General features: G+C 47.9%; 8 protein-coding genes and 2 non-coding genes across 34 annotated transcripts; 3 read left to right on the forward strand and 7 right to left on the reverse strand.

The window, feature by feature from the left end:
• The first annotated feature begins 16549 nt into the window (after window positions 1-16549).
• Window positions 16550-16653, forward strand: LOC129137503 (small nucleolar RNA U13). Its single transcript, XR_008540102.1, has one exon. It is a non-coding gene; the product is annotated as a small nucleolar RNA U13 (small nucleolar RNA).
• A 14005-nt stretch (window positions 16654-30658) lies between these two features.
• LOC129135420 (nuclear pore complex-interacting protein family member B15-like) lies at window positions 30659-44746 on the reverse strand. Its single transcript, XM_054669114.2, has 7 exons — window positions 44650-44746; window positions 41019-41201; window positions 37260-37359; window positions 36952-37096; window positions 32810-32870; window positions 32665-32700; window positions 30659-31314 (listed from the first exon to the last, which is right to left on the reverse strand). The coding sequence occupies exons 1-7, from the start codon at window positions 44719-44721 to the stop codon at window positions 30724-30726; spliced, it is 1188 nt and encodes a 395-aa protein (XP_054525089.1). The 5' UTR covers window positions 44722-44746; the 3' UTR covers window positions 30659-30723.
• A 5824-nt stretch (window positions 44747-50570) lies between these two features.
• On the reverse strand, window positions 50571-71112 carry LOC129137416 (nuclear pore complex-interacting protein family member B8-like). The gene is made up of 8 exons (XM_054669110.2): window positions 71024-71112; window positions 70714-70800; window positions 60933-61115; window positions 57172-57271; window positions 56864-57008; window positions 52722-52782; window positions 52577-52612; window positions 50571-51226 (listed from the first exon to the last, which is right to left on the reverse strand). The coding sequence occupies exons 1-8, from the start codon at window positions 71078-71080 to the stop codon at window positions 50636-50638; spliced, it is 1260 nt and encodes a 419-aa protein (XP_054525085.1). The 5' UTR covers window positions 71081-71112; the 3' UTR covers window positions 50571-50635.
• Window positions 68637-111978, reverse strand: LOC129135256 (eukaryotic translation initiation factor 3 subunit C-like). Of its 3 annotated transcripts, XM_054669117.2 has the most exons (21): window positions 111874-111978; window positions 111605-111735; window positions 109627-109691; window positions 109294-109484; window positions 108946-109071; window positions 108702-108756; window positions 108464-108573; window positions 107958-108085; window positions 100072-100231; window positions 99844-99947; window positions 98945-99086; window positions 98625-98750; window positions 98396-98489; window positions 96603-96793; window positions 96153-96377; window positions 91205-91568; window positions 88722-88881; window positions 88558-88623; window positions 88382-88469; window positions 88117-88279; window positions 87855-88020 (listed from the first exon to the last, which is right to left on the reverse strand). In XM_054669117.2, exons 2-21 carry the CDS (start codon window positions 111703-111705, stop codon window positions 87938-87940), a joined length of 2742 nt encoding a protein of 913 aa, XP_054525092.1. In that variant the 5' UTR covers window positions 111706-111735; window positions 111874-111978; the 3' UTR covers window positions 87855-87937. The 3 variants fall into 3 exon arrangements, 2 of the variants coding, with proteins under 2 accessions (XP_054525092.1, XP_063652967.1); XR_010152320.1 differs by lacking the exons at window positions 109627-109691; window positions 111605-111735; window positions 111874-111978 and adding exons at window positions 68637-70871; window positions 71113-71210 and having other exon boundaries at window positions 87869-88020; window positions 109294-109598; XM_063796897.1 differs by lacking the exons at window positions 109627-109691; window positions 111605-111735; window positions 111874-111978 and adding an exon at window positions 102365-102482 and having other exon boundaries at window positions 109294-109434.
• LOC101057162 (uncharacterized) lies at window positions 71047-74253 on the reverse strand. Its single transcript, XM_063796325.1, has 3 exons — window positions 74193-74253; window positions 72384-73245; window positions 71047-71112 (listed from the first exon to the last, which is right to left on the reverse strand). Exons 1-3 carry the CDS (start codon window positions 74251-74253, stop codon window positions 71091-71093), a joined length of 945 nt encoding a protein of 314 aa, XP_063652395.1. The 3' UTR covers window positions 71047-71090.
• Window positions 111969-130504, reverse strand: LOC737549 (battenin). Of its 18 annotated transcripts, none has more exons than XM_054669100.2 (15): window positions 130315-130504; window positions 128830-129005; window positions 128288-128644; window positions 126088-126184; window positions 125389-125460; window positions 124438-124517; window positions 124232-124317; window positions 123354-123426; window positions 123123-123266; window positions 120788-120900; window positions 119420-119466; window positions 119271-119339; window positions 119121-119176; window positions 118900-118993; window positions 112356-112466 (listed from the first exon to the last, which is right to left on the reverse strand). In XM_054669100.2, exons 3-15 carry the CDS (start codon window positions 128566-128568, stop codon window positions 112356-112358), a joined length of 1323 nt encoding a protein of 440 aa, XP_054525075.1. In that variant the 5' UTR covers window positions 128569-128644; window positions 128830-129005; window positions 130315-130504. The 18 variants fall into 18 exon arrangements, 16 of the variants coding, with proteins under 16 accessions (XP_063652991.1, XP_054525075.1, XP_054525074.1 ...); XM_054669099.2 differs by having other exon boundaries at window positions 128830-129025; XR_008539997.2 differs by lacking the exons at window positions 112356-112466; window positions 128830-129005; window positions 130315-130504 and adding exons at window positions 112008-112073; window positions 116456-116577 and having other exon boundaries at window positions 128288-128822.
• An 875-nt stretch (window positions 130505-131379) lies between these two features.
• LOC129137412 (apolipoprotein B receptor-like) lies at window positions 131380-135787 on the forward strand. Its single transcript, XM_054669058.2, is given in 5 exon segments — window positions 131380-131555; window positions 131912-132537; window positions 132539-134819; window positions 134904-135172; window positions 135259-135787. Coding segments are annotated over 5 exon segments (3348 nt in total). The 5' UTR covers window positions 131380-131453; the 3' UTR covers window positions 135329-135787.
• A 21653-nt stretch (window positions 135788-157440) lies between these two features.
• On the forward strand, window positions 157441-157544 carry LOC129137502 (small nucleolar RNA U13). Its single transcript, XR_008540101.1, has one exon. It is a non-coding gene; the product is annotated as a small nucleolar RNA U13 (small nucleolar RNA).
• A 13659-nt stretch (window positions 157545-171203) lies between these two features.
• LOC129137415 (nuclear pore complex-interacting protein family member B8-like) lies at window positions 171204-212232 on the reverse strand. Of its 6 annotated transcripts, XM_063796920.1 has the most exons (13): window positions 212087-212232; window positions 211553-211712; window positions 210705-210824; window positions 196262-196324; window positions 190137-190234; window positions 189728-189885; window positions 185921-186197; window positions 181611-181793; window positions 177907-178006; window positions 177599-177743; window positions 173445-173505; window positions 173300-173335; window positions 171204-171949 (listed from the first exon to the last, which is right to left on the reverse strand). In XM_063796920.1, exons 10-13 carry the CDS (start codon window positions 177697-177699, stop codon window positions 171269-171271), a joined length of 879 nt encoding a protein of 292 aa, XP_063652990.1. In that variant the 5' UTR covers window positions 177700-177743; window positions 177907-178006; window positions 181611-181793; window positions 185921-186197; window positions 189728-189885; window positions 190137-190234; window positions 196262-196324; window positions 210705-210824; window positions 211553-211712; window positions 212087-212232; the 3' UTR covers window positions 171204-171268. The 6 variants fall into 6 exon arrangements, with proteins under 6 accessions (XP_063652990.1, XP_063652989.1, XP_063652988.1 ...); XM_063796919.1 differs by lacking the exon at window positions 196262-196324; XM_063796918.1 differs by lacking the exon at window positions 196262-196324 and having other exon boundaries at window positions 190058-190234.
• Window positions 212233-219249: 7017 nt separating this feature from the next.
• On the reverse strand, window positions 219250-260706 carry LOC129135255 (serine/threonine-protein kinase SMG1-like). Its single transcript, XM_054669080.2, has 10 exons — window positions 260102-260706; window positions 235151-235287; window positions 233800-233858; window positions 232308-232521; window positions 228503-228628; window positions 228052-228124; window positions 227032-227129; window positions 225135-225307; window positions 222470-222694; window positions 219250-219383 (listed from the first exon to the last, which is right to left on the reverse strand). The coding sequence occupies exons 1-8, from the start codon at window positions 260637-260639 to the stop codon at window positions 225140-225142; spliced, it is 1413 nt and encodes a 470-aa protein (XP_054525055.1). The 5' UTR covers window positions 260640-260706; the 3' UTR covers window positions 219250-219383; window positions 222470-222694; window positions 225135-225139.
• Window positions 260707-284338: the final 23632 nt, after the last annotated feature.

The following is a 284338-nucleotide window of genomic DNA, read 5'->3' on the forward strand; positions in this document are numbered from 1 at the left end:
AACCTGAGAGGAATCCTCATTCCCTATTCATGCCCAGCGGTTCCCAATGACATCAGTGACCACAAGGTCATGATTTCCCCGGACATTCCCTGCTTGATCTTCCATGATGTCACCTGCTAACGCGTCTCACCTGATCTTTCGGTTCGAGAAAATGGAAGTCAAGGAGCAAGAGGATGCTCACAGAGCTAGATCACCCCAAGGACTGCGCCGAGGCGTGGGGTTCAGGAAGTTTCTCTCTGCTGTGAAAGTTGCTTTTGGGTCGGGTCAGCAACAGGCAGAGGGTGACATAGCTCAGATTCCCTGCTGCTTGCCATTCCTCTCTCTCTCTCTTTCTTGGGAGTCCCGCTCTGTCGCCCAGGCTGGAGTGCAGTGGGGTGATCACGGCTCACTGCAACCTCTGTCTCCCCAGTTCAAGCAATTCTGCTACCTCAGCCTCCTGAGTAGCTGGGACTACAGACGCGCACCACCACGCCCGACTAATTTTTGTATTTTTAGTAGAGATGGGGTTTTACCATGTTGGCCAGGCTGGTCTCGAACTCCTGACCTCAGGTGATCCACCCACATCAGCCTCCCACAGTGCTGGGATTACAGGCGTGAGCCACTGCGCTCAGCTAATTTTTGTATTTTTTAGTAGAGATGGGGTTTCGTCATGTTGGCCAGGCTGGGTCTTGAACTCTTGACCTCAGGTGATCCGCCCTCCTCAGCCTCCCAAAGTGCTGGGATTACAGGCATGAGCCACCACGCCTGACAGTTTATTTATTTTTCTGAGACAGGGTTTCCCTCGGTTCTCCATCCTGGAGTCCAGGATCATAACTCACTGCAGCCTCCAACTCCTGAGCTCAAGCAGTCCTCCCATGTCGGCCTCCTGAGTAGCTGGGACCAAAGGTGTACACCACCATGCCTGGCTAACTCTTAAATTTTTTTTTGTAGAGACAAAGTTTCACTATGTTGCCCAGACTGGTCTTGAACTCCTGGCCTCAAGCAGTCCTTCCACCTGGGCCTCCCAAAGTGCTGGGTTTATAGGTGTAAGTCACCATGCCTGTCTTTCATCTCTATGTCCAATGACATATTCAGCCTTATCCAGGTTCTATCGCCAATGCATCTCCTGCTCAATCTCCAGCCTCATCTTGCACCCTGGCCCCAGCCTATCACAAGCTTCCCGCCCCACTCCACCAGCCCTCACTCACAGAGAGGCGGCGCCAGGCCTGGAAGGTCAGGGAAACATCAGGGAGCTGCTCTCCCAGGGGCAGGAGGTACAGGTTCACTCCTGGCAGGTGAGATTCCACCTGGGGGGCAAGGTCTGTTAGTGGGGGCCAGAAGGGATTGGGCGTCTGCCCATCTCCAGCACCAGCTGCATTAGGGGGACTTACAAAGCGGTGCGCCTGGCCCCGAACCTCGGAGAGCAGCTTCCTGGCGAGATGCAGGCTGACTGTGAACTCCCTCCGCAGCTCCTGCAGGCTCAGCTGGGGCCTCCCTGGGGGCCTTGGGAATCCCCAGACACCAGCTTGAACCAGGAGCAAGGGAAGCAGCAACAGGCTGAGCCCTGGAGAGATGGGAAGAGGGTGGCAAGACAGGGAGAGAGCTTGAGAACTCGGGAGAAGGAAGGGAACATGCCTTTTCTGAGCCTGTGCTAGCTGTGAGCACGGTGCAGGCACTTTGACCAGCATCATTCCTCTGCCTCCTCAAAACCACAATGGAGGCTGGGTGCGGTGACTCACACCTGTAATCCCAACAATTTAGGAGACCGAGGCGGGCAGATCACCTGAGGCCAGGAGTTCAAGACCAGCCTGGCCAACATGGCGAAACCCTGTCTCTACTAAAAATACAAAAATTAGTCGGGCGTGGTGGTGCATGCCTGTAATCCCAGCTACTCAGGAGGTTGAGGCAGGAGAATCGCTTGAACTTGGGAGGCAGAGGCTGCAGTGAGCTAACACCACTGTGCTCCAGCCTGGGCGACAGAGCCAGACTCTGTCTCAAAAAAACAAAACAAAACAAAACCCCACGATGCAGCCAGCACGGCCCCCATATGGCATCTCCGCATGGTGTGCCCACTTTTGCAAAAAGACCAGAAGCCTGATCCTTTTTTTTTTTTGAAACAGAGTTCTGTTCTATCACCCAGGCTGGAGTGTAGTGGTGTGATCACAGCTCACTGTAGCCTTGAACTCCCAGGCTCAAGTGATCCTCTCGCCTCAGCCTCCCAAGTAGCTGGGATCACAGGGACACACCACTGTGCCTAACTGTTTCTATTTTTTTGTAGAGACAGGGTCTCACTATGTTGCCCAGGCTGGTCTTGAACTCCTGGCCTCAAGAGATCTTCCCGCCTCAGCCTCCCAAATTGCTGGGATCACAGGCATGAGCCACTGTGCCGGGACAGAGACTGGATTTTGACCCCCATAAACTCCCTTGGCCAAATGCCTTTTTCAGTGAGCAACCTGCACAACCACGTGTGGCAGCCTCAGTGCTATTGTTCTCCCCAATTTGCAGATGAGGCTCAGTGAGGTTGACTTGCCCAAGGTCAAATAGCCAGAAGGTGGGAAGCCAGGACTGGATTCCAGGTTTTTCCAAATGCAGAGCCCATGGGTTTTCCCCAGAGAATGCAGAGGGAGGCAGCCATCTGCCCCAGGAGTGGGCACACCATGTTCTGCCAAGGATTCTTTGGGCTCAGCCAAGTGACTCTGATGGCTTGAACTGGCCATGAGGTCCCCAGGGATTGGCTGGCAATGCCAGAGGCTCTATTCCAGGGAGTCAAAAGGACAGGTTTGTCCAGTTTCCACCACGGCAGGTGGATCCTAGCAGGGTAACCTGCCTGGGGCGAATCCACAGTATGGGAGCTTTTGTTTTTTTAAGACAGATTCTCACTCTGTCACCCAGGCTGCAGTGCAGTGGCGCGATCTCGGCTCACTGCAACCTTCACCGCGATCTCGGCTCACTGCAACCTTCACCTCGCAGGTTAAAGCAATTATCCTGCCTCAGCCTCCTGAGTAGCTGGGATTACAGCCATGTGCCACCACGCCTGGCTAATTTTTATTATTTTTAGTAGAGAGGGGTTTTGCTGTGTTGGCCAGGCTGCTCTCCAACTCCTGACCTCAGGTGATCCGCCTGCCTTGGCCTCCCAAAGTGCTGGGATTACAGGCGTGAGCCACTGCGCCTGGCCAAAATTCTACTTTTCAAGTGAAAATTAGAATTAAAAAAAATGAAAAAAAAATCTGTTTTCATTAGCCTGGCGGCTGCCTACTACTTACAGATTTTATCCTCTCCTTTATTATTATTATTATTATTATTGAGATGGAGTCTCGCTCTGTCCCCCAGGCTGGAGTGCAGTGGCATGATCTCGGCTCACTGCAAGCTCTACCTCCCAGGTTCACGCCATTCTCCTGCCTCAGTCTCCTGAGTACCTTGGACTACAGGCACCTGCCACCATGCCTGGCTAATTTTTTGTATTTTTAGTAGGGATGGGGTTTCACCGTGTTAGCCAGGATGGTCTCGATCTCTTGACCTTGTGATCCACCCACCTCGGCCTCCCAAAGTCCTGGGATTACAGGTGTGAGCCACCACACCCGGCCTCCTTTTTTTTTTTTTTTTTTTTTTTTTTTGAGACAGAGTCTTGCTCTGTTGCCCAGGCTGGAGTGCAGTGGCTCTATCTCAGCTCACCACAACCTCCGCCTCCTGGCTTCAAGTGGTTCTCCTGCTTCAGCCTCCCGAGTAGCTGGGATTACAGGTGCCCACCATCACGCCTGGCTAATTTTTGTATTTTTAGTAGAGACAGGGTTTCACCATGTTGGCCAGGCTGGTCTTGAACTCCTGGCCTCAGGTGATCCACTCACTTCGGCCTCCCAAAGTGCTGGGATTACAGGAGTGAGCCACTGCGCCCAGCCAGTTTAATGTGTTTTATTTTATTTTATTTATTTATTTTGTTTTTTGAGATGGAGTTTCGCTCTTGTTGCCCAGGCTGGAGTGCAATGGCGTGATCTTGGCTCACCACAAACTCCACCTCCCGGGTTCAAGTGATTCTCCTGCCTCAGCCTCCCGAGTAGCTGGGATTACAACAAGCATGTGCCACAATGCCCGGCTAATTTTGTATTTTTAGTAGTGATGGGGTTTCTCCATGTTAGGCTAGTCTCAAACTCTCGACCTCAGGTGATTCACCCGCCTCAGCCTCCCAAAGTGCTGGGATTACAGGCGTGAGCTACTGCTCCCAGCCAGATGGACTATTAATTATTAATAGACCCTTCCTGGCCAGGCACCGTGGCTCATGCCTGTAATCCCAGCACTCTGGGAGGCTGAGACGGGCAGACCATGAGGTCAAGAGATGGAGACCATCCTGGCCAACATGGTGAAAACCAGTCTCTACTAAAAATTAGCTGGGCGTGGTGGCATGTGCCTGTAGTCCCAGCTACTTGGAAGGCTGAGGCAGGAGAATCGCTTGAACCTGGGAGGTGGAGGTTGCAGTGAGCCGAGATCGCGCCACTGCACTCCAGGCTGGCGACAAAGTGAGACTCCATCTCAAAAAAATAAAAATAAAAATAAAATAAAATAAAATAAAATAAACACTTCCATCTATTTGTCTGAGACCTTCTATCTCATATGTAGGCAATTCTAGGAGAGGTTGGGGTTACAAGGAAGTTGAGGGCAATGGTGAGAATAACCTAAAAGCTTGGGAGTGGTTATTCCCAAGAACTCTCATCTTGTGGACAAAGGAGGGTTGGAGAAATAGAGCCTTTGATTCTATTTTAAAAGGCTCAGGGAGGCCAAGCAAAGTAGCTCATGCCTGTAATCCCAGCACTTTGGGAGGCAGAGGTGGGAGAATCACCTGAGGTCAGGAGTTCGAGACCAGCCTGGCCAATATGGCGAAACATCATCTCTACTAAAAATACAAAAATTAGAGCCAGGAGCGGTGGCTCACGCCTGTAATCCCAGCACTTTGGGAGGCCAAGGCGGGCGGATCACCTGAGGTTGGGAGTTAGGGACCAGCCTGACCAACATGGAGAAACCCCATCTCTACTAAAAATACAAAATTAGCCGGGCATGGTGGCGCATGCCTGTAATCCCAGCCACTCGGGGGGCTGAGGCAGGAGAATCGCTTGAACCTGGGAGGCGGAGGTTGTGGTGAGCCGAGATTGCGCCAATGGGGCAACAAGAGCAAAACTCCATCTCAAAGAAAAAAAAAATTAGCTGGTTGTGGTGATGCATGCCTGTAATCCAAGCTACTAGGGAGGCTGAGGCAGGAGAACCATTTGAACCTGGGAGACGGAGGCTGCAGTGAGCCAAGATCACGCCACTGCACTCCAGCCTGGGTGACAGAGCCAGACTCAGTCTCAAAAAAAAAAAAAAAAAAAAAAAAAAAGGCGGCGGGGGAGCTTGGGAAAAGTGATGAGAGAAACCTGAGGTCTGACAGGTGCATGAGGAAATCTCACCTCTGACCCAGAAGAGGGTCGTACTGTGCTGCTCTGCGTTTCGCAGGGCATGCCACATTTTTTTTTAAATAATTTCAACCTTTATCTTATTATTTTCTTGAGATGGAGTCTTGCTCTGTCGCTCAAGCTGGAGTGCAGTGGTGCAGTCTTGGCTCACTGCAACCTCTGCCTCCCAGGTTCAAGTGATTTTCCTGCCTCAGCCTCCCAAGTAGCTAAGATTACAGGTGCCTTCTGCCATGCCTGGCTAATTTTTGTATTTTTAGTAGAGACGGGGTTTCACCGTGTTGGCCAGGCTGGTCTTGAACTCCTGACCTCAGGTGATTCGCCTGCCTCGGCCTCCCAAAGTGCTGAGATTACAGGCGTGAGGCACCCACCGTGCCCGGCCATATTATTATTATTTTTTGAGATGGGGTGTTGCTTTGTTGCCCAGGCTGGAGTGCAGTAGCTCGATCACAGGTCACTGCAGTCTCAGCCCCGCAGGCTCAAGCAATCCTCCCACCTCAGCCTCCTGAGTAGCTGGTGCTATAGCACGTTCCACCACACCCTGCTAATTTTTTGTAAAGGTGGGGTCTCTCTATGTTGCCAAGGCTGGTCTCGAACTCCTTGGCTCAAGCCATCCTCCCACCTCGGCCTCCCAAAGTGCTGGGATTACAGACGTGAGCCACCGAGCCTGGTCTCCCAGCTTTTATTTTAGGTTCAGGGAGGCGTGTGTGGGTTCGTCACCTGGGTATACTGCATGATGCTGAGGCTTGGGCTATGAATGATCCTGTCATCCAGGAAGTAAGCATAATACCCAACAGTTTTTCAATTCTTACTCTCCACTGTCCCTCCCCACTCTAGGAGGTCCCAGTATCTATTGTTCCCATCTTTACATCCATGTGTGTACTCAATGTTTTTTTTGTTTTGTTTTGAGATGGAGTTGCGCTCTGTCGCATAGGCTGAAGTGCAATCATGCAATCTTGGCTCACTGCAACCTCCACCTCCCGGGTTCAAACGATTCTCCTGCTTCAGCCCCTCGAGTAGCTGGGATTAAAGGCGCCTGCCATCATGCCTGGCTAATTTTTGTATTTTTGTAGAGACAGGGTTTCGCCATATTGGCCAGGCTGATCTTGAACTCCTGACCTCAGATGATCCACCTGCCTCAGCCTCCCAAAGTGCTGGGATTACAGGTGTGAGCCACCGCACCCAGGCAATGTGTACTCAATGTTTAGATCTCATTTATAAGTGAGAACACGCAGTCCTTGGTTTTCTGTTCCTGGGTTAATTTGCTTAGGATAATGACCTCCAGCTACATCCATGTCAGAGCGAAGAATATGATTTCATTAGTGTTTATGGCTGGGCGTGCTGCATTCTTTCACTGCTTGCTGAGCATCAGCAGGGAAGCATTGCCTTGGGAACAGAACTTGATGGGAGGCCTCCTTGGGACCTCTCTCCTTCTCCGCCTCCTCCTCACTCTCCTCCCTCCTCCTCCATAAATTGGACCAAAACATATCCTGCTGGGGACCAAAACATATCCGCACTGGCTCACGCATGTAACCCCAGCACTTTGGGAGGCTGAGGCGGGTGGATCACTTGAGGTCAGGAGTTTGACACCAGCCTGGGCAACACGGTGAAACTCCATCTCTACTGAAAATACAAAATTGCTTGAATCTGGGAGGTGGAGGTTGCAGTGAGCCAAGATTGGGCCACTGCACTCCAGCCTGGGTTAACAAGTGAGACTCTGTTTCAAAAAAAAAAAAAAATATATATATATATATATATGGCCGGGCATGGTGGCTCTCGCCTGTAATCCCAGCACTTTGGGAGGCTGAGGCGGGCAGATCACAAGGTCAAGAGATCGAGACCATTCTGGCCAACATGGTGAAACCCCATCTCTACTAAAAGTACAAAAATTAGCTGGGTGTTGTGGTGCGTGCCTGTAGTCTCAGCTACTCAGGAGGCTGAGGCAGGAGAATTGCCTGAACCCAAAAGGTGGAGGTTGCAGTGAGTTGAGATTGTGCCACTGCACACCAGCCTGGTAACAGAGTGAGACTCCATCTCAAAAAAAAAAAATAAATAAATAAATAAATATATATATATATATATATATATATATATATATAAAATAGAGGACCAATTTCAGCAGCATATTAAAAGGATTTTATGGGGCCGGGCGTGGTGGCTCATGCCTGTAATCCCAGCACTTTGGGATGCCAAGGTGGGCGGATCATGAGGTCAAGAGTTTGAGACCAGCCTGGCCAACATGGTGAAACCCCATCTCTATTAAGAATACAAAAAGTAGCCGGGCGTGGTGGCGCATGCCTGTAAATCCCAGCTACTCAGGAGACTGAGGCAGGAGAATTGCTTGAACCCGGGAGGCAGAGGTTGCGGTGAGCCGAGGTCACACCATTGCACTCCAGCCTGGGCAATAAGAGCAAAACTATGTCTCAAAAAACAAAAACAAAAAATTAGCTGGGCGTGGAGGCGGGTGCCTGTAATCTCAGCTACTTGGGAGGCTGAGGCAGGAGAATCACTTGAACCCAGAAGGCAGAGGTTGCAGTGAGCCGAGATCACACCACTGCAGTCCAGCCTGGGCAAAAAGAGCGAAATTCCATCTCAAGAAAAAAAAAAGCCATGAAAAGGAATCAAATAGGAAGAAATGTAACCAATGAGGCAAAATATTTGTAACTGAAAACTACAAAAAATTAAAGAAACATAAATAAAAAGATATCCTACGTTTATAGAATGTAAAATTTATTGTTTGTTTGTTTTTTGAGAGAGAGTCTTGCTCTGTCACCCAGGCTGGAGTGCTGTGATGCAATCTTGGCTCACTGCAACCTCTGCCTCCTGGGTTCAAGTGATTCTTCTGCCTCAGCCTCCTGAGTGGCGGGAACTACAGGCACGTGCCACCACGCCCAGCTGATTTTTTTTTTTTTTTTGCATTTTTAGTAGAGACAGGATTTTACCATGTCGACAGGGCTGGTCTCAAACTCCTGACCTCAAGTGATCTGCCCGCCTCAGCCTCCCAAAGTGCTGAGATTACAGGCATGAGCCACTGCGCCCGGCCTGAATGTAAGATTTAATATTGTTAGGATGATGGTACTACCCAGAGCAATCTACAGATTCAATGCAATTTGTATCAAAATCCAAATGGTATTTTTAATATTTTACAGATATACAAAAACTCATCCTAAAATTTATGTGGAATCACAAGGCATCCTAAATAACACAAAAAAAGACGGAAAAAAAGGTCTGCAGAAAAAGAAGAAACCAGGTCTCTCATTTCCTGATTTCAAAACTTAAATACTAACCTACCACAATGAAAAGAGTGCGGTACTGGCATAAAGACAAACATATAAGGCCGCCTGTAATCTCAACAATTTGGGAGACTGAGGTGAGTGGATTGCTTGAGCCCAGGAGTTCAAAATCAACCTGGGCAACATGGCAAAACCCAGTCTTTACAAAAAATACAACAATTAGCTAGGCGTGGTAGCCTGCGCCTATAGTCCCAGCTACTGAGGAGGAGGCTGAGGTGGGAGGATCACTCAAGCCTAGGAGGCAGAGGTTGCAGTGAACCGAGATCATGCCAGTGCACTCCAGCCTGGGCAACAGAGTGAGACTCCGTCTCAAAAATAAAGAAAGAGAGAAACAAATAGACACATATATTAGACCAGTGTGAGAGGTGACAGCGTGCTGGCAGTCCTCACAGCCCTCGTTCGCTCTTGGCGCCTCCTCTGCCTGGGCTCCCACTTTGGCGGCATTTGAGGAGCCCTTCAGCCCACCACTGCTCTGTGGGAGCCCCTTTCTGGGCTGGCCAAGGCCGGAGCCAGCTGCCTTAGCTTGCGGGGAGGTGTGGATGGAGAGGCACGAGTGGGAAGCGGGGCTGCGCGCCGCGCTTGCGGGCCAGCTGGAGGTCCGAGTGGGCGTGGGCTTGGCGGGCCCTGCACTAGGAGCCACCAGCCGGCCCTGCCGGCCCCGGGCAATGAGGGGCTTAGTACCCGGGCCAGCGGCTGCGGACGGTGTACTGGGTCCCCCAGCAGTGCCAGCCCACCGGCGCTGCTCTCGATTTTTCACGGGGTCTTAGCTGCCTTCCCGCCGGGCAGGGCTCCGGACCTGCAGCCCGCCATGCCTGAGCCTCCCACCCCCTCCATGGGCTCCTGTGAGGCCGGAGCCTCCCCAGGAGCACCGTCCCCCGCTCCTCGGCGCCCAGTCCCATCGACCACCCAAGGGCTGAGGAGTGCAGGCAGACAGCGCGGGACTGGCAGGCAGCTCCACCTGCAGCCCCAGTGCGGGATCCACTGGGTGAAGCCAGCTGGGCTCCTGAGTCTGCTGGGGACGTGGAGAACCTTTATGTCTAGCTCAGGGATTGTAAATACACCAATGGGCACTCTGTATCTAGCTCAAGGTTTGTAAACACACCAATCAGCACCCTGTGTCTAGCTCAGGGTTTGTGAATGCACCAGTCGACACTCTGTATCTAGCTATCTGGTGGGGCCTTGGAGAACCTTTGTGCTGACACTCTGTATCTAGCTAATCTGGTGGGGAGGTGGAGAACATTTGTGTCTAGCTCAGGGATTGTAAACGCACCAATCAGCACCCTGTCAAAACAGACCACTCAGCCCTACCAATCAGCAGGATGTGGGTGGGGCCAGATAAGAGAATAAAAGCAGGCTGCCCGCGCCCACAGTGGCAACTCGCTCGGGTCCTGTTACACGCTGTGGAAGCTTTGTTCTTTCGCTCTTTGCGATAAATGTTGCTACTGCTCACTCTTTGGCTCCACGCTGCTTTTATGAGCTGTAACACCACGAAGGTATGCAACTTCACTTCTGAAGCCAGCGAGACCATGAGCCCACCGGGAGGAATAAACAATTCCAGACGCGCCACCTTAAGAGCTGTAACACTCACCGCGAAGGTCTGCAGCTTCACTCCTGAACCAGCGAGACCACGAACCCACCAGAAAGAAGAAACTCCAAACACATCCGAACGTCAGAAGGAACAAATTCCAGACGCGCCACCTTAAGAGCTGTAACACTCACCGCGAGGGTCCGCGGCTTCATTCTTGAAGTCAGTGAGACCAAGAACCCACCAATTCCGGACACAAGTGGAATAGATTAGAGAGCCCAGAAATAAACCTTCTACATGGAAGATTAATTTTTGACAAGGGTTCCAAGACCACTTAATGGGGGAAAGAACAACCTTTTCGATAATAGCAGTGGGACAACTGGATATCTATATGCAAAAGAATAGTCCAGGTGTGGTGGTTCACACCTGTAATCCCAGCACATTGGGAGGCCAAGGCAGGCAGATCACCTGAGGTCAGGAGTTCAAGACCAGCCTGGCCAACATGGTGAAACCCCATCTCTACTAAAATACAAAAAAATGAGCTGAGCCTGGTGGCATGCAGCTGTAATCCCAGCTAGTTGGGAGGCTGAGGCATGAGAATCGCTTGAACCCGGGAGGGGGAGGTTGCCATGAGCTGAGATTGCGCCACTGCACTCCAGCCTGGGTGACACAGCAAGACTCCATCTCAAAAAAAAAAAAAAAAAAGTCTTTACTTATAATAGATCAATTTAGGTTTTATATTTCTTTTTTTCTTTTTCTTTTTGAGTTGGAATTTCCCTCTTGTTGCCCAGGCTGGAGTGCAATGGCGCCATCTCAGCTCACTGCAGCCTCAGCCTCCTGGGTTCAAGTGACTCTCCTGCCTCAGCCTCCAGAGTAGCTGGGATTATAGGCACATGCCATCATACCCGGCTAATTTTTGTATTTATTTATTTTTGAGACAGAGTCTCGCCCTGTCACCCAGGCTAGAGTGCAATGGCACAATCTCGGCTTACTGCAACCTCCACCTCCCCGGTTGAAGTGATTCTCCTGCCTCAGCTGGGATTACAGGCGTGCGCCACTTGCCTGGCTAATTTTTTGTATCTTTAGTAGACATGAGGTTTCACCATGTTGGTCAGGCTGGTCTCAAACTCCTGATCTCAGATGATCTGCTTGACTCAGCCCCTCAAAGTGCTGGGATTACAGACGTGAGCCACCATGCCTGGCCTAGATTTTATATTTCTTCTTAAGGTTGGTGTTTAAATTCCCCTAGGAATTTGTTCCTTTCATCTAATTTGTTGGCATACAACTATTCATAGTATTCCCTGATAATTCTTTTACTTATCTAATGTTGGTAGTGATGTCTCCTCTTTTGCTCCTGTTTTGCAGTTTGAGTCTCCTCTGCTTTTTTCTTGGTCAGTCCATCTAAAGGTTCATCAATTTTATGGATTTTTCAAAGAACCAAATTATTTTGGTTTTACTTACTTCCTCTATTTTTTAAATCTCTGCTGCATTTATTTCTGCTCATCTTTATTATCTTTTTTTTTTTTTTTTTTTTTTGAGACGAAGTCTCTTGTCACCCAGGCTGGAGTGCAGTGGTGAGATCTCAGCTCACTGAAAACTCCGCCTCCTGGGTTCGAGCGATTCTTGTGCCTCAGCCTCCTGAGTAGCTGGGACCACAGGTATGTGCCACCATGCCTGGCTAATTTTTTTATTTAGCAGAGACAGGCTTTCACCATGTTGGCCAGGATGGTGTCAAGCTCCTGGCCTCAAGCTGTCTGCCCGCTTCAGCCTCCCTAAACTGGGATTACAGGTGTGAGTAATCCTCTGCCTCTGGGAGGCAGAAGTTGCAGTGAGCCAAGATCACACCACTGTACTACAGCCTGTGCAACAGAGCGAGACTCCACCTCAAAAAAAAAAAAAAAAATTAGCCAGACATGGTGGCACATATCTGTAGTTCCAGCTGCTTGGGGGACTGAGGCAGGGGGCTTGCTTGAGCCTAGGAGATCAAGGCTGCTATAACCCATGTTTATGCCACTGCACTGCAGCCTGGGCAACAAAGTGAGAACCTGTCTCAAAATAAAAATAAAAATAAGTAAATAGGCCGGGCACGGTGGCTCATGCCTGTAATCCCAGCACTTTGAGAGGCTGAGGTGTGAGGATCATGAAGTCAGGAGTTTGAGACCAGCCTGGTCAACATAGTGAAACCTTGTCTCTACCAAAAATACAAAAATTAGCCAGGTGTGGTGGTGGGCACCTGTAGTCCCAGCTACTCGGGAGGGCAAAGCAGGAGAATCGCTTGAACCCGGGAGGCAGAGGTTGCAGTGAGCTGAGATCGTGCCATTGCACTCCAGGCTGGGTGACAGAGTGAGACTCCATCTCAAAAAAAAAAAAAAAAAAAGGAAATAAATATAGCTTCCTAGGGGATTCTGTTTGCAGAGTGTGTCGAGAATATGAAGCCCAGAATTCAAGACTGCATTATGGACTGTGAAGGCTGAGGAGGGCTGTGAGGAAAGAGTGGGTAGGTTAAAGGAGCAGAGGCAACTGTCATGCCCTGTGGCTCTTCTATAGGAAAAGAGGAAAGAGTGAGCCTTGGGCTGTGTTTTGTGAGGGAATAGTGCCCTCCCTTTGTGGGTAAGCAAAGTTGGCTCGGAAGATGAAGACAGATGAGTCAAGAAGGTCAGGGTGTCAGGGGGAGCACAAAAAGAAGGCGAAATATGCCCTTCTACACTCAAACTTGAAGGTATTCGGGGCCTGGTGGCTGGATCTGAGGCCATGCTGAGTCCTGAAGAGGGGACCAAAGTCTTGCTTTGTGAAAACTGTCTAGACCGTCCTAGCAATTCCATTTGTTTTTGACTGTCCTAGCAATTCCATTTTTTTTTTTTTTGACAGAATCTCACTCTTGTCGCCCAGGCTGGAGTGCAGTGGCACAATCTCAGCTCATTGCAACCTCCACCTCCTGGGTTCAAATGATTCTCCTGCCTCAGCCTCCCAAGTAGCTGGGATTACAGGCGCCTGCCCCTGCGCCCAGCTAATTTTTGTATTTTTGGTAGAGACAGGGTTTCACCATCTTGGCCAGGCTGCTCTTGAACTACTGACCTTGTGATCCACCCACCTTGGCCTTCCAAAGTGCTGGGATTACAGGCGTGAGCCACTGTGACTGGCTTTTTTTTTTTTTTTTTTTTTTTTCTGAGACGGAGTCTCGCTCTGTCACCCAGGCTGGAGTGCAGTGGCGCAGTCTCAGCTCACTACAAGCTCCACCTCCCGGGTTCGCGCCATTCTCCTGCCTCAGCCTCCTGAGTAGCTGGGACTACAGGCGCCCGCCACTGCGCCCAGCTAATTTTTTGTATTTTTAGTAGAGATGGGGTTTCACTGTGTTAGCCAGGAGGTTCTCGATCTCCTGACCTCATGATCTGCCCGCCTCGGCCTCCCAAAGTGCTGGGATTACAGGCGTGAGCCACTGCGCCCGGCTGCCTTTTTAAATTTAAAAAACTTTTTTTTTTTTTTGAGACAGTCTCTCTCTGTCCCCCAGGCTGGAGTGCAGTGGCGGGATCTCAGCTCACTGCAACCTCTACCTCCCAGGTTCAAGCAATTCTGCCTCAGCCTCCCAAGTAGCTGGGATTACAGGCACACGGCACCACACCTGGCTAATTTTTGTATTTTTAGTAGAGATAGGTTTTCACCATGTTGGCCAGGCTGCTCTCGAACTCCTAACCTCAGGTGATCCTCCTGCCTCGGCCTCCCAAAGTGTGAGTACAGGCGTTAGTCACCACTGCTCCTGGCCTCCATTCTCATCTTTTCTGATTGGAGAACTCGGTTCTCTAGAGCACAGAAGTAGCACTTCTTTCCCCTGGTCCCTGGAGAGTAAGGTCTTGTTCACATCTGTGCATGGGGCTCAGATCAGGGCCTGGTACAGAGAAAGTGCACAATAAATGGGTGTTTAAGTCTGGGCATGGTGCCTCATATCTGTAATCCTAGCACTTTGGGAGGCCAATGTGGGAGGATCACTTGAGCCCAGGAATTCAAGACCAGCCTGGACAACAAAGCAAGACCCCAATCTCTACCAAAAAATAGAAAAATTAGCCAGGTGTGGTGGCACGTTCCAGCTACCCGGGAGGCTGAGGTGAGAGGATTGCTTGAGCTGGGAGGCTTCAGTGAGCTGTGCTCGTACCACTGCACACCAGCCTGGGAGACACAGTGAGACCCTGTCTCAAAAAATATAATAAAAGTCTAAAAAATAAATGGGGGCTGGGCGTGGTGGCTCATGCCTGTAATCCCAGCAGTCTGGGAGGCCAAGGTGGGCAGATCACCTGAAGTCAGGAGTTCAAGACCAGCCTGGCCAACATAGTGAAACTCTGTCTCTACTAAAAATACAAAAATTAGCCGGGCATGGTGGCGGGTGCCTGTAATCCCAGCTACTCAGGAGGCTGAGGCAGGAGAATTGCTTGAACCCAGGAGACGGAGGTTGCAGTGAGCCAAGATCACGCCACTGCACTCCAGCGTGGGCAACAGAGCAAGCCTCTGTCTCAAAAATAAATAAACATAGGCCAGGTGCAGTGGCTCATGCCTATAATCCCAGTACTTTCAGAGGCTGAGGCAGAAAAATCACTTGAGGTCAGAAGTTCGAGACCAGCCTGGCCAACATGGTGAACCCTCATCTCTACTAAAAATACAAAAATTAGCCAGGCGTGGTGGTGCATGCCTGTAATCCAGCTACTTGGGAGGCCGAGGCAGAAGAATTGCTTGAACCCAGGAGGCAGAGGTTGCAGTGAGCCAAGATTGTGCCACTGCACTCCAGCTTGGGTGACAAAGTGAGACTTTGTCTCAATTAAAAAAAAAAAAATAGCCAGGCGTGGTGGCTCACGCCTGTAATCCCAGCACTTTGGGAGGTCAAGGCGGGCGGATCAACTGAGGTCAGGAGTTCAAGACCAGCCTGGCCAGCATGGCGAAATGCCATCTCTACTAAAAGTACCAAAATTAGCCAGGTGTTGGGGTGGGCACCTATAATCCCAGCTACTCAGGAGGAGGAGGCGGCAGAATCACTTGAACCCAGGAGACGGAGGTTGCAGTGAGCTGAGATCGCGCCACTACACTCCAGCCTGGGTGACAAGAGCAGACTCCGTCTCAAAAAAATAAAATAAAATAAATAAATAAAATAAAATAACAAATGGGTGTTTAAATGAATGATGTTCATGGAATCCCTCCCCAGTGCTTTGCTTTCCACAAAGTTCTGCATGGAAGTCTCAATAAATTGTGGTTGAATGCTTGACACTTAGTAACTGTGATGAAAGCAGAATTCATATTTCATCACCTGGCCAGCAAATGTTTTGTTGTATTATTATTATTATTATTATTATTTTTTGAGATGGAGTCTTGCTCTGTTGCCCAGGCTGGAGTGCAGTGGCGTGATCTCGGCTCACTGCAAGCTCCACCTCCCGGGTTCACACCATTCTCCTGCCTCAGCCTCCCAAGTAGCTGGGACTACAGGTGCCCGCCACCATGCCCGGCTAATTTTTTTTTTTGTATTTTTAGTAGAGATGGGGTTTCACCGTGTTAGCCAGGATGGTCTCGATCTCCTGACCTTGTGATCCGCCTGCCTTGGCCTCCCAAAGTGCTGGGATTACAGGCTTGAGCCACCGTGCCTGGCCTGCTTGTCTTATATAGTATTGACCAGTAAAATGTTTTTTTTTTTTTTTTGAGCCAGAGTCTCACTCTGTCGCCAGGCTGGAGTGCAGTGGCGTGATCTCGGCTCACTGCAATCTCCGCCTCCTGGGTTCAAGTGATTCTTCTGCCTCAGCCTCCTGAGTAACTGGGACCACAGGCTCCCACCACCATGCCCAGGTAATTTTTGTATTTTTAGTAGAGACAGGGTTTCTTTTTCTTTCTTTCTTTCTTTCTTTTTTTTTTTGGAGACAGAGTCTCGCTCTTTCACCCAGGCTGGAGCTCAGTGGCATGATCTCGGCTCACTGCAACCTCCACCTCCCAGGTTCACGCCATTCTCCTGCCTCAGCCTCCTGAGTAGCTGGGACTACAGGTGCTTGCCACCACACCCGGCTAATTTTTTGTATTTTTAGTAGAGATGGGGTTTCACCATGTTAGCCAGGATGGTCTCGATCTCCTGACCTTGTGATCCACCCACCTCGGCCTTCCAAAGTGCTGGGATTACAGGCTTGAGCCACCGCACCCGGCCCGTAGAGACAGGGTTTCACCATGTTGACCAGTATGGTCTCGATCTCCTGACCTCAGGTGATCCACCTGCCTCGGCCTCCCAAAGCGCTGGTATTACAGGAGTGAGCCACCGGGCCTGGCCAAGATGTCTTTCAAATAATTAAAGCCACATCTTTTTGTAGTTCATAAACATGATGACTGTGTTTTCATGCTCATGCGTGAGTTGCACCTCCCTCAAACCTTGTTTTGACATTGACACATTATCTGCCTGATGTAAAAATAATGAAATCCAATATACTAAGATCAGGAGATTTCACAATAAAATCCCAATTTCTGTTTCTTTTAAAAAATCAGGCCAGCCATGATGGCTTATGCCTGGAATTCCAGCACTTTGGGAGGCCCAGGCAGAAGGATCACTTGATCCTGGAAGTTCAAGATCAGCATGGTTAACACAGGGAGACCTGGTCTCAATTTAAAAATTAGCTGGGCATGGCACTTTGGGAGACTGAGGCAGGTGGATCACCCGAGATCAGGAGTTTGAGACCAGCTTGCCCAATATGGTGAAACCTCATCTCTGTATTAAAAAAAAAAAAAAATTAGCCAGTTGTGGTAATGAGCGCCTGTAGTCCCAGCTACTCGAGAGGCTGAGGCAGGGGAATCACTGGAACCCGGGAAGTGGAGGTTGCAGTGAGCCAAGATCTCGCCATTGCACTTGAGCCTGGGTAACAGAGTGAGACTCTGTCTCAAAACAAACAAACAAACAAACAAAAACATTAGCCATAGCCCCAGTTATCTGGAGGCTGAGATGGAGGCTGAGAACCCACGAGTTCGTTCAAGGCTGCAGTGAGCTATCATTGCACTCCAGCCAGGATGACAGAGCAAGACCCTGTCTCAAAATAAAATAAATACTTTGGGAGGCCAAAGTGGGCAAATCACCTGAGGTCAGGAGTTCAAGACCAGCCAGGTCAACATGGCGAAACCTCATCTCTACTAATAAAATACAAAAATTAGCCAGGCGTGGTGGTGTGTGCCTATAATCCCAGCTACCCAGGAGGCTGAGGCAGGAGAATCACTTGATCCCAGGAGGCAGAGGTTGCAGTAAGCCGAGATTGTGCCACTGCACTCCAGCCTGGGCAACAAGAGCAAAACCCCATCTCAAATAAATAAATAAATAGAAATAAATAAAATGGGCCGGGCGTGGTGGCTCACGCCTGTAATCCCAGCACTTTGGGAGGCCGAGGCGGGCGGATCACGAGGTCAGGAGATCGAGACCATCCTGGCTAACACGGTGAAACCCCGTCTCTACTAAAAATACAAAAAAAAATTAGCCGGGCGTGGTAGCGGGCGCCTGTAGTCCCAGCTACTCGGGAGGCTGAGACAGGAGAATGGCGTGAACCCGGGAGGCGGAGCTTGCAGTGAGCCGAGATCGCGCCACTGCACTCCAGCCTGGGCGACTGAGCGAGACTCCGTCTCAAAAAAAAAAAAAAAAAAAAAAGAAATAAATAAAATGGTTACTTTATGTTATTTCACCTCAATAATTTTAAGTAAAATAAAATTAGATAACTGATAGCCAGGCATGGTGGTGGATGCCTGTAATCCCAGCTACTTAGGAGGCTGAGGCAGGAGAATCGCTTGAATCCGAGGCAGAGGCTGCAGTGAGCCAAGATCACGCCACTGCACTCCAGCCTGGGTGACAGAGCAAGACTCCGTCTCAAAAAAAAAAAAAAAAAATTTAGATAACTGATTAGAAGGTACTGAAGTTTGCCATCCTTTGGAAATGATCCTCTTCATTAGAAAGATGAGGATCCTGAGGCCCTACAAGGGAAGTGTCAGGTCAGTGGAAGAGACTGAAAGGGAAGTCTGGTTCCCACCCCGGCAGCACAGTCGCTGCCTCCTCTCCCCTTTACTTAGGCTATGAACTCTGGTGTGATACAGACCACAACCCGTTCACCATAGGTTACACCCCACATCTTCTGGCTCGGACCCTGGCACTTGAACTGTCAGCCTCCAAGTAGCTGGGACAATAGGCCAGCTCAACAAATGCCCCCTGCTCATTAAAATTTTTTTTGTAGAGTTGGGGTCTTGTTATGTTGCCCAGGGTGGTCTCAAATTCCTGATCTCTAGCAACTCTCGCCTTGGCCTCCCAAAGTGCTGAGATTACAGGCATGAGCCACTGTACACAGTCTTGATGTATTACCTTTTATTTTTAAAAAAAATTTTATAAAGACGGGTGTAACCATGTTGTCCATGCTGGTCTCAAACTCCTGGGCTCAGGCAATCCTCCCGACTTGGCTTCCCAAAGTGCTTGGATTACTGGTGTGAGCCGTGCCTGGCTTGCTTTTTTTGTTTGTTTGTTTTTGAGATGGAGTCTCACTGTTGCTCAGGCTGGAGTGCAGTGGCGCAATCTCGGCTCACTACAACCTCTGCCTCCTGAGTTCAAGGGATTCTCCCATCTCAGCCTCCCGAGTAGCTGGGATTACAGGTGTGTGCCACCACACCTGGCTTATTTTTGTATTTTTAGTAGAGATGGGGTTTCACCATGTTGGCCAGGATGGTCTTGATCTCCTGACCTCATGATCCACCTGCCTACATCTGGTTTTTTTAATTAAAAAAATTTTTTTAAGTACTTTTTTTCTTTTGAGATGGAGTCTCACTCTGTCACCCAGGCTGGAGTGCAATGGCACAATTGTGGCTCACTGCAACCTCCACCTCTTGGGTTCAAGCAATTCTCCTGTCTTAGCCTCCCAAGTAGCTTGGACTACAGGCATGCACCACTATGCCTGGCTAATTCTTGTATTTTTAGTAGAGATGGGGTTCCACCATGTTGGCCAGGCTGGTCTCGAACTCCTGACTTTGTGATCCACCTGCCTCAGCCTCCCAAAGTGCTGGGATTACAGGCATGAGCCACCATGCCCAGCCTAAAGTACTTTTCATTAGAGACAGTACTTTATTCAAACTGCTTCTCTTCTCGTGCTTTTGTGTCTTGAGACAGTCTGTCTGTCACCCAGGTTGGAATGCAGTGGTGTGATGACAGCTCACTGAAGCCTCGACCTTCCAGGCTCAGGTGATCCTCCCACCTCAGTCTTCTGAGTTGCTGGGACTATAGGTGTGTGCCACCATGCCTGGTGGATGTATGACTGTTTATGTAGGAACGTCTGTTAATTGTAAATTTCCTCCAAAACCACCCTGTTGTTGCAGAAATGACAGGCTGTGAGCACTGTAGCCACCTATACATTCCTTCCAGAGCACTATGCTTTTGCTCCAAGACATAAGCGGTAGGTCTTGGGGCTGTGGTGTGGAGATCTGTCATGGCGCAGCCCAAGACCATGCTTTTGTGTGTAAGTTCCTTAATAAATCACCCAAAACTGACAAACTGGATTTGTCTGCTTCCTTTTTTTTTTTGGCTCCTTTGGCATGAGGGTCACTTGGCATATACGGCCCTTTCACGGAATGCACAGCAACTCCAACAAAGAGAGATGATTCTTTCACAGATGAAGCTGCTGAGGCTTAGAGAAGCGAGATTGTCCCAAGGGTGGCAGCTTCTAAGGGAAGGGCTGGAATGTGAACCCAGGCATCTTGACTTGAGCCTTGTCCTTTTGGCCCCTATGCCCTCCCACCTCCCAACCCAGGGGATTAGCTAAAATTTAGGAAAGCAGCTCATGTTATTTAAAGGGAGGGGAGGCCGGGCATGGTGGCTCATGCCTGTAATCCCAGCACTTTGGGACGCTGAGGCGGGCAGATCACTTGAGGCCAGGAGTTCAAGACCAGTCTGGCCAACATGGTGAAAACCCATCTGTACTAAAAATATGAAAATTAGCCGGGTGTGGTGGCGAGTGTCTGTAGTCCCAGCTACTCGGGAGGCTGAGATTGCAGTGAGTTGAGATTGCACCACTGAACTCCAACCTGGGTGACAGGGCAAGACTCTGTCTATAAAATAAATAAATTATAAAATAAATAAATTAAAAAATAAATAAAATTTCAGAAAGCAGCTCACTTTATGTAAAGGGACAGGAAACAGCAACAGATGACATATATATAGGATGATTCCAGTCTAGTAATAAATATACACACACCAGAAAGAGAGGCATTAAAATGTTAACGGTAGTTAACAGCCTGGGCGACAGAGCGGAGACCCTGTCTCAAAAAAAAAAAAAAAAAGTTAAGAAAAGGAGTGACAATCCACGTGTGGCCCACAAAGCTTAAAATATATACTATCTAGCCCTGGGCAGAAAAGGGTTTGACAATGCTGTTCAAAGGTCACCATTGGTAGATTGGAAACTGAAAAAGGTATATACCCTGGCATTGGACAACACAATGGCTGTGCCTCCTGCCTAAGAATGCTGAACTGGCCAAGTGAGGTACTTGGCAGCCCAGCCCTGAAATGCATAAGCTCTCCAGCCTTTTCATCACTGCTCCTCCCTGGTTCTTAACCTCTGGCCACTCGATCCTCTGGCTTCCCTTCCACCAAGCACTCGCACATTGAGTCCAGTCCCTAGCCCTCTCCTCTAGGCTGCCCCCTCTGGAAATGTAAGCAGCACCAGGTATAAGAGCCAGGCACAGGCTGCCTTGACGTGCACCTAGCCCCCTTACTTCCCCGTTGTGTGGAAGGTAAATCACTTCTCTTTGGGTCTGTTTTCCCATCTACAAGTTGGGAATGACAATAGGGTTATTCTGAGATTAAGTGAGATAAGGCAGCTAAAGCACGCAGTATGGAAGTGGTCAACATGCTGGCTCTGATGTCAGCCACGACCAGACTTCGGGTAACTATTTATAAGTCATTCCCTTCAAAACCTTTCTCTCTGTTCTTTCTCTCCTGTGACAGACTAATACTTGTGCCCCTTCCCTTCATTTAGAAACAAAATGACCCAAGTTTAAATGAACATGTAACTATCCAGCTAGAGGCATTTTAGTCTCACATATAGGGTGGTAAGAAGGTGAGACTAAGTTCTGGCCAATGGGATCAGTGTAATTTCCAGGCCCTGTATTTCCGCTTCCTTTTGCATGGGCTTGAACGAGGACTTGGGGCTGGTGAGCCGCTTTAACCACACAGATGACAACCTCGGGGATGCAAGAACAACATGACAGCGCAGCCCTGGGTCCCTAGATGATTTTGCATAACGGTTGTTGTCTAACCCTAACCCTGGACCAATCACCTCTGAACTGTCACATGAGAAATAAGCTATTTTGCTGAGTCACTGTTTGGGGCTCCTTGTGACAGAAGCTGAGTCTAGAATCTAGTTAGTGCACGTCAGAAGGCTTCTCTTCAACTTCAGTATCAGTCCGCCCTCCATATGTGCTGTTCTTGTACTTCCGAACACAAAGAATATTCCAGCTATTTCTTGAAAACAGTCACATTTGTTTATCCTCCAGTCAGGAGAATGTGTCATTCTTGACTCCTTCAACTCTCGAATCCACTGGTCACAATAGCTTCAGTTTTTTACATCTGCACCTCTTCAATCCTCCCCCACCTCCGACCCCAGGCACCCTGACTTCAGATGGTTTTTTTTTTTTTTTGGCTTCATGCTCTTTGCTTCCAGTTTCATACTCTTACACAATGATGCTTCATTCTCTTAAAATGGAATCCATTCATGTTATTTTGTTACCTTTTTTTAGAGACAGGGTCTTGCTCTATTCCCCAGGCTGGAGTGCAGTGGTATAATCATAGCTCACTGTACCCTTTACTTAAATAGACCTTAAGTTCCTGGGCTCAAGTGATCCTGCTGCCTCAGTCTCCCCAGCAGCTTGGACTACTGGCCCACACAACCATGTCTGGCTAAATTTTAATTTTTTGTCCTCTCCCTCCCCCTCCCCCTCCCTCTCCCACTTTCCACAGTCTCCCTCTGATGCCGAGCCGAGGCTGGACTGTACTGCCACCATCTCGGCTCACTGCAACCTCCCTGCCTCATTCTCCTGCCTCAGCCTGCCAAGTGCCTGGGATTGCAGGTGTGCTCCGTCTGTGTTTTTTGGTGGAGACGGGGTTTCGCCGTGTTGGCCGGGCTGGTCTCCAGCTCCTGACCGCTAGTGATCCGCCAGCCTCGGCCTCCCGAGGTGCTGGGATTGCAGACGGAGTCTCGTTCACTCAGTGCTCAATGGTGCCCAGGCTGGAGTGCAGTGGTGTGATCTCGGCTCGCTACAACCTCCACCTCCCAACCACCTGCCTTGGCCTCCCAAAGTGCCGAGATTGCAGCCTCTGCCCGGCCGCCACCCCGTCTGGGAAGTGAGGAGCGTCTCTGCCTGGCCGCCCATCATCTGGAATGTGAGGAGCCCCTCTGCCTGGCTGCCTGGCCTGGAAAGTGAGGAGCGTCTCTGCCTGGCCGCCATCCCATCTAGGAAGTAAGGAGCGCCTCTTCCCGGCCGCCATCCCATCTGGGAGGCGAGGAGCGTCTCTGCCAGGCTGCCCATCGTCTGAGATGTGGGGAGTGCCTCTGCCCGGCCGCGACCCCGTCTGGGAGGTGAGGAGCGTCTGAGAAGTGAGGAGACCCTCTGCCTGGCGACCGCCCTGTCTGAGAAGTGAGGAGCCCCTCCGCCCGGCAGCCACCCCATCTGGGAAGTGAAGAGCGCCTCCGCCCGGCAGCCACCCCGTCCGGGAGGGAGGTGGGGGTCAGCCCCCGCCAGGCCAGCCGCCCCGTCCGGGAGGGGGGTGGGGGGGTCAGCCCCCCACCCAGCCAGCAGCCCCGTCCGGGAGGGAGGTGGGGGGGTCAGCCCCCCGCCCGGCCAGCTGCCCCGTCCGGGAGGTGAGGGGTGCCTCTGCCCGGCCACCCCTACTGGGAAGTGAGGAGCCCCTCTGCCCGGCCAGCCGCCCCGTTCGGGAGGGAGGTGGGGGGGTCAGCCCCCCCGCCCAGCCAGCCGCCCCATCCGGGAGGGAGGTGGGGGGGTCAGCCCCCCCACCCGGCCAGCCGCCCCATCCGGGAGGGAGGTGGGGGGGTCAGCCCCCTTCCCAGCCAGCCGCCCCGTCCGGGAGGTGAGGGGCGCCTCTGCCCGGCCCTCCCTACTGGGAAGTGAGGAACCCCTCTGCCCGGCCGCCACCCCGGCTGGGAGGTGTGCCCAACAGCTCATTGAGAACGGGCCATGATGACAGTGGCGGTTTTGTGGAATAGAAAGGGGGGAAAGGTGGGGAAAAGATTGAGAAATCAGATGGTTGCCGTGTCTGTGTAGAAGGAAGTAGACATGGGAGACTTTTCATTTTGTTCTGTAGTAAGAAAAATTCTTCTGCCTTGGGATCCTGTTGATCTGTGACCTTACCCCAACCCTGTGCTCTCTGAAACATGTGCTGTGTCCACTCAGGGTTAAATGGATTAAGGGTGGTGCAAGATGTGCTTTGTTAAACAGATGCTTGAAGGCAGCATGCTCGTTGAGAGTCATCACCACTCCCTAATCTCAAGTACCCAGGGACACAAACACTGCGGACTGCCACAGGGTCCTCTGCCTAGGAAAACCAGAGACCTTTGTTCACTTGTTTATCTGCTGACCTTCCCTCCACTATTGTCCTATGACCCTGCCAAATCCACCTCTGCGAGAAACACCCAAGAATGATCAATTAAAAAAAAAAAAAAAAAAAAGAAACATGGTTTCTCCATGTTGGTCAGGCTGGTCTGGAACTCCTGACTTCAGGTGATCTGCCCACCTTGGCCTCCCAAAGTGCTGGGATTACAGGCATAAGCCACTGTGCCTGGCCCCAAATGTGTTTTACATTTTCTTCCTATTTGATTCATCTTTGTCCTGCAACATAAATACGCTACTTTTCCACTGATAAAAAGACAAAATGGAATTTAAATCTGGCCTGGACTTCTCAAAAAAGTCAGTGTGATGAAAACATGTTCTAGATAAAACAGAAATGAGACTGGGCATGGTGGCTCATGCCTGGAATCCCAGCGCCTTCGGAGGCCAAGGCAGGAGAATGACTTGAGGCCAGGAGTTTGTGAACAGCCTGGGCAACATAGTGAGACCCCAGATCTACTAAAAATTTAAAAATTAGCTGGGCATGGTGGTGCATGCCCATATGTCTGGAGACTGAGGCAGGAGGATCACTTGAGCCCAGGATTTGGAGGCTGCAGTGAGCTATGATTGTGCCACTGCACTCCAGTGTGGGTGACAGAGTGAGACCCTGTCTCTAAAAAAAAAAAGAGAGACAAGATGATCAGGATGAGCGCAGTGGCTCATGCCTATAATCCCAGCACTTTGGGAGGCCAAACCAGGTGGATCATATGAGGTCAGGAGTTCAAGACCAGCCTGGCCTAGATGGTGAAACCCCGTTTCTACTAAAAATACAAAACTCAGCTGGGTGTGGTGGCGCACGCCTGTGATCCCAGCTACTCGGGAGGCTGAGGCGGGACAATTGCTTGAACCTGGGAGGCAGAAGTTGCTGTGAGCAAGATTACACCACTGTGCTCCAGCCTGGGCAACAGGAATGAGACTCTGTCTCAAAAAAAAAAGGGGGGGATGATCAAACACAATGCATCAACCTCCCGGAGCCGTATAAACCCTAACCCTAGCCCAGGAAGCAGGCAAGCCTGTGTGTGAGTTTCCACTCTATTGCTGGTACCACTCAGCTCTGGCAACCCGGAAGGCCACCTTCCCCTGTTGTTACTGTGTAAGGAGGAAGGAGCGCTGGTTTGCAAGTCAGAAGCCTGGGTTGAAGCCTCTGCTCGGGTTGCTGCTGGCTGTGGGAATGCGGGGTTACCTTTCCCGGCTGGCCTCGTTTCCTTCATGTCCAATGCAGGGGTTCCAGTCACATGCATTGGGCACCATTACATGTCCAAGCTGTGCCAGGATCTAGAAAAATGGCTGGGCTCAGGCCAAGGGGCCTTCCTGTCTGGCAGTGAAAATAAGAGGAGATACCAAGGGCCCTGAGTCTGGAGGGTAAGTCATGAGCACAGGGCAGTGCCAGGGCCCGGGAGCTGCCACAGAGGAGCCCACCTTGGTGACAGACACCTGTAGGTGCATCCGTGATGCCCAGTGCCCAACACAGGGAACTGGACAAACGTTTCATGCACGACTCTTTTTTCCCTTCTTGGCTACCTTGAGGACCTTGATTATAATAGTTATCCTTTTTTTCTTTTTCTTTTTTTGAGACTCTTGCTCTGTCGTCCAGGTTGGAATGCAGTGGCAAAATCTTGGCTCACTGCAATCTTCACCTCTCAGGTTCAAGTGACTCTCCTTCCTCAGCCTCCCTAGTAGCTGGGATTACCGGTGTGCACCACTAGGCTCGGCTAATTTTTGTATTTTTACTACAGATGGGGTTTCACCATGTTGGCCAGGCTGATCTTGAACTGCTGACCTCAGGTGATCTGCCCACCTGGGCCTCCCAAAGTCTTGGGATTACAGGTGTGAGCCACTGAGCCCAGCCGGATTATAGTAGCCTTTTCATGCACCAGGGGCTTTATACTCATTATCTCATTTCATTCATATGAGTTGAAGTCAGCTTATCCCCCATTTCACAGATGAGGAAACCAAGGCCCAGAGAGGTTAGGAATTTGTCCAAGGTCACACAGCTAGGAAGCAGGATTCAAACTCAGACAGCCAGGCTGTAACACCTAGGCTCTTCTCAGGCTCATGCCCTTCCCAGGGGTCTGGGAAGCCCTGACCTGCAGCCTGTCACCTTTGTTTACCCCCCAGCCTCCAGGATATTATGTGTGCACCGGCGTGGGATCCTGGAACTGGCAGGAATTGTGGGTTGTGTTGGTCCCTAGACTCCCATCGCCTATATGAAATATGGTTCCTTTTGTGGCTTGGGAGGCCATGGCCAGCCCCGAGATGCCATTGACTGGTGAGTGCATGCCTGGGACCAGGCTACAAAATCCCTCACACTCTGGGGTAGTCAAGGCTTATGAGGAAGTACCCAAAACTGAAGCTGGGGTTTGGTGCAGGGAGATCCCAGTGTGCAGTACTACTTTGCAGGCAGGCAGAGGCCTCTTGGATAACATGGCCAGTGAAGCCAGATCTTGGTACCAGCTGCCCCTTACCCTGGCCATGGGCTGAAAACGTTGCCTTAAAAAATTGGCCAGGAGCGGTGGCTCACTCCTGTAATCCCAGCACTTTGGGAGGCCGAGGTGGGCAGATCACTTGAGGTCAGGAGTTCAAGACCAGCCTGGCCAATATGGTGAAACCCCATCTCTACTAAAAATGCAAAAATTAGCTGTGTGTGGTGGCAGGCGTCTGTAATCTCAGCTACTGGGGAGACTGAGGCAGGAGAATTGCTTGAACCCGGGAGGTGGAGTTTGCAGTGAGTTGAGATTGCACCACTGTATTCCAACCTGGACAACAGTGCCAAACCCTGTCTCAAAAGAAAAAAAAAATAATAATATAAAGTGACCAGGTGTGTTGACTCATGCCTGTAATCCCACCACTTTGGGTCGAGGCAGGAGGATCACTGGAGCCCAGGAGTTTGAAACGAGCCTAGGCAACAGAGTGAGACCCTGTCTCTTTATTAAACACAAACACACACACACACACACACACACAGACACACACACACACACACACACACACAGGCAGCCAGACTATGCACTAGGAACTGCCCTGGGAATCCCTTTGTGTTCTCACAATAATCCCATTTCACAGATGAAGAAACCTAGGCACAGAAATATTCAGTAACGTGTCCAGGTGCGGTGGCTCACGCCTGTAATCCCAGTACTTTGGGAGGCTGAGCCAGGCAGATCATGAGGTCAGGAGTTCGAGACCATCCTGGCCAACATGGTGAAACCCCGTCTCTACTAAAAATACAAAAGTTAGCTGTGTGTGGTGGCAGGTGCCTGTAATTCCAGCTACTCAGGAAGCGGAGGCAGGAGAATTGCTTGAACCCGGGAGGCAGAGGTTGCAATGAGCCGAGATCACACCACTGCACTCCAACCTGGGTGACAGAGCAAAACTCCGTCTGGAAAAAAAAAAAAAGAAATATTAAGTAACTTGTCTGAGGCCACATAGTTACCAAGACGTGGGAGCTGGGACTTGAACCCAGGCAGTCTGGCTGGATTCATGCCTGCAGCCTCTGCACTCCTGCTACTTACTGTGTGAGAAGCGCCTGTTCTGTGGAAGGTTGTGGGCTGAGATCTTTCCATGAGATCCACTCATTTACCCCCAAGGCTGTTCTTAAAGACGGGCATGACGGTTATGCCCATTTTACAGATGGGGCCCTGAGGCTCAAAAGGGCACGCCACTCACCCATTTCCACAAAGCTATAGTTCGTTAGCAGAGGGCAGAATTCGGCCGCCTCTCCCCTAGCTTGAACGCTGTGATTGACACAGAGGTTTTTTTGTTGTCGTTGCTGTTGTTTGTTCCTTTTTCTTATTTTTGAGACAGGGTCTTGCTCTGTCATCCCAGCTGGCGTGCAGTGGTGCGATGTCAGCTCACTGCAAACTCTGCCTCCAAGATGCAAATGATTCTCGTGCCTCAGCCTCCCAAGTAGCTGGAATTACAGGTGTGCACTACCACGCCCAGCTGTTTTTTGTAGAGATGGGGTTAGTAGAGATTTGTTTTATAGAGACGGGGTTTCACCATGGTCTCTACTAAACCCTGTCTCTACTAAAAATACAAAAATTACCCAGGCGTGGTGGCACATGCCTGTAGTCCCAGCTACTCAAGAGGCTGAGGCAGGAGAATCACTTGAACCTGGGAGGTGGAGGTTGCAGTGACCCAAAATCATGCACTCTAGCCTGGGGTCTCGCTTTTGCCCAGGTTAGAGTGCAGTGGCACAATCATAGTGGCTCACTGCAGCCTCAAACTCCTGGGCTGAAGGGAATCCTCCCACCTCAGCCTCCCAAGTAGCTAGGACTATAGGCATGTGCCATCCTGGCGAGTTAATTTTTTGTGTGTTTTTATTGTCTCGAGACAGAGTCTTGCTCTGTTGCTCAGGCTGGACTGCAATGGCATGATCTTGGCTCACCGCAACCTCCACCTCCTGGGTTCAAGCAATTCTCCTACCTCAGCCTCCCGAGTAGCTGGGATTACAGGTGCGTGCCACCATGCCTGGCTAATTTTGTATTTTTAGTAGAGACAGGGTTTCGCCGTGTTGATCAGGCTGCTCTCGAACTCCTGACCTCGTGATCCACCTGCCTCGGCCTCTCAAAGTGTTGGGATTACAGGCATGAGCCACTGAGCCTGGCCTGGTGAGCTAATTTTTAAATTTGTTATAGAGACAAGAGTCTCTCTTATGTTGCCCAGGCTGGTCTCGACCCCCTGGCCTCAAGTGATCCTCCCACCTCAGCCTCCCAAAGTGCTGGGATTACAGATGGGTGTCACCGCACCTGGCCTCTGAGGAGGATTTCATTATAAACCTGCCCTGAAGGGAGGGAATCCAATTTTACGAGAGGGTGTAGCCTGGTGAGGCCTGGATGACCTCCGGAGGCAGGGGCTTGTGCCTGGGCTGAGGCCTAAGGGACAATGGGCAGACATGAAGTTGCCCCAGGCAGAGGGTACAGTGTGGGCAAAGTCAGGAAGTGGCAGGGCTTGGATCACTCCAGGAAGAGAGAGGAGTCATGTGTCACAGAAGCTCGAGACCCAGAGAGTGAGGCAGGCAGGCAGGCAGGCAGGGACCAAGCTTGGGCACAGCCAGGAAGGCAGGACAGGGCATGGTGGGGCCAATGGAATCATTACCCAAGTCGGGGATTTTCAGGGAAACAGCTTAGATAAGGCCAGGCATACAGTAGCTCCCACCTGTAATCCCAGCATTTGGGGAGGCTGAGGTAGGAGGACTGCTTGAGCCTGGGAGTTCGAGACCAGCCTAGGCAACATAGTGAGACCCCCATATCCACAAAAAATTTAAAAAAGGAGTTTGTGTTCCTGTAGTAGCATACTTGGGAGGTTGAGGTGGCAGTATCACTTGAGCCCGGGAGTTCAAGGCTAAAGTGAGCTGATTGAGCCATTGCACTCCAGCCTGAGCGACAGAGAGATACGCTGTCTCAAAGGAAATACAAATTAAAAAACCAGCCGGGCATGCTGGCGTGTGCCTGTCGTCTCAGCTACTTGGGACACTGAAGTAGGAGGATCGCTTGAGCCCAGGAGTTCAAGGCTGCCGTGAACTATGATTGTGCCTCTGCAGTCCAGCCTGGGCGACAGAGAAAGACCCTGTCTCTTAAAAAAAAACAAAAAAAACTTAGATAAGAGGATGCTGTGCCTCCCTGGGGGTCTTCAGTCACCCATGGTCCTGGCAAGAGAGGAGGGCCAGGAGAGAGCTTCACCCACCTGCTGTCCTGCCCATGTGACATCCGCAGGTGCTGCCATGGCCACGACTGTTGTTACACTCGAGCTGAGGAGGCCGGCTGCAGCCCCAAGACAGAGCGCTACTCCTGGCAGTGCGTCAATCAGAGCGTCCTGTGCGGTGAGTCCCCAGCACCACTATGCCATCCGCCCCGAGTATCCCCTGGGCATCCTGGCATAGCCAGATGACTTCCGTGCCCCTGTTGCAATAACCACTGCTTCCAACTCTCTATAGAACACCCCTTGGGTATATCTAATGTAAGTGATATTTATTTTATTTATTTTTTGAGTCAGAGTCTCGCTCTGTCACCCAGGCTAGAGTGTGCTGATGTGATCTTGGCTCACTACAACCTCTGCCTCCTGGGTTCAAGCGATTCTCATGCCTCAGCCTCCCAAGTGGCTGGGACTACAGGCATGCACCATCACGCCCAGCTAATTTTTGTATGTTTTTCAGTAGAGGTGGGGTTTCACCAAGTTGGCCGGGCTGGTCTCAAACTCCCCACCTCAAGTGCTCTGCCCGCCTTGGCCTCCCAAAGTGCTGGGATTACAGGCATGAGTCGTGGTGTCTGGCCCTAATGTGAGTGATCTTTAACAATGAGGACTTGAAAAAGAAAACCCTGAAGAAACCTACTTCTTTGATGTCTGGACGACAAGGAAGAAGATAGAAATGGCATCAGATAATAAACAGTGTAAATGTTTATCAGAAAGGGGCTGGTGGTCGGGACCAGTAGGAGGATCGCTTGAGTCCAGGAGTGCATCTCCACAAAAATGTTGAAGGATTTTTTAACATTGGCCAGGCGTGGTGGCACACATCTGTGATCCCAGCTACTTGGGAGGCTGAGGCAGGAGGATTGCTTGAAGCCCAGGAGGTTGAGGCTGCAGTGAGCTGTGATCGAGCCACTGCACTCCTGCCTGGGTGACAGAGCAAAACCCAGTCTCAAAATAATAATAATAATAATAATATTTTACATAACCAAACACTTCTAAAGATTAAAAAAAAAACCCTACAATTAATTAAAAACCTCAGGTCCCTCAGGCAATCATACCAGATATTGAAACAAAGCAATAACATAAGGACTGCAGTATTTATTTTATTTTTATATTATTTATTTATTCTTTGTTAGTTTGTTTTTGGAGTGTGGGTTTTGTTTTATTTTTTGATTTTTTTCTTTTTTTCGACCCACGGATTTATTCTTATTGCCCAGGCTTGAGTGCAATGGCGTGTTCTCAGCTTACTCAACCTCCGCCTCTTGGGGTTCAGTGATTGTTCCACCTCATCCACCCTCCACCTCTTGGGTTTGGGTGGTTTTTCCGCCTCGGCCTCCTGAGTAGCTAAGGGAGGAGTCTTGAGATTATCATCCACTGAGGCTGGAAGAGGAGAGGGTGGAAGAGGGATAAGGAGACACTCGTTCAGATTATCATCCACTGAGGGTGGAAGAGGAGAGGGTGGAAGAGGGATAAGGAGACACTCGTTCAGATTATCATCCACTGAGGGTGGAAGAGGAGAGGGTGGAAGTGGAGCAAGAGGACACTCCTTGATATTATCATCCACTGAGGGTGGAAGGGGACGATGGAGACATTCGGGAGGTGTCTTGAGGCTCAGGGAGTTATCCGTTATAGAACGTTGTTGAGTTGGAGGAGGTGGCTGGCGGCCCATCCTGTTTTTTAAAGTTTCAGCTGTGAGGTAGGGCCAGTGGGGCAATCCTGAAGAATGACGATGCTCCGCTGCCGCCATTCTGACCTGTAGGGCCGAAGAAGGGAATGTTTTCACACATATTCATTTGATGGACAAAATTACCGCCACCAACAGGGTCTGCACCTTCTGTTGCTGGTGATAGATTTTTGCACCTTTCCATCCTCCAGGTTTCAAAATAGCAGTATCAGTGTCATAATATCACCCTTCCACTGAGTACTGCCAACAGCTGGGGAGTAAAGAAAAGTCATTGGGACACACTGTTGTCTCCACATGCCACTGTGTCTGTCTGCAAACGTAGGCAGGCTGGGGTCCTGCCCCAGGGAAGACAGAGTCATAACAGAGTAATAAAGAAGCATGTTTGAGACACAGGAGTGTCTATGTCCATCCTCATTCCTCCCTCACAGCCATCACCAGAGCATGTTTCTTGCACCAGGTCAACAGACAGTAAGAGAGGCATGAAAAGCCCATTGTCCACACATGTTGCAGCTTCCTTTTGGAGAATGTTTTCCAGGCCTTTTATGTTCTGTCTCTGATTCTCAGAACTCTGCAAGGTCAGTGTGACCACCCTGCTCCAAATCTAAGAAAACAGAGGTTTCCAGAGGAACGAGAAATTGTGCCCAGGGTCACACAGCTTGCAAGAGGCAGAGTGGAAGTTGATTCCAGCTCTGCCTGCAGGACCCTCTCACTTCCCCTCTGTTTCCCTTCTTGACAAAGGATCTTCTTCACTCTGGAGGTGCCACCCATGAGAACAAAGAGCTCTGGAGAGATGTGGATTCCTGAAGAGCTGCAGGGGAACTGGGAGAGGGTTTTCTGACAGAACAATCTTACCTCAAGAAGTCAGTTAGGCATGGCTGTAATATTTCTTTTCACTCCCAGGTAATACCAAATTGTAAGTGCACTAGGACATAAAGAATACTTTTGTCCATGGAAAAATGAGGTGGGAATTCTAAACAAAGCAAGTTTTAAAACTGTGTTTCACTTCAAGTGTACAAGTCCCGTCACGTGTAATCATAGGACTCGGCAGCTTTTGAAGGTACAGAGGCCGCACAAGAACCAGCTTAGCTGAGCATCATTTAAGGCCTTCATTTGGAATTGTCCCTGTGGGTAATAAGTTACATTCACTCTTCACTAATTAACAGTCAGGGCCCATTTGCTATTACAAATATGGAACCTCTGACACTTTGAATATTAGATCAGGGGCCCCACTGGGTGGGGATGAAGGTGTTTTTGCACAACATGGTTACCAACAGGGATGGGACTGTGATGCTTGTAGGCAGCCTTTCTCTCTGCCATCTCCCTCTGCAGGGCTTGAGCACAGAGCTGTAGGGAGAAAAATGTATCCATGTCCTGACCTGGCAGACTATGTTCAAAAGCAAGGAAAACAAACAAACTTACCCAGTTGCAAAGAGGCTTTCTTGCAGAAGGGGGGATCTGAAAAAGCCAACACATGAGAAATTGAATGTTGAGAGAGTCTAAGAGCCGTGGCATCATCTGCATCAGCACTGAACTATCCTGCAACTGCGGGGAGGAAGCTCCTTACTTTGCATTTGTGGTAGTCCTCTGCCCGCCGCCACAACTCTTGCGCACGTTGAAACATTTTCCTATGGATTACAATCACTTTCATCAGATAAAGCACCACTTTCAGGATGATTTTAAATAATCTGCCATATTTCTGTTATCCTCACAACTGTACCCTTACACAATCTATCTCTACCTAGAAAATGTATTTCAGATGGCTATAAGAGTACAGTCTGAGCCGGTCGCGGTGGCTGACGCCTGTAGTCCCAGCACTCTGGGAGGGCGAGGCGGATGGATCACGAGGTCAGGAGATTGAGACCATCCTGGCTAATACGGTGAAACCCCATCTCTACTAAAAATACCAAAGATTAGCCGGGCGTGGTGGCAGGCACCTGTAATCCCAGCTACTCGGGAGGCTGAGGCAGGGGAATCACTTGAACCTGGGAGGCGGAGGTTGCAGTGAGCCAAGATCACGTCATTGCACTCCAGCCTGGGTGACACAGCCAGACTCCATCTCAGAAAAACAAAAACAAAAAAACTGTACGGTCTGATCCAAACTGTTGCTATATTGATTCCTCCTCTTGCTTACTGCCTGCTGACTTCTGAGATGATAGTTTCCTTCCCCATTCTCAGTATATCCCTAATTCATCCTTCATTGAGCATCTTTTATCATAAAGCTGTATTCTCTTTGTATTAATATCCTTACCGTGTTTCACAGGGCAGAAACAGCTGGGCTTATAAACAGGCATAGTCCTTTTGAAGGATGTGGTTGATCCTACAACAACACACTTTCCTAAGGATGACAACAACTCACCCCACCCCTAGAATGGCTGGTATGAACCGAGTTTCCACACAGTCTAGCTGGCAATGGGGTCAGGAGACGTTTTGCTACTTCACATCTTTTGGTCACTGGTAAATATTAAGGTACTTTGTTTTCTGTTTTGTGAACTCTCTCTCTCTCTCACGATATGTCTTCTGACCATTTGTTTCTATTTCTGCATTTACTGGGTCTAAACACTGTACAAAGGTTAAAAACAACACTCCAATGGGCGTTTCCCAAGAGGGTGGGGTTCAGTTTCTGAACTCACTTGTAGGTGTGTATTTCTTTCATATCCAATTTCCCATTTTCCTCTGCCTCTGATACCTGCCTCTCCTTTTCTGCGTGCTCACATTCTTTCATGCTTAGTTTCCTCAGATTAGAAGGGAGAGAAATGCACACACATGATCCACCAGCCCGTGTGGGATCCCCTCTGCCCTTCTGGCATCTGAAGGCTGTGATTCAAAGATCCCCCCTGCAACCTTCCCAGAAATGAACCAACTGATTCTCACAACCAAAGGGAGAATTGACACCTCCCATTGAGGGACAAAAAAAAGTCACACTCTGGCCTGCTGGCAAGTCACCTGTCATTTCCAGCTCATCTTCATAGTTCCATAGTTAGTCCTATTCTTTAGTAAATATAAAGACTATTAAAAGCTTCTATGAGGTGCACTATGTGTGTCTCTGGGGTCAGTCTTGTGCTTGACACAGCGAAAGCTCATTTTAGTTCAGTGTGAAAAACCAGACCTCACCAATTCATCACAACTAACTCCATCGGAAGCAGAGGATTGCTCCTCATCTGACTCCTCCTGTGTGAGACCTGATTCTCAGTCAGAGGCTGATGCCGGAACTGAGACCATCAGCCATAGAGAGATCCTTCCAGAATATGGTGTCATTAACCCCGCAGTTCACTACTGCACTTTGCCATGATTCAGGACTGGAACTCTTGTCATCGACTTTAAAGATCCTGGTTGAGAGAAAAGGCAATCTGAATGCTGGGCGCATCTATTGAATTAGAAATGGTCGGAATGGCTCCTAAGTCAGGGTGTTATGTCCTGAAAATAGGTGACAATGGCAAACCATCCACCCTGGTGTTGACTGACTTTAACAAGGTTCAGTTCACAGAGATTGAGGGCAGAAAAAGGAAATGGCCTAAAAAGGGTAAGTTTGCTGTGTTGCCCTCACACCACTTGATTCATGGTCCTGATCCTAAGGATCTCACCTGATACTTGGTTTTATAGGAAGGATGTGTAAAATTCCCAGAACGCTAGGAAACAGGGACAAAAACACTTCAAAGAGAAAGTTAATGAACTTGTTTCTGACCACAGGGCATCCTTCAGCACATGCTGTCTGGAGTGGCCTCCAACAAGGAGTGTGTGGTGAGGTGCTGAGAATGCAATGGGAGCAGGGTCCTGTCCCCACGCTAAAGAAGCTCACAGTTTAATGCAAATGAGAAGCCAGTGAGGACATCACTACTCCTGCTGTGCACTTGGGAACTAGAAACACAAAACCTGACTCTGGAGGGAAGCTAAGGAAGCATTCTACTCTTGAGTTGACATAAGTGCATCTGAAGCTTCTGATCTCCGATGAGAACAATGGGGGACACCAAACAGAATATAAAACTCGTGATTGAATACATCAAATTGCTAACATGGCAGTAAACAGACATGAGGTGAAGATGGAGAAGAAGGAAACCCAGGACGAAAGTCAGCCTCGCATTTGGAACCCATTTCCCTGAGTTTCATTGCTGAATTCCAGAAGGAACTACTGAGATGCAAAGAAGCACAGCAGCTTTTGCACACATGCATGGGATTAGATGGAAAACAAGTGGATTGAGGGTCTGCCAATGAAAGCGACCCATACTGAAGTCCACTGGCTCTGGTTGAGACCCAGAAGAGTCATGCATCAGAATAAAGGTGGACAGAAAATACCCTGGCCTTTGTAGGGACTGAGCCTGCACCGATGACCTCAATTGCCGCCTGTATGGAGGACCCCTGACCATCCCCCAGAAGTAGACTCCCATCTCTTCTGCAGCAAGATAACATGCTACTAGGCCTCAATTCATTGCTAAATATTTTTTAACAACTATCTCACATTTAACAAAAAAAGATCAGTCATATGGCAGCAAAATACAATGTAATATGACCAAAACATGAAAGACTGTGAAAATGAATCTGGAGGTGACCCAAGCATTGAATTCAACAATCCAGGCTGGGTGCGGTGGCTCACACTGGGAGGCTGAGGTAGGCAGATCACCTGAGGTCAGGAGTTCAAGACTAGCCTGGCCAACATGGTGAACCCCTGTCTCTACTAAAAATACAAAAATCGGGCCGGGCACGGTGGCTCACGCCTGTAATCCCAGCACATTGGGAGGCCGAGGTGTGCGGATCATGATATCAGGAGTTCTAGACCAGCTTGGCCAATATGGTGAAACCCCGCCTCTACTAAAAATACAAAAATTATCCGGGCATGGTGGCATATGCCTGTAGTCCCAGCTACTCAAGAGGCTGAGGGATAAGCATCGCTTGAACCTGGGAGGTGGAGGTTGCAGTGAGCCAAGATCATGCCACTGCACTCTAGCCTGGGTGACAGAGTGAGACTCTGTCTCAAAAAAAAAAAAAAAAAAAAAAAAAAAAAATTGGCCAAATGTGCTGGCACACACCTGTAATCCAAGCTACTCAGGAAGCTGAGGCAGAATTGCTTCAAACTGGGAGCAGAGGTTGCAGTGAGCCAAGATTGCACCATAGCACTCCAGCCTGGGCGACAGAGCGAGACTCTATCTCAAAATTAAAAAAAAAAAAAAAAGGCTGGCTGTGGTGGCTCACGCCTCTAATCCCAGCACTTTGGGAGGCTGAGGCAGGTGGATTACCTGAGGTCAGAAGTTCGAGACCAGCCTGGACAACATGGTGAAACCCCATCTCTAGTAAAAATACAAAAATTAGCTGGGCGTGGTGGTGGGCACCGGTAATCCCAGCTACTTGGGAGGCTGAGGCAGGAGAATTGCTTGAACCCAAAAGGCAGTGAGCCGAGATTTTGCCATTGCACTACAGCCTGGGCAACAACAGCAAAGCTCCATCTCAGGAAAAAAAAAAAAAAAAAAAGACAGAGAAAGGAAAACCAATGCCAGTACTAGCAACTCCTCTTCCCCCGAAAAAATGACAAACAAGAATGTAGGAAGGGAAAGGAATTATACAGCTTAAACTAATGAAGCAGAAAGGACAAACTCAATTTTGAACCCACTGAATGTGCCACAAATATTGTAGAAAATATTCTCAAGGACTTTACAGTTGTCTACTTTGATTGGCACATGGTTCATACAACAGTATTTGTGTCAAGGCACATCTTACTGTTTTCTGGCGGTCTTCCTCTTTCCATTGATTTTGTCATGATGGTTGATTTTCGTTGTCACCTTCCTCTTATGGATTTTAGCTCTAAATTTTCTTTCCACATTTCTCCATGGAGTAATGACGTCTTTCAGGCCAATTTTATTTCCTGGAAAGGAAGAAACTCTTTTCTTTGTGTGCATACAAATGGACCTCAGCCCTTGGTGAGAGTGAGGAGAAGAGAAGGTGAGAAACCTGAGGGCAAGAAGCTGTTCTTTCCCTTTCCAGGGCAAACTCATTTCCACACTATGGGGACTCCAACAGAGCCATACCTTCCTGTCTACGTCGGTTGGACCTCCAGGCTCTCTGCTGTACATCCGTGGATCCATCATGTCCATTTCGAGAACAGAAGATAGTCTTCAGGAAAGACACCTAGGAAATAATAATATAAGAATGACGGCTGGGCACGGTGGCTCATGCGTATAATCCTAGTACTTTGGGAGGCCAAGGCAGGTGGATCACGGGGTCAGGAGTTCAAGACCAGCCTGGCCAAGATGGTGAAACCCCGTCTCTACTAAAAATACAAAAATTAGCTGGGCATGGCAGCGGGCGCCCGTAATCCGAGCTACTCGGGAGGCTGAGGCAGAGAACCGTTTGAAGCTGGGAGGCGGAGGTTGCAGTGAGCCGAGATCACACCACTGCACTCCAGCCTGAGCGACAGAATGAGACTCTGTCACACACACACACACACACACACACACACACACACACACACACAAGAATGACATGAGGCTGGCACGGTGGCTCACTCCTGTAATCCCAGCACTTTGGGAGGCCGAGGCAGGCGGATCACCTGAGGTCGGGAGTTTGAGACCAGCCTCACCAACATGGAGAAATGCTGTCTCTGCTAAAAATACAAAATTAGCCAGGCATGGTGTTGCATGCCTGTAATCCCAGCTATTCGGGAGGCTGAGGCAGGAGAATCACTTGAACCCAGCAGGAAAAGGTTGTGGTGAGCTGAGATTGTGCCATTGCACTCCAACCTGGGCAACAAAATTGAAACTCTGTCTCAAAAAAAAAAAAAAAAAAAAAAATAGGCCAGGTGCGGTAGCTCACGCCTGTAATCCCAGCACTTTGGGAGGCTGAGGCGGGTGAATCACAAGGTCAAGAGATGGAGACCATCCCGGGCAACATGGTGAAACCCCATCTCTACTAAAAATACAAAAATTAGCTGAGCATGGTGATGCACGCCTGTAGTCCCAGCTACTCGGGAGGCTGAGGCAGGAGAACTGCTTGAACCCAGGAGGCAGAGGTTGCAGTGAGCCAAGATCCCACCACTGCACTCCAGCCTGGTGACAGAGTGAGACTCCGTCTCAAAAAAAAAAAAAAAAAAAAAAAAAAAAAAAAAAAAAAAAATGACATGAATATACTTCACACAACTGGACTGTACACTTCAACATGGTTAGATGGTTATTATCATCTTATAAGTATTTTACCACAGGTTAACATGTTTCACAACTTGAAAAGGAAGTAATTACCTTCAGCTCTCTGAGTTCTAGAATTTGTAACATTTCACCCCCTGCTCCTTCCTGATCTGCACTGGAGCATCTTCCTTCTGTCCCTGCTCTACTCAGAGTTCACTTTCTTTCCCTCACATCAGCTTCATTGAGGCTGGTTTGAACTTAACGCAAAACGTTCTCACTAATGACTGAATTCCCACCAAGATTTCCATATTATCACAGTATGCTTTTAATCTTCTAAGATATTAAATATTTGTTCTCATCATAGTGAAAATGCAATGCAAATCCCATCTCAGATGTGGGTCAGATACCTATGAATCTCCTGAGGTAGTCATTGAAATGACTTTTTTCTTGAGATGGAGTGTCACTCTCAACCATGCTGAAGTGCAGTGGCGCTACCTTGGCTCACGGCAACCTCCACCTCCCAGATTCAAGCGATTCTTGTGCCTCGGCCTCCCAAGTAGCTGGGATTACAGGTGCCTGCTACCATGCCTGGCTAATTTTTGTCTTTTCAGTAGAGATGGGGTTTCACCATGTTGGCCCATCTGGTCTTGAACTCCTGACCTCAAGTGATCCACCTGCCTCAGCCTCCCAAAGTGCTGGGATTACAGGCATGAGCCACCACACCTGGCCTGAAATAGTATCTTTCAAATTCTTTGTAGAATTTGTTTTTTCCTGATTTCTGCACATAGGATAAAAAAAAAAAATCATGTACTAGGATTTTGAGAGAAGCAATGGGTAATCTAAAAAGATGAAAAGAGCAACCACGTCAATCCCACAACTACTGCTACATTTCATAGGAAAGGTAGCTGGCCCAGTTTGGAGCTAGGAGAAATGTTAAACACATGAAGAAATGACAAGCAAAGAAATGCCATCACGCATGAATGCTTCATGGCACCCATGATGTCCCTGCTTAGGAGGTAATGGCATAGATGACTAGATGACAAGGACAAAGATGAGAGGTGCGAAGTTGTCCAAGTCCAACAGCTCAACTGAACTTTCCTAAATGGAATTGTTAAAAAGTGGTAAATTTAACAACTTCCCCTGGCTCACGTGGTGGCTCACGCTTGTAATCCCAGCACTTTGGGAGGCTGAGGCGGGTGGATCATTTGAGGTTGGGTTTTGAGACTAGCCTGGCCAACATGGTAAAACCCCGACTCTACTAAAAATACAAAAATTAGCTGGGCATGGTGGTGGGCACCTGTAATCCCAGCTACTTGAGAGGCTGAGGCAGGGGAATCGCTTGAAGCCAGGAGGTGGAGGTTGCAGTGAGCCGAGATCACACCATTATACTCCAGCCTGGGCAACAGAGGGAGACTCATCTCGGGGGTGAGAAAAGAAAAAAAAAAAAAAAAAAAAAAAAGCTTCCTCCAATTTATACCGAAAATTCTCTGTTCAGGACTAAGTGGCATAGAGAATGTTAAATGTGCCTAGATATCTTCATAACTCATATTTTTTCTGTTTTCTACATATCTTGAAAGGCAGTGCCAAATGACGTGTAATTATCTAGGTGGTTAAACTGAAACATACTTCCTCTTCCCTTGAATATAAAAAAGCATTGTGGTATTAGTACTTTTATCTTGGATCATTGTTCAGAAGGAGGTTCAGCCCCCAGACGACCACATTTTTACTGTCATGAATGGCAAGACAAAATGTAGAGCTCAACTTACCCAAAGGAAAAAAGGCTCAAAAGACAAATTATGGCACAACTTAGCAGCCAAATTCTTACCAAGTACAGACTTTTGACATACTGATCTCTCTCCAGTTGCAAGTGGGAACATGCACTTTGAATGATGTCATTCAAAATTACCCTGCCCAGACACACTTTTCATTGATTCTCTTGGAGGGCAGTTCTAAGAGATTCTCTGGGGCTTTCTCTGCATCATGAGACGCAGTGCAGTTCTGCCCTTCACCTTCCGGCAGTTTGTCACCTCGTCCCTATGACCTCAGAGGAACTTTGTCTCAGGCCAATTGTTTGTTCCTTGGCCTCTTTCATTTCCCCTAAAAATCATTTGCTGCCCCTCTAAATGGCCTACATCTCCATCTATCTCCCTCTCCCCTCAGAAGAGGGTGCTCTTTAAGCATCAACCATCTGGCCCTTCTAGCAGTCTCATTTTTCAGCTGGTTCCCATGTTTATGCCTGTTCTATGTTTTTCTTCTCCTGTTAAGCTGTCTGTTGTCAGCTCATTTCTGCAGTGAATCTTCAGAGAGGAGATTGGAAGCTTTCCTTCCACCCATACGATAGAACTATAAAGCAGAAGAGTTTAGAAAGAATTTCCTATTTAAGTGACGAAACCTCATACTCCATTTGTGATAAATAGCACAAAGGTTAAAAAAACTTATTTTTGACCAAAAGCTCTGTTGACATTCTATTAAACAAACACTGACCTATTTAATTTTCATAATGTAAATGGCAGACATTTTCATAATTCTTATGCTAATAAATCATTTCCCTGATTGTTTGGGTAAAACCACATATTCATAATGAAGTCCAGAAATGTGAATTGTTTTATATAATTTATTCTTATTTGTGATTATAAGTATACCTCTACAGAAAGTTAGTATACTCACACAAAGGTAATTTGTGCAGAAGAGAATGGTAAATGTGTAAGGTCTCAGAAACCCAATAATGATAATTATCAAATTATCCAATTTTTGTGGAGATGGGGTTTTGCCATGTTGGCCAGGGTGGTCTCGAACTCCTCCACAAAAGTCAGTCTCACGATGACGATAGACAGCCAGAGTATTGATAACCTGGAATAATAATAGTTGAAATAATGAAAAGGTCAATGACACCGACAATATTTCACTCAGAAAGAATCATCCTTAGAAACCGTCAACCTCCTCCAAAAGGTAACCACATCCCTCAGATATCACCGTGGGATTCCACTGCTACAAAAAAGAACAGAAGTTACAAGTCTCATGTTTTTCAGATGGCTGGTAGTGTTTTTAGGCATTGCAAATGTGGGGTGCTGTCTTTCTTGGTATAAAGCAGGGATATCCAATCTTTTGACTTCCCTGCCTATATTAAAAGAAGCAAAGCTGTCTTGAGCCACACATAACATACACTAACACTAACAATAGCTGATGATCTAAAAAAAAAACTCTTTTTTTTTTTTTTTTTTGGAGACAGAGTTCCGCTCCACTCAGTCGCCCAGGCTGGAGTGCAGTGGTGCAATCTCAGCTCACTGCAAGCGCCAGCTCCTGGGCTCAAGCCATTCTCCTCCCTCAGCCTCCCGAGTAGCTGAGATTACAGGTCTCTGCCACCATGCCCGACTAATTTTTGTATTTTTAGTAGAGGTGAGGTTTCATCATGTTGGCCAGTCTGGCCTTGAACTCCTGACAGGCGATCTGCCTGCCTCGGCCTCCCAAAGTGCTGGGATTACAGGTGTGAGCCACCGTGCCCAGCCATTTGTTTTTGTTTTTGTTTGGTGTTTTGTTTTTGAGATGGGGTCTCACTCTGTCACCCACGCTGGAGTGCAGTGGCATGCTCTCGGCTCACTGCAACCTCTGCCTCTCAGGTTCAAGTGATTCTCCTGCCTCAGCCTCCTGAGTAGCTGGGAGTACAGGTGCCTGACAATGCACTCAGCAAATTTTTGTATTTTTTGTGGAGATGGGGTTTTGCCATGTTGGCCAGGGTGGTCTCGAACTCCTGACCTCAGGTAATCTGCCCGCCTCAGCCTCCCAAAGTGCTGGGATTACAGGCATGAGCCACTGTACCTGGCCAAAATCTCCTAAAGTTTTAAGAAAGTTTACAAATTTGTGTTGAACTGCATTCAAAACTGTCCTGGGCCACATGCAGCCCGTCACTCATGGCTAAGACAAGCTAAGTATAAAGTAATTATCTTTTCTTTTTGTTTGGAGACAAAGTCTTGCTCTGTCACCCAGGCTAGATTGCAGTGGCATGATCTCAGCTCACTGCAACCTCCGCCTCCCGGGTTCAAGCGATTCTCCTGCCTCAGCTACTGAGTAACTGGGATTACAGGCGCCTGCCACCGCACTCGGCTAATTTTTGTATTTTTAGTACAAACAGGGTTTCACCATCTTGGCCAGGCTGGTCTCCAACTCCTGACCTCATGATCCACCTGCCTCGGCCTCCCAAAGTGCTGGGAATACAGGTGTGAGCCACTGCACCTGGCCAGTAGTTATCTTTTCTTTAAAGTTATTTACTTGTTTTTTAAATTGATGTATAACATTGGATGCATTTATTATATATCACATGGTAAAAGAATCCCTCTAAATAATACTTCTCTCTTGGATTATATGAATCTTTGTCATTTAAAGCTCAGCATGAGTTAAAAAAAAAATACAATGAAGAGATTACTTCATTCACAAATAAGGATCAAATTTTAGTGCTTAAAAATTAACAAGGTGGGCCGGGCGTGGTGGCTCACGCCTGCAATCCCAGCACTTTGGGAAGCCGAGGTGGGTGGACCACGAGATCAGGAGATTGAGACCATCCTAGCTAACACGGTGAAACCCATCTCTACTAAAATTACAAAAAATTAGCAGGGCATGGTGGCACGCGCCTATAGTTCCAGCTACTTGGGAGGCTGAGGCAGAAGAATCACTTGAACCCGGGAGGCAGAGGTTGCAGTGAGCCGAGATCGCACCACTGCACTTCAGCCTGGGTGACAGAGCGAGACTCTGTCTCAAAAAAAAATTACCAAGGCGGAGATCATGAAAATGGCATGAATAGTGTGGGATTTCTCTAAGATTGTTGATATTAATTCCATTAGACTCTTAAGTGAGTGAAGATGAAGACTTCCCCTGAGTAAGTTCAGACAGCTTGTGATAACATTTCTACATCGATTCCTCAGGATTTAACTATATATTCTTGAAAACATCTCAATTTTAAATGTTTCTTTCAAGATGGTGAATTAAACAGAGATAGCCCTTCATCAGGTTGAACTCAGCATATGCTGTGTCTGAAATGGAAATGATGGAGTTAGAGAACCATACAACAATGGTAATGATTTCAGAAACATGGTGTTGAGCAGAACAAAGCAGACACAAAAGAGTACCTATGGCATGGCATGCATCTGTATACGCGAAATTCCAGAATAAGCAAGCTAACCTATGATAAGAAAGACACTGGCTGGGAAGAGTGAGAGTTCACTTTCTGGGGTGACATAATAGTGTAGATCTTGGCTGGGCACGGTGGTTCACGCCTGTAATCCCAACGCTTTGGGAGGCCGAGGCGGGCGGATCACCTGAGGTCGGGAGTTCAAAACCAGCCTGACCAACATGGAGAAACCCTATCTCTACTAAAAATACAAAATTAGCTGGGAGTGGTGGCACATGTCTGTAATCCCAGCCACTCGGGAGGCTGAGGCAGGAGAATCGCTCGAACCTGGGAAGCAGAGGTTGCGGTGAGCTGATATTGCCCCATTGCACTCCAGCCTGGGCAACAAGGGAGGAACTGTCTCAAAAAAATAAATGAATAAATAAAATAATGTAGATCTTGAAAGGGGGTTGGTTTATGCTGGTGTATGTACCTTCCAAAGTTAGTAAACTTACACTTAAGGTTATATATTTTGGCCAGGCGCGGTGGCTCACGCCTGTAATCCCAGCACTGGGAGGCCGAGGCAGGCAGATCACGAGGTCAAGAGATGGAGACCATCCTGGCGAACATGGTGAAACCCCATCTCTACTAAAAATACAAAAATTAGCCAGGCATTGTAATCTGAGCTACTCAGGAGGCTGAGGCAGGACAATTGCTTGAACCCAGGAAGCGGAGGTTGCAGTGAGCCGAGATCTTGCCACTGCACTCCAGCCTGGGCGACAGAGTGAGACTCTGTCTAAAAAAAAAAAAAAAGTCATCAAACCAGATGACACAAATCAAATGACATTTCACTTTGTTTTGGTCCATTTTGTTTGTTAGAGACAAGAGTGCAGCGGGGCCATCTCGGCTCACTGCAACGTCCAGCTCCTGGGCCCAAGCGATCCTCCCACCTCAGCCTCTCCAGTAACAGGGATAACAGGTACGCACCACCAGGCCCAACTAATCTTTTTTGGAATTTTTTGTAGAGATGGGGTTTCGCTATGATGCCCTGGCTACTCTTCAACTCCTGGACTCGAGTGATCTGCCCACCTCGGCCCCCTAAAGTGCTGGGATTACAGGCCTGAGCTGTGTAATTTCATGCCGCGTGACACAGCCCAGTAAAAAGGAAGAAACCCCGCGGGTCCAGCGTCTACTCACAGGGGTGGGATGATGGCTGATAAATCCCAGCAGGAGCCAAAAGAGGAGCCACCACCGCAGCCGCAGCCGCATGTCCTGGTCCTTTCAGGGCGCCCTGAGGCAGCCAGGACAGAGGTGGAGGTGGCTTAGGGCAGGGGGGAGGGAAGGGGACGGGGACCGGGGCGGATCTGAGTTGGGGAGGGGGAGGGGAGGGGGAGGGGAAGGGGAGGGGAAGGGGGGAAGTAAGGGAAGGGAAAGGAGGAGAAGGGGGCTGTTGGGCACCTGGAGGAGGTGGAGGAGGAGGACGAGGAGAAGAAGAAAGGGGTCTGGGAAAGGATCCGGTTCAAATTAAGTTCTCAAGCGCTGGTGGAATGATTAGCTACAGGTCACGGAGAAGATCAGGGAAGCAACAGGACACGCGGGGCAAGGGAGCGTGAGGCTTAGGAGCAATTAGAGGGAGACAAAAAGGTTCTGCTATCCACCAAACCTTCTTCGGTCTGGGCCCTCCCTTGGCAACCCTGGGGCTTTATACTCCCTCTCCACCAATCCCTGATGACCCCGGTGGTGCCTCACAATGGACAACGCCAAGTAGCGCCCGCATCATTCCAATGACCCCTCCCCCATCTCAGTCTCCCACACTCCTCGCAAGGACAGGTCCTCTCTGGAACCTTCACAAACCTGATTTCTGGTCCTCCCCAACCAGCTCCCTGACCCTGCTTCTGGGCGCTCCTTCCTTCCTGAGCTCCCAGGGTTCCTCAAGGTCACTTTTGGCGACAAAACATAAAAAACAAATGATGGCAGGATGGCAGGAAGAACCTCATACCCAAGCAGGGTGCCAGGTTTTACAGCCTCCGCTCAGCCATTCATATCCTAAGCAACAAAACATCACCAGGATGCGGAAGGTCCCGATAGTAAACCATCTCCATCACATCCATGTAGCCATCCGTCCATCAACCTGTATCTCAGGAACAAATGTAGATACATTCATTTTAAGCATGCATGGTACATTTACAAAAATTAACCTGACTTATTTTGTTCCAGCAAATCTCAATATATTTGAGAGCAATCAAATCACACAGCATGTTTCTGATCATATAACTGTGCTAGAAGTCAATGATTAAAAGCTAATTCAAAATTATTATTTGCTTGGAAATTCAAAGTGCCCTTAGAAGACATAAACATAAGAAAGAATCCAAAATGAAACAAGATTGCCTTTCAACTCAATGATAAGATCATAACATGGCAATAAAATGTCTCCCTCTGGCCTGGGAATTCCTCTTTGTGCCACAAGGTTGTGTGATCGCAAATCACCCCTAACCCACCTAGACATTTTAACATCCGAAACCGAGTGATGATGTCCTTATCTATATCATCTTACTGCCTGTGTGTGTGGACTTTAAATTCTGAACCCAAATGAGGGGGAGAAAACCAAGTTGACTTTCATGATTGACCTCTCAGGGATGTCCAAGGAATCTGTGCATTTCAAGAAACAAAGTTCATCAGCTTCTCTCCTAAGGTATTTGCCCACAATACCCAGAGGGCTTGGCAGCATCATGTGTGATGGGTGGGGAGCTCCAAGCAGGTGGGCAGGACCCAGGGGCCTGGTGACCAGGACAGACCCCCACTGTCCATCACCTTTCCTGGCCCTGTCCTCTGCTAAACTTCCCACAGGCCTTCTGCCCGATCACACAGAGTGTGCCCAAACTCTCTCAGGCCTCTGGCAGCTGAAAACCACTGCTTTAAATCCCTTTACCATTTACTATGACATAAGGTTATTGTAAACAGGAAATATTCTATTGATGCTACAAATGGAAAGCCAATGCCTTTACCATAAATAGAAAAACAACCCTAACAAGCAAGCAAAACAAAAACAAAAGAGGGGCTGGGTGTGGTGGCTCACGCCTGTAATCCCAGCACTTTGGGAGGCCGAGGTGGGCGGATCACAAGGTCAGGAGTTCCAGACCAGCCTGGCCAATATGGTGAAACCCTGTCTCTAATAAAACACAAAAATTAGCCGGGTGTGGTGGTGGGCACCTGTAGTCCCACCTACTTGGGAGGCTGAGGCAGGAGAATAGTTTGAACCCGGGAGGCAGAGTCTGCAGTGAGCCGAGATTGCACCACTGCACTCCAGCCTAGGCGACAGAGCGAGACTCTGTCTCAAAAACAGCAACAACTACAAACAAACAAAAAACAGGGTTAACAAAAGTATGGAATTCAATTCTTTTTATATGCTGCAACCACGTTCTGGCCCTAGATTTGGCTGGGCATGGTGGCTCACGCCTGTAATCCCAGCACTTTGGGAGGCTGAGGCAGGCGGATCACGAGGTTAGGAGTTCGAGATCATCCTGGCCAACATGGTGAAACCCCGTCTCTACTAAAAATACAAAAATTAGCTGTGTGTGGTGGCAGGTGCCTGTAATTCCAGCTACTCAGGAAGCTGAGGCAGGAGAATTGCTTGAACCCGGGAGGCAGAGGTTGCAATGAGCCGAGATCACACCACTGCACTCCAACCTGGGTGACAGAGCAAAACTCCTTCTGAAAAGAAAAAAAAAAAGAAATATTAAGTAACTTGTCTGAGGCCACATAGTTACCAAGACGTGGGAGCTGGGACTTGAACCCAGGCAGTCTGGCTGGATTCATGCCTGCAGCCTCTGCACTCCTGCTACTTACTGTGTGAGAAGCGCCTGTTCTGTGGAAGGTTGTGGGCTGAGATCTTTCCATGAGTTCCACTCATTTACCCCCAAGGCTGTTTTTAAAGACGGGCATGACAGTTATGCCCATTTTACAGATGGGGCCCTGAGGCTCAAAAGGGCATGCCACTCACCCATTTCCACAAAGCTATAGTTAGTTAGCAGAGGGCAGAATTCGGCCGCCTCTCCCCTAGCTTGAAGGCTGTGATTGACACAGAGGTTTTTTTGTTGTCGTTGCTGTTGTTTGTTCCTTTTTCTTATTTTTGAGACAGGGTCTTGCTCTGTCATCCCAGCTGGCGTGCAGTGGTGCGATGTCAGCTCACTGCAAACTCTGCCTCCAAGATGCAAATGATTCTCGTGCCTCAGCCTCCCAAGTAGCTGGAATTACAGGTGTGCACTACCACGCCCAGCTGTTTTTTGTAGAGATGGGGTTAGTAGAGATTTGTTTTATAGAGACGGGGTTTCACCATGGTCTCTACTAAACCCTGTCTCTACTAAAAATACAAAAATTACCCAGGCGTGGTGGCACATGCCTGTAGTCCCAGCTACTCAAGAGGCTGAGGCAGGAGAATCACTTGAACCTGGGAGGTGGAGGTTGCAGTGACCCAAAATCATGCACTCTAGCCTGGGGTCTCGCTTTTGCCCAGGTTAGAGTGCAGTGGCACAATCATAGTGGCTCACTGCAGCCTCAAACTCCTGGGCTGAAGGGAATCCTCCCACCTCAGCCTCCCAAGTAGCTAGGACTATAGGCATGTGCCATCCTGGCGAGTTAATTTTTTGTGTGTTTTTATTGTCTCGAGACAGAGTCTTGCTCTGTTGCTCAGGCTGGACTGCAATGGCATGATCTTGGCTCACCGCAACCTCCACCTCCTGGGTTCAAGCAATTCTCCTACCTCAGCCTCCCGAGTAGCTGGGATTACAGGTGCGTGCCACCATGCCTGGCTAATTTTGTATTTTTAGTAGAGACAGGGTTTCGCCGTGTTGATCAGGCTGCTCTCGAACTCCTGACCTCGTGATCCACCTGCCTCGGCCTCTCAAAGTGTTGGGATTACAGGCATGAGCCACTGAGCCTGGCCTGGTGAGCTAATTTTTAAATTTGTTATAGAGACAAGAGTCTCTCTTATGTTGCCCAGGCTGGTCTCGACCCCCTGGCCTCAAGTGATCCTCCCACCTCAGCCTCCCAAAGTGCTGGGATTACAGATGGGTGTCACCGCACCTGGCCTCTGAGGAGGATTTCATTATAAACCTGCCCTGAAGGGAGGGAATCCAATTTTACGAGAGGGTGTAGCCTGGTGAGGCCTGGATGACCTCCGGAGGCAGGGGCTTGTGCCTGGGCTGAGGCCTAAGGGACAATGGGCAGACATGAAGTTGCCCCAGGCAGAGGGTACAGTGTGGGCAAAGTCAGGAAGTGGCAGGGCTTGGATCACTCCAGGAAGAGAGAGGAGTCATGTGTCACAGAAGCTCGAGACCCAGAGAGTGAGGCAGGCAGGCAGGCAGGCAGGGACCAAGCTTGGGCACAGCCAGGAAGGCAGGACAGGGCATGGTGGGGCCAATGGAATCATCACCCAAGTCGGGGATTTTCAGGGAAACAGCTTAGATAAGGCCAGGCATACAGTAGCTCCCACCTGTAATCCCAGCATTTGGGGAGGCTGAGGTAGGAGGACTGCTTGAGCCTGGGAGTTCGAGACCAGCCTAGGCAACATAGTGAGACCCCCATATCCACAAAAAATTTAAAAAAGGAGTTTGTGTTCCTGTAGTAGCATACTTGGGAGGTTGAGGTGGCAGTATCACTTGAGCCCGGGAGTTCAAGGCTAAAGTGAGCTGATTGAGCCATTGCACTCCAGCCTGAGCGACAGAGAGATACGCTGTCTCAAAGGAAATACAAATTAAAAAACCAGCCGGGCATGCTGGCGTGTGCCTGTCGTCTCAGCTACTTGGGACACTGAAGTAGGAGGATCGCTTGAGCCCAGGAGTTCAAGGCTGCCGTGAACTATGATTGTGCCTCTGCAGTCCAGCCTGGGCGACAGAGAAAGACCCTGTCTCTTAAAAAAAAACAAAAAAAACTTAGATAAGAGGATGCTGTGCCTCCCTGGGGGTCTTCAGTCACCCATGGTCCTGGCAAGAGAGGAGGGCCAGGAGAGAGCTTCACCCACCTGCTGTCCTGCCCATGTGACATCCGCAGGTGCTGCCATGGCCACGACTGTTGTTACACTCGAGCTGAGGAGGCCGGCTGCAGCCCCAAGACAGAGCGCTACTCCTGGCAGTGCGTCAATCAGAGCGTCCTGTGCGGTGAGTCCCCAGCACCACTATGCCATCCGCCCCGAGTATCCCCTGGGCATCCTGGCATAGCCAGATGACTTCCGTGCCCCTGTTGCAATAACCACTGCTTCCAACTCTCTATAGAACACCCCTTGGGTATATCTAATGTAAGTGATATTTATTTTATTTATTTTTTGAGTCAGAGTCTCGCTCTGTCACCCAGGCTAGAGTGTGCTGATGTGATCTTGGCTCACTACAACCTCTGCCTCCTGGGTTCAAGCGATTCTCATGCCTCAGCCTCCCAAGTGGCTGGGACTACAGGCATGCACCATCACGCCCAGCTAATTTTTGTATGTTTTTCAGTAGAGGTGGGGTTTCACCAAGTTGGCCGGGCTGGTCTCAAACTCCCCACCTCAAGTGCTCTGCCCGCCTTGGCCTCCCAAAGTGCTGGGATTACAGGCATGAGTCGTGGTGTCTGGCCCTAATGTGAGTGATCTTTAACAATGAGGACTTGAAAAAGAAAACCCTGAAGAAACCTACTTCTTTGATGTCTGGACGACAAGGAAGAAGATAGAAATGGCATCAGATAATAAACAGTGTAAATGTTTATCAGAAAGGGGCTGGTGGTCGGGACCAGTAGGAGGATCGCTTGAGTCCAGGAGTGCATCTCCACAAAAATGTTAAAGGATTTTTTAACATTGGCCAGGCGTGGTGGCACACATCTGTGATCCCAGCTACTTGGGAGGCTGAGGCAGGAGGATTGCTTGAAGCCCAGGAGGTTGAGGCTGCAGTGAGCTGTGATCGAGCCACTGCACTCCTGCCTGGGTGACAGAGCAAAACCCAGTCTCAAAAAAATAATAATAATAATAATATTTTACATAACCAAACACTTCTAAAGATTAAAAAAAAACCCTACAATTAATTAAAAACCTCAGGTCCCTCAGGCAATCATACCAGATATTGAAACAAAGCAATAACATAAGGACTGCAGTATTTATTTTATTTTTATATTATTTATTTATTCTTTGTTAGTTTGTTTTTGGAGTGTGGGTTTTGTTTTATTTTTTGATTTTTTTCTTTTTTTCGACCCACGGATTTATTCTTATTGCCCAGGCTTGAGTGCAATGGCGTGTTCTCAGCTTACTCAACCTCCGCCTCTTGGGGTTCAGTGATTGTTCCACCTCATCCACCCTCCACCTCTTGGGTTTGGGTGGTTTTTCCGCCTCGGCCTCCTGAGTAGCTAAGGGAGGAGTCTTGAGATTATCATCCACTGAGGCTGGAAGAGGAGAGGGTGGAAGAGGGATAAGGAGACACTCGTTCAGATTATCATCCACTGAGGGTGGAAGAGGAGAGGGTGGAAGAGGGATAAGGAGACACTCGTTCAGATTATCATCCACTGAGGGTGGAAGAGGAGAGGGTGGAAGTGGAGCAAGAGGACACTCCTTGATATTATCATCCACTGAGGGTGGAAGGGGACGATGGAGACATTCGGGAGGTGTCTTGAGGCTCAGGGAGTTATCCGTTATAGAACGTTGTTGAGTTGGAGGAGGTGGCTGGCGGCCCATCCTGTTTTTTAAAGTTTCAGCTGTGAGGTAGGGCCAGTGGGGCAATCCTGAAGAATGACGATGCTCCGCTGCCGCCATTCTGACCTGTAGGGCCGAAGAAGGGAATGTTTTCACACATATTCATTTGATGGACAAAATTACCGCCACCAACAGGGTCTGCACCTTCTGTTGCTGGTGATAGATTTTTGCACCTTTCCATCCTCCAGGTTTCAAAATAGCAGTATCAGTGTCATAATATCACCCTTCCACTGAGTACTGCCAACAGCTGGGGAGTAAAGAAAAGTCATTGGGACACACTGTTGTCTCCACATGCCACTGTGTCTGTCTGCAAACGTAGGCAGGCTGGGGTCCTGCCCCAGGGAAGACAGAGTCATAACAGAGTAATAAAGAAGCATGTTTGAGACACAGGAGTGTCTATGTCCATCCTCATTCCTCCCTCACAGCCATCACCAGAGCATGTTTCTTGCACCAGGTCAACAGACAGTAAGAGAGGCATGAAAAGCCCATTGTCCACACATGTTGCAGCTTCCTTTTGGAGAATGTTTTCCAGGCCTTTTATGTTCTGTCTCTGATTCTCAGAACTCTGCAAGGTCAGTGTGACCACCCTGCTCCAAATCTAAGAAAACAGAGGTTTCCAGAGGAACGAGAAATTGTGCCCAGGGTCACACAGCTTGCAAGAGGCAGAGTGGAAGTTGATTCCAGCTCTGCCTGCAGGACCCTCTCACTTCCCCTCTGTTTCCCTTCTTGACAAAGGATCTTCTTCACTCTGGAGGTGCCACCCATGAGAACAAAGAGCTCTGGAGAGATGTGGATTCCTGAAGAGCTGCAGGGGAACTGGGAGAGGGTTTTCTGACAGAACAATCTTACCTCAAGAAGTCAGTTAGGCATGGCTGTAATATTTCTTTTCACTCCCAGGTAATACCAAATTGTAAGTGCACTAGGACATAAAGAATACTTTTGTCCATGGAAAAATGAGGTGGGAATTCTAAACAAAGCAAGTTTTAAAACTGTGTTTCACTTCAAGTGTACAAGTCCCGTCACGTGTAATCATAGGACTCGGCAGCTTTTGAAGGTACAGAGGCCGCACAAGAACCAGCTTAGCTGAGCATCATTTAAGGCCTTCATTTGGAATTGTCCCTGTGGGTAATAAGTTACATTCACTCTTCACTAATTAACAGTCAGGGCCCATTTGCTATTACAAATATGGAACCTCTGACACTTTGAATATTAGATCAGGGGCCCCACTGGGTGGGGATGAAGGTGTTTTTGCACAACATGGTTACCAACAGGGATGGGACTGTGATGCTTGTAGGCAGCCTTTCTCTCTGCCATCTCCCTCTGCAGGGCTTGAGCACAGAGCTGTAGGGAGAAAAATGTATCCATGTCCTGACCTGGCAGACTATGTTCAAAAGCAAGGAAAACAAACAAACTTACCCAGTTGCAAAGAGGCTTTCTTGCAGAAGGGGGGATCTGAAAAAGCCAACACATGAGAAATTGAATGTTGAGAGAGTCTAAGAGCCGTGGCATCATCTGCATCAGCACTGAACTATCCTGCAACTGCGGGGAGGAAGCTCCTTACTTTGCATTTGTGGTAGTCCTCTGCCCGCCGCCACAACTCTTGCGCACGTTGAAACATTTTCCTATGGATTACAATCACTTTCATCAGATAAAGCACCACTTTCAGGATGATTTTAAATAATCTGCCATATTTCTGTTATCCTCACAACTGTACCCTTACACAATCTATCTCTACCTAGAAAATGTATTTCAGATGGCTATAAGAGTACAGTCTGAGCCGGTCGCGGTGGCTGACGCCTGTAGTCCCAGCACTCTGGGAGGGCGAGGCGGATGGATCACGAGGTCAGGAGATTGAGACCATCCTGGCTAATACGGTGAAACCCCATCTCTACTAAAAATACCAAAGATTAGCCGGGCGTGGTGGCAGGCACCTGTAATCCCAGCTACTCGGGAGGCTGAGGCAGGGGAATCACTTGAACCTGGGAGGCGGAGGTTGCAGTGAGCCAAGATCACGTCATTGCACTCCAGCCTGGGTGACACAGCCAGACTCCATCTCAGAAAAACAAAAACAAAAAAACTGTACGGTCTGATCCAAACTGTTGCTATATTGATTCCTCCTCTTGCTTACTGCCTGCTGACTTCTGAGATGATAGTTTCCTTCCCCATTCTCAGTATATCCCTAATTCATCCTTCATTGAGCATCTTTTATCATAAAGCTGTATTCTCTTTGTATTAATATCCTTACCGTGTTTCACAGGGCAGAAACAGCTGGGCTTATAAACAGGCATAGTCCTTTTGAAGGATGTGGTTGATCCTACAACAACACACTTTCCTAAGGATGACAACAACTCACCCCACCCCTAGAATGGCTGGTATGAACCGAGTTTCCACACAGTCTAGCTGGCAATGGGGTCAGGAGACGTTTTGCTACTTCACATCTTTTGGTCACTGGTAAATATTAAGGTACTTTGTTTTCTGTTTTGTGAACTCTCTCTCTCTCTCACGATATGTCTTCTGACCATTTGTTTCTATTTCTGCATTTACTGGGTCTAAACACTGTACAAAGGTTAAAAACAACACTCCAATGGGCGTTTCCCAAGAGGGTGGGGTTCAGTTTCTGAACTCACTTGTAGGTGTGTATTTCTTTCATATCCAATTTCCCATTTTCCTCTGCCTCTGATACCTGCCTCTCCTTTTCTGCGTGCTCACATTCTTTCATGCTTAGTTTCCTCAGATTAGAAGGGAGAGAAATGCACACACATGATCCACCAGCCCGTGTGGGATCCCCTCTGCCCTTCTGGCATCTGAAGGCTGTGATTCAAAGATCCCCCCTGCAACCTTCCCAGAAATGAACCAACTGATTCTCACAACCAAAGGGAGAATTGACACCTCCCATTGAGGGACAAAAAAAAGTCACACTCTGGCCTGCTGGCAAGTCACCTGTCATTTCCAGCTCATCTTCATAGTTCCATAGTTAGTCCTATTCTTTAGTAAATATAAAGACTATTAAAAGCTTCTATGAGGTGCACTATGTGTGTCTCTGGGGTCAGTCTTGTGCTTGACACAGCGAAAGCTCATTTTAGTTCAGTGTGAAAAACCAGACCTCACCAATTCATCACAACTAACTCCATCGGAAGCAGAGGATTGCTCCTCATCTGACTCCTCCTGTGTGAGACCTGATTCTCAGTCAGAGGCTGATGCCGGAACTGAGACCATCAGCCATAGAGAGATCCTTCCAGAATATGGTGTCATTAACCCCGCAGTTCACTACTGCACTTTGCCATGATTCAGGACTGGAACTCTTGTCATCGACTTTAAAGATCCTGGTTGAGAGAAAAGGCAATCTGAATGCTGGGCGCATCTATTGAATTAGAAATGGTCGGAATGGCTCCTAAGTCAGGGTGTTATGTCCTGAAAATAGGTGACAATGGCAAACCATCCACCCTGGTGTTGACTGACTTTAACAAGGTTCAGTTCACAGAGATTGAGGGCAGAAAAAGGAAATGGCCTAAAAAGGGTAAGTTTGCTGTGTTGCCCTCACACCACTTGATTCATGGTCCTGATCCTAAGGATCTCACCTGATACTTGGTTTTATAGGAAGGATGTGTAAAATTCCCAGAACGCTAGGAAACAGGGACAAAAACACTTCAAAGAGAAAGTTAATGAACTTGTTTCTGACCACAGGGCATCCTTCAGCACATGCTGTCTGGAGTGGCCTCCAACAAGGAGTGTGTGGTGAGGTGCTGAGAATGCAATGGGAGCAGGGTCCTGTCCCCACGCTAAAGAAGCTCACAGTTTAATGCAAATGAGAAGCCAGTGAGGACATCACTACTCCTGCTGTGCACTTGGGAACTAGAAACACAAAACCTGACTCTGGAGGGAAGCTAAGGAAGCATTCTACTCTTGAGTTGACATAAGTGCATCTGAAGCTTCTGATCTCCGATGAGAACAATGGGGGACACCAAACAGAATATAAAACTCATGATTGAATACATCAAATTGCTAACATGGCAGTAAACAGACATGAGGTGAAGATGGAGAAGAAGGAAACCCAGGACGAAAGTCAGCCTCGCATTTGGAACCCATTTCCCTGAGTTTCATTGCTGAATTCCAGAAGGAACTACTGAGATGCAAAGAAGCACAGCAGCTTTTGCACACATGCATGGGATTAGATGGAAAACAAGTGGATTGAGGGTCTGCCAATGAAAGCGACCCATACTGAAGTCCACTGGCTCTGGTTGAGACCCAGAAGAGTCATGCATCAGAATAAAGGTGGACAGAAAATACCCTGGCCTTTGTAGGGACTGAGCCTGCACCGATGACCTCAATTGCCGCCTGTATGGAGGACCCCTGACCATCCCCCAGAAGTAGACTCCCATCTCTTCTGCAGCAAGATAACATGCTACTAGGCCTCAATTCATTGCTAAATATTTTTTAACAACTATCTCACATTTAACAAAAAAAGATCAGTCATATGGCAGCAAAATACAATGTAATATGACCAAAACATGAAAGACTGTGAAAATGAATCTGGAGGTGACCCAAGCATTGAATTCAACAATCCAGGCTGGGTGCGGTGGCTCACACTGGGAGGCTGAGGTAGGCAGATCACCTGAGGTCAGGAGTTCAAGACTAGCCTGGCCAACATGGTGAACCCCTGTCTCTACTAAAAATACAAAAATCGGGCCGGGCACGGTGGCTCACGCCTGTAATCCCAGCACATTGGGAGGCCGAGGTGTGCGGATCATGATATCAGGAGTTCTAGACCAGCTTGGCCAATATGGTGAAACCCCGCCTCTACTAAAAATACAAAAATTATCCGGGCATGGTGGCATATGCCTGTAGTCCCAGCTACTCAAGAGGCTGAGGGATAAGCATCGCTTGAACCTGGGAGGTGGAGGTTGCAGTGAGCCAAGATCATGCCACTGCACTCTAGCCTGGGTGACAGAGTGAGACTCTGTCTCAAAAAAAAAAAAAAAAAAAAAAAAAAAAAATTGGCCAAATGTGCTGGCACACACCTGTAATCCAAGCTACTCAGGAAGCTGAGGCAGAATTGCTTCAAACTGGGAGCAGAGGTTGCAGTGAGCCAAGATTGCACCATAGCACTCCAGCCTGGGCGACAGAGCGAGACTCTATCTCAAAATTAAAAAAAAAAAAAAAAGGCTGGCTGTGGTGGCTCACGCCTCTAATCCCAGCACTTTGGGAGGCTGAGGCAGGTGGATTACCTGAGGTCAGAAGTTCGAGACCAGCCTGGACAACATGGTGAAACCCCATCTCTAGTAAAAATACAAAAATTAGCTGGGCGTGGTGGTGGGCACCGGTAATCCCAGCTACTTGGGAGGCTGAGGCAGGAGAATTGCTTGAACCCAAAAGGCAGTGAGCCGAGATTTTGCCATTGCACTACAGCCTGGGCAACAACAGCAAAGCTCCATCTCAGGAAAAAAAAAAAAAAAAAAAGACAGAGAAAGGAAAACCAATGCCAGTACTAGCAACTCCTCTTCCCCCGAAAAAATGACAAACAAGAATGTAGGAAGGGAAAGGAATTATACAGCTTAAACTAATGAAGCAGAAAGGACAAACTCAATTTTGAACCCACTGAATGTGCCACAAATATTGTAGAAAATATTCTCAAGGACTTTACAGTTGTCTACTTTGATTGGCACATGGTTCATACAACAGTATTTGTGTCAAGGCACATCTTACTGTTTTCTGGCGGTCTTCCTCTTTCCATTGATTTTGTCATGATGGTTGATTTTCGTTGTCACCTTCCTCTTATGGATTTTAGCTCTAAATTTTCTTTCCACATTTCTCCATGGAGTAATGACGTCTTTCAGGCCAATTTTATTTCCTGGAAAGGAAGAAACTCTTTTCTTTGTGTGCATACAAATGGACCTCAGCCCTTGGTGAGAGTGAGGAGAAGAGAAGGTGAGAAACCTGAGGGCAAGAAGCTGTTCTTTCCCTTTCCAGGGCAAACTCATTTCCACACTATGGGGACTCCAACAGAGCCATACCTTCCTGTCTACGTCGGTTGGACCTCCAGGCTCTCTGCTGTACATCCGTGGATCCATCATGTCCATTTCGAGAACAGAAGATAGTCTTCAGGAAAGACACCTAGGAAATAATAATATAAGAATGACGGCTGGGCACGGTGGCTCATGCGTATAATCCTAGTACTTTGGGAGGCCAAGGCAGGTGGATCACGGGGTCAGGAGTTCAAGACCAGCCTGGCCAAGATGGTGAAACCCCGTCTCTACTAAAAATACAAAAATTAGCTGGGCATGGCAGCGGGCGCCCGTAATCCGAGCTACTCGGGAGGCTGAGGCAGAGAACCGTTTGAAGCTGGGAGGCGGAGGTTGCAGTGAGCCGAGATCACACCACTGCACTCCAGCCTGAGCGACAGAATGAGACTCTGTCTCACACACACACACACACACACACACACACACACACACACACACACAAGAATGACATGAGGCTGGCACGGTGGCTCACTCCTGTAATCCCAGCACTTTGGGAGGCCGAGGCAGGCGGATCACCTGAGGTCGGGAGTTTGAGACCAGCCTCACCAACATGGAGAAATGCTGTCTCTGCTAAAAATACAAAATTAGCCAGGCATGGTGGTGCATGCCTGTAATCCCAGCTATTCGGGAGGCTGAGGCAGGAGAATCACTTGAACCCAGCAGGAAAAGGTTGTGGTGAGCTGAGATTGTGCCATTGCACTCCAACCTGGGCAACAAAATTGAAACTCTGTCTCAAAAAAAAAAAAAAAATAGGCCAGGTGCGGTAGCTCACGCCTGTAATCCCAGCACTTTGGGAGGCTGAGGCGGGTGAATCACAAGGTCAAGAGATGGAGACCATCCCGGGCAACATGGTGAAACCCCATCTCTACTAAAAATACAAAAATTAGCTGAGCATGGTGATGCACGCCTGTAGTCCCAGCTACTCGGGAGGCTGAGGCAGGAGAACTGCTTGAACCCAGGAGGCAGAGGTTGCAGTGAGCCAAGATCCCACCACTGCACTCCAGCCTGGTGACAGAGTGAGACTCCGTCTCAAAAAAAAAAAAAAAAAAAAAAAAAAAAAAAAAAAAAAAAAAAAATGACATGAATATACTTCACACAACTGGACTGTACACTTCAACATGGTTAGATGGTTATTATCATCTTATAAGTATTTTACCACAGGTTAACATGTTTCACAACTTGAAAAGGAAGTAATTACCTTCAGCTCTCTGAGTTCTAGAATTTGTAACATTTCACCCCCTGCTCCTTCCTGATCTGCACTGGAGCATCTTCCTTCTGTCCCTGCTCTACTCAGAGTTCACTTTCTTTCCCTCACATCAGCTTCATTGAGGCTGGTTTGAACTTAACGCAAAACGTTCTCACTAATGACTGAATTCCCACCAAGATTTCCATATTATCACAGTATGCTTTTAATCTTCTAAGATATTAAATATTTGTTCTCATCATAGTGAAAATGCAATGCAAATCCCATCTCAGATGTGGGTCAGATACCTATGAATCTCCTGAGGTAGTCATTGAAATGACTTTTTTCTTGAGATGGAGTGTCACTCTCAACCATGCTGAAGTGCAGTGGCGCTACCTTGGCTCACGGCAACCTCCACCTCCCAGATTCAAGCGATTCTTGTGCCTCGGCCTCCCAAGTAGCTGGGATTACAGGTGCCTGCTACCATGCCTGGCTAATTTTTGTCTTTTCAGTAGAGATGGGGTTTCACCATGTTGGCCCATCTGGTCTTGAACTCCTGACCTCAAGTGATCCACCTGCCTCAGCCTCCCAAAGTGCTGGGATTACAGGCATGAGCCACCACACCTGGCCTGAAATAGTATCTTTCAAATTCTTTGTAGAATTTGTTTTTTCCTGATTTCTGCACATAGGATAAAAAAAAAAAAATCATGTACTAGGATTTTGAGAGAAGCAATGGGTAATCTAAAAAGATGAAAAGAGCAACCACGTCAATCCCACAACTACTGCTACATTTCATAGGAAAGGTAGCTGGCCCAGTTTGGAGCTAGGAGAAATGTTAAACACATGAAGAAATGACAAGCAAAGAAATGCCATCACGCATGAATGCTTCATGGCACCCATGATGTCCCTGCTTAGGAGGTAATGGCATAGATGACTAGATGACAAGGACAAAGATGAGAGGTGCGAAGTTGTCCAAGTCCAACAGCTCAACTGAACTTTCCTAAATGGAATTGTTAAAAAGTGGTAAATTTAACAACTTCCCCTGGCTCACGTGGTGGCTCACGCTTGTAATCCCAGCACTTTGGGAGGCTGAGGCGGGTGGATCATTTGAGGTTGGGTTTTGAGACTAGCCTGGCCAACATGGTAAAACCCCGACTCTACTAAAAATACAAAAATTAGCTGGGCATGGTGGTGGGCACCTGTAATCCCAGCTACTTGAGAGGCTGAGGCAGGGGAATCGCTTGAAGCCAGGAGGTGGAGGTTGCAGTGAGCCGAGATCACACCATTATACTCCAGCCTGGGCAACAGAGGGAGACTCATCTCGGGGGTGAGAAAAGAAAAAAAAAAAAAAAAAAAAAAAAGCTTCCTCCAATTTATACCGAAAATTCTCTGTTCAGGACTAAGTGGCATAGAGAATGTTAAATGTGCCTAGATATCTTCATAACTCATATTTTTTCTGTTTTCTACATATCTTGAAAGGCAGTGCCAAATGACGTGTAATTATCTAGGTGGTTAAACTGAAACATACTTCCTCTTCCCTTGAATATAAAAAAGCATTGTGGTATTAGTACTTTTATCTTGGATCATTGTTCAGAAGGAGGTTCAGCCCCCAGACGACCACATTTTTACTGTCATGAATGGCAAGACAAAATGTAGAGCTCAACTTACCCAAAGGAAAAAAGGCTCAAAAGACAAATTATGGCACAACTTAGCAGCCAAATTCTTACCAAGTACAGACTTTTGACATACTGATCTCTCTCCAGTTGCAAGTGGGAACATGCACTTTGAATGATGTCATTCAAAATTACCCTGCCCAGACACACTTTTCATTGATTCTCTTGGAGGGCAGTTCTAAGAGATTCTCTGGGGCTTTCTCTGCATCATGAGATGCAGTGCAGTTCTGCCCTTCACCTTCCGGCAGTTTGTCACCTCGTCCCTATGACCTCAGAGGAACTTTGTCTCAGGCCAATTGTTTGTTCCTTGGCCTCTTTCATTTCCCCTAAAAATCATTTGCTGCCCCTCTAAATGGCCTACATCTCCATCTATCTCCCTCTCCCCTCAGAAGAGGGTGCTCTTTAAGCATCAACCATCTGGCCCTTCTAGCAGTCTCATTTTTCAGCTGGTTCCCATGTTTATGCCTGTTCTATGTTTTTCTTCTCCTGTTAAGCTGTCTGTTGTCAGCTCATTTCTGCAGTGAATCTTCAGAGAGGAGATTGGAAGCTTTCCTTCCACCCATACGATAGAACTATAAAGCAGAAGAGTTTAGAAAGAATTTCCTATTTAAGTGACGAAACCTCATACTCCATTTGTGATAAATAGCACAAAGGTTAAAAAAACTTATTTTTGACCAAAAGCTCTGTTGACATTCTATTAAACAAACACTGACCTATTTAATTTTCATAATGTAAATGGCAGACATTTTCATAATTCTTATGCTAATAAATCATTTCCCTGATTGTTTGGGTAAAACCACATATTCATAATGAAGTCCAGAAATGTGAATTGTTTTATATAATTTATTCTTATTTGTGATTATAAGTATACCTCTACAGAAAGTTAGTATACTCACACAAAGGTAATTTGTGCAGAAGAGAATGGTAAATGTGTAAGGTCTCAGAAACCCAATAATGATAATTATCAAATTATCCAATTTTTGTGGAGATGGGGTTTTGCCATGTTGGCCAGGGTGGTCTCGAACTCCTCCACAAAAGTCAGTCTCACGATGACGATAGACAGCCAGAGTATTGATAACCTGGAATAATAATAGTTGAAATAATGAAAAGGTCAATGACACCGACAATATTTCACTCAGAAAGAATCATCCTTAGAAACCGTCAACCTCCTCCAAAAGGTAACCACATCCCTCAGATATCACCGTGGGATTCCACTGCTACAAAAAAGAACAGAAGTTACAAGTCTCATGTTTTTCAGATGGCTGGTAGTGTTTTTAGGCATTGCAAATCTGGGGTGCTGTCTTTCTTGGTATAAAGCAGGGATATCCAATCTTTTGACTTCCCTGCCTATATTAAAAGAAGCAAAGCTGTCTTGAGCCACACATAACATACACTAACACTAACAATAGCTGATGATCTAAAAAAAAAACTCTTTTTTTTTTTTTTTTTTTGGAGACAGAGTTCCGCTCCACTCAGTCGCCCAGGCTGGAGTGCAGTGGTGCAATCTCAGCTCACTGCAACCGCCAGCTCCTGGGCTCAAGCCATTCTCCTCCCTCAGCCTCCCGAGTAGCTGAGATTACAGGTCTCTGCCACCATGCCCGACTAATTTTTGTATTTTTAGTAGAGATGAGGTTTCACCATGTTGGCCAGTCTGGCCTTGAACTCCTGACAGGCGATCTGCCTGCCTCGGCCTCCCAAAGTGCTGGGATTACAGGTGTGAGCCACCGTGCCCAGCCATTTGTTTTTGTTTTTGTTTGGTGTTTTGTTTTTGAGATGGGGTCTCACTCTGTCACCCACGCTGGAGTGCAGTGGCGTGCTCTCGGCTCACTGCAACCTCTGCCTCTCAGGTTCAAGTGATTCTCCTGCCTCAGCCTCCTGAGTAGCTGGGAGTACAGGTGCCTGACAATGCACTCAGCAAATTTTTGTATTTTTTGTGGAGATGGGGTTTTGCCATGTTGGCCAGGGTGGTCTCGAACTCCTGACCTCAGGTAATCTGCCCGCCTCAGCCTCCCAAAGTGCTGGGATTACAGGCATGAGCCACTGTACCTGGCCAAAATCTCCTAATGTTTTAAGAAAGTTTACAAATTTGTGTTGAACTGCATTCAAAACTGTCCTGGGCCACATGCAGCCCGTCACTCATGGCTAAGACAAGCTAAGTATAAAGTAATTATCTTTTCTTTTTGTTTGGAGACAAAGTCTTGCTCTGTCACCCAGGCTAGATTGCAGTGGCATGATCTCAGCTCACTGCAACCTCCGCCTCCCGGGTTCAAGCGATTCTCCTGCCTCAGCTACTGAGTAACTGGGATTACAGGCGCCTGCCACCGCACTCGGCTAATTTTTGTATTTTTAGTACAAACAGGGTTTCACCATCTTGGCCAGGCTGGTCTCCAACTCCTGACCTCATGATCCACCTGCCTCGGCCTCCCAAAGTGCTGGGAATACAGGTGTGAGCCACTGCACCTGGCCAGTAGTTATCTTTTCTTTAAAGTTATTTACTTGTTTTTTAAATTGATGTATAACATTGGATGCATTTATTATATATCACATGGTAAAAGAATCCCTCTAAATAATACTTCTCTCTTGGATTATATGAATCTTTGTCATTTAAAGCTCAGCATGAGTTAAAAAAAAAATACAATGAAGAGATTACTTCATTCACAAATAAGGATCAAATTTTAGTGCTTAAAAATTAACAAGGTGGGCCGGGCGTGGTGGCTCACGCCTGCAATCCCAGCACTTTGGGAAGCCGAGGTGGGTGGACCACGAGATCAGGAGATTGAGACCATCCTAGCTAACACGGTGAAACCCATCTCTACTAAAATTACAAAAAATTAGCAGGGCATGGTGGCACGCGCCTATAGTTCCAGCTACTTGGGAGGCTGAGGCAGAAGAATCACTTGAACCCGGGAGGCAGAGGTTGCAGTGAGCCGAGATCGCACCACTGCACTTCAGCCTGGGTGACAGAGCGAGACTATGTCTCAAAAAAAAATTACCAAGGCGGAGATCATGAAAATGGCATGAATAGTGTGGGATTTCTCTAAGATTGTTGATATTAATTCCATTAGACTCTTATGTGAGTGAAGATGAAGACTTCCCCTAAGTTCAGACAGCTTGTGATAACATTTCTACATCGATTCCTCAGGATTTAACTATATATTCTTGAAAACATCTCAATTTTAAATGTTTCTTTCAAGATGGTGAATTAAACAGAGATAGCCCTTCATCAGGTTGAACTCAGCATATGCTGTGTCTGAAATGGAAATGATGGAGTTAGAGAACCATACAACAATGGTAGTGATTTCAGAAACATGGTGTTAAGCAGAACAAAGCAGACACAAAAGAGTACCTATGGCATGGCATGCATCTGTATACCTGAAATTCCAGAATAAGCAAGCTAACCTATGATAAGAAAGAGACTGGCTGGGAAGAGTGAGAGTTCACTTTCTGGGGTGACATGATAGTGTAGATCTTGGCTGGGCACGGTGGTTCACGCCTGTAATCCCAACGCCTTGGGAGGCTGAGGCGGGCGGATCACCTGAGGTCGGGAGTTCAAAACCAGCCTGACCAACATGGAGAAACCCTATCTCTACTAAAAATACAAAATTAGCTGGGAGTGGTGGCACATGTCTGTAATCCCAGCCTCTCGGGAGGCTGAGGCAGGAGAATCGCTCGAACCTGGGAAGCAGAGGTTGTGGTGAGCTGATATTGCCCCATTGCACTCCAGCCTGGGCAACAAGGGAGAAACTGTCTCAAAAAAATAAATAAATAAATAAAATAATGTAGATCTTGAAAGGGGGTTGGTTTATGCTGGTGTATGTACTTTCCAAAGTTAGTAAACTGACACTTAAGGTTATATATTTTGGCCAGGCGCGGTGGCTCACGCCTGTAATCCCAGCACTGGGAGGCTGAGGCAGGCAGATCACGAGGTCAAGAGATGGAGACCATCCTGGCGAACATGGTGAAACCCCGTCTGTACTAAAAATACAAAAATTAGCCAGGTGTGGTGGCCTACTAAAAATACAAAAATTAGCCAGACGTTGTAATCTGAGCTACTCAGGAGGCTGAGGCAGGACAATTGCTTGAACCCCGGAAGCGGAGGTTGCAGTGAGCCGAGATCTTGCCACTGCACTCCAGCCTGGGCGACAGAGTGAGACTCTAAGAAAAAAAAAAAAGAAGTCATCAAACCAGATGACACAAATCAAATGACATTTCACTTTGTTTTGGTCCATTTTGTTTGTTAGAGACAAGAGTGCAGCGGGGCCATCTCGGCTCACTGCAACATCCAGCTCCTGGGCCCAAGCGATCCTCCCACCTCAGCCTCTCCAGTAACAGGGATAACAGGTACGCACCACCAGGCCCAACTAATCTTTTTTGGAATTTTTTGTAGAGATGGGGTTTCGCTATGATGCCCTGGCTACTCTTCAACTCCTGGACTCGAGTGATCTGCCCACCTCGGCCCCCTAAAGTGCTGGGATTACAGGCCTGAGCTGTGTAATTTCATGCCGCGTGACACAGCCCAGTAAAACGGAAGAAACCCCGCGGGTCCAGCGTCTACTCACAGGGGTGGGATGATGGCTGATAAATCCCAGCAGGAGCCAAAAGAGGAGCCACCACCGCAGCCGCAGCCGCATGTCCTGGTCCTTTCAGGGCGCCCTGAGGCGGCCAGGACAGAGGTGGAGGTGGCTTAGGGCAGGGGGGAGGGAAGGGGACGGGGACCGGGGCCGGATCTGAGTTGGGGAGGGGGAGGGGGAGGGGAAGGGGAGGGGAAGGGGGGAAGGGAAGGGAAAGGAGGAGAAGGGGGCTGTTGGGCACCTGGAGGAGGTGGAGGAGGAGGACGAGGAGAAGAAGAAAGGGGTCTGGGAAAGGATCCGGTTCAAATTAAGTTCTCAAGCGCTGGTGGAAGGTTTAGCTACAGGTCACGGAGAAGATCAGGGAAGCAACAGGACACGCGGGGCAAGGGAGCGTGAGGCTTAGGAGCAATTAGAGGGAGACAAAAAGGTTCTGCTATCCACCAAACCTTCTTCGGTCTGGGCCCTCCCTTGGCAACCCTGGGGCTTTATACTCCCTCTCCACCAATCCCTGATGACCCCGGTGGTGCCTCACAATGGACAACGCCAAGTAGCGCCCGCATCATTCCAATGACCCCTCCCCCATCTCAGTCTCCCACACTCCTCGCAAGGACAGGTCCTCTCTGGAACCTTCACAAACCTGATTTCTGGTCCTCCCCAACCAGCTCCCTGTCCCTGCTTCTGGGCGCTCCTTCCTTCCTGAGCTCCCAGGGTTCCTCAAGGTCACTTTTGGCGACAAAACATAAAAAACAAATGATGGCAGGATGGCAGGAAGAACCTCATACCCAAGCAGGGTGCCAGGTTTTACAGCCTCCGCTCAGCCATTCATATCCTAAGCAACAAAACATCAGCAGGATGCGGAAGGTCCCGATAGTAAACCATCTCCATCACATCCATGTAGCCATCCGTCCATCAACCTGTATCTCAGGAACAAATGTAGATACATTCATTTTAAGCATGCATGGTACATTTACAAAAATTAACCTGACTTATTTTGTTCCAGCAAATCTCAATATATTTGAGAGCAATCAAATCACACAGCATGTTTCTGATCATATAACTGTGCTAGAAGTCAATGATTAAAAGCTAATTCAAAATTATTATTTGCTTGGAAATTCAAAGTGCCCTTAGAAGACATAAACATAAGAAAGAATCCAAAATGAAACAAGATTGCCTTTCAACTCAATGATAAGATCGTAACATGGCAATAAAATGTCTCCCTCTGGCCTGGGAATTCCTCTTTGTGCCACAAGGTTGTGTGATCGCAAATCACCCCTAACCCACCTAGACATTTTAACATCCGAAACCGAGTGATGATGTCCTTATCTATATCATCTTACTGCCTGTGTGTGTGGACTTTAAATTCTGAACCGAAATGAGGGGGAGAAAACCAAGTTGACTTTCATGATTGACCTCTCAGGGATGTCCAAGGAATCTGTGCATTTCAAGAAACAAAGTTCATCAGCTTCTCTCCTAAGGTATTTGCCCACAATACCCAGAGGGCTTGGCAGCATCATGTGTGATGGGTGGGGAGCTCCAAGCAGGTGGGCAGGACCCAGGGGCCTGGTGACCAGGACAGACCCCCACTGTCCATCACCTTTCCTGGCCCTGTCCTCTGCTAAACTTCCCACAGGCCTTCTGCCCGATCACACAGAGTATGCCCAAACTCTCTCAGGCCTCTGGCAGCTGAAAACCACTGCTTTAAATCCCTTTACCATTTACTATGACATAAGGTTATTGTAAACAGGAAACATTCTATTGATGCTACAAATGGAAAGCCAATGCCTTTACCATAAATAGAAAAACAACCCTAAGAAGCAAGGAAAACAAAAACAAAACAGAGGCTGGGTGTGGTGGCTCACGCCTGTAATCCCAGCACTTTGGGAGGCCGAGGTGGGCGGATCACAAGGTCAGGAGTTCCAGACCAGCCTGGCCAATATGGTGAAACCCTGTCTCTAATAAAATACAAAAATTAGCCGGGTGTGGTGGTGGGTGCCTGTAGTCCCACCTACTTGGGAGGCTGAGGCAGGAGAATAGTTTGAACCCGGGAGGCAGAGTCTGCAGTGAGCCGAGATTGCACCACTGCACTCCAGCCTAGGCGACAGAGCGAGACTCTGTCTCAAAAACAGCAACAACTACAAACAAACAAAAAATAGGGTTAACAAAAGTATGGAATTCAATTCTTTTTATATGCTGCAGCCATGTTCCGGCCCTAGATTTGGCTGGGCATGGTGGCTCACGCCTGTAATCCCAGCACTTTGGGAGGCTGAGGCAGGTGGATCACGAGGTTAGGAGTTCGAGACCAGCCTGACCAACATGGTGAAACCCCGTCTCTACTAAAAATACAAAAATTAGCCAGGCATGGTGGCACACGCCTGTAATCCCAGCTACTCAGGAGGCTGAGGCAGGACAATCCCTTGGACCCGGGAGGCGGAGGTTGCAGTGAGCCGAGATCGTACCATTGCACTCCAGCCTGGGTGACAGAATGGAATGAGATTCTGTCTCAAAAAAAAAAAAAAAAAAAAAGAAGCCCTAGATTTCGGTTGTGTTGGTTGTAAAAGGAGAGACCAAGTAAGTGGGGGTTGAAGTCAGATTAGAGCAAAAGTGAATGGCAGAGAGTAGTATAATGTCCATGAAGGGCTGCTAGAGTCGCCGTGATCATAGCCCAAGCAGAGACAGGGAAAGGAAGATGTGAGCAGAGTTTAGGGTCTCGAACAATGGAGGTTATTCGTGCAGCCCAGGAAAGGCTCCCCAAAGCCAGGATCAACCTCCCTTGCAGGCAGTCCCTCATGGAGGCATGGCCAGGCACCTTAGATTTGAGACCAGCTATGTTGCTGCTGACCAGCTGTGTGACCCTGGGCTGGTTTCCTTCCATACAATGGGAGTGCCAATGGCTGCATGCATGCAAAGACCGTCTGAGGATAGAAGGAAGCAATCTGTTGAGCACCCATGTACCTGAGTGTCATCACCTCCGAAGGGCATCCTTCGTTCCAGAGCTGGCACCTTGGAAGGCCCTTGGTCACTGAAGGCAGTGATGATGGTAACAGCAGTAAATCATCATTTACGGCTGATGAGGGAAGGCCAGGGGTAGGGCTCCTAGGTCCTGGATAAGAATGAGGGTCTGGGCACTCCTGGGGACAGCTGAGTGGTAGGACTCCTCGGTCCCCAGGGGGCAGGTCCATCTTCAGTGGCATTGGGCCTAGGCTGGGATGCTGAGTTATCCACTGGAGCATCAGCAGTACAGGCAGGCACAGAGGCAGTGGATCCATCGGAGGTGGCAGGTGTAGGATCATCTGGTGAGCAAGTAGAGTCACCAAGCCTGGCTGACCACTACCCCCACTACCCCCACTATCCCCACAGACGATGCCCTGTCCCTTGCCTCATGCTCCGGCAGGGTACAGGCTCGCACCTGGGGCCTCATGGAGCATCTCTCTAAGACCTCTGTGTCCTGGTCATTGAATGGGCACTTGAGTCACCCAGGGCCATTGGAACAAAGAGGAAGAATCAGGCCCCACCATGTTTTGGGAGAGTGTTTAGCACAGGAAAATGCACAGAATACATGCACGACATGGGGGCACTGTCAGTGTGGGAGCAATAGTTTGCAACCTCCAGCCCTAATCTGAGCACTCTCACCTGTGCAATCTGAAAGGAACAGGAGACTTGCAGGAAAAATAGTGCCTGGATTTAACTTAAAGGAACTAAAATGTTGGAATTTTTACTCTTGATATCCTTCCAAATCAACTCTCTCAATGTTCCCATCCTCAAAACTATCATATGGGGTAACTGAGGCAGTCAGAGATTTACTGACTCAATGTCACTCAGTTGATTCTGAGTTCACTGCTGATTACATCTGACCAAACTGCTTTTTCTGAAGTCTACTCCGTTTCATCATGCTGGTGATGATTTTGTGCAGCTCTGAGACAAACTCCACCTGGCTGAGGATAAAGCAAATCTGCGGTGACTTAGTCCTCCTGTCATTTCCCATCAGTTCCCCACTCTCCTCCTCTGCCCCTCCACAGTCTCCCATGCAGGCTGACACCATATGACGGCCTTAATGGAGTCCACCGAGTATTTCAGGTTCTCTCCTGGGCCACTTGAAAGTGGATGTACCCATGGGATTTGCTTTGACCCAAGAGATGTGAGTGGAAGTGAAGCGTGTCACCTCGAGGCAAAAGAGTTGGGAGCCATTGAGACTGGCCACCCTCTCCTTCATCTCTTAGAGCAGCTGACAGCTCCCATATGGAGGCTGCTCCTTTATTCTCGTGGCAGGATGAGGGCATGTGGGGCACAGGGCACAGGAGAGCCATGGAGGATGTGCAGCATGGGCAGGAAAAGAGCCTTCAGTGGTGTACATTTCCATCGTTTGGGGCTGTTTCTTACCTACAGTGATACCTAGCCCATCCTAGCAGGCATGCACCATCTACCCCACGCTCTGTGATGCAGACTAGCCTGCCGTCAGAACATGAACTGGTGGTCAGACACACGTAGGTTTCAGTTCCAGCTCTGCCTCTTATTGACTGTAACCTCAGGCCTAACTTTCAGTCTCTGAGCCTCAGTTTCAACTCTGTAAAATGAGGTGGCTATACCATCTCAGGTTGCAGAGAGAATTAAATGAAATATAAGTGCATGTAGAGCATTGAACCCAGGGCCTGGCACACACAGTGAGTACTCAATGTTAGCCATGTAGCTTCATGATGCATACTGATTGTCAATATTCAGACAATCCAGTAAAGTATTACCAAAAATAAAAGTAAACTTATTTGCATATGTATTCTTTCAATCTTTATTTTTAAACAGGGTAAAACTATGCATATTCTTTCATAGCCAGTGTTTTTCTCTTCATAGTATATTGTTAAAATAATTTTATCTTGGACCGGGTGCAGTGGCTCACACCTATAGTCCCAGCACTTTGGGAGGCCACGGTGGGCAGATTACGAGGTCAGGAGTTGACACGAGCCTGGCCAATATGGTGAAACCCCATCTCTACTAAGAATACAAAAATTAGCTGGGCATGATGGTGCACACCTGTAGTCCCAGCTACTCAGAGGCTGAGGCAGAGGAATTGCTTGAACCTGGGAGATGGAGGTTGCAGTGAGCCAAGATTGTGCCACTGCACTCCAGCCTGGGCGACAGAGTGAAACTCTGTCTCTCTCTCTATATATATATGTGTGTGTGTGTGTGTGTGTGTGTGTGTATCTATATAAATCTCAAAAATAAAAGATCATTTTTGAGATTATCATTTTAAAAGACAAGATAATGTTCAACTTAATGACTAATTTAATTATTACTATTGGACTTTTTGTAGACTGCACAGAGCATTCAAAACAAATGAAGGAGAATAAAAAATATGTATTACATGTTGTAAAATAAATGTGATGTGGTTAATTCTTTTATTCAAAATTATAGAACATATATATGTACTATAGAATGTATTTCTTATTATGAGTCATGTTAAAAAGTAGTTTAGAAGCTGTTGATTTGAATTTCCTTTTCAAATTTTGCAGGATAATTTTTTTTTTTTTTTGACAGAGTCTCGCTCTGTCGCACAGTCTGGAGTGCAATGGCGTGATCTCGGCCCACTAAAACCTCCACCTCCTGAATCTAAGCAATTCTCCTGTCTCAGCCTCCTGAGTAGCTGGGACTACAGGCTCACACCACCATGCCCGGCTAATTTTTGTATTTTTAGTAGGGACGAGGTTTTGCCATATTGGTCAGGCTGGTCTCGAAGTCCTGGCCTCAGGTGATCCACCAGCCTCAGCCTCCCAAAATGCTGGGATTACAGGCATGAGTCACCACGCCCAGCCTAAACTTGGCAAGATAATAAATAACCTTTTTAAGTGTCGTTGGGCACTTGTCTGGTTGTTTTTCTTTAGGTTACCATGCCAGCAATGATTCCTTTTGAGTTTCTGACAGAAGATAGTGGTTTTCATCCAAATAAGTCAACTACTCTACCCCACCCCTAAGCCACTTGTATGGAAAGAAAAAGAGGAAGAAGCCAGTACTGTGACTGCGTAAGCTTCCCCCAGCATCACCCGCTATGAGATGTGTGGCAGCTGAGACCCGGGAACTGCTCAAGGGCACCAGGCCCCATCTGTCTGCACTCACTCACCTTCCTCAGGTACTCGCATGGGCATGTCACTGACTTTACGTGCTGCTGCAGCTCCTTGGTGAGCTGGCCCTGGTCATGGGACAGGAACTGTGGGGTCAGGACAATAGAGAGCTTCACCATTTGCAGAATGAGAACAGAGGCTCATGATGATTGCCAACCTATTAGATAATTTAAAAAAAAATTGTTGAATGAGTGGAAAAACAAGGTGATGTTTGAGTCTATAGTGGTCAAGGGCTTCAGAAAAGGACAGAACCAAGTTCAAATTCCTGTACTTTGAATTTCTACTTCATGCCATGCAAAATTACTTTACCCCTTTTAACCTCAGTTTTCTTCTGTGTGAAACAGGAACAATAGTTTCATTCGTCATTCAGTTTCTCTCAAGGTTTCACGAGATCATACCTATAAAACATCCAAGTCATTTAAATGTATCATCATTTCTGTCATAATTAGTGGGATCCATTTCACCATTATTGGATATACAGTTCTGTGCCTGAAACCTACAAAAAAAGAAAATGTTAAGTCTAAAAAGCATTAGTGATTTCTCATTTTTATATTATTAATTATAACCCTATTTAATCACACAAGGCCTTGTCCGTGGCAGGTGCTCAATAAACACTTGTCGAATCAATGCATGTGGGCTCTGCAGCCACACTGTTTAGATTCTATTCTGCCTCCACCACTTATCAGCTGTGTGATCTGGGTAAGATAATTCACCTCTTTATGTCTGCACTTCCCTCTCCATAAACTATATATAATGAGAATCCTTAGCTCATTCAGTTGTGGTGAGGGGTGAATGATTTGGCACACAATCCCAGCTACTCGGGAGGCTGAGGCATGAGAATCGCTTGAACCTGGGAGGCAGAGGTTGCAGTGAGCCAAAATTGTGCCACTGCACTCCAGCCTGGGCGAGACTGAGACTGTGTCTCAGAAATAAAAATAAAAATAAACAAAAATCAATGAACTAAAAACCAATTTCTAGTGGTTTCTAATAAGGAAAAAATGGTTCAAAAAACTGCCAAGCAAGATCAAGCAAAACAAAAAAATCTATTAAGATAATGTTTTTATAACTCGTATTTAAAACATTGTTGATTCATTCTTTATTTTTATTTTGAGACGGAGTCTCACTCTGTCACCCAGGCTGGAGTGCAGTGGCAGGATCTCCGCTCAGTTCAAGCGATTCTCCTGCCTCACCCTCCCGAGTAGCTGGGATTACAGGCGCCCGCCACCACGCCCAGCTAGTTTTTGTATTTGTAGCAGAGACCGGGGTTTCACCATGTTGGCCAGGCTGATCTCCAACTCTCGATTTCAGGTGATCACCCCCTGCCTGGGCCTCCCAAAGTGCTGGGATTACAGGCTTGAGCAGCCACGCCTGGCCCTTGTTTTGTTTTCTAGATTGAAGAAAGGTTTTTCTCAGAAGTTATCTAGAATTTACACCGATTTGGTAAAGCACACTTTTGTGAACAAAGGTGGGTGGAAGCGTTTGTTTTTCCTCCCTATTTGATCCTTCTAAAATTTGGAAACTATTCATAAATATTCTTATTTTCATGTACATATGTTCTCTTTATAAGCAGGCTACAATCAGAAAGATTGGTTATATTATCAAGGCTTTGACTGAAACATCCTATTTAAGAACATGCAGAAAATTCCTGGCTTTGAGTTTGCAGCCTTACGTTACAGTCAGGGGGAAACTGTCACTCCCCGCAGGCCTGAGAACCTTAGAGCTTTTCGGGGAGCAACTTGGCAAGGGGGGGTCCCAGCAGCTGCTCGCGGGCAGGAACCATGGGGCACAGCCCCGGGCGACCCTCGGGCCGGCGGGGGCCTTCCGCTTCCTGGCGTCTTTCTTCCCCGCCCCGCCGGCTGCTGGGGAAGCGGCGGGCGCCCAGTGCCTGGAGGTCGCTCCCTCGCCTCCTCTGGCTGCGGGAAAGGAGAGGCGGCGGCGGCCGGAGCAGGGTGGGCGGCCTGAGTCGAGAGCCCGGCCGGCCCCCGCGAGGAATATGGCGACCTGCGGCGACCGGAGCAGCAGCGGCGTCAGTTGCTGCACCGCCGACTTCTCGGAGCAGCGAAAGCGACTCGCGAGAAGATGCCGCCAAGTGGAACCCGGGCCCTGCGGCCCTGGGAGGGGGCAGCAGCGACACAGCCATGAAGCCCCGGGCGGGGCGCTGGGCGCCAACGAGCGCCACGGCAACCTCCAGACGGCGCCACAGCAACCTCTAGGCAGTGCCCACACCAGCCTACAGGTGGCGCGCCTCGCACTGCACCTGCCGCGGCCGCCCCAGGGTGTGAACTGCGCTGTCAGCAGGGCCGCGCTGACCCGGGCGGCCCAGGCCCGCAGCAGCCGAGGAGCCCAGGGGCACTGCCCGGGGTGACGAGAAGGAGAAGACGGTGCCCCAGAAAAAGGCAAGAGCTCAGAGCTCGGGTCCCCGTGCCAGGAATGGCCAGGAGCAGAAGATGGAGAGGTGGAGATGGAGATGGAGAAGCAGCAGGTGGGAAGGAGCGGCGCTCCACCGGTGGGGTCAACATGCGCTGGCTGAGCTTAGAGTATGAAGAGGATGAAGCAAGGCAGAAAGAGCGGAAATGAGAAGGTGCAATGACACAATGGAGCACAATGCAGAATCCAGCCCTAGGACTCCAATAAAGGCTGCGTTTAATTCCAACTCACACCCTCCCACCCCTAATCAGAGAGGATCACGGGAGAGAGAGGACCCGAGGAACACTGGAACCTGAAGGACAGGAATCTGAGGCCAAGTCTGATTGCTGGAAATTGTGGGAATCAGGAAAGGAGAAACTGAGGCAGAATGGGGGGATGGAGGGTGGTGGTGGGGGGCAGTGAGCTGGGTTAGGAAGGATTAGAAATCAGAACCTTAGGAAGGATCCAGAAAGGAACTGTCCTTAAGAAGGTGCATGCTGCGGCTGGGTACTGTGGCTCACGCCTGTAATCCCAGCACCTTGGGAGGCCGAGGCGGGCAGATCACCTGAGGTCAGGAGTTCGAGACCAGCCTGGCCAACATGGCGAAACCCCATCTCTACTAAAAATACAAAAATTAGCCAGGAGTGGTGGTGTGCACCCGTAATCCCAGCTACTTGGGAGGCTGAGGCAGGGAGAATTGCTTGAACCTGGGAGGTGGGAGTTGCAGTGAGCTGAGATCATGCCACTCCATTGCAGCCTGGGCAACAAGAATGAGATTCTGTTTCAAAAAAAAAAAAAAAAAAAAAAAAGAAGAAGGTGCATGCTGGGGATGAAGGAATGGGTTCTAAGACTCAGGGAGTGAGGGAAGGGGAGGGACAGGGGTTGGGGGTGCAGTGGGGTGCTAATGCAGCACCCAAACAGAAGAAGACTGGAGGAAAGCAGGGCCCTTCTCCTCCAACTCCAGCTGCTCCTCTGAGTCCCAGGCCACCTGCTCCTGTGTCTGCCGACCTACTGGCCTGTCTCTGAATCCTGCTGGAATGCCATTCCTCCTGATGTCTGCCCTGCCTCAGACCTTTCACTAACACCACCACCCCTACTGCCCAGGGCCCACCACCCCCACTGCCCCCGACCATAGCCTGCCCCTATCCCAGAAGCCCCTGCTTCCAGCCACATGCCCTAGGTGACCTAAAGGGGACCTGGACATGCAGGGGAAGAGGGTGCTCTTCTGGTTCCTCCTGCTTAGGTATCCCAGTCTCGCAATCATGAGTGTGAGTAAATGTTGGATATGACACAGATTCTATTTCTCAAGCTGTTTCACACTGTGGTTTACCTAACAGTGTTTTGTGGGGTCATCGATGGGGATTTGGTTCTCCCTGCAGACCAAGGACCTCAGCGCAGATTTCTTGAGCAGCCTAGAGAGGCTCTGGCCTCACCTGGCCACATCAAGTTCTGGGTCCTGCCTGCCCTGCTTGGCCCAAACACAGCAAGGGTGACAGGAGGGAAACGGGAAAATGGTGACTTTATAATATTGGAAAGGAAGGATTTCATGGCCCAGTGGAACACAACAGAGAACCCAGAAATAAATCCAGGCATTTACAGCCAGCTCATTCTGCACCGAGGCACCAAAAACATACCATGGGGAAACAGATGGTGTCTTCAATAAGTGGTGCTGGGAAAATGAGATATATCTATGTGTGAAGAATAAAACTAGACCCCTGTGCTTCACCACATATAAAAATCAAATCAAAATTAATTAAAAACTTATATGTAAGAAACTACAGGCTGGGCACTGTGGCTCACACCTGTAATCCCAGCCCAGGCCGAGGCGGGAGGATTGCCCGAGCTCAGGCGTTCAAGACCAGCCTGGCCAACATGGCGAAACCCCGTCTCTACTAAAAATACAAAAATTAGCCAGGCGTGGTAGCGCACACTTGTAATCCCAGCTACTAGGGAGGGAGGCGGAAGAATTGCTTGAACCCAAGGGGTGGAGGTTGCAGTGAGCTGGGATTGCGCCACTGCACTCCAGCCTGGGTGACAGAGTGAGACTCCATCTCAAAAGAAAAAAAGAAAAGAAAAGAAAAGAAAAGAAACTACGAAAATATTAGTAGAAAACATTGGGGAAATGCTTTATAACACTTGTCTAGGCAAAGATTTCTTGAGTAAGACTTCAAAAACACAGACAACCAAAGCAAAAATTGATAAATAGAATTACATCAAGCTAAAAAGCTTCTGCACAGAAAAAAAATTTGTTTAATGAAAATTAAAAATAAACAAAGTAGACCAGGCACGGTAGCTCATGCCTGTAATCCCAGCACTTTGGGAGGCCAAGGCGGGCAGATCACTTGAAGTCAGGAGTTCTAGACCAGCCTGGCCAACATAGTGAAACCCTGTCTCTACTAAAATACAAATAATTAGCTGGGGATGGTGGTGGGTGCCTGTAATCCCCAGCTACTAGGGAGGCTGAGGCAGGAGAACTGCTTGAACCCGGGAAGCGAAGGTTGCAGTGAGCCGAGATTGTGCCACTGCACTCCAACCTGGGCCACAGAGTGAGACTCCGTCTAAAATAAATAAAAAAACAAAGTGAAGAGACAACCCACAGAATGGGAGAAAATTTTTGCAAACTATTCATCCATCAAAGGATTAATACCCAGAACATATAAGAACTCAAAAACAAAAATCCCAAATAATCCCATTAAAAAATGGACAACAGCCACGGCGGGCCGGGCCAGCAGGTCCATGCCTCGCCTGGGGCCCAGGCCCGCTGCCCCGAGCGCGACGCCCAGCCCGGACCGCATGGACTCGGCCTCGCCCGGTGCTGCCCGCGGCCTCGCCTGGTGCTGCCCGCGGCTTGGACCCACAGGACTCTCCGCGCTCGCGCTTCTGGTCCAACTTGTGACCCTCACCAAGGGCCAGGCTGGCCCGGGGCGGGGCGTCATCCAGACCAAAGCCCTGTCATTGCGCTGCCCCGGCCGCCAGCCCCTCAAGAAGCTATAGACGAGACGTAGGTAGCCGTAGTCGGACTGACTACACTGGCCAGGGAGCAGTCCCCTCCGAGCCCCCAGCCGTCCCCCCTCATCGCCCTGCGCCCACCCCCATCGCCCCTGCCCCCGGCGGCGGCCTCGCGTGCGAGGGGGCTCCCTTCACCTCGGTGCCTCAGTTTCCCCAGCTGTAAGATAGGGACAGGGCGACCCAGTGGTGGAGAGGAGCCGGCTGTGGAGCCCTGCCCGCCCCCTGCCCTCTAGGTAGCCGGCCATCTGATGAGGATTGTTATTCTAAGTGCAATACTTGGCCCTCCGGCTTCCCGCTGCTCCCACCGCGCTCACGCAATAACCTGCCCAGCCGCCGTCCACGCGCGTCCCGCGGTGACCTCCCGGAGCAGTGCCCCGGCTCCCTCCAGCACCTGCGCCGAGGGGCGGGCCGTCCTGGCTGCGCAGGGCGCGTGGGCGAGGCTGCAAAGCCTGGAGTCCCGCCGCCGTGATTAATGTACTGACGAACCGAGGCAGCAGCGCCCCCATCACGACCCCCACGCCCCACTAACCCCCACGCCCCCACTCCGCGCAATAAACGACAGCATTGGCACACACACACAAAAAAAGGCAAAAGATCTCAATGGCTATTTTCCAACAGAAGACATACAAGTGGCCAACGGGTATATGCAAACTTAACATCACTAATCATCACAGAAGTGCACATCAAAACCCAGTAAAATTTCATCTAACCTCAACTAAAATGGCGACTATCAAAAAGTCAGAAAACAACAAATGCTGACAAGGACGCAGAGAAACAGCAGCACTCAAACACTCTTGGTGGGAATGTTTTTTGTTTGTTTGTTTGTTTTGAGACAGAGTCTCTCTCTCTGTCGCCCAGGCTGGAGTAGTGCAACGGCGCGGATCTCGGCTCACTGCAACCTCCGCCTCCCGGGTTCCAGCATTCTCCTGCCTCAGCCTCCCGAGTAGCTGGGACTACAGGCGTTTGCCACCACGCCCAGCTGTTTTTTGTGTTTTTAGTAGAGATGGGGTTTCACCATTTTGGCCAGGATGTTTTTGATATCTTGACCTCGTTATTCTCCCGCCTCAGCCTCCCAAAGAGCTGGGATTACCAGCGTGAGCCACCACGCCTGGCCGGTGGGAATGTAAAATAGCTTATCCACTACGGAAAACTGCATGGAGGGTCCTCAATAAGCTAAAAATAGAACTACTGTATAATTCGGCAATCACACTGCTGGGTATAAGTCCACAAGAAAGAAACTCAGTATCTCAAAGACACATCTGCACTCCTATGTTTATTGCAGCACTATTCAAAACAGCCAAAATACAAAATCAACCTAAGTATCCATCAACAGATGAATGGACAAAGAAAATGTGGTACATATACACAAAAAGAAAGGATTTGTGAATATACTAAAAGCCATTGAATTGTATGCCTTAAATGGGGAAGTTGTATGCTACGTGAATTCTATTTCAATAAAGTTGTTTTTAAAAAATGTAAGGGGTCAGACACAATGGCTCATGCCTGTAATCACAGCACTTTGAGAGGCCTAGGCGGGTGGATTACGAGGTCAGGAGTTCAAGACCAGCCTGGCCAAGAGGATGAGACCCCGTCTCTACTAAAAATGCAAAAATTAGCCAGGGTAGTGGCGGACGCCTGTAATTCCAGCTACTCGGGAGGCCGAGACAGAGAATTGCTTGAACCCAGGAGGCGAAGGTTTCAGTGAGCTGAGATCGTGCCACTACAATCCAGCCTGGGTGACAGAGCAAAACTCAAAAAAATAAATAAATAAAATATGGGGCCGGGCACCATGGCTCATGCCTATAATCCCAGCAATTTGGGAAGCTGAAGTAGGTGGATCTTCTGAGGTCAGGAGTTCGAGACCAGCCTGAGCAACAGGGTGAAAGCCTGTCTCTACTAAAAAGACAAAAAATAAGGCAGGCATGGTGGTGCACACCTGTAATCCCAGCTACTCGTGAGGCTGAGGCAGGAGAAGCACTTGAACCTGGGAGGCGGAGGTTGCAGTGAGCTGAGATCGCACCATTGCACTTCAGCCTGGGCAACAAGAACGATCACTTTGGGACTGTGATTTTTGAGATTTTAGATGTGAGGGATTTTGATCTTTCAGGATTTAACCTATTTTACAGTTGAGCAGACTGAGCCACAGAGAGGGGATGTGAACTGCCCAAGGTCTCACAGGTGGTAAGTGTTTGTAGCTGGAACCTGAACTAAGGAAGGAGACCACTACTACTCCGGCTGCCCTCCTCCCACCATCTTGCCTAGTTCACAAGACAGGAGGAAAGAGAGAAAGCAAAAATTTAGAAACAAAAGTAAGATAAGTAGCCAGACACCTTGGCACCACCACCTGCCACAGGAGTTAAAAATAATAATGACATCAACCCCTGACCTAAACTACTTGTGTTATCTGTAAATTCCAGACATTGTATGAAAAAGCATTGCAAAACTTTCTGTTCTGTTAGCTGATGCATGTAGCCCCCACTCACCTTCCCCATGCTTGCTCGATTTATCACGACACTTTCACGTGGACCCTTTAAAGTTGTAAGCCTTTAAAAAGGCCAAGAATTTCTTTTTCGGGGAGCTCGGGTCTTAAGACACAAATCTGCTGACGCTCCTGGCCAAATAAACCTTTTCCTTCTTTAATCCGGTGTCTGAGGAGATTTGTCTGCAGCTCGTCCTGCTACAGAACCAGGGTCTACCTTGGCAAGGGATTCCACACTGAGTCTCCTCCTGAGAAGCCTGCTCTTGGGGGTTTTGAGGAAATTCATGGTCAGTAAACTGTGTCTCAGGAAATTGTTCCTCTCATGCCGTTAGTACCTCTAATGCATCAGTCAGCATAAACAAGATTATGATGCAGTCACAGGCAACCTCCATTCTCTCTCCCTTTGTTTTGCTTTGTTTCGTTTTATGGAGATAAGAATCTCGCTCTGTTGCCTAGGCAGGAGGGCAGTGGCGTGACCTTGGCTCACTACAACCTCCACCTCCTGGTTCAAGCAATTTTCCTGCCTCAGCCTCCTGAGTAGCTGGGATTACAGGCATGCCCCACCACACCTGGCTAATTTTTGTATTTTTAGTAGAGACGGGGTTTCACTGTGTTAGCCAGGCTGGTCTTGAACTCCTGGCCTGAAGTGATCCACCAGCCTTGGGCTCCCAAAGTGCTGGAATTACAGGCATGAGTCACCCTGCCTGGTGCACCCCCCATTCTCCATAGAGAAATCGACAAAGTCGATTTCTCTCCCACAGGACACATCCACAGCAGCCTTGGATTAGTCTGCATTGGAAACATCCAGAGTCCTGTGGCACAAAAAAAAGAGACATGCCTGGCCACTTACTGACTCTGAAAGTTTCTGCTAAAAAATGACAGGGGTTCAGGCCGGGCGTGGTGGCTCACGCCTGTAATCCCAGCACTTTGGGAGGCCGAGGCGGGCGGATCACAAGGTCAGGAGATCAAGATCATCCTGGCTAACACAGTGAAACCCCGTCTCTACTAAAAACACAAAAATTAGCCAGGCGTTGTGGCAGGCGCCTGTAGTCCCAGCTACTCAGGAGGCTGAGGCAGGAGAATGGTGAGAATCCAGGAGGCGGAGCTTGCAGTGAGCCAAGATTGCGCCACTGCACTCCAGCCTGGGCTACAGAGTGAGTCTCAAAAAGAAAAAACAAAAAGTGACACAGGTTCCTCCCAGCCACATTTCACTGATCAAAGTGGGACACCAGCAAACATTGTAAATGCCAATACAAGCCAGACAGCTGGAAGTTTTTGTTTCCTTTTGCTTTCCTTCTTTTTCCTACCAAGATTCACGCTCTACCTTTCTTCCTTCTTTCAACAACCCATGGTTTCACTTTCTTTACTATAAGAAAATGCTGGCCGGGTGCAGTGGCTCACGCCTGTAATCCTAACACTTTGGGAGGCCGAGGTGAGTGGATCACTTGAGGTCAAGAGTTCAAGACCAGCCTGACCAACATGGTGGAACCCCATCTCTAGTTAAAAAAAAAAAAAAAAAATACAAAATTAGCCAGGTGTGGTGGGGCATGCCTGTAATCCTAGCTACTTGGGAGGCTGAGGCAGGAGAATTGCTTGAAGCCAGGAGGCGGAGGTTGCAGTGAGCTGAGATCACGCCATTGCACTCCAGCCTGGGCAACAAGAGCGAAACTGCATCTCAAAAAAAAGGGGGGCCGGGTGTGGTGGCTCATGACTGTAATCCCAACACTTTGGGAGGCCAATGCAGGCAGATCATGAGGTCAAGAGATGGAGACCATCCTGGCCAACATGGTGAAACCGTGTCTCTACTAAAAGTACAAAAATTAAGCCGGGCACAGTGGCTCAAGCCTGTAACTCCAGCAGTTTGGGAGGCCAAGGTGGGTGGATCACGAGGTCAGGAGATCGAGACCATGGTGAAACCCCATCTGTACTAAAAATACAAAAAATTAGCCAGGCGTGGTGGCTCATGCCTGTAATCCCAGCTACTCGGGAGGCTGAGGCAGGAGAGTCACTTGAACCCAGGAGGCAGAGGTTGCGGTGAGCCGAGATAGCACCATTGCACTCCAACCTGGGCAACAAGAATGAAACTCTGTCTAAAAAGAAAAAATAAAAGGCTCTGCATCCCATGACTCATCATGGAAAAGATAAAATGATCCAAATTAAATATGTATTTCTATGCTGACTTATAAATTGCTAAAATAGTTCATAACCAATGTTTCGTTTGTCAAATCCATGTTCCTGGGAAGACAATCAAAGCTTCAGGTGCATTTGGCTACCTCATGGGCAATTTGAACATTTCAATTGTCAATTGTCATTTTCAATGCATGTTTTCTGGTTGCTTTCCCATGCAAGAGGGCTGATATTATAACAGTAGATCTATGGTATGGTGTATTTTCACCAGATACTGAAAGCTTTTTATGGCTGACTGGGGACAATCAATTCCTTCACAATCTAGAACCTGAAGATTGGATCTTCTGAGAACATCAGAGAAAGAATGTCCTTGCCATCCACACTACAGCAAAACTTCAGGACCTTGAACTTTGGGTTCATAATCTCACAAGAGGGAAGTTTTTCGCTGGAAGAAGATGGCATCCTTGATGTGAACAGCTTTTCCCAAGATCACAGATCAAGACTTCTGGTTTTTATTGTTTTTTTGTTTTTGTTTTTTTTTTTGAGACAGAGACTTTTTTTTTTTTTTGATATGGAGTCTCGGTCTTCTCGCTCCAGCTGGAGTGGAATAGCGCAATCTTGGATCACTGCAACCTTCACCTCCCAAATTCAAGCGATTCTTGTACCTCAGCCTCCTGAGCCGCTGAGACTACAGGCACATGCCACCATGCCTGGTTAATTTTGTGTGTGTGTGTGTGTATGTGTCTGTGTCTGTGTGTGTGTGACAGGGTTTTACTCTTGTTGCCCAGGCTGGAGTGCAGTGGTGCGATCTTGGCTCACTGCAATTTCTGCCTCCTAGGTTCAAGTGATTCTCCTGCCTCAGCCTCCTGAGTAGTTGGGTTTATAGGCGCCCAACACCATACCCAGGGAATTTTTTGTATTTTTAGTAGAGACAGGGTTTCATCATGTTGGCCAGGCTGGTCTCAAACTCCTGACCTCAGGTGATCCACCCGCCTCAGTGTCCCAAAGTGCTGGGATTACAGGCGTGAGCCCTGTGCCCATCCTCTGTCCCCCCCCACCCCTCTCTCGACTGAGAGAGAGAGACTGATTGGGGACAATCAACTCTCTCTAGACTGACAGAGAGAGAGAGAGAGGGAGGGAGAGAAAGAGATGGAGTCTGGCTCTCACCCAGGCTGGAGTGCAGTGGAGTGATCTTGGTTCACTGCAACCTCCACCTTCCGTGTTCAAGCGATTCCTGTGCCTCAGCCTCCCAAGTAGCTGGGATTGTAGGTCCGCACCACCACGCCCTGCTAATTTTTGTGTTTTTAGTAGAGACGGCTTCGCCATGTTGGCCAGGCTGGTTTTGAACTCCTGACCTCAGGTGATCCGCCAGCCTCGGCCTTCCAAAGTGCTGGGATTACAGGCATGAGCCACCTCGCGCCCGGCCAAATTAAATAAAATGCTGAAGTAAATTCAGGACTACCCCTCCTCCAAGTCTTCTGTCCCCTTTGGGCGCCCAGGTGAGCGGGGGAGGGGCTGGGGGAATAATAACATCAAAAGAGCGCCTTTTCCTCCCTTATTCCGAGGAGACTTTCCTGGGCCTGACTCCCAGTCCTGTCCCCAGCGCCCCGTGGCCTCTCGAGCCCCTTCAGTGACCAAGATGCAGAGATCAGGATGCCTTTGTGCCGCCCCAGGTGCCCACCCCTAGCTGGTTCCGCCTGGGCCCCGAGGGAAGGTGAGGTCGAGGGCCGGGCCGAGGCGTGGCAGCCAGGGTGTGTGTCCGCTGGGCTTGCTGCCTCCGGCGGCCCGGCAGCACCGTCCCACCTCTGCCACCCTCCGATGGGGCCGCTACCTGTGCGCCTGCCAATCATGCTGCTCCTGCGGCTCCCGTAGCTGCTGCTGCTGCTGCTGCTTGGACCTGGCCTCGGGTCCTGCGAGGGTAAGTGAGAAAGGGGCTTTCCCGGAACTCAGGCGTTAAGGGATTCCTCCAGCCCTTCCTAGGGACCCAGCAGCCCTGCCTCCCATCCCTCTTCAAGTTCCTAGTTGCCCTAGAGCCCCCAGCTCGCTCTTCTAATGCTCACCCACACTCTGGGTCCCAGCCCTCTGCAGGGCCCCCCACTCACTCCTCCCAGGGACCCAGAACTAGCCCAGCCCTTCCCCGGGGCCACAGAGTCCTCTCCTGGCTCCCTCCCCTAACCGGCTGTGACCCTCTCCAGCAGCCCAGAAGCTTCCCGCTTGTCCTGATCTGGGGTCCGTGAACTTATCCTTCATTCCACCTGTCCCTGAGACGTGAGACACCAGAGGGTGGGAGGAGCAGGGGCAGAAAGGGCCCGGCTTGGGAGTGGGAGAAGAATATATTGTGCCCCTGTACAACAAACCCCTGTGACCAAAAAAAAAAATATAAATCATACTGTCCCTATCTCACTATCCATCATTTGGGGTCACTGTAGAGAGGTCTCCTGGGTGACTGCCCATTTCTGGGGTGCACAGATACATGTAGCCACAGAATACTATGCAGACACCGCCAGCACACAGATGCGCAGGCACAGGACCAGCCCCAGACTCACCTGGCCCTCAGGTGTGCAGCTCACGGTGTGCAGCTCCCACAGGCAAAAATACTGAGATACCGCTAGGGGGACACATGCACACACAGCTCAAGGATACCCGAGACAGCACTCAGGACAATTCAGATGCGCCGTGTACACACACACACACACACACACACACACACACACACACACACAGAGCAGCACAGACACACATAGGTGCACATAGACCCTGGGGCTCACAGGATGCACAGACAACCCTGGCCCTCCCCGAGGAGGCTGCAGTGGGCAGACAGGGCAAACAGACCCCAGCGTGACCTGCCCCACCTATGTTGGCACAGAGGGAGTGTTTTGCTTGGTTATAAGCACAGTGCTCATGCCTGCCCCATGCCTAGAACCCTCCCTCTATAGGGCTGTTGCTAGGGCTCTGAGATACCAGAGAGTGGTCAGGGAGTGTGGCAGGGGAAACTTTGGGGACAGCTTCAGGGTACTGTGTTGGGACTGGGACATTGTCAGGGTGCTCAGAGTGGGCGTGTTCCCTGGGTCTTGGTGGATTTAGAGGTCGAGGGACCATTTCTGGAAGCTCACTGTGTGCCAGGGGAGCTTATATCAGAGATTTTTTTTTTTTTTTTTTTTTTAAGACAGAGTCTCACTGTTGCCCAGGCTGGAGTGCAGTGGCACCATTGCAGCTCACTGCAACCTCCACCTCCCAGGTCCAAGAGATTCTCCTGCCTCAGCCTCCTGAGTAGCTGGGACTACAGGCGTGCACCACCACACCTGGCTAATTTTTGTATTTTTAGTAGAGACGGGGTTTCACCATGTTAGCAAGGCTGGTCTCGAACTCCTGACCTCAGGTGATCCACCTGCCTTGGCCTCTGAAAGTGCTGAGATTACAGGTATGAGCCACTGCGCTAGGCCAGAGATCTGCTCTGGAAGACCCCCCAGGCCGGAGGGCACTGCCACAAGCAGACAGTATGGCGAGGGTCCCTATGGCCACCTGGCAGGCAGGGTGGATTCTGGAGGGAGGTGGCCTGGGAGCAGGCTGAGGATGGGGTGAGGGCATTTGAGCAGCAGAGTGTCTGCGTGACCAGGCATAACTGGAGGGACAGTAAACAACTCTTGTGTGAGAGGATGAGGGAGGGGTGAGAGGGGCTGACTACCCCCAGGACTTGGGGTGCGTTGAGACTCCTTAGCTTTATCCAGACTCTTGGGAGCCATGGAGGTTTGAGGCAGAGGCGTGGGCTGCTGGGAGAGTGAGGACTCACCATCCAGAGAGGAAGGCGAAGCTTTCAACTCTAAATGCCGTTTTATTTTCGTGTCTCTTTTTTTTTTTTTTTTGAGATGGAGTTTCACTCTTGTTGCCCAGGCTGGAGTGCAATAGCACGATCTCAGCTTACTGCAACCTCTGCCTCCTGGGTTCAAGCGATTCTCCTGCTTCACCCTCCCAAGTAGCTGGGATTACAGGCATGCGCCACCATGCCTTGCTGATTTTGTATATTTATTAGAAACAGGCTCTCCCTCTCCCTCTCCCTCCCCACAGTCTCCCTCTCCCTCTCTTTCCACGGTCTCCCTCTGATGCCGAGCCGAAGCTGGACTGTACTGCTGCCATCTCGGCTCACTGCAACCTCCCTGCCTCATTCTCCTGCCTCAGCCTGCTGAGTGCCTGCGATTGCAGGCGTGCGCCGCCACGCCTGACTGGTTTTCGTATTTTTTTGGTGGAGACGGGGTTTCGCTGTGTTGGCCGGGCCGGTCTCCACCTCCTAACCGCTAGTGATCCGCCAGCCTCGGCCTCCCGAGGTGCTGGGATTGCAGACGGAGTCTCGTTCACTCAGTGCTCAATGGTGCCCAGGCTGGAGTGCAGTGCCGTGATCTCGGCTCGCTACAACCTCCACCTCCCAACCGCCTGCCTTGGCCTCCCAAAGTGCCGAGATTGCAGCCTCTGCCCGGCTGCCACCCCGTCTGGGAAGTGAGGAGCATCTCTGCCTGGCTGCCCATCGTCTGGGATGTGAGGAGCCCCTCTGCCCGGCTGCCCAGTCTGGAAAGTGAGGAGCGTCTCTGCCCGGCTGCCATCCCATCTGGGAGGTGAGGAGCGTCTCTGCCAGGCCGCCCATCGTCTGAGATGTGGGGAGTGCCTCTGCCCGGCCGCGACCCCATCTGGGAGGTGAGGAGCGTCTCTGCCCGGCCGCCCCGTCTGAGAAGTGAGGAGACCCTCTGCCTGGTGACCGCCCCGTCTAAGAAGTGAGGAGCCCCTCCGCCCGGCAGCCACCCCGTCCAGGAGGGAGGTGGGGGTCAGCCCCCCCACCCGGCCAGCCGCCCCGTCCGGGAGGGAGGTGGGGCCAGCCCCCGCCCGGCCAGCCGCCCGGTCCGGGAGGGAGGTGGGGGGCAGCCCCCGCCCGGCCAGCCGCCCAGTCTGGGAGGGAGGTGGGGGGCAGCCCCCCACCCAGCCGCCACCCTGTCCGGGAGGTGGGCACCTCTGCCCGGCCGCCCCATCTTGGAGGTGAGGAGCCCCTCTGCCTGGCCGCCACCCCATCTGGGAGGTGTACCCAACAGCTCATTGAGAATGGGCCATGATGACGATGGCGGTTTTGTCAAATAGAAAAGGGGGAAATGTGGGGAAAAGAGAGAGATCAGATTGTTACTGTGCGTGTGCAGAAAGAAGTAGACATAGGAGACTCCATTTTGTTCTGTACTAAGAAAAATTCTTCTGCCTTGGGATGCTGTTAATCTATAACCTTACCCCCAACCCCGTGCTCTCTGAAACATATGCTGTGTCCACTCAGGGTTAAATGGATTAAGGGCGGTGCAAGATGTGCTTTGTTAAACAGATGCTTGAAGGCAGCGTGCTCGTTAACAGTCATCACCACTCCCTAATCTCAAGTACCCAGGGATACAAACGCTGTGGAAGGCCGCAGGGCCCTCTGCCTAGGAAAACCAGAGACCCTTGTTCACGTTTATCTGCTGACCTTCCCTCCACTATTGTCCTATGACCCTGCCAAATCCCCCTCTCCGATAAACACCCAAGAATGATCAATAAATACTAAAAAAATAAAAATTTTTGTGCCCTGCTACTGGCCTCAAGTGATCGTCCTGCCTCGGCCTCCCACAGTGCTTGGATTTCAGGTGTGAGCCACTGCGCCCAGCCCCAGCTGTGAATTTGTTTATAAAAACCCAGAGCATTGAAAGTTTTAAGAGACGGCCCGGGTAAGTCTCCAGTGCATCTCCTGCACATGCTCCACACGTGCGTTACACTAATCATGCCACTATCTCACTTCTCCAACCCTTTGAGCTTGCACTTTTTCCCTCTGCCTACATCAGTGCTTCTCAAATGTGGTAAAGGATCATTTTTAAAAAATTTCCAATCTAGACCAGGCATGGTGATGCATACCTGTAGTCCCAGTTACTTAGAAGGCTGAGGTGGGAGGATTGCTTGAGTCCAGGAGTTCAAGACCAGCCTGGGCAACACAGCAAGATCCCATGTCTTAAAAAAAAAAATCCAATCTGCTGTGGACCCATACTTATGTAAAACACAATAAGGCCGGGCGCGGTGGCTCACGCCTGTAATCCCAGCACTTTGGGAGGTGGAGGCGGGTGGATCACGAGGTCAGGAGATGGAGACCATCCTGGCTAACATGGCAAAACCCCATCTCTACTAAAAAAAAAAAAAAAAAAATTTAGCCAGGCGTGGTGTTGGGCGCCTGTAGTCCCAGCTACTTGGGAGGCTGAGGCAGGAGAACGGTGTGAACCCGGGAGGCGGAGCTTGCAGTGAGCTGAGATCGCGCCACTGCACTCCAGCCTGGGCGACAGAGTGAGACTCTGTCTCAAAAACAAACAAACAAAAAACAAGCAAACAAAAAACACAATAAACTTAAATGATCAGAAAACAACCACATGCTTAGATATCAGAGCAAAGGCCCAGTCTCTCAATGCACCCTCTTACTGATGGCACCTGTCTTGTTATGAACAGGTAACAGTGCATCCACGCTGGTCTAGACCAGCTCTCCCTTCTCCCTGCCTGGTGAACCCTCAGGGTCCAACTGTCACTACTGTGTCCACTATGTCTTCCTGACGTTCCACCCCCGGTCACATCCTCAATACATCTGTGACTTTCTTTTTGAGACGGCGTCTCGCTTTGTTGCCCAGACTGGAGAGCAGTGGTGTGATCTTGGCTCACTGCAACCTCCACCTCATGGGTTCAAGCGATTCTCCTGCCTCAGCCTCCCAAGCGGCTGGGACTACAGGCATGTGCCTCCATGCCCGGCTAATTTTTGTATTTTTAGTAGAGAGGGGGTTTCACTATGTTGGCCAGGCTGGTCTGAAACTCCCAACCTTGTGATCTGCCCACCTGGGCCTCCTAAAGTGCTGGGATTACAGGCATGAGCCACTGCGACTGGCCTTTTAAAACACCCATTATAACTTATGTTACTATAATTTTCTGTTAAATGTCAAAAAGCAGCAGGCTCTTTGAGGTCAGGAACGTGTTCAATTCACCTCTTCATCTGAGCCTTGTGTCTGTCATGTGGTAGCAGCTCAGAAATATAATCAGCAAATGAATGGGCTCAACACACCTTTGTGGCAACAAGCAATCAACCAGAACAACTTTAAACAGACCTTTAGTGACCGAGATGTGGTTTAGGACTTCAAGGTTGGATGGCCTAGGCGGGAAACAGAGTGGAGAGCTCAGTAGGCCGTCTGAGACTGCTGCTGGCGGTAGCCACCGCGGCGCATGTAGCCCTCGTTTTTGCGGTAGCCGTCCTTCTGGTCTGTAGGAGAGAGATGGGAAGGAAGGGCAGGGAATGCCAGGTGAGAGGCGGTGAGGGCACCAGGAGCTGGGCAAGGAGAGGAGCCGAAGTACTCACCTCGGAAGTAGCCCCCGTAGGTGCCCTGCTTGTGGTCAAACACCCGTTCGTTGTTCTCCACCAGGCTGCCCAGCTTCTCGGCCAGCTGCAGAGCCAGGTTCTGCTGGGCAGTGGGCTCAGTGCGGTGCATCACCACTGTCTGTGTTGGCTGGTCCAGGGAGGCCTGACAGGCGCCAAGGCAGAAGAGGGGACATGACACAGATCAGGCCCCTCTGCTCCAATCCCTCCATGGCTCCACCTGCCCGCTTCCCACCCCGGCCCCTACCATCAGCTCCTCATTAATGATCATTTTGCTGATGATGGAGTGCACAGTGGGCAGATCCAGCTCAAACATGTCTGACAGCATCTCCATGCTGGGAAGAAAGAAGGCAGAGGGCAGGGGCAGTCAGGACACTTGCCCACAAGGCTGGGGCCCTTCTGTGTCCCCAGGGCCCCGCCTACCTGATGGAGTCATAGACACTGCTGTAGGTGAAGAGGTAGGTCCTCAGTGACTCTTCCTGGATCTTCCTGTGGGAAGAGGGGACAGAAGACACAACAGGGCCTCAGGGAAGGGGACCAACCAGTCTCTTCTTCCCCGACCCATCATGGCCTCTCTGTCTGCTCACCTAACCAGCATGGTGCGGACTTTGTCAGCCTCGGGGAAAGGGTCCCACACTTTCCCATTCATCTTCTCATTGATGATAAAACTGTGACAGGTCTTCCAGTCACCCATCTTCATGGCCTTGGAGGCAGCGACCACATGTTCCCGCATGGACTCAGGGGGACCTGAAAGGGTGGGAATGAGGCAGGGCCTAGGGAACTTGGGACAAGTTCCATTAGCACTCTTTAAGGAGGAACAGAGGCTGGAGGAGCAAACCATACTAGAGACTCTCCCCACCTCTCCACCAAACAGCCACGTAGTCGCCCAAGCCACTCCATCTGCACAAATGTTTGAACTCAATCAGTCCATAGATGCACTTCAGGGGACTGCCGAAACCCTCAAAAATGTTGACAAATTGTGCACATGTCCTCATGTACATTCTTCCTAGGAAAAAGGCCCACAGCTTTCATCAGATTCTCGTCAGCTTCCTTGACCTAAAAACACCTCTTCCAGCCAGGCGTGGTGGCTCACACCTGTAATAATCCCAGCACTTTGGGAGGCCAAGGCAGGCGGATCATCTGAGGTCAGGAGTTGGAGACCAGCCTGGCCAGCATGGCAAAACCTCGTCTCTACTAAAAATACAAAAATTAGCCAGGCATAGTGGCACACGCCTGTAATCCCAACTACTCGGGAGGCTGAGGCAGGAAAATTGCTTGAACCCGGGAGGCAGAATTTGCAGTGAGCTGAGATCTTGCCACTGCACTCCAGCCTGGGCTACAGAGCGAGACTCTGTCTCAAAAAACAAAACAAAACAAAACAAAACAAAACAAAACCACCTCTTCCAGCTCAACTGGAATGGAATTTACCAACCCTTCCTCACTCACATCACCTTCATGAATGGTGCCATTCCCATGCATCAATTACACTGTTGCCAGCTTATTATTCTTCCAAGCAGCTCACTTCTTTTCCTTAAAAAACTTAGCCCCGGTCAAAATTATCTCTAAAATCACAAGTTGATATATTAATTATGAACTCAGGCCCCCAAATACAATCCTAAGACAAGCCAGGAAGGTAAGACATGGTACGCCATAGTAACTGGAATTCAGGGTAGACAAAGTGCAAAAGTTCTACGGCTAGAAATGGGTGGCAGACAGTGAAACACAAACACGCAGACTCCACAGCAAGAACGGCAAGCTCAATGCGAACGGGGATCAGGTCCAAATGGAACCATAGGAGCAGGGCTAAGTGTAAGAGTGTAAGGAGAGGCACACAGCCCTCCTGGATGAACCTCCATTTTAACCATATTAACACTTGCAAAAGGCAAGGTTGGTCTGGGTGCGGTGGCTCACACCTGTAATCCCAGCACTTTGGGAAGCCGAGGTGGGCGGGCCACCTGAGGTCAGGAATTCGAGACCAGCCTGGCCAACATGAAGAAACCCCATCTCTACTAAAAATACAAAAAATTAGCTGGACATGGTGGCGGGGGCCTGTAGTCTCAGCTACTCGAGAGGCTGAGGCAGCAGAATCACTTGAACCCAGGAGGTGGAGGTTGCAGTGAGCTGAGACTGAGCCACTGCACTCCAGTCTGGGCAACAGTGAGGCTCCGTCTCAAAAAAAAAAAGAAAGAAAAAAGCAAGTTTACGGGCTCAAAGAATATTTCTCTATAGGCCGAACAACAGTGCAGGGCTGATGGAAACTGGCTTTTGGAACCACTGTAGGGAGAAATTGAGAGGCAGGGACTGTGGAGAAGCAGACAGCCCTTTCCCATCGCTGCTACTTCAGCTCCAGCCAAGGCTAGCTCTGCAGGAAGGCAGGGCCAGGAGCGACAGATTGCCAATATTCTAAGACATGAAAATTCCGATTTTCATGGGAAATTTCCCCGCAAAGTAAATCTCACTACATAAGCCAAACAAAATGTGCCTAAGGGAACTTGCCCTTTAGCCCAAACATATACATGACCAGGAGAGGACAAATCTGTAGGGGGATGTGGCTGTGGACACTGGGCTCAGCTCACTCGTCAAGCCCTCCTGTGGGCCAATGTCACAGGAAGGGCGCAGCTCAATTCCTTTCCAGTGAGTCACCACTCACTGCAACCCTGCAGGATCTGTCTTTCAAAAGGGGCCAAAGGAATCAACATTAGCCTCTTGAACGATAAGGCTCTATGATAGTTGGTTTGGCTGGAATATAATGTACATGAAGGGAAGAAAAGGGAAAGAAAGATCAGAGGTACACATGAGCTGCATTAAACTCGGGCAAGTCACTTAACTTCTCTGTGCCTCAGTTTCTCCACTGGGAAAAAGGGTATTACTAGTACCTACCGGCATAGGGTTATTAGTAATGCAGATTAAATAATTATTTGTAAAACACTTAGCACAGTGCCAGGCAGAGGAGGTGTCATTAAATCAGATGGAGTCGAGTGGTGGGAGAGTTACTCCCTTCACTTCTCTTAATCCTTATGTGTAATCAGGGAGCGAGGCAGCCTGCTGAACCCTGGAGCTCCACACTCACCCAGCAGGGGCTGTCGCTCGCCCACGCGCAGCTGGTGGTGGAACTGCTTGCTGATCATGCGTCGGCGGGCATCGCTCTCATGGGCGGCCATGTAGGGGATCTCCAGGAGCATGGCAGACACCAGGTAGACACACTCCAGCAGCTCCAGGTTGATGTGCAGGTGGAAGGGGACCTGACGGCGCCGCTCCACCTTCTCCTGCTCCTGGTTGCGCTCCTGCAGGCTGCGCAGCAGCAGGCCCTGGCCCAGAAGCTCCTTGGCTCGGCCACTCGACTGGATGTCCAGCAGGGCGTTGTGTGCGTCCTTGGTCAGGCCTTGGCGGAAGGCACAGATGCCCAGCTGCACCATGGTGCGGTTGTAAAGGATCTGGGGGCAAAGGGTCATAATGCACTCAGAGATGACAGCTGCAAGACAAGTCTTCATTTATTCCATAACTAAGCCGGGTGCAGTGGCTCACACCTGTAATCCCAGCACTTTGGGAGGCTAAGGTGGGAGGATCACTTGAGCCCAGGGGTTCAAGATGGGCCTGAGCAACATGGAGATACCCCATCGCTAAAGATAAAAAACAAAAACAAAACTAAACAAATCTACTTCAAGTGCCTACTATGTGCTGAGCACTAGGCTGGGGAGGGAGAGCAAAATAGACAAGTCCCCAGTCTGCATGGAGCTTATGTCTAGGGGTGGGGTGTGGTGGGCAAGAGAGCTGCACTACGAGGATGGTGACTCATGCTGAGAAGAAAAATAAAGCAGAGGACGGAGCCAGGAAGGCAGTCTGTGCAGTGGTGGAGGCTCAAATGTTCATATAACTACAGAAGGCCTCATTGGGAAAGAATGTTTGAATAAAGACCTAAAGAGAGAGCAAGTCATGCAGGCATCTGGGGAAAGAATATCCTATAAAAAGGAAAAATAAACGCAGTGATCCTGTGGAAGAACCAGGCCAGGCATATTCAAGAAACAAGGGGCGTGACACAGCTAGGGCTGGGAAAAGATGCCACCACAAGCTGGGGGATGGGCGAGCACCAGCCATTTATGAGTTTTTTTTTTTTTTTTTTTGGAGACAGAGTCTCACTCTGTCACCCAGGCTGGAGTGCAGCGGCGTGATCTTGGCTCATTGCAAGCTCCGCCTCCCGGGATCACGCCATTCTCCTGCCTCAGCCTCTCCGAGTAGCTGGGACTACAGGCGCCCGCCACCACGCCCGGCTAATTTTTTGTATTTTTAGTAGAGACAGGGTTTCACCGTGTTAGCCAGGATGGTCTCGATCTCTTGACCTCGTGATCCACCCGCCTCGGCCTCCCGAAGTGCTGGGATTACAAGTGTGAGCCACCGTGCCTGGCCTTGTTATGAGTTTTAAGACAAGAAACCATGGGAAGGTTTTGAGCAAACAGGTAATATGATCTGACATAACTGAACAGGGTTAATCTGTATTATGAACAGAACAAAGGGACTGAAGGGACACAAAGGCAGATGATGGTGGCTTAGAGCAGAGGGTACAAGCAGAAGTGACAGAAGTGTTCTCATAATGGACTGTGAACAGGAATGGCTGGGGAATCAGATACAGTATATGAGGGAAAAGTTCGAATCAAGAATGACTCCAAGGTTTCTGGTCTAAGCAACTGGGAAGAGGGACTTGGCACTAATTAAGACAGAGGAGACGGTAAGTGGTACAAATCTTGGGGGAAAAGGCTAAGTGTAGTCATAACAACAAAAATGTGGAGATCAATACCAGTCATAAGCTTACATGCAAAAAGCCTTAATAATGTTAGCGACAGAATCCAGCAATATATAATATAAAAGAGACAATATACATGACCAAACTGGATATATTTCAGGAATAAAAGGTTGGTATAAAAATGTAATGAACTCGGCTGGGCGTGGTGGCTCATGCCTGTAATCCCAGCACTTTGGGAGGCCGAGGTGGGTGGATCGTGGGGTCAGGAGTTCAAGAGCAGCCTGCCCAACATGGTGAAACCCCGTCTCTACTAAGAATACAAAAGTTAGCCGGGTAGTGGTGATGTGCACCTGTAATCCCAGCTACTCGAGAGGCTGAGGCAGGAGAACTGCTTGAGCCTGGGAGGCAGAGATTGCAGTGAGCCGAGATCGCGCCACTGCACTCCAGCTTGGGTGACAGAGTGACACCCTTTTTCAAAAAACAAAAAACACACAATAATGAACTCATAGTTATTCATTATATGAATAGAATGAAGGAGAAGTAACTGGGTATTTCTTTTCTTTTTGAGACAGTCTTGCTCTGTTGCCCAGGCTAGAGTGCAGTGGCATGATCGTGGCTCCTGCAGCCTCGACCTCCTGAGCTCAAGCAATCCTCCTACCTCAGCCTCCTGAGTAGGTGGGACTACAAGCGTGCACCACTATGCCTGACTAGTTTCTGTATTTTTTGTAGAGACAGGGTTTTGCTATGTTGCACAGCAATGAAGATAGTATGGGACTTGCATAAGGACAGACAAAAAGGTAAATGAATGGGACAGAGGGAATGACCTGAAAAACACCTACTCTTATAGGTAATGTGGTTTTTCATATTGTTTTCCACAAAGACACCAAAGCAATACAATAGGGGAAAGGAAGTCTTTTCTACAAATGATGCTAGAACAACTAGGTATCCATATGGAGGAAAAAGAAACCCTGATCCCAACCTCACCAGATGCAAAAATCAAACCAAGACCAACTATAAGACTAAATGTAAAAGCTAACACCCATAGCAACTTACAAAAAAAAAAAAAAAAGAGAGAAATTTAAAAAGTCTTCATGAATTTCAGTTAGGCAAAGGTTTTTTAGACAGGATCCAGAAAATAATTACTATAAAAGAAAAAACTGGGCCGGGCGCAGTGGCTCATGCCTGTAATCCCTGCACTTTGGGAGGGTGAGGCGGGCGGATCATGAGGTCAAGAGATCGAGACCATCCTGGCCAACACGGATACTAAAAAATAAAAAAAATTAGCTGGGCATGGTGGTGGGCGCCTGTAGTCCCAGCTACTCGGGAGGCTGAGGCAGGAGAATTGCCTGAACCTGGGAAGCAGAGGTTGTAGTGAGTCGTCAAGATCGCGCCACTGCACTCCAGCCTGCCGACAGAGCGAGACTCCGTCTCCAAAAAAAAAAAAAAAAAAAAATTCTGACACAGGACTAGCTATCCAGGATAGATAAGGCACTCCTACAACTCAATAAAGTGAACAATCCAATTGTTTTAAATGGGCAAGAACTGACTAGATATTTATTATTTCATGAAAGATAAATGGCCAATAAATATAAAAAAGTAAAAAAGTAGCCAATATCAATAGTCACCAGGGAAATGCAAACTAACACCACAATGAGATACCATTAGACAACCAACTAAAATTTAAAAGACCTTTGAGTGGCCGGTTGCGGTGGCTCACGCCTGTAATCCCAGCACTTTGGGAGGCTGAGGTGGGTGGGTCACCTGAGGTTCAAGACCAGCCTGGCCAACATAGTGAAATCTTGTCTCTATTAAATATACAAAAATTAGCCTGGTGTGGTGGCACGTGCCTATAATCCCAGCTACATGGGATGGTGAGGGAGGAGAATGGCTTGAACCTGGGAGATGGAGGTTGTAGTGAGCCAAGATTGCACCACTGCACTCCAGCCTGGGCAACAGAGTGAGACTCTGTCTCAAAACACACACACACACACACCCTAAAAGATACACACCCCCTAAAAGATACACACACACACAACCCTAAAAGATACACACACACCCCCTAAAAGAGACACACACACACACACACACACACACACCCCTAAAAGATCTTTGAGACCAGCCTGGGCAACATAGTGAGACCCTGTCTCTACAAAAAATAAAAAACTAGCCAGGCATGGTGGCACATGCCTGTAGTCCCAGCTGTGGTGGCACATGCCTGTAGTCCCAGCTACTATGGAGGCTGAGGTGGGAGGATCACTTGAACCTGGGAATTTGAGGCTACTGCGGGCCATGATCATGCCACTACACTCAGTCTAGGTGACAGTGCAAGACCCTGCCTCAAAAAACAAAAACAAAAAAAAGTTTAAAAGACCAATACCACCGCCGGCATGATGGCTCACTCCTGTAATCTCAGCACTTTGGGAGGCTGAGGCAGGCAGATCACTTGAGGTCAGGAGTTTGAGACCAGCCTGGCCAACATGGTGAAACCCTATCTCTACTAAATTACAAAAATTAGTCAGAAGTGGTGGCGGGCACCTGTAATCCCAGCTACTCGGGAGGCTGAGGTAGAATCGCTTGATCCTGGGAGGTGGCAGTTGCAGTGAGCCAAGATTGCACCACTGCACTCCAGCCTTGGCGACAGAGCGAGACTCCCTCTCAAAAAAAGACCAACACCACCAAAAGTTGACAAGGAACTCCCAAACACTAGCAGGAGTGTAAAATGGTATAACCACTTTTGAGTTTCTTACAAGAATGTTCACAGCAGCTTCATACATTAGAGCCAAAAACTGGAAATAAACTGGGTGTCCGCCAAGAGGAAAACAGACACAGTGATATGTTCATACCATAGAATAAAAACACAAACAGGAGGGCTGTTTAAAAACCAGCATTACCCCCAGACAGGTTCACCAGGTGCTCTACACATAAACATTTCCTAGTTGCCTCAAATATACTTTTACGTGATCTACACTTCCAGACACAGCTTTTTTTTTTTTTTTGAACAGTCTTGCTCCATTACCCAGGCTGGAGTGCAGTGGCACAACCTCGGCTCACTGGAACCTCTGCCTCTTGGGCTCAAGCACTACCAAGCCTGGATAATTTTTTTTTTGACACGAAATTATGTGTTTACATGCAGGAGGACTGCAGGATGCTGGCAACTGGGAAAGACCAAGTGTCTACTTAAATTTGCACCGGCCAGACAGGTGGCTGTTCTGGTTAAGCCAGTTTGCCAAGAGGCCAGGGACCTGGCAACTCCTTCACCTCCAAGGCCTCCCCATCCTACCTGCACTGGCGGGTCTGCATGCTGAATGTTGTCCTGCAAGTGGCTCATGAGCATGAGGTCGCGGGCCTGGTACCAGCGGGAGTGCAGAGCATGGTGGTAGATGTGGCAGAGGATGGCGCATGTGCGGATCCGGTCTGTGCGGTCCTTGGCGTAGATGTACTTGCACAGTCTCTCCATCAACACAGCCGAGTCCTCGCCCTCATTTTCTGCCTGGTCTTGCTCAGACTGGGGAGGAAGGGAGGTTATTTGCAAAGGAGATCCAGCTTTAAAAGGCACAGGCTCTAGCAACTAAAGATGAGACTCTATCCAGTCTCATTCTAATACCTCAGTTTCCCTCCCTGCTCCACCTGCGGAAGTCTAGAGAGTAACAGATTTGCTGTCAAGTCCTGACAGAAGTGGAGGACAGGTGGACACACCCATTCCCCTCTGCCATGACTGCCACGTGCTCACCTTTGAGGAGCCCTCAGGCGGGGTCAGCTGCCGCTGATGGGCCTTGTAATCAAACTTGTAGCAGGTGTGCAGGATGCGCAGCAGGTAGATGCGGCAGACCTCCTCGGTAGTGCCCTTCTCCTCCAGGTAGCGCTGCACACGCTCGATGATGGCACACACCTGGGCCTCATCCTTCAAGTGCTCCACGTACTCTGGCAGGGAGAGCACCCACCCTTGTCTCAGCTGGGCAGCCAGGCTTTCCCATCTGTCCCCACTCATTCCAATCAACCCGTCCCTCTTCTGCACCCGTCAGAAAAGTCTAGTCAGTGTGCCCCAGAAAGGCCATCTCCCACTCCCAGGACCCAGAACCTTCCAGTCCCACAGCTTAGGAAAAAAATCCCAACTGCCAACCTCTGCCAATAAGGGTCTGCCAGGCCTGGCCCTTGCCTGGTCTCCCACGATTCTCCCTCTGGCTTCCTGTGCTGGAGTCCCACTGGCCTTTTTACTCCTGGAACATCAAGCTTGCTCTCTGCTCCTCCTGTCAGGCGCTGTCTTCAGCTGATTCTTCCCCTAACTCCTCCTCATTGGATCTCACCTCAGGTGGTCCCTACTTAAGGGTGCTTTCTCCAGCTGTTAGCTACAGCAGCCACCCCTCCAGCCACTTCTTACCACAGGGCCCTAGTTTAACTCTGAACTTTATATCATCTAGGATTATTATTATTATTTTTTGAGATGGAGTTTCACTCGTTCGCCCAGGCTGGAGTGCAGTGGTGTGATCTCAGCTCATTGCAACCTCTGGCCCGCTGGGCTCAAGGGATTCTCCTGCCTCAGCCTCCCACATAGCTGGGATTTACAGGTACCTGCCACCATGCCTGGCTAATTTTTGTATTTGAGTAGAGCCAGGGTTTTGCCACGTTGGCCAGGCTGGTCTCAAACTCCTGACCTCACGTGATTCACCCACCTCGGCCTCCCAAAGTGCTAGGATTACAGGCGTGAGCCACTGCACCTGGCCCAGAATTATCTTAATATCATACTATTTTTTTTTTTTTCTTTTTGAGATGGAGTCTTGCTCTGTCACCCAGGCTCGAGTGCAGGGGTGTGATCTTGGCTCACTGCAAGTTCCGCCTCCTGGGTTCATGCCATTCTCCTGCCTCAGCCTCCCGAGTAGCTGGGACTATAGGCGCCCAGCACCACGCCTAATTTTGTGTGTGTGTGTGTGTGTGTATTTTTAGTAGAGATGGGGTTTCACCGTGTTAGCCAGGATGGTCTCGATCTCCTGACCTCGGGATCCGCCTGCTTCGGCCTCCCAAAGAGCTGGAATTACAGACGTGAGCCACCACGCCCGGCCATATCTTACTACTATTATATTTCAAACTGCCTTTCTCCATCCAGCACCAAAGGTAAGCTTTTGGCTGCCTTGTTAATCACTACACCCTTGACTTGATGGGCACATTCACACTTTTACTGAGTAAACTATGCTGCACTTTCACACCCCAATGCCTCTCATCCAAGCTAAACAAGAGAAGTGAATAGATGCCTTACCCCAAAGGTTCTCAAAGTATAGCCCTGAGACCAGCAACCTGGGAGCAGGCTAGAGGTGCAGGTTCTCAGGCCCCACTCAGACCTATGGAATCAGAAACGATGGGACTGGGAGCCAGCATCTCATCAGGCCCTTCCGTGTGAACGCTAGGTAGGTAAGTTGAAAGGCTGGTTTTTCAAGCACTCTGACTTAGTATAATCCTCACAAAGCTCTAAACCTAGTAATATTCCCCACAATTTTCCTCTCAGCAAAGCCCACGCTTGCTCAGGCTCACCTTGGGAGTGAGGGTCAGTATTTTGCATTATTTTGGTAAATTCTTCATCCATTCGTTCCACCAGAGTTAGGATGCAGCCACGGACACGCAGTGGCTGAAAAGGAAGGCGAAGGAGGAGTCAACAAATTAGCCCAGATCTCAGTCTCAAACCTCAACCCTCGGGTCCCACTGAGCCTTCCCAAAGCATAAAATACACACCTCCAGTTATCCTGCCAACTCCTCCCTTTACCTGGTCAGCGTTGTGCAGGTTCTCACTCTCTTCCAGAATATTCTCTCCAACAAAAATGTTGGGATTTGCAAACAGGATATCCATCAGCTCATTGATGCAGTCCAGGCACTTCCCCCACATCTCTGGCTGCCAAGATTTCAGGCCACATCAGAGTCAGAGGTGTGAAGGTAGAGTAAGCGGATGCCTCCCCCTTCAGCAGGAATCATGGGGCCTTCCACCACCAAGACTGCCTCCATAGCCCCTGAGTCTTAAGATGCTAGGTACCTTCTTCCCCCAACCCACCAGCGATGCCCTGAGATGAGCCTCTTCACTGCTCTCACCTTCATGTAGGTTGCCAGGTTGGGGTTGTAGTCATAGAGAGAGGCGATGATATTGAACTTGATCTTGACAATGACGCCCTCTCCCAGGTTGTTTTCCGCTGCAATCTGAACCAGCAGTTGCAGCAGCTCAATCTGGGCAGCATTAGAGGGCCAGAGAGCTGGGTGAGGCTTTGGAGACAAATCACAAAGTCTCTCCCAGCATGCCCTCTTCAGATAACACGCCCTCCTCATCACCCATATCCCTGCTTCTCCTTTATAAATTCCAAACAGAAGCAACAATAATCCCAACCATCCTGGAATGCTGTGAAATGCTTCACACCTACCACCATCCTCTGTTACCTAACAACTAAAGAAGGTAAACACTCTTACTTTTTTAATCTTAAAAAAAAAAAAGCCACGTGTGGTAGCTCATGCCTGTAATCCCAGCACTTTGGGAGGCTGAGGCAGGCGGATCACTTGAAGTCAGGAGTTCGAGACATGGTGAAACCCCATCTCTACTAAAAGTACAAAATCAGCCAGGGATGGTGGCGGGTTCCTGTAATCCCAGCTACTCAGGAGGCTGAGGCAGGAGAATCGGTTGAACCCAGAAGGCAAAAAGGTTGCAGTGAGCCGAGATCGTGCCAGTGCACTCCAGCCTGGGCAACAACGAGACTCCATCTCAAACAAAAAAAAAAAAAGAGGAGAACATTATCTCATTGTATAGATGGGAAAACAGACCCAAAACGTTAAGTGATTGGTTTTAAGTCACAAGAAGAGTAAACAGCAGATAATGGACGGGGATGCCCCAAGCATACAATTCCCTCTACTACAGCCACACACAGACCCTCCCAACAATCCCTTCCCCCAACCTCCACCCTCTGCCACCCTGCAATCCCACTGCCCAGGCCCACGAATCTTACCGATCAGTTCCCTTCTTGCCTCGTGCCTGTAGGATCTCATTCAGTTTCTTGATAACAACAGCATGGGTGATCTCAGTTCCCTTGGCAAACATTTTTGGCTTCTCCTGTATCAGTACATATCCTGTCATGTGCATGCCAGCGGGAAACTGTCCTTGCCTTTTCCCCACAAGGGGACCTTTATGTCCTCCCAAACTGTTCCCCAATTCATTTTACCTCTGAAACCCTCACCTTAACCAACGGCACTCCGCCCCGGACCCTTTCCCACTCCCCGCCTTCATTGTCCTCCTCCTCCTCATCCAGGCGCTTGGATTTCCTGTCGTGCTTCTTCTTAGCTTTGTCCTCCCGTTTCTTCTCGGCTGCCTTCTTGTCCTCATCTGTGGTGGGTGCCCTGCCGACAGACATGGGAGAAGATGACAGATCAGCCCCTCCCCACCTCTAAGGCTTCTTCCTCCCATCAACTTCCTCTTTTCCTCCAGCAGCTCCTGGGTCCAAGTTATGCTCTACAACAATGACCTAGAGGGCACAGTGAACCATAACCATAGCCATCTCTAATAAGACAGAGTACTAACCAGGCCACTGTAGACATATTAATAGAAACAACCTGTCAGCTAGGCGTGGTAGATCACTTGACGTCAGGAATCCAAGACCAGCCTGGGCCACATAGTGGAACCCCGTCTCTACTAAAAGTACAAAAATTAGCCAGGCATGGTGGTGCACGCCTGTAGTCCCAGCTACTTAGGAGGCTGAGGCACGAGAATCACTTGAACTTGGGAGGCAGAGAAGGCTGCAGTGAGCCACAATCATGCCACTGCACTTAAGCCGGGGTGACAGAGCAAGACTCAGTCTCCAAAAAAGCAAAACAAAATAAAACAAAAGAAAAAAAAACCAACCTGTCATTTTGCTCCAAAGCTAACATCTACAGTTTTCCAAAGAATCCACAAACAACTTATTTTCTTTGATACCAGCTGCTTTCTCCAGACTGACCAACTAATCAATGAATCAGTTCCCCCAAATATATAAAAACATTTTTTTCTTTTTTACTATTCCTAAACTGTTTTATCCCTTTCTCTCCTCTCTTGACAACCGATTAATCTAAATTCTGAATTTTAAAAAAATGTTCATTACAAAAAAGGTCCCCACAAAACAGAAAAAGATCACCAGCTACCTTGAAATGGTCTTAGGCTACTGGATGTTGCCTGAAACCATCTCCAGACTTGAGTATGTATTTATGTAACAAAATACAAACCAAATGGCAAAGACAAATTACTTCAAACTTTGCACAGATACTGAAGAATAAATCTTTCCAGAAAGACTCAACATTTTTGAAAACTCATATGTAATGACCATAATCTACCATTTGAACATTTATAAATAAATTTCATTTTCACTGCTTAAAAGGTTTGAATATGTTTTTGGAATAGTCTATAAGTTTACCAGTTAAATTAAGTCTTCCCTTGCCAGAAGACCAATGCCATAACTCTCAACAGAAGTGTATGGACTGGCCAAGCACGGTGGCTCAAGCCTGTAATCCCAGCACTTTGGGAGGCCGAGGTGGGTGTATTGCTTGAGCCCAGGAGTTTGAGACCAGCCTGGGTGACAAGGTAAAAAGCCCGTCTCTATTAAAAACAACAACAACAACAACAACAACAACAAAAGCTTATGGATCTTTCCCCCGTACCACTGCAAGACTCTAATGATGACTCACTTTATAGGTAAAATCCTTTGCAAATATGCAAAGCATGTTCATTAAACTAAAACCTCTTGGTCCAAACCATCTGTATAGCTCTGAGATCAGAAGAACTAAAGCTATTTTTAAAAATGAATGCTTCAAAAGAACTTAAACTTCCTTGGCTAAAGTATTACTTCTAGCACTAAAGATAGTATGATACACACCTCAAAAGGGAAATGTACTATTGCATGAAATTCTAACGGAAAGACCTAAGACTTGGCTTGACCTCTCCTATGACAGATTATACTCTGGTATATTCATATCTTGTTAGAAATTATCAGATAACAAATGTTTATATCCTCAGCTATATAATCAACAGATAAAAGCAACATTTCTAAACGAGTATTACCTCTACTTAATACATAGTTAAGAGACTAAAAACTCATTATTGAGAGACACCAACGGAAGTCAGGCCTAACTACACTGCAGAGGACCACACCATTTTCCCGTGCCTTCCCAACCACAACTACTGATGGAAAGCCCTAGATGTATACCCTTGCTTAGGATCCCAACTCGGACATTCAGTCTCACTAGAGATCCTGGGGTTCACTTAAAAAACAAAAACAAAAACAAAAAAACGCCTCCAGAATCAGGTAACTCTTAGAAGTAGACAGCAGCTCTGTAAGAGTTCACAGGTCGCTGGGCGCAGTGGCTCACGCCTGTAATCCCAGCACTTTGGGAAGCCGAGGCAGGCAATCACGAGATAAGGAGATCGAGACCATCCTGGCTAACATGGCGAAACCCCATCTCTACTAAAAATACAAAAAATTAGCCAGGCGTGGTGGCACGTACCTGTAATCCCAGCTACTTGGGAGGCTGAGGAGAACTGCTTGAACCAGGGAGGCGGAGGTTGCAGTGAGCTGAGATTGCACCACTGCACTCCAGCCTGGGCAACAGAGCAAGACTCCATCTAAAAAAAAAAAAAAAGAAAAAAAGAAAAAGAGTTCACAGGTCAATCATGACATCAGGTATAAATGAACTTCCCCCAATACCTTCAGATCACCATAAGACAACAGATGGCCTTATCCCACATCAAAGAGGCTGAAGCTCATGAGAATAAACCCACTCCTTTACAAGCTTGTTTTGACCAAAAGATGAAGGCTGAGAAATGCTGATGACGGAAAGGGTATATTTAGACTGGCTGAATCTGGAGTTGCTGAAAACCCTTACTGGCAGTGGGCCTATCGTGTTTTCTAGAGCATCCACCAACCCTGGGTGGCATACTCAAGGAGAGTTAGTATCCGAGTTTACACAGAAAAACGGGCAAACAGAATCCACTGTTCTGTGGTTTTGCCCTCTCTCCTTGTTCCTCTTTCTCCTATATAAATCCTGCTTTTGCTCGGTTGGAAATTAATCTGAAAATGTCTCCCTTGTTATACAAGTGAAATAGTGTCTGTGAATTATTCTTCTACACTACAAAGCCACAAACTCTCAATGTCAAAAAGATTCTGACACTTGAAATTCTAACTTTATTTTCTCAAGGGTTTTCCTCAGAACATTGATTCAACTAATTTTAGATTTTTCTGATTAGGTATACAAGTTAGTTTACAGGTTAACAAAAAAAATGTGGCTGGGTGCGGTGGTTCACGCCTGTAATTCCAGCACTTTGGGAGGCTGAGGTGGGCAGATCACGAGGTCAGGAGATCGAGACCATCCTGGCTAACACAGTGAAACCCCGTCTCTACTAAAAATACAAAAAAATTTAGCTGGGCATGGTGGCAGGTGCCTGTAGTCCCAGCTACTCAGGAGGCTGAGGCAGGAGAATGGCGTGAACCCGGGAGGCGGAGCTTGCAGTGAGCCAAGATCGCGCCACTGCACTCTAGCCTCGGCAACAGGCTAGTGTCTCAAAAAAAAAAAAAAAAAAATTCAAGGATAACCTCTAAAAGCATAGCATGTCTAACTCCCAAACCAGCAGAGAAAAACAAAATGAATAATAAGAAAATATATATAACTAGAAACGGGGAAAAAAAAAGAGGATGAGAAAATACATGTAGGCTAGGTGTGGGGGCTCGTGCCTGTAATCCCAGTACTCTGGGAGGCTGAGGCGAGCGAATCATCTAAGGTCAGGAGTTCAAGACCAGCCTGGCCAACATGCTGAAACCTCATCTCTACTAAAAATATAAAAATTAGCTGGGCGTGGTGGTGCTCACGTGTAGTCCCAGCTACCCAGGAGGATGAGGCCTGAGAATCACTTGAACCCAGGAGGCAGAGGTTGCAGTGGGCCAGGATTGCACCACTGCATTCCAGCCGGGGCAACACAGTGAGACTCCTTCTCAAAAACAAAAACAAAAAACACACAAATAAAAGAAAAATAAAATACAGGCTGAATATCCCTTATCTGAAATGCTTAGAACCAGAAGTGTTTCAAATTTCAAATAATTGCATATATATAATGAGGTATCTTGGGAAGGGCTCCAAGTCTAACTATGAAATTTGTGTGTTTCATCTACACCTTATACAAACAGCCTGATGGCAATTTTACATAGTATTTTAAATAACTTTGTGCATGAAACAAAGTTTTGACTGCAACCTGTCGCATGAGGTCAGATGTGGAATTGTCCACTTATGGTGCTCCAGAAGTTTCAGACTTTGGAATTAGAGATGCCCAATCTTTAGAAGACAGAATGAATTTCAAAATAATTATGATGAAAGAAACTACCCCCTCCAAATTATATACCGTTGATTCCATTTACATAAAATTCTAGAAAATGCTAACTTACCTAGTGACAGAAAGCAAATTAGTGGTTGCCCAGGGATAGGGTGAGGAAACTGAGGCAGGGAGAAGTATTACAAAGGGGAAGGTGGAAATGTTTAGGTGTGAAATTTTTAGGATATTATGTTTTGATTGTGGTGAGTTCTATGGGTGTAAACATACGTCACAACTTATTAAATGTAACTTTAAGGCCGGGTGCGGTGGCTCATGCCTGTAATCCCAGCACTTAGTGGAAGGCCAAGGCGGGTGGATCACGAGGTCAGGAGATCGAGACCATCCTGGCTAACATGGTGAAACCCTGTCTCTACTAAAAGTACAAAAAATTAGCCAGGCGTGGTGGCGGGTGGCTGTAGTCCCAGCTACTCAGGAGGCTGAGGCAGGAGAATGGTGTGAACCCGGGAGGTGGAGCTTGCAGTGAGCCAAGATTGCGCCACTGCACTCCAGCCTGGGCGACAGTGCAAGACTCTGTCTCAAAAAAAAAAAAAAAAAAAAAAAACTTTAAACAAGAGCAGTTATTGTATGTCATTTACACCTCAATAAAGCTATTACAAACTTTAAAATAAAGAGGATAAACAGAAAGTATAAGATATCATAAAATGGTAAGAATAAATACATTGATAACCACAACAGGCTGGGCGCAGTGGCTCACGCCTGTAATCCCAGCACTTTAGGAGGCCCAGGCAGAAGGGTTACTCGAGCCCAGGAGTTCGAGACCATCCTGGGCAACAGGGCAAGACCCCATCTTGATAAAAACTAATTATGTAGACACATATATAAATAACCATCATATATATGTAAATAACTATAATAAACGTAAATGAACTAAATTGCCAGAGAAGCAGAGATCAAGTTCTGGCGGTCATTGCACAATGTGAACGTACTAAATGCCACTGATTTGTATACCTGAAAATGGTTAAAATGGGAAATGTTATGTATCACAATAAAAGAAAAAAAAAGCAGAGATTTTATGAGATTAAAAAAAAACAAACCAAAAACCTAGCTGTGCTTAAGAGACACTCTTTTTTTTTTTTTTTTTTTTTCCTGAGACGGAGTCTTGCTCTGTTGCCCAGAGCTGAAGTGCAATGGCGCGATCTCGGCACACTGCAACCTCCGCCTCTCGGGTTCAAGCAATTCTCCTGCCTTAGCCTCATGAGTAGCTGGGACTACAGGCGCAGGCCACCACACCGGGCTAATTTTTTTGTATTTTCAGTAGAGATGGGGTTTCACCATGTTGGCCAGGCTGGTCTCGAACTCCTGACCTTGTGATTTGCCTGCCTCCGCCTCCCAAAGTGCTGGGATTACAGGCGTGAGCCACCACGCCCAGCCAAAAAACACTCTTAATCATACAGCATGGCAGAGTTAAAAATAAAAGGACAGGAAACGTCCTTTTCATAAACATCCTTTATCAGGTAGAGGGAAGCTCCCTTCTATTCCTAGCTTCAGACTTTTATCATGAAAGAATATTAGGATTTTTTTCAAATGCTTTTTTTTGCATCTGCTGAGATGACTCTACGGCTTTTGTCTGTTATTCTATTGATATAGTATATTAGTTGATTTTCATATTAAAACATCCTTCTATTATTGGGATAAATCCTACTTGGTTATTAAATTTTTTTTAAAAACTTTTGTGGGAGATGAGCCCACCCATCCTCCATCCCCCTACAGGCAAGGAGAGGGTGCTCCCATATAACCCTTATTGTATGTTGCTGTGTTTGGTTTTCTACTATGTTGTTAAGAACTTTTGAGTCTGTATTTATAAAAGTATAGCTTTATAGTCTTACAGTTTTTTTGGTTTTGTTTCGTTTTCTGAGACAGAGTCTTGCTCTGTCGCCCAGGCTGGAGTGCAGTGGCACGATCTCGGCTCACTGCAACCTCTGCCTCCCAGTTCAAGCGATTCTCCCGCCTCAGCTTTCCGAGTAGCTGGGACTACAGGCGCCGGCCACCATGTCTGGCTAATTTTTTGTATTTTTAGTAGAGACTGGGTTTCACTGTGTTAGCCAGGATGGTCTCGATCTCCTGACTTCGTGATCCGCCCGCCTCGGCCTCCCAAAGTGCTGGGATTACAGGCGTAAGCCACCGTGCCCAGCCTTGATGTCTTAAGTTTAATTTTAGGCCCCATTTGCTCCCTCAGACAGGAGCCTTTGTGTAACACACATGTGCAGTGCACATCACACACCAGAGTCCACACAATGGGAGACTTCAATACACAATTATTCAAAGACAAAAACACAAAGTACAGTAGATATAAAAGACCTGAACCAATAGTAACGCTGATAGTTCTGTAAGATGTCAACAGGTTAAAAAAATGAGTTTCATGATCAAGCAAGTTTTTGAGATGGTTAATAAAACAAAGTTAGGTATATTTATTCTCATGGAACTTTCCAGAGGTGGTTGTAAACCCTCCAAGAAGGGGTGTGATAGACAATGTGGCCCAGACCTTGACCAGTGTTCCCTGAAGCACTGGACAAAAAAGGCCTTCTCAGCAAAATGCCCACCAAGTAAGTTGTTCAGCCTCTCTAGACCTCTAGAGGGCTGGAAACTCACTACCTCCCTAAAGCAGCACGACCACAACTTTTAAACACAGGAAAGCAACCTCGAGAGCAATAATCTTCCCATTAAAGGGGTACTATCTGTCTGGGTGCAGTGGCTCACGCCTATAACCCCAGCACTTTGGGAGGCTGAGGCGGGAGGATCACTTAAGCCCAGGAGTTCAAGATCAGCATGGGTAACATGGTGAAATCTTGTCTGTATTAAAAACACAAGAATTAGCCGGATGTACTGGAGTGTACCTGTAGTCCCAGCTACCCAGGAGCCTGAGGTGGGAAGATCACCTGAGCCCAAGAGGTTGTGGTTGCAGTGAGCCAAGATTGCATCACTACACTCCAGCCTGGGAAGAGCGAGACCCTGTCTCAAAAAAAGCACTTTTTATCTGTAGTTTGCGCAAACTGGCTAAGAAAAAATAAATAAAAGCGCTATTTTTAGTGAGCTTGAGATTTCACTCCCATGGGATACAAAAGAGCAGGTATCACTTTTATTTCAAAGGGAGACACTAAGACTTAAGGTCAAGTAACTTATACAATGTCGTACAGCTCATAAAGGCTGGGAGACAGAATCCACACTGGGATCCTCCCCTATTCTGACTGTCCCAGTAAAGGTCATGAACACTTGCGGCAGTCTGTATGCTGTATGTGTACTAAGAAGTTATCAGGAAGGGTAACACAGTAGCAACGCACACTGAGGGCTCACCACACGTCAGTCCTAGATGAACTACTTTCTTACATCACACCTCCCTGTATTCCTGCAGCTATTCTGGAAGGGAGGTTCCCTGCCTTATTTTACAGATGAGAAAACTGAAGATTAGACAGGCTAAGTAGTTTGTCCAATGTCACACAGGTATCGGGTGCCAAAGTGAGATTTGCACCCAATCCACACGCAGTGAGTAAGGCTGTGGGTAAATATTTGGACTCTGGAGCCTTCAATTCTCATCTTTAGGACACATTAGCTTCGTGACTTTAGCCAACTAATGTACTTGACTCTCTGATCCTACTGTAAAATGCTAATAGTTGGCTGCTCCAACCTAAAAGGACTCCATGGAAGAATCAATAACCTTCCAGACAATTAGGAGCTTTCCACCAGTTCCAGTGTAACCCTAGGTCCCACTACTTTCCTTACTTTTTAAGAAATCTTGAGGCCAGCGCGGTTTGTTTCCCTTCTTCCTCCTCTGAGTCGGAATCGGAAGATGTGGAACCTGTGTCCCAGTCTTCATCATCTTCGGAATCTTCTGAGTCCTCATCTTCATCCTTAGAGGGAAGAAAAGAGGATCGGCAAGAAGATAGGGAGATCGACTGGTGTCTCCTCCTTACTAACGCATGTTCGAGATTTATTTTCATGAGTAGAACAAGAGCAGCTACTCATGGAATCAAGATACCAAGGGCTGGGACTCACCATCAAGTCCCAGAGTGATGCTGCAATTTGGCCGCAGGAACACACACAGCTTCCCCCGGCAGAGCTGGGCCCAGATCCCTGTTTGCCCACTGCTCTGATGTAAGAGGAAGCTTGTTCTCAATTCCACTAAATTCCACCCCTCCCAACCCTAGGGGTTTGAGTCTTGTCTTTCTCCCCCAGGGACTCAGGAACTACCTCTGGCAGGAAATCATCCATCTAACCCTGGCTCTTACATCCATCTTTTTGAGGAACTTGCGACTCTCCCCAGAAGGAGCTTCTGATTTCTTCTTCAAGAAAGTTGCAGCACTGACTCCGTCCTCATCCTCATCCTCATCTGAAGAGCCTAGTGGTAATGGAGGGAGAAAAAGATCCTGAATGTTGAAAAGCCAGACTGGAGGGCAGCCAAGAAACCAGGCCAAGGGCAGCACTAACTCTGGACTTCCTATTTGCAACAAAGGTTCTTTTGCTCACCTTCTGAATCCTCCTCATTTTTCTCAGCATCTTCATCCGCAGACTGCTCAGGGTTCTGGACAGAGAGGGAAGTGAGAGAACAATCATGGATGCTCTCCAGCCATCAGCCCACCCCACCCCTCCACCCCAGACAGTTCTGTCATCTTCCTGCTCCAATCACACCTCCCACTAGCAATTCCATCTTTGGGCCTCAGTCACGGGGTCACTGTTCCCAGTTCAGTAAGTGTGCCTCTAGCCTCCCGACCTGCTTGTAGCTTGTGATATGGGACTCGAAATCACGGTTGTATTTTCGGATCTTCTGACGCAAGGTGCTCAGAGCCTTGGCATTGTTCTTGTTCATCTTCTTCTTCCCTTCCTTATCTTCCCAAAGCTAAAGGGAAGAAGAGGAAAGAAACAGAGAACAGTGATTTGAAACTAAGTAACATTTCCTAAACTCCAGGCTTCTTCTCCACTTTTGAGTCTTGCTATTGGAACACCGCTGGTACTACTTATGAACTACATCTGTTAGCTTATTTTTAAAAGATCCCATACATCCCACCACTAAAAGTACAAAACCATGAATAAGTGGTGGTAATAAATATAGGCATCACACCTCATTAAGATAGTCCTCTAGGTCAGCCAGGATGCGGATATAGAACCGGGGGACACCTTCTTTGTCCACAATGCTTTTGGCCTTCCCATATGCTTTTCCCAGGAGCTCAAACTCTTCCAGGCACTTGGTGACATCACGAATCTTCATGGCATTACGGATGGTCCGGATAAGGTTGGTCAGCTCCTCAAACCCGGGTTGGGAGCCCGATACCACATTGAACGTGCCCACCGAGGGAAAACTCACCACTGCTCCCAGAGACTCCTATCACCCAGCCTCCCCACAGCTTCATTGCTCCCAGAGACTCCCATCACCCAGCCTCGCCATGGCTTTACCTCTTGTCCTTGGCACTGTGGACAACTCTCTTGGTATCTTCTTCATCCTCGCTCAGCAACAATGGCCTGTTTGGAAGGAACAGAGGCCATTAACCTCCTTTCCCAGTCTTTCCAAGAGATCCGTATTTCCCTACTCAGGACAGGTAGAACTAAGTAATCCAGGCCATCCACACCACACCCATCCTCTTTTTGACTCCTCCTCAGGGCCACTTCATATACAACTCAATCTTTTAAGTGTACACTAAGTAAGGCCTTTTGCTCAGTGTTGTAGCAACACAAAGATGACATTCACTATCCTCTCAAAAACAAATGAAAGTGCTAATTTACTGTGCAACTAATGACATAGAGACGCAAGTCACCACAGAAGTAATGAATAAAAAAAGAGGTAGAGAAAAATGATACTTGAGCTATAATGAACAGAAAAGGCTTTAGGGAGGTGGTACCTAAACTAGATCTTAGCAACATTTCCCAAAGTATGAGAGGCCAACAGCAAGGAGAAAGTCTCAATGGTATTAACACCTCCACTGCTAGTATTTTTCTATGATAATAAGACCAGACCACAGGCTCACAGTCAGCAACAGTATCTCTACTCTTTTGGTTTGTTAAGAGATAAGGTCTCACTATGTTGCCCAGGCAGCCTCCAACTCCTGAGTTTCAAGGGATCCTCCCACCTCAGCCTCCAGAGTAGTTGGGACTACAGGCATGCACCATCTTGCCTGCCTCTTTTCCCTTTTTATTATTTTTTGGATTATTTTAGCGGTGTTTTTTGAGGTGGAGTTTTGCTTTTATCGCCCAGGCTGGAGTGCAATGGCGCAATCTCGGCTCACTGCAACCTCCGCCTCCAAGGTTCAAGAGATTCTCCTGCCTCAGCCTCCTAAGTTGCTGGGGTTACAGGCATGTGCCACCACAACCGGCTAATTTTTGTATTTTTAGTAGAGACGGGGTTTCACCTTATTGGCCATGCTGGTCTCAAACTCTTGACCTCAAGTAATCAGCCTCCCAAAGTGCTGGGATTACAGGCTTGAGCCACCTGCCCAGCCTGGATTATTTGGTATTTTATGGCAAATGACACTGGTTTCCACCTGGGGAAGTGATACAAAACCATATGCATATTGGCATATACATGTGCAATACATACTTTTAAAACAGTAGCACAAACGTGGCAGATGTTTAAGAAACACCATTCCAGTGGGGCACAGTGGCTCATTCCTGTAACCCCAACACTTTAGAATGCTGGGCGGGAGGTTCACTTGAGCCCAGGAGTTCAGAACCAGTCTAAGCAACACAGTGAGACACCTTCTCTACAAAAAATTAAAAACAATTAGCCTGCTGCGATGGCGTGCACCTGTAGTCCCATCTACTTGAGAGGCTGAGGTGGGAGGATCGCTTGAGATCTGAAGGTCGAGGCAGCAGTGAGCTATGACCCCTCAAAAAAAGAAAAAAAAAAGGAAAAAGAAAAACCATTCTATTGTTCCAAAGGGTAAAAAAAAAAAAAATTAATGTACAGAAATGGCAGACGGGTATTTACGTAGAGGTGAACAGGCATATAAAATGTTTAAGCACCTGCGTACACAGCAGGTGACCAGACTTCAGAGTCGCATCAGGGGGCTCCCAGATACCAATCAAGCATTTTGCATTTCCTTCTGTGAGCAGTGAGAAGCCACTAAGGACTTCTCGGCGGTAAAATGAGAGGAGACAGGTAGAGGCTGTAGACTTAAGGCCAGTTAAGAAGCTGATGCAACAGATCTGGCTTGGGAAACCTCTGTGATTCTATCCCTTGTGCCTGGTGGGTGGCTACCGGCTATCACAGCCCTCTAAGGCTGTCTCTCTCCAACACCGCTCCGATCCTGCAAACTCCGGTCATTGTCCAAACCCACTCTCCCCGCCCTCACCTCCATCCCTCCCATGTGCACTGCGTTCCACAGCCTGCCTAACCCCGCACTCCCAGAATGGTCACAGCCACAGCCCCCGCAACTCACTGTTTGCCATAGTTGCCTCCGACAGGTTTGGTGACGAGCTCCTCCCCGGACAGGGACGACTCGGACTCGCTGTCCGAACCGGTGGTGAAAAACCGCGACATGGCGACGGCGCGGAGGTGCTACGGCCGGACCTGCGGGGGAGCCAAGGCGTCACCGGCCACGCGAAGAGGCCCGAGCCAACACCTCCCGACGCCCAACCCCTCACCGGCCCCACCCGGACCTCGACCTGGGTCTCCCACCACGAAGCACGAGGCCCAAAAAATACCAACCAGCTGAGCCCGCGAGTCACACCGCAGGGCCCTGACAGCGGAAACGCCGAGAGAGAAGGCGGGTCCTCGCGTCACTTCCGGGAAGCGCCGACTAACTACACTGGGAGACTACAAATCCCAGTGGCCTTCGCGCCATAAGGGGGCGGGGACAAGCCTGAGGGAACCGGGCGCTGAGACCTTGGCTGCAGGCGTCGCGAATCCTACCGCGCGTTGGTGTCGGGATTTAAAACACGAAGATCGGCGGGGCGCAGTGGCTCACGCGTGTAATTACAGCATTAATAGGCATTAATAGTATAGAAGTAGATAATCCTGCCGGGTGCGGTGGCTCACTCACGCCTGTAATCCTAGCACTTTGGGAGACCGAGGCAGGCGGATTACCCGAGGTCGGGAGTTCGAGACCAGCCTGACCAATATGGAGAAACCCCATCTCTACTAAAAATACAAAATTAGCCAGGCGTGGTGGTGCATGCCTGTAAGCCAAGCTACTCGGGAGGCTGAGGCAGGAGAATCACCTGAACCCGGGAGGCGGAGGTTGTGGTGAGCCGAGATCGAGCCATTGGACTCCAGCCTGGACAACAAAAGCGAAACTCCATCTCAAAAAAAAAAAAAAAAAAAAAGTAGACAATGCTAGCCAGGCACAGTGGCTCACTCCTGTAATTCCAACACTCTGGGAGGCTGAGGTGGGTGGATCACCTGAGGTCAGGAGTTCGAGACCAGCCTGGCCAATATGGCAAAACCGCGTGTCTACTAAAAAATACGAAAATTAGCCTGGCACAGTGTCACCTGCCTGTAATCCCAGCTACGTGGGAGGCTGAGGCTGGAGAATCACTTGAACCCAGGAGGAAGAGATTGCAGTGAGCAGAGATCACACCACTGCATTCCAGCCTGGGTGACAGAGCAAGACTCTGTCTCAAAAAAAAAAAAAAAAAAAAGTAGACGATGCTAGATCTTGCAGGTCTTTATAGGCCTGTGGTTTGAAGCCGCCATCGGCAGAGGTTTTAGTGCAAGGGACTGTGTTACATTTTTCAAGGTGGTTTTGATATGGGAGCTGGACAGGGAAGTGCTGGGAACGGAAGAGCATGCTCTTCCAAAGTGCTGGGATTATAGGCATGAGCTACCACACCTGGCCGTTTTATTTTTTATTGTGAAATATTTCAACAGACAAGAATAAAGATTATTCCAATGGACATCTATGTACTCACAACACACCCAGCACCATCAAAACTTAATATGAGGCTGGGCATGGTGGTTCATGCCTGTAATCCCAAAACTTTGGGAGGCAGAGGTGGGCAGATCACTTGAGGTCAGGAATTCGAGACCAGCCTGGCCAACATGGTGAAACCCCATCTCTACTAAAAATACAAAAATTCACCTGGCATGGTGGCAGATGCCTGTAATTCCAGCTACTCAGGAGGCTGAGGCAGGAGAATTGCTTGAACCCTGAAGGTGGAGGTTGCAGTGAGCCAAGATCGTGCCACTGCACTCCAGCCTGAGTGACAGAGCAAGACTCTGTCTCCAAAAAAAAGTTAAAAAAAAAACAAGGTTCATCGTACATCTGTAAATCCATAAATATCTTTTTTTTTTTTTTTTTGAGATGGAGTTTTGCTCTTGTTGCCCAGGCTGGAGTGCAATGGTATGATCTTGGCTCACTTCAACCTCCGCCTCCCAGTTTCAAGCAATTCTCCTGCCTCAGCCTCCCAAGTAGCTGGGATTTACAGACGTGCACCACCACATCCAGCTAATTTTTGTATTTGTAATAGAGAAGGGGTTTCACCATGTTGTCCAAGCTGGTCTCGAACTCCTGACCTCAGGTGATCCACCCGCCTCGGCCTCCCAAAATGCTGGGATTACAGGCGTGAGCCACCACGCCCAGCTCTCTTTATTTTTAAATAATATGTGTACATTTTTACAAAATGAAAATGGTACAACAGAATACACAGGAAGAAAAAATAGACAGGAAAAAATGTTTCCTTCCTGCCCTGACCTCATGTTCATCAGCTTTTCTCTCTAGAAGCAAACACAATTGTCAGTTTATAGCATTATCTTCCAGATGTCCCTTTGTGCCCTCTCTCTCCATATCTCTCTTTGTGTACACACACACACACACACACACACACACACACACACACACACAGAGTTGACTCTTGAACAATGTGTAGGTCTACGTATATGTGGATTTTATTCAATAAATACAGTCAATCCTCCATACAGGTGGATTCCACATCTGGAACGAAATGTCAATCAAAAATAACAGTATTCACTGGATTTGAAACCCATGTATACCAAGGGCCCACATTTTGTAACCACAGGTTCCACAGGGGCAACTGCGGGACTTGAGTATGTACAGGTTTTGGTATCTCCCAGGAATCCTAGAACTAATCCCCTGAGGATACCAAGAAATGACTAGATAGAGACAGAAAGGATATAGATAGATGTATTGTATGTGTGTATGTATACATATATGTGTGTGTATATATATATATTCAATATATATATATGAATTATATAGATCAGGGTATGTGTGTGTGTGTGTGTGCGTCTACCTGGAACATACCTGTCTCTACCATTGTTTCCTGCATCTTATTTCATTATTCATATATCTTGCAGCTCATTCGGTATCAGTGCATATGGCTCTGTCTCATTCTCTTTTTTTGTTTGGTTTTTGAGACAGAGTCTTGCTCTGTAGCCTAGGCTGGACATAATCTTGGCTCACTGCAAACTCCACCTCCTAGGTTCAAGCGATACTTCTGCCTCAGCCTCCTGAGTAGCTGCGATCACAGGTGCCTGCCACCACACCTAATTTTTGTACTTTTAGTAGAGATGAGATCTCACCATGTTGGCCAGGCTGGCCTTGAACTCCTGACCTCAAGTGGTCCGCCTGCCTTTGCTTCCCAAAGTGCTGGGATTAAAGGCACGAGCCACCACACCCAGCCTGATTGCCTTTTAAAAGTATTCATAATAGGCTGGGTGTGGTGGCTCATGCCTGTAATTCCAGCACATTGGGAGGCTGAGGTGGGTGGATCACCTGAGGTCAGGATTTCGAGACCAGCCTGGCCTGGTCTCTACTAAACATGGTAAAACCCCATCTCAACTAAAAATACAAAAATTATCTGGGTGTAGTGGTCCTGTAGTCCCAGCTACTTGGAAGGCTGAGGCAGGAGAATCACTTGAACCTGGGAGGCAGAGGCTGCAGTGAGCCAAGATCACAGCACTGCACTCCAGCCTGGGAAACAGAGAGAGACTCCATCCCAAAAAAAAGAAAAAAAAAAATTCTCAACCTCAGCCTGGTGCAGTGGCTCATGCAGGTAATACCAGCACATTGGGAGACCAAGGTGGGATGATCACTTGAGGCCAGGAGTTCGAGACCAGCCTGGGCAACATAACAAAACTCCGTCTCTACAAAAAATTTAAAAATTAGTTGAGCATGGTGGTACGCACCTGCAGTCCCAGCTACTCGGGAGTCTGAGACAGGAGGATTGCTTGAACCCAGGAGGTGGAGGCTGCAGTAAGCTATGATTGTGCCACTGCACTCCAGCCTGGGTGACAGAGCAAGATCCTGTCTCATAAAAAAAAAAAAAAAAAAAAAAACGGAGGCTTCTTAAAGGAAGTGGGACCATCGAAACCAGGATTTCTCAATTGCAGCACTCTTGGCATTTGGTGCTGGTTGTTCTGCATGGTGAGGGCTGTCCTGTATATGGCAGCGCATTTAGCAGGATCCCTGGCCTCTGCCCGCTAGATGCCCATAGCATCCCTCAGTTGTGACAACCAAAGCATGCCTGCAGACGTTGCCAAACATCCCCTGGGCAGCAAAATTGCCCCTGTTTGAAAAACTGTTGGTTCACGATGGTAAAACAAGGTGGGAGTAGCCGGGCATCCTATTCAGCTGGGCTCGAACTCCTGGTCTCAAGCAGTCGCTGCCCCCCTGCCTCAGCCTCCCAAAGTGCTGGGATTATAGGCAGGAGCCACCGCACCTGGCCAGGAAGCCTCTTTGATCCCCACCCCAGGGTGTAGGTCCCACCTCTGTGCCCCAGTCTCTCAAGGAGGTGCCATCCTCCCAGCCCTGACCACACCACATTGCCTCTTGTGCAGTGTGTAGGCCTCCTCCTGGCGGTTCATACTTTTCGTATATGTAAGAATCGCCTGGGGATCTAGGTACAAATGCCCCAAGCAGGGCTTACCCTAGAGGTCCTAATTCATTAAATCTGAGGTGGACTTAAAGCTGAGCATTAAAAAGGACACACCTCTAGCCAGGTGTGGTGGCTCACACCTGTAATCCCAGCACTTTGGAAGGCCAAGGCGGGTGGATCACCTGAGGTCAGGAGTTCAAGACCAGCCTGGCCAACATGGCGAAACCCCATCTCTACTAAAAAATACAAAAATTAGCCAGGTGTGGTGGCACGTGCCTGTAATCCCAGCTACGCAGGAGGCTGAGGCAGAAGAATCGCCTGAACCTGGGAGGCGGAGGTTGCAGTGAGCCAAGATCACGCCATTGTACTCTAGCCTGAGCTACAAGAGCGAAACTCTGTCTCTAAAAAACAAAACAAAACAAAACAAAAAATTTGCTGGGCGTGGTGGCGCGCACCTGTAATCCCAGCTACTCGGAAGGCTGAGGCTTGAGAATCGCTTGAATCTGGGAGGCAGGGGTTGCAGTGAGCCAAGATTGCACCGCTACATTCCAGCCTGGGCAACAGAGCGAGACTCCATCTCAAAAAACAAAACAAAACAAAAAACATTATAGCTAAAAACATGTAGCTTAAAACCATAAGCTACATGTTTCAGTGGTATCTACAAGCACCCTGAGTTATAAATTTGGGGTTTTCTGGGTACAAACCCTGGGCTTGCAGCACTGCTCAGATAAATAAGGAAGGAGGCTGGAGGATATTTACATGCTTTGCCATAATATGAAAGTGTAATCTTTTTTTTTTGAGATAGGGTCTCACCCAGGCTGGGGTACAGTGGCATGATTATGGCTCACTGCAGCCTGGAACTCCTGGGCTAAAGCGATCCTCCTGCCTCAGCCTCCCGAGTAGCTGGGATTACAGGTGAATGTCACCACACCCTGTTGTTATTTTTTGTAGAGATGAGGTCTCGTGATGTTACCCAGGCTGCTCTCTCAAACTTCTGGGCTCAAGCAATTCTCCCACCTGGCTTATTTTTTTTTTTTTAAATTTTTTGTAGAGGTGGGGGGTCTCACTATGTTGCCCAGTCTGGTCTCAAGCTCCTGGCTTCAAGTGATCCTCCCACCCTAGCCTCCAAAAGCATTGGGATTACAGGTGTGAGCCACAACACCTAGCCTAAAGTATAATCTCTATTTCTGTATTTTGCTATCACAGAATTGAGTTCCTAAGTCTTTTTTTTTTGGAGATGGAGTCTCGCTCTGTGGCCCAGGCTGGAGTACAGTACTGCAATCTCGGCTCACTGCAACCTCCATATCCGGGGTTCAAGCAATTCTCCTGCCTCAGCCTAGCGAGTAGCTGAGATGACAGGCAGGTGCCACCACGCCCAACTAATTTTTGTATTTTTAGTAGAGACGGGGTTTCACTGTGTTGGCCAGACTGGTCTCAAACTCCTGATCCTGACCTCAGGTGATTCACCTGCCTTGGCCTCCCAAAGTGCTGGGATTACAAGTGTGAGCCACCAGGACTGGCCAAGTTCCTAAATTTCAAAGGCAGAGGACTTTCCTGTCACAGTTGACAGTTTATTGTAACAGTTACCTGCAGGGGCTGTGGATTTGTAACCTTGAAACAATGAATGCTGGTTATATGAAACTCCTTTTATTAGACTGTTGTAAGGAAGGGTGTTTGCGCCCTTAAAGCTGTAAACTACTGTTTGCCAAGGGCAGTTGAATTTGCTCACCACCCTCAAGATAAATAACCCACTGACTTCAAAGTCACCAATTCTATTATAATTAACTATCTAGAATAAAAGAACTGTACATTTTCTTGTAGTTAGAAACATTATTTGAAAGCCTGTCTCTTTGCCTGAGGTAAATGACCTATGATCATGCCACTGTACTCCAGCCTAGGCGACAGAGGAAGGTTCCGACTTTTCCTTTCTTTTTTCTTTTTCTGGGAGACAGGGTCTCGCTCTATTGCCTAGGCTGGAGTGCAGTGGCATGACCTTGGTTACTGCAGCCTTGACCTCATGGGTTCAAGTGATCCTCCCACCTCAGCTTCCCAGTAGCTAAGACTACAGGTGTGCGCCACTGCACCTGGCTAATTTTTGTAGAGATGTGATTGTGCCATGTTGCCCAGGCTGGACTTGAACTACCAAGCTCAAATGATCCACCTGCCTCAGCCTCCCATAGTGCTGGGATTACAGGCATGAGCCACCTGGCCCGGCCCAATCCCAATGCTTACAACACACACACACACAAACACACACACTACAAAATCTTGTTCTTCGATTCTTTCTCTCATCTCTATTTCTTACAACTACCCTGAAAAATAGGTATTGGCCACACCCAATTTATACATGAGGAAATTGAGGCTCAGAGAAGTTCTGAGACCTGCCCTAAGTCACACAGTGGCTGACTACTGAAGCTCAGTTTTGCTTGGCTCCTGAGGATATACATTTTACATGGAGCTCTGCTGGACTTTGGTTCCCTGTGCTAAGAAATGATAGTGTACAATTTACACTTCCCTGTAATCCCAGCACTTTGGGAGGCTGAGGCCGGCAGATCACCTGAGGTCAGGAGTTCAAGACCAGCCAATATGGCAAAATCCCATCTCTACTAAAAATACAAAAATTAGCCAGGTATGGTGGCGGGCACCTGTAATCCCAGCTACTCAGGAGACTGAGGCAGGAGAGTCACTTGAACCCGGGAGGCAGAGGTTGCAGTAAGCCAAGATTGCGCTACTGCACTCCAGCCTGGACGACAGAGCGAGACTCTGTCTCAAAAAAAAAAAAAAATTTTACACTTCCCACTGATAGTGAGAAGCAGGGGGTTTGGGGAAGCTGGGAGCCAAGCTGGGAGCCAAGCTGGGAGCCAAGGTGGGAGTGAAGTGAGGGGCAGGGGTTTGGTACCTGCAGCAGGGCCAGGGCCCAGGTGAAACGGATGCGACAGCAGCGGAGAGAAGAGCGGGAGGCAAAGACGCCAGCCTGGTACAGCATCTGGTACCTGAGGTTAGGGTTGAGGGTAGGAGAGGAGGCTCCTCCAGGGCCATCCCGCTCCCCCCAGTGCCTACTGGGCAGCGCAGCTGCATCACCACGGCGCCCTCCCAGCCCACTGCCCTCGCTCCTCTTACCAGCGGTATTGCTGAGCATGACTCAGGGAAGTGTTCCGGAAAAAGAGGAGTTCAAACTGCAACAAATACCAGACAGGGGAGATGGACGGGGCCGTGTGGGTCCCAGCCCCAATCGCCACCTCCACACCCCTCCTAGCACCCCTCACGTACAAGTCCCTGGTTAATGAAATACTCGGCAAAGTAAACTACGACCAAGGGAACAATGTACCACAGCAGACCCTGGAAAAGGCAGAAGATATAAGCGGGGGGCCTGGAGGTGAGCAAGCCCCACAGGGACATACCCCAGCCATCATCCGAACCTTGAACACTGTCCACCTTTCCCGAAGGGAGAGGCTGGAGCTGGAGCCTGCAGGGGAACAGAGAGAGAAGGGCAGATGAAGTTTTCACACTGAAGACTCGGCAAAGAGGCACCGGTATGACAGAATTAACCAGACCACGCAACAGTGGGAACTCACTTACATGCCACTGGATTGGACACTTAAAAATGGTTAAAATGGCTGGGCACAGTGGCTCATGCTTGTAATCCCAGCACCTTGGGAGACTGAGGTGGGCGGATCACCTGAGGTCAGGAGTTCAAGACCACCCTGGCCAACATGGAGAAACCCCATCTCTACTAAAAATACAAAAATTAGCCATGTGTGGTGGCAGGTGCCTGTAGTCCCAGCTACTCGGGTGGCTGAGGCAGGAGAATCACTTGAACCCGGGAGGCAGAGGTTGTAGTGAGCTGAGATTGCGCCATTGCACTCCAGCCTGGGCAACAAGAGCGAAACTCCGCCTCAAAAAAATAAAGTAAGATAAAAAATAATAAAATGGTAAACTTCGAGTAATATACATACTTTATCATGATGAAAATAAAAGCTAACCAGGTGAGACCTCTTCACGTCTCTTTGATTTTTAATTTTTTTTTATTTTTTGAGACAGAGTCTCACTCAGTTGCCCAGGCTGCAGTGCAGTGGTGCAATCTCAGCTCACTGCAGCCTCTGCCTCCTGGGTTCAAGTGATTCTCGTGCCTCAGCTTCCCGAGTGGCTGGGACTACAGGCATGCACCACCACACCTGGCTAATTTTTTTATTTTTAGTAGAGACGGGGTTTTACCATGTTGGCCAGACTGGTCTCAAACTCTTGATCTCAGATGATCCATCTGCCTCAGCCTCCCAAAGTGCTGGGATTACAGGTGTGAACCACCACGCCCGGCCAATGTCTCTTGTACAGCTCCACAGATGGCCATTGGCCCACCCTGCCCAGTCTCACTGGCCATTCTCTGGTTCTAGAACATCCCAGCTTATCCCCACCGCAGGGCCTCAGCACTTGTGATTGGAATGCCTGGCACATGGTAAGTACTCAATTAATATCCCTCCTTCTCTCCCTCCCTTCCTTCCTTGCTTTTCTTTTCTTTTTTTTGCGACAAGGTCTTGCTCTGTTGCCCAGGCTGGACTCAGACTTCTGAGCTCAAGCGGTCCTCCTGCCTCAGCCTCCCAAAGTGCTGAGATATTACAGGCGTGAGCCACTGTGCTCGTCCTCAACAAGTATTTCTCAAATAGACAAAGGCTTTTCCCATAACCAGTACACTCACTCTCTTTCCCCTCTTAGCTTTGCCTATTGCAGAGAGGAAAAGGCCAAACCCAGAGAGAAAGAAAGTGACCTCTCTGAGGGTCTGTGTCTCCTACCTGGCTTCGACTCCGGGGCCTCAGTTCTTATGAGGGGCTGCCGGGCTGCGCTCTCTGCCTCTTCTTCCCCTCCAGGGTCCTGGGCCTCAGGAGATGTGAGCAACAAGAAATAGCTAGGAGTAGGATGAAGGCAGGGTCAGAAAACCCTACTGGCTGGGAAGGTCCCCAGGGACCATCTAGGCCACTTTTCCCAGGGAACACCTCTACCTTTGAACACTTCCAAAGATGGGTAGCTCACTGCCTCTAAGGCTTCTACGCTGTGCGGGAGAGCTCCAATTGTGGACAAAGGCTTCCTTCTTTGGAGCTGAATTTATCTCCTTGTTCCTATTCATGGGCCTTCATTTTGTTTTGATTTTTTTCAGAGACAGGGTCTTTCTCCAGCATCCAGGCTGGAATGCAGTGGTGCAATCATAGCTCACTGCAGCCGCGACCTCCCAGGCTCAAGCAATCCTCCCGCCTCAGCCTCCCAAGTAGCGGGGACTACAGGCATGTGCCACCAAGCCTGCCTCATATTTTCCATTTTTTGTATAAATGGAGTCTCGCTATGTTGCCCAGGCTGGTCTCAAATTTCTAGCCTCTAGTGGTCCTCCAGCCTCAGCCTCCTAAAGCACTGGGATTACAGCTGTGAGCCACTGTGCTCAGCAGGCCCTTGTTCGGACTGCTGGCTCATACCTAGCGAGTCAGTTCTGTTTTCTGGCCATTATTATTCTAATGGTTGCTCTAGCTCCCATTAATTGTACGTTCACTCTGTGCTAGGCCAGAACTTCCTCGATTTTAGTCACTTAGGTTCTGGCTTCATGTTATTTGCCATATCCATATTCCTCCTGTATATATATTTTTTTACTTAATATTTTTCTTTAAATGGACTCACTTTTTCTACTTAGACTTGACCTAAGCACTAATCTTGTGAAGGGCCAGGTGTGTCTGGCTAGTTCAAAGTGTGTGTGTTTTTTTTTTTTTAGACGGAGTCTCGCTCTGTTGCCCAGCCTGGAGTGCAGTGGCACAATCACGGCTCACTGCAACCTCTGCCTCCTGGGTTCAAGCGATTCTTCTCCTCAGCCTCCCAAGTAGCTGGGACTACAGGCAACCGCCACCAAGCCTGGCTAATTTTTGTATTTTTAGTAGAGACGGGGTTTCACCATATTGGCCAGGCTGGTCTCAAACTCCTGACCTCGTGGTGCGCCCGCCTCGGCCTCCCAAAGTGCTGGGATAACAGGTGTGAGCCACCATGCCCGGCCAAAGTGTTTTGTAATATGCATGAAAATACACAGAACTAATCAGGCCGGGCACGGTGGCTCACGCCTGTATTCCTAGCATTATGGGAGGCCAAGGCAGGTGGATCACTTGAGGTCAGGAGTTTGAGACCAGCCTGTCCAACACAGTGAAACCCCGTCTCTACTAAAAATATAAAAAATTAGCCAGGCATGGTGGCATGGGCCTGTAGTCCCAGCTACTCGGGAGGCTGAGGCAGGAGAATCACTAGAGCCCAGGAGGCCGAGGCTGCAGTGAGCTGAGATCACACCAGTCACTGCACTCCAGCCTGAGTGACACAATGAGACTCCGTCTCAAAAAAAAAAAAAAAAAAAAAAGGGAGTCACCATGGTTCAGGCCGGTTGCCCTGGCACGCAGGCAGGCAAGGCTACACATTCGAGGCCAACCTGGTCAACACTGATTAAAAAAAAAAAAAAAAAAAGGAACTAATCAAATAAAGTCCACCCTCATCCTACTTCTAAGCACCTTGGGAACCACACTGTGCTGAATGCATTACCCTCATCACCTCCAAGGAAAGCAAGAACAACTGCCATTTGAGATATGGGGAAACTGAGGGTTCAGAGAGGTGGAGTAACTCGTTCAACACTACAAAGCTAAAAAGTGGCAGCTCCAGGACTCACACCTGGGGCTATCAGAGTCCAGATTCCACCTCCCTTCACAGCAAGGTAGGGACTTGAAGATTGCAATCATAATCAAGTTTTCTTTTCTTTCTTTCTTTTTTTTTTTCTTCCTGAGACAGAGTCTCACTCTGTCGCCCGGGCTGGAGTGCAATGGCACGATCTCGGCTCACTGCCACCACTGCCTCCGGGGTTCAAGCGATTCTCCTGCCTCAGCCTCCTGAGTAGTTGGGACTACAGGCACCCGCCACCACACCTGGCTAATTGTTGTATTTTTAGTAGAGACGGGGTTTCACCATGTTGGCCAGGCTGGTTTCCTGACCTTAGGCGATCCGCCCTCCTTGGCCTCCCAAAGTGCTGGGATTACAGGCGTGAGCCACCACACCCAGCCATGGCCAAGTTTTCTCTCCTTGGACCCCTCTCCCTCCCGGCTCAGGGCAGCTCACCTGGCCAGCAGCAGGGCAGGGATACCCAGCATGGACAGCAGGGTCTGCTGAGGGGAGAGGCCAGCCTGGGTGAGGCCCAGGTAGGACAGGGCCCCCAGCAGCCCAGCTCCCCCAGTCCCTGAGGACCACCAGGAGATCACGGCCCTGGGAAGGAGAACACAGGAACATTCAGGAGGACCTAGGCTGACCATGGGACAGCCTCTCCCCACACTCCCTGCTCCACCTGCTTACCTGGGGTAGAAGGCAGTGAGGGAGAGGAAGGTGACCTCCCCAAGGCCTGATGAGATGCTAGCGAAGACCACACCTGGGGGGAGGACAAGCACTGGGATGGTCACACCTCACCTTGCCACACTGCCCAGGCCTCTAATGTGTCTGGCCATGGCCTCCTCAGTATCAGCTCATAGAGGCTCCAATAGATCCCATGCATAGGCCAGGTTCCAGGTCTGAGGCAGAGCCCCACTCCCTTGCATGTCCCTTCATGGAGAGTGGCACCTCCATCCACCCAGTTATCAGACCAGGGGCAGACATGCACCCTTGATGTCTCTGCCCCTTCATCAGTCTTTTTCTTTTCTTTTCTTTTTGGAGACGGAGTCTCGCCCTGTCACCCAGGCTGGAGTACAGTGGCGTGATCTCGGCTCACTGCAACCTCTGCCTCCCAGGTTCAAGAGATTCTCCTGCCTCAGCCTCCCGAGTAGCTGGGATTACAGGCTCCTGCCACCACACCCAGCTAATTTTTGTATTTTTGGTAGAGACGGGGTTTCTCCATGTTGGCCAGGCTGGTTTCAAACTCCTGACCTCAGGTGATCTGCCTGCCTTGGCTTTCCAAAGTGCTGGGATTATAGGCATGAGTCGCTGTGCCTGGTCCATCACAGAGTCTTGACTTTGTTCACCTCAATCTCCATCTAATTCATCCATTTTCTCCCATCTCCTCCACTGCCTACCCCTCCAAATTGTCCCAGTCTCCCATCTCCTACTGCTGATAGCCCTAGCAGGCTTCTAAGGGTGACAGAATGAATCCCTTTCCTCTGGGAGGCTGGGGAGACTCTTCCCACAAATGCTCTGATGCGGTTCCTCGGGGCTCCCCATCTGACACAGAACCACACACTCACCACACAGGCTGGTCCCCACAGAATGAGAAAAGGCAACCAGGATGAAGCTTCCAGCAGCACAAATCCCACTGATGAGAACCCGGGGGCTGAGGGGGTGAGAAGGGAAGGGAGGGGGAAGGTCGGTCTCTACTCTCAGCATCTCAGCCATCCCGGCCTCCCCTTTCTCAGCTCCTGCCCACCCTGCCTCCCACTACCCTCACCCAGACCTGTAGGGCAGCAGGTGAAGGCCAAGAGGAGCCAACAATTTGATGACGAGTGTGGGGAGGATGTCCGCCAGGAGCACAGCCTGGGACAGGAGAATAGAGTGAGACCGCAGAGCTTCCATGGGACAACCCTCCCAACCACGTGGCCAAGGAGAGGCAGGAGCTGGCCAAACAGGCCTGCTACAAACACAGGCTCTGGAGTCAGGCACGCCTGGGTTCAAGTCTCAGCTCTGCCACTCCTTAGTTGTGTGTCAAGAGTTTATACTCTCTGAGCTTCAGTTTCCTCATCTGGAAAATGGGAATATCATAGCGCCTAGCTCACAGGACTGCTGTGTGGCTTAAACGAGCTAATATATGCTACAGACAGAAAGGACTCAGAAACTATATATATATATATATATTTTTTTTTTTTTTTTTTTTGAGAGTGAGTCTCATTCTGCCACCCAGGCTGGAGTGTAGTGGCTCGATCTTGGCTCACTACAACCTCCACCTCCTGGGTTCAAGTGATTCTCCTGCCTCAGCCTCCCGAGTAGCTGGGATTACAGGCGTGCACCACCATGCCTGGCTAATTTTTGTATTTTTAGTACAGATGGGGTTTCACCATGTTGGCCAGGCTGGTCTTGAACTCCTGGTCTCAAGTGATCCATCCGCCTCAGCCTCAGAAATTATATTAAGGTCTCAATTATTATACATATATATATATATTTTAATTTTTTTCCTTAAGATGGGGGTCTCACTATACTGCCCAGGCTGGTCTCAAACTCCTAGGCTCAAGTGATCCTCCCACCTTGGTCTCCCAAAGTGCTGGGATTACAAGTGTGAGCCAGTGCGCCCAGCCCAGGTCTCAACTGTTTTAATCATGACAGTCCCAGCTGGGTAGTGAAGGGCTGGGAGTGGGGTCTATAGACCCAGGGGCCCTGGGTCAGGCAAGGACCAGGTGAGATGAGTACGCACAGCCGTAGAGACAGAGTTGCAGTCAAATCGTGATGAGCTGTTGTGGGGCATCGGCGTTGGGCCTGGGTCCACCTAATGGGAGAAAAGCATGTCTTTCACCCTGGAGGCAGAGGGATAGACACACAGAGCCTGGCTCCCGTCCCAGCTCTGCCTTCACTTGAAGGATGGCTTTGGGTCAGCAGTGACTGACTTCTCAGGACCTCAGCGTCTCTGCATGCACAATGAAGAGGGGGTTTCCATATGAGTCTCACACTACTAGACCACAGGCCACAGATGGCCCTGTAAATGGACTTTGTTTAGATAATACATTCAAGAGCTTTCTTTTTTTTGAGATGGAGTCTCACTCTGTTGCCCAAGCTAGAGTGCAGTGGTGTGATCTTGGCTCATTGCAACTTCCACCTCCTGGCTTCAAGCAATTCTCCTGCCTCAGCCTCCTGAATAGCTCAGACTACAGGTGTGTGCCACCACACCCAGCTAGTTTTTGTATTTTTAGTAGAGTCGGAGTTTCACCATGTTGGCCAGGCTGGTCTCGAACTCCTGACTTCAAGTGATCCGCCCGCCTCAGCCTCCCAAACTGCTGGGATTACAGGTGTGAGCCACTGCGCCCAGCCAGAGACTGGAAACTTTACCCCACCTTGTCCCACCCCCTCATCTTCCCACAGGGACTAACCATGGTGGTGGTGGTAGAGAGTCACTTACATGGCTCTGGTTTCCCGATGTCCTCTTGTGGCTAAGGATGTCGTGGGCGGCACTCAGCATCACCACATAAGAGAAGTTGTTGCAAAGGCCCAGCAGCCTGGAAGGAGCAGGACAGGTCTCAACTCCCTCCTCATCCTGCAGCCATCTGTAGCCTTTGTGCCAAACCTTCCCTTACCTGTGCCCTTCAATCAGCCCCCTCTTTTTTTTCCCTCCATCACCAGATCCCATCCTCATTCAATGTTGGGGTCAAAAATACAGGCTTTGGTGCTTGGGCAAGATAGCGAGACCCCCATCTCTACAAAAAATTTAAAAATTAGCCAGGTGTGGTGGCTTGCACTATAGTCCCAGCTACTTGGGAGGCTGAGGTGGGAGGATTGCTTGAGTCCAGGAGTCAGAGGCTGCAGTGAACTGTGATCATGCCACTGCACTCTAGCCTGGGTGACAGAGCAAGACCCTGTCACAAAAATAAAAAATAAAAAGGAAGAGGCCGAGTGCAGTGGCTCACACCTGTAATTCCCGCACTTTGAGGGGCCGAGGCGGGCGGATCGCCTGAGGTCAGGAGTTCGAGACCAGCCTGACCAATATGGAGAAACCCCATCTCTACTAAAAAATACAAAATTAGCTGGGCGAAGTTGCACATGCCTGTAATCCTAGCTACTCAGGAGGCTGAGGCAGGAGAACCACTTGAACCCGAAAGGCGGAGGTTGCAGTAAGCCGAGATTGTGCCATTGCACTCCAGCCTGGGCTACAAGAGCAAGACTCTATCTCAAAAAAAAAAAAAAAAAAAAAAAAAGGAGAGTGGTCACAGAGAATTTCTGGGAGAGGCCTTGGAGGCTGGAAGTGAATCCAAGTCTGTGATCCCAAAGCCCCCTATGTCATGGCGGGGCATGGTGGCTCACGCCTGTAATCCCAGCACTTTGGGAAGTGGAGGCAAGCGGATCACCTAAGGTCAGGAGTTCCAGACCAGCCTGACCAACATGGTGAAATCCTGTCTTTACTAAAAATACAAAAAATTAGCTGTGTCTGGTGGCACGCGCCTGTAATCCCAGCTACTCGGGGAGCTGAGACAGGAGAATTGCTTGAACCTTGGAGGTGGAGGTTTCGGTGAGCCGAGATTGTGCCACTGCTCTCCAGCCTGGGTGATAGAGTGAGACTCTGTCTCAAAAATAAAATAAAATTAAAAAAAAAAAAAAGCTGGGCGCGGTGGCTCACACCTGTAATCCCAGCACTTTGGGAGGCCGAGGCGGGCGGATCACGAGGTCAGGAGATCGAGACCATCCTGGATAACGCGGTGAAACCCCCATCTCTACTAAAAATACAAAAAAATAGCCGGGCGTGGTGGCAGGCGCCTGTAGTCTCAGCTACTCCGGAGGCTGAGGCAGAAGAATGGTGTGAACCTGGGAGGCGGAGTTTGCAGTGAGCCGAGATTGCGCCACTGCACTCCAGCCTGGAGGACAGAGAGAGACTCCGGCTCAAAGCAAAAAAAAAAAAAAAAAAAAAGGTTCAGGCCCGGCATGGTGGCTCATGCTTGTAATCTCAGCACTTTGGAAGGTTGAGGTAGGAGGATCACTTGAGGCCACGAGTTTGAGACCAGCCCAGGTCCCATAGTGAGACCCCCATCTCTATAAAAAAATTTAAAAATTAGGCAGATGCGGTGGTGCACACCTGTAGCCACACCTACTTGGAGGCTGAGGTGGGAGAATCACTTGAGCCCAGGAGTTCCAGGCTGCAGGGAGCTGTGATTGCACTACTGCATTCCAACCTGGGCAACAGAGCAAGACCCTGTCTCAAAAAGAAAAAAAAATAAGATAAAATAAAATAAATTAAAAAAATAAAAAGTTTTAGTAGTGATGCATTTATTTAAACGTTCATTAGGAAAACGCTGGTTTTCCAAGTGGAGTCGTGATTTAAAGTTTTCTTTTTAAAAATATGTGCATTAAAAAACGTTAAGGCTGAATTGGCTGGAAGAAAAAAGTAAATAATCCTACAGGTGGTAGGTATGAGGATCTTGCTAAATCCGGAAGGTGATAAGGAGTGAAGTTTGGAAATTTTACATGCTGCCCCCGGGGCAAACCAGTGGATTCAGTAAATATTTCTGGGTTCAGCTCCTTTGCGCAGCTTAACTCTTTCTTCCCCCTTTCCTCCGGTCACTTCCCTCTTCTCATGCCATTGTCACTTGCTGAAGTCTCAGGCCACTCACCAGAAGCCCACCGCGTTCTTCCAATGCGCGCCCTGATGATGGTCCAACAGAGGGAGCCGGGGCTCCGGGACGGTCTCCTCCCCTGGGAGAGCGAGAAGAGGGCATGACCCCCACCTACTCTCAGGTGCACGACCGCTCCATGCGTGTCCTCCTGGGGCCGAGTCAGCTCTCATTCCCCTCAGGTGGGCTGCGAGCCAGAGGTGGTCGTTCCATGAGGGTGGGCGGGAATACTCACCCTCGGAATCCGAAAAGCGCCGCCGCGAGCCTGCACAGCCTCCCATCGCATCAAGTTCAGGTCCCCCGAGGGTCCAGGGTCATAGAGTGTCCAAAGGGGGCTCCCACGGGAGGGATAAGGGTCTGCGACAGGTGACAAGGATCAACGCCCGATTGCCGGTCCCAGCTCCGCCTTGTCTAGGGCACTCGCGCCCCGCGATCCATCAAGAAAGCTGGGGGCTCCATCTCGAGCGCCCTACGACCCACCACGCCCCACCCATCGTACTCTGCCCCCGCCCCGTCTACAGCAGGGACCCTGAGGCCTGTACCTTTAAAAGCAGCAGAATGTTCTGCACTATGCAGAGGCCGTTTGTCGGATCACGTGACAGCACCCGCGTGTTCCCCCATCACGTGCTCAGAGGTTTTCCCTACTTCCGGGTCCTCTCTGTCTTCGCTTTGGGCCTTCTCGGCTTCGGAGCGTGAGAAAGGGAGGGGCTGGAGAACCCTGGAACCGCAGGTTTTAAACTGGAGCAGGTGGGAGCAGCAAGCAGAGCCGTGACCTTAGATCAGTGGCGCCCAAGACCGAGACAGTAGCCTGCCAGCACCAGTTATGGCTGTGGGAGGCTTCAGCTCCTTTCCTTCAGCACTCACTTGCCAGAAACAAATATGGCCACCTGCCTACTCCCTTTTTTTTTTTTTTTTTTTTTTTTTTTTTTTTTTTTGAGGCAGGACTGTTTCTGGTTGCGAACAAAGACGACCAGCTTCAGGTCATTCTTATCCCCATCTGTTGACCTTACAAATTGTTTTAGAGACCTAAGTAAACATAACACTCATCTAAAGGGATTTCCTGAATGATCTATTGGCAGTATCCAAGATGTTAAGAGATCCCTATTTCCAAATTATCCTAGAACCAAAAAATATCACAGCACTTCAACCCCTGGTGTTACAGATGAGAAAACCAAGGTACAAATATATATATATAAAACAAAATTAGCCGGGCATGGTGGCGCATTCCTGTAGTCACAGGTACCTTGGAAGCTGAGGTGGGAGGATCACTTGTGCCCAGGAGGTTGAAGCTACAGTGAGCTATGATCACGCCACTGCACTCCAGCCTGGGTGACAGAGTGAGATCCTGTCTCAAAAAAAGAAAAAGTAAAAAATAAAATAAAATAAATATATATATATGAAAAAAATTGGAAAGTTGCTGACAATCATTCATACAATGTTAGACCTAAAGGTGAACTTAGAGACCTGTATGGTGATAAGAAATAGAGCACCAGAGGCAGGGAGCCATTGGGTTGGCTCCAGGCTGCTGCAGGATTCCTGCCTCCATCAAAGGTGGTGCTTAGACCAGATTTTTTTTTTTTTTTTGACAGGGTTTTGCTCTGTTCCCCAGGCTGGAGTGCAGTGGCAGGATCTTGGTTTGCTGCAACCTTGACCTCCCAGGCTCAGGTGATCCTCCCACCTCAGCCTCCCGAGTAGCTGGGACAGCAGGTGCGCACCACTGTGCCCAGCTAATTTCTGTATTTTTTGTAGAGACTGGATTTTGCCACGTTGCCCAGGGTGGCCTCAAACTCCTGAGCTCAAGCAGTCCACCCGCCTTGGCTTCCCAAAGTGCTAGGACTACAGGCGTGAGCCACTGCACCTGGCCAGACTAAATGATTTTAAGGCCTAAGATTCTGATGCTGTGATTTCATAGAATTGCCCTAATTGGAATAGGAAAGTGGGGCTGGGGAGGGGAGAAGGAGGGTATGGGGAGGAGAAGTAGAGCAAGGTCACTTTATGTAGTTCCAAATAAGGAATCATACCCTTACCTTCTTCTAGGTGGAAAGCGGCATCCTGCATTCTCTTTTTGTCCTTGGCCTCATCTCTGCTATGGGCTGTGCCACCTCTATATGCTCTTTCTCACCACCAGGCCTTCAGAATGCAGTTGGAAATGTGCCCTCTCATCTGGGCGTGGTGGCTCATGCCTGTCATCCCAGCACTTTGGGAGGCCAAGGTGGGCAGATCACCTGAGGTCAGGAGTTCGAAAGCAGCCTGGCTAACATGGTGAAACCCTGTCTCTACTAAAGATACAAAAATTAACCAGGTGTGGTGGCACGCACCTGTAATCCCAGCTACTTGGGAGGCTGAGGCAGGAGAATCACTTGAACCCAGGAGGCAGAGGTTGCAGTGAGCTGAGACTGCGCCACTACACTCCAGCCTGGGTGACAGAGTGAGACTGTCTCAAAACAAAAAAAAGAAAAGAAAAGAAATGTGCCCTCTCTAGTGTGCCTCCCAGGTCACTCAGCTGATGGAAAATGGAGTCCTACTAATGTGCAGGGCTCTAGAAATTCAGCAGCGTTTCATACATGGCATCTGCCATCAAGGAAGTCACAGGAAGGTGGGAGGCAGACACAGATATCCACAATATAAAGTTTAGCCAAGTTCTTTTTTGCAAGCCTAATCATAGGTGAGGGGATGCACCCCAGAGCCACCAATCTGGCCCCTTCTGCCCCTGGGGGAAGCGTTAATGATGCCGAAATGTGTCAGAGCTCCCACCAGCCCCCTCTTCACTGCTACTCTTTCTTCCCAGGCAAAACAGGAACCACAAACCCCAGCTTCCTCTTGCAGAGTGGCTGTGGATTCTAGGGGAGGCGGAAATGGCTGAGGTGTGGATACGAGACCTGACTCACTTGAGCTGCTGTTGCCACATGTCCCCTCCCTCTCCCCCTCCCCAGTTCTAAGGTCTCCTACTCCCACTTTGTCCTTTCTGGCCTCTTGCTTGTCCTTTATTTCCAAATGTGCACCTGAGTCCCCTGTGTGATGTACACTCATTTCCTGGGCTGCAGTGGGGGCTACTGTGGGCATCAGGGGCCATGGGCAGGGCCTGGGGTGGGGACGCATCAGGGAGACAGGGGAAGAGGAAGCGCCTTTGGTCCTGGGGAAGGTTGGCTTGTCTTGGTGGGTGGGGATGGTCATTATCAGCTTTCTGGACACACAGACAGAGACAGACAGGATGGACTTCCTCCGGCTATACCTCCCTGGGCTGCACCAGGCCTTGAGGGGGGCACTGGTGAGAAGGGCAGACAGCTGCCAGATACTTGCACCCCATTCCCTGGGGCCTCACTTCCGGGCACCTCCCCTGGGGCCTCACCTTTCCCCTCCTCCTTCTGATCTCCTCAAACTGGAGATTGCTTTCTCAGGTTCAGGCAGACTCCTGGCCTAATATTTTCTGAATTTCAGTCCCCACCTCCAACCATGCATCCTCGTACCCCTAATCGATGCCCCTTCTGGCTCCTTCTGCAAATCCTCTTCTTCTCCTTTCAGATCCCAGTACCCTCTTCCTTAACCTGGGCTCCTCCAGCCAGGGCCCCCAGGGAAAGGGCTGGGACTCTCCTCAATGACTCTCCCCTCTCTCTTTTTTCCTAGGATTCCCTCGGCACCTTTGTCTCCTACCTCCTGGGAGATGCAGTCCCCACTGTAGAGCGGGAGGCGCAGGCGGCTGAGGAACTGGGGGCGGTGGCGGTGGGAAAGACAGGGAAGATTGTAGAGGAGGAAGCCCAGGAGGACCTGGAGGGCCTTAGAGGCAGCCAAAATGAGGGGGCTGGAAGGCTGAGAGGGCCTGGAGATGACAGAAGACGTGAAGTGGGGAGCCCAGCTGTAGAACAGACCTGGGGCTGGGGAGATGGCAGCTCCCATGGGTCCCAAGCGGAGAGGCAGGACAGTGGGGCTGGGGAGACAGCCAAGGCTGCCAGGTGCCAGGAGCCAAGCGCCCACTTGGAGGCCAGAAAGAAATCCAAGGCAGGGTCTGGGGCTTGCCAAGACAGGAGCGGCCAAGCCCAGGAGAGGCAGGAGTCCCATGAGCAGGAAATGAACAGAGAGGAGAGGCTGAGAAGCTGGGAACAGGAGGAGGAGGAGGAAGAGGTCAGGGCAAGAGAGCCAGGGATGGCCAGAGGGGCGGAGTCAGAGTGGACCTGGCATGGGGAGACGGAGGGGAAGGCTGGTGCTGTTGGGCCAAAGGCGGCAGGGGACAACCGGGAGATGGAGCAGGGGGTCAGGGGAAACTGAGGAGCCTGGGGCCGAAGGGGCTGGGAAAGGAGAAGAGGTGGTAGTGGTGGAGAAGGCCTGTGAAAGCACTAGGGCATGGGGGATGTGGGGCCCAGGGGCAGAGCCTGAGGACTGGGGAATCTTAGGCAGAGAGGAGGCCAGGACAACCCCAGGTAGGGAAGAGGCCAGGGCAATTTTAGATAGGGAGGAAGCCAGGACAATCTCAGGCGGGGAGGAGGCTGAGACAGCCTCAGGCGGGGAGGAGGCTGAAACAGCCTCAGGCGGGGAGGAGGCCGGGACAGCCTCGGGAGGGGAGGAGGCCGGGATAGCCTCAGGTGGGGAGGCTGGGACAGCCTCAGGAGGGGAGGAGGCCTGGATGACCTCAGGTGGGGAGGCTGGGACAGCCTCAGGAGGGGAGGAGGCCGGGACAGCCTCAGGAGGGGACGAGGCCTGGACGACCTCAGGCAAAGAGGAGGCTGACCTGCTGGGAGTCAGACAGACAGAATATGGAGCAGTCCCAGGAGAAAGGCTCCTAGAGGCTACTGGAAAAGTCTGGGTCCTAGAGGAGGAGGGGGATGAGGAGAGAGAGGCTGAGGTGAGCCCTTTCCCCAAACAGGCCCAGGTCCTGGGCACTGAAAGAACAGAAGAGGCTGCTGAGAGCCAGACCGCAGGGAGGGAGGCTGTGGGAGGCCAGGAGGCAGGGGAGAGCTTTGAGGGCCAGGTAGACCTGCGTGGTAAGGAGGCTGAGATGAGGCAGGACTTGGAGATCAGGGCCGACCGGGCCAGGATGGAAGAGCTGGTACAGGCAGAGGAGGCCCAGGAGGAGAGAGGGAGCGGCAGGGATCCAGTGGCTGAGCTGCCCTCAGATGGAGAGGCTGAAGGCGCTGCCGACTTGGAGGCAACTCCAGAGGCCAGGCCTGAGGAGGAGCTCACAGGGGAGGAGAGTGAGGCGGCCCAGACTAGCTGTGGCCCACTGGGGGTGGAATGGGGTGGCCTCACACACAGCGTCACCAAAGGCCAGGGACCTGAGCTGATGGGGGGCGCCCAGACCCCAACTAAGCAACCCGAGGAAAGGGAGGCAGGGGAGGTGGAGCTCATGGGAGTTCTGGCCCTGAACAAAGAGGAGCAGGAGGGGAGCCTGGAGGCAGGTCCCAGGCACGCGGGGTCTGTAAAGCCTGAGGCCTCTGAGGCCTTCCCAGGAGCCTGGGAAAACCGCACGAGAAAGGACATGGAGAGAGGAAATACTCAGGAGGTTGCAGCCGATGGCGAGCAGCGGGGGGAGGAGGAGACTGCGGGAGGCCAGACCCTGGCGGCTGAGGCTGAAGGAGACCGAGAGTCTGAACTATCAGAAGTCCCAGAGGCAGGCAGGGAGGGGCTGACAACCCAGGACGCGGGATGTGGAACTGAGGAGGGAGAGGCGTCTGTCTCAGAGAACCAGGAGCTGGACGGAAGCACAGGGGCAGACGCAGGGCCTTGCCCGTCACTGGGAGAGGCCTATGCCAGAGAAACTGAGGATGAAGAGGCGGAGGCTGACAGAACATCCAGAAGAGGCTGGAGCCTGCAAGCGGTGGCTGTGGGCCTCCCGGACCGTGAGGATGCACAGACTGGCTCTGTGGCTGCTGGGATTATGGGGGGTGAGGTGGTCCCAGACATCAGCGCTGCTGGCGCTGGTGAAGCTTTGGAAGGGGCGCTTGGGCAAGGCTGGGACTCAAGAGAAAAGGAAGAGGCAGCAGCAGGAGAGCATGCAGGTGGGCAAGAATTTGGTCTGGAGTGCTCAGCAGAGGAAGAGGTGACTGGCAGAGGCAGCCAAGTAGAGGCTTTTGAGTCCAGGGAGGGAGGACCTTGGGGAGGGCGGGTAGAGGCCGAGGAATCTGCAGGCGCAGAGGACAGCTGTGGGCTGGATCCCGCGGGCTCCCAGACAGCGAGGGCAGAGGGGATGGGAGCCATGGTGGAGGCTGGGGGGCTTCTAGCAGAGTGGACGCTGTTGGAAGAAGAGGCTGTTGGATGGCAGGAGAGAGAACAGAGGGAAGACAGTGAGGGGCGGTGTGGGGACTACCACCCTGAGGGAGAGGCACCAAGGTTCCTTGATGCAGAGGGTCTCATGGTGACCGGGGGCCGGAGGGCAGAGGCCAAGGAGACTGAGCCAGAAAGCCTGGAACACGTCAGGGGCCAGGAGGAGCAGCCAACACACCAGGCCCCTGCAGAAGCTGCACCGGAGTCAGTCGGGGAAGCCGAGACGGCTGAGGCCATGGGCAGTGCCAGAGGAGGTGCTGCCAACAGCTGGAGCGAGGTGAGGGCTCTTAGTGGCGTCTCGGGGGGAACGAGTGGAATCCCGAAGCTGGCCCCATGGTCCTCTGTGCCCCCTTTCCTGCAGGCCCCGCTCCCCGGGTCCCTCCTAGACGTCTCTGTCCCAAGGAGTCGCGTGCACCTCTCGAGAAGCTCCTCACAGCGTCGCTCCCGGCCCTCTTTTCATCGGACTCCGGCCTGGGAGCAGCAGGAGGAGCCCCCAGCCCCCAACCCTCCTGAGGAGGAGCTGTCAGCTCCTGAGCAGAGACCCCTCCAGCTGGAGGAACCCCTGGAGCCAAGCCCTCTGAGGCATGATGGGACCCCGGTGCCAGCCAGGAGAAGGCCCCTGGGACACGGGTAGGCACAGGGCAACTCAGCTGGGGTGGGGAAGAGACCGCGGGCACCTGGGAACCTGTTCTCACGGGCCTGACTTCCGCCTCCAGGTTTGGCCTCGTGCACCCTGGCATGATGCAGGAGCTGCAAGCCCGTCTGGGCCGGCCTAAGCCCCAGTGACTGAGACCCGGTGCTCTGGGAGCCAGGCCCTGAGTGGGTGCCAGAAGGCTTGCTCCAATGCCACTGAGCCCTGCTCCCTCTGCCACTGTGGACACATCCTCTCCACCCTCTGGGCCTCAGTGTCTTGATGTATCATTCATGGAGCAGGCAAAACCAGACGTCTGGGAAGACCGTGAACTTAAGGAGTCTGATTCTCCAACACAGGCTGGTGGACCACCTACCCCACTGAGACCACCTCTCAGGGTGCCTGCCCTGGTTCCTCCCCAGCCTGAGTCAGCTGTCTGGACTGCAAGGAGGCTGGGCACGGGGGCTCATGCCTGTCACCCCAGAGCTTTGGGAGGCCAAGGTGGGAGGATCGCTTGAGACCAGGAGTTCGAGACCAGCCTGGGCAGCATAGCAAGACCCCCATCTTTTAAAAACAAAATAAAACAATAAAGACTGCAAGGAAGACTGAGGGAACAGCGACCATTTTCCTTACAGGCCTTCCTCTCTAACTCCCACTTCCCAGCCCAACTCCCTGCACCAAGACCCTCAGAACTGGGCGGGGATAACACAAACCTCTGGAGTTGCATCCAGGCCAAAGGAAGGCGGTTAGGAGGGCTTAAGGAGCACTGTTCAGAATCAAAGATGAGCTGCCTTGAGCTTCCAAAACGGTAGCTCGGCCTCAGGATGCTGCTGGTTACTATGGCAACTGCCTGCCTGAGCAGGACATAGTAGGGGAAGGTGGGCCAGAGACCCCAAAAATGTAGGAGCAGAGAGGGGTTCAGGATGGCTAGAGGTTGCTGACCCCGTTCCAGGCTGCCCTGCCCTCTGGGTGTCAGACAGCCCTTACCCGAAGAGAAGCGGAGGCCAGGGGTGGATGAGAGTGCTTTATTGGGCACCCAGCATGGGGGCTTGGCCCGAGGAGGACCATCAGGCCCCAAGACAATAAATAAACCATCATCTCCCTAAACAATAAATAAATATCCAAGAAATAAATAGCTGGCGAGGACCAGAGGGGCTTTCAGTTACTGGGTAGGGCCTGGGGCAGGGGGCTGGAAGAGCCCTCCCTTGTCCAAGGCTGATGATGCGAAGGCTGCCCTGATGCCAAGACTCCAGTCCTAAAGTTCTAAAGGGTGGGGGGCAGGGGGCTAAGAAGCCACCGATCAGGGCTGGGGGCTCAATGTTGGGAACCCCAAGGGCCAGACTGAGTGCCCAGCCTTGGACAGCAGCAGCAACTCCCGCACGGCCCGAGATAAGACGAGCTCCAAGGAGTGCAGCAGGCGGTAGGTGGAGAGGAGCTGGGGCCAGGACACCTGGGCCGGCCCCTGTAAGGCGCTGCCCAGTGCCCCTGGGAGCAGCCCCTTCCTCTCCTCCTCCTCCTTTTCCTCCTCCTCCTCCTCCGGGAGGTTGAATCCCGCAGCCAGCACCTGTGAGGAGAGGCCATGGGTCAGGGAGGGGCCAGGCCGAGAACCTGAGAGGAATCCTCATTCCCTATTCATGCCCAGCGGTTCCCAATGACATCAGTGACCACAAGGTCATGATTTCCCCGGACATTCCCTGCTTGATCTTCCGTGATGTCACCTGCTAACGTGTCTCACCTGATCTTTCGGTTCGAGAAAATGGAAGTCAAGGAGCAAGAGGATGCTCACAGAGCTAGATCACCCCAAGGACTGCGCCGAGGCGTGGGGTTCAGGAAGTTTCTCTCTGCTGTGAAAGTTGCTTTTGGGTCGGGTCAGCAACAGGCAGAGGGTGACATAGCTCAGATTCCCTGCTGCTTGCCATTCCTCTCTCTCTCTCTTTCTTGGGAGTCCCGCTCTGTCGCCCAGGCTGGAGTGCAGTGGGGTGATCACGGCTCACTGCAACCTCTGTCTCCCCAGTTCAAGCAATTCTGCTACCTCAGCCTCCTGAGTAGCTGGGACTACAGAAGCGCACCACCACGCCCGACTAATTTTTGTATTTTTAGTAGAGATGGGGTTTTACCATGTTGGCCAGGCTGGTCTCGAACTCCTGACCTCAAATGATCCACCCGCTTTGGCCTCCCAAAGTGCTGGGATTCCAGGCGTGAGCCACCACGCCCAGCCCTGCTGCTTGCATTTTCTATTCTCGTTTCATTAAGTGTAAAATTCTGATTTCCCTTTGAAAGGTTCTGGAGGATTTGGGTGACATCAGAGAATTAGAGGGAGAAAGGAAACAGGAGGCAGACGCTGTGCTGGGCACTCAGGACACACCCCGAGTGACCTCACAGCCCAATGGCCTCCTGTTGAAGATGGAGCCCCAGGAGAATGCGAAGATTGAGGGACGGCACCAGGGCCTGGTGTGGCTGTGTGTGCGCGCACACACACGCACACACTCACACACATACTCATTCTCACAACGCACCCACACTCATTCCCATACAGTCACATTCACACAAAACACATTCATGGCTGGGCACGGTGGCTCACGCCTGTAATCCCAGCACTTTGGGAAGCCGAGGCGGGCAGAGCACGAGGTCAGGAGTCTGAGACCAGCCTGGCCAACATGGTGAAACTAAAAATACAAAAAAATTAGCCGGGCATGATGGTGCACGCCTGTAGTCCTAGCTACTCAGGAGGCTGAGGCAGGAGAATTGCTTGAACCTGGGAGGCAGATGTTACAGTGAGCTGAGATCGCACCGCTGCACTCCAGCCTGGGCGACAGAGTGAGACTTAGTCTCAGAAAAAAAAAAAAATCGTTCACGTACCCACACACTCTCACACTCACACTCATCCTCACACACTGACATACCTATACCCAAACTCTCACCCACACACCTCACTTTCACACTCACAACACTCACATTCACACACCCACCCACACACTCCCACACTCTTACACTCACAGTCCCATACACTCACACAGTCTCACACTCATGGACCTACACACTCACACACGGTCACGCTCTCATACAGACCCACACACACTCACAGTCACACCCACACACACACTCACAGTCACACACTTTCACACTCACAGACCCACACACTCACAGTCACACACTCACACACGGACCCACATACACACAGTCATGCTCACACTCATACAGCCCCCCCCACACACACTCACAGTCACACCCACACACTCTCACAGTCAGGTACACTCACACAGACCCACACACTCACACACTCTCACACTCACGGACCCACACCCTCACACACAGTCATGCTCACACTCATACAGACCCACATGCACTCACAGTCACACCCACACACTCTCACACTCACAGACCCACACTCACACACTCTCACAGTCACACTGTCACACTCATGGACCCACACAGTCACACTCACACTCTCACACTCATGAACCCACACACTCATGGACACTCAGTCACACTCACACTCTCACACTCACACACACTCAGAGCATGGGATCACTGAATGAGCCAGCGAGTCTTCTTTCCCACGTGGTCTGGGGTGGTGGAGGGTGGCCGGGCTCTACCCGGAAGCGGAGGTGCCGCTGCAGATCGCGGAGGTCCAGCCTCATGGCCCACAGCTGCATCCTCTCCATGTTGGTCCAGCGGCCCTGGGTCCCCAGCCCTCCCAGCAGGGCATGGAAGGGCTGAAGCGTGGTGGAGATGAAGCAGAGACGCTCCGGGTCCTGAAGGGGAGGGAGATGGTCAGGAAAGGCCCACAGGCCAAGGATGGCCATATCACACCCACCCCCTCCCTATCCGGGTCTCCTTCCCATTCCACGCTCCAGCCTCCAGTCCATCCCTGTAGCTCTTCCCCAACCTCAGCCCAGCTGTGTCCCCATTCCTTCCATCTCCACTGTCTGGGACATTTGTCCCATCTCCTTTTCCAGCCTCCCTTTCACTCCTATGCCAATGATCTTCTCTAACGCACCCCCTCTCAGTCCCTGAAGCACTCTCCATCCACAGCCCTGTTCCCTTCCCTCCTCCACCATCCCATCATACCTCCTGCCCATGTGTTTCCATCCCATCTTCAGCTTCATTCCCATTCCTAACCCCAACTCCATCCTTCCTCCATGTGCCCAGACTCACTCTTTCCATCTTTCCATCCCATCTCCAACCTCATTCCTAACCCTATTCCATTCCCTTCCCCACCAGCAATCCCCATCCCTTCTCCATCCCATGCTTAACGTTCACCCTCATCATCACCTTCTCATCTCTAACTATCCGCATTCTCACCCCCAGTGCCACCTCCACCCACCCTCCATGCTGCTGTGATCTCTCTCCAGCCTCATTCCAGTCCCATGCCTGCCACGTTCCATGCCTAGCTCCACTCTTACCTCTTCCCAACCCCACTTCCTTATTCCAGCTTCATCTTTATTGTTGGTTTGTTTTGAGATGGAGTCTTGCTCTGTTGCCCAGGCTGGAGTGCAGTGGCGCGATCTCATCTCACTGCAACCTCCACCTCCTGGGTTCAAGTAATTCTCCTGCCTCAGCCTCCCGAGTAGCTGGGATTACAGGCGCACAGCACCATACCCGGCTAATTTGGTATTTTTAGTAGAGGTGGGGTTTCTTCATGTTGGTCAGGCTGGTCTCGAACTCCTGACCTCAGGTGAGCCACCCACATCAGCCTCCCACAGTGCTGGGATTACAGGCGTGAGCCACCGCGCTCAGCTAATTTTTGTATTTTTTAGTAGAGATGGGGTTTCGCCATGTTGGCCAGGCTGGTCTTGAACTCTTGACCTCAGGTGATCCGCCCTCCTCAGCCTCCCAAAGTGCTGGGATTACAGGCATGAGCCACCACGCCTGGCAGTTTATTTATTTTTCTGAGACAGGGTTTCCCTCTGTTCTCCATCCTGGAGTCCAGGATCATAACTCACTGCAGCCTCCAACTCCTGAGCTCAAGCAATCCTCCCATGTCAGCCTCCTGAGTAGCTGGGACCAAAGGTGTACACCACCATGCCTGGCTAACTCTTAAATTTTTTTTTGTAGAGACAAAGTTTCACTATGTTGCCCAGACTGGTCTTGAACTCCTGGCCTCAAGCAGTCCTTCCACCTGGGCCTCCCAAAGTGCTGGGTTTATAGGTGTAAGTCACCATGCCTGTCTTTCATCTCTATGTCCAATGACATATTCAGCCTTATCCAGGTTCTATCCCCAATGCATCTCCAGCTCAATCTCCAGCCTCATCTTGCACCCTGGCCCCAGCCTATCACAAGCTTCCCGCCCCACTCCACCAGCCCTCACTCACAGAGAGGCGGCGCCAGGCCTGGAAGGTCAGGGAAACATCAGGGAGCTGCTCTCCCAGGGGCAGGAGGTACAGGTTCACTCCTGGCAGGTGAGATTCTGCCTGGGGGGCAAGATCTGTTAGTGGGGGCCAGAAGGGATTGGGGGTCTGCCCATCTCCAGCACCAGCTGCATTAGGGGGACTTACAAAGCGGTGGGCCTGGCCCCGAACCTTGGAGAGCAGCTTCCTGGCAAGATGCAGGCTGACTGTGAACTCCCTTCGCAGCTCCTGCAGGCTCAGCTGGGGCCTCCCTGGGGGCCTTGGGAATCCCCAGACACCAGCTTGAACCAGGAGCAAGGGAAGCAGCAACAGGCTGAGCCCTGGAGAGATGGGAAGAGGGTGGCAAGACAGGGAGAGAGCTTGAGAACTCGGGAGAAGGAAGGGAACATGCCTTTTCTGAGCCTGTGCTAGCTGTGAGCACGGTGCAGGCACTTTGACCAGCATCATTCCTCTGCCTCCTCAAAACCACAATGGAGGCTGGGTGCGGTGACTCACACCTGTAATCCCAGCACTTTGGGAGGCCGAAGTGAGTGGATCACCTGAGGCCAGGAGTTCAAGACCAGCCTGGCCAACATGGCGAAACCCTGTCTCTACTAAAAATACAAAAATTAGTCGGGCGTGGTGGTGCATGCCTGTAATCCCAGCTACTCAGGAGGTTGAGGCAGGAGAATCGCTTGAACCTGGGAGACAGAGGCTGCAGTGAGCTAACACCACTGTGCTCCAGCCTGGGCGACAGAGCCAGACTCTGTCTCAAAAAAACAAAACAAAACAAAACAAAACAAAACCCCACGATGCAGCCAGCACGGCCCCCATATGGCATCTCCACATGGTGTGCCCACTTTTGCAAAAAGACCAGAAGCCTGGTCCTTTTTTTTTTTTTTGAAACAGAGTTCTGTTCTATCACCCAGGCTGGAGTGTAGTGGTGTGATCACAGCTCACTGTAGCCTTGAACTCCCAGGCTCAAGTGATCCTCTCGCCTCAGCCTCCCAAGTAGCTGGGATCACAGGGACACACCATTGTGTCTAACTGTTTCTATTTTTTTGTAGAGACAGGGTCTCACTATGTTGCCCAGGCTGGTCTTGAACTCCTGGCCTCAAGAGATCTTCCCGCCTCAGCCTCCCAAATTGCTGGGATCACAGGCATGAGCCACTGTGCCGGGACAGAGACTGGATTTTGACCCCCATAAACTCCCTTGGCCAAATGCCTTTTTCAGTGAGCAACCTGCACAACCACGTGTGGCAGCCTCAGTGCTATTGTTCTCCCCAATTTGCAGATGAGGCTCAGTGAGGTTGCCTTGCTCAAGGTCAAATAGCCAGAAGGTGGGAAGCCAGGACTGGATTCCAGGTTTTTCCAAATGCAGAGCCCATGGGTTTTCCCCAGAGAATGCAGAGGGAGGCAGCCATCTGCCCCAGGAGTGGGCACACCATGTTCTGCCAAGGATTCTTTGGGCTCAGCCAAGTGACTCTGATGGCTTGAACTGGCCATGAGGTCCCCAAGGATGGGCTGGCAATGCCAGAGGCTCTATTCCAGGGAGTCAAAAGGACAGGTTTGTCCAGTTTCCACCACCGCAGGTGGATCCTAGCAGGGTAACCTGCCTGGGGCGAATCCACAGTATGGGAGCTTTTGTTTTTTTAAGACAGATTCTCACTCTGTCACCCAGGCTGCAGTGCAGTGGCGCGATCTCGGCTCACTGCAACCTTCACCGCGATCTCGGCTCACTGCAACCTTCACCTCCCAGGTTAAAGCAATTATCCTGCCTCAGCCTCCTGAGTAGCTGGGATTACAGCCATGTGCCACCACGCCTGGCTAATTTTTATTATTTTTAGTAGAGAGGGGTTTTGTTGTGTTGGCCAGGCTGGTCTCCAACTCCTGACCTCAGGTGATCCGCCTGCCTTGGCCTCCCAAAGTGCTGGGATTACAGGCGTGAGCAACTGCGCCTGGACAAAATTCTACTTTTTAAGTGAAAATTAGAATTAAAAAAAATGAAAAAAAAATCTGTTTTCATTAACCTGGCGGCTGCCTACTACTTACAGATTTTATCCTCTCCTTTATTATTATTATTATTATTATTATTATTGAGATGGAGTCTCGCTGTGTCCCCCAGGCTGGAGTGCAGTGGCATGATCTCGGCTCACTGCAAGCTCTACCTCCTAGGTTCATGCCATTCTCCTGCCTCAGTCTCCTGAGTACCTTGGACTACAGGCACCTGCCACCATGCCTGGCTAATTTTTTGTATTTTTAGTAGGGATGGGGTTTCACCGTGTTAGCCAGGATGGTCTCGATCTCTTGACCTTGTGATCCACCCACCTCGGCCTCCCAAAGTCCTGGGATTACAGGTGTGAGCCACCGCACCCGGCCTCCTTTTTTTTTTTTTTTTTGAGACAGAGTCTTGCTCTGTTGCCCAGGCTGGAGTGCAGTGGCTCTATCTCAGCTCACCACAACCTCTGCCTCCTGGCTTCAAGTGGTTCTCCTGCTTCAGCCTCCCGAGTAGCTGGGATTACAGGTGCCCACCATCACGCCTGGCTAATTTTTGTATTTTTAGTAGAGACAGGGTTTCACCATGTTGGCCAGGCTGGTCTTGAACTCCTGGCCTCAGGTGATCCACTCACTTCGGCCTCCCAAAGTGCTGGGATTACAGGAGTGAGCCACTGCGCCCAGCCAGTTTAATGTGTTTTATTTTATTTTATTTATTTATTTTGTTTTTTGAGATGGAGTTTCGCTCTTGTTGCCCAGGCTGGAGTGCAATGGCGTGATCTTGGCTCACCACAACCTCCGCCTCCCGGGTTCAAGTGATTCTTCTGCCTCAGCCTCCCGAGTAGCTGGGATTTCAACAAGCATGTGCCACAATGCCCGGCTAATTTTGTATTTTTAGTAGAGACGGGGTTTCTCCATGTTAGGCTAGTCTCAAACTCCCGACCTCAGGTGATTCACCCGCCTCAGCCTCCCAAAGTGCTGGGATTACAGGCGTGAGCTACTGCTCCCAGCCAGATGGACTATTAATTATTAATAGACCCTTCCTGGCCAGGCACCGTGGCTCATGCCTGTAATCCCAGCACTCTGGGAGGCTGAGACGGGCAGACCATGAGGTCAAGAGATGGAGACCATCCTGGCCAACATGGTGAAAACCAGTCTCTACTAAAAATTAGCTGGGCGTGGTGGCATGTGCCTGTAGTCCCAGCTACTTGGAAGGCTGAGGCAGGAGAATCGCTTGAACCTGGGAGGTGGAGGTTGCAGTGAGCCGAGATCGCGCCACTGCACTCCAGCCTGGCGACAAAGTGAGACTCCATCTCAAAAAAATAAAAATAAAAATAAAATAAAATAAAATAAAATAAAATAAACACTTCCATCTATTTGTCTGAGACCTTCTATCTCATATGTAGGCAATTCTAGGAGAGGTTGGGGTTACAAGGAAGTTGAGGGCAATGGTGAGAATAACCTAAAAGCTTGGGAGTGGTTATTCCCAAGAACTCTCATCTTGTGGACAAAGGAGGGTTGGAGAAATAGAACCTTTGATTCTATTTTAAAAGGCTCAGGGAGGCCAAGCAAAGTAGCTCATGCCTGTAATCCCAGCACTTTGGGAGGCAGAGGTGGGAGAATCACCTGAGGTCAGGAGTTCGAGACCAGCCTGGCCAATATGGCGAAACATCATCTCTACTAAAAATACAAAAATTAGAGCCAGGAGCGGTGGCTCATGCCTGTAATCCCAGCACTTTGGGAGGCCAAGGCGGGCGGATCACCTGAGGTTGGGAGTTAGGGACCAGCCTGACCAACATGGAGAAACCCCATCTCTACTAAAAATACAAAATTAGCTGGGCATGGTGGCGCATGCCTGTAATCCCAGCCACTCGGGGGGCTGAGGCAGGAGAATCGCTTGAACCTGGGAGGCGGAGGTTGTGGTGAGCCGAGATTGCGCCAATGGGGCAACAAGAGCAAAACTCCATCTCAAAGAAAAAAAAAATTAGCTGGTTGTGGTGATGCATGCCTGTAATCCAAGCTACTAGGGAGGCTGAGGCAGGAGAACCATTTGAACCTGGGAGACGGAGGCTGCAGTGAGCCAAGATCATGCCACTGCACTCCAGCCTGGGTGACAGAGCCAGACTCAGTCTCAAAAAAAAAAAAAAAAAAAAAAATGGCGGCGGGGGAGCTTGGGAAAAGTGATGAGAGAAACCTGAGGTCTGACAGGTGCATGAGGAAATCTCACCTCTGACCCAGAAGAGGGTCGTACTGTGCTGCTCTGCATTTCGCAGGGCATGCCACATTTTTTTTAAAATAATTTCAACCTTTATCTTATTATTTTCTTGAGATGGAGTCTTGCTCTGTCGCTCAAGCTGGAGTGCAGTGGTGCAGTCTTGGCTCACTGCAACCTCTGCCTCCCAGGTTCAAGTGATTTTCCTGCCTCAGCCTCCCAAGTAGCTAAGATTACAGGTGCCTTCTGCCATGCCTGGCTAATTTTTGTATTTTTAGTAGAGACGGGGTTTCACCGTGTTGGCCAGGCTGGTCTTGAACTCCTGACCTCAGGTGATTCGCCTGCCTCGGCCTCCCAAAGTGCTGAGATTACAGGCGTGAGGCACCCACCGTGCCCGGCCATATTATTATTATTTTTTGAGATGGGGTGTTGCTTTGTTGCCCAGGCTGGAGTGCAGTAGCTCGATCACAGGTCACTGCAGTCTCAGCCCCGCAGGCTCAAGCAATCCTCCTACCTCAGCCTCCTGAGTAGCTGGTGCTATAGCACGTTCCACCACACCCTGCTAATTTTTTGTAAAGGTGGGGTCTCTCTATGTTGCCAAGGCTGGTCTCGAACTCCTTGGCTCAAGCCATCCTCCCACCTCGGCCTCCCAAAGTGCTGGGATTACAGACGTGAGCCACCGAGCCTGGTCTCCCAGCTTTTATTTTAGGTTCAGGGAGGCGTGTGTGGGTTCGTCACCTGGGTATACTGCATGATGCTGAGGCTTGGGCTATGAATGATCCTGTCATCCAGGAAGTAAGCATAATACCCAACAGTTTTTCAACTCTTACTCTCCACTGTCCCTCCCCACTCTAGGAGGTCCCAGTATCTATTGTTCCCATCTTTACATCCATGTGTGTACTCAATGTTTTTTTTGTTTTGTTTTGAGATGGAGTTGCGCTCTGTCGCGTAGGCTGAAGTGCAATCATGCAATCTTGGCTCACTGCAACCTCCACCTCCCGGGTTCAAATGATTCTCCTGCTTCAGCCCCTCGAGTAGCTGGGATTAAAGGCGCCTGCCATCATGCCTGGCTAATTTTTGTATTTTTGTAGAGACAGGGTTTCGCCATATTGGCCAGGCTGATCTTGAACTCCTGACCTCAGATGATCCACCTGCCTCAGCCTCCCAAAGTGCTGGGATTACAGGTGTGAGCCACCGCACCCAGGCAATGTGTACTCAATGTTTAGATCTCATTTATAAGTGAGAACACGCAGTCCTTGGTTTTCTGTTCCTGGGTTAATTTGCTTAGGATAATGACCTCCAGCTACATCCATGTCAGAGCGAAGAATATGATTTCATTAGTGTTTATGGCTGGGCGTGCTGCATTCTTTCACTGCTTGCTGAGCATCAGCAGGGAAGCATTGCCTTGGGAACAGAACTGGATGGGAGGCCTCCTTGGGACCTCTCTCCTTCTCCGCCTCCTCCTCACTCTCCTCCTTCCTCCTCCTCCATAAATTGGACCAAAACATATCCTGCTGGGGACCAAAACATATCCGCACTGGCTCACGCATGTAACCCCAGCACTTTGGGAGGCTGAGGCGGGTGGATCACTTGAGGTCAGGAGTTTGACACCAGCCTGGGCAACACGGTGAAACTCCATCTCTACTGAAAATACAAAATTGCTTGAATCTGGGAGGTGGAGGTTGCAGTGAGCCAAGATTGCGCCACTGCACTCCAGCCTGGGTTAACAAGTGAGACTCTGTTTCAAAAAAAAAAAAAATATATATATATATATATGTGTATATATATATATGTGTGTATATATATGTGTATATATATATGTATATATATGTGTATATATATATGTATATATGTATATATGTATATATATGTGTATATATGTATATATATGTGTATATATATGTATATATATGTGTATATATATATATGTGTATATATGTATATATATATGTATATATATATGTATATATATATGTATATATATATATATGTATATATATATATGGCCGGGCACTGTGGCTCTCGCCTGTAATCCCAGCCACTTTGGGAGGCTGAGGCGGGCAGATCACAAGGTCAAGAGATCGAGACCATTCTGGCCAACATGGTGAAACCCCATCTCTACTAAAAGTACAAGAATTAGCTGGGTGTGCTGGTGCGTGCCTGTAGCCTCAGCTACTCAGGAGGCTGAGGCAGGAGAATCGCCTGAACCCAAAAGGTGGAGGTTGCAATGAGTTGAGATTGTGCCACTGCACACCAGCCTGGTAACAGAGTGAGACTCCATCTCAAAAAAAAAAAAAAAAAAAAAATATATATATATATATATATATATATATATAAAATAGAGGACCAATTTCAGCAGCATATTAAAAGGATTTTATGGGGCCGGGCATGGTGGCTCATGCCTGTAATCCCAGCACTTTGGGATGCCAAGGTGGGCGGATCATGAGGTCAAGAGTTTGAGACCAGCCTGGCCAACATGGTGAAACCCCATCTCTATTAAGAATACAAAAAGTAGCCGGGCGTGGTGGCGCATGCCTGTAAATCCCAGCTACTCAGGAGACTGAGACAGGAGAACTGCTTGAACCCAGGGGGTGGGGGTTGCAATGAGCCAAGGTTGCGCCACTGCACTCCAGCCCGGACGACAGAGCAAGACTGTCTCAGGAAAAAAAAAAAAAGTATTTTATCCATGAACAAGTTGGATTTATTCCTGGAATGCAAAGATGTTTTAACATATGAAAATTAATCAATGTCATATACCACATTGATAGAATAAAGGGAAAAATCTTATAATTGTCTCAGTTGATGCAGAAAAAGTATTCGGCAAAATCCAATACTCTTTCAAGATTTAAAAAAAAACACTCAGCCGGGCACGGTGGCTCACGCCTGTAACCCTAGTACTTTGGGAGGCCGAGGCAGGTGGATCGCTGGAGCTCAGGAGTTCAAGACCAGCCTTGGCAACATGGCAAAACCATGTCTCTACCAAAAACAAAAATTAAGCTGGGTAGGGCGGTGCATGCCTGTAGTCCCAGCTACTTGGGAGGCTGAGGTGGGAGGACGGCTTGAACCCAGGAGGTGGAGGTTGCAGGGAGCCATTATCAGGCCACTGCACTCCAGCCTGGGTGAGAGAACCAGGCCCTGTCTGGAAAAAATAAAATAAAACTTGAACTAGAAGAATTTTCCTCAACATGGTAAAGGCCATACATGAAAAACAGAGTTAACATCATATTCAATGATGAAAGACTGAAAATTTTCCCCATAAGATCAGGAACAAAACAAGAACCACCACTTTGGCCACTTCTATTTAACAGAGTATTGGAATTTCTAGCCAGAGAAATTAAGCAAGAAAAATAAGTAAAAGGTACCTGAATTGGAAAGGAAAAAGTAAAATTATCTGTACTTGCAGATGAAATGATTTTATACGTGGAAAACCCTAAAGCTTACATACATACACAACTATTAGAGCCAATAAATGAATTCAACAAAGTTGCAGCATACAAAGTCAACACACAAAAATCAGTTGCATTTCTTTACACTAACGATGAATAACCCCAAAGAGAAATTAAGAAAACAACTCTATTTAAAATACCATGCGGCCGGGTGCAATGGCTCATACCTGTAATCCCAGCACTTTGGGAGGCTGAGGTGGGTGGATCACCTGAGGTCAGGAGTTCAAGACCAGCCTGGCCAACATGGTAAAATCCAGTCTCTACTAAAAATACAAAAAACTGGCCGGGTGCGGTGGCTCACGCCTATAATCCCAGCACTTTGGGAGGCCAAGGCGGGCAGATCACCTGAGGTCGGATGTTCGAGACCAGCCTGACCAACACAGAGAAACTCTGTCTCTACTAAAAATACAAATAAAATTAGCTGGCCGTGGTGGCGCATGCCTGTAATCCCAGCTACTCAGAAAGCTGAGGCAGGAGAATTGCTTGAACCCGGGAGGCAGAGGTTGCGGTGAGCCGAGGTCACACCATTGCACTCCAGCCTGGGCAATAAGAGCAAAACTACGTCTCAAAAAACAAAAACAAAAACAAAAACAAAAAATTAGCTGGGCGTGGAGGCGGGTGCCGGTAATCTCAGCTACTTGGGAGGCTGAGGCAGGAGAATCACTTGAACCCAGAAGGCAGAGGTTGCAGTGAGCCGAGATCACACCACTGCAATCCAGCCTGGGCAAAAAGAGCGAAATTCCATCTCAAGAAAAAAAAAAGCCATGAAAAGGAATCAAATAGGAAGAAATGTAACCAATGAGGCAAAATATTTGTAACTGAAAACTACAAAAAATTAAAGAGACATAAACAAAAAGATATCCTACGTTTATAGAATGTAAAATTTATTGTTTGTTTGTTTTTTGAGACAGAGTCTTGCTCTGTCACCCAGGCTGGAGTGCTGTGATGCAATCTTGGCTCACTGCAACCTCTGCCTCCTGGGTTCAAGTGATTCTTCTGCCTCAGCCTCCTGAGTGGCGGGAACTGCAGGCACGTGCCACCACGCCCAGCTGATTTTTTTTTTTTGCATTTTTAGTAGAGACAGGATTTTACCATGTTGACAGGGCTGGTCTCAAACTCCTGACCTCAAGTGATCTGCCCGCCTCAGCCTCCCAAAGTGCTGAGATTACAGGCATGAGCCACTGCGCCCGGCCTGAATGTAAGATTTAATATTGTTAAGATGACGGTACTACCCAGAGCAATCTACAGATTCAATGCAATTTGTATCAAAATCCAAATGGTATTTTTAATATTTTACAGATATACAAAAACTCATCCTAAAATTTATGTGGAATCACAAGGCATCCTAAATAACACAAAAAAAGACGGAAAAAAAGGTCTGCAGAAAAAGAAGAAACCAGGTCTCTCATTTCCTGATTTCAAAACTTAAATACTAACCTACCACAATGAAAAGAGTGTGGTACTGGCATAAAGACAAACATATAAGGCCGCCTGTAATCTCAACAATTTGGGAGACTGAGGTGAGTGGATTGCTTGATCCCAGGAGTTCAAAATCAACCTGGGCAACATGGCAAAACCCAGTCTTTACAAAAAATACAACAATTAGCTAGGCGTGGTAGCCTGCGCCTATAGTCCCAGCTACTGAGGAGGAGGCTGAGGTGGGAGGATCACTCAAGCCTAGGAGGCAGAGGTTGCAGTGAACCGAGATCATGCCAGTGCACTCCAGCCTGGGCAACAGAGTGAGACTCTGTCTCAAAAATAAAGAAAGAGAGAAAAAAATAGACACATATATTAGACCAGTGTGAGAGGTGACAGCGTGCTGGCAGTCCTCACAGCCCTCGTTCGCTCTTGGCGCCTCCTCTGCCTGGGCTCCCACTTTGGCGGCATTTGAGAGCCCTTCAGCCCACCACTGCTCTGTGGGAGCCCCTTTCTGGGCTGGCCAAGGCCGGAGCCAGCTGCCTTAGCTTGCGGGGAGGTGTGAATGGAGAGGCACGAGTGGGAAGCGGGGCTGCGCGCGGGGCTTGCGGGCCAGCTGGAGGTCCGAGTGGGCGTGGGCTTGGCGGGCCCTGCACTAGGAGCCACCAGCCGGCCCTGCCGGCCCCGGGCAATGAGGGGCTTAGTACCCGGGCCAGCGGCTGCGGACGGTGTACTGGGTCCCCCAGCAGTGCCAGCCCAGCAGTGCCAGCCCACCGGCGCTGCTCTCGATTTCTCACGGGGTCTTAGCTGCCTTCCCGCCGGGCAGGGCTCCGGACCTGCAGCCCGCCATGCCTGAGCCTCCCACCCCCTCCATGGGCTCCTGTGAGGCCGGAGCCTCCCCAGGAGCACCGTCCCCCGCTCCTCGGCGCCCAGTCCCATCGACCACCCAAGGGCTGAGGAGTGCAGGCAGACAGCGCGGGACTGGCAGGCAGCTCCACCTGCAGCCCCGGTGCGGGATCCACTGGGTGAAGCCAGCTGGGCTCCTGAGTCTGGTGGGGACTTGGAGAACCTTTATGTCTAGCTCAGGGATTGTAAATACACCAATGGGCACTCTGTATCTAGCTCAAGGTTTGTAAACACACCAATCAGCACCCTGTGTCTAGATCAGGGTTTGTGAATGCACCAGTCGACACTCTGTATCTAGCTATCTGGTGGGGCCTTGGAGAACCTTTGTGCTGACACTCTGTATCTAGCTAATCTGGTGGGGAGGTGGAGAACCTTTGTGTCTAGCTCAGGGATTGTAAACGCACCAATCAGCACCCTGTCAAAACAGACCACTCAGCCCTACCAATCAGCAGGATGTGGGTGGGGCCAGATAAGAGAATAAAAGCAGGCTGCCCGCGCCCACAGTGGCAACTCGCTCGGGTCCTGTTACACGCTGTGGAAGCTTTGTTCTTTCGCTCTTTGCGATAAATGTTGCTACTGCTCACTCTTTGGCTCCACGCTGCTTTTATGAGCTGTAACACCGCAAAGGTATGCAACTTCACTTCTGAAGCCAGCTAGACCATGAGCCCACTGGGAGGAATGAACAACTCCAGATGCGCCACCTTAAGAGCTGTAACACTCACCGCGAAGGTCTGCAGCTTCACTCCTGAACCAGCGAGACCACGAACCCACCAGAAAGAAGAAACTCCAAACACATCCGAACGTCAGAAGGAACAAATTCCAGACACGCCACCTTAAGAGCTGTAACACTCACCGTGAGGGTCCGCGGCTTCATACTTGAAGTCAGTGAGACCAAGAACCCACCAATTCCGGACACAAGTGGAATAGATTAGAGAGGCCAGAAATAAACCTTCTACATGGAAGATTAATTTTTGACAAGGGTTCCAAGACCACTTAATGGGGGAAAGAACAACCTTTTCGATAATAGCAGTGGGACAACTGGATATCCATACGCAAAAGAATAGTCCGGGTGTGGTGGTTCACACCTGTAATCCCAGCACATTGGGAGGCCAAGGCAGGCAGATCACCTGAGGTCAGGAGTTCAAGACCAGCCTGGCCAACATGGTGAAACCCCATCTCTACTAAAATACAAAAAAATGAGCTGAGCCTGGTGGCATGCAGCTGTAATCCCAGCTAGTTGGGAGGCTGAGGCATGAGAATCGCTTGAACCCGGGAGGGGGAGGTTGCCATGAGCTGAGATTGCGCCACTGCACTCCAGCCTGGGTGACACAGCAAGAATCCATCTCAAAAAAAAAAAAAAAAGTCTTTACTTATAATAGATCAATTTAGGTTTTATATTTCTTTTTTTCTTTTTCTTTTTGAGTTGGAATTTCCCTCTTGTTGCCCAGGCTGGAGTGCAATGGCGCCATCTCAGCTCACTGTAGCCTCAGCCTCCTGGGTTCAAGTGACTCTCCTGCCTCAGCCTCCAGAGTAGCTGGGATTATAGGCGCATACCATCATACCCGGCTAATTTTTGTATTTATTTATTTATTTTTGAGACAGAGTCTCGCCCTGTCACCCAGGCTAGAGTGCAATGGCACAATCTCGGCTTACTGCAACCTCCACCTCCCCGGTTGAAGTGATTCTCCTGCCTCAGCTGGGATTACAGGCGTGCGCCACTTGCCTGGCTAATTTTTTGTATCTTTAGTAGACATGAGGTTTCACCATGTTGGTCAGGCTGGTCTCAAACTCCTGATCTCAGATGATCTGCTTGACTCAGCCCCTCAAAGTGCTGGGATTACAGACGTGAGCCACCATGCCTGGCCTAGATTTTATATTTCTTCTTAAGGTTGGTGTTTAAATTCCCCTAGGAATTTGTTCCTTTCATCTAATTTGTTGGCATACAACTATTCATAGTATTCCCTGATAATTCTTTTACTTATCTAATGTTGGTAGTGATGTCTCCTCTTTTGCTCCTGTTTTGCAGTTTGAGTCTCCTCTGCTTTTTTCTTGGTCAGTCCATCTAAAGGTTCATCAATTTTATGGATTTTTCAAAGAACCAAATTATTTTGGTTTTACTTACTTCCTCTATTTTTTATTCTCTGCTGCATTTATTTCTGCTCATCTTTATTATCTTTTTTTTTTTTTTTTTTTTGAGACGAAGTCTCTTGTCGCCCAGGCTGGAGTGCAGTGGTGAGATCTCAGCTCACTGAAAACTCCGCCTCCTGGGTTCGAGCGATTCCTGTGCCTCAGCCTCCTGAGTAGCTGGGACCACAGGCATGTGCCACCATGCCTGGCTAATTTTTTTATTTAGCAGAGACAGGCTTTCACCATGTTGGCCAGGATGGTGTCAAACTCCTGGCCTCAAGCTGTCTGCCCGCTTCAGCCTCCCTAAACTGGGATTACAGGTGTGAGTAATCCTCTGCCTCTGGGAGGCAGAAGTTGCAGTGAGCCAAGATCACACCACTGTACTACAGCCTGTGCAACAGAGCGAGACTCCACCTCAAAAAAAAAAAAAAATTAGCCAGACATGGTGGCACATATCTGTAGTTCCAGCTGCTTGGGGGACTGAGGCAGGGGGCTTGCTTGAGCCTAGGAGGTCAAGGCTGCTATAACCCATGTTTATGCCACTGCACTGCAGCCTGGGCAACAAAGTGAGAACCTGTCTCAAAATAAAAATAAAAATAAGTAAATAGGCCGGGCACGGTGGCTCATGCCTGTAATCCCAGCACTTTGAGAGGCTGAGGTGTGAGGATCATGAGGTCAGGAGTTTGAGACCAGCCTGGCCAACAGAGTGAAACCCTGTCTCTACCAAAAATACAAAAATTTGCCAGGTGTGGTGGTGGGCACCTGTAGTCCCAGCTACTCGGGAGGCCAAAGCAGGAGAATCGCTTGAACCCGGGAGGCAGAGGTTGCAGTGAGCCGAGATCGTGCCATTGCACTCCAGGCTGGGTGACAGAGTGAGACTCCGTCTCAAAAAAAAAAAAAAAAAAGGAAATAAATATAGCTTCCTAGGGGATTCCGTTTGCAGAGTGTGTCGAGAATATGAAGCCCAGAATTCAAGACTGCATTATGGACTGTGAAGGCTGAGGAGGGCTGTGAGGAAAGAGTGGGTAGGTTAAAGGAGCAGAGGCAACTGTCATGCCGTTTGGCTCTTCTATAGGAAAAGAGGAAAGAGTGAGCCTTGGGCTGTGTTTTGTGAGGGAATAGTGCCCTCCCTTTGTGGGTAAGCAAAGTTGGCTCGGAAGATGAAGACAGATGAGTCAAGAACGTCAGGGTGTCAGGCGGAGCACAAAAAGAAGGCGAAATATGCCCTTCTACACTCAAACTTGAAGGTATTCAGGGCCTGGTGGCTGGATCTGAGGCCATGCTGAGTCCTGAAGAGGGGACCAAAGTCTTGCTTTGTGAAAACTGTCTAGACTGTCCTAGCAATTCCATTTGTTCTTGACTGTCCTAGCAATTCCATTTTTTTTTTTTTTTGACAGAATCTCACTCTTGTCGCCCAGGCTGGAGTGCAGTGGCACGATCTCAGCTCATTGCAACCTCCACCTCCTGGGTTCAAATGATTCTCCTGCCTCAGCCTCCCAAGTAGCTGGGATTACAGGCGCCTGCCACTGCGCCCAGCTAATTTTTGTATTTTTGGTAGAGACAGGGTTTCACCATCTTGGCCAGGCTGCTCTTGAACTACTGACCTTGTGATCCACCCACCTTGGCCTTCCAAAGTGCTGGGATTACAGGCGTGAGCCACTGTGACTGGCTTTTTTTTTTTTTTTTTTTTTTCCTGAGACGGAATCTCGCTCTGTCACCCAGGCTGGAGTGCAGTGGCGCAGTCTCAGCTCACTACAAGCTCCGCCTCCCGGGTTCACGCCATTCTCCTGCCTCAGCCTCCTGAGTAGCTGGGACTACAGGTGCCCGCCACTGCGCCCAGCTAATTTTTTGTATTTTTAGTAGAGATGGGGTTTCACTGTGTTAGCCAGGAGGTTCTCGATCTCCTGATCTCATGATCTGCCCGCCTCGGCCTCCCAAAGTGCTGGGATTACAGGCGTGAGCCACTGCGCCTGGCTGCCTTTTTAAATTTAAAAAACTTTTTTTTTTTTTTTTGAGACAGTCTCTCTCTGTCCCCCAGGCTGGAGTGCAGTGGCGGGATCTCAGCTCACTGCAACCTCTACCTCCCAGGTTCAAGCAATTCTGCTTCAGCCTCCCAAGTAGCTGGGATTAAAGGCACACAGCACCACACCTGGCTAATTTTTGTATTTTTAGTAGAGATAGGTTTTCACCATGTTGGCCAGGCTGCTCTCGAACTCCTAACCTCAGGTGATCCTCCTGCCTCGGCCTCCCAAAGTGTGAGTACAGGCGTTAGTCACCACTGCACCTGGCCTCCATTCTCATCTTTTCTGATTGGAGAACTCGGTTCTCCAGAGCACAGAAGTAGCACTTCTTTCCCCTAGTCCCTGGAGAGTAAGGTCTTGTTCACATCTGTGCATGGGGCTCAGATCAGGGCCTGGTACAGAGAAAGTGCACAATAAATGGGTGTTTAAGTCTGGGCATGGTGCCTCATATCTGTAATCCTAGCACTTTGGGAGGCCAATGTGGGAGGATCACTTGAGCCCAGGAATTCAAGACCAGCCTGGGCAACAAAGCAAGACCCCAATCTCTACCAAAAAATAGAAAAATTAGCCAGGTGTGGTGGCATGTTCCAGCTACCTGGGAGGCTGAGGTGAGAGGATTGCTTGAGCTGGGAGGCTTCAGTGAGCTGTGCTCGTACCACTGCACACCAGCCTGGGAGACACAGTGAGACCCTGTCTCAAAAAATATAATAAAAGTCTAAAAAATAAATGGGGGCTGGGCGTGGTGGCTCATGCCTGTAATCCCAGCACTCTGGGAGGCCAAGGTGGGCAGATCACCTGAAGTCAGGAGTTCAAGACCAGCCTGGCCAACATAGTGAAACTCTGTCTCTACTAAAAATACAAAAATTAGCCGGGCATGGTGGCGGGTGCCTGTAATCCCAGCTACTCAGGAGGCTGAGGCAGGAGAATTGCTTGAACCCAGGAGACGGAGGTTGCAGTGAGCCAAGATCACGCCACTGCTCTCCAGCGTGGGCAACAAAGCAAGACTCTGTCTCAAAAATAAATAAACATAGGCCAGGTGCAGTGGCTCATGCCTATAATCCCAGTACTTTCAGAGGCTGAGGCAGAAAAATCACTTGAGGTCAGAAGTTCGAGACCAGCCTGGCCAACATGGTGAACCCTCATCTCTACTAAAAATACAAAAATTAGCCAGGTGTGGTGGTGCATGCCTGTAATCCAGCTACTTGGGAGGCTGAGGCAGAAGAATTGCTTGAACCCAGGAGGCAGAGGTTGCAGTGAGCCAAGATTGTGCCACTGCACTCCAGCTTGGGTGACAAAGTGAGACTTTGTCTCAATTAAAAAAAAAAAAATAGCCAGGCGTGGTGGCTCACGCCTGTAATCCCAGCACTTTGGGAGGCCAAGGCGGGCAGATCAACTGAGGTCAGGAGTTCAAGACCAGCCTGGCCAGCATGGCGAAATCCCATCTCTACTAAAAGTACCAAAATTAGTCAGGTGTTGGGGTGGGCACCTGTAATCCCAGCTACTCAGGAGGAGGAGGCGGCAGAATCACTTGAACCCAGGAGACGGAGGTTGCAGTGAGCTGAGATCGCGCCACTACACTCCAGCCTGGGTGACAAGAGCAAGACTCCAGCTCAAAAAAGTAAAATAAAATAAATAAATAAAATAAAATAACAAATGGGTGTTTAAATGAATGATGTTCATGGAATCTCTCCCCAGTGCTTTGCTTTCCACAAGGTTCTGCATGGAAGTCTCAATAAATTGTGGTTGAATGCTTGACACTTAGTAACTGTGATGAAAGCAGAATTCACCTTTCATCACCTGGCCAGCAAATGTTTTGTTGTCTTATTATTATTATTATTATTTTTTGAGATGGAGTCTTGCTCTGTTGCCCAGGCTGGAGTGCAGTGGCGTGATCTTGGCTCACTGCAAGCTCCACCTCCCGGGTTCACGCCATTCTCCTGCCTCAGCCTCCCAAGTAGCTGGGACTACAGGTGCCCGCCACCATGCCCGGCTAATTTTTTTTTGTATTTTTAGTAAAGATGGGGTTTCACCATGTTAGCCAGGATGGTCTTGATCTCCTGACCTTGTGATCCGCCCGCCTCGGCCTCCCAAAGTGCTGGGATTACAGGCTTGAGCCACCGCGCCTGGCCTGCTTGTCTTATATAGTATTGACCAGTAAAATGTTTTTTTTTTTTGAGCCAGAGTCTCACTCTGTCACCAGGCTGGAGTGCAGTGGCGTGATCTCGGCTCAATGCAATCTCCGCCTCCTGGGTTCAAGCGATTCTTCTGCCTCAGCCTCCTGAGTAACTGGGACCACAGGCTCCCACCACCATGCCCAGGTAATTTTTGTATTTTTAGTAGAGACAAGGTTTCTTTTTTTTTCTTTCTTTCTTTCTTCTTTTTTTGGAGACGGAGTCTCGCTCTTTCACCCAGGCTGGAGTTCAGTGGCATGATCTCGGCTCACTGCAACCTCCACCTCCCAGGTTCACGCCATTCTCCTGCCTCAGCCTCCTGAGTAGCTGGGACTACAGGTGCCTGCCACCACACCCGGCTAATTTTTTGTATTTTTAGTAGAGATGGGGTTTCACCATGTTAGCCAGGATGGTCTCGATCTCCTGACCTTGTGATCCACCCACCTCGGCCTCCCAAAGTGCTGGGATTACAGGCTTGAGCCCCCGCACCCGGCCCGTAGAGACAGGGTTTCACCATGTTGACCAGTATGGTCTCGATCTCCTGACCTCAGGTGATCCACCTGCCTCGGCCTCCCAAAGTGCTGGGATTACAGGAGTGAGCCACCGGGCCTGGCCAAGATGTCTTTCAAATAATTAAAGCCACATCTTTTTGTAGTTCATAAACGTGATGACTGTGTTTTCATGCTCATGCGTGAGTTGCACCTCCCTCAAACCTTGTTTTGACATTGACACATTATCTGCCTGATGTAAAAATAATGAAATCCAATATACTAAGATCAGGAGATTTCACAATAAAATCCCAATTTCTGTTTCTTTTAAAAAATCAGGCCAGCCATGATGGCTTATGCCTGGAATTCCAGCACTTTGGGAGGCCCAGGCAGAAGGATCACTTGATCCTGGAAGTTCAAGATCAGCATGGTTAACACAGGGAGACCTGGTCTCAATTTAAAAATTAGCTGGGCGTGGCACTTTGGGAGACTGAGGCAGGTGGATCACCCGAGATCAGGAGTTTGAGACCAGCTTGCCCAATATGGTGAAACCTCATCTCTGTATTAAAAAAAAAAAATTAGCCAGTTGTGGTAATGAGCGCCTGTAATCCCAGCTACTCGAGAGGCTGAGGCAGGGGAATCACTGGAACCCGGGAAGTGGAGGTTGCAGTGAGCCAAGATCTCGCCATTGCACTTGAGCCTGGGTAACAGAGTGAGACTCTGTCTCAAAACAAACAAACAAACAAACAAAAACATTAGCCATAGCCCCAGTTATCTGGAGGCTGAGATGGAGGCTGAGAACCCACGAGTTCATTCAAGGCTGCAGTGAGCTATCATTGCACTCCAGCCAGGATGACAGAGCAAGACCCTGTCTCAAAATAAAATAAATACTTTGGGAGGCCAAAGTGGGCAGATCACCTGAGGTCAGGAGTTCGAGACCAGCCAGGTCAACATGGCGAAACCCCATCTCTACTAATAAAATACAAAAATTAGCCAGGCATGGTGGGGTGCGCCTATAATCCCAGCTACCCAGGAGGCTGAGGCAGGAGAATCACTTGATCCCAGGAGGCAGAGGTTGCAGTAAGCTGAGATTGTGCCACTGCACTCCAGCCTGGGCAACAAGAGCAAAACCCCATCTCAAATAAATAAATAAATAGAAATAAATAAATAAAATGGTTACTTTATGTTATTTCACCTCAATAATTTTAAGTAAAATAAAATTAGATAACTGATAGCCAGGTATGGTGGTGGATGCCTGTAATCCCAGCTACTCAGGAGGCTGAGGCAGGAGAATCGCTTGAATCCGAGGCAGAGGCTGCAGTGAGCCAAGATCACGCCACTGCACTCCAGCCTGGGTGACAGAGCAAGACTCCGTCTCAAAAAAAAAAAAAATTTAGATAACTGATTAGAAGGTACTGAAGTTTGCCATCCTTTGGAAACGATCCTCTTCATTAGAAAGATGAGGATCCTGAGGCCCTACAAGGGAAGTGTCAGGTCAGTGGAAGAGACTGAAAGGGAAGTTTGGTTCCCACCCCGGCAGCACAGTCGCTGCCTCCTCTCCCCTTTATTTAGGCTATGAACTCTGGTGTGATACAGACCACAACCCGTTCACCATAGGTTACACCCCACATCTTCTGGCTCAGACCCTGGCACTTGAACTGTCAGCCTCCAAGTAGCTGGGACAATACGCCAGCTCAACAAATGCCCCCTGCTCATTAAAATTTTTTTTTTTTTGTAGAGTTGGGGTCTTGTTATGTTGCCCAGGGTGGTCTCAAATTCCTGATCTCAAGCAACTCTCGCCTTGGCCTCCCAAAGTGCTGAGATTACAGGCATGAGCCACTGTACACAGTCTTGATGTATTACCTTTTATTTTTTAAAAAATTTTTATAAAGACGGGTGTCACCATGTTGTCCATGCTGGTCTCAAACTCCTGGGCTCAGGCAATCCTCCCGACTTCGCCTCCCAAAGTGCTGGGATTACTGGTGTGAGCCGTGCCTGGCTTGCTTTTTTTTTTTTGTTTTTGAGATGGAGTCTCACTGTTGCTCAGGCTGGAGTGCAGTGGCGCAATCTCGGCTCACTACAACCTCCGCCTCCTGAGTTCAAGGGATTCTCCCATCTCAGCCTCCTGAGTAGCTGGGATTACAGGTGTGTGCCACCACACCTGGCTTATTTTTGTATTTTCAGTAGAGATGGGGTTTCACCATGTTTGCCAGGATGGTCTTGATCTCCTGACCTCATGATCCACCTGCCTACGTCTGGCTTTTTTAATTAAAAAAAAATTTTTTTAAGTACTTTTTTTCTTTTGAGATGGAGTCTCACTCTGTCACCCAGGCTGGAGTGCAATGGCACAATCGTGGCTCACTGCAACCTCCACCTCTTGGGTTCAAGCAATTCTCCTGTCTTAGCCTCCCAAGTAGCTTGGACTACAGGCATGCACCACTATGCCTGGCTAATTCTTGTATTTTTAGTAGAGATGGGGTTCCACCATGTTGGCCAGGCTGGTCTCGAACTCCTGACTTTGTGATCCACCTGCCTCAGCCTCCCAAAGTGTTGGGATTACAGGCATGAGCCACCATGCCCAGCCTAAAGTACTTTTCATTAGAGACAGTACTTTATTCAAACTGCTTCTCTTCTCGTGCTTTTGTGTCTTGAGACAGTCTGTCACCCAGGTTGGAATGCAGTGGTGTGATGACAGCTCACTGAAGCCTCGACCTTCTAGGCTCAGGTGATCCTCCCACCTCAGTCTTCTGAGTTGCTGGGACTATAGGTGTGTGCCACCATGCCTGGTGGATGTATGACTGTTTATGTAGGAACGTCTGTTAATTGTAAATTTCCTCCAAAACCACCCTGTTGTTGCAGAAATGACAGGCTGTGAGCACGGTAGCCACCTATACATTCCTTCCAGAGCACTATGCTTTTGCTCCAAGACATAAGCGGTAGGTCTTGGGGCTGTGGTGTGGAGATCTGTCATGGCGCAGCCCAAGACCATGCTTTTGTGTGTAAGTTCCTTAATAAATCACCCAAAACTGACAAACTGGATTTGTCTGCTTCCTTTTTTTTTTTTGGCTCCTTTGGCATGAGGGTCACTTGGCATATACGGCCCTTTCACGGAATGCACAGCAACTCCAACAAAGAGAGATGATTCTTTCACAGATGAAGCCGCTGAGGCTTAGAGAAGCGAGATTGTCCCAAGGGTGGCAGCTTCTAAGGGAAGGGCTGGAATGTGAACCCAGGCATCTTGACTTGAGCCTTGTCCTTTTGGACCCTATGCCCTCCCACCTCCCAACCCAGGGGATTAGCTAAAATTTAGGAAAGCAGCTCATGTTATTTAAAGGGAGGGGAGGCCGGGCATGGTGGCTCATGCCTGTAATCCCAGCACTTTGGGACGCTGAGGCGGGCAGATCACTTGAGGCCAGGAGTTCAAGACCAGTCTGGCCAACATGGTGAAAACCCATCTGTACTAAAAATATGAAAATTAGCCGGGTGTGGTGGCGAGTGTCTGTAGTCCCAGCTACTCGGGAGGCTGAGATTGCAGTGAGTTGAGATTGCACCACTGAACTCCAACCTGGGTGACAGGGCAAGACTCTGTCTATAAAATAAATAAATTATAAAATAAATAAATTAAAAAATAAATAAAATTTCAGAAAGCAGCTCACTTTATGTAAAGGGACAGGAAACAGCAACAGATGACATATATATAGGATGATTCCAGTCTAGTAATAAATATACACACCCCAGAAAGAGAGGCATTAAAATGTTAACGGTAGTTAACAGCCTGGGCGACAGAGCGGAGACCCTGTCTCAAAAAAAAAAAAAAAAAAGTTAAGAAAAGGAGTGACAATCCACGTGTGGCCCACAAAGCTTAAAATATATACTATCTAGCCCTGGGCAGAAAAGGGTTTGACAATGCTGTTCAAAGGTCACCATTGGTAGATTGGAAACTGAAAAAGGTATATACCCTGGCATTGGACAACACAATGGCTGTGCCTCCTGCCTAAGAATGCTGAACTGGCCAAGTGAGGTACTTGGCAGCCCAGCCCTGAAATGCATAAGCTCTCCAGCCTTTTCATCACTGCTCCTCCCTGGTTCTTAACCTCTGGCCACTCGATCCTCTGGCTTCCCTTCCACCAAGCACTCGCACATTGAGTCCAGTCCCTAGCCCTCTCCTCTAGGCTGCCCCCTCTGGAAATGTAAGCAGCACCAGGTATAAGAGCCAGGCACAGGCTGCCTTGACGTGCACCTAGCCCCCTTACTTCCCCGTTGTGTGGAAGGTAAATCACTTCTCTTTGGGTCTGTTTTCCCATCTACAAGTTGGGAATGACAATAGGGTTATTCTGAGATTAAGTGAGATAAGGCAGCTAAAGCACGCAGTATGGAAGTGGTCAACATGCTGGCTCTGATGTCAGCCACGACCAGACTTCGGGTAACTATTTATAAGTCATTCCCTTCAAAACCTTTCGCTCTGTTCTTTCTCTTCTGTGAGAGACTAATACTTGTGCCCCTTCCCTTCATTTAGAAACAAAATGACCCAAGTTTAAATGAACATGTAACTATCCAGCTAGAGGCATTTTAGTCTCACATATAGGGTGGTAAGAAGGTGAGACTAAGTTCTGGCCACTGGAATCAGTGTAATTTCCAGGCCCTGTATTTCCGCTTCCTTTTGCATGGGCTTGAACAAGGACTTGGGGCTGGTGAGCCGCTTTAACCACACAGATGACAACCTCGGGGATGCAAGAGCAACATGACAGCGCAGCCCTGGGTCCCTAGATGATTTTGCATAACGGTTGTTGTCCAACCCTAACCCTGGACCAATCACCTCTGAACTGTCACATGAGAAATAAGCTATTTTGCTGAGTCACTGTTTGGGGCTCCTTGTGACAGAAGCTGAGTCTAGAATCTAGTTAGTGCACGTCAGAAGGCTTCTCTTCAACTTCAGTATCAGTCCGCCCTCCATATGTGCTGTTCTTGTACTTCTGAACACAAAGAATATTCCAGCTATTTCTTGAAAACAGTCATATTTGTTTATCCTCCAGTCAGGAGAATGTGTCATTCTTGACTCCTTCAACTCCCGAATCCACTGGTCACAGTAGCTTCAGTTTTTTACATCTGCACCTCTTCAATCCTCCCCCACCTCTGACCCCAGGCACCCTGACTTCAGATGGTTTTTTTTTTTTTTTGCTTCATGCTCTTTGCTTCCAATTTCATACTCTTACACAATGATGCTTCATTCTCTTAAAATGGAATCCATTCATGTTATTTTGTTACCTTTTTTTAGAGACAGGGTCTTGCTCTATTCCCCAGGCTGGAGTGCAGTGGTATAATCCATAGCTCACTGTACCCTTTACTTAAATAGACCTTAAGTTTCTGGGCTCAAGTGATCCTCCTGCCTCAGTCTCCCCAGCAGCTTGGACTACTGGCACACACAACCATGTCTGGCTAAATTTTAATTTTTTGTCCTCTCCCTCCCCCTCCCCCTCCCTCTCCCACTTTCCACAGTCTCCCTCTGATGCCGAGCCGAGGCTGGACTGTACTGCCACCATCTCGGCTCACTGCAAGCTCCCTGCCTCATTCTCCTGCCTCAGCCTGCCAAGTGCCTGGGATTGCAGGCGCACGCCGTCTGTGTTTTTTGGTGGAGACGGGGTTTCGCCGTGTTGGCCAGGCTGGTCTCCAGCTCCTGACCGCTAGTGATCCGCCAGCCTCGGCCTCCCGAGGTGCTGGGATTGCAGACGGAGTCTCGTTCACTCAGTGCTCAATGGTGCCCAGGCTGGAGTGCAGTGCCGTGATCTCGGCTCGCTACAACCTCCACCTCCCAACCGCCTGCCTTGGCCTCCCAAAGTGCCGAGATTGCAGCCTCTGCCCGGCCGCCACCCCGTCTGGGAAGTGAGGAGCGTCTCTGCCTGGCCGCCCATCATCTGGGATGTGAGGAGCCCCTCTGCCTGGCTGCCCAGTCTGGAAAGTGAGGAGCGTCTCTGCCTGGCCGCCATCCCATCTAGGAAGTAAGGAGCGCCTCTTCCCGGCCGCCATCCCATCTGGGAGGTGAGGAGCGTCTCTGCCAGGCTGCCCATCGTCTGAGATGTGGGGAGTGCCTCTGCCCGGCCGCGACCCCGTCTGGGAGGTGAGGAGCGTCTGAGAAGTGAGGAGACCCTCTGCTTGGCGACCGCCTCGTCTGAGAAGTGAGGAGCCCCTCCACCCGGCAGCCACCCTGTCTGGGAAGTGAAGAGCGTCTCCGCCCGGCAGCCACCCCGTCCGGGAGGGAGGTGGGGGTCAGCCCCCGCCAGGCCAGCCACCCCGTCCGGGAGGGAGGTGGGGGGGTCAGCCCCCCCGCCCGGCCAGCCACCCCGTCTGGGAGGGAGGTGGGGGTCAGCCCCCGCCAGGCCAGCCACCCCGTCCAGAAGGGAGGTGGGGGGGTCAGCCCCCCGCCCGGCCAGCCACCCCGTCCAGGAGGTGAGGGGCGCCTCTGCCCGGCTGCTCCTACTGGGAAGTGAGGAGCCCCTCTGCCCAGCCAGCCGCCCCGTCCGGGAGGGAGGTGGGGGGGTCAGCCCCCCCGCCCGGCCAGCCGCCCTGTCTGGGAGGGAGGTGGGGGGGTCAGCCCCCGCCCGGCCAGCCGCCCTGTCCGGGAGGTGAGGGGCGCCTCTGCCTGGCCGCCCCTACTGGGAAGTGAGGAGTCCCTCTGCCCGGCCACCACCCCGGCTTGGAGATGTGCCCAACAGCTCATTGAGAACGGGCCATGATGACAGTGGCGGTTTTGTGGAATAGAAAGGGGGGAAAGGTGGGGAAAAGATTGAGAAATCGGATGGTTGCCGTGTCTGTGTAGAAGGAAGTAGACATGGGAGACTTTTCATTTTGTTCTGTAGTAAGAAAAATTCTTCTGCCTTGGGATCCTGTTGATCTGTGACCTTACCCCAACCCTGTGCTCTCTGAAACATGTGCTGTGTCCACTCATGGTTAAATGGATTAAGAGTGGTGCAAGATGTGCTTTGTTAAACAGATGCTTGAAGGCAGCATGCTCCTTAAGAGTCATCACCACTCCCTAATCTCAAGTACCCAGAGACACAAACATTGCGGAAGGCCACAGGGTCCTCTGCCTAGGAAAACCAGAGACCTTTGTTCACTTGTTTATCTGCTGACCTTCCCTCCACTATTGTCCTATGACCCTGCCAAATCCACCTCTGCGAGAAACACCCAAGAATGGTCAACAACAACAAAAAAAGAAACATGGTTTCTCCATGTTGGTCAGGCTGGTCTGGAACTCCTGACTTCAGGTGATCTGCCCACCTTGGCCTCCCAAAGTGTTGGGATTACAGGCATGAGCCACTGTGCCTGGCCCCAAATGTGTTTTACATTTTCTTCCTATTTGATTCATCTTTGTCCTGCAACATAAATATGCTACTTTTCCACCAATAAAAAGACAAAATGGAATTTAAATCTGGCCTGGACTTCTCAAAAAAGTCAGTGTGATGAAAACATGTTCTAGATAAAACAGAAATGAGACTGGGCATGGTGGCTCATGCCTGGAATCCCAGCGCCTTCGGAGGCCAAGGCAGGAGAATCACTTGAGGCCAGGAGTTTGTGAACAGCCTGGGCAACATAGTGAGACCCCAGATCTACTAAAAATTTAAAAATTAGCTGGGCATGGTGGTGCATGCCCATATGTCTGGAGGCTGAGACAGGAGGATTGCTTGAGCCCAGGATTTGGAGGCTGCAGTGAGCTATGATTGTGCCACTGCACTCCAGTGTGGGTGACAGAGTGAGACCCTGTCTCTAAAAAAAAAAAGAGAGACAAGATGATCAGGATGAGCGCAGTGGCTCACGCCTATAATCCCAGCACTTTGGGAGGCCAAACCAGGTGGATCATATGAGGTCAGGAGTTCAAGACCAGCCTGGCCTAGATGGTGAAACCCCGTTTCTACTAAAAATACAAAACTCAGCTGGGTGTGGTAGCGCACGCCTGTGATCCCAGCTACTCGGGAGGCTGAGGCGGGACAACTGCTTGAACCTGGGAGGCAGAAGTTGCTGTGAGCAAGATTACACCACTGTGCTCCAGCCTGGGCAACAGGAATGAGACTCTGTCTCAAAAAAAAAGGGAGGGATGATCAAACACAATGCATCAACCTCCCAGAGCCGTATAAACCCTAACCCTAACCCAGGAAGCAGGCAAGCCTGTGTGTGAGTTTCCACTCTATTGCTGGTACCACTCGGCTCTGGCAACCCAGAAGGCCACCTTCCCCTGTTGTTACTGTGTAAGGAGGAAGGAGCACTGGTTTGCAAGTCAGAAGGCTGGGTTGAAGCCTCTGCTCAGGTTCCTGCTGGCTGTGGGAATGTGGGGTTACCTTTCCCGGCTGGCCTCGTTTCCTTCATGTCCAATGCAGCGGTTCCAGTCACATGCATTGGGCACCATTACATGTCCAAGCTGTGCCAGGATCTAGAAAAATGGCTGGGCTCAGGCCAAGGGGCTTCCTGTCTGGCAGTGAAAATAAGAGGAGATACTAAGGGCCCTGAGTCTGGAGGGGAAGTCATGAGCACAAGGCAGTGCCAGGGCCCGGGAGCTACCACAGAGGAGCCCACCTTGGTGACAGACACCTGTAGGCGCATCCGTGATGCCCAGTGCCCAACACAGGGAACTGGACAAACGTTTCATGCACGACTCTTTTTTCCCTTCTTGGCTACCTTGAGGACCTTGATTATAATAGTTATCCTTTTTTTCTTTTTCTTTTTTTGAGACTCTTGCTCTGTCGTCCAGGTTGGAATGCAGTGGCAAAATCTTGGCTCACTGCAATCTTCACTTCTCAGGTTCAAGTGACTCTCCTTCCTCAGCCTCCCTAGTAGCTGGGATTACCGGTGTGCACCACTAGGCTCGGCTAATTTTTGTATTTTTACTACAGATGGGGTTTCACCATGTTGGCCAGGCTGATCTTGAACTGCTGACCTCAGGTGATCTGCCCACCTGGGCCTCCTAAAGTCTTGGGATTACAGGTGTGAGCCACTGAGCCCAGCTGGATTATAATAGCCTTTTCATGCACCAGGGGCTTTATACTCATTATCTCATTTCATTCATATGAGTTGAAGTCAGCTTATCCCCCATTTCACAGATGAGGAAACCAAGGCCCAGAGAGGTTAGGAATTTGTCCAAGGTCACACAGCTAGGAAGTAGGATTCAAACCCAGACAGCCAGGCTGTAACACCTAGGCTCTTCTCAGGCTCATGCCCTTCCCAGGGGTCTGGGAAGCCCTGACCTGCAGCCTGTCACCTTTGTTTACCCCCCAGCCTCCAGGATATTATGTGTGCACCGGCGTGGGATCCTGGAACTGGCAGGAATTGTGGATTGTGTTGGTCCCTAGACTCCCATCGCCTATATGAAATATGGTTCCTTTTGTGGCTTGGGAGGCCATGGCCAGCCCCGCGATGCCATTGACTGGTGAGTGCATGCCTGGGACCAGGCTACAAAATCCCTCACACTCTGGGGGTAGTCAAGGCTTATGAGGAAGTACCCAAAACTGAAGCTGGGGTTTGGTCCAGGGAGATCCCAGTGTGCAGTACTACTTTGCAGGCAGGCAGAGGCCTCTTGGATAACATGGCCAGTGAAGCCAGATCTTGGTACCAGCCGCCCCTTACCCTGGCCATGGGCTGAAAACGTTGCCTTAAAAAATTGGCCAGGAGCGGTGGCTCACTCCTGTAATCCCAGCACTTTGGGAGGCTGAGGTGGGCAGATCACTTGAGGTCAGGAGTTCAAGACCAGCCTGGCCAATATGGTGAAACCCCATCTCTACTAAAAATGCAAAAATTAGCTGTGTGTGGTGGCAGGCGTCTGTAATCTCAGCTACTGGGGAGACTGAGGCAGGAGAATTGCTTGAACCCGGGAGGTGGAGTTTGCAGTGAGTTGAGGTTGCACCGCTCTATTCCAACCTGGACAACAGTGCCAAACCCTGTCTCAAAAGAAAAAAATAATAATAATAGAAAGTGACCAGGTGTGTTGACTCATGCCTGTAATCCCACCACTTTGGGTCGAGGCAGGAGGATCACTGGAGCCCAGGAGTTTGAAACGAGCCTAGGCAACAGAGTGAGACCATGTCTCTATATTAAACACAAACACACACACACACACACACACACACAGGCAGCCAGACTATGCACTAGGAACTGCCCTGGGAATACCTTTGTGTTCTCACAACAATCCCATTTCACAGATGAAGAAACCTAGGCACAGAAATATTCAGTAACGTGTCCAGGTGCGGTGGCTCACGCCTGTAATCCCAGTACTTTGGGAGGCTGAGGCAGGCAGATCATGAGGTCAGGAGTTCGAGACCATCCTGGCCAACATGGTGAAACCCCGTCTCTACTAAAAATACAAAAATTAGCTGTGTGTGGTGACAGGTGCCTGTAATTCCAGCTACTCAGGAAGCTGAGGCAGGAGAAGTGCTTGAACCCGGGAGGCAGAGGTTGCAATGAGCCGAGATCACACCACTGCACTCCAACCTGGGTGACAGAGCAAAACTCCTTCTGAAAAAAAAAAAAAAAAAGAAATATTAAGTAACTTGTCTGAGGCCACATAGTTACCAAGATGTGGGAGCTGGGACTTGAACCCAGGCAGTCTGGCTGGATTCATGCCTGCAGCCTCTGCACTCCTGCTACTTACTGTGTGAGAAGCACCTGTTCTGTGGAAGGTTGTGGGCTGAGATCTTTCCATGAGTTCCACTCATTTACCCCCAAGGCTGTTTTTAAAGACGGGCATGACAGTTATGCCCATTTTACAGATGGGGCCCTGAGGCTCACAAGGGCACGCCACTCGCCCATTTCCACAAAGCTATAGCTCGTTAGCAGAGGGCAGAATTCGGCCGCCTCTCCCCTAGCTTGAAGGCTGTGATTGACACAGAGGTTTTTTTGTTGTCGTTGCTGTTGTTTGTTCCTTTTTCTTATTTTTGAGACAGGGTCTTGCTCTGTCATCCCAGCTGGAGTGCAGTGGTGCGATGTCAGCTCACTGCAAACTCTGCCTCCAAGATGCAAATGATTCTCGTGCCTCAGCCTCCCAAGTAGCTGGAATTACAGGTGTGCACTACCACGCCCAGCTGTTTTTTGTAGAGATGGGGTTAGTAGAGATTTGTTTTATAGAGACGGGGTTTCACCATGGTCTCTACTAAACCCTGTCTCTACTAAAAATACAAAAATTACCCAGGCGTGGTGGCACATGCCTGTAGTCCCAGCTACTCAAGAGGCTGAGGCAGGAGAATCACTTGAACCTGGGAGGTGGAGGTTGCAGTGACCCAAAATCATGCACTCTAGCCTGGGGTCTCGCTTTTGCCCAGGTTAGAGTGCAGTGGCACAATCATAGTGGCTCACTGCAGCCTCAAACTCCTGGGCTGAAGGGAATCCTCCCACCTCAGCCTCCCAAGTAGCTAGGACTATAGGCATGTGCCATCCTGGTGAGTTAATTTTTTGTGTGTTTTTATTGTCTCGAGACAGAGTCTTGCTCTGTTGCTCAGGCTGGACTGCAATGGCATGATCTTGGCTCACTGCAACCTCCACCTCCTGGGTTCAAGCAATTCTCCTACCTCAGCCTCCCGAGTAGCTGGGATTACAGGTGCGTGCCACCATGCCTGGCTAATTTTGTATTTTTAGTAGAGACAGGGTTTTGCCATGTTGGTCAGGCTGCTCTCGAACTCCTGACCTCGTGATCCACCTGCCTCGGCCTCTCAAAGTGTTGGGATTACAGGCATGAGCCACTGAGCCTGGCCTGGTGAGCTAATTTTTAAATTTGTTATAGAGACAAGAGTCTCTCTTATGTTGCCCAGGCTGGTCTCGACCCCCTGGCCTCAAGTGATCCTCCCACCTCAGCCTCCCAAAGTGCTGGGATTACAGATGGGTGTCACCGCACCTGGCCTCTGAGGAGGATTTCATTATAAACCTGCCCTGAAGGGAGGGAATCCAATTTTACGAGAGGGTGTAGCCTGGTGAGGCCTGGATGACCTCCGGAGGCAGGGGCTTGTGCCTGGGCTGAGGCCTAAGGGTCAATGGGCAGACATGAAGTTGCCCCAGGCAGAGGGTACAGTGTGGGCAAAGTCAGGAAGTGGCAGGGCTTGGATCACTCCAGGAAGAGAGAGGAGTCATGTGTCACAGAAGCTCGAGACCCAGAGAGTGAGGCAGGCAGGCAGGCAGGCAGGGACCAAGCTTGGGCACAGCCAGGAAGGCAGGACAGGGCATGGTGGGGCCAATGGAATCATTACCCAAGTCGGGGATTTTCAGGGAAACAGCTTAGATAAGGCCAGGCATACAGTAGCTCCCACCTGTAATCCCAGCATTTGGGGAGGCTGAGGTAGGAGGACTGCTTGAGCCTGGGAGTTCGAGACCAGCCTAGGCAACATAGTGAGACCCCCATATCCACAAAAAATTTAAAAAAGGAGTTTGTGTTCCTGTAGTAGCATACTTGGGAGGTTGAGGTGGCAGTATCACTTGAGCCCGGGAGTTCAAGGCTAAAGTGAGCTGATTGAGCCATTGCACTCCAGCCTGAGCAACAGAGAGATACGCTGTCTCAAAGGAAATACAAATTAAAAAACCAGCCGGGCATGCTGGCGTGTGCCTGTAGTCTCAGCTACTTGGGACACTGAAGTAGGAGGATCGCTTGAGCCCAGGAGTTCAAGGCTGCCGTGAGCTATGATTGTGCCTCTGCAGTCCAGCCTGGGCGACAGAGAAAGACACTGTCTCTTAAAAAAAAAACAAAAAAAAACTTAGATAAGAGGATGCTGTGCCTCCCTGGGGGTCTTCAGTCACCCATGGTCCTGGCAAGAGAGGAGGGCCAGGAGAGAGCTTCACCCACCTGCTGTCCTGCCCATGTGACATCCGCAGGTGCTGCCATGGCCACGACTGTTGTTACACTCGAGCTGAGGAGGCCGGCTGCAGCCCCAAGACAGAGCGCTACTCCTGGCAGTGCGTCAATCAGAGCGTCCTGTGCGGTGAGTCCCCAGCACCACTATGCCACCCACCCCGAGTATCCCCTGGGCATCCTGGCATAGCCAGATGACTTCCGTGCCCCTGTTGCAATACCACTGCTTCCAACTCTCTATAGACCACCCCTTGGGTATATCTAATGTAAGTGATATTTATTTTATTTATTTTTTGAGTCAGAGTCTCGCTCTGTCACCCAGGCTAGAGTGTGCTGATGTGATCTTGGCTCACTACAACCTCTGCCTCCTGGGTTCAAGCGATTCTCATGCCTCAGCCTCCCAAGTGGCTGGGACTACAGGCATGCACCATCACGCCCAGCTAATTTTTGTATGTTTTTCAGTAGAGGTGGGGTTTCACCAAGTTGGCCGGGCTGGTCTCAAACTCCGCACCTCAAGTGCTCTGCCCGCCTTGGCCTCCCAAAGTGCTGGGATTACAGGCATGAGTCGTGGTGTCTGGCCCTAATGTGAGTGATCTTTAACAATGAGGACTTGAAAATGAAAACCCTGAAGAAACCTAATTCTTTGATGTCTGGATGACAAGGAAGAAGATAGAAATGGCATCAGATAATAAACAGTGTAAATGTTTATCAGAAAGAGGCTGGTGGTCGGGACCAGTAGGAGGATCGCTTGAGTCCAGGAGTGCATCTCTACAAAAAAGTTAAAGGATTTTTTAACATTGGCCAGGTGTGGTGGCACACATCTGTGATCCCAGCTACTTGGGAGGCTGAGGCAGGAGGATTGCTTGAAGCCCAGGAGGTTGAGGCTGCAGTGAGCTGTGATCGAGCCACTGCACTCCTGCCTGGGTGACAGAGCAAAACCCAGTCTCAAAAAAAAAAAAAAATAATAATAATTATAATAATATTTTACATAACCAAACACTTCTAAAGATTAAAAAAAAAACCCCACAATTAATTAAAAACCTCAGGTCCCTCAGGCAATCATACCAGATACTGAAACAAAGCAATAACATAAGGACTGCAGTATTTATTTTATTTTTATATTATTTATTTATTCTTTGTTAGTTTGTTTTTGGAGTGTGGGTTTTGTTTTATTTTTTGATTTTTTTCTTTTTTTCGACCCACGGATTTATTCTTATTGCCCAGGCTTGAGTGCAATGGCGTGTTCTCAGCTTACTCAACCTCCGCCTCTTGGGCTTGGGCGATTGTTCCACCTCATCCGCCCTCCGCCTCTTGGGTTTTGGTGATTGTTCCACCTCGTCCACCCTCCACCTCTTGGGTTTGGGTGGCTTTTCCGCCTCAGCCTCCTGAGTAGCTAAGGGAGGAGTCTTGAGATTATCATCCACTGAGGATGGAAGAGGAGACGGTGGAAGAGGAGCAAGGAGACACTCCTTCAGATTATCATCCACTGAGGGTGGAAGAGGAGCAAGGAGACACTCGTTCAGATTATCATCCACTGAGGGTGGAAGAGGAGAGGGTGGAAGAGGGATAAGGAGACACTCGTTCAGATTATCATCCACTGAGGGTGGAAGAGGAGAGTGTGGAAGAGGAGCAAGAGGACACTCCTTGATATTATCATCCACTGAGGGTGGAAGGGGACGATGGAGACATTCGGGAGGTGTCTTGAGGCTCAGGGAGTTATCCGTTATAGAACGTTGTTGAGTTGGAGGAGGTGGCTGGCGGCCCATCCTGTTTTTTAAAGTTTCAGCTGTGAGGTAGGGCCAGTAGGGCAATCCTGAAGAATGACGATGCTCCGCTGCCGCCATTCTGACCTGTAGGGCCGAAGAAGGGAATGTTTTCACACATATTCATTTGATGGACAAAATTACTGCCACCAACACGGTCTGCACCTTCTGTTGCTGGTGATAGATTTTTGCACCTTTCCATCCTCCAGGTTTCAAAATAGCAGTATCACTGTCATAATATCACCCTTCCACTGAGTACTGCTGACAGCTGGGGGGTAAAGAAAAGTCATTGGGACACACTCTTGTCTCCACATGCCACTGTGTCTGTCTGCAAATGTAGGCAGGCTGGGGTCCTGCCCCAGGGAAGACAGAGTCATAACAGAGTAATAAAGAAGCATGTTTGAGACACAGGAGTGTCTATGTCTATCCTCATTCCTCCCTCACAGCCATCACCAGAGCATGTTTCTTGCACCAGGTCAACAGACAGTAAGAAAGGCATGAAAAGCCCATTGTCCACACATGTTGCAGCTTCTTTTTGGAGAATGTTTTCCAGGCCTTTTATGTTCTGTCTCTGATTCTCAGAACTCTGCAAGGTCAGTGTGACCACCCTGCTCCAAATCTAAGAAAACAGAGGTTTCCAGAGGAACGAGAAATTGTGCCCAGGGTCACACAGCTTGCAAGAGGCAGAGTGGAAGTTGATTCCAGCTCTGCCTGCAGGCCCCTCTCACTTCCCCTCTGTTTCCCTTCTTGACAAAGGATCTTCTTCACTCTGGAGGTGCCACCCATGAGAACAAAGAGCTCTGGAGAGATGTGGATTCCTGAAGAGCTGCAGGGGAACTGGGAGAGGGTTTTCTGACAGAACAATCTTACCTCAAGAAGTCAGTTAGGCATGGCTGTAATATTTCTTTTCACTCCCAGGTAATACCAAATTGTAAGTGCACTAGGACATAAAGAATACTTTTGTCCATGCAAAAATGAGGTGGGAATTCTAAACAAAGCAAGTTTTAAAACTGTGTTTCACTTCAAGTGTGCAAGTCCCATCACGTGTAATCATAGGACTCGGCAGCTTTTGAAGGTACAGAGGCCACACAAGAACCAGCTTAGCTGAGCATCATTTAAGGCCTTCATTTGGAATTGTCCCTGTGGGTAATAAGTTACATTCACTCTTCACTAATTTACAGTCAGGGCCCATTTGCTATTACAAATATGGAACCTCTGACACTTTGAATATTAGATCAGGGGCCCCACTGGGTGGGGATGAAGGTGTTTTTGCACAACACGGTTACCAACAGGGATGGGACTGTGATGCTTGTAGGCAGCCTTTCTCTCTGCCATCTCCCTCTGCAGGGCTTGAGCACAGAGCTGTAGGGAGAAAAATGTATCCATGTCCTGACCTGGCAGACTATGTTCAAAAGCAAGGAAAACAAACAAACTTACCCAGTTGCAAAGAGGCTTTCTTGCAGAAGGGGGGATCTGAAAAAGCCAACACATGAGAAATTGAATGTTGAGAGAGTCTAAGAGCCGTGGCATCATCTGCATCAGCACTGAACTATCCTGCAACTGCGGGGAGGAAGCTCCTTACTTTGCATTTGTGGTAGTCCTCTGCCCGCCGCCGCAACTCTTGCGCACGTTGAAACATTTTCCTATGGATTACAATCACTTTCATCAGATAAAGCACCACTTTCAGGATGATTTTAAATAATCTGCCATGTTTCTGTTATCCTCACAACTGTACCCTTACACAATCTATCTCTACCTAGAAAACGTATTTCAGATGGCTATAAGAGTACAGTCTGAGCCGGTCGCGGTGGCTGACGCCTGTAGTCCCAGCACTCTGGGAGGGCGAGGCGGATGGATCACGAGGTCAGGAGATTGAGACCATCCTGGCTAATACGGTGAAACCCCGTCTCTACTAAAAATACCAAAGATTAGCCGGGCGTGGTGGCAGGCACCTGTAATCCCAGCTACTCGGGAGGCTGAGGCAGGGGAATCACTTGAACCTGGGAGGCGGAGGTTGCAGTGAGCCAAGATCACGTCATTGCGCTCCAGCCTGGGTGACACAGCCAGACTCCATCTCAGAAAAACAAAAACAAAAACAAAAACGAAAAAACTGTACGGTCTGATCCAAACTGTTGCTATATTGATTCCTCCTCTTGCTTACTGCCTGCTGACTTCGGAGATGATAGTTTCCTTTCCCATTCTCAGTATATCCCTAATTCATCCTTCATTGAGCATCTTTTATCATAAAGCTGTATTCTCTTTGTATTAATATCCTTACCGTGTTTCACAGGGCAGAAACAGCTGGGCTTATAAACAGGCATAGTCCTTTTGAAGGATGTGGTTGATCCTACAACAACACACTTTCCTAAGGATGACAACAACTCACCCCACCCCTAGAATGGCTGGTATGAACCGAGTTTCCACACAGTCTAGCTGGCAATGGGGTCAGGAGACGTTTTGCTGCTTCACATCTTTTGGTCACTGGTAAATATTAAGGTACTTTGTTTTCTGTTTTGTGAACTCTCTCTCTCTCTCACGATATGTCTTCTGACCATTTGTTTCTATTTCTGCATTTACTGCATCTAAACATTGTACAGAGGTTAAAAACAACACTCCAATGGGCGTTTCCCAGGAGGGTGGGGTTCAGTTTCTGAACTCACTTGTAGGTGTGTATTTCTTTCATATCCAATTTCCCATTTTCCTCTGCCTCTGATACCTGCCTCTCCTTTTCTGCGTGCTCACATTCTTTCATGCTTAGTTTCCTCAGGTTAGAAGGGAGAGAAATGCACACACATGATCCACCAGCCCGTGTGGGATTCCCTCTGCCCTTCTGGCATCTGAAGGCTGTGATTCAAAGATCCCCCCTGCAACCTTCCCACAAATGAACCAACTGATTCTCACAACTGAAGGGAGAATGGACACCTCCCATTGAGGGACAAAAAAAAAAATCACACTCTGGCCTGCTGGCAAGTCACCTGTCATTTCCAGCTCATCTTCATAGTTCCATAGTTAGTCCCATTCTTTAGTAAATATAAAGACTATTAAAAGCTTCTATGAGGTGCACTATGTGTGTCTCTGGGGTCAGTCTTGTGCTTGACACAGCGAAAGATCATTTTAGTTCAGTGTGAAAAACCAGACCTCACCAACTCATCACAACTAACTCCATCGGAAGCAGAGGATTGCTCCTCATCTGACTCCTCCTGTGTGAGACCTGATTCTCAGTCAGAGGCTGATGCCGGAACTGAGACCATCAGCCATAGAGAGATCCTTCCAGAATATGGTGTCATTAACCCCGCAGTTCACTACTGCACTTTGCCATGATTCAGGACTGGAACTCTTGTCATCGACTTTAAAGATCCTGGTTGAGAGAAAAGGCAATCTGAATGCTGGGTGCATCTATTGAATTACAAATGATCGAAATGGCTCCTAAGTCAGGGTGTTATGTCCTGAAAATACGTGACAACGGCAAACCATCCACCCTGGTGTTGACTGACTTTAACAAGGTTCAGTTCACAGAGATTGAGGGCAGAAAAAGGAAACGGCCTAAAAAGGGTAAGTTTGCTGTGTTGCCCTCACACCACTTGATTCATGGTCCTGATCCTAGGGATCTCACCTGATACTTGGTTTTATAGGAAGGATGTGTAAAATTCCCAGAACGCTAGGAAACAGGGACGAAAACACTTCAAAGAGAAAGTTAATGAACTTGTTTCTGACCACAGGGCGTCCTTCAGCACATGCTGTCTGGAGTGGCCTCAAACAAGGAGTGTGTGGTGTGGTGCTGAGAATGCAATGGGAGCAGGGGTCCTGTCCCCACGCTAAAGAAGCTCACAGTTTAATGCAAATGAGAAGCCAGTGAGGACATCGCTACTCCTGCTGTGCACTTGGGAACTGGAAACACAAAAGCTGACTCTGGAGGGAAGCTAAGGAAGCATTCTACTCTTGAGTTGACATAAGTGCATCTGAAGCTTCTGATCTCTGATGAGAACAATGGGGGACACCAAACAGAATATAAAACCCATGATTGAATACATCAAATTGCTAACATGGCAGTAAACAGACATGAGGTGAAGATGGAGAAGAAGGAAACCCAGGACGAAAGTCAGCCTCGCATTTGGAACCCATTTCCCTGAGTTTCATTGCTGAATTCCAGAAGGAACTAGTGAGATGCAAAGAAGCACAGCAGCTTTTGCACACATGCGTGGGATTAGATGGAAAACAAGTGGATTGAGGGTCTGCCAATGAAAGCGACCCATACTGAAGTCCACTGGCTCTGGTTGAGACCCAGAAGAGTCATGCATCAGAATAGAGGTGGACAGGAAATACCCTGGCCTTTGTAGGGACTGAGCCTGCACCGACGACCTCAATTGCAGCCTGTATGGAGGACCCCTGACCATCCCCCAGAAGTAGACTCCCATCTCTTCTGCAGCAAGATAACATGCTAGTAGGCCTCAATTCATTGCTAAATATTTTTTAACAAGTATCTCACATTTAACAAAAAAAGATCAGTCATATGGCAGCAAAATACAATGTAATATGACCAAAACATGAAAGACTGTGAAAATGAATCTGGAGGTGACCCAAGCATTGAATTCAACAATCCAGGCTGGGTGTGGTGGCTCACACTGGGAGGCTGAGGTAGGCAGATCACCTGAGGTCAGGAGTTCAAGACTAGCCTGGCCAACATGGTGAACCCCTGTCTCTACTAAAATTACAAAAATCGGGCCGGGCACGGTGGCTCACACCTGTAATCCCAGCACATTGGGAGGCCGAGGTGTGTGGATCATGATATCAGGAGTTCTAGACCAGCTTGGCCAATATGGTGAAACCCCGCCTCTACTAAAAATACAAAAATTATCCGGGCATGGTGGCATATGCCTGTAGTCCCAGCTACTCAAGAGGCTGAGGGATAAGAATCGCTTGAACCTGGGAGGTGGAGGTTGCAGCGAGCCAAGATCATGCCACTGCACTCTAGCCTGGGTGACAGAGTGAGACTCTGTCTCAAAAAAAAAAAAAAAAAAAAAAAAAATTTGGCCAAATATGGTGGCACACACCTGTAATCCAAGCTACTCGGGAAGCTGAGGCAGAATTGCTTCAAACTGGGAGGCAGAGGTTGCAGTGAGCCAAGATTGCACCATAGCACTCCAGCCTGGGCGACAGAGCGAGACTCTATCTAAAAATTTTAAAAAAAAAAAAAAGGCTGGCTGTGGTGGCTCATGCCTCCAATCCCAGCACTTTTGGAGGCTGAGGCAGGTGGATTACCTGAGGTCAGAAGTTCGAGACCAGCCTGGACAACACGGTGAAACCCCATCTCTAGGAAAAATACAAAAATTAGCTGGGCGTGGTGGTGGGCACCTGTAATCCCAGCTACTTGGGAGGCTGAGGCAGGAGAATCGCTTGAACCCAAAAGGCAGTGAGCTGAGATTGTGCCATTGCACTACAGCCTGGGCAACAACAGCAAAGCTCCATCTCAGGAAAAAAAAAAAAAAAAAAGAGAGAGAAAGGAAAACCAATGCCAGTACTAGCAACTCCTCTTCCCCCGAAAAAATGACAAACAAGAATGTAGGAAGGGAAAGGAATTATACAGCTTAAACTAATGAAGCAGAAAGGACAAACTCAATTTTGAACCCAATGAATTTGCCACAAATATTGTAGAAAATATTCTCAAGGACTTTACAGTTGTCTACTTTGATTGGCACAAGGTTCATACAACAGTATTTGTGTCAAGGCACATCTTACTGTTTTTTGGCGGTCTTCCTCTTTCCATTGATTTTGTCATGATGGTTGATTTTCGTTGTCACCTTCATCTTATGGATTTTAGCTGTAACTTTTCTTTTCATATGTCTCCGTAGAGTAATGACGTCTTTCCGGCCAATTTTATTTCCTGGAAAGGAAGAAACTCTTTTCTTTGTGTGCATACAAATGGACCTCAGCCCTTGGTGAGAGTGAGGACAGGAGAAGGTGAGAAACCTGAGGGCAAGAAGCTGTTCTTTCCCTTTCCAGGGCAAACTCATTTCCACACTATGGGGACTCCAACAGAGCCATACCTTCCTGTCTACGTCGGTTGGACCTCCAGGCTCTCTGCTGTACATCTGTGGATCCATCATGTCCATTTTCAGACCGGAAGATAGTCTTCAGGAAAGACAACTAGGAAATAATAATATAAGAATGACGGCTGGGCACGGCGGCTCATGCGTATAGTCCCAGAACTTTGGGAGGCCGAGGCAGGTGGATCACGGGGTCAGGAGTTCAAGACCAGCCTGGCCAAGATGGTGAAACTCTGTCTCTACTAAAAATACAAAACTTAGCCGGGCATGGCAGCGGGCGCCCGTAATCCGAGCTACTCGGGAGGCTGAGGCAGAGAACCGTTTGAAGCTGGGAGGCGGAGGTTGCAGTGAGCCGAGATCACACCACTGCACTCCAGCCTCAGCGACAGAATGAGACTCTGTCACACACACACACAAAGAATGACATGAGGCTGGCACGGTGGCTCACTCCTGTAATCCCAGCACTTTGGGAGGCCGAGGCAGGCGGATCACCTGAGGTCGGGAGTTTGAAACCAGCCTCACCAACATGGAGAAACGCTGTCTCTGCTAAAAATACAAAATTAGCCAGGCATGGTGGTGCATGCCTGTAATCCCAGCTAGTCGGGAGGCTGAGGCAGGAGAATCACTTGAACCCAGCAGGAAAAGGTTGTGGTGAGCTGAGATTGTGCCATTGCACTCCAACCTGGGCAACAAAATTGAAACGCTGTCTCAAAAAAAAAAAAAAAAGGCCAGGTGCGGTAGCTCACGCCTGTAATCCCAGCACTTTGGGAGGCTGAGGCGCGTGAATCACAAGGTCAAGAGATGGAGACCATCCTGGGGAACATGGTGAAACCCCGTCTCTACTAAAAATACAAAAATTAGCTGAGCATGGTGATGCACGCCTGTAGTCCCAGCTACTCGGGTGGCTGAGGCAAGAGAACTGCTTGAACTCAGGAGGCAGAGATTGCAGTGAGCAAAGATCCCACCACTGCACTGCAGCCTGGTGACAGAGTGAGACTCCATCTCAAAAAAAAAAAAAAAAAAAAAAAATGACATGAATATACTTCACACAACGGAACTGTACACTTCAACACGGTTAGATGGTAATTATCATCTTATAAGTATTTTACCACAGGTTAACATGTTTCACAACTTGAAAAGGAAGTAATTACCTTCAGCTCTCTGAGTTCTAGAATTTGTAACATTTCACCCCCTGCTCCTTCCTGATCTGCACTGGAGCATCTTCCTTCTGTCCCTGCTCTACTCAGAGTTCACTTTCCCTTCCCTCACATCAGCTTCATTGAGGCTGGTTTGAACTTAACGCAAAACATTCTCACTAATGACTGAATTCCCACCAAGATTTCCATATTATCACAGTATGCTTTTAATCTTCTAAGATATTAAATATTTGTTCTCATCATAGCGAAAATGCAATGCAAATCCCATCTCAGATGTGGGTCAGATACCTATGAATCTCCTGAGGTAGTCATTGAAATGACTTTTTTCTTGAGATGGAGTGTCACTCTCAACCATGCTGAAGTGCAGTGGCGCTACCTTGGCTCACGGCAACCTCCACCTCCCAGATTCAAGCGATTCTTGTGCCTCGGCCTCCCAAGTAGCTGGGATTACAGGTGCCTGCTACCATGCCTGGCTAATTTTTGTCTTTTCAGTAGAGATGGGGTTTCACCATGTTGGCCCATCTGGTCTTGAACTCCTGACCTCAAGTGATCCACCTGCCTCAGCCTCCCAAAGTGCTGGGATTACAGGCATGAGCCACCACACCTGGCCTGAAATAATATCTTTCAAATTCTTTGTAGAATTTGTTTTTTCCTGATTTCTGCACATAGGATCAAAAAAAAAATCATGTACTAGGATTTCAAGAGAAGCAATGGGTAATCTAAAAAGATGAAAAGAGCAACCACGTCAATCCCACAACTACTGCTAGATTTCATAGGAAAGGTAGCTGGCCCAGTTTGGAGCTAGGAGAAATGTCAAACACATGAAGAAATGACAAGCAAAGAAATGCCATCACGCATGAATGCTTCATGGCACCCATGATGTCCCTGCTTAGGAGGTAATGGTATAGATGACTAGATGACAAGGACAAAGATGAGAGGTGCGAAGACGTCCAAGTCCAACAGCTCAACTGAACTTTCCTAAATGGAACTGTTAAAAAGTGGTAAATTTAAAAACTTCCCCTGACCCACGTGGTGGCTCACGCTTGTAATCCCAGCACTTTGGGAGGCTGAGGCGGGTGGATCATTTGAGGTTGGGTTTTGAGACTAGCCTGGCCAACATGGTAAAACCCCGACTCTACTAAAAATACAAAAATTAGCTGGGCATGGTGGTGGGCACCTGTAATCCCAGCTACTTGAGAGGCTGAGGCAGGGGAATCGCTTGAAGCCAGGAGGTGGAGGTTGCAGTGAGCCGAGATCACACCATTATACTCCAGCCTGGGCAACAGAGGGAGACTCGTCTCGGGGGTGAGAAAAGAAAAAAAAGAAAAAGAAAAAAAAGCTTCCTCCAATTTATACCGAAAATTCTCTGTTCAGGACTAAGTGGCATAGAGAATGTTAAATGTGCCTAGATATCTTCATAACTCATATATTTTCTGCTTTCTACATATCTTGAAAGGCAGTGCCAAATGACGTGTAATTATCTAGGTGGTTAAACTGAAACATACTTCCTCTTCCCTTGAATATAAAAAAGCATTGTGGTATTAGTACTTTTATCTTGGATCATTGTTCAGAAGGAGGTTCAGCCCCCAGACAACCACATTTTTACTGTCATGAATGGCAAGACAAAATGTAGAGCTCAACTTCCCCAAAGGAAAAAAGGCTCAAAAGACAAATTATGGCACAACTTAGCAGCCAAATTCTTACCAAGTACAGACTTTTGACATACTGATCTCTCTCCAGTTGCAAGTGGGAACATGCACTTTGAATGATGTCATTCAAAACTACCCTGCCCAGACACACTTTTCATTGATTCTCTTGGAGGGCAGTTCTAAGAGATTCTCTGGGGCTTTCTCTGCATCATGAGACGCAGTGCAGTTCTGCCCTTCACCTTCCGGCAGTTTGTCACCTCGTCCCTATGACCTCAGAGGAACTTTGTCTCAGGCCAATTGTTTGTTCCTTGGCCTCTTTCATTTCCCCTAAAAATCATTTGCTGCCCCTCTAAACTGGCCTACATCTCCATCTATCTCCCTCTCCCCTCAGAAGAGGGTGCTCTTTAAGCATCAACCATCCGGCCCTTCTAGCAGTCTCATTTTTCAGCTGGTTCCCATGTTTATGCCTGTTCTATGTTTTTCTTTTCCTGTTAAGCTGTCTGTCGTCAGCTCATTTCTGCAGTGAATCTTCAGAGAGGAGATTGGAAGCTTTCCTTCCACCCATACGATAGAACTATAAAGCAGAAGAGTTTAGAAAGAATTTCCTATTTAAGTGACGACACCTCATACTCCATTTGTGATAAATAGCACAAAGGTTAAAAAAACTTATTTTTGACCAAAAGCTCTGTTGACATTCTATTAAACAAACACCGACCTATTTAATTTTCATAATGTAAATGGCAGACATTTTCATAATTCTTATGCTAATAAATCATTTCCCTGGTTGTTTGGGTAAAACCACATATTCATAATGAAGTCCAGAAATGTGAATTGTTTTATATAATTTATTCTTATTTGTGATTACAAGTATACCTCTACAGAAAGTTAGTATACTCACACAAAGGTAATTTGTGCAGAAGAGAATGGTAAATGTGTAAGGTCTCAGAAACTCAATAATGATAATTATCAAATTATCCAATTTTTGTGGAGATGGGGTTTTGCCATGTTGGCCAGGGTGGTCTCGAACTCCTCCACAAAAGTCAGTCTCACGATGACGATAGACAGCCAGAGTATTGATAACCTGGAATAATAATAGTTGAAATAATGAAAAGGTCAATGACACCGACAATATTTCACTCAGAAAGAATCATCCTTAGAAACCGTCAACCTCCTCCAAAAGGTAACCACATCCCTCAGATATCACCGTGGGATTCCACTGCTACAAAAAAGAACAGAAGTTACAAGTCTCATGTTTTTCAGATGGCTGGTAGTGTTTTTAGGCATTGCAAATGTGGGGTGCTGTCTTTCTTGGTATAAAGCAGGGATATCCAATCTTTTGACTTCCCTGCCTATATTAAAAGAAGCAAAGTTGTCTTGAGCCACACATAACATACACTAACACTAACAATAGCTGATGATCTAAAAAAAAAATTCTTTTTTTTTTTTTTTTTTTGGAGACAGAGTTCCGCTCCACTCAGTCGCCCAGGCTGGAGTGCAGTGGTGCAATCTCGGCTCACTGCAACCTCCAGCTCCTGGGCTCAAGCCATTCTCCTCCCTCAGCCTCCCGAGTAGCTGAGATTACAGGTCTCTGCCACCATGCCCGACTAATTTTTGTATTTTTAGTAGAGATGAGGTTTCACCATGTTGGCCAGTCTGGCCTCGAACTCCTGACAGGCGATCTGCCTGCCTCGGCCTCCCAAAGTGCTGGGATTACAGGTGTGAGCCACCGTGCCCAGCCATTTGTTTTTGTTTTTGTTTTTGTTTTGGTGTTTTGTTTTTGAGATGGGGTCTCACTCTGTCACCCAGGCTGGAGTGCAGTGGCGTGCTCTCGGCTCACTGCAACCTCTGCCTCTCAGGTTCAAGTGATTCTCCTGCCTCAGCCTCCTGAGTAGCTGGGAGTACAGGTGCCTGACAATGCACTCAGCAAATTTTTGTATTTTTTGTGGAGATGGGGTTTTGCCATGTTGGCCAGGGTGGTCTCGAACTCCTGACCTCAGGTAATCTGCCCGCCTCAGCCTCCCAAAGTGCTGGGATTACAGGCATGAGCCACTGTACCTGGCCAAAATCTCCTAATGTTTTAAGAAAGTTTACAAATTTGTGTTGAACTGCATTCAAAACTGTCCTGGGCCACATGCAGCCCGTCACTCATGGCTAAGACAAGCTAAGTATATATAAAGTAATTATCTTTTCTTTTTGTTTGGAGACAAAGTCTTGCTCTGTCACCCAGGCTAGATTGCAGTGGCATGATCTCAGCTCACTGCAACCTCCGCCTCCCGGGTTCAAGCGATTCTCCTGCCTCAGCTACTGAGTAACTGGGATTACAGGCGCCTGCCACCGCACTCGGCTAATTTTTGTATTTTTAGTACAAACAGGGTTTCACCATCTTGGCCAGGCTGGTCTCCAACTCCTGACCTCATGATCCACCTGCCTCGGCCTCCCAAAGTGCTGGGAATACAGGTGTGAGCCACTGCACCTGGCCAGTAGTTATCTTTTCTTTAAAGTTATTTACTTGTTTTTTAAATTGATGTATAACATTGGATGCATTTATTATATATCACATGGTAAAAGAATCCCTCTAAATAATACTTCTCTCTTGGATTATATGAATCTTTGTCATTTAAAGCTCAGCATAAGTAAAAAAAAAAAAAAATACAATGAAGAGATTACTTCATTCACAAATAAGGATCAAATTTTAGTGCTTAAAAATTAACAAGGTGGGCCGGGCGTGGTGGCTCACGCCTGCAATCCCAGCACTTTGGGAAGCCGAGGTGGGTGGACCATGAGATCAGGAGATTGAGACCATCCTAGCTAACACGGTGAAACCCATCTCTACTAAAATTACAAAAAATTAGCAGGGCATGGTGGCACGCGCCTATAGTTCCAGCTACTTGGGAGGCTGAGGCAGAAGAATCACTTGAACCCGGGAGGCAGAGGTTGCAGTGAGCCGAGATCGCACCACTGCACTTCAGCCTGGGTGACAGAGCGAGACTCTGTCTCAAAAAAAAATTACCAAGGCGGAGATCATGAAAATGGCATGAATAGTGTGGGATTTCTCTAAGATTGTTGATATTAATTCCATTAGACTCTTATGTGAGTGAAGATGAAGACTTCCCCTGAGTAAGTTCAGACAGCTTGTGATAACATTTCTACATCGATTCCTCAGGATTTAACTATATATTCTTGAAAACATCTCAATTTTAAATGTTTCTTTCAAGATGGTGAATTAAACAGAGATAGCCCTTCATCAGGTTGAACTCAGCATATGCTGAGTCTGAAATGGAAATGATGGAGTTAGAGAACCATACAACAATGGTAATGATTTCAGAAACATGGTGTTGAGCAGAACAAAGCAGACACAAAAGAGTACCTATGGCATGGCATGCATCTGTATACGCGAAATTCCAGAATAAGCAAGCTAACCTATGATAAGAAAGAGACTGGCTGGGAAGAGTGAGAGTTCACTTTCTGGGGTGACATAATAGTGTAGATCTTGGCTGGGCACGGTGGTTCACGCCTGTAATCCCAACGCTTTGGGAGGCCGAGGCGGGCGGATCACCTGAGGTCGGGAGTTCAAAACCAGCCTGACCAACATGGAGAAACCCTATCTCTACTAAAAATACAAAATTAGCTGGGAGTGGTGGCACATGTCTGTAATCCCAGCCACTCGGGAGGCTGAGGCAGGAGAATCGCTCGAACCTGGGAAGCAGAGGTTGCGGTGAGCTGATATTGCCCCATTGCACTCCAGCCTGGGCAACAAGGGAGGAACTGTCTCAAAAAAATAAATGAATAAATAAAATAATGTAGATCTTGAAAGGGGGTTGGTTTATGCTGGTGCATGTACTTTCCAAAGTTAGTAAACTTACACTTAAGGTTATATATTTTGGCCAGGCGCGGTGGCTCACGCCTGTAATCCCAGCACTGGGAGGCCGAGGCAGGCAGATCACGAGGTCAAGAGATGGAGACCATCCTGGCGAACATGGTGAAACCCCATCTCTACTAAAAATACAAAAATTAGCCAGGTGTTGTAATCTGAGCTACTCAGGAGGCTGAGGCAGGACAATTGCTTGAACCCCGGAAGCGGAGGTTGCAGTGAGCCGAGATCTTGCCACTGCACTCCAGCCTGGGCGACAGAGTGAGACTCTGTCTAAAAAAAAAAAAAAAAAAAAGTCATCAAACCAGATGACACAAATCAAATGACATTTCACTTTGTTTTGGTCCATTTTGTTTGTTAGAGACAAGAGTGCAGCGGGGCCATCTCAGCTCACTGCAACGTCCAGCTCCTGGGCCCAAGCGATCCTCCCACCTCAGCCTCTCCAGTAACTGGGATAACAGGTACGCACCACCAGGCCCAACTAATCTTTTTTGGAATTTTTTGTAGAGATGGGGTTTCGCTATGATGCCCTGGCTACTCTTCAACTCCTGGACTCGAGTGATCTGCCCACCTCGGTCCCCTAAAGTGCTGGGATTACAGGCCTGAGCTGTGTAATTTCATGCCGCGTGACACAGCCCAGTAAAAAGGAAGAAACCCCGCGGGTCCAGCGTCTACTCACAGGGGTGGGATGATGGCTGATAAATCCCAGCAGGAGCCAAAAGAGGAGCCACCACCGCAGCCGCAGCCGCATGTCCTGGTCCTTTCAGGGCGCCCTGAGGCGGCCAGGACAGAGGTGGAGGTGGCTTAGGGCAGGGGGGAGGGAAGGGGACGGGGACCGGGGCCGGATCTGAGTTGGGGAGGGGGAGGGGAGGGGGAGGGGAAGGGGAGGGGAAGGGGGGAAGTAAGGGAAGGGAAAGGAGGAGAAGGGGGCTGTTGGGCACCTGGAGGAGCTGGAGGAGGAGGAGGAGGAGAAGAAGAAAGGGGTCTGGGAAAGGATCCGGTTCAAATTAAGTTCTCAAGCGCTGGTGGAAGGTTTAGCTACAGGTCACGGAGAAGATCAGGGAAGCAACAGGACACGCGGGGCAAGGGAGCGTGAGGCTTAGGAGCAATTAGAGGGAGACAAAAAGGTTCTGCTATCCACCAAACCTTCTTCGGTCTGGGCCCTCCCTTGGCAACCCTGGGGCTTTATACTCCCTCTCCACCAATCCCTGATGACCCCGGTGGTGCCTCACAATGGACAACGCCAAGTAGCGCCCGCATCATTCCAATGACCCCTCCCCCATCTCAGTCTCCCACACTCCTCGCAAGGACAGGTCCTCTCTGGAACCTTCACAAACCTGATTTCTGGTCCTCCCCAACCAGCTCCCTGTCCCTGCTTCTGGGCGCTCCTTCCTTCCTGAGCTCCCAGGGCTCCTCAAGGTCACTTTTGGCGACAAAACATAAAAAACAAATGATGGCAGGATGGCAGGAAGAACCTCATACCCAAGCAGGGTGCCAGGTTTTACAGCCTCCGCTCAGCCATTCATATCCTAAGCAACAAAACATCAGCAGGATGCGGAAGGTCCCGATAGTAAACCATCTCCATCACATCCATGTAGCCATCCGTCCATCAACCTGTATCTCAGGAACAAATGTAGATACATTCATTTTAAGCATGCATGGTACATTTACAAAAATTAACCTGACTTATTTTGTTCCAGCAAATCTCAATATATTTGAGAGCAATCAAATCACACAGCATGTTTCTGATCATATAACTGTGCTAGAAGTCAATGATTAAAAGCTAATTCAAAATTATTATTTGCTTGGAAATTCAAAGTGCCCTTAGAAGACATAAACATAAGAAAGAATCCAAAATGAAACAAGATTGCCTTTCAACTCAATGATAAGATCATAACATGGCAATAAAATGTCTCCCTCTGGCCTGGGAATTCCTCTTTGTGCCACAAGGTTGTGTGATCGCAAATCACCCCTAACCCACCTAGACATTTTAACATCCGAAACCGAGTGATGATGTCCTTATCTATATCATCTTACTGCCTGTGTGTGTGGACTTTAAATTCTGAACCCAAATGAGGGGGAGAAAACCAAGTTGACTTTCATGATTGACCTCTCAGGGATGTCCAAGGAATCTGTGCATTTCAAGAAACAAAGTTCATCAGCTTCTCTCCTAAGGTATTTGCCCACAATACCCAGAGGGCTTGGCAGCATCATGTGTGATGGGTGGGGAGCTCCAAGCAGGTGGGCAGGACCCAGGGGCCTGGTGACCAGGACAGACCCCCACTGTCCATCACCTTTCCTGGCCCTGTCCTCTGCTAAACTTCCCACAGGCCTTCTGCCCGATCACACAGAGTGTGCCCAAACTCTCTCAGGCCTCTGGCAGCTGAAAACCACTGCTTTAAATCCCTTTACCATTTACTATGACATAAGGTTATTGTAAACAGGAAATATTCTATTGATGCTACAAATGGAAAGCCAATGCCTTTACCATAAATAGAAAAACAACCCTAACAAGCAAGCAAAACAAAAACAAAAGAGGGGCTGGGTGTGGTGGCTCACGCCTGTAATCCCAGCACTTTGGGAGGCCGAGGTGGGCGGATCACAAGGTCAGGAGTTCCAGACCAGCCTGGCCAATATGGTGAAACCCTGTCTCTAATAAAACACAAAAATTAGCCGGGTGTGGTGGTGGGCACCTGTAGTCCCACCTACTTGGGAGGCTGAGGCAGGAGAATAGTTTGAACCCGGGAGGCAGAGTCTGCAGTGAGCCGAGATTGCACCACTGCACTCCAGCCTAGGCGACAGAGCGAGACTCTGTCTCAAAAACAGCAACAACTACAAACAAACAAAAAACAGGGTTAACAAAAGTATGGAATTCAATTCTTTTTATATGCTGCAGCCACGTTCTGGCCCTAGATTTGGCTGGGCATGGTGGCTCACGCCTGTAATCCCAGCACTTTGGGAGGCTGAGGCAGGCGGATCACGAGGTTAGGAGTTCGAGATCATCCTGGCCAACATGGTGAAACCCCGTCTCTACTAAAAATACAAAAATTAGCCAGGCATGGTGGCACACGCCTGTAATCCCAGCTACTCAGGAGGCTGAGGCAGGACAATCCCTTGGACCCGGGAGGCGGAGGTTGCAGTGAGCCGAGATCGTACCTTTGCACTCCAGCCTGGGTGACAGAATGGAATGAGATTCTGTCTCAAAAAAAAAAAAAAGCCCTAGATTTCGGTTCTGTTGGTTGTAAAAGGAGAGACAGCTCCCATATGGAGGCTGCTCCTTTATTCTCGTGGCAGGATGAGGGCATGTGGGGCACAGGGCACAGGAGAGCCATGGAGGATGTGCAGCATGGGCAGGAAAAGAGCCTTCAGTGGTGTACATTTCCATCGTTTGGGGCTGTTTCTTACCTACAGTGATACCTAGCCCATCCTAGCAGGCATGCACCATCTACCCCACGCTCTGTGATGCAGACTAGCCTGCCGTCAGAACATGAACTGGTGGTCAGACACACGTAGGTTTCAGTTCCAGCTCTGCCTCTTATTGACTGTAACCTCAGGCTTAACTTTCAGTCTCTGAGCCTCAGTTTCAACTCTGTAAAATGAGGTGGCTATACCATCTCAGGTTGCAGAGAGAATTAAATGAAATATAAGTGCATGTAGAGCATTGAACCCAGGGCCTGGCACACACAGTGAGTACTCAATGTTAGCCATGTAGCTTCATGATGCACACTGATTGTCAATATTCAGACAATCCAGTAAAGTATTACCAAAAATAAAAGTAAACTTATTTGCATATGTATTCTTTCAATCTTTATTTTTAAACAGGGTAAAACTATGCATATTCTTTCATAGCCAGTGTTTTTCTCTTCATAGTATATTGTTAAAATAATTTTATCTTAGACCGGGTGCAGTGGCTCACACCTATAGTCCGAGCACTTTGGGAGGCCACGGTGGGCAGATTACGAGGTCAGGAGTTGACACGAGCCTGGTCAATATGGTGAAACCCCATCTCTACTAAGAATACAAAAATTAGCTGGGCATGATGGTGCACACCTGTAGTCCCAGCTACTCAGAAGCTGAGGCAGAGGAACTGCTTGAACCCGGGAGACGGAGGTTGCAGTGAGCCAAGATTGTGCCACTGCACTCCAGCCTGGGCGACAGAGTGTAACTCTGTCTCTCTCTCTATATATGTGTGTGTGTGTGTGTGTGTGTGTGTGTGTGTATCTATATAAATCTCAAAAATAAAAGATCATTTTTGAGATTATCATTTTAAAAGACAAGATAATGTTCAACTTAATGACTAATTTAATTATTACTATTGGACTTTTTGTAGACTGCACAGAGCATTCAAAACAAATGAAGGAGAATAAAAAATATGTATTACCTGTTGTAAAATAAATGTGATGTGGTTAATTCTCTTATTCAAAATTATAGAACATATATATGTACTATAGAATGTATTTCTTATTATGAGTCATGTTAAAAAGTAGTTTAGAAGCTGTTGATTTGAGTTTCCTTTTCAAATTTTGCAGGATAATTTTTTTTTTTTTTTTTTTTTTTTTGACAGAGTCTCGCTCTTTCGCACAGTCTGGAGTGCAATGGCGTGATCTCGGCCCACTAAAACCTCCACCTCCTGAATCTAAGCAATTCTCCTGTCTCAGCCTCCTGAGTAGCTGGGACTACAGGCTCACACCACCATGCCTGGCTAATTCTTGTATTTTTAGTAGGGACGAGGTTTTGCCGTATTGGTCAGGCTGGTCTCGAAGTCCTGGCCTCAGGTGATCCACCAGCCTCAGCCTCCCAAAATGCTGGGATTACAGGCATGAGTCACCATGCCCAGCCTAAACTTGGCAAGATAATAAATAACCTTTTTAAGTGTCGTTGGGCACTTGTCTGGTTGTTTTTCTTTAGGTTACCATGCCAGCAATGATTCCTTTTGAGTTTCTGACAGAAGATAGTGGTTTTCATCCAAATAAGTCAACTACTCTACCCCATCCCTAAGCCACTTGTATGGAAAGAAAAAGAGGAAGAAGCCAGTACTGTGACTGCGTAACCTTCCCCCAGCATCACCCGCTATGAGATGTGTGGCAGCTGAGACCCGGGAACTGCTCAAGGGCACCAGGCCCCATCTGTCTGCACTCACTCACCTTCCTCAGGTACTCGCATGGGCATGTCACTGACTTTACGTGCTGCTGCAGCTCCTTGGTGAGCTGGCCCTGCTCATGGGACAGGAACTGTGGGGTCAGGACAATAGAGAGCTTCACCATTTGCAGAATGAGAACAGGGGCTCATGATGAGTGCCAACCTATTAGACAATTAAGAAAAAAAGTTTGTTGAATGAGTGGAAAAACAAGGTGATGTTTGAGTCTATAGTGGTCAAGAGCATGGGGGTTTCAGAAAAGGACAGAACCAAGTTCAAATTCCTGTACTTTGAATTTCTACTTCATGCCATGCAAAATTACTTTACCCCTTTTAACCTCAGTTTCCTTCTGTGTGAAACAGGAACAATAGTTTCATTCGTCATTCAGTTTCTCTCAAGGTTTCACGAGATCATACCTATAAAACATCCAAGTCATTTAAATGTATCATCATTTCTGTCATAATTAGTGGGATCCATTTCACTATTATTGGATATACAGTTCTGTGCCTGAAACCTACAAAAAAGAAAATGTTAAGTCTAAAAAGCATTAGTGATTTCTCATTTTTATATTACTAATTATAACCCTATTTAATCACACATGGCCTTGTCCGTGGCAGGTGCTCAATAAACACTTGTCGAATCAATGCATGTGGGCTCCGGAGCCACACTGTTTAGATTCTATTCTGCCTCCACCACTTATCAGCTGTGTGATCTGGGTAAGATAATTCACCTCTTTATGTCTGCACTTCCCTCTCCATAAACTATATATAATGAGAATCCTTAGCTCATTCAGTTGTGGTGAGGGGTGAATGATTTGGCACACAGGAGGGGCTTGTTAAACATTAGCTGTGATGATCTCCTTCCAAATCTTCATTTTCAGAGCCACAGATGAGGCCATAGTGCAACCAGGTGACCTTAGAGTGTAAGTACACATGATCGCCAGCTATGCTCTATCTCCACCATAGGTCCAAGACTGGGTAGTTCTGGCCTGGAGGTTTCTGCTGCATCTGCCTTCTCAGTGTTCACCTAAGGACTTTTGTGTTTTCCTCCTCACATCCCCACAGATGGGGTTCAGGCTGCCGGACACAGCTGGGTGATGCCAGGGCAGTGGTCACCTGTGCCAGCCCCGTGAGGTAGCTGGAGGATCATTGTTCCTTCCTTCTCGGGCTCTGGGCAGATGCCAGGGCTGGGGTGACACATGCCCTCAAGTTTCTTGCTTTGGTGGGCCACATTTTCCCTTGGCAAAGAGGGTAAAGGTCACAGGATGCCAGAGAGCTGTGACTTCTCTGTGCCCTGGGCCCAAACTATGAAGACCTGACACACTATGCTAAAAGTCCAAGGCTGGGTGCTCCCCAGAGCTTCTTGCCTCACCGCTTCTGCTGAGGGAGGAATGAATACTATGTCCTCCCAGAGCTTTGGGAGCTTGTAGCAAGCAGCCTCCCCAGCGCAAAATCTCTTGGAAACCTCTAGCTGTGTCTGAAACATTAGTGCAAATGTTGCATCGTATTTCCCATATGTCCGCATGTTTTAGGAAAAAACCCTCAATTTCCTAAATATGCAAGAAAAATCGGTATTGTAGGACAATGTGACTTTTTAAAAAATGTTATTTAAAAATCTTCCCCACCTCCTTTTCTGCCCTCCAAGACAGCCAAATACTTGTTGAACATATATTATTAAATGCCTACTACATGCCAGCCATGATTCATGGTCTTGGGGACACAGCAGAGAACGAACTGACAGGATTCCTCTCTTATGTAACTCACATTCTTATATGATAATGATAAGGGTTAACATTAATTAAGCTGTCACTACGTGTTAGTCACGGTGCAGTCATTCCCACACATTATTACACTTAAACCTGCTAGCAAGCTTGCAAGGTAGTTAGTTGTTTTTCCTTTAAAAACTGAGTCTCGGAATGATGAAGCACTCTGTCCAATGTCACACAGCTAGTAAGTGTGGAGACCTTGCATCCAATCAATGCCCGTCTCATTCTAAAGGCCATGTTATGTGTTCTCCAGCCCATGGAGAATAATTTTAACACAGTCAATGAAATTTCTACACAACAATGTTCTTGTCTCAAGTCCAAGAATGCCTCCTACACCTCCTATAATACTGGCTTTCTGGTGAGTAAAGATGCCATTCTCATGTGTAATCAGGTGGCAAATTCTCATGTGTAATCAGGAGATATGACCAAAGTAACCATCTGCCTACACTCATAACCCTGTACACACTCTTCCTGTGTCGATTCAATTCAAGTACCCCTTTTGATCACTTAGCAAATCTGACCTTTAAAAGGGTTAAAGTTTTTATATCCATGTAAGTTTCTGTATTGCTTTGGAAGTCTCTGGTTAAATTAATACTCTTTTAATAGTGACCTGTGATTCTGTTTTGATCAAGTGTTTTCAAACTTGACGTCTTTGATGGGTTTCTCCAGTGTCAAAATCCTAAATCAAGTCTTTTTGGCTTAAAACTAACTTTGGGATTTTTTCAGGTGCATCCCTTGGGGAGTCTAAAGAATGTATCTCTCATCTTGTAGAGGTATTAAGTGTTTCGATTTATTTGGTAGATTAAATGGGCAGGCATTGTCAAATGTGGTGATACTGCATGGGAAGGCACTGTCAAGTGAGGTGACATTAGATCTCATCTCAGTTATATTTATGGGTATGTTGTTGATATACGTGTTCCAAAAATTGCATACATTTATACAAATTTAATATGATTTGTAATTTTGATAGTTATGCTAAATATTTGCTAAAGTTATATTTGTACAAACATGTCATGAATGGCTGGGCACCATCACTCATGCCTGTAATCCCAGCACTTTGGGAGACAAAGGCACGTGGATCACCTGAGGTCGGGAGTTCCAGACCAGCCTAATAGAGTGAAATCCTGTCTCCACTAAAAATACAAAAATTAGCCATGCCTGGTGGCACATGCCTGTAGTCTCAGCTACTCGGGAGGCTGAGACAGGAGAATTGCTTGAACCCAGGAGGCGGAGGTTGCAGTGAGTCGAGATCATGCCACTGCACTCCCGCCTGGGTGACAGAGGTAGAATCTATCTTAAAAAAAAAAAGTTATTAATTATTTCTGAAGATTGTATGAAATTTATAAAAGTCTGGTGGCCCTGATATGATGCTGTCAGTCATGATTCTGATTACTGTCTTAAAATGCTGCACATAAGTAATTAAATTTCCTTGTGAACTGGGAAGTTTCATCAGACTTTTATCATAACTATTGTTTCCATCATCCACAGTTACTGTTTTGAATTCTTCTCTAAAAATATTTGTAATTGGCAATAGTCCAAATTTTCTTTTGTTTTCTTTCCTGTTTTTGAGACACGGTCTGGCTCTGTCGCCTAAGCTGGAGTGCAGTGGTGGGATCTCGGCTCACTGCAAACTCTGCCTCCCGGGTTCACGCCATTCTCCTGCCTCAGCCTCCCAAGTAGCTGGGACTACAGGTGCCCGCCACCACGTCCAGCTAATTTTTTGTATTTTTAGTAGAGACAGGGTTTCACTGTGTTAGCCAGGATGGTCTCAATCTCCTGATCTCGTGATCTCCGCGCCTCGGCCTCCCAAAGTGCTGGGATTACAGGTGTGAGCCACGTGCCCAGCCTAATTTTTGCATTTTTAGTAGAAAGGAGGTTTCACCATGTTGGCCAGGGTGGTCTCGATCTCCTGACCTTGTAATCCGCCTGCCTCGGCCTCCCAAAGTGCTGGGATTACAGGCGTGAGCCACTGCAACTGACTTTTTTTCTTTTCCTTTTTTTTTTTTTTGAGACAGAGACTCACTCTGTCACCCAGGCTGGAGTGCAGTGGCATGATTTTGGTTCACTGCAACCTCCACCTCCTGAGTTCAAACAATTACCCTGCCTCATCCTTCGGAGTACCCGGGATTACAGGTGCGTGCCACCGTGCCCGGCTCATTTTTGTATTCTTAGTAGCGACGGCATTTCGCCATGTTGGCCAGGCTGGTCTCAAACTCCTGGCCTCAACTGTTCCACTCTCATTGGCCTTCCAAGGTGCTGGGATTATAGGCGTGAGCCACCACAACTGGCTCAGTAAATGCATTTTTTATTATCAAAAAGAGTAGTGTATGTTTGGCGTATTCTGTGTAGAATGTATTTTATTGATGTCTCCTATTTTTATAATTTCTGAGTTAAGTACTTTTTAATTAATGCTTTTTAGTTTTGGGCAGATTCAGTTGACTAAAGCACCTCATTTCCCAGATACATGAAATAAAATATTTGGCTTCTTTTCCAATTTCACACTGATGTTATTTTGTGAAAATCAGTGCTTTAAGATAAATCTTTATACGTTAAGGTAAACATGAGAAACTTGATCTAATATTTAACATTTATTCAGTTCTACACTTTACTAACTTCTACACCAGCAGATTTAGACATTATGTAACCATCTCAAGAAGTTTCACTTGGATGTAATGCTTCACGCTTGTAATCCCAGCACTTTAGGAGGCTGAGGTGGGAGGACTGCTTAAGGCAAGGAGTCTGAGACCAGCCTGGGCAATACAGCAAGATCCCATCTCTATTTTAAAGAAAAGTTTCACTTTGGGAGGCCAAGGCGGGTGGATCACAAGGTCAGGAGATCGAGACCATCCTGGCTAACATAGTAAAACCCCATCTCTACTAAAAATATAAAAAATTAGCCGGGCGTGGCAGTGGGCACCTGTAGTCCCAGCTACTCGGGAGGCTGAGGCAGAAGAATGGCGTGAACCCGGGAGGCAGAGCTTGCAGTGAGCTGAGATTGCGCCACTGCACTCCAGCCTGGGCGACAGAGCGACACTCCATCTCAGAAAAAAAAAAAAAAAAAAAGTTTCGGCAAATTCCATCTAAGAATTCCACCAGAGTTCTGTTGTCTCCAATGTCATCTTCCACAGATTTCAAGTTGTGAAGCCCTGAACTGTAAATTTATCTTGAGAATGTATATTTAAGCTTAATTTAAGACTATATACCTAAAAATTGAGCATATAATTTCTATAATTTATGTAAGTTTCTGTAAGTCATAAGTATGTGGTTTCCAAGTGTATAATTTATCTGAATGTAATAGGCATTAATATATTTTACATTACTGGGACCATAGTACAGAAATTTCTAAATGGTTTGTTAAATAACTTGTTATTTGTGTTGTTGTAAAAGCAGTTAATACAATGGAAAAACTCGTAAGAAGAAGATACAGTTTAACATCAAAAAGTTTACCCAAGGTAATTATGAGTACTACCTGGCAAAACTTCACAGAAGCTGTGGTATCACTTTTATGATGGAAGAATAGTGTTTGCATTTTGTGTAAAAGTAATTGCGGCTGGGCGTGGTGGCTCATGTCCCAGTGCTTTGGGAGGCGAAGGCAGGTGGATCATCTGAGCCCAGGAGTTTGAGACCAGCCTAGGCAACGTGGCAAGAGCCTGTCTCTCCAAAACCTACAAAATTTAGCCAAGCATGGTGGTGTGAGCCTGTAGTCCCAGCTACTTGGGAGACTCACGCTGGAGGATCTCTGGAGCCCAGGAGGCAGAAGATGAATAAATAAATGGATGCAACTGAATGGGATGAGGTCTCTCTTGAAGGAGAGAGCAAAAGAGATTTAAATAGTAACAATTATAATAAGGCTGGGCGCGGTGGCTCACGCTTGTAATCCCAGAACTTTGGGAGGCCAAGGTAGGCGGATCGGTTGAGGTCAGGAGTTCAAGACCAGCATGGCCAACATGGTGAAACCCTGTCTCTATTAAAAATACAAAATTAGCCGGACATGGTAGTGCGTGCCTGTGGTCTCGGCTACTCAGGTGGCTGAGACAGGAGAATCGCTTGAACCTGGTAGGCACAGGTTGTAGTGAGCCGATAAATATAAAAAGTATTAGAGTACTAACAGAGGAAAGTTTCCACTGATCACATTTTAGCTTTAAATAATGCAGAAGCATTTGCCCAGTTTACTTGTAATTAAAAATCATGCATCATTCACAATTTATATCTTTTTTGTTTGTACAAAAATGAACACAAGTTATTCTCTTTTATCTGTATTGTGATTGGTTTGGTGAGAGGGAATTAGGCCACTTGAGAGTTTGTGTGTGTTTAAAATTTTCTGGCCAGGCACGGTGGCTCATGCCTGTAATCCCAGCACTTTGGGAGGCCAAGGCGGGCGGATCACTTGAGCTCAGGAGTTCGAGACCAAATTGGGCAACATGGTGAAACCCTATCTCTACGAAAAATGCAAAAATTAGCTGAGTGCCGTGGCTTGCACCTGTCCTCCCAGCTACTTGGGGGGCTGAGGCAGTAGGATCGCTCAAGCCCAGGAGGTGGAGGTTGCAGTGAGCCGAGATCACGCCACTGCACACCAGGAAGGGCAACAGAGCAAGACTCTGTCTTAAAAAAAAAAAAAAAAGAAAGAAAAGAAAATTGGTATTTCAGGTTGTATTTAAATGGAGACTTAACATGAACTATGTTCATAACAGTTGACCAAATTAAGTGTAGATCGTCTCTTTAATAAAGAGATCATCTGGAACTGCAATTTCTAACTCATACATCATTGCTACAAACCTTATTTGTTTACTGTTTCTTTTCCAAGGACCATCAGTCATCCTTTAAAATTCATTTGAAGCTCTGAAAAGATATTTTTTGTTACATGGGCAATTTACTTTTAGTACAGTAAAATGTTATGTGAATTTCTACAGTATGTTTGCCAAAATGAATTATATCTAGAATACGCTTAACAATATATTCTGGAGGCAGCTTTCATTTGAAATTAGGTTCATCTTCTGAGAGTATGAAAAACTTAATGGGTTTTTGTGCCTGAAGATTTTGATGTTGCATTTGGCTACATTTAATCCACTTTCACCCATAAGTTTTAGCATCTAAAAAAATTAAATCACTGCTAATGCAATTAAAATGCATTATGAAATGCATTTCTGTCCAGGCTGGAGTGCAGTGGCACAATCTCGGCTCACTGCAAGCTCCGCCTCCCTGGTTCACACCATTCTCCTGCCTCAGCCTCCCTAGTAGCTGGGATTACATGTGCCCGCCACCACGCCCGGCTAATTTTATTTTATTTTTTTTTTAATGAGGCGGAGTCTCGCTCCGTTGACCAGGCTGGAGTGCAATGGCATGATCCTGGCTCACTGCAACCTCTGCTTCCTGGGTTCAAGTGATTCTCCTGCCTTGCTGGGATGACAGACGTGCACCACAATGTTCGGCTACTTTTGTATTTTTAGTAGAGACATGGCTTCACCATACTGGCCAGGCTGGTCTTGAACTTCTGACCTCAGGTGATCCCACCTTGGCCTCCCAAAGTGCTGGGATTACAGGCATGAGCCACTGTGCCCAGCTTAAGATCTCTGTTTTAATGTTAATGCTGGTCAGTTGTGTCTGGATTCCAGAGGGAGGAAGGTAGAATGAGGCATGTTGACACCTCCCCTTCCCATCATGGCCTAAGCTGGTCTTTTCAGTTTACTTTGGAATGTCCTTGGTCAACAGGAAGGGTCCATTCAGTCGGATTGGGTGGCTTAGAATTTTATTTTTGGTTTACATCTCAACTATCACAGCAGCCGGGCGCGGTGGCTTCACAGCTGTAATCCCAGCACATTGGGAGGCTGAGGCAGGGGTATCACCTGAGGTCAGGAGTTCTAGACCAGCCTGACCAACATGGAGAAACCCCCCGTCTCTACTAAAAATACAAAATTACCCGGGTGTGGTGGTACATGCCTGTAATCCCAGCTACTCGGGAGGCTGAGGCAGGAGAATCGCTTGTACCTGGGAGGCGGAGGTTGTGGTGAGCTGAGACGTGCCACTGCACTCCAGCCTGGGCAACAAGAGCCAAACTCTGTCTCAAATAAATAAATAAATAAATACATAAATACATAAATAAATAAATAAACGATCACAGCATAAAGTAGGAGGAATATTTCGTTACTGTCTAGTTAAACTGGTTAATGCAGAAAGGAAGTCTGGAAATTCCAGTTTTAAAGTAAAATTTTGGACATTGTAGGATTGATTATTTGGCATAGTTGTGATGTTTGTTCCCGCATTATGGTTTTGTTGGCAGGGCAGCCTTCAAGGACCTGTATATTTTCTTCTAGACTCTATATATTCCCTGTGAGTATTAGTTGCATGGTCAAACTGGCAAATTTTACCATAGGTATAAATAATAGAGAATGTGGAAGAATAGTGAATAGTGTCAGAGATAGTTAAAAGTCCATAAAGTAGTAGAGAAGGTAATAAGTAATACTGGCTTGGACTAAATATTTGTTGAATAAATGTTTTAAAAAACAGGCTACCTACAATTTCTGTTGAAGATATGAATGAATGAAGTTTCCACACCCTTATGTGGAGTCCTGATAAGTAAGCAACAATAAGGAAGGGTCCCCAGGTTGGGGAGAGCCCCAAGTAGAGAACAATAATGAACAATTATTGTATCAACAATTTGTTAGAGACAGCTAATCACAAACAACCTGCGGGCACAATGACCTCATTCTGCACATAGCACCCTTCAGCAGGACCCTATAAAACTTTCCTCCAGCCCTTGCCTCTTTGCAGGTAGCCCCTTCTCTGCTGAGCTGCCCATTGCAACATATTTTCATAATTTCTCTAATAAATCTGCCTTTCTTTACCTACAACTATCTTGGTAAATGGCTTTACCACCTGCAAAATTGACCCTAGGTTGTTGCTACCCGATATGGTTTGGCTGCATCCCCACCCAAATTTCATCTTGAATTGTAGTTCCCATAATCCCCATGTGTCATGGGAGGGACCCGGTAGGAGGTAATCGAATCATGGGGGCAGGTTTTTCCCATACTGTTCTCGTGATAGTGAATACATCTCACTAAATCTGATGGTTTTATAAAGGGCAGTTTCCCTGCACGTGCTCTCTTGCCTGCTGCCATGTAAGACATACCTTTTTGCTCCTTCTTTGCCTTCCACCATGATTCTGAGGCCTCTCCAGCCTTGTGGAACTGTGAGTACATTAAACCTCTTTTTCTTTATAAATTACCCAGTTTCAAGTATTTCTTCATAGCAGTATGAAAAGTAACTAATACACTACCCGAGACACCTTAGGAGATTTGTAAGAGCTGTAATGCCAGGTCCACCATATTTTTAGCATAAAGCAAATGTTTATGCGTGATATGACTGCACAGGCTTTCTTTCAGCTGGAGCCATAGCAACTCAAGTAGTAACCCTATCTTAGTCTGATTAAAAGTAAATATTAGTCTGGGCATGGTGGGACATGCCTGTAATCCCAGTACTTTGGGAGGCTGAGACAGAAGGATTGCTTGAGCCCAGGAGTTTGAGACCAGCCTGGGCAACATGGAAAAACACCGTCTCTACAAAAAATACAAAAATTAGCTGAGGGTGGTGGCACACACCTGTAGTCCCAGCACCTTGGGAGGGTGAGGCAGGAGGATCTCTTGAACCCAGGAGGTGGAAGCCGCAGTGGGCAGAGATCATGTCAGAGGTGTGTGAACCAGAGCAACTCCATCTTAAATAGGAGCCGGGAAAAATGAGGCTGAAACTACTGGGCTGCAGTCCCTGATGGTTAAGGCATTCTAAGTCACAGGATGACATAGAAGGTCAGCACAAAATACCAGTCATAAAGACCTTGCTGATAAAACAGGTTGCAGTGAAGGAGCTGGCCAAAACCCACCAAAACCAAAATAGAGACAAGACTGACCTCCCATCATCCTCCCTGCTACACTCCTACCAGCACCATGACAGTTTACAAATGCCACGGCAACATCAAGAAGTTACCCTATATGGTCTAAAAAGAGGAGGCATGAAAAATCCACTCCTTGTTTAGCATATCATCAAGAAATAACCATAAAAATGGGCAACCAGTAGCCCTCACGGCTGCTCCGTCTATGGGGTAGCCATTCTTTTATTCCTTTACTTTCTCTCTTTTTTTTTGAGATGGAGTCTCCCTCTGTCACCCAGGCTGGAGTGCAGTGGCACGATCTCGGCTTACTGCAAGCTTCGCCTCCCGGGTTCATCCCATTCTCCTGCCTCAGCCTCCAGAGTAGGTGGGACTACAGGCGCCCGCCACCACACTTGGCTAATTTTTTTGTATTTTTAGTAGGGATGAGGTTTCACCATGTTAACCAGGATGGTCTTGATCTCCTGACCTCGTGATCCACCTGTCTCGGCCTCCCAAAGTGCTGGGATTACAGGAGTGAGCCACCGTGCCCCTCCTCCTTTACTTTCTTAATAAACTTGCTTTCACTTCACACTGTGGCATCACCCTGAATTCTTTCTTGCACAAGATCCAATAAATCTTGGGGTCTAGATTGGGACCCCTTTCCTGTAACTATCATGCTACTGCACTCCAGCCTGGGCAACAGAGCAAGGCCCTGTCTCAAAAAAAAAAAAAAAAAAAAAAAGGAACATGACTTAATACATTCATTTTGGAGGGTAAGTCTCTCAAAATAGGCCTTTCCCTGGGGGAAAATGGTAAAAATACTCCCTGGTAATTCAAGAACTGGAAACTCCTGAGATGCTGCTCATATTAGCTGAACACTTATCAATACTTCACTTTTTTCCATATATACTCAAGGAACAAGTGCTATTTAAAGTGTTTCACTCCACTGTGCTAGGTGCAAGACTATAAAGAGGTGTGAGGATCAACACTTTTATGAAAACCAGTGTCATTCTGGATACAGTTTCAGATGCTAGTGCAAAGGAAGCTCTTGGTGTACGGAAAAAGTATTCAACAATAAATTAGGCATGGTTGCTTCCATTTTCTGCCTCACATACTTTTTTTTTCATGGTTAAAGTGATATAATGTCTATGATACTTTAGATTGGCAGTTGCAAACTAGTGGTCCTCAGTGTGCTTTTTATGACACCTACAAGGTTTGAAGACTTTGATTTCATATTAAAAATCTGGGTTTCAGGCTGGGTGTGGTGTTGCATGCCTGTAATCCCAGCACTTTGGGAGGCTGAGGCAGGAGAATCGCTTGAACCAGGGAGGTGGAGGTTGCAGTGAGCCAAGATCGCGCCACTGCACTCAAGCTTAGGCAATAGAGCAAGACTCCATCTCAAAAAATGAATAAATAAATAAATAAAATCTGGGTTTCACGCCAGGTGTGGTGGTGCACTCCTGCAATCCCAGCACTTTGGGAGGCTGAGATGGGCAGACAGCTTGACCTCAGGAATTCCAGACTAGCCTGGGCAACGTGGCGAAACCCCATGTCTACAAATAATACAAAAAAATTAGCTGGGTGTAGTGGAGTGTGCCTGTAATCCCAGCAACGTGGGAGGCTGAAGTGAGAGGATTGCTTGAGCCTGGGAGGTTGATGTTACAGTGAGCTGAGATCGCCCTCCTACACTCCAACCTGGGCAACAGAGCCAGATCTTGTCTTAAAAAAATAAATAAATAAATAAATAAATAAATAAATTCTGGGTTTCTGGCATCTAAAAAAAAAAAAAAAAAGGAAAGGTCAGGGCACATGGCTGCTACAGTCCTCTATTAAGCAATGTGCCACAGCAGGGGTCCCTGACCCCTGGGCCATGGACATGTACTGGTCTGTGGCCTGTTAGGAACTGGGCCACAGAGCAGGAGGTGAATGGTGGGTAACAATTGAAGCTTCGTCTGTATTTCTGGCTGCTCCCCATTGCTGGCATTGCTGCCTGAGCTCTGCCTCCTGTCAGATCAGCAGCATCATTAGATTCTTACAGGAGAATGAACCCTGTTGTGAATTGCACACACGAGGGATCCAGGTTGCATATTCCTTATGAGAATCTAATTCCTGATGATTTGTGGTGGAACAGTTTCATCCCAAGACCATTACCATCCTGCGCCCCATCCCTTGCTGCCTGTGGAAAAATTGTCTTCCACAAAGCCGGTCCCTGGTGCCAAAAATGTTGGGGACTGCTGTGCTTTAGAATCTGCCATGAATCTGCAGCCTCTATTATATAGCTCCCTATAGACTTTGCTTCCTACCGTCTTACGTTCTGCCTTATAGGCATTTGAGTTTGCAACCCTTGTTTTTGTTAGTATGCTACGCTGGTGACATTGACCAAATTGACCACACATTAATTATAAGCTTAGTTGGTGATGACCTCAACGGAATAACGTGACATAAGTATTGTGACAATACTTCTTGCATGTATCTGCAGGTGGAATTGTAAACCTGGTGGTCCGAGATGGTCTAATTCGATCTTCCTATGTATCTCCTTATATTCATAGTGGTAACATTTGTGGTGGTGATTCAGCATTTCAATGCCTCTTCTCATGGCAACAACAAATGTTTTCCTTCTGAATCAACATTAACCTAGATGTTACTGCGGATCAAAATTAGACTGTACATTTTCAACCACAGAATTACTGGGCAGTAAAAATTTTTCTTAATATTGATTGCCTACATAGGTTGTGTAATTAGCATATGTTTACAGTTCTATGATTTCTGCGTGGCTGCTACAGAGCTGGAGGGGGTAAAGCAACAGTGTTTTCTCAGTTGTGCAAGCAGCATTACATTATAATAAATAGGTAATATTAAACTGGGCTGATGAGAGTTACAAAAGACTACTTTAATGTTCATATGGAACCAAAAAAGAGCCCGCATTGCCAAGACAATCCTAAGCCCAATGAACAAAGCTGGAGGCATCATGCTACCTGATTTCAAACTATACTACAAGGCTACAGTAACCAAAACAGCATGGTACTGGTACCAAAACAGACATATAGACCAGTGGAACAGAACAGAGCCCTCAGAAATAATACCACACATCTACAACCATCTGATCTTTGACAAACCTGACAAAAACAAGAAATGTGGAAAGGATTCCCTATTTAATAAATAGTGCTGGGAAAACTGGCTAGCCCTATGTAGAAAGCTGAAACTGGATCTCTTCCTTATACCTTATACAAAAATTAATTCAAGATGGATTAAAGACTTAAATGTTAGACCTAAAGCTGTAAAAACCCTAGAAGAAAACCTAGGCAATACCATTCAGGACATAGGGATGGGCAAGGACTTCATGTCTAAAACACCAAAAGCAATGGCAACAGAAGCCAAAACTGACAAATGGGATCTAATTAAACTAAAGAGCTTCTGCACAGCAAAAGAAACTAGGATCAGTGTGAACAGGCAACCTAGAGAATGGGAGAAAATTTTTGCCATCTACTTATCTGACAAAAGGCTAATATCCAGAATCTACAAAGAACACCAACAAATTTACAAGAAAAAAAACAAACCCCATCAAAAAGTGGGCAAAGGATATGAACAGACACTTCTCAAAAGAAGACATTTATGCAGCCAACAGACACATGAAAAAATGCTCATCATCACTGGCCATCAGAGAAATGCAAATCAAAACCGCAATGAGGTATCGTCTCACACCAGTTAGAATGGCGATCATTAAAAAGTCAGGAAACAACAGGTGCTGGAGAGGATGTGGAGAAATAGGAACACTTTTACACTGTTGGTGGGACTGTAAACTGGTTCAACCATTGTGGAAGACAGTGTGGCGATTCCTCAGGGATCTAGAACTAGAAATATCATTTGACCCAGCCATCCCATTACTGGATACATACCCAAAGGATTATAAATCATGCTGCTATAAAGACATATGCACACATATGTTTATCGTGGCACTATTCACGATAGCGAAGACTTGGAACCAACACAAATGTCCATCAATGATAGACTGGATTAAGAAAATGTGGCACATATAGACCATGGAATACTATGCAGCCATAAAAAAGGATGAGTTCATGTCCTTTGTAGAGACATGGATGAAGCTGGAAACGATCACTCTCAGCAAACTATCACAAGGACAAAAAACCAAACACTGCATGTTCTCACTCACAGATGGGAACTGAACAATGAGAACACTTGGACACAGGAAGGGGAACATCACACACTGGGGCCTCTTGTGTGGTGGGGGAGGGGGAAGGGATAGCAGTAGGAGATACACCTAATGTAAATGACGAGTTAATGGGTGCAGTACACCAACATGGCACATGTTTACATATGTAACAAACCTGCACATTGTGCACATGTACCCTATAACTTAAAGTATAATTTAAAAAAATAAATAAATAAATAAATAAATAAACAATTGCTGGCTTTGCAATTCTCTTTCCTCCAAAATCGCCAAGGCCTCAATTTACTCATTGCTGAAAAAGGACAACTCTGTATATTTTTAAATGAAGAGTGTTGTTTTTACCTAAATCAATCTGGCCTGGTATATGACAACATAAAAAAACTCAAGGATAGAGTCCAAAAACTTGCCAACCAAGCAAATAATTATGCTGAACCCCCTTGGGCACTCTCTTAATTGGATGTCCTGGGTCCTCCCAATTCTTAGTCCTTTAACACCTGTTTTTCTCCTTCTCTTATTCGGACCGTGTGTCTTCTGTTTAGTTTCTCAATTCATACAAAACCGTATGATTCTATATGACAATAATTCTATATGACCAATAATTCAATAATTCTATATCACCAATAATTCTATATGACAAATGCTCCTTCTAACAACCCCACAGTATCAGCCCTTACCCCAAAATCTTTCTTCAGTTGAATCTCTCCCACTGTAGGTTCCCATGCCGCCCCTAATCCCGCTCGAAGCAGCCCTGAGAAACATCGCCCATTATCTCTCCATATCACCCCCCAAAATTTTCGCCACCCCAACACTCTACCACTATTTTGTTTTATTTTTCTTATTAACATAAGAAGACAGGAATGTCAGGCCTCTGAGTCCAAGCTAAGCCATCATATCCCAGTGACCTGCACGTATACATCCAGATGGCCTGAAGCAACTGAAGATCCACAGAAGTGAAAACAGCCTTAACTGAAGACATTCCACCATTGTCATTTGTTTCTGCCCCACCCTAACTGATCAATGTCCTTTGTAATCTGCCCCACTCTTAAGAAGGTTCTTTATAACCTCCCCCACCCTTAAGAAGTTTCTTTGTAATTCTCCTCACCCTTGAGAATGTACTTTATGAGAGCCACCTCCTGCCCCCAAAACACTGCTCTTAACTCCACCGCCTATCCCCAAATCTATAAGAACCAGTGATAATCACATCACCCTTTGCTGACTCCTTTTTCGGACTCAGCCCGCCTGCACCCAGGTGAAATAAACAGCCATGTTGCTCACACAAAGCATGTTTGGTGGTCTCTTCACACAGACACGTGAGACAGGAGTTCGAGACCAGCCTGGCCAATCTGGTGAAACTCTGTCTCTACTAAAAATACAAAAATTAGCTGGGCATGGTGGCGGGCACCTGTAATCCCAGCTACTCGGGAAGCTGAGGCACAAAAATTGCTTGAACCCAGGAGGCAGAGTTTGCAGTGAGCCAAGATCACACTGTCAGGCCTCTGAGCCCAAGCCAAGCCATTGCATCCCCTGTGACTTGCACGTATACATCCAGATGGCCTGAAGTAACTGAAGATCCACACAAGAAGTAAAAATAGCCTTAACTGATGACATTCCACCATTGTGATTTGTTTCTGCCCCACCCTAACTGTTCAATGTACTTTGTAATCTCCCCCACCCTTAAGAAGGTACTTTGTAATCTCCCCAACCCTTAAGAAGGTTCTTTGTAATTCTCCCCACCCTTGAGAATGTACTTTGTGAGATCCACCCCTGCCCGCAAAACATGGCTCTTCACCCCCTATCCCAAAACCTGTAAGAACTAATGATAATCCACCACCCTTTGCTGACTCTCTTTTCGGACTCAGCCCGCCTGCACCCAGGTGAAATAAACTGCCATGTTGCTCACACAAAGCCTGTTTGGTGGTCTCTTCACACGGACGCACATGAAACACACGACTGCACTTCAGGCTGGGCGACAGAGCTAGATTCCATCTCAAAAAAAATAAAAAGGAGTCACCTCCCCCGAGAGGCCTCTGGACCACCCCATCTGAGCAGGCCACTCTTCCTTCTCTATCTTACCATCTTGTTTCTGTCCCAGTAGTTAGGGCTCGGGACCAGCCTGGACAACATAACGAGACCCAGTCTATACTAAAACTCAAGAAAATTAGCCAGACGTGGTTGCATGTGCCTGTAGTCCCAGCACTTTGGGAGGCCAAGGTGGGTGGATCACCTGAGGTCAGGAGGTCGAGACCAGCCTGGCCAACATGGTGAAGTCTCGTCCCTACTAAAAATACAAAAATTAGCCAGGCACGGTGGCACACACCTGTAGTCCCAGCTACTTGGGAGGCTGAGGCAGGAGAATGGATTGAACTCAGGAGGCAGAGGTTGCAGTGAGCCGAGATCGCACCATTGCACTCCAGCCTGGGCAACAGAACAAGACTCCATCAAAAAAAAAAAAAAAAGAAAGAAAGAAGAAAAGAAAATTAGCCAGGTGTGGTTGCATGCACCTGTAGTCCCAGCACTTTGGGAGGCCAAGGCAGGAGGATCAATCAAGGCTAGGAGTTTGAGACTGCAGAAGGAAACCCTGTCTCTAAAAACAAGGTCCAGCTAAAATCAGGGTCCAGCTCCACCACAAGCGCAGCTCCAGGGGCTGTTGAGTTTTGCCTCTACCATTCCAAGTAGTCTCTGCTCCAGACCAAGTCCCACCATCTGGCAGTCATGTCAGTCCAACCACAGTCATATCAGGGCACTTCCAGGTTCTTTCATTGAGTGCCCCTTGAGGAGGCTGGAGGAGAGGCCAATGACATTTGCACTTGAGACTCCAGAGTCTAGATTTATAACCACTATGTTACGGCTGCCAGTGTGGCTGCAAGGACACTTCTTTCATTCATTCATTTACAATAGATGTAGCATCTGCTGTGTGCCAGATGCCATTCTAGGTTCTAGGGAAACAAGGCAAAGCCCCTGTTTTCCAAGGCATCCACATTCTCGGAAAGACTGCTACCATCCTGGCGTGGTGGCTCATGCCTGTAATCCCAGTACTTTGGGAGGCCAAGGTGGGCGGATCACTTGATGTCAGGAGTTCAAGACCAGCCAACATAGTGAAACCCCGTTTCTACTAAAAGTACAAAAATCAGCTGGGCATGGTGGCACGTGCCTGTAGTCCCAGCTACTCAGGAAGCTAAGGCAGGAGAAGCGCTTGAACCTGGGAGGCAGAGGTTGTGGTGAGCCGAGATCATGCTACTGCACTCCAGCCTGGGCAACAGTGAGACTCCATCAAAAAATAATAATAATAATAAAATAAAGACTGCTACTAAACAATAAAATAACCAAACCAGATAGATGACTTCAGGTGGTGGTAAGAGCTTTGAAACAATAAGCAAGGTAACTAACTGGTCAGAGGAAGGGAGATGGGTGCATTCCCTCAGATAGAACGCCCCAGAGGTCTGCCTCTCTGACATGACATTTGAGCAGAGACCCAACAGGAAAAGGAAGAGACTGCTCTATGGCCAGGCACGGTGGCTCACACCTGTAATCCCAGCACTTTGGGAGGCCCAGGCGGGCGGATCACGAGGTCAGGAGATCGAGATCATCCTGGCTAAGACGGTGAAACCCTGTCTCTACTAAAAATACAAAAAAATTAGCCGGGCGTGGTGGCGGATGCCTGTAGTCCCAGCTACTCGGGAGGCTGAGGCAGGAGAATGGCATGAACCTGGGAGACGGAGCTTGCAGTGAGCCGAGATCGCGCCACTGCACTTCAGCCTGGGCGACAGAGTGAGACTCTATCTCAAAGAAAAAAAAAAAAGAACCAAGAGGAGTCCAGGCGAAGAGAACAGCAGATGCAAAGGCCCTGTGGCAGAAACAATCTTGGTATGCTGGAGGAATAGGAAGGCAGCCAGTGCAGCTGGAGCAGGATAGGTTAAGAGAGGATCAAGGTGATGAGGGCCTGGAAAGGGGGGCTGGGGTCGAATCACCAGATCCTGTTGGTTGCAATGGAAGAGCCTGGAGTTTATACTCAGAGCAGTGAGAAGCCACTGGAAAGTTGTTTTTTTGTTTTTCTGTTTTTGAGACAGAGTCTAGCTCTGTCACCCAGGCAGACTGCAGTGGTGCAATCTCGGCTCACTGTAACCTCTGCCTCCCAGGTTCAAGCAATTCTCCTGCCTCATGCTCCCCAGTAGCTGGGATTACAGGCACATGCCACCACACCCAACTAATTTTTTTTCTTTTTTTTTTTTTTGAGACAGAGTCTCTGTCACCCAGGCTGGAGTGCAGTGGTGCAATCTCAGCTCACTGCAACCTCCACCTCCCTGGTTCAAGCGATTCTCCTGCCTCAGCCTCCCGAGTAGCTGGGACTACAGGTGCATGCCACCATACCTGGTTAATTTTTTGTGTTTTTAGTAGAGACAGGATTTCACCATGTTAGCCAGGATGGTCTCGATTTCCTGACCTCGTGATCTGCCCACCACGGCCTCCCAAAGTGCTGGGATTACAGGCATGAGCCACCGTGCCTGGCCAGCCACCGGAAAGTTTTATGTAAGCAGGGGAGTGATCTGTTTTATCATTTAGAAGGATACACACCTCTTCTTCTTTTTTGAGAGACAGCGTCTAGTTCTGTCACCCAGGCTGGAGCCCAGTGGCACAATCATAGCTTACTGTAACCTCAAACTCCTGGGCTCAAGTGATCCTCCTGCCTCAGCATCCCAAAGTGCTGGATTACAGGCATGAGTCACCATGCCTGGTCACACTTCTCATTCTTTAAACCAGACCTCATTTGTCCACCTCCCCCACCCCCCGCCCCACCCCACGGACTGTCCTATAATGCCCATACAACAGGTCACTGTTTAGAAAGTGCTACAAAGTTACAAACACAGTCCCTTCTGAGCCTCCCACCAATGTTGGTGGGTACAAGGTCAAAAAAAAAAATCTCATCTAAGGGGCATAGGAGACTTTTTAGTTAGAGGGCCCAATTATAGTCCTCCTGAAAAGATGCCAAAAGTCCCCTTAAACACTTAGCAAAGATTCAAGAAAGATGAATCTCACATTCTTTGTATGGGAAATGAGGAACTTGACATCTTCAATATAATGGATTCCACTAAAATAAGATGACGATCAATAGGAACCAATTAAAAAAATACTTGACTAGCTGTTACTGAAAGGCTGAAATTCAGCTGACATAAGCAGTATTAATATTGAGCTAGAAAATAATTCGCATTGAATTCAGCCCAACTTTTGTTTTCTGATTTGGGTCTCTTCTAAATTTTTTTTTTCTTCTGGACATTGGGAACAATCCAATTTGAAGGCCTCAATGCCCAAATCTACACTCTTGTTTTATTCTATATCCTTGGTTTCTTTTTTTTTTTTGAGATGGAGTCTGATTCTGTCGCCCAGGCTGGAGTGCAGTGGCGTGATCTTGACTCGATGCAAGATCCGCCTCCTGGGTTCATGCCATTCTCCTGCTGCAGCCTCCCGAGTAATTGGGACTACAGATGCCCGCCCCCACGCCCGGCTAATTTTTTTGTATTTTTAGTAGAGACGGGGTTTCTCCGTGTTATCCAGGATGGTCTCGATCTCCTGACCTCGTGATCCACCTGCCTCAGCATCTCAAAGTGCTGGGATTACAGGCGTTAGCCACCGTGCCCGGCCCACACCTAGGTGATTTTTAAAGTTCTTCTAGTAGAGACAGGGTCTCACTATGTTGGGTCGCCGTGTTTGATGTCAGTTTTCCCTGCCAGAATCTACAATCTCCTTGATCACCATTATATCCCAACGTAGAGCTCAGTACCTGGTACAAAGCACATTTGATCAATATTTGCTGAATAAAGAAATAAAAATGAAGAGGCACTCCAGCCTGGGCAACAGAGTGAGATGGTCTCAAAAAAACAAAAACAAAAACAAAAAACGACTGGAAAGGAGATGAGGGTGCTTGTGAAGCCATATTATATGACACGCTCTGTGCTAGGACTTTTATATACCTTGTCTCATCTCTTCATCTCATACAATCCTTACAAGTATCTCAAAAGTGGGGAAATCCCCATATAACTGAAGACGAAGGCAGTTCAGAAGTTCACTGATTTGCCCTAAGGTTCCTCAATTGGCAAACGTCAGGCCAATGATCCAACCCCAGGTATGTTTGGCAGTGAAGGACCAGTTGAGTCATAGCTGCAAGTAACCACCCTGCAGTGGTCCCTATCTTGGCCGTTAGCTTACATTGACATTTAACACTCAAATTTACTCAGTAACACCAGCTATCATGTTTTCCACTAAAACTCCACAGCATTCTGGCAACTTTTCTATTTTAGAGCAATAAAGTAAATTGTTAGCATCCCTTTGACATATAAATATTTCTACAAATAGTAATTCTCTAGCCATTCATTTGGAGTATTTAAAACTCAACATTCATAGCACATTTTATGTGACAAAGAACTTATGTTCAGAACACAAAAATAAGTCTTACGTCTTCATTAAAAACGGGTGAAGAATTTGAACAAACATTTGCAAACTAAAATACAAATGAAATACACTCAACATCATTAATCATCAAGAAAATAAAATTATGATATAATCACTACATATGCACCACAGTGATTAAAATTTTTTTAAGTTAAGCCACGTGACCCAACCAGGTGCATTCACTCAAGAGAAACGCAAATATATGTCCACTCAAAGACTTGCACATGAATGTTTAGAGCAGGTTTATACTGAATAGCGCAATGTGAAAAAACCCCAAAATCTAGCAAAGGATGAAGGGAGAAATAAACTGTGGTATATACATACAATAGAACACTACTCAATAATAAAAAGGATTATATTCCTGATACATGCAATATGGGTGAACCTTAAAAATATCATGCTGAGCAAGAGAAGCCAAACACAAGAGAACATGTTGTTATGATTTCACGTACATGAAACTTTAGTAAAGACAAGCCTAATCCATAGTGACAGAAAGCAAATCAGTAACTGCTGACAGGGGCAAATGAGGAGATGATCCCAAGGGAACCTTCTGGGGTAAGACGCTGTTCTGTATCTTGATCCTATTGGTGGTCACACAAGTGAAGACATGTTAGAACTCATCAAACCATACACTTAGAATGTGTAATATAAACCTCAATAAAGCAAAATTTAAAAAAAACCACCTTTAATTTTCTCTTACAAAAAAAAAAGGAAAACCACTTAACTTTAATTTTCTCCAACAACTGATTCTGGTACACAGTATACCTTAATGCCTGCATCCATGGCCTCACGTCATGCTGTTTACATGAACGTAAAGCTTCGCCGAAGAGTGGAATAAGACAGTCCTGCCAGAGAAAAACCAAAATTAGTCAACGTAAAACAGGCTGTTGATATGTTTGCAGATATATAGCAAGTCTTAAGTCCAAGACTGCAATATAGTTTGGCTACTTCAGATTGATTGCAGTAGTTTTATCTATTACACTACACCCTTACATCATTTATCTTCTACTCACAAGAGGCAAGCACACAGTAAGAGAAAGCCTTTTGTTTTGAAGGGAAACCTTCTTCAGAATATTAAGTCTAATTTATCAATATACTTAATAAAGCACATTACAAAAAAAAGTCACAGCACATTTACTATAAAGCAGACTGCAGAAAAACATTACAACTAATGCTTTATTATGAAGTTCTCGAAGATCACCATTCATTCAGAAGCTCCCATCTCTGGTCGAACTTTACCCCATTTAGGATGAAGAGGAGAGATCTTTGTTTGCAGCAAATCTAAAATTTATGTAATCCGCCTAAAGGAACTGTCTTTACATACACCACCTCCCACCCCAAAAATAGAAGAAAAAACTGAGCAATTTGCCATCCTTGAGATTATCTCAGGTTCTTCCATCTGCCCCATGTACTTCCCAAATGAAAGACTGCCTGAAAACAGCATGTTAGATTTCTGGATTTACCAGCTTGCCCAACTACAAATCCTATTCCAAAAAACTCAAAAAATAAGGTCTTTGTTCTACACTAATGACCATTAATAGTCATAAGAGTGTGCTTGTAAAAATATACAGACCTCTGTTGAAAGTCTGTTAGAAACTGTGGTCTCCAAAGCAGATGAGCAATACAGCTGCAAGGTACTTAGAACTGGCAAAGACTGTGAAACTGTTAAAGTAGAAAGTCTCAGAGGTCCAATAGCGATGCGGGATGTTTGCTTCAAGTACCTTACCACATTTCTGAAACAAAATATTTACTGTCAATTAATAAAAATTACAATTCATAACCACTCAAAGAATAAAGCAATTGGTAAGATGCTATCAAACTGACATCCAAAGTTAGGGGGCAGTAAGAGGAGCAGCCTGCTCTATAATAAAATGATATTAGCAAGTCAAGACATTTGCTTTTGGGGATTTTTACATTTTATTTCATTTCAACCTCAGTTTTTGTTGGCAAGCAGCATTCATATATCATATGACTTCTACAACTAAAATGAAGCTATTAGCACTAGTATTTAGTAATCTAGTAACTCTCCTTCCAGCCCTCTTCACCCCATGTATGTTTATCACATGATATACACAATGTACATTTACCTCCGTAAGAGTAAACTTACTCAGTTATAGACTGCCACTTCTGATCTTGTTCTATTGGGTTTAAAGCAGTTGCCAAACAAACAGAACTTCTTAACAATGGAACTTCAACAGATTTCTGAGGTTCCCTTGGATCTGGACTTAACATGTTATGAAGCAGTTTTTTCATGTCTACAGAAGTTAAATGAAATGTCATTAAGTTAATGTGCTTTATTATAAATTTTGATTTATGTTTGGCATTATTAAAAACTAATCACCAATGAACAGCTCCTTTAATATTTCAGGCAGTTAAACACTATAAGCATTACTGAGAGCTATATAAAAATCATACCTCATACAAAATTACTGTACCTCAGACCCTTAAAAAGCAGTTGCCTTCAAAGGCTCAAAAATCAGTAAGTCGAGGTCAGGCGTGGTGGCTCACGCCTGTAATCCCAGCACTTTGGGAGGCCAAGGTGGGTGGATCACGAAGTCAGGAGTTCAAGACCAGCCTGGCCACGATGATGAAACCCTGTCTCTACTAAAAATACAAAAAATTAGCTGGGCACGGTGGCAGACACCTGTAATCCCAGCTACTCAGGAGGCTGAGGCAGGAGAATCGCTTGAACTCAGAGGGCGGAGGTTGCAGTGAGCCGAAATCGCGCCACTGCACTCCAGCCTGGGCAACAGAGTGAGACTCTGTCTCAACAAAAAAGAAAATCGGTAAGTCAATCTACTATTTAAGGGGACAAATCTAGACCTGCATTAGCAAATCTTGCTCAATCCAGAATACTCATTAAACTTTTTAATAACATTTTATAAAGTGTTCCATTTGTGATAAAGAACTTAATGAGCCACATCAAGATGAAAATCAAGAAAAATATTTAGCTGAAACACTACTTTGTCCTTTGTCAAACAAAATGGCTAGATAAATCTCAAAGTATTAAGGTGGTCATTTTTTTTATTTGACTTAATTTTAAGTGCTTTTCATTTCCCAAATCAAACATAAATAGGGCAGCCCTAAATTTGTTGCTTCACATGGGATTCTGCCCCCCCAAAAATGTAAAATAACTTCCAGATTTTCCAGTAAAATATACTAAGCCAAACATTTTGAGCAACTTGTCCACTAAAATAACTTTAAAACTATTTTCTCAAATACCTACCTATTTTTTCTTTTGATCCTCCAGCAAGTAGATTGATATTTTCTCCTGGTAACAATTCTAATTGCTCGGTACATTCGACAAATTTTCCAGACTCAAAGCTGCTTAATGATCTGTAATTAAAATATTGGTTAGCTTGTATTCCTATGCAGCCTGTGGAACCATTAAAAAAAACAAACAAAAACAGAACAAATCCTAGGAAGACAGCAAAGTACACAGCATTTTTCTGACAAAATTCCTTCCACGAGGATGCCATTATTTTGGTTTTTATGTTGAAGATGTGACTACCACTTAATTAGTACTCAAATTGGAGTGGCAAACCAGAAAGTCACAGCTACAGACTTTCGGTGGAGCTGACTCGCCCCTGTGTCTCCTTCCTGTTTTCATGTGTTGCAGCCTGTTCTCTTCAGAGCCTAACACACTGACAGTAGACCTCTGCAGGACAACTTTGACATCCAGTTCTCTCCAAGCTGCCAGTGAGCTCCCTGTGCAGCCTCACTCCTCACCTACAGCATGAGCCCTTGCAGCTCTCCCAGCATCACAATCTTGTATCTCAGTCCTGGCTTCTTTCACTGCTGGCATCCCTCCGTCTCTCCCTTTTTCACCTACTTTTCTTTTTTCAAAGAATTCTTCTCTTTCATCTGCCTATATGAAAAATAATGACACCTCTGAAATTCTTTCCTGTAGTCCTGCAGCATCAATGCCAGGAAGACAGGCCTCATCCTTCCAGCTTCTATGCTGCTCCTTTCAGATCCCTTTCCCTGTCCCCATTTTCATGACACGGGCTCTCCAGCCAGGAAGAAGACACTGTTTCTCACTCTCTCTCTTTTCCATCTTTGCCTGTCCCTCTCGCTGTGTAACTTCCCTTATAACTCAGCCTGAGGCCAGTGCTAGAAAGGCACATCACCTGACTTATTCTGTGCCTGATTCTACCTAGATCAGTGCAACCACTGGCTTCTCAGGGGGACCCTTGAGTACCGGGCACTGATGAACTGCTGCCAACACAGTCATCATTTCTGCCATTAAAAGGTCCTAAGCTCTCTCCAGTGGCAGGTTCCTCAAGTCCCCACTATGCTCTATAATGCCCTATGCTTTCAGCTAATGACTCAGTCCTCAGAAAAAAACAAACAAATAAACAAAAAAACACAGGCTTTAATTTCCTCTACCCCTACCCCCAATCCACCATACACTGCCAAAATTCTGTCTATACCAACTTTGACTGCTTTCCTTGAGGCAGAGAAAAGGTGAGGGCCAGTTAATCTATCAATGTTCTTTCTCCTGTTTCTTCAACCTCTGCTTCCTAGTGGCTCCTTCCCCTTGGCCAAAAGAACATAATCTCTCCAACATGTAAAATAAACATCTCATATTTCCCTCCAGCAACAGCTTCCTATCCTCGACTTCAAGAAAAACTCACTGACCAAATAACTTACCTCAAGCTTTTCATTTTCAAATGTCTCTACCACTCAATAGTATTCAATCTAGCTTCTTCTGTCTCTCTACAAAACTCTTTTTCCTTATAATCCCTAGAGCATCTGACAAGGCTGACTACTCCCATCTGGATGTCCTATATCTAGGACACTTCCCTTCTCAATGTCCCTGTATTTTTTTGAATGGCTTCCTCTTCTATCCTTTCACAAAAATGTTAAACTAGGATTCTGACCCAGGCCTTCCTTCCTCTTCACTCACTATTCTGCAGAGGCTTCTCTCTGGTTTGGTTGCTTACAAAGGCTCTAGAGTATAGAGACTGAAAAGGAAAGAGGGCCTTTTCTGTGTACTAATCATCTGCAAATCTCTCAAGCTTAGACTTTCTCCTTAGTTCAAAATCCAATTCTTAACAGCTTACCCAACAATCTCGTCTGCATATTTCATTAGAAATCTTAAAACATGGCTTGTTCTCTGTGTGCTCCTACTCCAGTTAATAGCATTGTTTCTCTTCCCTCTACCATTGCCCCCATAAATTAATGGTCTCCATGCTTCCATACTTGCCCCCCACCTCCAGTCTCTTCACCATAGCAGAATGAACCACCAAGTCAGATCACAACACATCTCTGTTCAAATCCCACCTGAAATTTTCAGTCTTACTAGAATAACAGCCAAAGTTCTTTTCTCAGTTCCCAGCTACTTCTCTGCCCTTATATCCTACTGTTTAAGGCGCTCCTAAACACACAGGCCTCCCAGCTATTTCCAGAACACTCCAAGCCCATCATTCTCACATCAGGTCTAGGCCCAAAGGGCATCCTGATGGGCATGTCTTAACCTTGTGTCTTCCCTCCAAAGAAGGTCAGCTTTACCTAACTGCTTTCCTTATGGCACAGAAAAGGTGAGTGAGGTCCAATTAATCCTTCTATCAATAATCTTTATCTAATCTTTGCTTTAAAAGGTTGGAATAGCGCCCACATCTGATCATGTACAAAAAGTGGGAGATAGCGCCCACATCTGATCATGTACAAAACAAAGTAAGTTTATGGCTTCTCCAAAATAAGCACAAGCATACAGAGTTTATCCTTCAAAACACGGGTATTTGGACATTTTTAAATTAAAATTACAGATTGGAAGGGATCTAGTACACTACACCTGGGACAAATACTTTTTTGTGAAGTCAGTAAAGCCGTTGCGTGCAATATAGCATCTCTATGCAATGCAGCAACTCCTCGTCTATCGCTACAGTAAGAAAACAGCCACAGGTCAGGTGTTGTGGCTCACACCTGTAATCCTAGCACTTTGGGAGGCTAAGGTGGGCAGATCACTTGAGCCCAGGAGTTTGAAACCAGCCTGGGCAACACAGCGGGACCCCATCTCTACTAAAATTACAAAAATTAGCTGGGCATGGTGGCGCACACTTGTAATCCCAGCTACTCGGGAGGCTGAGGCAGGAGAATCGCTTGAACCTGGGAGGCAGAGGTTGCAGTGACCCGAGATCATACCAATGCACTCCAGCCTAGATGACAAAGTTAAGACTCTCTCTCTCAAAACAAAACACCAGCCACACACAAAACACAGGAATGAGAGTACCTGTGTTCCAAGAAAACTTTCTTGAGTCGGAGTCTCTCGCTCTGTTGCCCAGGCTGGAGTGCAATGGGGCGATCTCAGCTCACTGCAACCTCTACCTCCGGGGTTCAAGCAATTCTCCCTGCCTCAGTCTCCCAAGTAGCTGAGATTACAGGTGCCCATCACCACGCCCTGCTAACTTTTGTATTTTTTTAGTAGAGATAGGGTTTCACCATGTTGGCCAGGCTGGTCTTGAACTCCTGAGCTTGGGTGATCTGCCTGTCTCAGTCTCCCGAGGGATTACAGGCGTGAACCACTGCGCCCAGCCCAACGAGAACTTTCTTTACAAAAACAGGCACTAGTGTTGTGATGGTTGTACACTTCTGTGAATATAGTAAAAATCAGTGAAGTATACACTTAAAATAACAGACAAAAAACAGGTGCTGGGCTGTATTTGGCCCACAGACCATAGTTTGCTGATCTCTGGTCTAAACAGAGCCCTTTGTATGTGCCTTTTGTGGAAGTAGACTGTATTTCCTCAATTTTCCATATACTGCAAATGGCAAGGTGCCCTGTTCAATAAGGAAACAAAGGTACACCCTGCCACCCTACCCCTTTTCCATCCATCTTTTTCCTTTACACTGCCAAGACACTCCATTCCACCTGACTGCCCCATCCCCACCTACTTTCTCCTTATTTCTAGAGTACAGGACATAAACATCTTTGAATCTGTAAATAATGTGAATAATTTTCCTCAAAAATCAAGCTTTCATGTTTGAAGAAGAGTTTATTGTGACTTCAAACATAAGCTGTAACTGGTAATAAGCGAAGCAGCTATGGAATTATACAAGGCAATCCAATCAAACAACACGGAGCACATTGAAGCGCAAACATCAAATTTTACCTTCTTCCTCCTAAAAACTTTATTCCCTAATTACATCCATTTCTTTCTTTCTTTCTTTCTTTTTTTCTTTTGAGACAGAGTCTAGTTCTGTAGCCCAGGCTGGAGTGCGGTGGTGTGATCTCAGCTCACTGCAACTTCCACTTCCTGGGTTCAAGCAATTCTCCTACCTCAGCCTCCAAAGTAGCTAGGATTACAGGTATGTACCACCACCCCTGGCTAATTTTTCTATTTTTAGTAGAGACGAGCTTTCACCATGTTGGCCAGGCTGGTCTCAAACTCCTGACCACAAGTGATCAGCCCGACTTGGCCTCCCAGAGTGCTGGGTTTACAGGTGTCAGCAACCGTGCCCAGCCTACACCTATTATTTTCTATTAAAAATAATGTTTTTCAACTCTGTGTGGTCCAATAGGAAGAAGAAATACACAAACCATAAACAATAAATACAAATCAAGAGCAGGGCCACGTCGAATTACTTAAAAAAAAAACACACACGGGCTGGGCGCGGTGGCTCGTGCCTGTAATTCCAGCACTTTGGGAGGCTGAGGCGGGTGGATCACCTGAGGTCAGGAGTTTGAGACCAGCCTGACCAACATGGTGAAACCAAGTCTCTACTAAAAATACAAAAATTAGCCCGTCGTAGTGGCAGGTGTCTGTAATCTTAGCTACTCGGGAGGCTGAGGCAGGAGAATTGCTGGAACCCGGGAGGCAGAGGTGGCAGTGAGCCGAGATTGCACCACTGCACTCCAGCCCAGTTGACAACAGCATGACTCTGTCTCAAAAAAAAAAAAAAAAAAAAAAAAAAGCCCCCCACCCCCACCACCACCAAAAGAAAGACTACAGGTTGAGTATCCCTTATTCAAAATGCTTGGGACCAGAAGTGTTTCAGACTTTGTATATGTTTGGATTTGAGAATACTTGCATACATATAAAATGAGATATGTGGGGGATGGGACCCAAGTCTAAAGACGAAATTCACTTATGTTTCATAGACACCTTCTATTCATAGCCTGAGGGTCATTTAATGCAATATTTTAAATAATTTTGTGCATACAACAGTTTGGACTCATCACATGAGGTCGGGTGTGGGATTTTCCACTTGGGGCATCATACTGGTGCTCAAAAAGTTTCAAATTCTGGAGCATTTTAGATTTAGGATTTTCAGATTAGGGATGCTCACCAGTAAGTGTTATGAAAATATTCCAAACTCCGGCTGGGCATGGTGGTGCCCACCTGTAATCCCAGCATTTTGGGAGGCCAAGGCAGGTGGATCACCTGAGGTCAGGAGTTCACAACCAGCCTGGCTAACATGGTGAAAACCCATCTCTACTAAATACAAAAAAATTAGCCAGGCGTGGTGGCGCATGCCTGTAATCTGAGCTACTTGGGAGGCTGAAACAGGAGAATCGCTTGTACCCGGGAGGCGGAGGTTGCAGCGAGCCAAGATCGCGCCATTGCACTCCAGCCTGGGCAACAAGAGTAAAACACTATCTCCAAAAAAAAAAAAAGTATTCCAAAATCCAAAATCGAAAACACTTCCAGTCCCAAGTATTTCAGATAAGGAATATTCAACCTGTATGAATGTTCCTAGGGAAAAAGAGACAGCCAAAATATAAGACCATGTATAAGAACTAACTTCAGTAGACAGAAAGAAAAAAGTACCAGGGGAAGAAGAAAGAGACCGCATTTTAAAACAACTATACAAATTTGAGCTGTAAGAAACACTGACATTTTCTATAAGCATGCTAGAGCAAATAGGAGAAATTCATAAGACGTTTTCTAGAAAATAAAACTAATATAAAAAAACTTACCAAGATTTGTCAAGGAAAAAGAAGAAAAGTTAAATATAATGGCAAGAAAACATTCCTACCAATTTTATTTATCCAGGCATGTCTTAAATATGGCTGTTTGTTACATACAGTGATTCTACAGACATGTTGACATGACAGTGAAATACATAAATATGTAATGAGAAAAGGCTTAACTGTGGATAAAACAAAGTCATTACAATTAAAGACTCACCCCAATTAGTGAGTTTTTGGCATTTCCAATTGTAGTCAGGGCACTGAGGTCAAATTTAACTACAAATTTTGCATTGTCTACACTGAACACATGATTCTTAAAAGCCTCATGTTTTATTTCAGAACAGGCCTCAGGAAGTTGCAGACTGTGCAGGAGGTTGTTTAGGGCACAAGTCATTTCTCCCAATATTAACTTATAGGCAGTCTCCAAAACAGGAATATTCTTCAAGCTGAGCATTGCTTGATAAACAGCACGGGCTACAGCAACAACCTGAAAAACAAAAAATTCAAGGAAGTGATAAATGGAAAATAAATCTTCTAAAATTATATGGAAAATAAATCACTATCTGTATTAGTGCTGATGATACAAATAAATTTAAGATCGATCAATTCACTGTCCGTAGCACTTAATATTTTAATTTTTTAAAAGCCAATCAGAAAACTGACACAGATCAGTATGCTATTTCAAATCTATTAAGTTTTATCACAAATAAAGAGTACTATAAATGAAAACTGTCAATAGGAAATTTCCAAAATGGCCGTTTTTGTTTTTTTTTTTTTAAATAATCAACATCAAAAGACATATGCAAATAGCAGTTTAAGACTGGGTTTCTTAAATCTACCAGGAAAGTCTGTGGTGGATTTGACTAGGGGGTGGTTGAAAAGCCAGTCATTTTTGTTTACCAAATATACAGTACTTCTTAATTTATAACTTTATAAATGTGTCAACTTGTTTTACCCTTATGAAAATTTAATAAATTTAATAACAGCAAAAGATGCATAGTTTGAAAAGAGTATCTGGCACACCATTCATGAAAGTATTCAGTATGATTATCAAGAAATATAAATTTAAAAGAACAAATACAATCACTATATTCTAAATCAAACATTTCACATTTCACTCAATTTCACTTATATAGCCTGGTAAGCAACTTTAGGTCCGACTCTTCAGTGACTCAAGTTGTCAAAATTCATTATCAGTGTATTACTTACCTCTTTTTCTTTATGATAACGCAAGAATAGTAGTTTAGATGATGGTATAAACAGTTTTTCTACAAATGATGATGGCAGTTTCGTATTTATCTGTTCAACAACCTAAAAGAATAAAATTTTTTAAAAATGAGCTTCTCAAATTACAAAAAGACATGGAGAAACCTTAAATGCACACTGGTAAGTGAAAGAAGCTAATTGAAAAGGCTACATACTATATGACTCCAACTACATGGCATTCTGGAAAAGGCAAAATGATGGAGACAGTAAAAAGATCAGGGGTTGCCATGGGCTTAAGATGGAGGGAGGGAGGAGTGGGGAGAGGGAACGAGGAAGGAGTGGGTAGAACATAAAAGATTTTTAGGGAAGTGAAACTATCCTGTATGATACTGGTAATAGGGGAAACATGTCATTACACATGTTAAAGTCCATAGAATACATAACACAAAGTAAACTATAAAATTAGTTAATAATAATATATCAATATTCACTCCTTTGTAATAAATGTACCACACTAACACAATATGTTAATGAGGGGGAAACTGTTGGGATGAAGAAGGCATACGGGAACTCATTGTTTTCTGCTCAATTTTCTGTATATCTAAAAAAGAAAGTCTTTTAATTTAGAAAAATATATCTAAGCTATATTTTAAGGCCTTAATACTGTGACATTAAAGTGTTTAGACACCTAAATAGGACACACGTATTTTACAGTTATCATGGGCATTTTTTCACATTAGCAAAGAGAGGTGTAATTCCGGCAGAAATGCTCAGCAGAATGTCATCTAGAATTTGCTTTAAAATAATCCAGTTGGAGATGAAAGGATAGCAAAGAGGCCTAGATGAAACCAGATGGGCCATTTGTTTCTAATTATAGAAGCTGCGTGTTAAATATGTACAAATTTATTATACTATGCTCCCTATTTTTATGTGCTTCAGAATGTCCATAATAAAAGTGGGGGGAGGATATTTATGGTTAAGAAATTAAAGGAGGCCGGCCGGGTGCGGTGGCTCACACCTGTAATCCCAGCACTTTGGGAGGCCAAGGCAGGCAGATCACGAGGTCAGGAGATCGAGACCATCCTGGCTAACATGGTGAAACCCCGTCTCTACTAAAAATACAATTGTGCCACTGCACTCCAGCCTGGGCAAAAGAGCGAGACTCCGTCTCAAAAAAAAAAAAGAAAAAAAAAAAAATTAAAGGAGGCCAGGCATGATTGCTCACACCTGTAATCCCAGCACTTTGGGAGGGCAAGGCAGGAGGATCACTTGAGGCCAAGAATTTAAGGCCAGCCTAGACAATGTAGCGAGACCCCTTCTCTCCAAAAAATATAAAGGTTAGCCAGGCATGGTGGCATGCATCTGTAGTCCCAGATAGTCGGGAGGCTGAGTGGGAGAATCACTTGAGCCCAGGAGTTTGAGGCTGCAGTGAGCTCTGATTGTACCGCTGCACTCCAGCCAGGGGAATACAGCAAGATCCTGTGACCAAAAAAAAAAAGAAAAGAAAAAAAGAAAGAATCTGGTGCGAAGAGCAATGTTTCCTCAGAAAAAATGAGTAAAGCTACACTAAGACTAGCTATCAACCACTAAAAATAGAGGCCGGGCGGAGTGGCTCATGCCTATAATCCCAGTACTTTGGGAGGCCAAGGCAGGTGGATTGCTTGAGCCCAAGAATTCAAGACCAGCCTGGGCAACATGGCAAAACTCCATCTCTACAAAATAATATAAAAAATTAGCCAGGTGTGGTGGTGCACGCCTGTAGTCCTAGCTACCTGGGGGGCTGAGGTGGGAGAATCACCTGAACCCAAGAGGTCAAGGCTACAGTGAGCCAAAATCATGCCACTGCACTTCATCCTGTGCAACGGAGTGAGACCCTGTCTCAAAAAAAAATTGCATTAAAAATAAAAGTAAATAGACACTAAAATGAAAGCATAGATTATAAGACTGATGAATGTACTCTAAAAAAATTATATAATAAAGCAAAGCCCTTATTTTTTTTTCTTTTTTGGAGACAGGGCCTTTTTTGTCACCTTGGCTGAGTGCAGTGGCACAATCAGAGCTCACTTCAACCTCAAGTTCCTGGGCTTAATTGATCCTCCTCCCTCAGCCTCCCGAGTAGCTAGGACTGCAGGTGCACACCACTACACCAAGCTAATTTTTGACTTTTTGTACAGATGGGGTCTCACTACATTGCCCAAGCTGTGCCAGAATTCCTGGATGCAAGCAATCCTTCTGCTTTGGCCTCCCAAAGCGCTGGGATTGCAAGCATGAGCCACCATACCCAGACAAAGCCCTTCATTTCTTACATATCCATTTAAGGGCCTGAATAAACCAACACATTAAAAAGGAAAAGAATAATTCACATACCAGCGTGAGTAAATTCAAGACTGAGATGATATAATCGGTACCACAAGTCTGGCAATTCTCCAGTTGGTCTAATCCATATGTAACGACCATGTCACAATGTATAGTCATGCTAGGATCCAAGCTGCCGAGCAAAACACCAACACACTCATTAGCAGCTGTCAACACAGCCTCAGAAAAAAACACCTGGTTTGCAGCCGTCACACATCTCATTACTCTGTACAGAACCTGTAAATGGGGAAAACCAGCAGCTTTTTAAAAAAATTCACGTGCTTCCACAAAGCAAGAAAATACTTTTTATTTAATGCAATTTCAACTGAAAATTAACTGCTTGCCTTGCCAGCAGTCTCTTAATATTCTAGTTCTCAGTAGCTGAATAATAATGATGCCTTTACTACAATATGTAAACATGACCTTGGCTAAAAAATCCTAAAGTGCTACTATGACAGGAAATGGAATCTGCCATCCTCTATTTCCCATATACCCAACTTCGTTTCTCCCAATGTCACTAAATGGCTGAAGCTCAGAATCTTTATCATGAAATACACCACGACAGTAATGGTATTGACAGCATGGGAATAGCCTGCCCACACATACTACAAGCTAGCTCTTGGGCTTTTGGGAGTCAATCTTTCAAAACTGAACATACAAGTCACTTTAAGCTTATTAAAGTTTCTATCTACTGATGGTCTCTTTTGAAAGATAAGCACTCTCATGCTTACCACATAATATCTTCAAAAATCATATTATTTCCAATACACACACAAACAAAATCCCCCACTTCACTATAATGGCCAATTGTGTACTAAATTTCTAATAAAATAGGGGAGAAAACAGAGCAAATGTTAAAAAATATTTCTCTAATATTTAACAACCAATACATACAGGATTTTATTTAGTCTACCCATAGTTTTCATTAAAAGTATCCGTGGAGGTTGGGCATAGTGACTGACATCTATCATCCTAGCACTTTGAGAGGATTAGCTGGAAGGTTCGCTTGAGTCCAGGAGTTTGAGACCAGCCATGTCAACATAACAACACCTCATCTCTACCAAATTTGTTTTTAAATTAGTTAGGCGTGGTGGCTCACACCAGTAGTCCCACCAACTACTTGAGAGGCTGAGGTGGGAGGATCACTTAAGCCTGGGAGGTCAAGGCTGCAGTGAGCCAAGATCGTGCCACTGCACTCCAGCCTGGGCAACAGAGACCATGTCTCCAAAAAAAAAAAAAAAAAAAAAAGAGTAGGGGGGGAGAGGGCGGAGGGGGAAGCATTCTTGGCCATGCATGCACAGTGGCTCATGTCTATAATCCCAACACTTTGGGAGGCTGAGGTGGGAAGACTGCTTGAGGCCAAAAGTTCAAGACCAGCCTGGGAAACACTGAGACCCCATCTCTACAAAAATAAAAAATTAGCAGGAGCTATGCTGGGAGGATCACTTGAGCCCAAGAGATAGAGGCTGCACTGAGTCGTGATGGCACCACCCCACTTTAAAAAGAAAAAGAAAAAAAAAGCTGGGTATGGTGACACCCGCTTGTAGGGCTGAGTGAGGTGGGAAGTTCACCTGGGCCCAAGAGTTCAAGACTACAGTGAGCTATGATTGCACTACTACACTCCAGCCTGGGTGACAGAGTGAGGTTCCAGCTCCAAAAATAAATAAAAAAAATAAAAACCCCACCATTCTACCATTCTCAAAGGCCTAAAAGATCCTCATAAATCAATATACACCTATCCTATAAATTATGTCCCTTTTATTTTATGTCTGAATTAACGGCTTTTTATTTCAACTCTGTACAGTCTTCAAACAACCACCTTTTAGACATTAAAAATGAAGCAAAGATATTAAACCATTTTGAAACCATATTGGTTTAAAATACCGATATGCTGGTTTCATTTATCTTTAAGTTCTGACATTTCTGCTCAAGCACACAACTTACTATATAATCAATATCCTATTTTATTTAGCAACATGTTCAGCAAAAGTATATGCTCCTAAAAGTGAGTTTTATCCTAACGGTAAAATTTTCATCAGTTAGATTAAATTTTTTATGGCTGTATCACACATGCTTCTTTCTCCTTATTCAAAGCAGAGTACAATGCCTGGGGTTCATTTCTTGTGTCTTTTCCACTGAACCCTCATTGGATGTGCTATATACAGTGCAGCTAATGTCTGAGGCTGCTGAAGTGTGGCAATCTAGCTACCTCATTTTTAATTTGTTTATGTTCTTTGATATCAAGCTATCAAAGAATATAAAGATACACAAGTTTTCATATGAGTTCCATCTTATGCTCAGAGAAGATTACTTTCTGAGGCTTCTCCTATAGTGTGCTATTCGTAATATGTTGAAAAACTAAAAGGAAACCCAATAATTTAAAAGTAAAATTATAAGAAATATTATTTAAAAATGAAAGAATAAGATTTAAAAATTCAGAGTGGCCTTTTGTCATGGGAGGGTAGGGGAGTTGGATGAAAGGAGGATGAGATACAACAGGATTCCCTGCTTTTCTGGTTATTTAAGAAAGCAGTCAGACAATATATACATATATACATACATACATACATGCTAAACAAATGAAGGATTAATAACAGTTCACCTGGTAAAGAGAAGCATTTACAATGTAAAACAATTTTATTTTTGAATGACACTTCAAATGCCCAAAAGCACTTACATCTGTTACGTATGCCTCAGTAATTGGAGGGCCCGAATTGGGCTGAGGCGTTCCCCAATGCTCCTCAGCACAGTACTAAATACCCGGAGAAGCGCAGCCAGCTTTGGTAATGACACTGATGGAGGAGGGACGTCTTCATCCACTGATTCCCCAGAGGCCACATGGCTGAGGTCCTAGATGTGAATTCACAGCATTCTTAATAAGTAGTACATTGTTTAAAAAAAAAAAAAAAACTCTAAAATATTTCAATCAATTCATTTTAGAATAGATTTTTAGGCTTTTAGAAAGAGAACTGTGGCCCATGAGAATATTCATGACTCTGAATATAAAAATGGGTTTTACCTAATTATTTCAAAAAGCCAACATTAAACCCAATAGACAACAAATTAAGGAAATAATCTCTTAAATCAACTCAGAAAGCTGTTGGGGAAAAATAAATTCTAGCACATATGCTCTAGTTATATGTAGGTATAAATGAAGACGGAAGCTTCTGCCACTCCTGAATTAGTTTTTGGCTAAAAATCTCATTCTAGGTATTCTTTGAGCCACTCAGCTCAACAGTAAGTCCTCCAAACCAAGAGCATGCACATGAAGAGCAAAGGGAGATTACAAGACCTGGTCTACAGATGTGTAACTGAAGAAGTACGATATATGAAAAGGACAAGATTCGCAAAAACTAGGATACTAGAACCAATGTATACATCTACCTAAAATTAAGCACCAAAGTAACAGAAGAGAATGAGATCTTAAGGATAACAAGGGGAAGCATCTCTACAAACTAGAATGTGTGGCTTATGAGAGGTAGATCAGCTTTAAACGTGGGCTGTGAAAAAAGACATTCTAGGTGTGGGGGCAAAGAAAAAACAACGCAGAAGCAAAACATTTCCTTGCTTTTCTAGGAAAGAGTAAACACATCAGTACAGCTAAAGGTACTGAATTCCTGTTGACTAAAAGCAGCAAAGATGAAAAAAAACAAGATGAGGCCAAAATCTTTATGGGAGCCTTGACTGGTTGATCTGAATAGGGGAGAAACACAAAGAGATTCAGATAAGAGATGGCACAGAGTTAAGCCATGACAGTGGGGCCAGAAAAGCCAAGTACCAGTAACAGAGGCTTCAGCAGCGCTCTTAAAGCTCCTATGCTATATTCGTACAGCCACAAAAGCTGGCTGAAGCCAAGGCTTGTCCTCCAAAGTACGATTCAAGATCTCCTGTACATATGTAAGAGAAAAATCTTTAGGAGGTTTTGGTGTTTTGTGTTTTTTTATAACACAACATCAATTTGCTTTAAGACTCTGAAGACTGGGAACAAAAAATAAAAATAAATAACAAAATATGTCTTTAGAAAAATACCAGCTACCGAGAGTATGTAAAGCTTTGCGAAATACGAAGCTTGCAACGTTTCTTTTAGTCTCTCCAGTAATTCTCCTGGTAACTTAAACACATCAGAAATAAATGTTTAAAATACTGACTGGGCACGGGGGCTCATGCCTATAATCCCAGCACTTTGGGAGGCCGACGCGGCTGGATCACCAGTGGTCAGGAGTTTGAGACCAGCCTGGCCAACATGGTGAAATCCCGTCTCTACTAAAAATACAAAAATTAGCTGGGCGTAGTGGCGGGCACCTGTAATTCCAGCTACTCAGGAGGCTGAGGCAGGAGAATCATTTGAACCCAGGAGGTGGAGGTTGCAGTGAGCTGAGATCGTGCCATTGCACTCCAGCCTGAGTGACAGAGCGAGACTCCGTCTCAAAAAAAAAATTTTATTCAAAATATTGCAATGGGCTTGTAATTTCTGCTTAAATGTCAGGAGGTCTGAGCCATTTTAAAATAAATCTAGCACAATTTAAGATTTTTTCTTAACCAAAATTTTAAGAAACAGCTTTCTATATACTCACCTCAGCATATGCTTCCATGTCTTCTAGAAACTGACCAAGAAGAGGCGTAGAAAATGCAAGATCAGCTACCCAAAATGGCTCCAAACTCTGCAACCACCCTTGGAATCGCATAAGAAATTGTGAAAGGGTAGGGGGGAGAAAAAACACCAAAAAATCCAAATTAAAAAAATATAAGAGGCTTCTTTCAAAAAGTATCTGGTTTTCAAGCAGCATACCCTAAAACATGTCCTATATCATAAAATTAAGACTGCTAAACATACTGATCACGATTAACCAATACCTCTTTAATTAATACCTCTTTAATTTCTGCAGAAATTAACAGGTAAATGTTATTTCCTTACTTTTTCAGTAAATTTCATATCTATATTGTCACTACACATGACTTAAGACTAAAATGCCACAATCTACCATTGGCCTGGCTAATCCCAGGGCCACATCTAACCATTAAAGGTGTATACTCATCTCCTCAGTGAAAATGAAACAGACCACTATCACCTGAATATCTTATTTTCAAAAGTTTATTACACCAAGTAAGCTACGAGAAACTATGACACTTGAAACAAGCTGAAATGTGCAAATGAGCCACGCTAGTCATTCACTTAACTCCAAAAAAATGGGAAACAAAACCATTTCTCATTTATGACAATTTTCCAAATTAACCCTATATTTCCTTTTTTAAAAAAATAACCAGAAAAACAATAAAATGTGACAAATAACTTGGATCTTCCATTGTCCACTTCAGGGTATTGCCACTGCAATATATTCTTACCATATACTTTCCTACCAGTACAAACTACAAATAACTTGGGGAAGTCCTGTCTGTACTTACTCTACCCACCTACTAGTAATTTCCTCTGAAAATATATATTTAGCTAACAAGTCATGTTCATTTACAATAAAACATTTCTCTGAATTAGTTTTCTTGCATTATTAAAGAAATGGTATTGATAGATGGTCACTGGGGGACCACTGCTCCTCCCCGACAGTATTTAAATAACTGGTATAGGCTGCAAGACTTACCAGATACCTGCTGCGTGAGCGAAGGTTTCTGAGTATGATCTCTATGCCATCCAACTAATATACCAACTGTATCCTTGATGGAAACAAAGAGAGAGGGGGCCAATCATTTTAAGATATTACTGCCATTCACCTGTGGACCATTTCACAGCAAAAGATCCTAAAAGGAGCATCTATGTTCTACCTACTTGACATTCTAGAAACTTAGAAAGGGGAGAGGGGCAGGAAAATAAAAGAACTACATTTCTGACAACAATGAAATAGTTTATTTTCTTCAAATATTTTAAGGTACGAACGTCAGAAAGAAAAATGCGGCATTTAACCCTGGAACCTCAAATATCACTGATTATATTCAAAGGAGCACAGGCATTGTTTTCCATCTGATTCCTCAGTTCCTCACACACACAACCATCCCCCTCACCCCATGATCTGAACAGCGGAATGAGGAACTCACCCTAAAATCAGTGCTGAAAATATGAGGGTAACATCGAGCCACCAAAAGAATGCACTTAACACATCTGCAAAGCAATTCTGGTGTATCCACATTTTCAAGAATTGACTGCAGGCTGGTCATTACAAGCTTAAAAATAAAAGTTACAAACCGTGAACATTCAACAAAATAGGGAGAAAACAAGCAAATTAGGTTCATTATTTACTAAGTGACTACATAAAAAACTGAGTATGAGACCAAGAAAAATAGATTCTGTAGTTTTAGTTAAAAAAAAAAAGAATTGACTTGTAAATCCCAACTGCTTGGGAGGCTGAGACACAAGAATCGCTTGAACCCAGGAGGCAGAGGTTGCAGTGAGCTGAGATTGCACCGCTGCACTCCAGCCTGGGAAATACAGCCAGACTCCATCTCAAAAAAAAAAAAAAAATTAATAAATAAATAAAATAAATAAATTGAAAATATTTCGCTCCACTAAGCTGTTAAGCTAAAAACAAATACTGTTTTCTCTTCTTCAATGTTTGTTAATATTAGTCCTTTGACATCAGTTAACATTAGTCCTTAATAACATCTGTTTACAATATCCCTAAATGCTCTCTTTAAGATTCTACCTGTGATTAAATTTCAAATACAAAAAAGTAAAATGGATTTGGGAAACTTTTCTATAAAGTACAACAATTACTTTGCAATCCAAAATACAAAGCAAATTTTATATAATTTATGCTTTAGTATATTAGTACTTGCTTCATATGAAAATTAAGGAAGATCAGTATGGCACCACAAATGAATAACATGCAGGCTCAGGTTACCATTATACATAAATTTTTAAAATAAATATATGGCAAAAATAAAATAATAAATAACTATTTGTCATTCCATTGAAAGAATATTTATTTTGCAGCTGTTAAAAAACATTTTTCCCTAAAAAAGGAAAAGCTGTGCTTTACATAGCAATCTTATAAAAGAAATGCTAGAATCAGAAAACCATCATTTTAGGCTGGGTGCAGTGGCTCACACCTGTAACCCCAGCACTTTGGGAGGACGAGGCAGGTGGATCACCTGAGGTCAGGAGTTCAAGACCAGCCTGGCCAGCATGATGAAACTCCGTCTCTACTAAAAATATAAAAATTAGCAGAGCACAGTGGCACATGCCTGTAATCCCAGCTACTCAGGAGGCTGAAGCAAGAGAACTGCTTGAACCTGGGAGGCGGAGGTTGCAGTGAGCTGAGATCGTGCCACTGCCCTCCAGCTTGGACAACAGAGCAAGATTACGTCTCAAAAAGAAAAAAGAAAAAAAGAAAACCATTATTTTGCAATAGCCAATGTTATAATCTACACAGGCACAGACTATCAATGCTAAAAATCATTTAAAAGACATCTTGGGGTAATTACAGAAATTTGAATATAGAACACATATGTAATAAAATTCATTTTCTTAGGTATGATTACAATATTCTTGTTATACAGAAGAAAAACCTTATTCTTGGGAGATGCATACTAAAACATTATGGGGTGAACTGTCATCATGTGTATGGTTTTCAGATGTGTGAGAAAATAAAACTGTGGCAAAATATTAGTAACTGGTAAATCTAGGTGAAGCATATATTATGAAATTATAATCGTATTTACAGGTATTTATTTTACTGGTGCATCTATCTTTCTATGAATGTGAGAATTTTCATAAGAGCTGGGAAAATATTCATAATTATGCATGCAGAATAAGCCCAAGCTGGTGGCATTCTGTTCAGTTACAGGTAATTTTCTGAATCTTCCCTCAAATTTTTCTCAAACCTCTATAATCAAGGGGGAAAATGTTTCATTTTGTTTTGCTTTTTTGAGACAGGGTTGCCTATAATGGAGTGCAGTAGCTTGACCATAGCTCACTGTAGCTTCAACCTCCCAGGCACAAGCGATCCTCCTGCCTCAGCCTCCAAATAGCTGGGATTACAGGTGCATGCCACCATGCCCGACTTATTTTTTTCCTTTTTTTTTTTTGTTTGATAGAAACAGGGTTTCATCATGTTGCCCAGGCTGGTCTCAAACTCCTGGACTCAGGCAATTCACCAGCCTCAGCCTCCCACAGTGCTGGGGTTACAGGAGTGAGCCACCATGCCCAGTTAAAAATACATTTTTTATTTAAAAAAAAAAAAAAAGAACATTCCTTATATTTCCTTTATATTTTTTAAACTACATACCCAAAATAAAGCATATCAAAAACTGTTAAAAAAAAAAAAAACCCTAATATCAGATATTCCAAACACAACAATACCATAATTTAATCACTTAAAATCTTACTCAAAACTAAATCAATGATCTTTTAGGCCAGGTGTGGTGGCTCATGACACTAATCACAGTACTTTGGGAGGCCGAGGCAGGAGGATCACTTGAGGTCAGGAGTTCAAGACCAGCATGGCCAACACAATGAAACCCCATCTCTACTAAAAATACAAAAATTAGCCAGGCTAATGGCACACTCCTGCAATACCAGCTACTCGGGAGGCTGAGGCAGGAGAATCACTTGAACCTGGGAGGCAGAGGTTGCAGTGAGCCGAGATTATGCCACTGCACTCCAGGCTGGACAACAGAGCAAGACTCTGCATCAAAAAAAAAAAAAAAATGAATGATATTTTAATATATTCAGATACACAAATATGAAATAAAACTAAGTAGAGCTGCTATTCATTTACACATAATTATCTTATACCATTTGGAATAAGAATTTGGGGCACGTTAGCAAACCAAAAGGCTCAGAAAGAAGTTGTGATAGTTAGTTCTTGTCTCCCTCTACAAATGTGAAGCACTCTTCTATCCGGCATTACTAGTGGAGTTCCTATTTTCAACTTTGCAAATCATTCTGGTCCTAAGCAATCTCAAAAACAACATTTCTAAAAACCAAAGAGGAAAAAAATCTTTTTTTTTTTTTTTTTTTTTTTTTGAGACAGAGTCTGGCTCTGTCTCCCAGGCAATGGTGCGATCTCGGCTCACTGCAACCTCGGCCTCCCGGGTTCAAGCGATTCTCCTGCCTCAGCCTCCTGAGTAGCTGGGACTACAGGCGCGTGCCACCACGCCCGGCTAGTTTTTGTATTGTTAGTAGAGACGGGGTTTCACCATGTTGGCCAGGATGGTTTCGATCTCTTGACCTCATGATGTGCCCGCCTCGGCCTCCCAAAGTACTGGGATTACAGGCATGAGCCACCGTGCTTGGCTGAGGAAAAAAAATCTTAAAACTAAGTTATTTCAAATCTAACTTCAACGTGTATCTTTTTTTTTTTTTTTTTTTGAGACAGAGTCTCGCTCTGTCCCCCAGGCTGGAGTGCAGTGGTGCGATCTCGACTCACTGCAAGCTCCGCCTCCCAGGTTCACGGCATTCTCCTGCCTCAGTCTCCCAAATAGCTGCGACTACAGGTGCCCGCCACCACGCCCAGCTAATTTTTTTTGTATTTTTAGTAGAGATGGGGTTTCACTGTGTTAACCAGGATGGTCTCAATCTCCTGACCTCATGATCCGCCTGCCTCAGCCTCCCAAAGTGCTGGGATTACAGGCGTGAGCCACCACACCCGGCGTGTAAGCCAATTTTTTAGAAGAAATCTCTCCCTCTCTCTCCACATATATGCATATATGTATGTAGCACTGATCCTTGAACAGTGTATCCTTTACTCAAACTGAGAAAGAGGAATTTTTAAAACATATTTCCTATCAGTAGATAACCCCTATTCTATGTTTCCCTTCTTCAAGCTCCTCTCCAAGGACATGTGTTAAGGGACAATTTTCTTCCCAAGTACATCATGCATTTTTCCCCCCTCATTCTTACCTGCATTACAGATGAAAAGGCTTTCTTTTCTCCCACAGTCTCTAGTGCTTTGTAGGCGGCACATAAGTAGAGGAGTTTAACTTCATCTTTTGCAGATGAGCTAAATTTGCTAAAAATCCACTTGAAGATCTTCTCAGCCTCATAGCTCAGAGAAGCACAAAGAAGGCCGAGACAGCCAGCTCCCTCCTGTCTCAACTCCTGAAGCAATTCGCTACTGTGTTTATTTTAATGCAAACAAAAAACACACACAAAAGGCTTAAGTTTTCTATGATGACACGAGTAATACATCTTACAAAAGAATGTCTTAAGTGGTTTTTTAAATTTCTATTCAAACTACATAAAAGGTTGAAATTTTCTCCACTCTAAATACTACATTCTGTCTAGCCTGCATTGCCCTCAAGTATCTGTCGGACATTACTTTCTTTTTACAAAATCAATTATTTACAAACAGTGAGGGAAGGCCCAAAAATGCTAAATTCCGTCTCAAACTGTATTAAATAACTCTCAGAAAAGGGCAGCAACAAATAATTAGATAAAACACTCTATACATAACTACATTCTACATAATATCCAATATGTAATGACTATAAAATAAAAAATGGTAATAGTTAAATACAGAAACTTAAAAGGATAACAGTAATGATTTACATAGAACTTTAATAAGTAACTCTATAAAACAAAACCATCAAAAGGCACTAAGGTTTATGACCAGCTGAGATAAATTTTGGGTACTTGCCAACACTGCAAATCTTTGGGAATCACCATAACAAAAAATGACCACACACCTCTGGAGACTCTAATAGCCAGAGAATATATGGTTTGGATCCACTCTTACCCAAAGAAGGAAATTCCTTTTTACCTCTATTCTCTAAGCAGTTTCAAATTCTCTAGTTTACAAAAACTTATTTTATTCTTCATGCCTGCATCAAGAGTTTATGCCATTCCATAAGTCAAGACTCAGTTATCCAGTGAGACTAGCAAATTAAAAAAATAAAATATTCCAGCCAGGCACGGTGGCTCATGCCTGTAATCCCAACACTTTGGAAGGCTAAGGTGGGTGGATCACCTGAGGTCAGGAGTTTCAGACCAGCCTGGCCAACATGGTGAAACCCTGTCTCTACCAAAAATACAAAAATTAGCTGGCAGTTGTGGTGCACGCCTGTAGTCCCAGCTACTCGGGAGGCTGAGGCAGGAGAATCACTTGAACCCGGGAGGTGGAGGTTGCAGTGAGCTGAGATCGCACCACTGCACTCCAGCCTGGGCGACACGGTGAGACTCTGGCTCAAAAAATAAATATTCTTTTCAAGTGGATTCCATTTGTATTCAACCGTAATTAACACATAATTACTGCAGATAAAAATGACAAGACCCACTGAAATGTCAATAAATGTTCATAAACAAAGCCAGTGGGTTTGTCTTCTTGTGTATTGTTAAGTAATTTCTAAAAATATATTTTAAAGTCATTTAAACCGAACCATTATTAGTTACTTACCTTTCATTAAGCACGTCATGTACAGCAGCCAAGATATTATCCAATTGTTTAACTAGTACCTTTAAGAGAAAACACATTTAGAAAAACTTCAAATTCCTATACTTTTAATAGCATTGTGTCCTTTTTTACTTGTCTTCCCCTCCAAATTATAATTCAACAGTGCTTTACTTTCTCTATTATTCCCACTCCCCAATGAGCATGTATCAGGAATGTCATGTTTCCTTTCAGCCTATGAAAGAAATTCACCCACTGGAAACATAGAGCTGTGATCATCAACAAAAAAATAAACTCAAAAAGCTTGTTTCATTTACTTTGAAATCCATTTGAAAAATTGACTGATGGATGGAGGGATAGATGGAGAGATATGTGACAAGGCAGTATTTAGGGTAAAATGTTAACGACAAAAATTAGATGACGGGTTTAACAGATTCAATGTCAAATTCTTTCAACTTGCTATATATTTGAAACTACTCATAATAAAATTTGGAAGGAGGAGAAACTTGCTTTGATCCAAGTGTCATCTGCCTCACTAGACCATTTTCATTAATTTTCTCCTGCTCATTGTCAAGTTCTTTTTTTTTTTTAAGATGGAGTTTCACTCTTTTCGCCCAGGCTGGAGTGCAATGGCGTTGATCTCAGCTCACTGCAACCTCCGTCTCCTGGGTTCAAGCGATTCTCCTGCCACAGCCTCCCATGTAGCTGGAATTACGGTCATGTGCCACCACGCCCAGCTAATTTTGTATTTTTAGTAGAGATGGGGCTTCACTATGTTGGGCAGGCTGGTATCGAACTCCTGAACTCAGGTGATCCACCCACCTTGGCCTCCCAAAATGCTGGGATTACATGCATGAGCCACCACACCTGGCCCATATCAAGTTCTTAATTGGTGTAAAGAAAGTGAAGAAAAAAATTTAACCCTTCCTATACTTTGTTACATTTCTGTTGTTGTTTTAAGAGACAAGGACTCCCTCTGTCGCCCAGGTTGACATGCAGAGGTGTGATCATATCTCACTGCAACCCTGAATTCCTGGGCTCAAGTGATTCTTCCACCTCAGCCAGGTGTAGTGGCACATGCCTGAAGTCCCAGCTACTCAGGAGGCCACAGCGGGAGGATAGCTTGAATCCAGGAGTTTGAGACTACAGTGAGCTATGATTGTGCCACTGCACTCCAGCCTGGGCGACAGAGCAAGATCTTGTCTTTAAGAAGAAAAAGAAATTACATATTAGAGAGCATTAAGTTCTTGATCATCATAATACAGACTTTCCCCATTCTTAAACTACTCAAGGTAGCATTACCTAGTTTATTATGGAAACACAAAAATCCTCATATTTCCAAACATACTATACTTACCAGCTTATTTTCTGGTTGCTGAATAAATTCTTTCAACTGCTTTACAGTAGCCAATCTTCGGTCTCGGTCGTTTTCCGGGGTGATCCTCCGAAGAAGATTTGACAGTCGAGACTCATCACAATAAGACATCGATCTCTCTGTGAATATATAAACATTTTGTTGTCCACTGAGTATACATAAGCAAAGGAATTTTTAAATTTTAAAATAATTTTTAAATTTTTAAAATTAAAAATTATTTAAATAATAATTAAATTATTATGGTGGCTCATGCCTGTAATCCCAGTACTTTGGAAGGCGGGTAGATCACATGAGTTCAGGAGTTTGAGACTAGCCTGGGCAACATGGTGAAACCCTGTCTCCACAGACACACAAAAAATTACATAAACTAGCCAGCCAAGGTGGTGTGCACCTGTAGTCCCAGCTACTCGGGAGGCTGAGGCAGGAGAATCACTGGAGCCCCTGAGGCGGAGGTTGCAGTGAGCCGAGATCACCCCATTGCACTCCAGCCTGGGTGACAGAGCAAGACCCTCTCTCAAAAATAAAATTACATCAAAAGTCACAGTCCACTGGTCAATAAAAGCTCAGGGAATATAGGTCCTATCGCTCTTTTGTTCAACTCTGTATTCCAAATCCCAGCAGAGTGCCTGGCACATAACAGACCCTCAAAAAAATATTTGCTGAAGGAAACGAGAAATGAATAACCCTAGGCCAACTGAACACCTCATTCCAGAGGACTGGCTGGGAGAGAAAAAAGAAAGGCCTTAGTAACAACTTTCTTTGGGTCCATTCCAAACTGTTTTCAACATGCAGGTAAAGAGCCTGGGTGTAGGTAAATTAAACAACTTCCAAGGGGTATGGATAAAGTCTCAATCGAGTAAAAACAGGATATAGGCTTCTACTTATCATCTAGGTATCCCACTGGAGGAAAGCCTCTTATTCACATTATCATCATTTCCCTGGGATGAAGTTTTGGGGAGCCATAATCACACATTTAGTTCAACAAATGTCTAATTATCATCTACCACATGCAAGGCATGCCTCCACTAGAAAGGTAGCAAACCACAACTTTTCTCCCCTTATTTTTTAATCACAAGAACAAGCAAACAATAGTGAATACTATTAGTATATTAACGATGCCTTTAACAACTAGATTTTTGCTGGGCGAGGTGGCTCTTGCCTGTAATTACCCAGCACTTTGGAAGGCCAAGGCAGGCAGATCACTTGAGCCCAGGAGTTCAAGACCAGCCTTGGCAACATGGTACAACCCCATCTCTACGAAAAATACAAAAATTAGCTGGGCACAGTGGCCCAGCTACTCAGGAGGCTGAGGTGGGAGGATCGCTTTAGCCTGGGAAGCAAAGGTTGCAGTGAAATCACACTAGCGCATTCCAGCCTGGGTGACAGAGCGAGACTGTCTCAGAAAACAAAACAAAACAAAAAACTCAATTTTTGCAAAACATTTTCGACTGTGCTATTTACCATAATTAGCCAATACATACGTAAACAACAAATCACAAAGGGTCTGACAGTTTCATTTCTAAGGTATGAGAAAAAATTGATAATAAAAGAAACCAGAAGGCTGGGCATGGTGGCTCACACCTGTAATCCCAGCATTTTGGAAGGCCGAGGAGGGCAGATCACGGGGTCAGGAGTTTGAGACCTGCCTGGCCAACATGGTGGAACCTCATCTCTACTAAAGATACAAAAAATTAGCCGGGCGTGGTGGCACGCTCCTGTAATCCCAGCTACTCGGGAGGCTGAGGCAGGAGAATCACTTTAATCTGGGAGGTGGAGGCTGCAGTGACCTGAGATCGCGCCATTGCACTCCAGCCTGGGTGACAGGGAGATACTCCATCTCATAAATAAATAAATAAATAACTACAAGGGGAACAACACACACTGGATCCTTTTGGAGGGTGGGGGGTGGGAGGAAGGAGAGGATCAAGAGAAACAACCAGTGGGTACCAGGCTTAATACCTGGGTGATAAAATAATCTATACTACAAACCCTCATGACACAAGTTTACCAGTGTAACAAATCTGCACTTGTATCCTGAATTTAAGTTAAAAAAAAAAAAAAAGAAAGAAACTACAATGTCTGAGAGAAGAATAGCATTTTTACAAATCCCTAGCCCATAGAGTATTTCAATAAGGACAGATACCAAAAATGTCATCAAGTTACCGGCTGGGAAATTAGGCTCTACTTACAATTCTGTCACTAGCAAACTACATGACCCTGAGCCTTTGAAGAAGAGGAATTCTTTACTGAACAACTTTAGAGTCGCTGTTTAGCTTCTATAATATCATAAGTCTAAGGCTTCAAACACTCTATTTTAACAAACAGCATACATAGCCTTTGAATTCATTCCACTTGTGAAAACATAAAAAGAAATCCGTTTTTTAAAAGTTATATACCAACAATAAAAGCTACAGGCACAAAGATTTTCACCAAGATACACGAAGCACACACACAGTATAAAAAAAAAAAAAAAACTCAAAAACTAAATGTCCAAAAAGTAATTACATCTGACAAAGCCCATAACTCAGCTTTACCGATAAATTTCTCTTTAAGGAAAAAAATTATCATTACCTCTAATCCTCTGAACTTTCTTTTTTGTTGTTGTTTTTTTGAGACGGAGTCTTGCTCTGTCACCCAGGCTGGAGTGCAGTGGCGCAGTCAGCTCACTGCAAGCTCTGCCTCCCGGGTTCACACCATTCTCCTGCCTCAGCCTCCCGAGTAGCTGGGACTACAGGCGCCCGCCACCGCGCCCAGCTAATTTTTTGTATTTTCAGTAGAGACAGGGTTTCACCGTGTTAGCCAGGATGGTCTCGATCTCCTGACCTCGTGATCTGCCCGTCTCGGCCTCCCAAAGTGCTGGGATTACAGGCGTGAGCCGCTGCACCCGGCCAATCCTCTGAACTTCCAAGGCACTCACCTATACAGTGAGGCTATGTCATAAGGCAGAAATGCTATCAGTGTATTTAACTTTAGAAAAGTGCCCACTCAAGGCAGGGCCTGGTGGCTCACGCCTGTAATGAGCACGTGTGATCACTTCAGGTCAGGAGCTCGAGACCAGCCTGGCCAACATGATGAAACCCTGTCTCCACTAAAAATGCAAAAATCAGCTGGGTGTGGTGGCATGCACCTGTAATCCCAGCTACTTGGGAGGCTGAGGCACGAGAATCACTTGAACCTGGGAGGCGGAGGTTGCAGTGAGCAGAGATTGCAGCACTGCGCTCCAGCCTGGGTGACAGAGCAAGACTCTGTCTCAAAAAAATATATTGAAAACAACAACAACAAAAAAACCAGAAAAGTACCCACTCTAGGGGGCGGGGGAAGGAGAGCATCAGCAAGAATAGCTTAATGGATGCTGGGTTTAATACCTAGATGATGGGATGATCTGTGCAGCAAACTACCATGGCACACGTTTACCTACATAACAAACCTGTACATCCTGCACATGTACCCTGAACTTAAAAGAGAGAGAGAAAAAAAAAAAAGACAGAAAAGTACCCCCTCTCGATATATATCTATATCCTCCACAGGCCCAAGAGTTCAAGGACTTGCTGTAGTAGGAGCCTACTATGCACTATACATTCAATATCCACGATAATTGGGTAAACCTTTTCTGTAAGATCTTATCCAGTCTTCTAATCTTGTTTTAAGAGAATTCTCTTTTAAAATGTACTATAGCCTTTCTAGTGGGAAATTAACAATTCACAGGAAAAGAATGTAAACAATTTTTACCTGCACAGTAGGCTAATCAACTTATGCCTTTGCAAGGCATTAGTAAGAGGCATCCAGAATAAGAGGAGATACAAGTCTTTGGAAGGTGTATGTGATTGGTCCCCGTTTTCCCAGCCTTACCCTGTGATTTCCTCATGTCTTTGGTGGCTAAAGCACGACTGCCATGCTGAATACTGGCGAACTCAGGGCTGGTCACATTGTTAACCCTCAGCTCTTGCCCCAACGACTTCCGACCATAAGTATTTTCCCCAGATCCCCCACTGACACTGTAGCCACCTACAAACAGCCATGTGTACGTCATTTAAATATGATTGTTCATTTCATTCAGTCAATTTCCTGATAGCTCAGGATCTTATTACTCAATCTGCAGCTCAACCAGCCTTTGCTTCTCCTACCTTTTTCCTGTACTGTCTGCCTTGAAAATCATTTTCATTTCTTTTAATACACCTTTGAAGTTAAATTAATTTTTGATCCCTTCATTGGAAAATAAGCAAAGAAATGAAAACTAAATTAAATCAAATTTTGCACCTTGTTTTAAAACTTTCTTGAAGTTTAGAGACAGTAGCCAAGAGGAACTTCAACCTTAGCTAAATATTTTTGAAAATAAAAACAAAAATAGTATTGTATCTTTTTTTGTAAGAAAACTGCATTGATGAATTATGTATGGAAAAATTTTAAATTTTAAAAATAATAAAGTGGATAAACGTCCTATGAAGTTTTCAGAAATAACACTGCATTTGTTATTCATATTTTAAATATATTAGAAGAAAGCAAGAAAGTTGGGGGTGTAAGAAGGCAGGAAGGTGGGATAGGTAGGTTCAAAAAACATGCTTGTAGCAATAAGAAAATATATATACCCTTTTCGTCATTCTGTATGTCAGCGTGGACTCTGGTATCATCGTGCCTTTGCCGAGACACCACAGCTGAATTTGAAGGTTGCAGTCCGTAAGAGGAAGAACCACCTCTATCTCTGGATGAAGAATATTTTAAATTACCTGGGTCGGCTGATGCACTATCAGTTCTATAAAAAGAGAAAAGTTTATTAGAACTTTAAATAACATAAATAAATCTTTCTTTAAACAAGCCTCTCTTCTCCCAAATTTTACATTTAACCATTACTATTGTATTTAGTGTAATATGTACTATATATTATATGTAAGCACTCAGCCGTCTAATAAGAAGTCTTTCACTGGGAAGAGATTCTCAATGGATGAAATGCCAACTTTTCAGTCTCTTCTACTGTTCTAAAGACCCATTCAGAAATATGAATAACTACTGGGATTAGGGTGACTTTGCTGGTTTTAGCATTGAAAGTCTCCTGTCCCAGGCAAAACAGGACAATTGGTTACTCTGGTCCAGTGTTCTCCTCACGTGACTTGATAATAAGAATAATTCTTTCTAAATTCTCCCCCCATGGAGAGGGTTAATCAGTCAAAACATTTCAGCCTTTCCTGTCATAAAAATAAAAAACACTGGCAGCATGTCAGGGATGGGCAATGTCTTACCAAGTTATTTTCTAAGTACTGATTAGGTACTGTAGTATTGAAGACCCCACTGAAGATGCCTTAATTGTAAAGAGTAGCAATCAAAATTTTAAAAAGTAAAAAAGAAGACATTTTAAGAAAATAAAAGGTATCAGAAATGCAATAAAGTTATATCGGAAAGTTGTAGTTCATAATCTATTTAAAATTCAGGTTCTGTTTAGAATAATACCTGATGCTTATTAGTAAACAAGTAGGGTACAGCCAAGGGTAAAAGTGTGTCCTCATCTAAGTATCTGCTCTATGCTTCAACTGCCTCATAAGTAAAACAGAGCTGAGTTACAAGACTTCTCATGAGTGTTACTCTTTCAGCCATCAATCATAAACTATCAAGAAAGAAGACAACAAAATAATCTGTTATAGCATATGAAAAATCCAAGTAAGTTCTTCCCCTACTGATTTTCTCCTGAGAGGAACAACTTTGAGGAAAAAAAAAAAAAAAAAAGAAAAAGAAAATCACTTCTATGATATTTACTAAAAATGCTTTCTCAACCTTTTAGAACCTGAATCTTTTAGAAAAGTTTAGGACACTGGCAAGGCCAGAAACTAACCTATTCTTCTACGCTTTACCCCTCCCTCTATGGTGTAAAAGTGACAGCAGTGTTTGTATACTGTATATATTTCGTTTAGAGTTTATTAGTCTTTCCTTGCTCCCAAAAATACTAAACATAAAACTTTGCATGAGCTCAGTTGGACACCTTGATCTGCACTTACTGCAATCACTGTTAATACAGAATGCAGACAATAGGTCCAATTAAACTTGGATATCTAACTGGTACAAGTCATTACTTATAAAGGATCTCAATCTGAAACTTCATGAAATTCAAAACCTAGCATACTAAAATGACTAAGGCTCCATAAGGAGTATCTTCTAATATTCAGAGTTCACTTATTCATAAAGCTAAGTACTTCGAACATAAGGGAAAATAAAATCTATGGAATTTCAAGAAAAATGTATGAGAATATTTTCTGAGTATACTAAGTCTATAAGCATTAAAATATTAACTCAATGGACCATAACTTTTTTAAACTAATGAAAAGACATTCCTTATGTACCTACAAATAGCACATTTAACATGCGTCTATATAAATCATAGCATACCATTACTTTCTGAAAGGAGACTGAAACGTAAGAGAGCTTATAATCTTTTCTGACAGGGTTTGAACTTTATATGTATGCCACGGTAAGCTCTTATTAGATGAGCGAATAAAATAAGCACTTGACTAATTCAGAAACACAAAGATAACTGAAGTCTGCCAATATTTAAACATATCTTCACTTCCTGTTTTCATCATGTTTACTTATCTCCTACACTACCTTTACTATTAAGAGTTAAATGTTTGTATCATTTTCTGGTGACACAGTAGTACCATAAGGCAGCAGAGAATACAAGTTAAAAAAAGATCTGGGCTCAAATCCCAGCTCCAGCACTGAAAAGTATGTGTGCCTTTGCACAAATAACTTGATCTCCAAGCCTTGGTTGTCTCTTGCATAAAATGAGGATGATACCTATCTAACATGTAAGGTTGTTGTCAGGCTAAAATAAGATAATGAATTATAAAGAAACACTTAGTTTGCAGGGTATGTTAAAAGTTGTTATGACCATAATACAAAATAAACTCAAAGTTTCCAGTCTAAAAGACAATGTAAAAACAGTTCATGAGTATATGAATATAATCAAAACAAGTTTTTACAGTCAATATAGAGCAACTTAAATACTTCACTGAAGAAAGCAGGTAATCTGTTGCTACCAACAATGTGTTTCCAACTAGGAAGCATCTGATTTCCAACTAAACTGTAAAACCAGGAGCAGCTTCCCCGTTGGTTAGAAATAAGGTTTCTAAATCCCCTAAGTTATGAACACTGAGATTTTTTCCCAAAAAAAATCTGTGTTTTCAGAAATATAACAAAAAAAACTGGAATAGAGCCACCGTCTCAGAAATACCAGAAAACTCCCTAGTTGCCAAATTATTTTAATACAAATTGATCAAAGCATCCCCAACCAGAACTCAGGTTGTAAGCATTCTGAACCTAAAAGCACAAAATGGTTTAGCATTTATAAGAAATTTCTATTTTTATATAATCTTGACTGCTTAGGTTTCAAAAAATGTCAATGTCAGGCTGTTAGCACCAACAAGATCATCCCAGTCCAATAAATAGAGAACTGTTAAAGAACGGAAATGAGCACTTAAAATGAGGCAATCAAAGCCACAAAATAGAAACTGCAGATTTGAACTCCAAGAAGCAGGCATGAATGTTAGGCTAGTTAGTTAGAAGAGCTGAAAGGGATATCATCTGCCAGAATTAGTGTCTCAATTTAGTGAAAAAAGAAAATCTATCTGTTAAGTCTAAGAATCCTAGCAAGGATCCAAAAATACCTCTACAGCCCCTTTAATATTCTAAAAATATCATGGAGAGAAAAAAAAAGAAATGCATAAATTTCCCCAAAACGATCAAACTGAAGTTAAAGCCTGATGTACATGCCACATGAGAGGTAAGTTTCTAAAGCTCATACCTCAAAAATCGCCTTTGTGATGTTTTGCATCAAGTCAATCTGTAAGACAGTAGTTACAATATTAGTGAAGACAGTGGGTTAAAACATTTGTTGTTCAAACATGGAGCAAATATCATTCATGAGTTAGGTGCCTTTAGTTGAACTATGGTCCCATTAGGGTTCATAGATTAAAGCAAAAATTCAGGTGGAAAGACACTCTGTGCCTTACAGGATAAAGAGGCTTAATGTGGCAACCAAAAAAATTTTAGTACATAAGAGAATTTAAATGTTAACTATAACATACAAATCACATGCAAATATAGTTACCACTTATTTTAGTTACCTATTCTCAATATACAGAAAAATGCCACAAATCTAGGAGGCCATTCGTTTCAAATGACCGGAATCCTCAGACCTCACACCAACAAGCCACCATGTGCTGGGGATGGTATCGCCTGACTAAATGTAGCCTTGCAGTCCATTCTTGTAAGTATTAGAGAGAAAAAGAGAGAGAGCGTCATCTCTGGAAAGTGTGAAGTCAGGGAATTCCCTACTAGGAAGCATTTCCATAAAGCACCCCAAAATGACTTGATGCAAACACCACACCTAGTGGTGTCACTGGAGTAAGCATCATATTACTTCAAATTGCTTTTACCTAGGTTTATTAAGGGATTTTGCTCTCATGGTGAGATCTAATTTGTAATGGATATAAACCAGGAAATGAGATTTGCACTAAAGCCAATGAAGTAGGAATGTACTTATTCTCTAAAGTAGCAAAGATAGTCTCACTGTCACAGAGCAGTTACAGGATATGTTGCTTTCCATACTAATGGTTAATACCACTTGGAAATGATTTACCCTTCAAAAATAAATTCAAGGTTTTCCCCTGTAATGCCTCTTACCTGGATTCAAACATGCTTTAATGAGGAATAAGAGAAAGGGTGAAACTATGAATAACCCTGGGCCTTGTATCATTACATTAGAAACACTGCTCTAAATATGAGTCTATGGCTAAAATATTAATTTGAGAGGCTCAGGGAATTTATTATACAAATCTCTTCTTGCAGAGAACTTTTAAGTTCAAATTTAATAAAACAAAACAGAACCATTCCATGTCAAAATTGTAAATGAGTATGCATCAGTTTTGCAATACTGAAATATTAAATTAATATAATTTATTGGTAAAACTAGCTTAGCTACCTAAGTATTAAGTGTCTATAATAACCAAATCTTAATTATCCATTTATGGGTGATTTGTTTCCTTTTTTGAGACAGGGTCTCACTCTGTCACCCAGGCTGGAGTGCACTGGCATGACCATAGCTCACTGCAGCCTCGACCTCATGGGTTCAGCCTCTCAAACAGCTGGGACCACAGGTGCATGCCACTCCATTTAGCTAATTTTTTATTTTTATGTTTTTTGGAGACAGGTGTCTGATTATGTTGCTCAGGCTGCTCTCAAATTCCTGGACTCAAGCAATCCTCCCACCTCAGCCTCCCAAAATGCTAGGATTAGAAGCATGAGTGACCACATCTGGACTGTCACCAATTTTTAACTGTCTGTCAACTAAACAGCCAATATAGACTGATAAAATATACTTAACTATTGTAAAATTGTCAAGAATTGTATCTTCACCAACGAGAGGTCTGGCTTTTACCTGTGAATTCTGGAAGGTAATCTCTAAACTCTTGAAATGTCATACCTAATAAGAGGGTCCTGGCCAGGAGCAGTGGCTCACACCTGTAATCCCAGCACTTTGGGAGGCCAAGGCGGGCAGATCGCTTGAGGTCAGCATTTTGAGACCAGCCTGGCCAGCATGGTGAAACCTGTCTCTACTAAAAATACAAAAATTAGCCAGGCATGGTGACGGGCACCTGTAATAATCCCAGCTACTCAGGAGGCTGAGGTTTCAGTGAGCTGAGATCATGCCACTGCACTCCAGCCTGGGCAACAGAGCAAGACTATCTCCAAAAAAAAAGGGGGGGGGGGCAGCGGTGGGGGAAAGTGTCCTTGTTCATCTGGGGGCTTTAGGCCACAGCAGAGTCTAATAATGTGGCTTATGGTGGGGGCTTTGAGTCACATGGATCAGCTTGGCCTCCAGTGGGGCTGGAGACTAAGGTTAGCCACATGGGCATGCAACCATGGAACCCCAGTAAAAACGCTGGACATAAAAAATAGAGTGAGCTTCCCTGGTTGGCAATAATCCATGAGTATGGTCGCACATCAGTGCCACCAGGAAGGTGTCATTTTTCACAACTCTACAGGGACAGGACAATTCGAAACTCCAACATTTGGAACTTCCCCGAACTCTGCCCTATGCACCTCTACCCTTGGCTCGTTCTAATCTGAATCCCTAAACTGCAATAAACTCTAACCATGGGTATGAGAGCTTTCAATGAGTTCTAGTGAGTCCTCCTGGCAAATCATCCAACCTAAGAGTGGTCTTGGCCAGGCACAGTGACTCAAGCCTGTAATCCCAGCACTTCGGGAGGCCCAGGCAGGCGGATCACTTGAGCTCAGGAGTTTGAGACCAGCCTGGCAATATGGTGAAACTGTCTCTAAAAAATATACAAAAACTAGCCAGGCGAGGTGGTGTGTGCCCATAGATCCAGCAACTCAGGTGGCTGAGGTAGGAGGACTGCCTGAACCTGGGAGGGAGGAGTTCAGGGCGCAGTGAGCCGTGATCATGCCACTGCACTCTCGCCTGGGTGACAGAGAGAGGCCCTGTCTCAAAAAAAAAAAAAAAAGAGTGGTCTTGGGAACCCCCAAACTTGCAACTAGTATTAGAAGCAAGGGTCATCTTATGGACTGGACTCCCTCTTACTCTGCACTCATATTTAAAACCATTAAATATACTGTAGCTCAAAAAAAGTTGCTTGTTTGTTTTGAAAAAGGGTCTCACACTGTCGCCCAGGCTAGAGTGCAGTGGCGCAATCCGAGCTCAAGCAAACCTCCCACATCAGCCTCCCAAGTAGCTGAGACCACAGGCTTACTCCACCACGCCCAGCAACGTTTGTATTTTTTTGTCCCATTCTCTACAACATTCCCAAAATGTTGCCCAAGCTGGTCTCGCACTCCTGAGCTCAAGTGATCCACTCACCTCAGCCTCCCAAAGGGTTGGGATTACAGGCATAAGCCACTGCACCCGGCCATAAATTTTGTTTTTTAATAACATTTCTAGCAAACATGATAAAGATTTGACTTCAGTGTTGCTTATTTTCCTTCCAAGGAACCTCTAATATTCTCTATTTTCAGAACTCCAATCAAATTAGCCAGAAAGAGCAAACGAAGCCAATAAATCCAGGAAGGCAATAGATCTGATTTTAACCCTTGTTTCACATGCACAATTGTCTTCAGAGAAAAGCTGAAGAAAGTACCCCCTCACCTCCATGCCCCAATGCTCGTTTTCTCTGACTTCAAGTGGGCCTCTGATGCTGCCCACATTTCCCTCACCAGGTTTCTTTCCTTTCCAAAACATCTGTAAAACTTTCTGCACCTTCTTCCTTCTCCCACCACTACCAGTGGATGACCTTATAGATTTCTGCTCCATGAGAAATAAAAGCCATTTGACAGCACCCTCAGCAAGAGCTAACATTTTAGCTCCTAACAAGAGCTAGTGGGCAACTGATCCAAGCAGTTTACATATGTTTATCATGTCATTTCGTGTTCAACACAATCCTATTAGTTATAACTTGATAACTAACATTTCATAACTGGCCTAAGGTTGCACAGCTTGTAAAAGGCAGAGTCAGAACTCAGACCCAGTACTGTCTAATGTTTGAGCTCTTCAACACTCCATCACTGCCTGTCATCTTCCTTCTAATATATCCACAAATTCACCTGCATCTGCACATACAGCTTTTCTTCCCATCATCTTCGCATAATGGAACAAATAAACCTCCTATCCATAGAAATCATCTGGATCTGTCTATTCCCCCCATTTTCCAAGGTATGTCTTGTCTTTTTTTTTTGAGATGTAGTCTCGCTCTGTCGCCCAGGCTGAAGTGCAGTGGCGTGATCTCGACTCATTGCCTCCCGGATTCACGCCATTCTCCTGCCTCAGCCTCCCAAGTAGCTGGGACTACAGGCGCCCACCACCACGCCCGGCTAATTTTTTGTATTTTTAGTAGAGACGGGGTTTCACCATGTTAGCCAGGATGGTCTTGATCTCCTGACCTCGTGATCCGCCCACCTTGGCCTCCCCAAAGTGCTGGGATTACAGGCTTGAGCCACTGCACCCGGCCTGTTTCTTTTGTACGTTGCAAAATCTCCCATTTTACTACTGCTTATCACATCATCAACATACGAGCACTCTCAAAAGTCTTACTTTAAAAAAAACAAAAACAAAAACAAAAAATGGCCGGGCACGGTGGCTCACGCCTGTAATCCCAGCACTTTGGGGGGCGAAGGCAGGCAGATCATAAGGTCAGGAGATTGAGACCACCCTGGCCAACATGGTGAAACCCCGTCTCTACTAAAATAGAAAAAATAAAATTACCTGAGCGTGGTGGCACGCACCTGTAGTCCCAGCTACTTGGGAGGCTGAGGCAGGGGAATCGTTTGAACCCGGGAGGCAGAGCTTGCAGTGAGCCGAGATCGTGCCACTACACTCCAGCCTGGCGACAGAGCAAGACTCTGTCTCGAAAAAAAACTAAAGGCCGGGTGCGGTGGCTCACGCTGGTAATCCCAGCACTTTGGGAGGCCAAGGTGGGTGGATCATGAGGTCAGGAGTTCAAGACCAGCCTGGCCAATGTAGTGAAACCCCGTCTCTACTAAAAATACAAATATCAGCCAGGCGTGGTGGCGGGCGCCTGCAATCCCAGCTACTCAGGAGGCTGAGGCAGGAGAATCGCTCGAATCCGGGAGGCAGAGGTTGCAGTGAGCCGAGATTGCACCATTGCGCTCCAGCCTGGGCAGCAGAGAGACTCCATCTCAAACATAATAATAATAATAATAATAAAATAAATTTTAAAATTAAGAAAATAAGGCCGGGCACGGTGGCTCACGCCTGTAATCCCAGCACTTTGGGAGGGCGAGGCAGGCAGATCATGAGGTCGGGAGTTTGAGACCAGCCTGGGCAACATAGTGAAACCCCGTCTCTACTAAAAATACAAAAAATTAGCCGGGTGTGGTGGTGGGCGCCTGTAATCCCAGCTAGTTGGGAGGCTGAGGCAGGAGAACTACTTGAACCCCGGAGGTGGAGGTTGCAGTGAGCCGAGGTCGCGCCATTGCACTCCAGACCGGGCAACAGTGTGAGACTCTGACTCAAAAAAACAAAAAACAAAAAAACCCTTTAACTGCCTTTCTCCCTCTATCAATCTAATAGCCTGGACTCTTCACAGACAAACCTGTTGAAAAATTTATCTTCCTTGCCTTCATTTACTTTTTAACCCACTTTAATCTGGGTTCCACCTGCAACACACCACTGAAGCTATTCCTACTAAGGTAGGAACTGCCACTCAAGGCCTTCTTGGCTCTAAAATCCCATGAGCCTTTTTCAGTTCACCTTACAATTCCTCAATACCACTCTAAAGTTTATGAGTTTTTTAGTTAACTTTAATCCAGTGACTCTTTCTACTTTATCCCAATCCAAGTATTCTCCTCCTTCTTCACTTCTTTTTTTTTTTTTTTTTTTTTTTTTGAGACAGACTCTGACTTTGTTGCCCAGGCTGGAGTATAGTGGTGCAATACTGGCTCACTGCAACCTCCACCTCCAGGTTCAAGCGATTCTCCTGCCTCAGCCTCCCAAGTAGCTGAGATTACAGGCCCCTGCTACCACACCCGGCTAATTTTTGTATTTTTAGTAGAGACGGGGTTTCACCATGTTGGCCAGGCTGGTCTCGAACTCCTGACCTCAGGTGATCCACCAACCTTGGCCTCCCAAAGTGTTGGAATTACAGGAGTGAGCCACCGTGCCTGGCCAGGATGGTCTGCTTATAATGGCTCAATTTTGATGTCCAGTCTCTGCAGAGCACAAGGCCCCCCCTTTGGGCCAGACATACAGATGTCCCTGGGCAAGCACAGAGATGATCCCAAGGCCCTGGCCCCACCTGTCTGCTCAGTGTTGAATCAGGTTTCTGTGAAAACAAATTACTAACAGGCTGGTGTCACATTTTCAAATTCTGTCACCAGGCCTTGAACACATGTCTTTGTACTTTTTTCCATTTTTAACCGGGGCTGAGTTACGCCCAACCACACTGTCCTGGCTGGCACGAGAGAGGAGGTGTCAGCTGCTGTCCAGAATGGGGCTGACACATTCATTTTAAACAGGCCAGGAAGATGCAGATTTGGCAAGCTCTGAAATTTGCCGACACCCCAAGTCGAGGGTAAGCAGTAGAACCGGAAAAGGGCAGCTTCTCATGTGGTCAGGTTCTCCTGATGCAAGCGTCCTGGTGGATTTGGGTTTCCCAAGGGTCCTGACTCCAGGAGACCCCCAGGACCGACAGGAAGGGCCACCCCTCCCTCTGAAACTCTGAAGCCAGGCCACCCGGTGCTGAAATGCTGTGTGAACTCGGGCAAGTTCCTTCGCAGGGACTGAGCCTCCCTTTCCTGTCTCCAACAGACTGGAACACTGCCTCCCGTTGCATGGGCGAAATACCTCGCGGACATGTCTTACGGCGCCCCATGAAAGCATCACCATTAATCTGACCAGTCACCGCAGCATGAGTATCTTCAGGGCACAGATGAAGCCATGGGCACCAGTGATAAGGAGTTGCCACTGCTGGCTAAGTGCGGAGCCTCACACATCTGTGGCCCAGAAACCCACACCCCACTCCAAACCCTCTATAGCTCCAACAGTTATGCTAACAAGAAAAAGGAGTGAAAACCCACTCCAGTTACAGTATTGTGGAGGTGGAGGACACTTGTGGCAGCCAATCCAACACCTCCATTTTATAGCTGGTGTAAACATAGTTCAGAAAGGTTGTCCCACTTGCTGAAAGTCACACAGCAGTTCCTGGGCGGCAAAATGAGGACATCCAGGTCTCCTAAATCTCACCCTCGTGCTCTGCCCACTTGACTGGGCTTTTCAATCCTGGCTGTCAAAGAGAAGCATCAAGTCCACTTGGGCTCCTGGCCAGCGTCCAGGCCAGTCCAACTCAACAGCAAGCGGAAGCAAATACCACACAATGAACTCGTTGAACAGACTCTGCGCTCAGGCTTAACCAGTGCACAGCCTGTATACCCGACAGGCGGATGCAGCTGTTCCAAACTAAGGCCAGGGCCTCTCCCCAATCCCAATGGGCTCTGCAGGTGCAGTGATGGAAGAATCCCTGGTGACAGGGAGCCCTTAGCTCTGAGCAGGACCTGAAGCCATCTCAGGGCTTGCACCGGTCCAGATGCTGCTGCACAAGTGCTCCAGGGGCTCCTGCCCTGCCCTCCTCACCTGCCCCCTCACCTGTCAGGGATGTTTGATTCCTGGCTGGCCCCTCCCCTACCTGACCCCTGCCAAAGACCTACGCCACCCCAGGCTCCCAGCTCTGAAGCAAACGCCAGAGAAGTCAAGCGCCTGGCTGCGGGCCACACAGCTTGAGGGACTCAGAGCTCCCGGGACAGTGCCCGGGCCCTGCTCAGGCCTTCTGCAGAGGCTCTGGGCTCTTCCAGTTGACTCAGCTCACAGGGCCCCTACACGGTACCAGGTGAAGACACAGCCCCAAGAACCCTCAGGCTCTGAAGCCACACATGTGAGCTGTGGGCAGAATCCTGCATTGGCCTCCAGCAGCTCGAGAGCACAGGGACAAAGCTGGACTGGCACCAGGGTCACCGTGGCCTTGGTTTTGTAGCAGCTGCAGTTTGAGCACGTACACCAAAAATAAAATTCTAAGCCCCCTAAGTGACTGAAGGGACCCCTCCTATTGGCCAAAGGGATATTCCAAAGTTAACCTGAAAAACGAGCTCAAGTCATGATGGGAAGAAGGGTCACACAGGCCTTGTTATACCCCCTCCCTCTGGAATTCAGGTACAGCTGACCAGCACTAACATTCAAACACAGATCTTGGCCTGGCTCAGTGGCTCATGCCTGTAATCCCAGCACTTTGGGAGGCTGAGGTGGGCAGATCACGAGGTCAGGAGTTCGAGACCAGGCCGACCGACATGGAGAAACCCCATCTCTACTAAAAATACAAAATTAGCTAGGCATGGTGGTGGCAGGCACCTGCAATCCCAGCTACTTGGGAGGCTGAGGCAGGAGAATCGCTTGAACCAGGTTGCAGTGAGCCGAGATCATGCCACTGCACTCCAGCCTGGGTGACAAAAACAAAACAAAACAAAACACAATATTGGTCTCCACAACCTCCTGTCTTACCCAGATACTCCTTTCTATTGATTCCAGGTCTTTAGCTAATAACTCTTTCAACCAATTGTGAATCAGAAAATCTTTTGCCAGGCACAGTGGCCCATGCCTGTAATCCCAGCACTTTGGGAAGCCAAGGTGGGCAGATCACCTGAGATCAGGAGTTCAAAACCAGCCTGACCAACATGGTGAAACCCCTGTCTCTACTAAAAACACAAAATTAGCTGGGCATGGTGGTGCATGCCTGTAGTCCCAGCTACTCGGGAAGCTAAGGCAGGAGAATCACTTGAACCCAGGAGGCGGAGGTTGCAGTGAACTGAGATCACGCCACTGCACTCCAGCCTGAGTAACAAAAGCATCTCAAAAAAAAAAAAAAAAAATATATATATATATATATATATATATATAAAGAATAAAGAAATCTTTGAACCCACTTGTGACCAGGAAGCCCATCCCGCCTTGGAGTTGTCCCGCCTTTCTTGGCAGAACCAACAAATACCTTTCATACTGACTGATATCTGCCTGTAACTTCTGTCCTTGTACAAGGTATGAACTCCAGCTGTGGCCCACCCCCTGGGGCACATGTCCTCAGGGCCTCCAGGCCTTGGTCCTCACATTTAACTCCGGATAAATCTCTTCAAATATTTTACAGACTCTGGCTTTCTCGTTAACAAGCAGCTCACACATATAGTGTCTCAGCAGTGACAGATGCTGGCCCACCCCGAGGTCAGGATGACTCAGCAGGGATCGAGTTTGCGGGCGTCACGCTCCAAGGCCCGGAATAGGAGGTTGGTGCTCATTCCTCACATAGTGGGCAAATCCTAGGGCAGGGGAGGGGCGGGCAATGCCAGAGAATGGTCCCCACCTGGGGCGGTCTGACGGCCAGGGATGCAGAGAAAGAGACGCCTCCCACGCTCCCGGAGGGCACGAGCTGTGGCCACCCCGGAGGGTCCGCCTTCCAGAGGGAGAGTTCAGGATTTGGCCACAATCAGGGAAGGAGACGCTGCGGGGGGGCCCTCCTGTTGGAAAAGCGCAGCGGCGGGAAGGGGGTGCTGCCACAGGGCCTCTGGGGAGCGCGCGGGCACACAGTACCAATCTGCGTGCATACACATGCCCTGTCCCTGCAGACGGGCCAGGCAAGGCCTGCCCATGGCCAGCCATCCAGGTGATGCTCCAGGGAGGGCCAGGCCTACTGGGGGGCAGAACCCTGTGGCTGTCCAGGATACCTGGATGTGAGTGTGGGAAGGATGGAGAAGGGTGGAGGAGCGCGAAGAGCCCCTAGGGGTTGCTGGGGAACACAGATGAGCCTCTGACCCACCTGTGTCCTTACCTGGGCCGACTGGGCCACCCAGTCTTGCTGACACCTCCCCAGACCCCTGGCACCCACCAGACTCCCCAGGCGTGGCTGTGTGCTCCCCTATGCCTGATGACAAACGGTGGCCTCAGTGTAGAGGTGGGCACTGTGGCCCCTGGCTCCTGGCTCGCTCCTGCCTCAGTTTCCCCAGCTGTAAATTGGGGATTATCACTGGCTTCAAAGGCTGGAGTGGAAAGTGGTGGCCAAGAGGTGCCAAGAGGTGGTGCAAGCGTGTGCCCTACCTTGGACACCCCTCTCCAGGGGGTGGCTCTCACCCTGGCCTGGGCCCTCGGGGGTCTGCGCAGCCCACCCTTCTGTGTGAAGGCGGCTGGTACACATTCCTGGGCAAGATTCTGCACATTCTGCTGGATTATGAAAGAGGTCTGTGACCCAAGAAAAAAGGGTCAGAAGTGCCCGTTAGGCTCTCCTGTGTGGCTCAGGTCATGTGCTTCTGTGAACTCGCCCTATGGCCTTGCCCCGAATCCCGAGATGCAGTGTGACCTGCCCAGGCGCCGGCGGCACTTTCATGTCTGGCTGGGAAAGTCGGATTTCAGCACTAATCACTGGCTGCCGCCTGCAATGAGCCCACGGCTTGAGCTCTGGGGCCCACCCAGCTCCTTAAACACGCAGAACCTTTGCTAGCTGAGCCAGGGTCCCAGCTGTGGGGGGTTGGGGATGGAGGGGTGCAGGGATCCCAAAACCCAACCCGGGGCCAGGTTTTACACAGGCCTGGACTGAGAAGTGGGGCTACAGGCTACAGGTGCTTGATACCCCGGGGGGGGCCCTGGAACAGGCCTGGACTGAGAAGCGGGGCTACAGGTTACAGGTGCTGGATACCCCAGGGGGGTGCTGGACACACCAAGGGGGCGGATAGAGGCAGCCAGGCAGCCTGAAGACCCTGGGGCAAAACACACACAGGCCCCCTCTGCTCTCTGGTCACTGCTAACTGGCCAACTGGCCTTTGAGTCCACAGCTTTGAGTCCACTGACCACAGCTAAGCCCACAGCCATCAAAACCCACCACTTACACCCTTCACCCTTTAGGGAGGGGCTCAGAGACAGTTGTGGCGATTCCTACTTCCACCCACAGCCCCCCGACCCTGGGCCTATGCCGAGTGTGGGTGGGTGACATCATCTTGCACCCAGAGCTCCAGACTAAAGGAAACCCTGGCTCCTGTCTCTGGCTCTTCCCTCCCTCTCTTTGTTCCCTTGCTCCTTTCTTTTTGCCAAAGGAGAAGACAGTGAGGCTGAGGGCTGCTCAACATGCACAGTGAGCAGGAGATACAAGCACGTGGAGGGACGGTCACAGCCCGTGCAACTGGCACCTTCACACACGGAGGCCTGTGATTCCCAGACACCTGGCGCTGGGGCAAATCCCATTCCACAGCCAGAAACAGGCTCGGCAGGGCCAGGTGGATTTCTCAAAGCCTTGGTTGCTTTTGGCCTGATGCTAGCTGGACAATGTCTCAGCTCACAGGTTCCTAAACGCACACTCGCCCACACCAATCTGCTGAGGAGTGACAGCCATGGGGAGGAGACCCACCTCACTCCAGGGACCCTGGCACCGTCTCCCATGAGGCCAGGTGTCCTCAGCCACCCGCAGCCAGAGTCCCGCGAGACCGATGGACGGCCTGCCCCTGCGTGACGGCACGCCTGGGACTGTCCCAGCAGGCTCCCATGCTTCACCCAACTGGGACAGGGAAACAGGAGGCATGGAGGAGCTGTCTGCAGGCCACTTCCCGAACACCTATGCACTTGGGGAACTGACTGAGACTGAGCCGGGGTATCTTCTCCACGATGCGGTGAGCCCATCAGGCCCTTCTTCTGAGAGCACCTCCCTGGAGGTGGAAGCCCCTGAGGCCCACAGCATCTTCTGAACCTGTGAGTTCCCACTTACTGAGAGCTCACCTGGGCCAGTGCCGGTCCACGGCTGTGGCCGGGACTTTGAGTAGATGCTACCCTACTCACTATGCAGAGCCAGCTGGGGCCCAGGGAGGTCAGATAAACTGCCCAAACCAAATCCAGGCCCAGCCAGAATCTCAACTCCAGCCTTTGCGCCTTCTGATAAAACCCAGCATTGCTTGAATTTCCAGTACACGCTGCCAAGTCTTCATCAAGCAATAAATAACCCACACAACCCTACTGTCATGACAAGTTCCATATGGCCATCCAGAAAGAGACACATAGAGCTGGTTCCTCTCATCTTTATAACCAGTGAAAAGCGCACCAACACGAAGACACGCGTGAAAGGACCTCATCTCCTAACCAGACTGACAAGCAAGGGATTTTTTCCACTCACCGTCAGTGGGATGGTTCTAAGCACCGAGGCCAACCCATTTCACATGATTATTTCACAAAAAGAAACTTTCTGTGGGACGTGCCTGGGCGACTGAAAAGCCAGCCAGCAAAACTGAGAACCTTGTTCTCAAATCCGTACCCTCTCCCAAGGCAGCCTCAGAGGCCCGAGGGCTGAGGATCCAGACCCAAAAGCCACTGTACCTTCTGTAGGATCAGGCTCAAGGACTAAGGGGGTAAAAGGTGCCCTTTCCCTTCCTAAGCAGAAAATTCTGGAACCCAACCTTATGTATGATCATTTAAAAAAAAAAAAAATCAGCTGGGTACACTGGCTCACGCCTGTAATCCCAGCACTTTGGGAGGCCGAGGTGGGCGGATCACCTGAGGTCAGGAGTTCAAGACCAGTCTGGCCAACATGGAGAAACCCTGTCTCTACTAAAAAATGCAAAATTAACCAGGCATGGTGGTGCATGCCTGTAATCCCAGCTACTCGGGAGGCTGAGTCAGGAGAGTCGCTTGAACCCGGGAGGCAGAGGTTGCAGTGAGCCGAGATCGTGCCATTGCACTCCAGCCTGGGCAAAAAGAGCGAAATTCCGTCTCAAAATAAATAAATAAATAAATAAAATAAATCACTTTCTATGGCTTTTCACTGCTCCAGGAACAATGTCCACAGATCAAACGCCCAGCCTCTCCTTCACACCCTGGAGCGCCCATCCTGCCCACTGGTCCGGGCTCCAGGCTGCCCCCTGCACCTGTCAGAAGTCCCCCTACAAGGGCAGGGTCTCCCTTCCTGGGACATCCACTGCCCTTCTCCGAGCTGAAGTCAGAATGACCTGAGAATCAGCTTGGAGTTCTACCAGCCTCAGCCAAGCCCACCTCTGCGACAGCACTCCTTTCGAGGGGGCACCAGCTGCAGGGAGTCTGTCCCTTACAGACCCGTGACCCCGTGACAGATGAATAAAGTACAGACACATAGATATTCTGCTCTGCCAGTCCAGCTGAGGGTCCCAGCTGCTTATAGGCTCCCTGCTGAGTCCTGTAAACAGTTGCTACTTGGCCCTGATCAGCTAGTCAGACGCGCATTTATTCAGTATGATTAATTAACAAAAGCTTGAGTCAACACCATTAGAGTGTAACAGACATTGTGGACTTTCCGAGTAAAAAGCATTTAAGCACCCAGGGTCTTAAGATTATATGAGTAAACAAGCTAGCTAGGTAAACTACTCTGCCTTTCTTTTATTTCTATGTTTATTTGTTTAACTAAAGGTAAAGGGATCAGGCCGCCTTCAGCCAGAGCTAATTACCAAAGTTATGCCAACTTCTCGGCCTTCCAAGATTTGTGTCTATTTCTATAACTATCTCTAATATCTTTCCCACCAGAATGATTGAACCCCAACACACCTCCCTCTCTCAGCAGGGTCTGCCTGTTCAGAGAACACAACTTCTCCTTCTTGCCTTACACACAGGGGCAAGAATAGACTCACTCTTGCAGAGAGCACATCCCTTTCTGTTACTGAAAATCACTTTCCAAAAAAAAAAAAAAAGCAACACATACACACATACTCACCACATACACAGGTGGGTCAGAGAAAAAAAACAAGTACAAATGGCTTAGGGACATGAGAAGTGTGGCCCTAACTTTCGCTGAAAGGGATCCTATTAACATTAACCCTCACCTCTGGGTCAGAGAGGGCTGGCACTCTAGAGCCTGCCTTGAAGCTTTACCTACTGGGACCAAAAGGACTGCTGGAAAGCTATTTTAGGCCGGGTGCGGTGGCTCAAGCCTGTAATCCCAGCACTTTGGGAGGCAGAGGCGGGTGGATCACCTGAGGTCAGGAGTTCAAGACAAGCCTGGCCAACATGGTGAAGCCCTGTCTCTGCTAAAAATACAAAAAATTAGCTGGGCATGGTGGGCACCTGTAGTCCCAGCTACTCGGGAGGCTGAGGCAGGAGAGTCGCTTGAACCCGGGAGGTGGAGGTTGTAGTGAGCCGAGATCGCGCCATTGTACTCCAGCCTGGGTAAGAGCAAAACTCCATCTCAAACATAAAATAAAATAAAAATAAATAAATAAAAATACTTTTTAAAGCCCTATTACCACAAAATAAATCCAGGAACCTGTGACTTGGTACAGCCTCTTTGGGAGGCACATTAGCTATTACATTAGAATCCACACCCCGCCGGGTGCGATGGCTCATGCCTGTAATCCTAGCAAATTGGGAGGCTGAGGCACATGCCTGTAATCTAAACTCCGAAGGTTGAGGCAGGAGAATTGCTTAAAACCAGGAAGCAGAGGTTGCAGTGAGCAACGAGCCTGGGCGACAGAGACAGACTCTGTCTCAAAACAAAAACAAAAACAAAAAACAAAAAACCACATAACCTTTTCCCATTTGCACAAAGCTGGGAAACCCCAAATGCCCTCCACAGGGGTCTACGGGGGGTTGGGGGGTGGGGGCGGTGAGCACACTTGTTCCTGCCGACACAGGGAAGTCTTCTTAGCAGCTAAAGAGGGCAGCCTCTGCGTACTGCCTGGGAACATGGCAAAACCATTTTAGGCTTAAAAAAAAGGTGGAGAACAAGTTGTACATTATGATCTTTTAAATAAATAGGCCAGCGATATATTTGTAACAGAAGCAGCTCTGGAAGCATACACTGTCAGCCACAGAAACTCTGGGGCTGGGGGGTGGTAAAGGAGGAGAAATGTGTCACCCAGGCAGGAGCTTAGTGGCACCATCTTGGCTCCCGAGTTCAAGCAGTTCTCCTGCCTCAGCCTCCGAGTAGCTGGGACTACAGGTGTGCGCCGTCAAGCCCAGCTGATTTTTGCTTTTTTTTTTGAGACAGAGTTTCGCCTTGTTGCCCAAGCTGGAGTGCAGTGGTGCGATCTCAGCTCACTGCAACCTCCACCTCCTGGGTTCTAGTGATTCTCCTGCCTCAGCTTCCCGAGTAGCTGGGATTACAGGCATCTGCCACCATGCCTGGCTAATTTTTTGTATTTTTAGTAGAGATGGGGTTTCCCCATGTTGGCCAGGCTGGTCTCGAACTCCTGACTTCAGGTGATCCGCCTCCCTCGGCCTCCCAAAGTGCTGGGATTACAGGCATGAGCCACAGTGCCTGGCTGGTTTGAATTTTTAAATGATGATGAATTCATGTATGACTGATGTGATTTTTATTAGAAAGAGAAAACTAGGCAGCGCCCCATCCTATGTCTCCTTCCTGGTGGCCAATGAAGCATTTCCCACAACTCACTCCTGGCACCAACAGGAAGTCAGACACTCAGCACCCAGGGGCTGCTTTTTTTTTTTTTTTTTTTTTTTGAGACAGGCTTGCTCTGTCACCCAGGCTGGAGTGCAGTGGCAGGATCTCAACTCACTGCAACCTCCACGTCCCGGAGCATGCCTCAGACTCATAAGTAGCTGGGATTACAGGCGTGAGCCACTATGCTCAGCTAATTTTTGTATTTTTAGTAGAGATGGGGTTTCACCATGTTGGTCAGGCTGGTCTCGGACTCCTGACCTTGGTAGATCTGCCCGTCTTGGCCTCTCATAGTGCTGGGATTATAGGCGTGGGCCATCACACCCAGCCAACAGGGATTCATTTTTTAAAGGTAAGAGTGCAGGCTGCATAAGCTATTATCCATGTCGTTACATACCAGGCGGACATGTACCTAGGCGGGAGGGAGACTGAACCAGTGAAATTCTAATGACAAAAAAAAGAAATCAGAGTCATCCCCTACATTCACATGTCCAACGCCCAGCTGGAAGCCACAGGCTCTCCCCACTCCTGTCCTACTACGATTTTTCCCGGCTTTGACCTGCATGGTGGTGCGGCTGCTCTGCTCAGAGCCTCAGAGAAACCACACAGAGCCCTGCTGAGTCTTGCCCTCGGGGCATTCTCACATTTATGAAGAAATGCCTCCCCCTCCCCCTTCTCCCCAAAGTACGGTGTGGCAGAAAACAGCGCCAACAGGTCCTGCCAGTCAGAAGCCACTCCCCTGATTTCATGGCTCAAGACCCCAACTATAAATTAACTCTTCCCACCTTGAATGTGTACACACACTACTGAGATCCAGGCCGATCCTTGCCATGGGATGAACCTGAGAATTGCCAAGACCCGCCTTCCCACGCCACCCAACCAAATCATGTGGTATCTGGTACAAGTGATTTTCCCCCTGAAATCCCACAAGAAAACTATTTTGAGGCCGGGTACGGCGGCTCACGCCTGTAATCCCAGCACTTTGGGAGGCCGAGGCGGGCGGATCACAAGGTCAGGAGATCGAGACCATCCTGGCTAACACGGTGAAACCCCGTCTCTACTAAAAATACAAAAAAAATTAGCCGGGCGTAGTGGCGAGCGCCTGTAGTCCCAGCTACTCGGAAGGCTGAGGCAGGAGAATGGCGTGAACCCGGGAGGCGGGGCTTGCAGTGAGCCGAGATCGCGCCACTGCACTCCAGCCAGGGCGACAGAGCAAGACTCCATCTCAAAAAAAAAAAAAGAAAAGAAAACTATTTTGAAAAGCAGTTCTCTCTGGCCTGGTGAAGAACACACCAGCACCATGCCCACCAAAACAGGAGCCCCATGGCTGTTTCCCAGAGTAACCTGGGACCCGCACGTCCATTCACTGCAACACAGACTGAATCTGCAGCCAAGCTCCGCTCTCTCACTACTGGGCAACCCTCAGGGGGGATCCCTTAGCCTAAACCAGCACCAGTCACTACCCGCACACGATTTTATTACTACTGTTTTCTTATGAGTCAGCCCGTGTCACTGATTCCTGACGAGCTGGTGTGGAGTGCAGAAATGAATAATTTTCTTTTTAACTGCAATTTCCTTTTCACCAACCAGTCAGCAATCGGAGCTTTAACAATAAACCGGTTGCTCAGTTACTCCACGTGGGTGCCACGCAAGAGGCTGGGAGTATTGCTCAGCGGGGCCAACGGGAGGCTGGCACTTGCCTGAACCGCTTAAGTGGGGGAATGAAATGCCCACCGAAGGGCAGGGCAGGGACCCTGCTGTCCCGTCACTGAAGATATTCCCAGCCCGTGGGGAGAAGTGTAAAAGAATGAATGAAAGAAACGCACGTGGTTTCTGGGACCAATGACCTTAGCCTAGAACTGCCGGGACGGTCCAGGAACGCAAAAATGTAGAGATGTGGGAGCCAGGGGCGTAGTGATGCAAGGATGCAGGGACCCAGGGACTACGACCTCCCAACCCCCGGCCCGCGCCCCGTACTCACGCACGCAGTGGCAGGCCACGAGCTTGGCTGCCTCCTCGGGCACCGGGCAGGTGGGGAAGAGCGGCTTGAGCAGGTAGGTGGCGAAGACCAGGGCCACGATGTACTGCGACGAAGGCCGGATGATGAGCAGCTCGATCCAGAGCTTGAGGAAGGCGGGCAGCGAGCCGCAGACGTCCAGCATGTAGGCGTAGTCGCCGCCCGATTTGGAGATGGTGGTGCCCAGCTCCGCGTAGCAGAGCGCGCCCACGATGGAAAAGACGCCGCACGCGGCCCACACCACCAGCGCCAGCCCCGGCGAGCCTGCCTCCTTGAGCACGCCCGTGGGCGTCACGAAGATGCCCGAGCCCATGATGGCGCCCACAATGATGGCCACGCCCTTGAGTAGCGTGATGTTCCGGTGCAGCGTCACGCCCTCGCCCTCGCCTGCCGGCGCCGCGCCGTCCGCGCGCTTGGCGGCCATTATCTTCTCCCGCGCCTCTTCCTTCTCCTCGGCCACCGGGGCCGCTAGCGCGCGCCGCTTCGGGCCCGCACCCGCCATGCTCTGCTTACCGGCCGGGCCTGGGACACCCGAGAGCCGCAGCCAAGCGAGGATTGTGCCCGCCGCCCGCCGCCCGCCGCCCGCGCCCGCGCCCGCGCCGCCTTTTAGGCCCCGGCCCACTGGCCCCGCCCACCGTCCGCGGCTCCTCCCCGCCCCGTGGCCCGGCGGCGGCCCTCAGCCCCGCCCCCTCGACCCCGCTCGGAGCATGTGCGTCGTCCGGCCCAGCCTGGCAGGCGATTCCCAGGCCCGCGTGGTCCTCGAAGGCCCCCGTACTCCTGCGCCATGGAGACCCCGGCCTCGCGACCTACCCCCCCGGCGCCCGCGTCATCCCAGCCCGTCCTCCCGGGTGCGCTTGGGCGGGGCCTGGCAGTCAGGGCGAGCCCCTTCACCCACTGGCCCGCAGCCTCTCGTCAAGCCTGGGAGCGGGCAGTGCACCAGGGCTGGCCTGAGGCCAAGGATGGGGTTTGGGGTACCCCCCGAAGGGAACCTAGGCTCCTGTCCCGGATGGGCCGAGGGGATGGAACCGCCCCCACAACCAGCTCCTGGGGCACGGGGCAGGGATGAGAGGATGACCTGAGGGGAAGCTCCTGCAGCCTCCTTCCAGCCTGGGGGCTGCATCAATGTGGCTGGTGAGCCGCGAACTGAGACGAGGGAAGAACCGAACCGAGGCCACCCAGTAATTCCCATTGTATCCCAAAAGAATCTTGCCAAAGATGGCGATCCGGTGCCCGTAGCTTTGAGAAGCAGTAATAACACAGGCTTTGGGAAGCCAGCAATCTGCCTGAGCTCAATTTAATCAACAGAACCGGGGGTTCACCGGGAGCCATAAGACCCCCACCCCCAAATCTAGCTGGGGAATTCAAAGGCAGGCTTCAGTGTGAAGGGGCTTTAAAGCTTGTTATTCCTGGGTAATGCGAGAGGCATCTTAGCTAGAAAGGGTTGAGAGGTAATTTCAGTTAGAGGCAAGAGCAGGATGCCAAGGCTCCTAGGCCTGGAAACGGGAAGGAATATAAATACTGCCCCGAGATTGACCAGACTGGTGAGCAGCCAAAGACCTGTTCAAAGGGTGTGTGTGGGTCAGGGAGGAAGCTCCTCGGTATCACCCCCACCCGGGGTTCCTTGGCGTGTGTCCTAACGAGTCCTTGGAAGCTCACAGCAGGCATGTGGGGAGGCCTTTGTTCTGGGTGAGCGTTCAGCCTCCCAGGGCAAACACGCAAACACCGGTTGCGGAGCTGGGTGTTCACAGCAAGACAGTCTGCTGGGCAGATGCCTCTGGAATCCACAGAATTCTGAACAATAGCCGTGGTGGAGGGGGGGTCAGAATCCCTGTCGTGCTGGGACCTCTAGCTGCAGCCAGGAATGTCCAGGCCCCACCCCGGGGAGGGGGCGGCTGAGGAATGCCACGGCTTGTCATTCTGGACCTTGCTCGCCCCCCCGGTATGGCGGGCATTCCTCTGCAGTGATAAAACCAAGCGAAATCTCAGCAGCCCAGGCAGCCACCGGCAGGGGAGTGCGGAGGTCGCACAGATACTAACTTGTAATCTGCCGTCCACGCTGCTGGCTGTGGAAGGTGCAGAGAGCCCTCCATCCACCCTATTCTTCCCGCTGTGCCTGCAGAGGGAAGGAGACAGTACCACCACGGCTGGACAAACTCACCGAGTGCTCACTGAGTCCTCCCCTAGATAGCTTCTTGTGCAATAGGGTAGGTGCCAGTTAGGAGCAAGGTTAGAGATTGTAGGGCCAGATTTTTTGCTCAGGTTCAACTACGCAAAATAAAAATAGACTTTGCATGCATTTCAGGCACTGGGCTGACGACTGGCCACCAGGGAGGCTCCGCCCCGCTTCTTAGCTTTGGCCCCAACATTAGTCTTCTTGCTGCTCTCAGGCGTGCTCTGCGTGTCAAAGATGACTTGGAGGCTGGGCGCGGTGGCTCACGCCTGTAATGCCAGCCCTTTGGGAGACCAAGGTGGGAAAATCTCTTGAGCCCAGGAGTTCAAGACCAGCCTGGGCAACATAGGGAGACCCCGTCTCTACAAAAAATACAAAAACTAGCCCAGCGTGGTGGTGGTGCACCTGTAGTCCCAGCTGCTGGGGAGGCTGAGGTAGAAGGATCACCTGAGCTGGGGAAGGTTGAGGCTGCAGTGAGCTGAGATCACGCCACTGCACTCCAGCCTAGGCGACAGAATGAGACCGGTCTTTTTTTTTTTTTTTTTTTTTTGAGACGGAGTCTCGCTCTGTTACCCAGGCTGGAGTGCAGTGGCGCGATCTCGGCTTACTGCAAGCTCCGCCTCCTGGGTTCACACCATTCTCCTGCCTCAGCCTCCCAAGTAGCTGGGACTACAGGCGCTCACCACCATGCCCGGCTAATTTTTTGTATTTTTAGCAGAGACGGGGTTTCACGGTGTTAGCCAGGATGGTCTTGATCTCCTGACCTCGTGATCCCCCCGCCTCGGCCTCCCAAAGTGCTGGGATTACAGGCGTGAGCCACTGCGCCCGGCGAGACTGGTCTTGAAAAAAAAAAAAAAAAGATGACATGGAAGCAACAGTAGGAGCCGGGGTCAGAGTTCAGGCCCGTCCATCCGTGGATGATGGATAAACCCAGCGTAGTCCGCCATCCCTTGGAGCGTCATTCAGCTGCACACAGGAAGACGCGCTGCAATGTGCAGGACCCCCTGAAAACACTGGGCTGTGTGAAAGGGTCAGTGACCACGGGTTGTATGATTCCGAGTGCACGAATGTTCAGGACAGGAGGATCCAGAGAGACGGACGAGATTCGTGGCTGCTTAGGGCGGGGGGAAGGGGCGATGGAGAGTGAGGGCTGAGTGGATGGGGTCTCTCTTTGGGGCGATAAAATGTCTTGGAACTAGATGATGGGGATGGTTGCCCAACACTGGGAGTGACTTAAACACCACGGATTTGTACGTGTTTAAATGACTAACGGTTAATGTTATGTTCTGTGTGAACTATACAGCCAAAAGATAAAAGCAGTTCAGGCCTAGAATCGAACGGTCCTGGGTTCAGATCTCACCTCTACCACTTGCTGGTTAATGTGGCACCAGGCGAGTGACTCGGCTCAGCTTTCAAAGTCTCAGTTTCCTCTTCTGTGAAGCAGGGAGACACCTGCGCCCGCCTCCTGGGGACCAGCAGGTAGAAGACCCTGAGCCGCTGGCATTGCCATCACTGCAGAACTGTGCTCCCAGGGCTGGCAGGTGGAGGACCCTGAGCCTCTGGTGTCATCCTCACTGCAGAACTGTGCTCCCGGGGCTGGCGGGTGGAGGACCCTGAGCTGCTGGTGTTGCCGTCACTGCCGAACTGTGCTCCCAGGGCTGGCCGAATGCCTGGCTTCCACCCTCAGACTTTCTTTCCAATGTGTGCAGAGGGAACACGGAGGGACAGCGGTTGCAGCAGCCCACACTTGCTGTGTCGGGCGTGGTCTCAGTGGCTGGAGCGTGAAGATGGAGGCGGGGATGGGAGTGGGCGGCTCTGAGTCAAGGGACACCTGGAGCCCCCAGAAGCTGGAAGAGGCAGGAGGGGTCCTGCAGCCTCCCGAGGGAGTCTGGCCCTGCCACCACCTTGATGTTTGCCTCTGGCCTCCGGGACTGTGAGAGAACAAAGGGCTGTTGTCCTAAGCCCCTGTTTGCAGACAAAGGGAATAATCTCAACATTGAAAAAATATGGCCTTAATCTTTAGTGCGTAGGTGGCAAACTTACCTTCAGGATGGCAGAGACAGATCTTTTTTTCCTATTGACAGGCATTTTAACATTTCCAGAGACACAGGAGCCAGGTTCTCCTGCTTGGCCTCTGCAGTATGAGCCAAACCTGCCTATTGTTAAGTGATTGAATGAGTTGATGCTCACCTTGAACTTTCTTCCACTCTGCCCTGGATTGCAAGAAGAATTCATTGCTCAGCCCACGTCCCAGCATGAGGCTGGAAGCAGCTGTGAATTTTGTAGAGACTGGAGGGCCCTGCACTCTTTGCAGCTGCCAGCTTCAGCGCTGCTTTCTTCGGCTACTTTGCCCCACCTCTCAGTTTTGGGCACAGTGGCTGCAGGGCAGATGCCATTCAACCAGGTCAAATTTCCATGTGAGGATGGAAATTTGTAGGTTATAATTCAATTCTCTATTTTGGAAAATATCCAGGTGGATATTGTTTACCACCAAAACAATGACTTCTATTGTGTGGGCCCGAAAACCAGGCTGATGCATGCTACAGCATGCGTGAGTGGTGCCTGCTCCATGTGTGAACCATGCTGCTCCATGTGTGAACTGTGTCTGTTCCATGTGTGAACTGTGTCTGTTCCATGTGTGATCCATGCTGCTCCATGTGTGAACCATGTCTGTTCCATGTGTGAACTGTCTGTTCCATGTGTGGACCATGTCTGTTCCATGTGTGAACCATGTATGTTCCATGTGTGAACCATGTCTGTTCCATGTGTGATTCATGCTGCTCCATGTGTGATTCATGCTGCTCCATGTGTGATCCATGCTGTTCCATGTGTGAGCCATGTCTGTTCCATGTGCGAACCGTGTCTGTTCCATGTGTGTTCCATGCTTCTCCATGTGTGATCCATGCTGCTCCACGTGTGAACCATGTCTTTTCCATGTGTGAACCATGTCTGCTCCATGTGTGATCCATGCTGTTCCATGTGTGAACCATGTCTGTTCCATGTGAGATCCATGCTGCTCCATGTGTGAACCATGTCTGTTCCATGTGTGAATCATGTCTGTTCCATGTGTGATCTGTGTCTGTTCCATGTATGGTCCATGCTGTTCCATGTGTGAACCGTGTCTGTTCCACGTGTGAACCGTGTCTGTTCCACATGTGGTCCATGCTGCTCCATGTGTGAGCCATGTCTGTTCCATGTGTGATCCATGTCTGCTCCATGTCTGATCACACCTGCTCCCTGTCACTCATTTTGTCTAGACTTCTCGATGATGACAGCCCCCAGTTAACTGGATTTAAGGTAGTTTCTAAACATTTGTAGCCAGATCCATCTAGTATCCTGCAATTCATTCATTGACTCAGCAAACATTTCACAATAGCTAGACATACGCCTGGCTTTGTGAGAATGCATGTCCTCATGACACCCCAGCCTGCGGGTGACCCTTTCATGTGCACCCCTGTGATAACGTGGGATGTGCAGGAGCCTGGGTGCGGGGGGAGGGGATGCTGCTGCCTGGGGCTGGCACTGACGAAGGAGGATGAGCCCAGGAGAGGGAGCAGCGCCTGGAGGCCCAGGGGCAGTGCACAGCAGTCCCCGAGCTTACAAGTGGGAGCACTGCAGCCCATGGCACCCGACCGCGTTTATTCTGTGCCGTGGGCAAGCAGAATGGTTGAGGATCCCGCCGCTGGGGGCTCACATTCCAGAGGGGGATGCAAGCATCATGCAGCAACACATGCCTGATGCCAACAGCTGGGGAGGGGACACAGGGAGACCATGGTTGGGACAAGTGTCTGAGAGCTGGTTGAGGATGGAAAGGAGTGACTGTGAAGCAGCCGTGGGGACAGCAACCCCAGCCAGAGGCCCACACACACAAGGTGACGTGGAAGAGGGCCAGGCTGCGAAACTTGCTGGGAGAAGCTCGTGCTCGATCCCAAGCCTAGTGGAAAGCCTCAGTTTTGAACAGGGCAGCAGAATGGCCAAGTGTCGGTTTCTCAAAAAAACCCACTGTTAAAAGAAAAAGGGATTTGAGGGAAGAGGGGAAGAGGCTGGAAAGGAAGTGGCTAAACTGGAAGCCCAGCTTGTCACTCAGGCTGCAGCAGAAGGGACAGAGAAAAGTGGACGGACTTGGAATAGGCAGCAGTTTGAGGGTCCTCCAGCAGAGCGTGCTGCTGCCCTGGGTGCAAGGAGTGAGGGGAGAGGAGGGCCCAAGGGGGCTCCCGAGATTGCCTGTGGCGTCGGGTGGATGGAGGAACCATTTATCAAGACGGGGTTGGTGGGCACAGAGTTGGGGATGCAGCAGTGCATGGACAGCCCACCTTTCAGCAGGAGGGACAAGTGTCAAAAAATGACAGCTCCGTTACTGCTGGGCACCGCTGTGTGCCAGGTGCCATCTGGGGGCTCAGCTCAGGCTGAGGGAACAGGAGGAGCAGGTGTTGAGCAGGTGGTGTGGGGCGGGCGGGGAAGGGTGCCCTCAGGTCCATCAGAACAGCCACAAGAGCCCTGGGGTGGGAGGGGGCCGATATTCTGGTCAGCACAGAGTGGGCTGCCAGGAGAGGGTGGGGGCGGAGGGGCAGGAATGTGGATTCTGTCTCAGGGGGGCAAGGCTGAGGGGATGTAGCTGGGCACATGGCCTGCTCTGAATTGAGCTTGGTTCTCTGGAGGGTCGATGGGAAGGACGTGCTGGGGATGGGGAGGAAGCGGAGGAGGAGGAGGCGGTGGCAGCTGGGAACAGGCAATGCTTCTCACACAGGTGTATCTTTATTAAACGAGAAAATAACATAAAAGCAAAGGGAGGAAGCCTTGAACCTTAAAAGCTGGGCCAGAAATTCTACAATACAATCAGAAGCCACAATCTGGTCACAGTGAGAGCCCTTCCCGCAGAGCCGCAGACACTGGCCGCTGCCCCTGGGGCGGGAGGGAAGCCTCCTGTTTGTTTTTTGTCCCGTTGCTTTGAGGGCTGGAATCAATGTCATTTTCTCTCGGAGTGTTTGTGGTTTCATCTCAGTGTGTCCAGGCTCGGATGTCTTCCTGGGAGTATCTCCGTGTCCAGGATTAACACCAGTTTTTAAAAATAACTGACAAAGGCCATTTTTCAGGAGACAAAGATGTTGGTGCATGCAGAGGGCCCCCTGTGTTGATACGGAAAATGAAGGTCAGCCACTCCCTGCTTCTCTTGGTATCTTGTTGGACACGATGTCAATGTGGGGCTGGTAGAACTGGAGCCCAGGGCCCCTCTGGCCGCTTGGGCCTTTCTCTGTCTCCAGGTCCCCATGGAAATGGGCAGCCCATGGAGAATGGCTGAATAGCTGCTGTCTGCCCCCATCCCAAGCTCCAGGTTCAGAGACCACCCCCTCCATTGACTGTGTCACCCCTTCCCCACCAGAGGAGCGGGCTATTCTCACAGCGCTGCAGGAAGCCCAGCCAAGTGCCTTCCTCTGGCTGCTGCTTCCATCAGCGTGAACTGCCCGGCATTGTAGGATAAGTTTTCTCCTGGGTTTTAAGGTTCAGGACTCTCTCTTTGCTGCACTTTTTCCTTGACTAATTGCACAAATCAGAGAAGGCAAGAGTGAAATGCTGCGTATCCCTTGGCCTAGCGGGTCAGCGACAACTTTCTCAACTTGTCAAGTGAGCCTCAGTTTCCTTATTAAAAACCAGGGACGATTTTGTAGAACTTGTCGCAACTCAGTGGGAGTGCCGTGGCCCTTATGCCCAATGACACCATCCTGTCACTTCAGGAGTTTCTCCTAAAACACCATTCCCCAGACCAACGGCGCTGCGAGCTTCTGGGGCGTGGGCTGGGCCCAGCATGTCAGTGCGACCCACAGCGGGGCTGGAGCTGCTGAATGTGCACAACACACTTCACCCCGGGCCTGGTTCAGGAGCGGGCAAGGCAGCTGTACACCCTGTCCTTCAGCAAACTCCTCTTGATCGATAGAATCGAAGTCAGGAGCATCACCTTAGACGCAGAACAGAAATGTGCCCATTTCCCAGCTTGGTGCTTTCCCACTTCTACTTTGACTCCTTCAACCCAATCCTCTTTCACCCGCATCACCACCAAGTGTGATCTCCTTTAAAGAGCCAGACACTTTATTTTGGGGGGGCATGGAGGGGTGGAGTCTCACTCTGTTGCCCAGGCTAGAGGGCAGTGGCACAATCTCAGCTCATTGCAACTTCCACCTCCCGGGTTCAAGCGATTTCTGGCTAGATTTTGTTTTGTTTTGTTTTGTTTTGAGACGGAGTCTCGCTCTGTCACCCAGGCTAGAGTGCGGTGGCCACCATCTCAGCTCACTGCAAGCTCCGCCTCCCAGGTTCAAGCGATTCTCCTGCCTCAGCCTCCACAGTAGCTGGGATTATAGGTGCATGCCAACACACCTGGCTAATTTTTCTTTGTATTTTTAGAAAAGACAGGGTTTCACAATGTTGCCCAGGCTCGTCTCAAACTCCTGACCTCATGATCTGCCCACCTCAGCCTTCCAAAGTGCTGGGATTACAGGCGTGAGCCACCGTGCCTAGCCTTAGTTTTTTTTTTTTTTTTTTTTTCTTTTTGAGATGGAGTCTCACTTTGTTGCCCAGGCTGGAGTACAGTGGCACGATCTCGGCTGACTGCAACCTCCACCTCCTGGGTTCAAGCAATTCTCCCTGCCTCAGTCTCCCAAGTAGCTGGGACTACAGGTACATGCCAGCACACCCAGCTAGTTTTTTGTATTTTTAGTAGAGACGGGGTTTCACTGTGTTAGCCAGGATGGTCTTGATCTCCTGACCTCATGATCTATCTGCCTCAGCCTTCCAAAGTGCTGGGATTACAGGCGTGAGCCTAGTTTTTGTATTTTTTTTTGTTTTGGAGGCGGAGTCTCACTCTGTCGCCCAGACTGGAGTGCAGTGGCACAATCTTGGCTCATTGCAACCTCTGCATCCCGGGTTCAAGCAATTCTCCTGCCTCAGCCTCCCAAGTAGCTGGGATTACAGGTGCCTGCCACCATGCCTGACTAATTTTTTGCGTTTTTTTTTTTTTTAGTAGAGACGGGGCTTCACCGTGTTGCCCAGGCTGGTCTTGAACTCCTGACCTCAGGTGATCTGCCCACCTCAGCCTCCCAGAGTGCTGGGATTACAGGCGTGAGCCACCGTGCCTGACCTAACCTACTTATTCTTTATCTCCCCGGAATGAAACGGCTTTTATCACCTTGGGAAACAGATTAGCATCTGCTTATTTTTCTGTGCTTATCTGACTGTAAGGTAACATTGGAAGATAATGTAATTAGGTTGATTGTAAAACTTTCTCTCTTCTGGCAGGAATATTTTTTAATGCTATGAAAATAAAAATACTGGGCCAGGCACGGTGGCTCATGCCTGTAATACCAGCACTTTGGGAGGCCAAGGTAGGCAGATCACCTGAGGTCAGGAGTTCGAGACCAGCCTGACCAACATGGTGAAACCAAATCTCTACTGACAATGAAAAAAAAAAAAAAAAATAGGCTGGGCGCAGTGGCTTGCGTCTGTAATCCCAGCATTTTGGGAGGCTGAGGCGGGTGGATCACTGAGGTTGAGAGTTCAAGACCAGCCTGACCAACATGGAGAAACCCCGTCTCTAGTAAAAATACAAAATTAGTCAGGCGTGGTGGCCCATGCCTGTAATCTCAGCTAATTGGGAGGCTGAGGCAGGAGAACTGCTTGAACCTGGGAGGCAGAGGTTGTGGTGAACCAAGATGGCATCAATGCACTCCAACCTAGGCGACAAGAGCAAAACTTTATCTCAAAGAAAAAAAAAAAATTCGCTGGGCGTGGTGGCGGGTGCCTGTAATCCCAGCTACTCGGGAGGCTGAGGCAGGAGAATTGCTTGAACCCGGGAGGCAGAGGTTGCAGTGAGCTGAGATCGTGACATTGCACTCCAGCCTGGGTGACAGAGCGACACTCCATCTAAAAAAAGGAAAAGAAAAACACTGTACTGATTTTGGATTTTTTCCAAGCAAGTAATAGGTAAAAAGAAACCCAAACTGGCTTACATGAAAGGGCACCTATTGGCTTGTGTAACTGATCAGGTGCAACCATTGCTATAAGCTTGATCCAGACCCGACGCGGTGACTCATGCCAGTAATCTCAGCACTTTGGGAGGATGAGGCAGGCGGATCGCCTGAGGTCGGGAGATCGAGACCAGCCTGACCAACATGGAGAAACCCCGTCTCTACTAAAAATACAAAATTAGCCAGGCACAGTGGTGTACGCCTGTAATCCCAGCTACTCGTGAGGCTGAGGCAGGAGAATCACCTGAACCTGGGAGGTGGAGGTTGCAGTGAGCCAAGATTGCGCCACTGCACTCCAGCCTGGGTGACAAAGCAAGACTCCATCTCAAAAACAAAACAAAACAAAAAACAACAAAAAAAAAAGAGGGTGAAAGGCAGCCCCAGAGTGGGAGAAGAGATTTGTAAAATGGACAAAGGCCTTATAATTGGAATATATAAAGAACTCCTAAAAATCACTAAGAAAACCACAGACAGCCCAAGAGAAAAATGGGCAAATGGCTCAAGTAGGTATCTGGTGAAAGAGGATATGCAGATGGCCAATGAATCTGCACAAAGTGCTCCACATCATTAATCATTAGGGAAGTGCAAATTAAATCCACAGGAGACACCTGGGCACACCCTCCAGAAAGCACACAATGACCTGCTGGCAAGGACAGGAACGACCACTTTGGAAAACTCTTTGGCAGCACAGCCAAACTGAGCCTTTCCACTCGAAAATGCCCTTTGCTCAGAACCCAGCAGCAGCTCCAAAGTCTCCACCCAGCCTATGGGGCCCCAGTACCCACCCTTGCCTCCCATGCCTCTCTCCTCACCCCTGCACTTGGCTGCCCTCACCCTCGGGCTGCACCTTGAACACCAGAAGGGCGCTCCTGCCTCCAGCCTCTGCCTGGAATTCTCTGCCCTCGGGTAGCCATGTGGTTCACTCCTCCTTTGGTCTCTGCCCAAATGGCCCCTGTAGAAGAGACCTCCCCACCCAGCCATGTCCTCTCCCTGTGACTTACCACCCCAGACTTTCTGTGTTGATGCATTGTGGTCTACCTCCTTCCATCAGAATGTGAGCTCCGATGAAGAGCAAAGGCTCTTCAGACCTGAAACAGTCTAGGCTCTGTCCCCAGAGTCTAGAATAGAGCCTGCCACGTAATTGGCACTCAATAAATGTTACATGGATTAATGGAAACCATCCTGGCACAAGTGGTAGCTCTCTTTCCACCAAAAGAATGAGCTTGCCAAGAGAGAGACAACATCACGAAAGAGAGACAGAAAAGCCACACTCAGACCCAACATTCTGGATCAAGACTTTTTTTTTTTTTTTTTTTTTTTTTTTTGAGACAAAGTTTCGCTCTTGTTTCCCAGGCTGGAATGCAATGGCGCGATCTCGGCTCACTACAACCTCTGCCTCGCGGGTTCAAGCAATTCTCCTGCCTCAGCCTCCCGAGTAGCTGGGATTACAGGCATGCACCACCAAGCTCGGCTAATTTTGTATTTTTAGTAGAGACAGGGTTTCACCATGTTGGTCAGGCTGGTCTTGAACTCCTGACCTCAGGCGATCCACTCGCCTCGGCCCCCAAAGTGCTGGGATTACAGGCATGAGCTACTGCACCCGGCCCAAATGATTGTTTTCTAAAGCCACTATGTTTTGGAGCTATTTGTTAGACAGCAATAGATAACTAACACCTATAATGTAAATGCTAAAGTAACATTTGAATTTACTTTTCACTCAAGGAACTAAAAGACTACTTTTTATGGCTGGATGCGGTGCCTCACGCCTGTAATCCCAGCACTTTGGGAGGCCAAGGTGGGTGAATCACCTGAGGTCAGGAGTTTGAGACCAGCCTGGCCAACATGGAGAAACCCTGTCTCTACTAAAAATACAAAATTAGCCAGGTGTGGTGGCTCATGCCTGTAATCCCAGCACTTTGGGAGGCCAAGGTGGGTGAATCACCTGAAGTCAGGAGTTTGAGACCAGCCTGGCCAACATGGAGAAACCCCATCCCTACTAAAAATACAAAATTAGCCAGATGTGGTGGCTCATGCTTGTAATCCAGCTACTCGGGAGGGTGAGGCAGGAGAAGCGCTTTAACCTGGGAGGTGGAGCTTGTGGTGAGCGAGATCACGCCATTGCACTCCAGCCTGGGCAACAAGAGGGAAACTCTGTCTCAAGAAAAATAAATAAATATAAAATTAAAAAAGACTTTTTATGTATTATCTCACTTGTTCACAGAATATACTTATGAACTCTGTGAGGCAACTCACGCATTTAATTAAATTCAGAAGTGAGATTATGTCTACATGCTGACAGCATACTGGGCCAGTTAGCCCTGCGTGATGATCCAGCACCCCCTAGAATTGCGCGCGCATGGTGCACGTGGCCTCCTGGGCCATGACCACAGTGTGCTCATCCACATTTGTGGTCTGCACATTTGTTGACTGTCTCAGAAAGGCAGCCTTTCTCCTCCCCTGGAAAACTCCCCGTCTTCCAGGACATGTGCCTCCCTGGCTCCCCTGCTCAGGATAAGGGGCTCCTGCCCTGCATTTTTATATGACACCGGCCACCCTGGCTTAATACTATTGGCTTCGTTTCTACTTTCCTGCCAGACAGCAGTGTTCTGAGATGAATGCCCTGTTCCTGTGCCGCCCCTCCACACCTGCCCCCCTCCCACCCTCTCTTGGTGGCACAGACCCAGAATGGGCACTTGTCAAATATATGCTTGTTGAGTGGCATAAGGGCCTTGCTGACAAGGGGCCACCTTCAACAAAAGCCTTCCCCATGTCCAACAGCTCTGGTTTGGAGGTAGGCAGATATTCTGCATCCCACATCTCCGCGTGCAAATGACATCATGCCATGGTTTGTATATAAGGGAATATTTTCACAGGCCCAGGAGACTGAAAGACCCTCTAAGAGCTCACCTGGAGCCCTCGGAAAGAGATGAGCCAGAGATGCTAAGTCCTGCTGCGACTGCTGAGAAATGTCTGCCGGGCGGGGGCGGGGCATAGGCAGCATGCCTGTGGCTCTGAACTGCCTTGGACAGACAGAATTGCTATAGATTCTTACGATTTCCAGAAAAAAATGATAGTATAACTTTTATTTATTTTTTATTTTATTTTTTTGAGACAGTCTCACTCTGTCGCCCAGGTTGGAGTGCAGTGGTGCCATCTCAGCTCACTGCAACCTCCGCCTTCCAGGTTCAAGTGATTCTCCTACCTCAGCCTCCCAAGTAGCTGGCACTACAGGCACACGCCACCATGCCCGGCTAATTTTTGTATTTTTATTTATTTATTTATTCGAGATGGAGTTTTGCTCTTGTTGTCCAGGCTGGAGTGCAGTGGTGCGATCTTGGCTCACTGCAGCCTCCACCTCCCGGCTTCAAGTTATTCTCTTGCCCCAGCTTCCCAAGTAGCTGATATTACAGGCGTGCACCACCACGCCTGGCTAATTTTGTAGTTTTAGTAGAGACGGGGTTTCACCATGTTGGTCAGGCTGGTCTCAAACTCCTGGCCTCAAGTGATCTGCCTGTCTCAGCCTTCTAAAGTGCTAAAATTATAGGCATGAGCCATGACGCCCAGCCCAATAGTATAACTTTTAAAAATGTATACAAGGATTATTAACTAATTTTTGGAAAAAAAAAAAAAAAAGCAATGAAACTATTTAGATAAGAAAAAGGAGGCCGGGCTCGGTGGCTCATGCCTGGAATCCCAGCACTTTGGGAGGCCAAGGTGGGCAGATCACCTGAGTTCAAGACCAGCTTGGCCAACATGGTGAAACCCCGTCTCTACTAAAAATACAAAAATTAGCCAGGCGTGGTGATGGGTGCCTGTAATCCCAGCTACTCGAGAGGCTGAGGCAGGAGAATTGCTTGAACCCAGGAGGTGGAGGTAGTAGTGAGCTGAGATCGAGCCACTGCACTGCAGCCTGGGCGACAGAGTGAGACTCTGTCTCAAAAAAAAAAAAAAAGGAAAGAAAAGAAAAAGGAAGAAAACAAAAACCATGCAGACCCATGACCCTGGGACAACTCCCATGGATGCCTTGTGTGTCTGTGTGTGATAGATTATGGCGTTGCTCAGAACATGCTCGCTGTGATCACTGGAACCGCTGTCCAATCTCAACAAGCTCCTACTTCAATTGGAACTTTCTTCTTGTGTAAGAACACCCCAAATGCATGAAAGAATATATATAACTCCTCAAGGCTCTTATGCAGCATCTTAGTGACGCTGCCAAGCAAGAGAGACGCCTTCCATGAAGCGCCATCATGCCAGTTACGGGCATGGCTCACTTGGCTTGGGGCCACTTCAATGGGCTCCTTCTGGATGATCCAGGTGACCGACTCAGTCAGCGGCAGGGTGGTGAGCGAGCCCACATAGGTCCAGTAATCCCAGCAGGTGGGCAGCAGAGTGGAGGGGTCGAAGGGGCGCATGGCCGCCCGCGCGTCCTGAGAGACCGAGAAGCACAGGCCGTGTCAGTCCTCAGGCGGGACTAGGAGCTTCCATCTTGTCTCAGCACGGGAGACCTTCATGGTGCTTGGAAGGAAGTGCTTTCCCCGAGATAAGGCCATGAGGCCACTGCTGTCACACTTGGAAGCAGTGATAAGAAAATGTGACCCTTCTATACAGAGCAAGGATTCCTGCCAACTTACATTGGTGGGAATTACATTACATTACACCAGCTTATGTTGGTGCTTACATTTTTCCTTTTGAAGTCATTTCTTGGGGCACAGTAGCTCACCCCTGTAATCTCAGCACTTTGGGAGGCCGAGGCGGGTGAATCACTTGAGGTCAGGAGTTCGAGACCAGCCTGGTCAACATGATGAAACCCTGTCTCTACTAAAAATACAAAAATTATCCAGACGTGGTGGTGGGCGCCTGTAGTCCCAGCTACTCAGGAGGCTGAGGCAAGAGAATTGCTTGAGCCCAGGAGGCAGAGGTTGCAGTGAGCTGAGATCACGCCACTGCACTCCAGCCTGGGCAACAGAGTGAGACTCTGTCTCAAATAATAATAATAATAATTAATAAATAATAAAAAATAAAAAAGCCATTTCTTTTAGCATACCTTGGCTGCAAAAAATATTACTTTTTATTGTGATAAAATATACATAACATAAAATTTACCATCTTAACCTTTTTTTTCTTTTTTGAGGTGCAGTTTTGCTCTTGTTGCCCAGGCTGGGGTGCAATGGTGCGATCTTGGCTCACTGCAACCCTTCGCCTCCCAGGCTCAAGTGATTCTCCTGCCTCAACCTCCTGAGTAGCTGGGATTACAGGCACCCGCTAATTTTGTATTTTTAGTAGAGACGGGGTTTCTTCATGTTGGTCAGGCTGGTTTTGAACTCCCAATCTCAGGTGATTCACCTGCCTCAGCCTCCCACAGCGCTGGGATGAGAGGCATGAGCCACCATGCCCGGCCCATCTTAACCATTTTTAAGTGTAAAGTTTGATGGCGTTAAATGCAGTCACATTGTGGTGCAACCATCTCCACCATCTGTCTCCAGAACTTTTCCATCATCCCAAACTCAAATTCTGTCCTGACCCCACTAAACACTATGTCCAGCTTCCTCCCCCAGGCCTGGCACCCACCATTCTGCTTCCATCTCTCTGAATCTGAGGACTCTGGGGACCTGATGTGGGTGGGATCCTGTGGTTTTTGTCTTTTGTGTCTGGCTTATTTCACTGGGCATAATGTCCTTCAGGTTTATCCACATTGGAGCATGTGTCAGGAGTCCCTGCATTGTTGCTTTTTTTTTTTTTTTTCCTGAGACGGAGTCTTGCTGTGTCACCCAGGCTGGAGTGCAGTGGTGTGATCTCAGCTCACTGCAAGCTCCGCCTCCTGGAGTTCAAGACCAGCTTGAACTCCTGGGTTCATGCCATTCTCCTGCCTCAGCCTCCCCAGTAGCTGGGACTATAGGCACCCGCCACCACGCTCGGCAAATTTTTTGTATTTTTAGTAGAGACAGGGTTTCACCATGTTAGACAGGATGGTCTCGATCTCCTGACCTCGTGATCCGCCCACCTCAGCCTCCCAAAATGTTGGGATTACAGGCATGAGCCACCGTGCCTGGCTTGCCTGGAGACATTTCTACTGCTACCTTACCGATCAGGGTATCCAGTATCTCCGTGATTACCTTCATCTGTCCCTGGAAACTGTGCCTGCCACCCTACGCTGCAGCCGTCCAGGGACTGGCAGGCCTCGGCCTAAAGGTCTGGAGGGTGGGCGACCTGCAAGACTTACAAGAGGGGAAGCCGACAGACATACCTACAGACGGAGTGCTGTGCCCCTGATGCCGACAAGAAAGCCGAGGCTCGGGCTGGGTCAGCAACCGAATTCCAGTTTAGAGGCAGATTTGGTCGTGGACATGGCCAGCCACCTCAGTAAAATTAGAGAGGATTATTTTGCATTGAATACACTCACAGCCAAAAAACAACAAAAAAAGAGTCAGGGTCTTACTTTGTCAACTAGGCAGGAGTGCAATGATGCCATCATAGCTCACTGCAGTCTCTAATTCCTGGGCTCAAGCGATCCCCCCGCGTCAGTCTCCCAAGTAGCTAGGACACCATACCAGGGTTTAAAATTAATTGTTTGTAGCCAGGGGGTCTTGCCATCTTGCCCAAGCTGTTCTCCAACTCCTGGGCTCCAGTGATCCTCCTGCCTTGGCCTCTCAAAATATTGGGATTACAGGCATAAGCCACTGTGCCCAGCCAGCTCTTTTGGATATATACCCAGAAGTGTGTGATTGCTGAATCATAGGGTAGTTCTATTTATAACTTTTTATTTTTTTTATTTTTTTGAGGCAGAGTCTCACTCTGTCTTCCAGGCTGGAGTGCCGTGGCATGATCTCGGCTCATGGTGGTTGGGCCTGGCCGCAACACAGCCCTCATCAGCGTCCCATGCCAACCAAGCACAACTCTGCACCTGTCCCTGGCCAGCACTGTGGGACAAGAGTCCAGTCCAAAGTGACAGAGTCCCTGTCTGCAAGGAAGATGGCCTCCCTGCTCAGTCACATCACATCACCTTGACTTTGCTGGGCCCTGGCCTTCCAAGGTGGAAGCCGGCAACCTAGATGCCTTGGGCTTGTCTCCTAACATCAAGCAGTGAGGGTCAGGGTCAAGAGAGGCGGCTGAGCTACCAGAAGGAAGCCCAGGAGTGTCCACGCCGGCAGACACATGCATCAGTTCTGTGCACACGTGTTCACGTTTATAATTATCCAGTTAATTAAAAAAAAAAAACAGCATTATAGGCTGGGCGCAGTGGCTCATGCCTGTAATCGCAGCACTTTGGGAGGCCAAGGCAGGCAGATCACCTGAAGTCAGGAGTTCAAGACCAGCCTGACCAACATGGCGAAACCCCGTCTCTACTAAAAATACAAAAATTAGCCAGGCATGGTGGCAGGTGCCTGTCATCCCAGCTACTCGGGAGACTGAGACACAAGAATTGCTTTAGCACAGGAGGCAGAGGTTGCAGTGAGCCAAGACTGTACCATTGCACTCCAGTCTGGGCAACAGAGAGAGACTCGGTCTCAAACAACAACAGCAACAAAACCCACAGCATTATTGTGATAGAATTCACATACCATGCAACTCTCCCATCTAAAGTGTACAACCTGGTTGGGTGCGATGGATCATGCCTGTAATCCCAGCACTTTGGGAGGCCGATGTGGGAGGACTGCTTGAGGCCAGGAGTTTGAGACCAGCCTAAGCAACATAACAAGAATCTGACTCTACAAAAAATACAAAAACTAGCCAGGTGCAGTGGTACATACCTGTGGTCCCAGGTAGTTGGGAGGTTGAGGTGGGAGGATGGCTTGAGCCCCGGAGGTTGAGGCTGCAGTGAGTTGTGATCATACCACTGCACTCTAGCCTGGGTGACAGAGTGAGATCCTTTCTTAAAATAAGTAAATAGGCCGGGCACGGTGGCTCATGCCTGTAATCCCAGCACTTTGGGAGGCCAAGGCGGGTGGATCACCTGAGGTCGGGATTTCGAGACCAGCCTGACCAACATGGCGAAACCGCGTCTCTACTAAAAATACAAAATTAGCCAGGCGTGGTGGTGCATGCCTGTAATCCCAGCTACTCGGGAGGCTGAGGCAGGAGAATCGCTTGAACCTGGGAGGCAGAGGTTGCAGTGAGCTGAGATCATGCCATTGCACTCCAGCCTGGGCAACAAGAGTGAAACTCCATCTCAAAAAAAAAAAAAAAAAAAAACCAGAAAAAGTAAATAAAAATTGAAGTGTACAATTCTATGGTTTTGGGTATATTCACAGTTGTGCAGCCATCCCAAGTCAATTTTAGAACATTTTCAGCACCTCAAGGAGGAAGCTTGGTACTTTTTAGCTCTTGCCCCCACCCCCGCCGTGCTGCTTCTGTCTCTGTGGGTTTCATAGGAACTGAGTCATGTAACATGTGGAACATTTGTGTCTTGTGTCTGTCACTTAGTACGGTGCTTTTGAGGCTCACCCACACCGCAGCGTGAGTTAGAGCTGTGTCCTTTCTGATTGCCAAGTAATATCTCATTGCATGGTCTAGCTGGGTTGACATCCCATTGCACACTCTAGCTGGGCTGTGAAGGAGCAGGCTGCTTGTGCACATGGGTAACAGATGAATGTACAGTGAGACGTCAGTCTGTGCACATGGGTAACAGGTGGGTGCACCGTGAGGTGTTGGTCTATGCACATGGGTAACAGGCGGGTGTGCAGTGAGACGTCAGTCTGTGCACATGGGTAACAGGCGGATGCACAGTCAGGTGTTAGTCTATGCACATGGGTAACAGGCGGGTGTGCAGTGAGATGTCAGTCTGGTGCGCGTGGGTAACAGGCAGGTGTGCAGTGAGGCGTCAGTCTGGTGCACGTGGGTAACAAGTGGGTGTGTAGTGAGGCGTCAGTCTGTACACGTGGGTAACAGGTGGGTGTGCAGTGAGGCGTCAGTCTGGTGCACGTGGGTAACAGGCGGGTGTGCAGTGAGACGTTGGTCTGTGCACATGGGTAACAGGCAGGTGTGCAGTGAGATGTCCTCTCCTCCTGCCGGCCACACATCCCCGCTCCCAGGGCACAGATGTGCCAGTCACTTTCTGAGCAACTACCTCAAATCTTCAGAACAACCCTTCAAGAAGTATTTCTAGTTTACTGATGAAGACAGACAGACAGATATAAACAACTTGCCCAAAGCCACGTTGCCAGTCAGGGCCACTGAGGCCTGGCCCGTTCCAAGGTGCGGGCTCTTCTCTCCCTCCCCAGGACTGCAGGAATCAGTCGGGGGAGCGGCAGGCCCCAGCCATTCCACTGCGTGCAGGTTTCCTGCCAATTAAGCTTTCCAGCCTTGGTCTGAGAAGAGGATGCCTGTGTGTTGCCTCATCGTCCCCAGGAGTTCCTGTCCTGTCTCTAAGATGCATGAGGGCTGGAGCAGCCATGTGGTTACAGAAAGCTGCTCCCCCTCAGGGCCCCCAAAGGAAGTCAGGGCCCTTCCTTTATGCGTGTGGTGAGCCCCAGGCAGCTAGAATGGGACACCGGTGAGCACACCAATGAGGCTGAAGACCATCACATCCATTATCTGAGCACGGATGGCCCAGCTACCTGTGGAAAGCACCACAAGCCTTTGCTGGCGGAAGTGGGTTGGTGACTTGTTCCACTTTTCTCTTATTTATTTATTTATTTTGAGACGGAGTTTCGCTCTTGTTGCCCAGGCTGGAGTGCAATGGCACGATCTCGGCTCATCACAACCTCCACCTTCCGGGTTCAAGCGATTCTCCTGCCTTAGCCTCCCTAGCAGCTGGGATTACACGCATGCACCATCACGCCTGGCTAATTTTGTATTTTTAATAGAGATGGGGTTTCTCTATGTTGGTCAGGCTCGTCTCAAACTCCTGACCTCAGGTAATCCACCCGCCTCAGCCTCCCAAAGTGCTGGGATTATAGGCGTGAGCCACCGCTCTATTCCTGGTTTTGTCTTCTTTCTCTTAAACAGGACCCCACATTTTATGAGCGTCAAGCCCTACCCAGCCTAACTCTGCCCTTGGTTTGTCCTCTTAGAGTCTCAGTTTCCCCAGGTGTACGACAGGCAGTGTGGTGGCTGTAATGGGCTTCCATCAGTGCCTGCCACATGGGCGTGGGGCTCAGTAGGTGCTGCCGCTGCTGCTGCCAAAGCTAGAAGAGCCCCCACAGGGCATAGAGCCATTCCCTGGATCCCCTGGACCTGGTGGGCTGTTTCCAACTCCACAAGGCAGCCAATTCCCCTGTAGCCCTGACTCTTGTGAAGGCAGGGAGGAGGGGGGGCCCCAGCAGCCTGAGGAGCTTGCAGCTTGTCCAGACATGGAGGGTGGGGACCCTCTGTGGGCAGTTTTTGCCAAAACTTCTGGCTATGGTGAGAGGGTCAAAGGCGAAGCCTCGAGGTCTCCATTCTGGGATTGTCTGCCCAGGGTCACCGGGGCCACACTGGGGCTGTGCCTGCATGCTGGGAGCTGAGTGCATAGTGACAGGTCAGCACTGGTAGGGGCCTGTGCAGATGGGACGGCGCTGGGGGTGGGGGTGGGGGTCCGGGCTTCCAGGCAGCGCCTAATGTGGTTTTGGTTATAGACACTGCCTGTGTTTCCCTCTAAGCTGCTGAAAAGCTCAGAAATGTGCAGCAGGGCCTGGAGCTCAGCCTGGGTTCTGACTGCATGCGGGAGGTGGGCGCTGGGGACGACTGGGAGTTCAGGCTGCGTGGACCCACTTCCTGGGTTTAAAAACGGGCTCTTCACCTGCCACCTGTGTGCCCGGGCAAGGGCTTCTCTGCCTCTCTGAGCTTTGGTTTCCCTGTGTGTGCAAGACAGATGAATCACAGGCCCTGCCCCGTGGAGTGATTGGAAGATTCAGTGTGATAATTTATATGGAGGGCTGTCGCTTCTTTGAACCCTTCCCACCGAAGTGTGGGGTGATGTCCCCTTGCCCTGAGCCTGGGCAGGTGCTCCTGGTGGGAGTGGTGAACAGGATGCCGCAGGAGCAGTGCTTTGTGACTCTGGAAGCCAGGCCAGAAAAGACATCGTGTCCGTCTGGCTCTTTCTGGAAATGCACCCTTGGAGCCCTGAGCACTGCATAGAAGCCAGCTGGGTCCCCAGGGAATGACCGTGGCAGGCATTCCTGGAGGGTCTCTGCCGAGTCAGTTCCACATCAGGGCCCGGACCAGCCTGGAACTAGGAGAGATGATGGGGACTACGTGACTCTGGTCTTTCCTGCCCTAGTTCAGGACAGCTTGTTCCTTAACTGGAGGAAACCAGGAAAGCAGCCCAGAAGCTGCAGGTGAGCCCATCCCTGGGTGAGGACTGCTGAGTCCGCGGGGGTGAGAGGCAGAGCTGGGATTTGAAGCCAAGGCCATCTGCCCTTGAGCCTGAGGCCACCACGGCCCCGTCCTGCCCTGCACTGCCCACCAATCAGGAGTTAGATTCAACCACATTTCTAGCATTTTCCATCAGAAGGCCATCATTCTAAAGTTTCATGGACTCCCAAAAGGTAATAGCTCTCTCTGGGAATCAGCTGACTGAAAGCACCCGCAGCAACAAAAAGCGACTTTAACCTTAGTGATTGGGCTGGTGGATTTTCGTTTCGTGACAGGCAGCAGCCGCCTGTGCATTCCACAGCAGACGTGTGTGTGTGAGTGTTGGCCACAGCTGGGCCTTAAACTCAACTGCACATTTCACCAAGAACCAGACATGCTCCTTATTCCATTACATGGTGAGAATGCTGCTCTAGTGTGGATTTTTTTTTTTTTTTTGGAGACGGATTCTCGAGCTGTCACCCAGACTGGAGTGCAGTGGCATGATCTCGGCTCACTGCAAGCTCCATCTCCTGGGTTCAAGCGATTCTCCTGCCTCAGCCTCCTGAATAGCTGGGATTACAGGAGTGTGCCACCACACCCAGCTAATTTTTGTATTTTTAGTAGAGATGGGGTTTTGCCATGTTGGCCAGGCTGGTCTTGAACTCCTGACCTCAGGTGATCTACCCACCTCGGCCTCCCTAAGTGCTGGGATTACAGGTGTGAGCCACCGCGCCCGGGCTACTGTGGATGTTTAACATCTCCATTTCACAGGCGAGGAAGCTGAGGCTCAGAGGTGCACAGCTCAGGCATGGTGGATCAGGGCTCTGGACCCAGGAGTCCAACTGTGGGGCTCTCTGATACACTGTGCTATGGGAGAAGCTCCCAGAAGTCCTAGGCTAGGAGCCTCTAGGCGAGAGGGTTGTTCAAGTCTCTTCCCATTCCCTGACCCATGAAGCATAGACTCTTGCCCCCAAGGCTGGGTCTTTTACCTCCTAAGGTCTTTTTTTTTTTTTTTTTTTTTTTGAGATGAGTCTCGCTGTGTCACTCAGCCTGGAGTGCAGTGGCACAATCTCAGCTCACTGCAACCTCCATCTCCCAGATTCAAGCAATTCTCTTGCCTCAGCCTCCTGAGTAGCTGGGATTACAGGCACCCGCCACCATGCCTGGCTAATTTTTGTAGTTTTAGTAGAGATAGGCTTTCACCATGTTGGCCAGGCTGGTCTTGAACTCCTGACCTAAGGTGGTCTGCCTGCTTTGGCCTCCCAAAGTGTTAGGATTACAGGCTTGAGCCACCGCACTCAGCCTCTTAAGGTCTTTTAATTTCTCAAAGGTCTAACTCGGCCAGGTGCGGTGGTTCACGCCTGTAATCCCAGCAATTTGGCTTAACTCTTTCTGCCCATTTGTGTTTCCATCTCCTGCATCCATGAGTGTTTGTCCCAAGGGATTAAGAATGAGCATGCTTCATGCCAAACTCCATCTGTTTTCTGGGGAACCCAACCTATACCACCATGTCCAGAATTTTGGATTTTATTCTAGGAGCCATTGGGGAACTATTGAAGGGCTTATGCAAGGGAGTGACATGATTGGAGTTGCATTGTAGAACACTTAATTGGCTCCTCTGGAGAAAATGGGTTGGAAGATGATGCTTCCAAGTGAGTTGGGTATGGAGGCAGTTCTTCTGGCCATCTAAGTGTCCTCAACCCATTCTAAGACATGTTCCCTTCCCCAGATAATCCTGGCAAGGTCTTACCCTTTAGGGAACAACTTGTCATTCACCCTATACACCATGTCATGCAACACCACAACCACTGAGGTCATGCATCAGGGGTTACACACTCACAATAATGAGGGCAACATTGGAACTGGAGGGGGATGTGTAAGAAGCTCAATAAAGTCAGACTGAAGGTACAGCCCTAGGAGTTTAATAAGATGCTTTAGCAGTGACTCTCAGCAGTGATAGGTGCACAGAGAGTTTTGGATACCCCTTGCCATCACTTCTCAGGGGTCTTCAGATCACAGCTTCAGATCTTAAGCTTGGAGAGCATACTTAAGATCATTGCTATGGAGTAATTTCTCCGTGACACAACAAGTCTAAAATTTGTATGAATGCCACAGCTCAATGTTTCTCAAAGTGTGGTCCTTGGGGCAGCATCAAGGAACCTGTTAAATGCAAACTCTTAGGCCCATGTCAACTAACTCAGAAACTCTGGAGCTGGGGCTCAGCAAGTTCTCCAGGTGGCTCTGATGCTTAAGTCTGAGAACCACTTTCTATTAAAACATGATGAAACATTTATGTCAATAAGGATCAGTTCTATATGCATGTATTTAAACAGGTGGTCTCTCACCTGAAAAATAGAGTTAGTCATTTAAAAAGGACAGTTACCTGGAGAATGGCCATTTAGTCTTGCTGTGCATCAGAATCAACTATGAAATTGGACTTATTTTCTTTCTTCTTCATTTTTTTTTTTTGTAGACAGGGCCTCACTCTATTGCCCAGACTGGTGTGCAGTGGCTCAATCATAGGCTCGCTGCAGCCTCAACCTCCTGGGCTCAAGCCGTCCTCCCACCTCAGCCTCCCGAGTAGCTGGGACCATAGGTATATGCCGCCATGCCCAGCTAATTTTTAAATTTTTTTTTGTAGAGACAGGGGTCTCGCTATGTTGCGCAGGCTGGTCTGAAACTCCTGGCCTAAAGCTATCCTCCCACCTCAGCTTCCCAAAGTTCTGGGATTACAGGTGTCAGCCA

The sequence above is a fragment of the Pan troglodytes genome, chromosome 18, assembly GCF_028858775.2.
Source record: "Pan troglodytes isolate AG18354 chromosome 18, NHGRI_mPanTro3-v2.0_pri, whole genome shotgun sequence".
NCBI lineage: Eukaryota > Metazoa > Chordata > Mammalia > Primates > Hominidae > Pan > Pan troglodytes.

What these genes read in the sequence shown, in the direction of transcription:
- LOC129135256 (XM_054669117.2), bottom strand. Translation starts at nt 111,705, where the DNA reads ATGTCGCGGTTTTTCACCACCGGTTCGGACAGCGAGTCCGAGTCGTCC. An exon ending in GCCTCAAGATTTCTTAAAAA is followed by an intron (nt 100,232 to 107,957) that starts GTAAGGAAAGTA and finishes GTCTGTCGGCAG; the next exon opens with GGCACCCACCACAGATGAGG. An exon ending in GTCCGCACCATGCTGGTTAG is followed by an intron (nt 88,624 to 88,721) that starts GTGAGCAGACAG and finishes CTCTTCCCACAG; the next exon opens with GAAGATCCAGGAAGAGTCAC.
- LOC129137415 (XM_054669095.1), bottom strand. Translation starts at nt 189,847, where the DNA reads ATGGTGAAGCTCTCTATTGTCCTGACCCCACAGTTCCTGTCCCATGAG. An exon ending in TCTGCACAAATTACCTTTGT is followed by an intron (nt 178,007 to 181,610) that starts GTGAGTATACTA and finishes ATTATTTCCTAG; the next exon opens with TTGTCTTTCCTGAAGACTAT. An exon ending in AGGAAGACCGCCAAAAAACA is followed by an intron (nt 173,506 to 177,598) that starts GTAAGATGTGCC and finishes TGTAATCCATAG; the next exon opens with GAAAATGTTTCAACGTGCGC.
- LOC129135255 (XM_054669080.2), bottom strand. Translation starts at nt 260,639, where the DNA reads ATGGCGGGTGCGGGCCCGAAGCGGCGCGCGCTAGCGGCCCCGGTGGCC. An exon ending in AGCAACCAGAAAATAAGCTG is followed by an intron (nt 233,859 to 235,150) that starts GTAAGTATAGTA and finishes TTTCTCTTAAAG; the next exon opens with GTACTAGTTAAACAATTGGA. An exon ending in CCTTTTCATCTGTAATGCAG is followed by an intron (nt 228,629 to 232,307) that starts GTAAGAATGAGG and finishes TTTATTTTTAAG; the next exon opens with CTTGTAATGACCAGCCTGCA.
- LOC129137416 (XM_054669110.2), bottom strand. Translation starts at nt 71,080, where the DNA reads ATGACGAATGAAACTATTGTTCCTGTTTCACACAGAAGAAAACTGAGG. An exon ending in GAAAACTGAGGTTAAAAGGG is followed by an intron (nt 70,801 to 71,023) that starts GTAAAGTAATTT and finishes CTGACCCCACAG; the next exon opens with TTCCTGTCCCATGACCAGGG. An exon ending in GAAAGCCTCTTTGCAACTGG is followed by an intron (nt 51,227 to 52,576) that starts GTAAGTTTGTTT and finishes TCGGCCCTACAG; the next exon opens with GTCAGAATGGCGGCAGCGGA.
- LOC737549 (XM_054669100.2), bottom strand. Translation starts at nt 128,568, where the DNA reads ATGGGAGGCTGTGCAGGCTCGCGGCGGCGCTTTTCGGATTCCGAGGGT. An exon ending in CCTGCCCTGCTGCTGGCCAG is followed by an intron (nt 120,901 to 123,122) that starts GTGAGCTGCCCT and finishes TCCTACTCCTAG; the next exon opens with CTATTTCTTGTTGCTCACAT. An exon ending in AAAGGTGGACAGTGTTCAAG is followed by an intron (nt 119,340 to 119,419) that starts GTTCGGATGATG and finishes TGCCTTTTCCAG; the next exon opens with GGTCTGCTGTGGTACATTGT.
- LOC129135420 (XM_054669114.2), bottom strand. Translation starts at nt 44,721, where the DNA reads ATGCGGCTGCGGCTGCGGTGGTGGCTCCTCTTTTGGCTCCTGCTGGGA. An exon ending in AGGAAGACCGCCAGAAAACA is followed by an intron (nt 32,871 to 36,951) that starts GTAAGATGTGCC and finishes TGTAATCCATAG; the next exon opens with GAAAATGTTTCAACGTGCGC. An exon ending in GAAAGCCTCTTTGCAACTGG is followed by an intron (nt 31,315 to 32,664) that starts GTAAGTTTGTTT and finishes TCGGCCCTACAG; the next exon opens with GTCAGAATGGCGGCAGCGGA.
- LOC101057162 (XM_063796325.1), bottom strand. Translation starts at nt 74,253, where the DNA reads ATGGTCGGGGGCAGTGGGGGTGGTGGGCCCTGGGCAGTAGGGGTGGTG. An exon ending in GGTGGTGGTGTTAGTGAAAG is followed by an intron (nt 73,246 to 74,192) that starts GTCTGAGGCAGG and finishes TCATACTCTAAG; the next exon opens with CTCAGCCAGCGCATGTTGAC. An exon ending in AGTTTCCCCCTGACTGTAAC is followed by an intron (nt 71,113 to 72,383) that starts GTAAGGCTGCAA and finishes GATGTTTTATAG; the next exon opens with GTATGATCTCGTGAAACCTT.